At 41.6% G+C, this 270,223-nt stretch overlaps 13 protein-coding genes across 18 annotated transcripts in view; 5 read left to right on the top strand and 8 right to left on the bottom strand.

Annotated features, from left to right (window-relative positions):
• The window catches only part of foxc1a (forkhead box C1a), a 21,712-nt gene extending 12,414 nt beyond the window's left edge, over positions 1 to 9,298 (bottom strand). Inside the window, exon 1 of the mRNA XM_071926517.2 lies at positions 7,475 to 9,298. Coding sequence (XP_071782618.1) covers positions 7,647 to 9,068 — 1,422 coding nt within the window. The 5' untranslated portion in view covers positions 9,069 to 9,298 and the 3' untranslated portion in view covers positions 7,475 to 7,646. The remainder of the gene's footprint in view (positions 1 to 7,474) is intronic.
• Positions 9,299 to 16,941: 7,643 nt separating this feature from the next.
• foxf2a (forkhead box F2a) lies at positions 16,942 to 20,630 on the bottom strand. Of its 2 annotated transcripts, none has more exons than XM_071926512.2 (2): positions 19,462 to 20,630; positions 16,942 to 17,936 (listed from the first exon to the last, which is right to left on the bottom strand). In XM_071926512.2, the coding sequence occupies exons 1-2, from the start codon at positions 20,429 to 20,431 to the stop codon at positions 17,764 to 17,766; spliced, it is 1,143 nt and encodes a 380-aa protein (XP_071782613.1). In that variant the 5' UTR covers positions 20,432 to 20,630; the 3' UTR covers positions 16,942 to 17,763. The 2 variants fall into 2 exon arrangements, with proteins under 2 accessions (XP_071782613.1, XP_071782614.2); XM_071926513.2 differs by having other exon boundaries at positions 16,942 to 17,842.
• Positions 20,631 to 22,539: 1,909 nt separating this feature from the next.
• Positions 22,540 to 24,033, bottom strand: foxq1a (forkhead box Q1a). Its single transcript, XM_071926496.2, has one exon. It carries the CDS (start codon positions 23,826 to 23,828, stop codon positions 22,875 to 22,877), a length of 954 nt encoding a protein of 317 aa, XP_071782597.1. The 5' UTR covers positions 23,829 to 24,033; the 3' UTR covers positions 22,540 to 22,874.
• A 37,047-nt stretch (positions 24,034 to 61,080) lies between these two features.
• On the bottom strand, positions 61,081 to 68,913 carry irf4a (interferon regulatory factor 4a). Of its 2 annotated transcripts, none has more exons than XM_071926478.2 (9): positions 68,838 to 68,913; positions 68,409 to 68,611; positions 67,860 to 68,046; positions 66,774 to 66,859; positions 66,440 to 66,611; positions 63,842 to 63,928; positions 63,050 to 63,448; positions 61,713 to 61,825; positions 61,081 to 61,510 (listed from the first exon to the last, which is right to left on the bottom strand). In XM_071926478.2, exons 1-9 carry the CDS (start codon positions 68,845 to 68,847, stop codon positions 61,361 to 61,363), a joined length of 1,407 nt encoding a protein of 468 aa, XP_071782579.1. In that variant the 5' UTR covers positions 68,848 to 68,913; the 3' UTR covers positions 61,081 to 61,360. The 2 variants fall into 2 exon arrangements, with proteins under 2 accessions (XP_071782579.1, XP_071782580.1); XM_071926479.2 differs by having other exon boundaries at positions 66,822 to 66,859.
• Positions 68,914 to 69,650: 737 nt separating this feature from the next.
• Positions 69,651 to 75,448, bottom strand: dusp22b (dual specificity phosphatase 22b). Of its 3 annotated transcripts, none has more exons than XM_071926511.2 (7): positions 75,281 to 75,448; positions 74,589 to 74,622; positions 74,406 to 74,488; positions 72,741 to 72,790; positions 71,563 to 71,637; positions 70,267 to 70,438; positions 69,651 to 70,094 (listed from the first exon to the last, which is right to left on the bottom strand). In XM_071926511.2, the coding sequence occupies exons 1-7, from the start codon at positions 75,299 to 75,301 to the stop codon at positions 70,053 to 70,055; spliced, it is 477 nt and encodes a 158-aa protein (XP_071782612.1). In that variant the 5' UTR covers positions 75,302 to 75,448; the 3' UTR covers positions 69,651 to 70,052. The 3 variants fall into 3 exon arrangements, with proteins under 3 accessions (XP_071782612.1, XP_071782609.1, XP_071782611.1); XM_071926508.2 differs by having other exon boundaries at positions 69,651 to 70,099; positions 75,281 to 75,444; XM_071926510.2 differs by lacking the exon at positions 71,563 to 71,637 and having other exon boundaries at positions 69,651 to 70,099; positions 75,281 to 75,445.
• Positions 75,449 to 77,544: 2,096 nt separating this feature from the next.
• On the top strand, positions 77,545 to 85,882 carry ripk1l (receptor (TNFRSF)-interacting serine-threonine kinase 1, like). The gene is made up of 11 exons (XM_071926503.2): positions 77,545 to 77,612; positions 77,925 to 78,105; positions 79,329 to 79,485; positions 79,706 to 79,843; positions 79,957 to 80,188; positions 80,429 to 80,578; positions 81,345 to 81,421; positions 81,572 to 81,647; positions 81,812 to 82,447; positions 82,596 to 82,748; positions 83,106 to 85,882. Exons 2-11 carry the CDS (start codon positions 77,948 to 77,950, stop codon positions 83,399 to 83,401), a joined length of 2,073 nt encoding a protein of 690 aa, XP_071782604.2. The 5' UTR covers positions 77,545 to 77,612; positions 77,925 to 77,947; the 3' UTR covers positions 83,402 to 85,882.
• Positions 85,883 to 88,459: 2,577 nt separating this feature from the next.
• Positions 88,460 to 93,361, bottom strand: opn7a (opsin 7, group member a). Its single transcript, XM_071926534.1, has 5 exons — positions 93,274 to 93,361; positions 91,676 to 91,838; positions 91,165 to 91,292; positions 90,291 to 90,625; positions 88,460 to 89,107 (listed from the first exon to the last, which is right to left on the bottom strand). The coding sequence occupies exons 1-5, from the start codon at positions 93,359 to 93,361 to the stop codon at positions 88,460 to 88,462; spliced, it is 1,362 nt and encodes a 453-aa protein (XP_071782635.1).
• A 19,204-nt stretch (positions 93,362 to 112,565) lies between these two features.
• Positions 112,566 to 118,852, top strand: mep1bb (meprin A subunit beta b). The gene is made up of 14 exons (XM_071926507.2): positions 112,566 to 112,640; positions 112,790 to 112,808; positions 112,966 to 113,016; positions 113,117 to 113,160; positions 113,273 to 113,351; positions 114,320 to 114,437; positions 114,604 to 114,782; positions 115,543 to 115,761; positions 116,121 to 116,273; positions 116,450 to 116,665; positions 116,782 to 117,246; positions 117,337 to 117,516; positions 117,933 to 118,116; positions 118,630 to 118,852. Exons 1-14 carry the CDS (start codon positions 112,566 to 112,568, stop codon positions 118,850 to 118,852), a joined length of 2,205 nt encoding a protein of 734 aa, XP_071782608.1.
• A 451-nt stretch (positions 118,853 to 119,303) lies between these two features.
• Positions 119,304 to 162,216, bottom strand: phlpp1 (PH domain and leucine rich repeat protein phosphatase 1). Its single transcript, XM_071917010.2, has 17 exons — positions 160,362 to 162,216; positions 136,633 to 136,829; positions 135,253 to 135,378; positions 134,185 to 134,333; positions 130,279 to 130,425; positions 128,774 to 129,001; positions 127,546 to 127,748; positions 127,075 to 127,135; positions 126,208 to 126,303; positions 125,322 to 125,477; positions 124,478 to 124,678; positions 124,168 to 124,330; positions 123,894 to 124,024; positions 123,378 to 123,491; positions 122,588 to 122,782; positions 122,136 to 122,364; positions 119,304 to 121,977 (listed from the first exon to the last, which is right to left on the bottom strand). The coding sequence occupies exons 1-17, from the start codon at positions 162,004 to 162,006 to the stop codon at positions 120,649 to 120,651; spliced, it is 5,370 nt and encodes a 1,789-aa protein (XP_071773111.1). The 5' UTR covers positions 162,007 to 162,216; the 3' UTR covers positions 119,304 to 120,648.
• Positions 162,217 to 164,888: 2,672 nt separating this feature from the next.
• On the bottom strand, positions 164,889 to 215,450 carry LOC139925585 (phosphatase and actin regulator 1-like). Its single transcript, XM_071917023.2, has 12 exons — positions 215,341 to 215,450; positions 187,884 to 188,048; positions 181,028 to 181,108; positions 178,761 to 178,964; positions 177,402 to 177,744; positions 175,795 to 175,994; positions 174,809 to 174,965; positions 172,066 to 172,127; positions 170,807 to 170,868; positions 169,643 to 169,787; positions 168,077 to 168,149; positions 164,889 to 167,435 (listed from the first exon to the last, which is right to left on the bottom strand). The coding sequence occupies exons 2-12, from the start codon at positions 188,020 to 188,022 to the stop codon at positions 167,420 to 167,422; spliced, it is 1,482 nt and encodes a 493-aa protein (XP_071773124.1). The 5' UTR covers positions 188,023 to 188,048; positions 215,341 to 215,450; the 3' UTR covers positions 164,889 to 167,419.
• Positions 198,057 to 203,715, top strand: LOC139925591 (TERF1-interacting nuclear factor 2-like). 2 transcript variants are annotated; one of them, XR_013507119.1, is made up of 7 exons: positions 198,057 to 198,155; positions 198,379 to 198,581; positions 199,612 to 199,713; positions 199,796 to 199,891; positions 200,118 to 200,228; positions 200,995 to 201,118; positions 201,211 to 203,715. XR_013507119.1 is itself a non-coding variant. In XM_071917034.2 (6 exons), the coding sequence occupies exons 1-6, from the start codon at positions 198,131 to 198,133 to the stop codon at positions 200,971 to 200,973; spliced, it is 543 nt and encodes a 180-aa protein (XP_071773135.2). In that variant the 5' UTR covers positions 198,057 to 198,130; the 3' UTR covers positions 200,974 to 201,001. The 2 variants fall into 2 exon arrangements, 1 of the variants encoding a protein (XP_071773135.2); XM_071917034.2 differs by lacking the exon at positions 201,211 to 203,715 and having other exon boundaries at positions 200,968 to 201,001.
• Positions 215,451 to 216,485: 1,035 nt separating the features above from the next.
• On the top strand, positions 216,486 to 222,464 carry LOC139925587 (NAD-dependent protein deacylase sirtuin-5, mitochondrial-like). The gene is made up of 9 exons (XM_071917026.2): positions 216,486 to 216,566; positions 217,758 to 217,901; positions 218,539 to 218,672; positions 219,182 to 219,407; positions 219,747 to 219,834; positions 219,968 to 220,021; positions 220,530 to 220,653; positions 220,771 to 220,886; positions 221,294 to 222,464. The coding sequence occupies exons 2-9, from the start codon at positions 217,802 to 217,804 to the stop codon at positions 221,364 to 221,366; spliced, it is 915 nt and encodes a 304-aa protein (XP_071773127.1). The 5' UTR covers positions 216,486 to 216,566; positions 217,758 to 217,801; the 3' UTR covers positions 221,367 to 222,464.
• An 8,867-nt stretch (positions 222,465 to 231,331) lies between these two features.
• Positions 231,332 to 267,864, top strand: LOC139925581 (adenylate cyclase type 1-like). The gene is made up of 20 exons (XM_071917017.2): positions 231,332 to 231,940; positions 236,205 to 236,354; positions 236,624 to 236,742; positions 244,839 to 244,950; positions 253,634 to 253,761; positions 256,870 to 257,028; positions 257,310 to 257,451; positions 259,192 to 259,347; positions 261,134 to 261,331; positions 261,454 to 261,551; positions 261,750 to 261,834; positions 262,464 to 262,553; positions 263,172 to 263,437; positions 264,287 to 264,413; positions 265,079 to 265,240; positions 265,405 to 265,551; positions 265,667 to 265,765; positions 265,898 to 266,012; positions 266,255 to 266,379; positions 267,445 to 267,864. The coding sequence occupies exons 1-20, from the start codon at positions 231,332 to 231,334 to the stop codon at positions 267,862 to 267,864; spliced, it is 3,507 nt and encodes a 1,168-aa protein (XP_071773118.1).
• Positions 267,865 to 270,223: the final 2,359 nt, after the last annotated feature.

Genomic DNA, 270,223 nt, shown 5'->3' with positions numbered 1-270,223 from the left:
CATCACTGTCTCTCCCTGTCGTTCCGTGTGTGACACACTCTATTCTGCTTGGAAGGACTGAAGGCCTCAGAGTTGTGATGGGTCATTTCCACTGTCTCCTCTATCAGTGCTGATGACACCCGCCTGGAGTTAGAGGGGTGAGGAATAAGCAGGGATAGGGGGAGAGTCTGGTGAAAACAGATTGATGTGTGTATGTGCGTGTGTGTGTATGTGTGTGTGTGTGTGTGTGTGTGTGTGTGTGTGTGTGTGTGTGTGTGTGTGTGTGCTGCATGCCCTTGCAGACCAGTGGGATCTAAAATAAATCACATTGATGATTGAAAATTAATTTCTATATGTAAATACACTTGTATGCCTGTGTATTTATTATACTCTGCAAATAAAGTGATTTTGATTCTGGGATATAGTGTTAATTATTAATTTTAGGGGAAATTCTGAGAAAAGGAGAACTTCAGAATCCTCAGAAATATACAGTATGTGCTGCTGATGAAATGTATGTGTGCATTTTTTATTTACTTTGTTCACTTTTTAATTTATTTTCACATTAAATATTACAATCAACAAAATTTCTTACAAGCCTGCACTCAGAGAAGAAGGGGAAAATGAGATTCATTAATATTATATTATTTTTTACTAATAAAATATTGTAATTTTAAGGAGCAGGAAAATTGATGTTTATTCATATCATTGTTCCTGGCATCGGTTCTGAACCAGACTGTAACTTCAAAAACACCTCTTTCAATAAAAGACCAGACAGTTTAGTAGAACTATTTCATCTCTGTCTTGCTGCAGTCTTGGTCTGCTGGTGATGTTTTTATAGCCTAGTGGCCGCCTTGCACCATAAAATGAGATGAGACCCGCGAAAGACACAGACAACTGCTACTGTGGCTCAAATAGCAGTAGCTGGCCAGCTTTGAAGTGGCCCTATCATGTCACATGTTGCAGGGTTCAAGTTTGTTCAGTTCGCTCCCTCCTATCAGCAGGCAACTGAAACTAAAGATGTTCTGCATGGAAAACCGCGTTGAGCTATGAATTCATGTATTTATGTATGTATGTAGGCTTATGTATGTATTATTTTATTTATGTAGCCTATATTGTAGGCCTATGTATGTATGTATGTATGTATGTATGTACTGTATGTAGGCTATGTATGTATGTAGCCTATCTAGCTATTCATTTTCATTTATATTTTTCCATTTTATTGTGTAAATATTTTTTTCATTTACTTTATGCATACTTTTTGTGAGGCAAGAAAAAAATGACATTAACTGTAATATTCGATTGTTGCGATCACTTTTAATCCAGTTAAACTAGTTTTCCATTTTGCTAAGAGTTCAGGATACCTTATGTTATTCCATCCCATAATTATTGAGGCAGTAACTCCACTGAAAAGTCGACAAATCATTCATTCTTAAAAAACTCTAACACCTTTGCCTACGTTGTTGAGTGCTTAATTGTTCAAAAACATACAGTCATACCGTCATTCCGTATAGGGAAGAATGAGTAATCTAGAGTAAAAATATATATATTTAAAAAAAAAATTAAAAATGGTGGTATAATTTTAGCACTCACACCTGCGACAGAATGAAGCTTTACTCCAGACTGGCCGTTTAAATTCGACAAAAAAAATTGCCTAGTGCTCGAGTTCCTATTAAAGTCGTCGGGTATGAGACCGTCAAAATATCTTCATAAATTCAAACTCCACTTGACAATAAATTACTGTATGTCATACTTGTAGAATTGGGACATTCAGGTCCTCGGTGCGTAAAAAGGTGCTATAATTAGAAGCCGCAGGCCGGAGCCGCAGAGAAGCAGGTTTTTTGTAACTTCAAGGCGACTCAGTGTTCGTTTCTGAGGTTTCATGCCAAGCTTCTCGGGTTATCCGCAGGTCGGCCGTTTCCCCTCGGTCTGAATTCACACTACCCCATTATCCCACCGGCCCAGCACTGTCCAAAAGGGCTTGAATGGGTTCATTTTTTTGTTTGAAGATGCAACCGGATGAACAATTTCAACATCATCATTTAATCCAGAAAGCCTATTTTTACTACCCACCGCCCTGCCGGTTTTGAAAGCCGAAAACAATGCCGAAAAACCTCTTTGACTGTTTTCTCTGAGATATGATGGGACGGTGAGAGTGCAGGAGAAGCTGCACAGAGCGGTTATTTTTCCTTCTGAGAGACAAGTGTTGGACCTCCAACCTTTCACTCGTTTGGCTGCAGAGCAGACAGAGCTTGCGTATAGACTCCTAATTGGAAACAGATGGCGCTTTGAGCTTGGGCCTTGTACGCTACAACTGAGAGCTAAAACACAGCATTTTCCATTGAGCTGAGCTGGTCACTCAGCCATACAGGTGCACAGTCTGCAGGGCCACACTGAGCCTTCAGTGGATCTCCTGTCGCTCTCTGCCCTCCCCCTTTGAACTGAACGGAACACGGGATGGGTGAGAAAGGGCGCAACCAATGACGCCTGACAACACTGTTTGCAGGTATTATTAGATTTATGTTGGGGAATAGGCAAGTTGGCATAGGCTACATTGCATTACATTTTAGGCATTTAGCTCTTATCCACAGCGATGTTTAGAACAACAGTAGAATACGACGGAATTCCTACATCACCAAAAATTGCAAGCAACTAGTAGGGAGCGCAAAGTTCAGAGCCTCGGCGATCTTAAAATATCCCTGCGACCATAAAAGCATCATGTAAGAGTGAAGTGTTGGGAAAAGAAATAGAATAATAGCTAAGTAGAGAGATAGAGGGGTATTTGGTTGCAGAATTGCCCCGTCACTCATTGCCTGTGTTATGGCCTTATGGATGTACATCCATAAGGCCATAAAACAAAAATCAACAGAATTAAAGTTTGTTTTTGCTTCAACTCTGGAAGACCAATAATTGACCTGTAGTGTAATTATAATTCAGTCAACATCCATTTGCCCTTTGCTGAAACTATTAAATCCCGCTTGTCGATGTGAAAAGAATAAGAATAATCAATATCAACATTGAAGGTTGCGAGGAGAGGGTTTGCCTCAATAACCTCTGTCACTGTGCATCTGATGATTTAAATAATGTTGCGCTTGGAGAAAACAACTAAAATAAATGTTAGCTACAACAATCATTCATAATAGCCTACAATATAAAACTTATATTCTTTATTAATCCACTTTACACGTAGTAATCACAGTAGTCAAATTGTTTTAAAGCCTAGACACGATGAATATTGAAATCTAGGCCACCTTAAAAAGGGTTTTCGTTATAACTTTTTTTTTCTCATTTTCTTGAACTTTGACCTCCATATACATGCCCCTATTTATCCTATACACATGTCTCTCCTCACATATTTCCCGACTCTCCTAATCGTAAATATTATTAAAGATTATCTGGGTGTCACAATTAATGGAAAATATAAAAAAATACGTTTTTATTTTTTTTAAGTAAATTTAAGATGATTAGGCAATGTGCTTATATTTTCCAAAAAACGCATATTATCTCTCTAAAATCATCAGATCAGAATATAATATTCTATATAGGCTACTATGTTAATGTGAACATGGGGTGTTGTGACTAAAGTCCTCGTATGAACGGCCACAAAACTACGATAAAGGATGATTAACAGTATTTTTAAACCACGTTGTGTCGGTTTTAACATCTATTCAACATGGGGTGATAAATACAGATTAAAGATGCTGTTTTCATAGGTAAAATATCAAAGGCATGTACAACACAGTCGCTTTTGTCTTTGGTATTTGACCCAAAGCAACGAGGGAAGCTGTGCATTTTCAGGAATGTAGCGGAACGTTTCAGGGAAAAAGAGAGTAAAGCCCTTATACAGGCTGAAGCAGGGGTTCCCAAACGTTTCCATGTCCAGGAGCCCCGAACAGAGACGCTTTAGACCACGGACCCCCATTCGAGCAGATTTTGTCCTAAAAGGGACATCTGAGGAGATTTTTATTGTCAGAAATGACTTTATACAGAGTTACATAATCGTCTATAGGTGGGGAGGTAACCTATGAAGTGCAACCTATGAGCAAAATATTAATCATCCATTCTCTCATTGTGTCTGTGAGGGAAATGAAAGTTAAATTAAACCGAAATTAAACCGAAATTAAACCCCTTGGGACCCCTGGGGGTCTCCGCACTCCACTTGGGAACAACTGATCATAAAGGCACATATACAGAAAACTGCGTTGTCAATTCATTTTCTATGCAAAAACTACCACGCAAATATTTTCTTTTACATAAAGAAATAAGTCTAATCCGAGTTCTGTGTATAGCATATCGTACACTTGGCTGTCTTGTAGTTTATTTCGGAAAATTACACCTATATTTAATCCTAAGTATAGGGTATACAATAATAGGACATAGTAATAAGGTAGCCCTAAAAATATCATTGTAGATAGGCTATGTGATTAGATTTTAAGCTTGTAGGCCTATTATTTACGGTTTTCTACCCGGGCTATAAGGCATTAAAGTCACGTTTCGACACCAAACCATGCTGTATATTCTGCTCTCGCGCACTCTCCCTGTGCTATGTCCTGTTATATTGTTGATGGAGCTCTGGCGGCCGACATCCTCCTCATTGACCCCCGTCTCCCTCTCTGCCTTTTCCGTCTCATGAAAAACGATTCCAGCTCTCTGATTGAATTTTATTCCTTCCTGACCTGGTCTATTCTGTGAGGGCGCCATCAATCTTTTGACTAACACGACGTTTGTTTATTAGGCCTATACTTGGGAAAGGATCTAATGACTTTTATGAGCCTGATTACAGTTGTTGGAATCGGAGAGGGGAGAGAGAGAGACAAAAGCATTTCATTGTACCTCTCGAACCATTAATGATTTTTGTTCTTTGTTTTGTTGTTGTTGTCGTGGTGGTTAACAATTATGAGCCTTTCAACGAGGCCTATGGTCGGTAGACTGCACGCACAGCCACTCACAAGATGTTGCTTTGTTTTGTTGTGTTGTTATTTTGTTGTGAACATTATTGCTATTGTTGCTGTTGTACAGGCCTGAGGTTGGATTCAAAAGCGGGATGTAGTGGGGAATAAACCCACTTAAACTCAGTTAACCCACATTTTTATTTGCAGAATAGTTTACCTAAAGCTCATTTTAAGGCTGACATAAATCTTATAATTCACTATATTCCTATAATTCACACATAATAGTAAGTAGTATAACACTGATGTTAAGGCCTATATGAGGATTTTGTCTTTGAAGGGAAAAAAACAAATTAAAACTTTTGTGAAAATGTTGTTTGACTTATGGTGATCATCATTTATTTACCACTACATCACTGGTGAAGAGACATCGCATATTGTATTATGACAGGCTACCCAGTCTTGACTGGGTCGTGACTTATCATCTGTCACAGTTTAGTCTTTAGGATGTTGCCATTCCCTCTCTGTTTCTGTTAAAAAGGAAAGTTTCGCTTAAAGTAAGAGGATCTTGAATTTTTATTCGCAGGCACATAAATGAACAGCTGCGACAGAAAAGCAGCCGACTCGCTTATAGGAATTTAAATGTGCAGAATGTAAGAGTGTAATTATATTGTCATGTTTATTAATATATATCATTATTATTATTATTTTCATGTTTTGATATCCTATTTAAAATCAACTAAAAACTTTTCAGTTACACTAGCATGTGCTAATAGTAGTTATATATTTTTGATAATTTCTAATAGCAACAACAACAACCACAGCACGTCCTATTATTATTATTATTATTATTATTATTATTACTAGAACTATTATCATTATTATCATTATCATTATTATTATTATCGGTTCAGACTGCAGACATAACAATTTTACGCACACTTTCAGCACGGGTCTATCAAAGCAAAAACTAAGGAAACATGTTTATATTAATGCTGTAGACTATATTTCAAATAAATATCTGTCAATTCATGCTCTTAATCAATATTTGCAAAAGATAAAAAAAACTAACAAACAAAAACAAACAAAAAAAAAACCCTTCATAAACTGACTCTCGGCACGAGAAGGAAGACAGGCCGGTAGCTTATTTAAAATATTCAAAACCCTTTCAATTAAGTATGCTAATGATGCCAAATGATGTTGACCTATGATGAGTCGTCATTTAATGTGAATAAAAGTGAGTAATTCCCTGTCATTAATCTAGCCAGTTGAGGGAAACCAACTGATTGAAGAAAGAAAGAAATCTTTTTAAGAGCACCTGCCAGTTAGTTTTACAGTAAACCAATATAAACATCAGTTTGATATTTTGAGTGTATGATGGCAGTTGGATTTCTATTCATTGTTGCATTTGTATATTCAGTAGTAGGGTGTATTTACCTGTAAAATAAGCGATGGTCGTCACAAATACTCAGTACTTAGCCCCATTCACATCCCATAGTGTCATGTCAGATTGTTGACAATTCAAACATCTAAACTGAAGTGACAACGGGACTATCTTTGGCATGTGTGGTATGATATTAACTAAGCACTGGAATGCGCCAGTAAACACACATGGCCATCCAAAACAAAGTTGTCCTGTGCGCAGGCTGTTTCCCAGCCGATGTGCAGTTAGGAGTCAACAAGGCCTCAGGTCAACACGATCCCTGATCATCTGCTGTGTCTGACAGCACGAGAGCTTTAGCACTTCAAATCTGATTCTAAAATTCAAATAGAAAATGAAATATCATGACACACATCCATTACAGTCGTCAACTGTTGGGGCGTGCGCAAGCGGTTGGCCCCAGATTTGCTTAAAGCCTCAATAATTCAGACATGCTTCGTCATGAGTGTGTTTTTTCCTAACACGGTGAGCAGCAAAATATACTATGGCATTTTCATAAGTAAACAGATATTGGTTTCGTTAATGGGAGTAAAAATATTTTAGGGACTCAATCCTCTGTGCAGAAGCCAGTAGGCCTATATCCAAGGGGAAAAGATTTATGGGTATTAGCCAACACTCCAAATAACCTCCATTTCTTTTCAAAATATTTTGTTGTAGCCAGTCCTTATTGAAACGCATGGCATTAATGAAACAGAACCTAAACCTCCCCTCGACCTGCACAGAGTCAGATGGGTCAAATCAGAATAATAACGAGGCCTATTTACCTCCCACACAAAACTAACTGGCGCCAGGAGTATAAAAATACTGGCCTATATTCAAGTCTATAAGAAACGAGGCGTAACTTTAACTCACATAAAATGACAATTTATTAAACAAACAAAGCAAATCCTTCAAAATACTTGTCAACAAATGAAGAATCTTTGAAATAGTACGGCGATATACACGTTCCTTTTTTTTTTTTTCCTTTTTTTTTACTTTTATAATGGAACATTTTTTGGACAATTAAGGCAATTCAATTTAGAAACACTTTTTTGGTGTTTGGTCCATAATATCCGGCTACAGTTTAGAAATAAATTACTATATGCATTTTACACGTCATAATATGCCCATGAAAACTGACATATCCTTAACATATCACATAAAGTCACAAAAGCAAGGAGAGACTTACGTGTTATTTGCAGTAACACTGTTCTTTATAAACCAAGATCAAGTCTTTCTGTCTTTTGTTTGAGTTCTGTCTCATATTAGTCCATGGTATGGGCAGGTGAGTGGGAGGAAGAAAAAAATCGCTGGATTTTACTGAAAGAGTTAAAACACCGTGGAAACAAAGCCTATTTTGGTCAGAACTTGCTGCAGTCATATACGAAAGCTCCCGAAGTGCGATAGATGGATTGGCTCGGTGGGAACGACATCTGACAGCTGTTATTCCCATTCACCGGTGAATTATTCAAGCCAATTCTCTGGGATTCAAACATCTCTCGGACAGAGTGGAAGTTCTGCTGCTGTGCCGGGTAGGCTGCGCCCAGATGGCCCAGGTCTCCGGCCTGGTTGAGGTACCATGAGGTAAGCCTCCCTTGGTGGGGATGATGGCCCTCCTGCCCCGAGTTTAGATTACCGTGGGTCAGAGAGGATGAGGTGGTAGTGATCGAGTAATCTGGCAATGTTTCATCCACGGTGGTACTCGGTGCTAGGTGGCTAGATCTGTCCCCGGCGTACAAACTCATGGCTTGCATATTACAATGATAGGTTGCATTGGAGGTAGTGGAGATAGAGTTTTGGTTACAGGGTGAACTATAGACCGACGTCTGATTTGGAGAATAGTTTAAGGACAAAGACGGTGTTATACCTGTCCTGGTGGAGGCGGTAAGGCTGGGGGCGAGCTCGGTGGCTCCTTGTGGCGACCCCCGGAGAGAGGTCATGATATTGTCCACGCTGAAGCCCTGCGTCGAGGCCTGGCCGTGGTGGTGGTGGTGTTCGGAGCTGTCCATGCCGATGGACCTATTGGACGGGATGCTGTGGGGGCTGCCGCTGGACATGCTGCTGCTGCTGTCCGGGCTTTCAATTTTGGGCACGGTGCTCAAGGAGGGCGAGTCGGCCTGCGGCGGCGTCACCGTCCCGTTCTCGGTCTTAATATCCTGGATCCTCACAGGTTGGGAGCCCTGCACCGGCTGCTCCTGCTCCCGGCCCTGCTGCCTCGACGGCGTCTCCTTCGTCACTCGATCTTCTTTCTCTTTCAGCACGTCCTTCTTTTTGAACCGCCGTCTCCTTCTCAAGAAGCTGCCGTTTTCAAACATGTTGTACGAGTCCGGGTCCAGGGTCCAGTAGCTGCCTTTGCCAGGTTTTTTATCATCACGGGGCACCTTGACAAAACACTCGTTCAGAGACAGATTGTGTCTGATGCTGTTCTGCCAGCCCTGCTTGTTGTCTCGGTAGAATGGGAACCTTTCCATGATAAACTGGTAAATCCCATTCAGGGTCACCTTCTTGTCAGGCGAGTTTTGGATAGCCATAGTAATGAGCGCAATGTAGCTGTACGGGGGTTTGACCATATCCTTGGGCTGGGGTTGAGGAGTGTACGGTCCATACGCCCGGGCCATGCTCGCAGGATATTGGTCGTGGGCCGCATGAGAGTACATGTTCATAGGTGCTGGCATCCCGGTGTATCCCCCACCGGCAGCGGCCCGGTAGTAGCTTGGGTCGCTGCTGATGTAAGGCACGACGCCCAATGAATTGGGACTGGAAACGGAGTAGCGAGCCTGCATGTCTTCACTTTGATCCGGCGAAAATAAAGCTCCAAAATACGCAGCCGGAGAGCTCCTCTTCTCCCTGCTCTGAAAGCTGAGGCGCTCAAATCACAGCTCCTGACCGCTCACTTAAAAAAAGGACAAAAGTCTAACAACAGCGCGATGTGCAGGATCTCAACGGTGTTTAAGCAGTTCCCATCTCTGTGTCTCTATGAAACACACATTGAAAAAGTTCTGAACTTTGGGTATCCGTCACCACACAGGACTTTTGCGCAGTTAAATTCTTTCCTCCTTTTTGCTGCCAGTGGAGCTCCTCCCCAAAAAGCACACAAGGCGTCCAATTGGAAGTCAGGAGCACTGAGAGAGCAGAAATGGAGCAAACTCCTGGCCACACACAAGGCTTTAGAAAAACGAGAGGAGGTGTTGGTAACTCCCAGCCCACTGCAGCCAAGACTTCAGACGTGAGACAGCAGCTCACATGTACACAATCAGATCACGGCCTGCATATTCCCGCACAGGTTAAGTCATACAGTTGCCCTATAAGGAACAAAAACAGACAACTTATATGTCAAAACTACATTTTAGATTAAATTAATATACATTAATATGAGTACAAAGGTGAGACATTGATATCATTGGATATTTCGGTTTAAATATGCACCTCTGCTCGCGCAAGGCAGTGCTTTCATAAGGCATACTCTCTTCTAGATGTCACCTTTAATAATCAATTCAATTAGCTATGTATAAAATCATAGTATGTTAGGTTCTGACACAGGATAAACATTTTGGATTTGTTTTTAGAAAATAATAATAATAGCCTAATAATAAACCAAATGGCATGGTTTCCGTCCAGTTTAACGTCTTTAAGAGGAGATTTTATTAACGCTGAGTGTTAGTTAAAAGACTCAACACCAGCAGCACATCACTGCAACATCAAAGCAGGACAGAGTCTCTCACATCATTGGCAGTGGGCGGTAAGTGCGATCTCATTACAACGGGAATTAAGACAATTTGGGCTGAGAATGGCCAAAGGTGTGAGAGTTTACTCTATTCAAGAAAAGGATTAAAAGACAAGGAACCAAATGGGATGACCATGACACCTAGCATGTGTCGTTTTTCATCAAAATGTTTGATAATCTCTGGTGTTATTGAGCTAGAGGCCTACCGACAATTTATTGTGTCTAACTGAACAAACATAAGTATTTAGTATGCAATATATTTAACACTATTTGTGAACTTAGAAATGCGCAACTATTTCTAGCAATATGTTTGTTTTTGGTAACCTCAAATTAATGTAACAATTCTATAATTCAGGCTACATATTCATATTTTTTTATTTAAAAAAAAACTATGGAGAGTTTCTAATGTGTTTATAAGCCCATATAATTTGCAACAATGAATGAATTTACGTTTGGTAGGAAATCTGTCGTGGATATAGAAAGTTAAACAGACTTGAGCACAGCTATAAAGAAAACGGAGCTTGATAGGCCTACACCCTGAAGGCCTATGTGTTGCCCTGCTGTCAAAAGCGAGTGTGCATGAAATTGTTAATGGTCATTGTGAGGCAAAGTTACAGGCCCAATATCGGTCTAATCCCTTGCAGGTCGTCTTAATTAAATGACCGCGCAGTGGCCTGCTGCTCCGCCGGTTTCTCCTTACATGGACCCGGGCATGAACTTTTTCCACCGCCCCGGGCTGTTTACACAATTCACAACGTGCTTTTTACTTAATACTATGGTCTGCCCACCTAGTCCCCATACAGCTACAATAAAAGCTGTATATCTATGAGTGAAAACCATGATTCAGTATTTAAAATAATAAAACAACAGTGGAAAAAAGGAACAATGTGATAATAATGGCTATGGCAATTTCCTACATTTTTACCAACATAATTAGGCCTACTATATATATGTCTACACTAACAGCATTATCATCATAGTGTAATATTTTTATGATAGGCGCCCGATGTAATAGTGAGCTATTTTGCCTACCACAATGCATTTTTTGTTTGTTTTGTTTTTGTTTGTTTTTTTCATCATTTGCCCCACTTTTTCTCAACAAACTTCATCTTTCCTCCCGCAACAAAGTTCTTCTTGCACTAAAAACAACAAAAGGCCACCGTCACAACAGCAAATTATCAGATCACAATTATTATTATTTGACAATAATGCTATTTTGCCATGTTTTATTATTGTTCTAATTTTAGAATATAATGTGCTATCTATCTATATCTATATGCTATCTATTTATCCTTAATTAGAAGCAACTAGCGGCAAAGACCGATGTAGGGTACCTGTAGAAAAAAAAAATTCTGGTTTTGTTTCGGTCTTGCTTCCTGACGGCAGAAGATGGTGCCGATAATGTAACAAAATGTAAACATTTAATAGCTTGTTCTAAAATGTAATAATGGCTATTATTTACCCAAATAAAGTGATTAAAAACCCACAATAATGCTGTATACATGTGATTGAAAGATAGATATATGGATCGATAGATAGATAGAGAGAGAGAGAGAGAGAGAGAGAGAGAGAGAGAGAGAGAGAGAGAGAGAGAGAGAGAGAGAGAGAGGGCGGGGCTTCACTGATTAAAAGGTTGGAGGTGAAATGAGTCTAATCGACCGGTCGTAGTTGGAAAATATTCAAGGTTCGTCATAAATATGAACTTGGCTCCCTCTGGCGATCAGCGAGGGGAAACTTCATGTGAAACTTCAGGGTTTGGTGAAAACGTTTGTTTAACCTGTCCTACCAGCCTACCACTTTGCCGTTTCATATTGCATCACAAACCCATGGAATCAAATTCTCTTTTGAAAAGATAAAAAAAAACAAAAAAAAAACTTTTGAACTTTTTTTTTGATTATCCTATTTATTTATCCTATCCTATTTATAGGCTGATCGGGGAAATCAATTCACTAAAGCCTTAGGTTTGGCAAAGTCCCTGCATCTAATTCGGCACCAGAAGTTCCAAATCGGCTTATATTGACTAAATTTCAAGAGTCAGATGGAGAAATAACTGATGACTGACAAGATATTATGATTTGGTCACTCTTACAGTAGGTGCACTCTTAAAAGGATGTGTCATTTTTACACAGCTGTGTGTTTTTTTGTTACTTTTCAACACAAGATATGTTAATAACAACATATGTTGATATGTTTTGTTAAGATGTAGCCTACTGTCATTAACATTGTGTAGTATTTTTGTCCCAAAGATGTGTAATTTATTAGAAGTAGTCCACTCACCACAACAAACAGCTTCGAAGGAATACTGGTCCTCAATATTGGGCCTCCATGATGTGACTTTTTTGTTTGTTTGTGTGTTTGTTTGTTTGTTTGTGGCTTCACTTCTGTGGATTTTCCTTTATCTGTGCTCTCATTATAATGATAAAAACTACAAGATCAAATTTGGATTTTCTTAGCCAAATGCCATACTTTGATGAGTAGCCTATTAGCCTATTGTTATTATATCTATGTATGGCCTAAGGCTCAGATTTCATTCCTAAAGCGTTTCTCGCAGGCAGTACGAGCCTTTGAGGAAAGGGGGTCCAGTTTATTGGAAAGGCACTACTGCCACCTCGCGGTCTATCCCAGTACTACATTCATGGCCTCGATGGGAAGGAAGGATCATTAATCATGAGGAAGACGAGAAAGCACCGGCTATGGCCAGTCGGATTAGGAAAAACGTTAACCTTGAAATAGTGAAATGCAGCGATGTCAGCTTCAAATACTGTAGTACAGAAATCCCTGTAGAGAGGACAGAAGCAAGCTAAAGGGGGCAAAACAGAAGTGGAGCACCAATGAAGCGATGACCTCAACTCATTGCATTTTCCATTAAAAAACGGGAAAACACCTTGCTGGTGCTTCAATTCAGGGCAATATGCTTAATAAGCAGTGTTTTATGGGCCTTTAAAGAGAGATCAGTTTCCTCTGCAAGACAGTTAGGTGACATACCTGGAATCAATGTAATTTTCCCAAACAAGTAGCCTAATCCATTTACCTTCCACACTTCTGAAAAGACTTGAAAAGCCAAGATTTACTCTCGCGGGACATTATGATCTCGCGAGTGGATAACGGCAAAAAAAATAAAAAAATAAATAAAGAAATAAGTCGTTTGGTTCGCAAGTTCAGCTTTGTGCCCATTTCATCTTCTTACGTTGTTTTGGAGGAAAGCCACAATATAGAAAAGTATTTCACACATTCGCTTAGCTGTTAATCAGCACCAACAGCCAGAAGGTTTTTGTCCTGTTAGTGTTTGACTCTCACGCACTTCACCGTAGACATCTGCTGACACTTTCAGTTGAATATGGTGTTTAGATTCGAAAAATTGCTGTAGATAATGAATGAAGCTTTCATCCACATTTCATTTTTTGTTGTGGTTTCTTGTGCCTTTTCTCTGCTGATGCATAATAGTTATAATCAAAACTCTGACGGGAATTATGGAGTAGCCTATAATGCGTTTTCATGCTGCATTTATTTATAATGCGTTTTCATGCTGTTTTATTCCATATACTACGGCATTCAACTTTTACTTTCCGTGACTATGGTTTCATTATGTGTAAACGGTGTGTATGCACAGTAAAGATGCGTTTTTCCACACACAAAATTTGGAAATTTTCGTGGCAGTGTGAATTCTCGATACTATCTGTTATGCATATTTTGAAGTGGATATTGGTGTGGGATTTTGGAACAGTACAGGTGATGCAAAAATAAATAAATAAAACGTGGTAGCCTATTGCGCCTGCCTTCTTTACTCCTCTCTTAGACCTACAGTCATAATTGGCCTAGTCATTATAACCAGCTAGGATGTTAATATGTAGGGCTGGAAACGCGCCATGTTTGATCTGCACCTTATGATGTTTGATATCTGTCTTCAATTTCAACCTAAACATCAACCACTAAGGAATAAATTAATTGAAAATTAGCGTGATTTGCCCGTTTGTTAGACGCCCTAACTGTCCAATAAGCTGCATGCATTAGGTTACATTTAATTGAATACATAACATTTAATACTTTTGACGCTGTCCTTTGATTTCCCTCTCATTCCTCGAATCCTCCTAAAAACTGATGCTTCTTTAATGCGCTGTGGCATACTTGCGGCTACACTGAAATAAACGCAATTTGACGGAGTTATATTCCGCGTAATGACTCGCAGTGATTGATTTTGCAGTTTAAATTGTATTTCCTTCATGACGCCAATATATCATACCATCTTTATCTTGGAGTTACAGTCAGCTTTTCCACATTTATCAGCTTCATTGCTGTGGATGCATCGGTTCATTGATTTGAAGAGTTGCATTCCGAAATGATATATTCACCATGGGGAATAAATAAATAAATAGGCCTACATATTGGCACATATTCCAACAAACCAAGTGCTGGCATTAAAGTAAAACACGCAATGAAATACTATCAAAGTTAGGAATTAGTTAGGAGTTAGTTATATTTTTGTGGATGGAACATTTGTGTTTTTCAAATATTAAACTGAAGATGCCCCCCCCCCAAAAAAAAATGGATATGTAGCGATTTGGATGAAACTCATCATTTATGCCTTTTCTATCTGAATCAGCTGATTGAGAACTTCAATGCTAAGCAGGTAAATGGGTTAAATGGGTTGCAGCTAATTGTAGGAGTGAACAGGATGTTTTAGGCTCGAGAGATTATAGCCCATGTTCCAAAATATCAGATTAACCTATTGCGCATTTATGGAAAATAATTCAGTCTTCACTTGAATGTAAATGACGCCGTTGTGATCACAATGTCTTGTTTTGTATTGGATGGTATGTTTGTTCATTTCTTATGGAAATTATGAACTTAAACATGTACGGTCGTGGATGAAGTCTAGGCTAGTTTTAGACTAAAACCAGTCACTTATAGCCCAACTTTCACAGACATGACTTAAAAATCGTCTTGACAGCATTATATTGGCGTTAAACTTTAAAAGGTTATTTATCGGTGACAGTGTAGAGTGGGATTTTAACCAGCATCATCAGCAGATCCATGCAGATTATTATTGGATCTTTAAAAAATTCTGAATGTAGGCTTTTATAGGCTGATGAGGGTCAGTCCAGGATTTTCACCGTTTTTCTGGTTACATAAGATATTTTAAGTGTTTTTTTTTTCCTTTTCTGGCCAGTCCATTTCGTTCTAAAGTGTCCACACCTTAACATTCATCACAAACAACAGATTGTCTGTCGAAGACTGTATAGTCCAGAAGTAACGAAACCAAATTCAAACCATATTCATGAAAGCTTTGTTAACTGTTCCAGGTGAAGGTCTACCCACAGGTTCCCAATTTAGTCCAGTAGAGAGTTTAGAGAATCCCAGTGTCCTGTAGGGAGTCCATATCAAAGTGAGGAACAGTTTGATTTAATTCTCATGCCGAGTTCAGCAGTCAGAAAATGTATAAGAGTGACTAGTCTGGTTTCTCTACTAAATCAAATCTAACAAGAAAACTTGGAGGTCCCACGAGAACATCCTATTGAACAAGGATCCATGACCTAATGCATTTGTATATAAATATGCTCACTTGTGTGAACATATTTCTGAACCAATGTTGCTTACTTTAAAGTAGCCTATATGTCCACCCGGCATTACAGTAAAGGTATTCAACCATGTAGCTGTGGTCAACGATGCTGTTTAACAATGAACTGAAAAGTTGTCTAGTTTGAAAAGTATTTTAATCACATAATCTACTACAGTGGTGCAACCCGTGCACAGCACTCATTAACCACTAGGTGGCGGCACTGTCCCATGATAATCAGCAGGCTTCCTCACAACTGAAAGGTTTCAGAGCTCCAAGTTCAGAATTGTGCATTTGATTGTTATTCTATTTTTTTTTGACAGTTGTCATTTTCTGGTATTCTTTGTGACCAAGTGTGTTAATTTCCTTTTCTTTCTCTTTTTTATTAGTAGGCTATTTTCTATTTAGCAATCACAGAAGCCTACCACATAGCCTTCTCATTCAGAATTTACATTGGCAATTATCAGATGCAATATTTCCATCAAAATAATTTTATGTAGCATATTGGAATCATAAACAATGTATTACATTTTGAACAGGTGTTTTTAAGTGTGCGAATAGTGTATAAATAAATTATAAACAAAGCTAGAATAGACAAAATTTGCTCAAGCAAATTTAAGTTTGCTTTTGTTTCAAAGGCCAATGGTGAAATGGTGATTATATACTGTATATATGAGTTTTCAGTGTGTTACGGTAAAAACTGTCATGTCTCCTGTGTCTATTGAAGCGAGCAGCTTTAATAATTCAGACCCACGCACAGGCATACACTACAATGCCAGTGTCTTTCATAGATGCCATTAATTGATTGATTAATTAAATGAGCTCTGTAACTTAGAAAGTTTGAAGACTGTCAAGCTGTCTTAAACCCTATATTTGACTAGCTTGGTAAATATGTTTTTACATGAAGGCTGTGGAATGAGTTATAATTGAAGTGAATGGTCGAACCACACATAACTACTGTATAAAAAGGGCTAACGACATGATGTGAAATATAAAGTGTTTTGCATAATGAGACAGGTTTTGTACTCCTTTGGCTGAATTATTGAATATTTAGCCCAAACAGATTGTGTAATAGTGGTAGTAGCCTAGTAATAGTATAATAAGAATAAGAATAAGAATAAGAATAAGAACAAGAACAAGAACAAGAACAAGAATAAGAATAAGAAAAACATAAATTTTACTCAAACCACTGGATCCGCCAACTGTTTATATTATGCTACACTTATTTGTGTTTTACTAATGATGCTTTTGTAGAAAGAAAGAAAGAAAGAAAGAAAGAAAGAAAGAAAGAAAGAAAGAAAGAAAGAAAGAATTGATAATGGTTGATATTGGCTATATTTAAATTCCTATATGCTGCTGTTAATATTTTATAGCTGATACTAACAGATTTTCTAGATATTTTAGGTACAGCACACTTCTAACTGTAGCCTATTTAATATTTGATTTCACTTTCAAGAGTAATTATAATGTAGATCTCTGCATAATGATAATGTTGAATTGTTAATTGTATAAAGTTATGTATATTGATTCTTCATATTATTATCTAACATTTTCCGATTTTAAATCACATTTATAGTTGTATTTAATTGTTATATAACTGTACTTACTTACTGTGGATAATAAAATTAATTCATAAAGCAAGTAGGCCTAGGCTACTGTTTATGTTTATCCAGGAATGGAATCATGTTGTCAGGCAGTAATTATAATACTTTACAAGAACCATTCGTTCATAAATCTTTTCTATATGCATAAACAAAGTCCTATTCATGATTGACTGACAGGCAGAAATTTAAAAATAAATCTCTTTATTGGCTTGCTGCAGGAAATCAGCAACAACTTCAGCAAACTCAGGAGAACAGAATTAAGTGCGTGAATAATGATAATCCTAAATGTGTTTTTTCAGTTAAAATGTGGATATTGCTGATTATCCATGTGGGTGTAGTCAGGTGTAATCAGAATGTAGTGCCTCAATAAGCTTGTAACAGCATTTAAAAAAATACATAATACATCAAATCCTCACATCATGATAAAGCCATTGCTTAACAGTCAAAGAAGTCCAAGATAATCACTGAGGGTGTTTTTATATCCTCTCCGCTCTGACGCTGACATCTTCAGAGGATCAGCTTGACTTTCTCTTCACCAGAAAGTCTGTTGGAACTGGCTCTCATTTGACAGTTCTACCTTGAAGCCCCTCGCTTTGTCACATCACGCATGGCTTTACGTCCTGATACACGCTTTGGTGATGGTGATGAAGCGGGTGGTAATAAGATCCACCGGTGCTGGGATGGAGGGAAGAGATTCCGTTTAGGTTCAAAACAAAATCCTTCCTGTCGCACACGGGCGCCGAATGGCTGGAATATCGAGACAGTCCCACTGTAAGCAAATAGGAGAAAATGAGGTCAAACATCAAGCTGATCAATGCGCTTTCGGGCTGATTTCTTTAGCAGAGCTGAATTTCTGTTTAATGATGTGAGTTGTTGGGAAGTCATCTTTCACTTTTAGTCTATGGTAAAAACACTAACTTTGAAAAATTAATATTTCTATCCAGATGTGAGTGAAGTAGCAGTCAATATTAGTTTGTTATCATTAGTACAGGTAGGCCTACATATACAGGTACAGGTAAATTTCATTATCCCCAGGGAAAATGTTTTTGGACATATAAGCATTAAAAAGACGATGGACATCCATATAGAAAAAAACCCAACTCACAATATAGACTACACAGCAGTTTAACACCACAATATCAGAAAAAAGCCCACACAGGTTAGACGTTCAGGGCCCATTGCTCCAAACTCCCGTTGTTCTATATTCTATTCTATTCTATTCTATTCTATTCTATTCTATTCTATTCATCTGTTGTGGCCCAGGTTAAAAAGTCTAACTGAAGTAGTGCTAAAGTCGTTTTAGCAGCATCTTTTTGTCAGTGTATTGGATTCAGTTTTTATCACTCCCTCGCTCACTCTTATAAAGATATGGAATCGTCTTGTTTATTATGTTACTTGTTTATAACATGCAGCCTATTTTGCATGTAGGCTATACTGTAGCACGGAGGCCTATTTCTGTGAAAGATCTACGGCTGACTTTGTAAAAAACGCCTGGGTGTTTTTATGGCCAAATAATTAAATGTATAATGAAGTTGCAGACATTTTTAAATGCTGAAACACTATATATGGGACACAGGAAATACTGCACATTCCAGAAACATTTTTATCTCAGGTGCATGATAACACGTCAGTAGTGCAAAGGGGAAAAAATAGCTGCGCAACGAATCCTTTCCCAATTTCCAATGTTTTCCCAGCTTTACTTTACAACGTTTACAACCCAATACAACCCAACGGTATTACCTGACCAAGGCCCATATTGGGTTGAAACTTCTGCAAAAATAAACCTTGCTGGGGGCGAGATTCTGAGTGCACGGATTTCCATTTCCGTCGTCCAGTGTAGACATTTTATAAACTGGTTAATATTGTAGTTGAAAATAAACAATTTTGATTTGCAGATTTCAGTGTACTCTAATTTGCTCAATATGCATTTTCGTTTCTCTTTACCTTGCTCAGCCCATGCATTCTTTTTTTCTGATTCAACATTTGATTTTGCTATAAGTTAAAGATATTCCCACTGCAAAGCAGGTACTGATATTGAAAATCGAATTTGTATAAATGTGTTCATACTTACAGCGCTTAATAAATGTTGTATGGCTTGCACACTGCCTGAGTGTCGATACAGACTTGTTGACTTCTGTATTGATTTGGCCGATAATTCATCAATACAATTTAATGGTAACCTATAGGCGTATACGTTGATTCCTGTGTGCCTCTTATTATGACTTCGCCTACATAAAATTGTGCAAATGCATAGTATTCAGCAAATAAAATAAAACACGGTGATATAGGCCTACCTGCAATGTCAGAAGAATCTCGTGCGTTATGGTGAAGATAGCTTGGTTCCAGAGAGTAAGATGACATTCCCGAGTGCAAAGCAGAGGAAGTGGGACTGTTTGACGCCAGAGACTGCTGTTTGATGTATGAAGACACACCAGGTGAAGTCCAGTGTGAGGCGGCATTGGCGTAAGGCGACTGACAGTCCATAGTCCCGACCATCGCTGGGGAGGATTGCAAGGGGCTGCTACTGCTGTCCGCGCAATAGTCCGCATTAGACGCCACCTGACACGCAGCCATATAAGATGACCCGGAGCTTGGTGACATATGTGGCACATGATGCCCCCCTCCGAGTCCCTCGAAGCTACCTGGCACAGTGTTACCCATCAAGTCTATGTTGTAGCTGTTATGGCATGCTAATGAGGCAGACGGTGATTGGAAATCAAAGTTTTGTGGCAGCATAGACGCGCCAAACCCGATACCGTTCATCATCCTGTACATGGGTTTCAGAGCTTGGCATTTCCTACGGAACCCCCGGGGTCTGCGACGAAAGGAGCCCTCCTCGAACATAAACTCGCTACCCGGGTCGATAGTCCAGTAGTGCCCCTTGCCGGGTCTGCCGAGACCTTTGGGCAGCTTTATGAAGCACTCGTTCAGAGACAGGTTGTGTCGGACGGAGTTTTTCCAGCCCTGGTATGATCCCCTAAAGAAGGGGAAGCGGGCCTGCAGGAACTGATAGATTTCACTCAGAGTAAGTCTCTTGGTCGGTGAGCTCTGAATTGCCATCACAATGAGGGCAATATATGAATAGGGAGGTTTTTCAGGTCGCCTCAAGCCAGAGTTCCCCTTTTTCCCTTTGGCTGATGCGTTGTGTGCGCTCTCCATCACTGGCTGTGCGCTCAGCAGAGCTGCGTTCAAAGCACCGGCAGTTGGACTGGAGCGCAGAGGATTAGGTGGGTCCAGATGTTGCTGGGAGCTCTCAGTCGTCATGGTTGCCCCCTTTTTTTGGATCCTACTCAACTTTGGGGCACAGAAAGACCGGAGCTAACAAGGTACCCTGCTTGCCTCTCGAGCGCGTTTTTAAGAAAGGTTCCCTAATGCGATAATTGGAGAGGTCAGTATCCCGTTGCGATGCACTGCGCGTTTATAGCTGTAATAATCAAGAACACCAGCGGCTGCTCCTCCTTCCTCTCACTCTGTCCATTGCTGGCAATAATCCCATAAGAGGGGGGAAATAAAGCTCCTCGACTTTGCTTGCGCATATCCACTCGGCCAAACACAACTCGACCACCTATCAATTCTTAAATCTCTCTCTGCCCCTAGATATCCCCCAAATCCCTCCAAGAAATCGCCAGGAACTGGAGATCTACTCCCTCCCCATCTGGCCAGGGTCCAGGCTAGAAGCCGGACACAACGCGCTGGAGTAGCATAAATCTCCTCCCACCACTCACTTTCCAAAACACCTCGATCCCCATTTATCAGACCAATATTTGGCACTCAGCAAGCCACTTTTACAAGCCACGGAAGGTAACAAATAAAGGGACACAGAGTTTGTACAGATTATTTTTAATTAGTTGCTTTGCCCAGGTTTATACCCACAAACTGTGATGGAGTAGGCTGGTGGTTTTATGCCTTTCTGTAAAGGTGTAGGCTACAGGAGAAATGGGAGTCCTATGCAGTGTTCATTTGTTTGGCGTCTGTTCAGGGTTAGGACTCTGACATGAGAGGAAGCATGCTTTTTCCATCAGACCTCGCCAGCATACCACACACAGCGCACAAGTGTCAGTTTACCGCTTGAGCCTGGATCACATCCCTGGAGAAATGAATTGATTACAGAAATGATCCAAATATAATGTGTTAAAGACAGATCCAAGTAATGAAATATTCAAATGTCGTCTGTGTTACGTTTGCTACTCTAAATGGCAATGCAGTCAGGCCTTATTGTGTGTGCCTTATTTGCTGATCGCCTATTTGTCTGCTGCCCAAGACACATTAATGGACTTATATGGAACGTTGGTCTTTGCCCATGCAGAGTAGTGTCATTTAGAAAACTTCACCACAACAAGGATGTGAAGAAAAAAAACCATTTTCACATATCAACAAAGGTAGAAAACACAATCTAGCCAGAATATCCGGCAACATCAAACCTATAACCCCGCTGCGTCCAGGATGCACAGCTGCTTTAAAGGAAATTTAGTTTCTAGCCGCAGAAGAATAGGCCTACTTGGAAGGCTTCTCTGCCTATTGTGGATTCAAATTCAGTTCGCTCAGGATGCACTATTTGTATTCCCATTTTCCTGCGCATGTGTGGTGAAAGAGGCGACAGCTATTTGCAGCGCCAGACAGAAAACATAAATATTGGATGCCCGTATCCGCTAACAGCGAGACTTCACGGACATTGAAAAGTAAATACTTAAGTAAACTTCTCCACAAATGCTGCAGCCAATTTAGGCCAGCATAAACTACCATTAGGATAAGGAAAAGTAGGATAACACTAATACTAATACTGACACTATTTCCATTGCCACTATTACTAAGCTATAGGCTACTACTCTATTCTTTTTCTAATAATAATAATAATAATAATAATACTTTTTGTTGATGCTGATGTTGATGTTGTTACGTATCATGCTGTCTATCATCATTAGGAAGCAGAGCCATATGAGCTTTATGTGATGGATGCAGGCCTACAGGCATTAGGCGCTGTGGAATTCACTTTATATACAGTAAAGTGCATTGACAAAGAGGGCTATACTTGGGGGTAATAAGGGAGTTTCTTAGGCTACTGGTAGGCCGTAAGGTGCACGTGCAACCAATCCCAACAGCGATGTAGAACTATGTCCAGCTATTTTGCGAGAATCAGATTTCAAAATTTCTTTCGTGCATTTGAATGCATGATGGAGCCACATGAACAGACGCCCAATTCAGACGCACATTCTTTCTGCGATGGAACCTAACGGGTGTAAATAAATGGTGTCTCATCTGGATAGAACTATTGTCCGGATTTGTCATAGGCTGCACGAGAGCCATGGTTATGACAACCTTGTAATTTCAAGTTGAGTAATGTTACAAGAGATATAAACAATGGCAAAAACAGCTCACCATAAAGTTAATCTTTATTTCTTTGTGAAAAGCTTGCTTTTGAGAGAAAAGAAAGAAATAAACAAAAACAGTCAAAGTGCATATTTTAACACTATAAACAAAACAAGGTCATGGTCAGTTCAGTAACATTTATGACAAACGACTCTGTGTATCATAAAACTATTAAGCATAAAAATGTCATCGTAGGCCATAAAAGGAAATGACCAGGGATTCAAGCATTAACAAAGTGTAGTTCCTTGCCACCGCAACATGTCAAATCCAATTTAATCATAACATAAACGAAAAAAGTTGCCCTCTGCAGTCTGGCCTATTTCCACCTGTATGTCCATCATCACATCATATTGATGATTTTTAGTGGGTTGTACACATCTGCCATTAAGGTAGATAGCATCGGGACTGCAGGAGTTAAAGATGAGTCCAAATGTAATTCTGGTGCTGCAAGACTGTATTTGCGATGCCCCCCCTTTGAAAGCAGCCCACCGCTATAGGCGTGTAACACATGCGCAGCACAGGAGTCCATATGGCACGCTGACTTGACGTATGGAAAGGAGGCAGGTGGATTTGAATGAGGCATCAGTAAATCTGTGTAGCACGGCCACTTGAAGGCAGGGAGAACTGGAGAATCGTCTTCGCTTCTGTCCCTCTTGAATGGTTTGCTGAGGATACTGTCTATAGCAAATGAACTGGTAAACTTGGCACAGGATTCCGTTTTAGTGACGGGCGCGGACGGCGGGGCGCTCTGCGAGTCCTCTGCATGCTCGGACACCTCTTGCTCCTTGATTAACTTTTTGGTATTAATGCGCTTTCTTCTGCGCCGGAATACTCCATCAGCAAACGTGTATTCACTGTGAGGATTAAGCATCCAGTAATTGTCCTTTCCCCACGGTCTGGACGGGTCCCGGAGCACCTTCAGAAAGCAGTCGTTAAGAGATAAGTTGTGTCGAACCGAGTTCCTCCAGCCGGTGTAGCTGCCCCTAAAGAACGGGAACTTCTTCATCAGGTAGTCGTTTATTTCCGCCAAAGTCAGACGTCCAGTGGTGGAGTCCCGGATAGCCATGGCGATGAGTGCGATGTATGAGAACGGGGGCTTGGGTCTCCGTGTGTACGGTTTCCCCTTGCTCTCGGCGCATGGAGTGACAGGTGGAGGGCTGTGCGCCACGCAGTCCCCATCCGACCCCAACTCCTCCTCACCAGAGAGAGGAGAGCGCACACTGCCCTCTGCATCACTGGACATCTCCAGAGGTTTCATGTCATAGTGGCCTCCACACAACACCTCTAATTTCATCTTTTCGATTACTTCTCCTGTTTGACAGAATTCTTCGGCCTTGATGATCCCAAAAGGGTGTCAGAGAGATATCCGTGGAAAGTCCGTAGTTTCTAAATGTGAGAGCGCTGAGTGCATTAAATTGGAATCAGTCCGGAATCTGATGAAGTCAGTCTCTGCTGTCATACCTGCCTGAGCATTCAAGCCCGTCTCACCTACAGCCCGTCTGTAGAGCAGTTTATAGCTGGCTCACCTCAGGACCAACCCAAGAGGGCGGGGCTAGATGATTTCAAAGGATATCGGAAGATCACAAAAATCTTCATATGCTGTTATGATGTACTATCATAACAGCATTCATCAGGACACTTTATAGGATATATTTATCAATCAGTAAGTGCTGATGTGCATTGAACAGCCCGCTCAATACAGCATTATTACTACCTCACCTGTGAAATTTGATCTGGCAGACACCTTGGGACTATTTCACCTGAGACAACCAGGTGGCGTACGTTTCCTGTGTATTTCTTAGGTCACAGTGCTTGCCAGTCATATCCCTATTTGATATTATTTTTCAATTCCAATGCCCTAATCATTGTCAGAACTATGCTGTCATATATTGTTGTACAGGTCACCAGTAAACTGCCCTTCACCACCCCGGTCAAGCAAGTGTTGGAACTGTTTTTTGTCTCATTCACAAGAGAGACCTGGTCGGGCAACAGCAGCAGTACAACACAGTTACAGACAAACAGGACATTCAATACAGAGACAAGATAGAACACAATCATAAAAGTGTTAAGTGCAAAAGTGCCAAAGTGGTAGCCAGATTTTAGGTACTATGTACAAGAGCAAACCCCCACAGATGCTCTCTCCATATTTCTTAGAAGTAGTATTTTAATTGGGATATCATGCTCCCTGTCAAATGTGCAGTATTCTCAATGGTTTGTAAAGGAGGCAAAATATGTGACTTATATCCATTGGCATGATGTGTGGTAATCCTAAACTCTATATCCTTGCTTACATCTTTAGCTGAACATTTCCACTTGACAGTGTCAGAGCTAGATAGAGTTACACAAATGGCCTTCAAGTGAAAGACACTCAAGTGCAGTCTCAGGATCTCACACATCAAAGCGCTGTGTTTTGGTGCAGCAGAGAATATGTGAACAAGTCCATGCCAACTTGACAACCCACGTAGAGACCAGTGTTGTTGTTTTTCTCTCTCTTAGCACCAATTGTAGCTGTGGTCTTCTTGTTGCTTAGTGCCAGGGTAGTGGATTCACCTGACAAATTACTCATTGCTGTTTATTTTCTTTCTGAATAAATAGCCCTGAAGCTTTGGATGACTTTAATGACTGCGGGGAGTTACAGTGATATGATACCAAGGTTACAGTACAACTGTGAAAATAGGGGCAAAGGGTCATGGAACAGGTTTCCAGAAGATGTGTAAAGACAGACTCAAACTCAGTTCTGGCTGTTTTCGAGCAGTGTCGTGCATAATTTAGCAGAAAACACAGAAGATCTTGCTTTGTTTGTTTTGCTATATCAAAATGTAAATCTGTGTTACTATACTGTTGTTTACTGGATTTTGTTAACTGGCCTAATCTGAGAGATGCCCATGAAAGGTTATAAAAGCTCTGGCTCTGAAGTTCTTCCTTGTATTGTTCGCTATAGCTCCCGGCTATAACCAAGCCCACTCCCGCAATGTTTTAGATTCAGAGAATGCCATGGATGTGTTTAGATTGCCAATGGTTATTTAAGTGTATTCCTCATCTAGGCTCTGTCTCTCACTGCAAATCTTCCAAACGGTCACAGACTGATGGAGCGCAGTAGCAGAAGAGTGTGACTTATGAACTTGAGTTATGATGTTATTGCTCCTATAGCTAATGCCAGGGTTTCATTCTCATTTAGTGCCACTCCTCAGCCCAGAATTTCTGCTATGTTTACTCCAGATGTATGTGAACTATTCTCCTCCCACACACTCTGTCGGGTTCACCTGGCAGTCATATTGAACTGAATAACCCATTGCTGTGTTATTTGCAGTCAGATTTCCTACAAATGATGAGATTGAGTCACTAGTTTCATTAGTTGTCACCATCTCTTCCATTTAACTTGTGGTGCATCAGTGCTGGTCACCAAATAGCACTAATGTACAACTAGTATCTGCATATGCCACCTAGAAACAGATGTTGACATCATACACAGGCTGCTGAAATCTAGTCATTGTTCCAAGTACCAAGAGCTTCATCTTTTGTTCATGCAAACGGCACTTCACTGAGTTTCAAGATGTCTTTGCATGTCAGCTACAGGTGTTTGTGCATGTACGTATGTTTTGATGGAAGATTTAAAGTGATAATCTGTTTGTGCTGTGTGTGACACCCAATCCATGGTGAAGTCACTATTTTGAAAGGTGGCATGTCAAGGATGGATTCCTGTAAGCCAACCACACAATGACAAGAGCTCAGATACCATGTGCTGTGCTTTCTGTCCCTTGCATGTAGCAACTTGTGAGTCCATGTGTCTTCTTGTATACATCTTGATCTACTTAATGATAGCTTATCTGATACGGTTTTACAGGTGGAACCAGAGATAAACCCCTGAAGGTGCAGGGGATATTAGGGACTAGGATTATAAGTTTAAAACAGCAAGCTTAAGGTTTTTTTTTTGTTGTTTTTTTTTGTTTAAAGTCAAAATAACTGTCACACTGTCTGCTATTAGTTGTGGGTCTTTATTGGCTGCTGTGTTTAACCCAGTTAAAACATGACAACAGTGAATTACTTTAGCTCACTGACCCTTTTGATCGTAAATCCTCAACAGTGTTCATGTTACAGAAGCTCTAGGCCAAAGAACAGTTAAAGTAGCTGTGAAAGGCCAAATGCTTGGCAGGCATACTAACCACAGACCATCGCACCATGTATGACTTCAAATAATATTGCTACTGACTTGAGAAATTTGTCACTGTAGTTTACACTTTCCCAGATCAATGCCGCACTGCCATAAATTACTCAAACAAAGCGGCTGACTGACAGTTACTGTTCTTGCTGTCTCATTCTTTCTCTGACGCTCACCTCTGTCACCATCAGTGTTATGAGATTTATGAGCAAATTAGATAACATTCAGGGCCATGTCACAGACTCTAGATCAGATAAGGCCCTCAAGTTAATGTTTTCATTAACTCAGGTTCTAACACACACACACACTGAGAAAACTTTGAGCTATGCACATGAAAAACTTTCACCTTAAGTGTGTCAACTGTGAAATGTGAGTGATTTGTTCTTTGAGAAAAGCACTCTCTGTCCATAAAAGCACCTTGTCACGTTGACACTGATCCAGAAACTTCAGATGCAAATGCCCGTGTATGTATGCAGTCACTGAAGCTCTGACTTTGCCTTTAGGTTCTCACCTGTTGTCAGGTAGGAACGAGGAACATTGTGAGCATATAGTCAAATGTTATTTCAGTGAGTGACATCCTGGCAGTTGCTATACTGCACTTTATAAACATTCAAGAAAAACAAACAAATGCCAATTTGATATGCCACTTTTCATGCATATACTACACATATAGCTTCATGCAAACAGCATACTACACTTTGCTTATGTACAAATGTAGCTGCTTGAGCACTCATTTACAGTGCAGTGCATATAGGACAAAATATATTGTAGCCCCGCGGTCTCTGCCAAATACGCAGTTTCTTTAGGACCACAAATTAGTATGCTCTAAGCTCCTAATAAACTGTATACTTCGCTTCATGGCAGAACTGTAGGGTGATTGAGCCCAGCAGTAAATCATGAAAGAGGAGCAGTTATAAGCACATGCTCTGTAATACCTTCCCTATGTCTGTGTTTGTTTCTAAAGGAAAATAGTTTTCCAGTCATTTGTTTGGGGGGGCCTGAGGCAGAGGCATAAATCATCATTTTCTTAGTCGATTGCAGGTGTAGTGAGTGAGGCTGAGACTAAGCACAGTACAGGCAGGATGAGATGGCCATGTATGATGTGAGTGAACAATGAGTATTAACTTGTTACATTCATGTTGAGTTGTGTTGTATTATGTGTTCTGGTGTTGAATGATTTTTCAAGCACTGGGGCAGACTAGGCCTCGCCTACCAGATTCTACCACTGGTACTGGTGCTTGTTCATTTGAGGAGTTCATAGTTTCTTTTGTCAAGTTGTATTTCATGTTACAGATATAGAAATAAGAGACAGGTTCAATGCTTCCCGAACCCTTCAGACATGTTTGGTTTTTTGTGTATCTACAGTGGACCGTTCAAGTGAAAAGTCTGTCAACACAGAGCAACACAGAGCTAAAATGAGCATTAGATTTATACTTTTGTTTCAGTGGTAATGTCTGGCCTGCTGGTTCTTTGCACAGTAGTTGATTCATCTATTTTCTTGATATTATAACAAGAAATAGAGAACAGTTGCGTGGCTTGCAAGAGGATACATATAATGCACTACACATCTGTGACACACTTTTTTCTATTCCCTAAGTTTGTTTTGTAATATAGTCAGGGTCAGATTTGAGACGTTATTGAAATGTCTGAAAAAAAAAACCTTCACACTGAATCCTGACATGGCTAAGTATTTAAGTAATGTAAACTGTTGCGCAAGATGTCTAAAAATAACCATCTGAAGATGTCAACCTGACATGCACGGAGTTTGCATAACTCCTGCTCAAGGGTTGTGTCTCTGCCTTTATGCAAACAAAGAGCATTTGCGTGCGAGGCAGCCCATAATTTGAGATGTTCAGATGTTTTGCTGAAGATTCTGCTGTTGTGTAAAGAGTGTAAAGATCATTGAACCGCTTCGTTGAGTCAGAGATGGATTCAAAGGTTCAAATATAGAAACGGAATTCCATGTTGATTCCAGACATTCCTTCATGTTATTTATGGCAGCAGTGTGTTTATTCTCATTGTACAATACATTCCACCTCAAAGTATTTCATCAGCCAGTAATTATAGTATTTTGACAGCTCTGTTTTCAAACCACTTTTCCACTGTCTCAGTATCCAACTGTAGCTTATGGTTTCGCACAAACATGTGTGTGCTCTTAGTCATCATGGTACAGCTTACAATAGAGACTGTTTCTTCATGTCAATTTGGTCCAACCCTCTTAATGCACATCTACTGTTTCTTCAGTTGCAACTGCTTAGTAATATATGAAAACAGATTGTGTTCATGAAGATGAATTAGGATTGAAAATTAGGATTTGAAAACTTTATTCAGCTTTGTCGATGTGAGTTTTTGTAAGTTTAGTAAGTTTACGTGAACTTTTGCTTAGGAGAGAGGTGAGCCAAGAATTTGAAGTTGACAGTAAACACAGCTCAAGTTCTCTCATGTCTACTGATATGAAAAGTAGCAATAAAAGAGGGAGTGAAAGCAGGCCCTTGCGTGTTAACTGGCTTAAGAAGTTTCTATTTTGGTCTCTTCACTTCACAGGTAAAGCACATGAGCTGCCAGACAAATGGGAACAAAAATGCATTGAAACAGCAATTAAAAAAACAAGCAGGAGAGGTTATCTACAGGTGAGGAACAGAAGTGTAGACTATTGTGATACACAGACTTCTCTTAACACACTTATGCTGTTCAGTTGTGTATGGAGGAGCCACTTCAGAAACCAGAATTATACTGTTCAGGGTCAGGGAATCTAGCACTAAATAATTGTTGCTCTTCCCCAATTTTAACTGTTTTCAAACAATTGGTGGCATGGAGCCTGGAAAGTGACTCCTCTACCACAGTGCAATTAGGTAATGTTTCTACCAAACTCTTGGCCTGCATCTGACTGTGATAGATGATGGAGAGGGCGACTTTTAAGAACTCTTTATAGGCAGATAGCAGTATGTGAACAAAGCCACTACAGTCTGGGAAAAGCACAAATCATTTGTCTCTGATGGAATACCATCACAGTTTGTCTGTATGTATGGCCTTCTGTAGACATGTCAATGCGAATACAACATGCATTTTGCACATCCTGCATATATGCTGTAAATTCTTTTTTTTTTCTTCATACATTCATATTTCTCATTTGTTATATAATGCATATGTATTTATTTTTTCATTCATTTTCATACAGCATATTTTTTTCCTATTCTTATATATTTTCATATTATACATATTTCACCTATTTTTCATTTATTTTACTTGGTCACAGTATGTTCTACCGTTGTTATTTTGCATACCCTGCAAATATGCTGTAAATTCAGATATTTTCATATTTTTTCCATTCATACATTCGTACTTATGTGCTATTGTAATGCTTGTTGTGGTTAATACTTTTACTTTTACTTTTACTATTAATTTTCTGTGCTGTATCCTATGTATTTGCTGCTGCAACAATCTAGTTTCCCCACAGGAATCCTGAAAGTTTTATCTAATTATGTAAATATCTTGGACTTTTCACCATTAGTATAATTACTTTAACACACTCTCAAAAAGTGTATTTTTTGGTGGACTATATCAGTGAGAAGCAGGGACAAACTTTGATAATCAGATTAAAGGTCAAGCCACATGCAGAACATCTAGCCAAAGCTACAGATTTTGTGCAGATGTCACAGAAGTGTGAGAAAATGAGAACCACTGTGGACTGTACTGATGAATAGGTCTAAAACCTGACTAATGTGACGGCAGTACCCGATTTGTTTTCATATTTGCATCTGCGGCCAGTTCAGTTAATTCAGCACAGTGCTCCAGGGATCCAGGTCTTCCTGTGTCAGACTTTTGCCAGGAGCCAAAGCCAGGAGGAGGGTGGGGAGACCGGGCAGCTGATAGGGGCTGGAGACCAATGTGGTGTATATAACGGTTAGGATGTGTATTTCATGCAAGCCCTCTGTGTGAGTACACCACTTAACTCCTCTCTCATGTTTAGACAAAAAAAGGGGAATGGGGTAAACACTGCCAAGAAAGCAGCATTGAAGGTGGGGCTGAGATAGGGACACGGTTTAGCTTACAAATGGGGAAACAATTTCCACCCTGAATGGAGGAAACATCATAACAGCATGAGTGATAACAGACAGTGGAAGCATTAAGGAAAGGGGGCAATCCTTTCTCTATTTATCTCTCTGGGGCTGTGGGTGGTGAGGCCTGTGCTGAGGCTAGCGTGTAAGCAGCCGCCTGAGATGGACGCAATCTCATAAGCTGTTACTGACAAGCAGCAGTTACAAACTGTTAACATCATCACATGGTAGAGAGAAAGGCCAGATAAACATTTCCATCTGAATATGTATGCAAATGAATAACATAATACTACATGGACTCGATGGCTCTTTTAAATCAAACGTGTTCAGCGTTCAGAACTAAATGGAATCACTACGATTTTGAGAGAAATGGTTCCCCATCAACATGCATTAGCATTGCAACAGGAGATCTCAACCAATTTCTAAAACAGTAGTAAAACAGTAGTTATGGAGATATTTTGAACAGATACTTGGTTAGAGACCCACATGCATCTAAGAACCACAGCAGGATCATTTGTTTGATATGACCAAGCAAACTTCAAAGAAGAGAGGATAGAAGAGTGCTTCTATTGGGTTTTGTTGGGTGGAGACATTTGTTGAAGGTGCTCTTTGGTTTGGGGTTGTCGGACTCTGAAGGCACTTCAACCAAATTCTTTATGCAGTTTAATGTGCTACTCCCTGATGAAGGCCAAAGCATGGCCAAAATGTGTTGGAGTTCATATTTATTTTTTATTTTATATTTTTGATTGAAGAGAGCCTCTGAAGTCCTACTTCTTTTGAACTTTAGAGATACGCTGACCTGAGATTAGACCTCTTAAAGCTCAAAGCTACTTTACAAACACAGCACATAAACCTTGCATTAAATAATACAAGCCTAATTAATTTGGGGTTCAAAAGGTATTCCCTCACCTTGGTCAACATTACATTCTTTACATGCACATCATTTATGTGCATATAAATATTTATTTCACATGCTGCATTTTGCAGTTTCTACCTAGTGCAACTCAAAAGCAGGAGCATATTGCAATTCACAGGTTAATTCATCACTTGTGGAAAATTGTTCATCTCTCCTGATCTCATCTAGTTTATAGTGACTCAAAGAGAAACATAAACTGAAATATGTCCAATGATATGATTGCAGTTCAAGTTTAATCATTACAGTTATCTTGTTTTATAGTGTCATCATTTACGTTATCTGTCATCTTTGTTCTAAGTTTATATTGTTTTCTTATATTATTGTCTTCCTGAGTAATTTCTAAAATTGTAAGCAATAAAATGACACACAGTTTTAGTTCATGTAATCAAATGATTCAATTTTTTCTTTATAATAAACACTTTGTATTATGAATTGTGAATTCAAAGGCACTGAATGTTGTTTCATTGACGGAAGGAACTTGGAAGATCATCTGGTTTACAAGGTTAAGCTGTAAAAAAAATAATCCATCACTTATGTGTGATGGAGGTTGCATGAATCATTTTGATTCTGATCACTGTTAATTTAGTAATTGTGCAATATGTATACACATTTATCTTCTGTTCTTATCTGAATATCAACAGTGTACTTCAACTCTATCTTTAAGCTTACTTTTAAGGAGGGACCTCTGATGAAATCTCTCCAAAGAACTCCAAGATTATTATATGTCACCAGATATAAACACCTGAATATTTTTATTTAATTACTAACTACACTGTGTCCCATGAACTGACATTTACAGAAAGTAATAAATCTAGCACCACTGAGTTCAAAAACAAGTACATTCAGATAAGTGGATTTGACATTTAATTCTTTAGTCCCTGATTAGCCATAATGTTTCTATTTAAATGACTCTTATACTGTCAGTTATTATATACTGCTGAACACCAGGTTCATCATTACCTGTAGGTAACTCCCTCTTTACTTTGATTGGCAGTCTTGATACATTTTTGTTGCCATCTGCTTGGCAGCCTGTGTGCCCTAGGCTTCAGGCGATGAGACCACGTAACCAAAATAGAAACAATTCAATCTGTAAACAGGCAAAGGTGTGTTCCCTCTCTTTGACTTGTGCATATAACCTACATTGCCATAGTACTGGGTAAAGTGAATTTTGAATCACATGAACTCCAAAGGTTCAAAACAGCACCAAAGTTATGCATGTCTAATTTTCTCTGTGCCAGTGTCACCTGCAATCTGAGCACATTATATATTTATAGCTGCGTTTTAGGACATGAAGCTACATTTCTCTGACATTAGTTTCCACACCCTGAGCTTTCAGGGGCACAATGAAGACATCAGGGGAACTTCTTGTCTCGTTGGTGGGTTCTCCCTTGTTTGCATGTTACTGGTCAGATGTCGTTGATGCTGCCTTGTCAGCAGATACAGGAATGAGCATGAAGCTGAACCATTGTTAGTCTTCCATTACATCTGAACAATTATTATTATTTCCCTCTCCCATCGTGACAATTTATACAAAGCCAATTATATTCAAACTGGCTCCCCAGGACAGCAAATGCAAAACAGGTGGCACCAACCATAGGACAGTCTTTGTTCAGATTGGACACTGAAGGATGTGCAAAGGCTTTTTTTTTTTTTTTTTTTCCCAGGATCTCCTTAAAATCACACAACACCCCTTTCTCCGGAGTTTTCTCATAGTATTCCAATATATAAAATTTGGCTCCTAGCTAGCAGTGTTGAAAATAGAAAAAAGCACTGAATCCAACATGTCTAAGTGCACACAATCCGATGAACCTCCTCACCTTTGTTTGTGTAACCTGATTATTTTCCCTTTGTCTCCTTAGTCTGGATGGAAGCCATGGAATGTCAGGTTTTAATCTGTGCACAGTATGTACCACATTAGCTTTTTAGTTGGTTATAGGGTAAGTGCTGGATTTGTTTGATGTCATGAACACTGGCGGTTTGCCAGCCGACTACTGACCCGTTATCGACACCCCTCATCTGAGAGGACAACAGTAGCGTGAGGCCACGGTCTGATGCCCTGTGCCTAAACATTTGAGGCTGGTTTTGTGAATCGACGTGTGGGATCTCGATGGGTGTTGTGATACCAGCAACATTAAAATCATATCTGGAGTTTCTGTTTTATACGTTTTAGACAGTGACTGCAAGATCATGTCAATTTGAATTTATGGTGATATAACTCTTGGATTTTGAACTTTTAAAAAACTCACATTACTGGACAAGTACTGCACGCTCCTAAACATCCTTTACCTGCCAGTCTCTGTTTCATGTTGTTTATTTCATGTCTATGCACCTGAAGGTCCTGACCTTGACACCTTGCGTGTATTAACCAGAGAAAATGACTATTTACAGTGAGCTGTTAAAAAAAGAATCTAAAAGCTGTTAGCAGGGCTTAGCCTGCCCCAACCGTGCTCAACTTGTTTTGCCTGCGAAAGCTTTCTGCTCCAGGCGTCGTTCGTGCAGACAAGAAAAAAAAAAAAAAAGCTCTATGACGGGATCCCCCTTCAGGTGAAGTGTGCTTAGATAATATCACCGTTACTACATCTACAGAACCTGTTTGGGTTATTTTCAAATGAGAGAAAGAAGTGAGAGGGGAAAAAAAGGCTCACAGCATAGACAACAAAGGGCCCTGCGTGCAAATGGGAGGAGGAACTCCCTTTAGGTGAGTGCCTGTAAAACGTGGGCTTTGCACGAAACCGACACAGGTTTACCAGAGCACACCTTATTTACACCTACTCAGATAGGAGTCAATCAGAGGGCAATTGCCATTTTGTAAGGCGGATGGGATGTACTCTAGATCTAGGATAATGATTATGATCATCATCTTGATTATTTTTTATTATTGCCAATATTTTGTGTTGCTTTTTCTGCCAGGTACTTTTGTCCTATGAACCTAATTGCTCTGTCTCTCCACAAGGGAATGTAGATTTGAAAACTATTGACTATTATGTGTTCAGCTATACAGACCAATAAACCCCTGCGTGTGTGTGTTTGTCCTTGTTTACACAAGCAGGTCTTTCTCTGTGATCATAGTATATCTTTGTAATCCTTGTTCCCAATGACAAAACTACATCTTGGATGTAAATGAATGAGACTATTTAGATCTTTTGTGCTTAAAGCGAAATAAAAGCGACGTCTGTTTCTCATGTGGTCTCTGCTGGATTCCATAAACAGATCTCCCAGGTGGTCTGTCTGCACGTGTATGTGTGTGTGTGCGTGTGCGTGTACGTGCATGTGCATGTTTCTGTATGTGTGAGTGGTTGTCTTCGTGTGTGTGAGAGAGTGCATGTGTGTGTGTGCAAGAGAAAAAGAAAGAGAGAAAAGCAGCCAGAGTGTGGAGGACAGCCAAGCTCTTGTGGATGGTGGAGCACTCAGCAGAGCCAAATGCAAACTGACAGCTGAGTTTAATGATATTTATTTCCAGGCCACACGCTTCCAGACCTGTTCTGGATCTGTTCTCTAGGCTGGACCTGAGCTCAGCACAATGCCCCGAGTCTGGTGTGAGTTTACCCGTGTGTCCGTGAGTGGGGAATGTTTACAGCACGTTTGATGAGTGTGTGTGTATGTGTGTGTGTGTGTGGGCGCGCATTCCCATCGGTATGTGTACTGACTCTTCTACCTGCCTGTATGGGAGTGTGAGTGCACACATGCTGACAGAAGTAATGGATCTTTTATGACAGTTTGGATACACACAGACTCTCCTCCAGGTGAATTAGCCTGCTCCTACTTGCCATCCTCAGAAGATTAACAATCTCGGCTGCAGTCCATACATCTCCATTCCCTGGGCCCCACCGCAGAGCTGCACCAGGTCAGCACTCTGCCCAGCGTTAGCTCAAGCCGAGTCCTCTTCCAGCAGGCAATACCCGACCAGGCCCAATCTCTCAGAGACCGCGCTGAATGAAGCTGCAACACCAGCAGCCATTTTCTCAGTTTTTTCCACAATGGCTTAGCTTTCACTTCAATTCAGGAGGTGGAATTTCTTTAAAATTCAAAATCTGGAAATTGTCTGCTGTACAAATCGATTCTAAAGGGAAATGCAGACTCTTTGAAATGAGTGAATTCAAAGTGAACTGACTTGAGGTTGTACGTTGTTCAGTCATGATCTCAGCGATGCTTGTCATAATTTGATTAATCAAACAAATCACTCCTTCAGTCAAGTATGTAGCAACTGGATTGTATAGGACTGGACATTTAGTTTAGGAGCAACATTTGGGGATTTTTCATTCCTAACTGTACCCTCTTATCTTGGAATTTCTGGAGAGATTTTATCACACCTTTGTCTGCGTAGAAAGTAACATCATCAGACTTATCTGTCTTTCCAAAGACGTGTGATGTCAGTCACAGTAAACTGACGCACAGTGTACAATAGCACCATTCCCTGATGGCCTTACAGCACTTTATGATCTATTTCGAAGCACAGGTTTACACAGACATAAACATTTAGTCAACTATCAGTGGAACAAAGGCAATCATAGTTGATGCAATTGCATATAAAACAATAAATGTTTGGGTGTGTAGGTGTTTTAAAGCTATCTTGTGCTGATGTAAAATGTGTTTGAGTTTCATCAGCTTGACTTTTTACTTATTTCCATCTACGGTTGTTAGGTTGATTTGGATCTCAGTTGACCTTATTGTGAGTGAGGTCTGGATGTTTTTCATGTCAATAGCTCATTAATGGTGCTACATGTAAATCCATATTAATTTTCAGACATTAAGAAAATCACTGTGGACAAATGAGACCATCACCACAAAGATTGGCCTAGTCTCCACACTGCATTTTACTGGCAATTTGCTGGATTGCTTTATGGCACAAAGGGACATTGTTTTACAGCACAAAACAGAAAGAAGATGCTGTTCTTCAAGCACAAATAGAGCTAAAGCTTTCAGAGCTTCTCGCAATGGTAGATGGTGGAACAAGTGAAAGGCCGATAGAAAAATCACTTCCAACATGTTTATCCTCTTCAGCAAAATGAAAGAGAAAACAAAAGCATGTGGAGCGATGCCAGGGAGGGGGAGGGAGACAACTAGCAACATTCTTTTGGGAAGCAACAGGGTTCATGGGAAATGTGGTCTTGATTTTGAGAAACACTAGCACTAGTAATACGACCAGCGTGAGAAACATGCTACCAAGTCATTTTAACCATGTTCTCATTTGTTCATTTAAACCAGGCATCACAGCTAATTTGACAATGATATATTGATGTTTAAAAATGCTACATGGAGCACCTTTAAGCTGGAGGCTACTCACACTAGTGGCTCATTAATTATTGGACCTTCACATAGGAGTGTTTATTCTATTAGGATGCAAATAATTCACTAAAAATGAAAAGTCATGACATGAAATCACTTTAAACTGCAACCATACCGAATGTTTCTTTAAACTCATTTATACTGTTTTAACATAACATGAATAACATGAATTGCGGCAAAGTGCAATCATGTTGAGCCTTTTTAATTTACATGACAACAAGTTGACATGGAGGATAAATGGGTCTTGAAAACCACAATGGCAACAGCTGTGTTTCCATGTAAGGCCTCTTCCTCATAATCTTTGAAAATTCATCCTTGGCTGTCAGGCAGCAGACGTCATAACAGACGTTATTTAAAGGAATGCCACCACACTAGAAAGTAATGTCTCACCTGTTTTGGGCTATGAACTTGGGTAATATGATCCCCGTCACAGGCTCAAATAAAAGCCATATAGCCCATGATGAGCACTGAGATCCTTCAAAGCAGTACTTTCTCTCTAATAAAAGGAACACGCTTATTAGTAGTTGATCCAAATAGAATGCTCTCAGGGCCAAGTCCATATTAAGACGTCAACATAGGCTATTTATTATACAATTCATGACAAAATGAATGCAAGTTGAATGTAAAATGTAAATGAAAAATGTAAAATGTAAAATGCAAACATTGCTAACAGTCCATAACAATTCTAATCTAGTGAAGAATAACCCCTAAAAAGATGAGTTTTTTTTTACAGAGGGACATAATCGATCTTTGGAACCACATGCCTCTTACCTAGAATTGAATCCCCTCAGCACCATGGAGGTTTTCACTCTGCTCCAAAGCAAGTATGTGTCTTGGTGTGTGGTATGTCTGCTACGTGGGGAATGTAAACTGTGCTGGAAATGTGATCCTCCTCTCTAGTAGTCTTCACAGATTCAGAGATCTGAAAGAGATTAATGCGGCATGCACGGTGTTTGAAGTCACCAGCAGTGACTGTTCACTTGTAAAAGCTGGTTTCACCTTACTTGTGACTACTTATTCATAATTCCATCTATTCTTTTTTAATGTATCTCATAAATAGTTTCTCCTAAAGCCATGGCAAGCTTTTGACGTTTCCTTTCTTTGTTGTTGTTGTTTTTTTTTCAGTTGGCCACTGGCTGATGCATCATATGGCCAATTAAATCATGCCATCAGGCCAACTGGGCAGTATGATGTTCAAGGAGTCTAGCAATGACGCAGTGTTGCATAATCAGCCATCTCCCATGCCAGTAGAGGTGCGTGAGAGACGCTGCTCCACCCCATTTAATGAATCATTCCTCATTTATCAGATCAGTATCATCTGATGAAATAACATAAATATCAGTTGTCTATATAAACATTCCTGATTAAGATTGGTGAATTGAGAATGAGCCTAGACTGTGATTCATCGGGATAAGGCTCAAACCAGTCTACACCAAGACTTAAATTGCATCCAGAATCTGGTGAGCTGGAATGCAAATGGTGTAGCTAGAAATGTCAAGCCTCTTATGACCTTGCCAGACCTTCTAAGCCCTGGTTCTGGGGATCCATGCGGAGTCATAGCTTCCATTAAAATCCAGTTCGTCTGAATGGCTGAAATTTTGAGGGGGTATATGATTGCCAAAAGTACATTCTCAATGAATGCTTCTACGTGCATGGGATTAAAGAGGGCTGTGCTTTACATAATATTCTCAAAAATACTGCTAAAGCATCCCATTTTCTTTTTTTATTGACTACCAAATTGCATGTGTATTCATTTTTCATTAACCTTTTTTAAGCAAGCCACTCACAGTGCTTACGCAATTTGCATTGTCCGGCATTGTTCTAACGGCAACGTGTTCGAAGACCTTAAGGTTAACTTAAGAATTGTTTCAAGTTCCACAATGTTAGGTTCTTGGCTTTCTTGAAAAGGTAAGTTATAGTTTTTCAGCATTTGATTGTTTGACTTAGGTTTCCATAGCCTATTTTGTGTGCAAATGTTAGCACAAAGATTAGTTTTGTGGGTTAGGGTTATGGTTATGTTAAGTTATTTGTATTTTGTGGTTGGCCTAGCTTAAATGCTACGACTGTGTTATCTTGCTCATGTTCTCTGTGTGTTTTTGGTCTACATTTATTCTGTGAGTTTTATAGTAGTAGTTTTATCGTCAACATGACACAGCTGTTTATGCAACATGTTAATTAGCTCCTTAATTAGCTTATGGAAGTGTTGGCTAATGTTAACTATAATGTTCTTTTAAGTTGTAATGTTAGTTAGCAAGCACCCTTACCTTTTCCACCGTTATTGCGTTTCTCTTTCTGTGAGTTGGCACTTCTGAGCAGTTTATTTCACTATTAAATTAGTTTGTCATCAAAACTTGAAATTGGAGTGCTTATTCTCTTTTCGTTTTCAGTTCGCCTTTGCTTGATTTCACGGTTAGAAATTAGTTTACTCTGACTTTCAGTTTAAGTTGACATTGTTAAAATGACACAACTATTTATGCAGCATGTTGACTACAACTTTACAGTTACGGTTAGGCAAATTGATTTTCCCATTTAGCTATTATAGGGTTTGTTTAAGTTTCAATTAGCTAGCAAGCTACCTTTGCTATCGTTACTGTGGCATGGAAGGGTTTGGAGACCTTTATAGTTTTATCACTAGCAATTTGTCTCTTGCAAAATAATGTTCTATAGAGTTCTTTGGGATTTAGATACAATAATCTGTGATGTAAAATTATCAGGATTTTTGAATCAACAGATAAAAGTCACAAGGTGCAATATAGCAATTAATCTTTCTGCTGTGTGTATGTGTGTGTGTGTGTGTGTGTAAGTGTAAGAGAGAATGCTTTTTGTTTTGGAGGGGAGCATGAAACTGGGATGCCATGCACTTCAAGATCTAAAATCATTGATAGGCTCGTTTGTGTGATGTTGTCATCACCATAACTTGATCTTGGGAAATCTTGGAAATTGTGAATGAACAGTTGATATACGTGGGCCTGATACTTTACTCTGTTGGTCAGCTTCTCAGACAGCACAGATGGCAAACTTGAAACTAGCACTTTTCACTTTTTTATTTAGTTTATTAGCATTAAATCCATAACGCCATAATCTCATACAGTAATTTCTAGGTATTCACCCCTGACATTTTAGAGGTTACATGAATGAATTTCATCTGATGTAAGGGCGTTCTTGTTGTCCGTCATGAAACACCTGTGAAAAACAGCCTCCCTACTAGAACACATTTAAGAGAGGAGGAAAGGGAGGGATTCTCTCAAAAGCCCATATACATGATGACTGATCTCAGAAACATAAACAAGCTGATACACAAACAGTGATCTCGCACACAGTGATCTCACGCAAAGGAAACTAAGCTCTGGAGGTAAAGCAAAGCTGTTTCAGGAAAGCTATACTATTCACTACTAAACTGTAATGCGCTATTCATTATGTCGTCAGTGTTTGGCAACCTGATTTTTATGGACGTTGCCAGAACAAAACCCTCTTTTCAACATTGCCAGTTGTCTCAGTTTGTTATGTTCAATGGGACACTCACAGTAAATAGACCACTGCGGTGACTCACTAGTGGCCTGCTGTTTCCAAACAGGGAAGTTCAGGTTCTGAGACAGTCTGCAAGAAACTGGCTATACCTTTCTCAGGAAACTGGCAGTGGGACAACTTGTGAAAGGATGTTTTCTTTACTACACCCAGTGTTTGTCAGGTCTGAGGAGGGAAGGTGGGCTATGTTGGGGCCGAAGGAGGGCTTGGATGAATCGTAATTTCTATTTCAGTCTCTTTGAGGGAGGGAGTCCCTCCCCTGGGGGTCTTTGCTCTGTCTGTTACCTTTGACCAAGCCAGTGACATCAGAGAGAAGAGGGGCATCAGAGCAGGCCAGGAGGAGAAGAAAGGAAGTCTCATCCTTGTGATGTCATAATGTCATCACTGATTCTTTGTACCTTGTTCTTTGCCTAAAATCTGTGAAAACACATCTTAACCAGACTGTTAAAACTTTCAATACTTTGGAAATTTTCCTCACGCTAATTCCCACTTAAAATGTACCAATTGTTTTTTTGACGCATTTATCAACCCCTGTCCTTAACATCCTTGTCATAATTTGTCATGTTTGTGACAGTGATATTTATCCAAATTCACCAGCACACCACCCGTAATTTACTTTGTAGTATAGACACAAACAACTGTGTCTCTCAGAAGGACGGCAATGCCTTGAACCTAATGATGATCTGGGAACTCCATCGAGAAGCGTGAAGTGAGCCCATAAACACAATGGAGGGCCAGAGTCAAAGAGTCAGGCACGATGAAAGCATTTCCCGTCCATTGACCTCATGTCATTCCAAGCCTGCCGTGTTATGGAGTGAGATCAAAACAAACCCTTTGTAATCTGATCCGCATTCAGCATCAAACAACCACTACCAACAAAACAACAAACGATGAGGTAAAAGGGCACAAAAATAGTTGAGGAAAGAGCTAACACAATGCCATTGTAACTGCAGAGAGAGAGACATGGGAGACTGGCATTTTGTCTCTTCTCAGTTGGACACACCTTTCTATTGGCAATGCTGAATTAATTGTATAAGGTCTCTCTACATAGGTTGGCTTAGGTATGACCATGGCAGTATCCAAATAGACCACAAATTTACATGATAAATAAAATTAAATCATAATGCATGAAATGAGAGGCAAGAGACAGAGATCAGTACAGAAATCTTGACCAACATCTTGCTCCTGAGAAACAAACACTTAAGAGAACCAACAATTAACACAGTCTATCAAGTTTCAAGAAAGCTATGAAAGTATGACTTTTGGATTAGCTGAAATTCCTCGGAGAACATAACTTTTTTTTAAAGCAGTTGCAGGTGCAAACTAAAAAAGAGCAGAATACCTCAGGCTCTAAAGGGTTTCTTTCTAGATTTTCCTTATTATGGCAAGTCTGTCAGAAATATTTGTTGATTTAAAGCTTGATGTGTTTTCAAAGTAAAAAATTAACACTAGATTTTGGAACAAAGTTGAATCTAGTGTACATGACAAATGTTATGTTGATTCCACCTAGAATAAAGGTGAAGAGGTTTATTTATTTACCTGTAACCAATCACAATGGGTGAACCCAGCGAGCAGCATTCCCTAAGAGTGCAAGGATATGTTCATTCAGAAAACCACAAACAAAATATGAATCACCATGACGCATATGCTCTACTTTAGAAAAAGGGATTTCAAAAATCCTCAATGACTTCCCTTAATAAGAAAACCTTTATTAAAGAACAATGGGAAAGGGAGGTGTTTTAGAGACATATAGGAAGAGATTAACAGAATAATATGATCTTTGGAAATGCATAATATTGAATAGAACTACACTACTGCTATCATATAACAACAGGTAATATTATCTGCTGTGCATTGTTACTTCTGTTGTGGAGGATAAGAGGCACTTTAACCATTACTAGTCATATATGTGACCTCACTGATGACACATGATACAACACAGTGCCTGTATCTCCGAAACGATAAACATGGAATACCTTAACAGATGATCTTTCTGTGCACAACAAACCCGGCTGGTGCCACGTCACTTGGCCCATTATAGCTGTATTAACATGTGTCATTTGGTGGGTGCTTTTATCCTACGCACATTACAGTTGCATGAATACATACACTACATTTTCAGCATGCGAGTAAGAACTGAACTCTGGCAGTGTCAAAGCCATATTCTGGGGAAGTAGTTGGAGAGGGGGGAGGGTTACAGACACATTTACACCAGGGACAGTACTGATCCCCTGTATCACATGTTAAATTCACTGGACTATAATACTAAAACACAGTGTTTGGGTCACATGTCAGCTTGGGACATGACTTTTATGAATGGCAGTATCTTATTCAGTCTTCAGAGAAAATAGATACATTGTGATTCGGGGCCACCATGAAAATAAAAGTTTATCAAACTGTAACTAGTGTTATATACCAAGAGGTTTGTACTGTCCTAACAAATGTATGCCACCCTGTTTATGGGCTTATTGGATTGCTATGGATTTGTTTCGAATGCTACCTTTGTACTGCAAGCATTTCCACACACAAGTAGCTGCCAAGAAAAACAGACATGTAAGCAAACCATTTATAGTATGTACAGTAGGTTGGAAATGTTCCCATCAATATGATGTTTGTAATTGCACAGCATTGGTGTCTATATTGCTCTTTGGAAATTGTAATCATTCCTGTGCAGATATACTGTAGGAAATGAAGAATTTTATGTTTTATTGCTGTTTTTGAATACAAAACTGAATACATGCTGCTGAGCAACTTGGTTGACTTGAAAATGTATTTAATTATCTGTAGTTATGAATATCTTTTCGTTATGATTTTCCCGGCAGAGGTTGAAAATAGTCAGTGCACCCTTGTCGCATATACTAAATATACAAAATCTTAGGAGAACTTCTGGCAATATCTCACATAATATATGTATGTCAGTAAGGAAAATTAAAGCTGTCTAGCGTCCTGCACACAGATATGCTTTCAACGGTGACAGTAAAATAGTTCCTTCATAATAGCAGCTTTACTTGTAATGAAAGCTGTCAGTTGGGGTGAGGCCCGTATCTAAACAATCTGAGAAGAAGCAGTGAGGCACACATATACAAACAGCCCAGAAATTCCTCGGTATTATTCTTCTGGGATTTTGAAGCTTACTTAATAAGGTAACTGATGAGTAAGACACAAAGTAAAGACACAAACAGTGTCCACAGTAAACACTAATGACTAATGTCTCTGTGGAAGGGAATTCTATGCTTAGGGATTGGTGTTGACATGGGTGACTCCCGTCTGGCACGCGATGTGGGCTGAGGGACATAAACAAACCTGTGTCTGGCTCCGCCCAAGGCTGGCATGCCCAACTTTTCTGTGATGCAGGATAGCAATGTCCCACCATGTCCAGATAAAGACCGGTGTCCCCTCGTAGCCCATGCACCTCCAGCTTTGTCCCATACTACAGCCGAGATGCACCCCAGATCCTTCGCATAGAGGGATTGTACAGATAATCCTCCTGACAGAGATTACAGAGATTACATTTTACCTTTTTTTAAAAGATATGATAAAACAGTACTGAGAGCGACAGATAAAGAGCAAGAAGAAAACTTAGGTTCCAAGGAAAAATGATCCTTCCAAAGAACATATTATAGGTAAAAAAGGCTTTCATGTAGTCTGCTGCCTCTGCTTGGAACTCAGAGCGAAATTAAAACTGAAAGAGATGGTCGCTTCTGTTGAGTTTAAGATGATTAAGAGGGATTTTGAGGTGTACTCTACAGGGAACATTCTATGCTTTATTTAGCCAATATCGTTTACAGTTTTGGCTCCTAGTTCTTCTGATTGGCTTTTGGACTACTCCCTTTTGTACAGTCATGTAGTGACATTTGACTTTGTACTTACCTTTTATGTCATTTTGATTGTATTTTATCTTATGTACATTGTTGCATGTTTTTGGCTGCAATTTGTTGGTCTGATGACACATTTTAGGGTTTGTTGTCAGTAATTTGTAACCTAAGAAGCTGAAATCCTTGTGTTGTGAGAGCTGACACTTTGTTTATTGTGTGTCAATGAGGTCAAGACCCTGAATGAGCACCTGTAGACTGAATCTGAATGGAACATCAACAGGCTGTCTAGCCCAGTGGATTACGTAGCTTGTTCTAAGTTTTCACAGGACACCCAAGATAAGGTGACAGGTCTATGATACAAAGTATATAATTGTTTTTTTCCTCCCTTTCTTTCTCTCACTCTCCTTTTTGATAATGTCAGGCGGCCTGCACTACACTGTTTTAATGGCTTGATTTATGGGCCGTGCCATGGTTAAACTTTACCAGATTCAAACTGTTGAAGTGTGTATTACAGTCGGTAGACAATACGGAGTAATCTAGGACTCATTTTACTCTTTGGAACAATGAAGGGTGATTGAATATCCCCTTTACGGCCCATAAGATGTAACCTTAACCAGGGATATGGCATGTTTAAATGCTCAGTATTATGTAAAAGATGTCTCTTATTCCAAAAAAGAGACCGGAAATGACCCCTTGTCAACAAAGACAATGTGTTTTTCAAGTTTAGGAAGATGGTGCGCTGTGTGGTGACTGCAAAAATACTACAGTATATCTATATTTTTCACACATTTCAAGAATGCATTTGAATTTTAGGACTGCCAATCTAACAAATCACTAATACCTACCTGTTTGGAGAACAGCTGCAGTATTGCCATCGATTTTGCATTAATAGAATTATAGAAAGTTTGACCTGTGATCAGGAAGAAGCATCCTACTATTAATGTGTGACTGTTGACCTTGTATAGATAAGCAAATGCGATGTACTAAAGCTTATCAGACACAATGAGATCAGCTCTCTCTCTCAGTACAGTGGCTAATATTATATTTATATTTATGCTTTATGCTGTTTTAGATTGGCTACTGAAATGTTTTGATATTTACAACACTTGTTTTAGTGCTGTGTTGTTACCTACTGATAAAGAAATAAATAAAATAATGAGTTCCGGATATAGATTGTGTTCCTTGTAATTTTTTTAATAGTTTTATCACCAGCAATTCTCTCTTGCAAAATAACATTCTACAGAGTTCTTTGGGATTCAGATACAATAATCTGTGACGTAAAATTATCAGGATATTTGAATCAACAGATAAAAGTCACACGGTGCAATATAGCAATAAATCTTTCTGCTATGTGTGTGTGTGTGTGCGTGTGTGCGTGTGTGCGTGTGTGTGTGTGTGTGTGTGTGTGTGTGTGTGTGTGTGTGTGTGTGAGGGGCTTCTTGTTAACTGTTTTCACAGCTGAGAGCAGCAGAGAGGCCTTTCCACACCTCTTGACAGCTGTGTTCTGCCCAGTCACGCCACAGAGGCACAGCAGTGTTTTCCACCTCCTGCAACAGAGCCCTCTAGAGTTGAAATTACAAATAAAGAGTTGCACTCTCAAATGAGAAAGTCATCAATTGAAAAAGTGAACCCTACTCTTAGAAAATCCTTGGTGATATCAAAGTAAAACTCTGTATGGAATATGAGTTATCAGGCAACTGAAATCCTTTGCCTAAAAAACATGCAATGAAATCCTTCAAATTCACTCCCTACTTTTTGCCCTCAATACTTTTGTCTCCTCATTCTCTCCTCATGTGCACTTTATCAAACACAGTAGCTTTATTCCCTGTTTTTTTTTTTCTTTTCAGTTATAGCCCTTAACACAAGCACCTTAAGCAGTACTAATTGGGTAATAACGTCCATATTAGAATGGTATCTCGATGGGCAGAGCTCTGAATTATAGCTATTACAATCATATCAAGGCAATCAGTGCATGAGTGGCACTCCCACTTTCTACACAGTGCATTTGTTAGCGTGACTAAATGCTTCCTGGTTGAAGCTAAAGCTGTTCCATTGTCCCAAAATGATAGCAGCAGTTACATGATAAATGATTAACAATCAGCAATTAATCATTGTATTGAGCAAGTTGTTGTTTATTTTATCATAGCACTCTGAAAGAAAGAGAGAGAGATAGAGAGAGAGCAAGATTTTGAAGGTTGCAGAGAGACCTTGAAGTTGAATTTGGTCATTTAAATCAAATGTAAAATACTAAATTAAATGCAAAAATATAATCCAAATTCCCACCGCAAGCTGTTTCACCCTACTTACTTTTATTAAGTGAGAAATGTCTCTGAATATATTTCTAACAGTAAGAAACCCCACACGGGTGAACCTCATATGACCTTGTTTTGACAGTTTTGCTGGATATCAAAAGAGAAGAGGCAAGGTGTGCATTAAACTCAACCGCAGAGATACGTCTTCCCGAGTCACCTTGTCGACTATTCGGAGTAGGTGTTGATGGAGAAGTGGTTGCCATTGCCAAGGGGGATAGAAAGACATGAAATCAGACTACGATCAACAATCAAATATACATGTAGAGGACGTCAACTAGAGGTAACTGTAGACAGGGTTGAAAGTGGAAAATCAAATACATAATTCAACCTGACCAATTCAAATCAACACCTGCGTGTGTGTGTGTGCGTGAGCATCTCTCTCTCTTTTCTCTCTCTCTCTCTCTCTCTCTCTCTCTCTCTCTCTCTCTCTTCTCTGGAATGTGTACTACCTTGGGCTCTGCACTGAGTTCAGTGTTCTAACAACAAACTAATATAGTATAGGGATCTAACTATGTTTTTTTTGTCAACCTTAAAGATCAATTATTGAACTAATCACCTACGAGACTGTAGCCCTAGAGACTTATAAAGCATTCATACAAGGTTTATGAACACGGTTATACAAGGTTAATACCTAATAGACAATATCTATATCACATTGTTATGACTCAACATCAAGCAATGATATAGCAGTTTATAATACCAGATTATTCACTGTATTTAGATTTCTACTTAATTTTATAATAGTACGTCAGCTGTACTGTGAAAGTTGTGTTATGGTCAGTGAATCACTTACAGCACTAGTTGCATAGCTTTATATTTTCAGGCAAGCTTCATCATGACATAATGTTTAAGTGCTTTAGTCAGTTAGACTCCTCAACCCTATGGTTTGGCAATATTTTTCTGTCTATTTGTCTGAGGTTTGGAAGACTTATTGAGTTAAATTGTGTTTTTATTATTTCATCCTGGTGTACACAACTTGAGTGGTGCAGCCATTATGAACATCGAGTGTGAATGTCTTAAACAACTTGAGTATGAAGTTTGATGAACATTCAGTCAAAACATTTTTTTTATTTAAGTCACTTCAAGTTGGTTTATAAGGTGTCACCAGGTTCACAGACTATAAAGCATTAGGGACGTTAATGAGAGTAAGACCATGTGTGAGAGCATGTCAGGGATAAAGAGAAATATGGAGACAGGCAGAGAGAGAGGGAGAGAAGGGGAGAAAAAGAAAGAAAGACAGAGAATATGAGAGAGAGAGAGAGAGAGAGAGAGAGAGAGAGAGAGAGAGAGAGAGAGAGAGAGAGAGAGAGAGAGAGAGAGACAGATGGGTGAGTGTGGTGGTGAGTAAGCTCATGCACTGTAGGGTGAATTTGTGGCTTCCTGGGGAAAGACTGAGTCATCTCATCGCATTAGAGAGATACTTCAGGAGAAAAACACCTAAATTAGGGCTTAAGGTGAAACCAAAACATTTGCACATCACCTCATACCTTATGGGGAGGGATGGCCACTGAAAAGCATTCAGTAAATGAAGGTGTTGATGAAAACTACTGTAACGAGGACAGAAAGACTGTGGGCATTGGATGGTGGATGCTATAAACACAGTCCAGGTTATTATGACTTGTGAAAGAACTATATTTCCAGTAGCTTGCTACATTACACCCCTTGAAGTGTCTGGTCAAATTTTTCCAGATGACTTTAAAGTTACAATTTAAACCACAGACAGAGAAATACTCATGTGTGCTCCACCCCAGAGGCTTATTCTGAACCTTTGCTTATGTACGGAGACTCAGATCTGAGCGAGCTGAGCTGTAAGTAGGAGGCAAGCTTCTTGCGGAAAATCCTGTAAAGAGCATTTGAATAATGATAGAGTTGGAGGAAGCATTTTATACACATGGAAAAATAGACAAACACTGCAAATGAGTTTGCAAGGTCATGTCTGATTGTCCGGTCCATGTAAATGAGTGGTTATTGTCAAAGGAGGGAGCGGCTATATGGCACTAGTGGGAAGTAGGTGAGCATATCTGTGACAGGGCAAGGCAGACGGACAGTGGGAGGATCAAAGTCCTTGTGCTGTCCAAACTGAAATGCCATTGTAGTGCCTATCACAGGGATAAAGGCCACACACACACACACACACACACACACACACACACACACACACACAGGTGTAGTGGAACAGAAGTGGGTGGGTAACGTACGCGAAAGACAGCTCATTCAAATCAACTGCTGGAATTAACACATTGTAATTCAGGTTGTCTTTTGACACTGTTAGCTTGTATTGAAAGGATGAACATCATCGCAGTGTTATTCATTTATTTATGTTGCACATGGCTCTCATATTTCTGCTACTTCCGACCCACCTAGATTATTGTTTGTTGCATGTGGTATTAGATATGCAATTCAAAGTTGTATTATTTCCTTTTGCTCATGGGATCCAAGATTGAAACTGCACCTTCCACTTTCAGACATCCTTTTCAACTTCTAACCCATCAATACAAAATGAGCAGTCAAAGTCTACTTTGCTTATAGAAGAAGCTACCTTAAGTTATGCAAGTAGTCATCATGGAAATGTCCTCACCTTTTCAGTTGTATTAGTAAAATATTGTCACCTCTCATTTAAATAGTGGTGCAGAAGTGTGTTCAAACACGCCCCCTACTGGGCGTAAGAAACAGAGTGGTTCAGTGAATCTCGGCTGAACGGAGCACTGTAATAGGTGTAAAGGTAACAGGCTTATTTGTCCAGTTTAAGTGCTTAGATACAGTTAGAGAGAGTAATATGATTGTGCTGTACAAATAAAGAGCAGGGTATTTGTACTGGTGATGTGGTGCTTATGAACTACAACATTATCAGTGTGTGTGTGTGTGTGTGTGTGTGTGTGTGTGTATGTGCGTGTGTGTGTGTATTAACCAGTGACCAATATTGTATTTATGCAGTGCTTTGAGGGGTAGATTGAAGTCAAAACAGAGAAAGCCAACAATGAAAGTCAAAATTGTTGTTCTTCAAAAATATTGAAACTAATTCTTAAGGGTATGCCATGGCTGATACTGATGCAATATGCATACGATATTACCCTACTGAGGGAAGTTAAGATCCAAATAAATGCTGGATAATTTGATAATAGGATTTGACACTGAATAGGCGCCTTCTAGAGAACTGGTCACAACGCAAGTACACTGCACATTTTGATCATCTGAAAGATTCTGCTGTGAGAACTGCTGTCCAGTCCACTTAGTGAACGTAATACTTACCCAGCTATGAGACAAAGTCACGACTTAGACTGGATTGTCTTAAACAACACAAATAGCCTTGCACACAAGAGCACTATTCATGTTGAATGACAGACAGATTTGTATCTAATCTTCTTGATTATCACACTGCAAATAAGTATACTGTAGGCAAATACACCATAATGTTGACATAATAATAACCATATGTTAACAGTGGTTTATGGTTAGTTCCCACTGATGTTCAGCAGGTCCACTTAAACCAGGACCAGGCTCTTTCCCGTACTATACCAGTCCCCACCTTGTTGTTCTAACCGGGGTTGTTAAAACCACCATGTTGCTGTTAAAAATACGCTCCCAGAGGGCTTGCGGTGGTCTTAACGCTGAAGCAGGACAGAGGCTGTAAGTCTCAGTTAATGGAAGGTCAATATTAGTGCAAAGTTCGCAGTGTGTTTTTTTCATTTTTACACCTCGAAGAACGCAGTTGCAGAGGTGCACTTAAGTATTAATGCTACCTTGTTATGTTTTGCTACATTCTGAATCCAGTCTGGCAGTCTGTGTACTGAACTGTCTGACACATGTAGGGAGTGAGAAGTAAGGCTTAAATGGCCTCTGCTCCATCTAACTGGTTTCTACATCAATTGGTGCATATCCAGGCTTGGCTGTCAAGAGGCTCAAATTATCAAAAGCTGTGATCACAAGATGGTTTTCTGTGTATTCATCAGTGACCATTCACAGGCATCTGATGTGGGTTTCCTCCTCACCTCCATGGCTAATTATTATCCTCCTTATCTCCTTATTTTAGTCTTTTCTGACTCAGGGGTTCAGTAATATCAGTCATAGCATTATAGCACAATCATAGCACCAGTCATACTCATACCAAATGCATCAATCAAATGCATTCTATTTTCTTTTTTCTTTCCTATAAAATGGGCAATCGTGGTTTTTCACATTTGTAAAGAAGCAAAGAAAGTGCTATACAAATATACTGATCATCTTTTTTTTTTTCATATTTATTTTTTCGGGAGCAATGTCAGTCAAACATTAACAAAATCTAGATATAAATTTGGAATCAACAGCAGTGTTGGGGTAAGCATAGTAACAAAAAGTATCTCACATTTTGTGAAAATGATGTACATGCAAACAATAGGACAGTTGACTTTGAGAGCAGGGCACACAGGCAAGTTAAGGTCTAGTAGATTGTTTAGAAAATGTTCCACATAGGACCAAAATCCGAAAATCATAGGGCAATCCCAAAACATATGTAGGTAAATTCCAACTGAATCAAAATTGCACTTGTTGCATATGGGAGTCTGATAATTTAGGCTGGAAACAGCAACATGGAGTAAAGTAAAACCTCTGTAGAACCCTAAAATGAATTAACTGATGTGAAAAATTCTTAGAGGAGATATAAACATTATTCCATATCATTTGCCAGTGGGGCTGTGTATCACAGACCTTCAATTCTCTATCCAATATAAATGTTACTGGTAGATTCGCTGCACATGCTGAGATTTGTTTAGAATATATAGTAGACATCCAGCCAGAGGATTTGGAAGGAGTCAATAGAGTAAGAAGAACTGGACAGATTTTAATTGGTGAATCCCAGGGAACAGCATACGTTTTCAGAGATGCCCGGAGTCTTCGATATAGAAAATATAATCAAAAATGTCACTCAGGGTATATACTGTATATATTTCTGCTAGACCACTGAGGGAAGACAAAGGATTTAGAACCTGTTAATATGAAATTGTTATACCAAATTGGGGAATGCGAGCGAAGAGTGATTGAAATGTCAAAATGTTTGTTGACCTCTTTCCAGACTTGTAATGCATTAATTATTATAGGCCCAATGTAGATTAAAGATTTTGTTTTACATCCTGAAAACAGCAAAACCTATAGCCGAAACAAAACTTTGATTAAAAAAAAATGCATTCTATTTATTGATTATTCAGTGGAAAAGGACAATATTGCAGCAAATAGTCCATAATGTGTTACTATCATGAGATGTTGGTCAAGCCCTCATTTGAGTGACAACCCCTAGCTTTAGAAACCTTCTCAAAATGAGCTGCCAATGTCTGTGTGTTTACATTGTGGTCATGCAGCTCAGACTCGAGGCAAAAGAGGGCTCCCGAGCCCTGTGTTTATACTGTCTGTTTCCTGTGTGGCTGTTTGGGAGCCTGCGAGGGAAGAGACACTGCAGTCAGAGACCAATCAAACATAAACACTGAACAATGGACAACGGAGTGAGGAGGATTTGCTCCAAAGCCACACTGCTGGCGTATCAAAGTCAGTGCCATCCAGACTGGACACGACACCATGTAAAGTTTCTAGAAATACTCTGCATACATACATAGAGAACAATTCATTACCTCCGTACCCTTTCCTCAGGCTTTGCTTAAATAAAGCGTGATTTATAGTCATTAAGGAATATGGTAACATCCTCAGCAGCCATATCTGAAGTGAAAGTGACTTTCATGACAGAGCTGTTTGACTCTCTGGGGTAATTACGCTAAGTTGTGTGTTTATGTTAACTAATAGGCCCCATGATGCTTGACTCCCGACCACAGCTGAGGCAGGGACCAAGAGGCACATTAGCTCGAGCGGGTGAGTGCCAGGCAAGTCTATCAGACTTTGATCCAGCAGCTATCAGGCAAACCTTGCTACACCATTAAAGCACTATCTCTCCCTGGAGAGGGCTTGTCTTTCCTATCAAAACAAGGACCCTGCCTCTGCCTCACACAACTGGACCCCAGCTCCTGGGTGGTCTCAGAGCTCAGCTGCGTAATAGTGGTGCCGTGCTGTTCCCAGAACTAGTGCAATACAGTGAGAATGCCTCATTTCAACCAGATCGGAATAGCCTGATAACCTAGATGGAACTGATAAGGCAAGCTAGTGTAATTAAGTAGATGAAATGTCTGCAAGGCAGAAACATGTGGACAGACTGCCAATTAAATCCTCTGCATTACCAAAGTAATCAAGTCGTTTTAGAATCACATACATGTGTTAAGTCTTTTCAAGCCCACGACGGGATTTTTTAACTCGAGGAGAATGATTGTTAAATCCATTTTGTAACTGTTTGTTTTACTTGAGAATGTCATACGCAAAAGGAAGCTTGTGTGAATCCATTTGAGTTCCATGTTTTAGTATTGAGAGGTGTGGAGGGGAGGGGCATATAGTGGTGTTTAATGAGGGAGGGAGGGTGTAATGAGGATTGAGGGGGGCAAAGGGCCTAGACTCGGGTGCTGCAGGCTGTGTTACCCACCACTGTGTCTCTCCTGCCACTGTCCCATGTCCCTGACCCGGACCCTTTTCAGGGATGGGGGATAGAAAAGGGGGTGTGGTCTGTTCTTTTCTACCCCATTTCCTGCCTTCCACACCAGCTCTAATTGGAAATTTGGGTGGCCCTGTTTATTTACATGGTTGAAATGCGCCGAGGTTGTATTTATATTTTCATGGCGCGTTCTCAGCAGTGCTGCATTACATAGTCTTCCCCTGAGATCGCTGTGGGAGAGGGAGTGGGGTGTAGACTAGGTCTATGGTTGAGTGTGTGTGTGTGTGTGTGTGTGTGTGTGTGTGTGTATGCAAGGGGGGAAGGGCTTGTATGTTGTATGAGGTATAATTTATTTATTTAATTATTTAATGATCTTAAGGTAAAACTTTTTAATTCTCTCTGTTTCCTTGGTTGTTTCCACTGGCTTAGTGTGCAGACTAAATTGTGAGGAATAGGATACTGGAAAAAACAAAGCTCAAATGGCAGATGATAATTCAGTTACACTGAAAAAATAAGCTTCATGCTAAATTGAGCTGTCTTCATTTTGTATATCGGATTTCCCAAAAGAATTAGAATTACTTGATTACACAATAGTTCCAAGTCCCTAGTCAGGCACAATGTACTTTCTTCATTGACACAGAATATATGCATGTCTAATTTATATTGAGCAAAGACATGAACAAAAGAGAAAATGTGGTCATCAACTATCAAATTATGCTCAAGCAAAATGTGGCCAATATGTCCATGAATATGCTCATAGGTAAGATTAATGAATTGTGTTAATTTACATTACACTCCTGTTATGAAAAGCAGTAGTACAACTACACGACATAAGGCCATAGTTTCAGAAAACACATACTGGCTTAAGGCCTCAGCCTAAAGGTCCCTTAGGTCCCATAAGTATACATGGATAAAAATGATCCTTAGATGAGCCATGTCAGACTGGTGGCAGTGTGTGTTTATCTTTCAGACCGGGGCTGCTGAGTGGCGGAAGGCAGGGCTTTCTAGTCAAGCCGTGGCTACAGAGAGCCTGGACCTGACTCTGGATAAAGTAAACACATGAGCAGACACACACACATACACACACACACGCACACACACAGGGCTCTCCCGTCCTCCTCCCTGCCCGTCAGCTGGAGACCACACACCCAGACCACACAGAGTCTGAGAAAAGCCCGAGTCACTCTCACGCAACACGGCCTACGAGCTGTCACTCTAACCACCTTCCAGTCCCTCCGTCTCTCTGTCAGCACGGTTCTGCATGTCTCTTAACCAAAAAAAGAACCCATCTCTGTTTACAAAGATAAATAAATGAAAACCCCAAGTCCTACTTCTGATAGGACACAATTTGCTGTGATTCCAGAAAGCATGATTGGACAATGTTAACGTCCCCAAATTATTTCGAGGAAACAAGTTACTGAAAAGTCTGTGTGTGCGCACAGGCATACAGTACGCATGTGTGTGTGTGTGTGTGTGTGTGTGTACGTGTGTGCGTGCATGTATGTGTGTTTGTCTTAGAGGCGGGGGTGTTAGTTGAGTCAGGCCCTTGGGCCATTAGTGGTGATCAAAGGCTGTGCAAATGCACTGATCGCTGCACTCCAGCAGTCCCAATGTGCGTACATCATGGTTATTTTGTGTGAGGGAGATTCATATTTTCACTCTCTCCAGCTCCACACAGACAGAGACCAACTAATGATACATCACTCCCTGCTGGTGGTTTATTGTACTGCACCCATCAATGCACAGTGGCTTTTTCCTAGTTGGCTGAGAACTCTTGTCAGCTTTGGTAATATCATAGAAATCTTGTTCTGTGTCTGTTCTGTGTCTCTTTGGATAAAATCTGGAGTTAGGTGAAAATGCAGCTTGTCCTACTTGTCTTGTCACCCAACCCCAATGACGTCTTAGCGAAACATCCTCTAGCTCCAAAACCCCCATAAGTTCCTTCCAGCCAAACTAAACAGGCAGTCAGGCAGTCCAGCCCTTGCACCACTGCCAGGTAGCCCACCATATTGTTCCGCTTATCAAACCCATCTGTTTACACTCGTGTCCCAAGTCATCTGCGTGTTTTCCATTAGTTTGCTGTTCCCTTATCATCCGACAACTGTTATTGCTTTCCTGCCATCGCAATGTATTGGTTCAAGTACATTGTTATCTGAAGACTCTCAAATAAACACAGATGTCTACAAAACAATTCAAGTAGATTAATTGTGTCGATAAAGTTTTTATTTACCGGTGATGGGGAGCAATTCTCATGCCTCTTGTAGGTCATTATCTGAGAATTATTATATTATTAGTGGGTAATGGAGAATAAGTGTATGTGTATATGAGGAGTTACACCTACACTCAGTTTTATTGTCAAGTGTGCTACAATTACAGAAAACCTACATTTGACAACGTTATCTGTCAACAATTTATTTCAATGGTTGTTCCCATCAGCCACTGCTTCATGACAGCACAGCATCAGCGACGGGCTGGCGAGTGATGATTGGTGGATTTGCAGTATCAGCTTGAGGGGTCAAAGATCGTGAAAAGGAAAATGAGGTCAACACCCTCCTAACCCTCGGGTCAACAAGCGGGATCAGCCAGACTGGACTGGGGTTGAACAGGACTGTCAGCAAATCCTGGGCAGCGGTCTCACCTCTCCCTGACCCTAAACACACTGGGGTCACTGACTCTGAGTCTAGTGTAGAATTACCACAGATATGAACTCAGGTTTTCAAAAATAAAGGCATTCAGGCATTCATTAGAATTTGCAAACTGAGTAGTGAACACTTATATTTTGTATTTGATTATGATTTGTTTGATTGGTTTATATTGTCTTTTAACAAAGTACACAAGCAACCACAAAGTTAAATTCCTTGTACATGCAAATATACTTGGCCAATAAAACTATTCTGATTCTGATTCTGAATTCAAAGGACAATAACTATATTTTCGTCAAACAGATTTACAATGGAGCTATAGCAAGTTATTTTGGATGCCTCTGCATTTTATCTGTACAGACAGTTTGACAGCTTTCACCCCAGCAAGGGGACCAGAGTTGTTTTCCTGCCAGCCCCCCCCCCCCCCCCCCCCCCCCCCCCCCACACACACACACACACACACACACACACCCTTTTCTCTCCAGCACCATATGGCAGCTATAGCTGGTTAAAAAGTATCCCATGCCTGCAATTTGCCAAGTGTTTCAATGCTGCTGCGACCACCCATGGTATGTATGAAACTGATACTTTGACCACCTAGGAAGGCATTATTATTATTATTATTATTATTATTATTATTATTATTATTATTATTATTATTATTATCATTATTATTATTATTGTTGTTGTTGTTGTTGTTGTTACTGTTATTATCAATATTGTAATTAGTAATTGTATTAATATTATTGTTGTTGTTATTATACACATATTTCTACATGTAAGATCTGAAAGAGCTGACATTTTTGGAAAAATTGCTACAACATTCAAACCTTAAATTTCTTCATAGGTTTGACTGAAGGACCAGCAGATGTCAGCAAAACATCGTTCAGGTTGCTTCTAGGCACTGGCTCTATTTCTTGCCTCACAGCCTTGATGTGTAATGAAAAAAATAAATTATATTGGTGCTTCTTATGACACTTCCAATTATGTTGCTCAGATTCTTCATGATTATTATCAGAAAATCTCAATTTAAAGGGGAAACAAAGTGACAAGACAAAGTTTGTCAAGTTTAATCAACATTAATAGCACTGTATTCATTACCCAAATAGATAAGAAAAAAAAAGAAAAAATCAGGACTGTGTGAAGGGCAGTAAGGGGCAAAGTACCAGCAACAGGAAAGATGATTCTGTCGTGGTTTATTAAGACACATTTTGATTATTTTTTGTGAAATTGTGGAATTGGAGTGAGACTTTATTGTATTGTATTGTGTCTCAGTATAATAATATGTAATAGTTTTAATGAGGGATCAGATTGTGTTGTTTCTATTAGCTCATATCAACAGACTGATTCAAGATGGAAATCTCAGAAACACTTTCCCTTGACACTCTTGATACACTGATAGTTTCATTTCTCTGTAAAGCCTATTTTGGTGATGTTTGAGGCAGTAGTTGACTAAACTGTCTGCTCCAAGGCTTTGCCTGGAGGGGTGAGGATGATGTGACTCGAGGTAACGGCTCACATGGGCGGAAAAACTGAAGCCTGACTACAAATAATGTGGCTTCCTGCAGAGGGGGAAACACCATGGCAAATGGTGTGAATGGTTTTTTGTTCTTTTTCTTTCCAAATCTGACTCTCTTTTTCTCACATTGTTTTCTAATCACAAAGAGTTGTAACTTATAGATCAAACAGCGCAGCAGACTATAGAGGATAGATGATATTAACTCCAGATTGTAGATCATGCAGATGTTGTATTTGTATGGCCTTTTGATATGACATTTGTATGTATTTCAATCAAGCATCCTGTTGTCCTTGTCATATTATTGAGGGATTTTATACAAAAACTACGGAACAGAGCTTTGTACTTTGTGATTGATTGCTTGATTGATTGGTACAGAGCTCTTTTCTTCAATATGCCCACTTACAAGTTACTTTGTATGTCCCTCTGTAGCATGCTACGAATGGGACAGTTTTACTGTAATTGTAAAATGTGATTTGAAATGGTTGTGACTCACTGATGTAACCGGGTTATTATCAGATGTGGTAGGTGGGGGAGTCACATGTTTTATCCTGATTCCATAAATGTCAATCAGAATCAGAATCAGAAATACTTTAATGATCCCCGAGGGGAAATTGGGTAAACAGTAATAGTGCGACAGTGTGACAGTCACATGCACACACAAACACACACACACACACACACACACTTAGTATAATATACATATACTGTATATGTATTTTAAGCCTGGGACTTTTCACTGTCATGATTTGAATTTGTATGAGTCAAATGTCTGACTGGGCAGTCATGCAAACAATTTTTTTTATTTTTTTTTGCCAGCTGAGACTGAGACTGAGGAGACTGATAGATGTTTTGAGGGGAACAAGATTCATGCTTCACAAAAAAAATCATTCCTGAGTTTGATTTTGGTCAGACTATTGAAGCCATTGTGAAAGTAATGTGGTTTAGGTGTGAAGGAAGTAAATGCAGAGATCGAAACTCTGGACCACACAAGAAAAACAAAACAGAGCCTTCATCCCTCCTCCCACAACACTGTGTCAGCCTTTAGGACTTCAACAGCATAATAATAATACTAGTAGCATTTTATTATTATATACAATTTCCTGTGGTGTTTACATAACAATAGAACATTTCCTCCAGCCTGATATTTTGTTGGGGTCTTGCGACAGGTTTGGTGTGGACGTTACATCCAGTGCAGTGCGTGAGCCTCTCTCTCAGGCTTGGGAACCAGAGAGCTCCTCCCTGGCTGGCCCTACACAGAGACCACATAGGTAGTTTTCCTTCCCATTTGTGAGGCCACTGGTTTCAGCTCAAGCGGAACAGGTTTGGTTTCCCTGCATGTTACGGGATGAGTATGATTTTTCCATTCCACTTACTGTCCAGTCACCCTGTGCAGACAGTAAACGGGGCCCATTGTTGCCGATGTTATTTGGGAAAAAAAGGCCTCAAGCCCCAAAGCTGCCCTGAGGTTCTGCATTAGGCGATCCTTTCTGTATGTATGTTTAGCGTGTGTGTGTGTGTGTGTTTGTGAGAGAGAGAGAGAGAGAGTGAAAGAGAAAAGAAAGTGACATTTTGCAGATTACTGAAAGACCCTCAAAGTTGTTTATATGACTTGGTCATGTAAACCTGTTTCACTCCACTCACTCCATATTCATTTCAGCTTGAAGCTTAAGCAAGAAACGTCTTAGAATAGGCCTACATTTCTAATTGGAAGAAACCCCACAGGCTGAGCCTCATGTAACCTCATGTTTTGACAGTTTTGCTCCACATGATTTGCATTGTAGGCAATCCTGTAATCTCGCCTTTCTGTAAATGTGTCGAGAATGTATTTGTGTGTGCGTGTGTGTGTGTGTGTGAGAGAGAGAGAGGAGAGAGAGAGAGAGAGAAAGAGAAAGAGAGAGAGAGAACATGATTTCCCTAAACATGGATATTAGATTAAACCTACAGCATTGCCTCTTCATTCAGTCAAGGATTGGGGATATCTTACAATTCAAGCGTTTTATTTTCAAAACATTAACTTCTTTGAAATTCCTGTAGGGATCATTATTAAAGATACAATCCAGAATTTATTTATAATATGTTTACATATCGAGGGCTTGGGGCCAGAAGGGCGTAAGTAGGTTTTGGCAAACTTTACAGAAGCGGCAAACAAAAAAGTGGACTAAACTTTGATCAACTATTGTAAATATCTTTTGATACTGATAATGTCATCACTTAAATATCCAAATAGATACTTACACCAATAAATAGATGTCCTCAAGAGCTTTTACCTGATATATATACTGTAGATCTCATTTTCTCCTAAAATGCCAGTTGCATCCTCCTGGCTCTAAGCCCTCAATGTTTTCTTGAAGAGTTTGGCTTATACTAGGTGGGAAATAAACGTTCTGTCCCCATCATAACTCAATAAAACAGGTTTGTTTTATAATGCTAACAACCATTGCATACATATATAACCAAACCTTTTCCGGTCTCAAAATACTAGCAAAACTCAAAACAAAATATTAAGCTCTCACAAACTGTAATTCTTCATATCAAAAGCTCAGTCAATAAAGTTCAGCTTGTAAATATTATCTTCAATCTAATAAATCACCATGTAAACAAACCACACTGCAGTTATAGCTTTGGCCTTTAAGTCTTTATGCATTGCAAGCAAAATAGTTAATTTATTTAGCCAATACAAGCTAATGTTTCATTTTGTTTTTCATATGTTTGACATAATTTAAAGGAATCAGAGGAATTTCGTTCTAATTATGTTGAGGTCAAAGCAGACCAGAGTTAATAGATTTTCGTAGATGCGGCCTGCAATACATCCAGCAGCCAAGGGGGAAACAATTTGTGATAACAGCTTCCTCCACTGCACCACCAGACCAGCGATAACATCGATTTCTCTCACATTCCAGCTGTGAATTACATGCAGCTACGTTTTTACGGGCACTGAAACCCAGAATCGAAGTATATAGTGGACTAGGTGTTGATATAGTCGACTGTTCCTCTGGATAGCCAAAGCTTACATTATCATTTTGCACATTTAGGGGATAGAACCCAAAGATTTTGAGCCACTAATGGAATTGCTTCACGTTTATAAACACATGGAGTTTACTCTTAAGTGGAAGAGTTCATGTTTGTCTTTTGTGTCACATTTTCAGTGTATATACTGTTTTCATTGCTAAGTGTGTGTGCAACTGTTATGTGAAAAAATGATATAGGACGCTATTCATTTATATTCCTTCATCTTATCTTATCCCTTTGACGTATCAGTGTTTCTCTTAGGGGCCATTCTTCCTGTGCACCTGTGCTAGTACTTCCTGTCTCTGTCGCCCTCCGCTCCCCTCATCCCCCAACTACCCCTCCTCCCCCCACTACCCCCAAACCGCATCCTTCACACTGTCACAATACTACATGCAGATAGAAACATATATCACTATACGCCACAGTCACAGCAGACACAAAGACTCAGACACACAGGTGTGTGAGTGAGTGAAAAGAGCAGGGTCTTCCCCTTCTTCACCCCTCAGCACTGCAGCAGGTTCTACTATCTAGCCCACACTGCCATCACGGGGCCTTGTGGATTCTCACCTGTGGGCTTTGAGTGATTTCCCATCAGCACCCACAGATGTCACAGGAAAAAGAAAAACACGCACATGCACACAAGAGATAAAGATGGCCAAACCTCTAAAGCAGTAAAGCAGATCAATCTCATCATCTATATCAACCTTAGACAGGATATTTTTCAGACATACACTCATTTTATATGTATAGAATCACACAGACACACCTCTATTGATTAGAAACTGGATATGAGGCCCAGATCTTTTCACATTCTTTATTTGGAAAACATAATTTGGAGAACATTGTATACAAAAAATATACTATACATACAAAATACAGTGGGACTGTTATTGGATTCTTATTTAAAAGAGAAATGGAAGAAAAGTAGAGAAAAGAATGTTTTGAAGTCCAGCAAATGACTGACATAGATTCTGTTTTGCAGTGTCGACCTGATAAAAAGCTCAATAGTCTACATTCACATCCATGTCGTCCTGTGTGTGTGTGTGTGTGTGTGTGTGTGTGTGTGTGTGTGTGTGTGTGTGTGTGTCACTCCTGAATGTGCTGTAGAGGTCTCTGGGCAGGATAGTTGACTGTTGGAGAGGTTTCCTGTTCCTGGATGTGATCATAACCCCGCAGGTAGTGGCCACTGTTCTGCTGGTAATAGTACACCAGCTTTCTGGCAAACATCGGCTCCACCTGAAAGGAAAGGATCTCTATGTATGAATGTTGAATCACATTCTGAGGTCTCTCATTTCTAAAAAAAAGGCTGTTTAGGTGAGAAATTATACTGATAACTATACTTTTACCATCAGTAGGTAATAAAAAAAAAGGTAATAGCGCATACACTTTTCAAGGAATACATTCAATTACTAAGTAAATTGTGGAAGTTTAGGTATACCTGTGCTGTGATCATCTTCCTTTGGCGCTGTGGGTCGGGATACTCATCTCCGAAACACAGCACCACCTGGTGTGTAGGTATGCGTCGGCCATGATGGACAAAATCCTGAAGCTCTGGAGAGAGAAAGAGAGCAAGGAAAGAAAGGGGATATCGTGAGACAATCATGTTACCCACAACAAACCCACTACCCACTACTGCAAACCCACAGTACACAAACCATTAAAACCCCCTAACTTAGCTCATGCTTGTGATATTCTTCCTAATCGTGCTTAGAGGAGCATCTGTGATCAGGGAAATTTTTCTGGAAATTACTGGTGAAGATGATGGAAATTACTGTGTGAAAATGGCACAGACAAACAGCAGTGTGGACTAGCGTGTCAGACTTCAGTGTGTGGTGGACCACAGGAGGTGGGTGGGGACTCCACACACTCTGGCCCCCTGCTGAGAATGTAACAGCTTTCTTATCCATCGTTTATATGTGAGGTTACCTCAACACTGAGAGGGACTTGCCCAGCTAAAGCACCTGCACCCTCTCCTTCATTATCATCATCTACATCAACATCACCATCATCACCGCTGTCGACATCATAACAACCACGTCATGAACAGCAAACGTGGCGTATTCATGATTACTTTCTAATTACTGTAATCATTGAAGATAGACATCATGAGAGACAGTAAAAGGCTTATCCTTTATCCCGATTCAAAGAAAAGGGTATCTGCACCACGGGATGCAAATCATGGGGTTGCATGGTTGGACTGAAGAGGCAGTATGTTTTTTTGGGGGGGGTTTCTCCTATGAGTGTTGGATTTTTTTTTTTTTTACCTGGAAGGAAAATACTTGTAATTTGAGTTACAATTTGACTGGAAAGTTGTGAAAAGCACATTTTCTGTCCTACCTTTTCAGAATCTAAGCACATTAATCATTTTATATACACTACCAGTCAAACGAAATTGAATGTTCTATGTTTTTCATGATCTTAAAGCCATTCTGATCTAAAGGCTTATGCTTAAATGCTTGAAATTTGTTTCTTAGACAAATATAAATAGTGAAGTTGATGCCTATGTATGAAAGTCTTTGCCTTTCCATCAAGGCAAAGAGTGGCTACTTTAAAGAATCTGAAATATAAGATAGTTTTGATTTGTTTAACACTTTTTTGGTCACTGCATAATTCCATTTGTGTTATTTCACTGTCTTTACTATTAGAAAAATGTGTGTGTCCAAACGTTTGACTGGTAGTGTACTTACTGTAAAAATAGTGGTTTTGTTTAATCACTGTTGTCATAATGTTGCACTCATATCGCTCTGAACACTATGGCAGCATATCAGTGCTCACCTATGAGGAACTGCTGGGTGTCAAACAGTTTGATTGTCTGCTCCTTCTCCAGCTTGTTGGGTTTATCCATGTACGGCGCCAGAGGTCCTTCCCAGTACACTCGTCCCTGGCACAGGCGCTTAGCATACAGGCCGTCATGTGCCATCCACAGCAGCACCCCCCTCTCCAGTACATTGGGAAGCATCTCGGCGCCCTGCCTCTGAGACTCGGGGTACGGGAACGGGAAGAGGATGATTTCCGCCCCGCTGTACAGCCTGTCCTCCGGGCAGGGGGAGGAAGAGGAGGAGGAGGAAGGCGAGGAGGAGGAAGAGGAGGTGATCCGACAGCCTTCTGGACTGGTGGTGGTAACCTCCTTCACCAAAGACTCTCTGTAGAATAGGGACACGTGCAGGCTGAAGTCTGGAAGAAAGAGAAGAGCCTTCAGCAAAAATATCATAGAGGGCGATTTCATCAAGATTATAAATTGAGGTCTTGGAAAGGAAAGCATATCAATAAAAAGATTTATATTTGTAGCAATCTAAGCATGCAGATTTCTCCTTCAATTATTCAGTTCTCTTATCTTTTCAAGCACCTTTTAAAACTCCCCTGATCATGTGATGGATCTACAAAAAAACACCTCACTATTTACTATCATGGCCTGCTGCCCTGAGTTTGAGAATAGGGAAGTAAGTCGTGCAAAGTGTTTGTAGTTTCTTTTCTGTAAATGCGATTGCGTTCACAATTGTAAACATTTGAAACCAAGAGTGTAAGTGAATATTAGTGTATGTCTGTGTTTGTGAGATGATTCTTTACCAGATATGGCGCTGTTGTGGTCCACTGTAAACACTGCTGGTTGGGACTCTGAGGAGTAGGTACAGAAGGGCCTGGTCACCTGGAAACCTGCGTAGAATAAATCAAAGGACTATTGATCATAATGACATCATTATTACTATTTAGCTAAGATTGACAAATGTGCAAAGGCATCATGGCACTTCCCTTATGGATTACTGGATACAAAAAATATGCAGGGATATGGGGGGAAAAAATGTTATAAAAGTCTAATGTGGAACCACTGCAAGTCTGAGGAATGTGTTAAGAATGTCCATAAATATTCAACATAATATACATATTCAAATGATCTGAAAATGTATTGGTTTATTTTGTTTTGTTTTGTTTTGTTTTGTTTTGTTTTGTTTTTGTTTGGTTGTCCGTTATTAGTTTAATGAACTGGACAACGAGCAACTAATCATAGCTGATTAGGCACAGGACCAGATAAGCAGCATTTATTGCAAGCCAATAAACATAAACATAGCAATTGGTAAATATGACAAGTGGCACTGTTCTGCTGTTATCTGGTCCCTATTAGCATCTTTAATACAATAACTCACAACTCACAACAAAACAATAATAATTGCAGTCTTGGGGTCTTTTTACACCTCAGGGGGAGCCTGACTGATAAATGTTAAGTGAAGTCCTAATTGATGCTTATCACCAAAAGACCTCTGCAGGACCTGTGTGTGTGTGTGTGTGTGTGTGTGTGTGTGTGTGTGTGTGTGTGTGTGTGTGTGTGCATGTGCGTGTGTGTGTGATTTACGTTTTTACATTGAGATGTGTTGTAACAAAAGAATTCTGAGAAAGCCTTTGAACACATGGGCGTCAGTCAGGTGTGGCATAGCTCAGATTTTATGTTGTAGTTTTTATCATTATAATGGAGATATCAAACAAAAACTGTGACAAATCTAAAAAAAATTGACATCAGTGGAGCAGTCTGCAATGTTTCCTCTATAAGCTGTGTGAGCCTGTGCAAGGCTAGTTCGATGATCTACATCTAATAATTCATCCCATTGACTAAATAATAATAATAATATCTTGTCAGTCAACAGATATTGCCCTACTTGTCCCTAGAGATGCAGTCGATGCAGTTTTGGTGTCACAGTGATATCAGATGCAGGAACTTTGCTGTTCCTTAGGATGTAGTGAATTGAGGCCCCTGTTTGAACAATCATGATATCTGGTCCAACTCACCATATGCGGGGTATTCATACTGCACACTGAAGTCAAGCTCAGCTTGCTTTGTTCTTTGTAAGATCAAATGAATGCTTTTCATTCTACAGGGCAGGAATAATGTGTAACTGCTGGATTATAATATTACTATCGTTTCAAGTTATTTGTTTGTAAATTACACAGTAACAGATGGCATGTAAAATGACTAAATCATTTGAATGGAATTAACAAGTAATATGATAAGCATAAGGCATTTAATAATCCTACATATCCTTATTTGATCTTTTAATTAATTAAATATTGCAGGTCATGTGTTCATACCAGCACCTAATCAGCGTTCACAAAAATGCTGTATAAACATCCAATTAATATAATATAACATTTATATTTTAATATTCCTGCAATGATTAACTTCTTATATTTCATTTGAGTCTACTTCCACTTCCACTCGATGCTTCCCCATTGCCTTGTCAGTTTTTGTTTATTCTCGACTGAAGCCGCAGGCTTTTTCTGGGTTTAATACACACAGAGCACACACCTAACATTTTTGCTAGGGCTCTAATGTTTTTGTTTCATAAAAACTTTTGTGATTTATTGCTATTTATTACACTGAGCGGCATCTTCATGGAGGAGGTCAATGGTTCCACTGTGAAACTATATGGGAACGACTACTGAGATTTCAACAAGCTTGACAAAGGCATAAGCTACCTTTTACTTAAAGCCTCAGTCTATATCAGCTCCCCATGGCGAAACAGATTAGCCCCACATGGCTTTCTTTATGCTTTGTGTCATTACATTGATGACATTTTTCTCTCAAATTGAGTGACTTCATATTGGATACAATGATGGACAGTATGTAATATCTAAATTATTTTTTAATTCATTCTGTGGTTGGAAAAGAATTGGTTACTTTGATCATTTTTGTATAATTATGGAAAAATTCAGAAAAACAGACTTATATATTTAGTTATTTAGTTTTAACTTTTTAAACGTCTTTGTGGACATACCTAGAAGTTATTTGGCCAAATGAATTTGGGGCTGTTATTTCTGCTCTGTATTATAAAGAGCTAATGATCAACATAGTATCACTGTTGTCAGGTGAAAACCTTCTATCTCCAAAATGTCAACTTTTCACAAATTAAGAAAAACAGCCTTGTTTTAGCTTGACCACCATGCATTTTTGAGTTTAATTGGTTATGAAAAGGGTTTCATAAACCCAAGGGTTGTAGCACTTGCTCAACCCATAGAGGATAGAGGAGCATGTGATCCTGCAATTGAAGTTAAAACCTGACAATCACCAAAATTGGAGTTATGAAGTTTTCACCCGACAGCGACCATATGCATACAGTCTTATAAACCTGAGCAGCTCTTAATATGGTGTCCATAATATGTGTAAGGCTGCCCTACCGTTTTCAGTGTGTGCCCCAGGCCAGGGCCGGCTGAGCGGGGAGGGGTAGTGGCACTGGCCGTACTGCAGCTCTGCATGTGGTCCATGGTGATGTGGAGGAAGCGGTGGCTGTTCTGGTGCTGTGTAATCCCTCCAGTCCCTCCTCTCCTGAGAAACCATATAGCTGGGCGCCTGGGAAAGAGGCAAAGGGATGGTCATTTAGGGAAATGGATCATTAGACAATAATAATCTGCAATAAATTGTTGTAACAGCAATGCTGCAGTATTTTTTAAGTTACACAGTCTGTTTATAAAATGTTAAACAAAATATCAGCCGTAAAGCCAATCTTCTGACCTGGTTGTGTAGAGATGTATATTGAGGAATGTAGCCAAGAGCATTTACATGTGATGATGTCTCCTCCATATTACTCATCTTGACTCCTGTAATGTACAATACAGAGTCAAATGTGCTATTAATGATAATACCAGATAAAAGGCAGGACCAGCAATGCATTTTTCAGTTAATTTCAATTTTCAGATTACTCACAACAATGACTATGCTTTGATGTGAAGACAGTTTAAACACAATAAAATTCCTCCCATCCCCAAAAAGTGAATGAATGGAGCTAACAGCTAACACATAATCCAGGATTTTATCATAGTTCTATTGTACAGATTAGTAGAAACTGAAGGTATGTGAGGAACAATATTCTGTGAACCTTCTGTTTCACTAGCATCTTAAAAAGTCATTTGGACAGACTGTTCAAACCGTGTTACCGTGTCAAAGTTATGTGCACTTGTAAGTGCTATTTTCATCCGAGTGACAGGGTGAATTGCAATGTGCTAATGACGCTTGAGGCAAGTGCCAATCTAAATCCTGCTGCAGTTTTCTAGAATGATCTGAGAGCCCAAATTGAAAGTGCTGTTTTGGTGTGAGAAAAAATGTTACACGATGGTAGAGCCTTGGTTATGCAAGGCTGGAGGTCGTCTGGTTGTGTTATGTGCACCCTGCACTTGGTAACCGAAGCCCTCTAAAAAAAGCACTCCGGCCTTTTTGGTACATGCATTGGCTTCCTTTGTGCTTCCTGCCTCATCAGAATCAAGTGCAGTGTTGCCTATGCATGTGTAGGTATAATTGCCGATAGTTTATAAACCATGTGAGTGCAAGATTAATTTGTGAAATGCAGCAGCAGGTGCACATAAAGCATTGCTATGATGTACCTTTAGATTTTACTAAAATCCTACTACAATCAAACAATAAATTTTAAAATATTTTTCCACCTAACAACCCACGTTGTTTCCATCTTCTAATAGATACAGGAGTAGCTGATGTGAAAGCAATCCTCTCAAAGTTGTTTTGTTGTCGCCTTGTCAACTCAAAGTTGACAAGTTTTTGACAAACTTTGCAAACTTTGCAAGGACAATTTTGAAATGCACTTACCTTTTTTTGCTCCCTCTGGAATGATTCTGTAGACTTTGTAGGGCTCTGAGATGTCCAGCTGGCTTCTCTCCACTAACTCATCAAAGTCATTGCTTTTATTCAGAGCACATCGTAGTCTGGTTTTCCATGTAGGGGGATCTGGCTTGTCCACACCTTCCTTGTATTTCCCCTTGAACAGTGCCCATGCCTGAAACAGCATTGAATAGATCAATTTACACTTCCTCGTTATTCACTTCAATGTGCCAAGCATTTACAAAGACTATGATTTTGAAGAATAGACTAAGGTGTGAGCATTTCTGTCATTTTTTTTGGTAGTCACCTTTTGTCAACAAGTCTTGTCAACTCATGGCAACACATTATAAATGAAAACAAAGGATATTACATCTCTGTAATATAAATTAAAGAGGTAAACAACAACTTCATTTGCCTGTCAACTTCATTCCCTTTTTTGGTAATTAATCTGCAATATTCAAAATGATATATAGAGGACCAGCAGTTCATGCAACAAGAGTCAAGTGCTTCAGGTCGCAGTGGCAGATGGGACCTGACCTTGAAGAGCGCAGCATCCTCGTCTCTGTTGTAGTCCTGTTTGCCCGCATGTTTCCACGGAATCCTAAAAATGGATTTCTCGTCATTTTCCCAAACCAGTCCGAGGTAACTGCTGCTGTCAATCTGATCGATCAGCCACTGTCTAAGTTTGCCGTTGCCGCAACTGACTGACAAGTTGCTGCTGTCCTCCTCCAAGTTCATATCTGCCAAAAAAAAAAACACGCATGCCACAGAAGGGCGGGCAAGACAAGGTGATGAGGTTGTGGAGTTGTAACATGCTGAGATGAATGTTGAGATGAAAACGTTATTTCCTGATGACCATGATTGGCATTACTGGGCATAACTGATAAATTAAAAGTTACAATCAAAGGAGCTTTTTGGCATGATGGTGAAAATACTGTCATGCATGTAAGTGGAGCTGCCCCTTACCTTTGATCATGTGAGGTCCTCCGACGAAATCTGTCTTGAAACTTTCGATGTCCTATTCTTAAATGTTGTCACATCTTGATTTGTTACGATAGGAGGAGCTTCTGAGGAACCCAGCCTATTGAAGTTCAACAGGAGATGCGCAGCACCACGCGCTCATTTCTGTGAAACTCGGCGGCCCACGCAGCCTGCGGTGGGGAATCCCTCTAGTGACACCCGGCACTGTACAGACACCCGGTTTGGAATGGAACAATTACCTGTGCTCCGCGTCAGGACGAAATGTTTCCCCACACCTATTTTCATTTTTCTCAATAACAAATTCTACACCTATATTTTGCCATGACCTGGCAATGTTTACTTCTATAGTCTTGTTTCTGAGTCTTTCTGCTTGAAACACTGACTTTATTTGGCTGATGGTTGCCATGGCATGCGAGGAACCGCTGTCAGAGAGGGAGATATGATTTCATTCAAACTATATTTTACTTTGATTGTATGACTGCCCTCCAGTGGCTATCAATGCACACACCCAGCTTTCTACAGTGTTCAGTAGCCTATCTCATAGTCAGGTGATTTTAATGGAAATGTTGTATATCAAGACAATAAATCAGAAAGGTAAATTATTAGGCTAAAGAGCATAGGACTGATGAAAGGATATGATCTTGCTGTTTTTGATGCCGTCATGCAAGACCTCCCTTGCACATCAGACAAACAGGAAGAGAACCAGGAAACAGAGAGGTAAACAGAGCAGAGAATGTCTTTCATCACCCTGAGTCTGACAGCCCACCTACAACTGACAACTTCATAAAACACTTGACTTTAATCCTTTTTATTATTTCACAAATTGCAGTCATTGTGATATACAGTAGAAAAAAACAACAACACTGTACATGACATTCATAAATTAGAGAAAACAGCACCAGAAATCAATCAATCACTATAAAGACTCATGTACATTATCACTTGTCTCTTCCAGTGTTCACGTCCGTGATCATTACACTCGTTCCAGCAGAGACGAACATCACGACAGCAATCTGCTCCGAAGCAGAGCAGACGGAGACTTCCCAGTACGACCCGGAACGGTATCGTCCGGTAGCGCAAACCTCCAGGCCGAGCTGTGCGGGATCTCAGGTACCTCCAGGTGGGGACAATGCCTGTTTCTCCACCACCTCGCCGCTGGCTTTAGCGGCCGTGGCGAGCAAGATGCGGATATCAGCCTCGTCATTGAAGGGGTTGTCTTTGTACTCCTTCCGCAGCCACTCTCTGAACTACGGGAAAAGGAAAAGTAGATTGTGTTTTGATGCCAGTGTGAAGAATTTGAAAAAATGATTGAGGTTGCATCCACTCCCTTCTTGCGGTATCTAAGTCTAATGCAGTGGCATCTTTGCTCACTCCCTCCACCCCATCGTCCCTGTACTCAGTTCTCAGTACTGACCTGATCAGCTTGAGTAGCCTCGAACTCCTGGAGTTGCCGCTGGAAGCCCAGGTTGGGGCCAGCGCAGGGCCGGGCCACCTTCACCGCAGCCAGCACCTCCTGCCAGCCCAGTCCTGTCACTGTCATGATGTAAGCGACCACCAGGGTGACGCTGCGGGACACACCTGCCAGACTACAGAGAGATAGGGATGGACAGAGAGCGTGATACAGAAATGGGATTGTAGAAAGAAATGATGTATTAAGATGAAAACTGGGAATTAAAGCAAACATGAGATGTCATCTTTACTTCCTTGATTTGATGTATTTCCGATTGAAACAGATGATGTTGGGGCGGGACATAACACAGTGAGGTATCATTCAAAAGTGTAAACCAATGGAATAGCATGGGTTTTATTGGTTGGAATTTTTATTTATGCCTACTAGTGCAGCACAAGGTCACCATTAAAGATACTCTGTCTTCCAGGATTTCCAGTAATGGGAGTTCATTTCATGGGGACTTTAAAAGGTTAGACCACATGATCAGCATCATTTTGCCCCAAGCTTTGTCTAGATCGTTCCTCCAAATAATTTGACTTGTTGGTAGAGGGGGCTTTCCATTTAAATAGGGAATACATGATAGAGGTCAATAAGATCTAACCTGCCAGGACTGGAGAAGTTACAGAAATAATCCAAAGATTCCTGGTAATAAACGTCAGTTATCAAGGTGACACTATGGGACATGCCTGCCAGACTACAGAAAGATAGGGATGGACAGAGAGTGTGATACAGAAGTTGGGTGGTAAAAATTAAACTTTATATGATTAAACTTCATAAACCCACATCTTTGGAACAGTCTGGAGATTTATTGGGCAGCATGTTTAAACGAAAAACTGTGAAAGCTTATAATACCCACATGTTCCCTTCTATTTCTGAGAAGACCCTCCGCCTCATCAGATACAGCCGACCCCAGTGAGTATACGGTCAGCTACCCGCTACACAAACACAATATGTTCAGACGAGGCTTGTTGTGTTTTGGGAAGTTCAAGAATAGTCTTCTGCTTATCTATTAATCTCCTCTGTGCAGCAGTTACACATGGCTTCACTTGTGTGTCCTTGGCTGAGCAGATTTCTTTGTCAGCTCTACATCAACTGTATATTTTTCTTCAACATTTCTGTGGATGTATTGCAAGAGGGATGGAGGAAATCTATCTAGTTCAGTTACTTAAGCAGCATCTCTTCCCAGGTTTCAATAGCCTGTGGGAGTGGACCTTGATTCTAGCAATGAGGTAGAGATCCAGCATGCAGTCTGTCTCTTACCAGTGAACAAGGCAGCCTTCTCCTTTCAGGCGGGACTCGTGCATGAACATTATGCTTTGTTTAAAGTGCTGAGTCCTGTGGAGCATAAAAATGCTTGTTATAATAGGTCATGGCCAGATCAGACCATTGTGAGAAGGCAGTAAGAACTACTGTGAAATAAATACACTGTAACTGTGTGCAGATATTCTGTCATCACTGACAAACACTCAAAGTTCTCATATGGCTCTCAAGTGGAGCATTAGGTTAGGTGTGTGTGTGTGTGTGTGTGTTGGGGGGGGGTGGGGGGGTGCACGTGCATACGGATGTGTGTATGTAATTTGTACTTGACTTGTCAAACGCATCCATTGCTTATCCTGGCAGGACCAGGATGAGGGTGTGTTCATCTCAGGTTTGAGATAGCAGGTTTCATATTTCACATGCAGGTTTCACACGCCACCCTGAACTGAAGAGGCATGAGGCGACCAGGGTGATAAGGGTGACAGGGGCATCTCAGTGTACGTGTGTGTGTGTGTGTGTGTGTGTGTATGCGTTTGGGGGGAGGGGGGATAGTCTGTAAAAATAGAGGCACAGCACAAACCATCATGCTAAAACTGCAGAGCTGAGCTGCGAGACTTCCTTCCTGCTCAAAGTCGAGACCGCCTTCAATGTGAATTTGGCCACAAAAGACTTTTGTGTGGGTGGGTGGGTGGGTGTGTTTGTGTGTGCGTGTGTGTGTGTGTGTGTGTGTGTGTGTGTGTGTGTGTGTGTGTGTGTGTGTGTGAGAACCAGGAGATCCCAGAGTGGCACATATAAAATGCATTGCCTCTGTTAGTAGGGATGCTAAAGGGAGAGTTACAGTTAGGGAAATTATTTTTCTCCCCTCATCTCCCTTGTTACATAAAAAAAAACAAACATTAATTTGCATTGTGCACATGCATGTGTTTGTGCATTTATATAAGTTTCATATCCAGAAACAAACATGCACCAAGAGCTGAATCCTACAGTCTACTGTTATCTATCCAGTGATTAGGTTCACAGTAAAATAGTGAGCTTGTGAAAGCATATCATTTTCACGTTAGCTTGAAGAAAATGAACCTCAGACGCCCACACAGCGCAGCCTCAAATGAATCTGGTACTCTCTCTGTTCAGCCTTTCATTGTTCTGCTCTGTGTTGCTGTGCTGCAGATCTGGGTACTTACAGGTTTTGTGTGGGCAGGTCAGCTGCTGAAATGCACAGATAGGTCATCTCCTATGGGACAAAGTATAGTAGTTACCTGTTGGCAATCGCATGCATTGATGCATATCACACACCATTAAACTACTGTTATGTATAACAGTCAGGCAGGTAATACCATTGCATATCAACACACTTAAGGTTTTACAATGTTTTCAAAAGGCATGCATGTGTTGCCAATGGTGAAGATAGACCATGCTATGTGGAGCAGCAATGAAAATTATGAGCTGATTTGTGGTCAGATTTGTTTGTGTCACATTTTAAACATTTTCACGAATTTGGGAACAAACGCTGCTCTTGGATTTGGATCAGCTATTAGAGAAACTTCACACGCCCATTAGCAATAACCACTTATTTACTCCCTCCATTTTGGACTCAACCTTTACTCTCTGGAGCAGATTGGGTGTCAAACGTTTCAAAGACCTCTATGATGGTGATATTTTTTCTAGTTTTGAATCTTTATGTCTTAAATTTAGTCTGCCACGTTCAAATTTGTTCCGTTACCTTCAGGTCCGTCACTTCGTACGTACAAAGTTTGATTCGTTTCCCAGACCCCCTCAAGAATCATTATGGGAGAGTCTTTTTAGGCTGTCTCCAACTCAGAGGGGGCTTATATCTGAAATTTATCAAAGCACCATGTCTTTGAACAGTGACACAGTCTCCAAGTCAAAGTCCAGATGGGAGGAGGAGTTGGGAATGGAACTGACGGGGGATCCCAAATGTGATCGTTGCGGCAGTCTACAGGCAGACCTCTCCCACATGTTCTGGTCTAAAGTTTACACTTAGAGGGTCTAGCGAGCGCTTTCTAAAAAAGTGGCAACCCTTTGTCTCCTATTTTAATGGCTTATCTACTCTTCCACCTGACTGACTGCCTGTGTTTCTACATGTTATCTGCCTGTTATCTGCCTGTAGCTGACCCCTGATCAATGTACTTCTTGCCTCCATGGCTGAGTGTAAACAAGTTGAAACAGAGGGGTTTTTTTGGGGGGAGGGGGGGGTTTGTGATGTGTGTTGTTGTTCGGGGGTAGGGTGGGTGGGGTAATAGTGGTGATGTGAAAAATGGTGATCTGTGAATCTAGCATTGTGTTTGTTGTTTGTTTGTCCTTTTCTCCAATAAAAATTATAAAAAAAAACAAAAAAAGAGAAACTTCACACCAAAATCAATACAAAAAACATTTGCAGTCCACAGTGACCATAGCAAGAGCAACCGCCTACTCTCAAACCCACACAAGAACACAATCCAGCACACTGACCATACCAACTGTGTGCTGTTGATTGGCATTTTTCATGGTACACTAGAAACATGTGAATAATAAATACCTCTCTCTGCTTATTGTATCCTCATTCAGGAATGACAACTGTTTGTTCAAGAAGTGGCTTGTTTCAGTGTTAGCAAACACTAAGGCAGCTCTCCCTGAATTACCAGACAGACTGGTCCAAGGACTTTATCAGAGCTGGTTTTGTCATGTGTACTGCACTACTACACTTACAGCGTCTGAGACAATCAGATGCTACTGTAGTCTGTTAGACCATTTCTTCTTTGCATATAGATTAATGAAAAAACTGAAGTTGTACACTGCATGAGGGCAAAGATGTTAGGTATAACAAGAGGACACAAAGAGCTTCTTACCTGGAGAATAGGAGCCGCGCTGTCGTGAATGGACAGGATGTGTGTGATGTTGTTTCTTGCCAACTGCTCTCGATCTCTTGCATCTGACATTCAAATACCATTACACAATGACCGTGAATACTTGCATCCATAAGGATCCAGAAGAACCAAATCAAATTGACAAAGAAAGAAACATAGACCCACCTTTGAAATTTCCCAAGTACAAGTCAGGCAGGACCTATAGGAAGGTGCACGGAGACACTACTGAGAGAAAATAATGCAACACATGGACCCAGAGACATGGACAAAGCATCCTTGCTGAAATAGCGAAGCGGTATATTTAGCAGGGCACCACATACAACAGCTGAGAGAGCTCAGACAACTGACTCAAGTTGTCACGCTGAAAATATAGAGCGATAATAAGAAATCACAATGGTTCCATTCTGATAGCAGGGCTCATGTGCCTGTGACTGTGTGTGTGTGTGTGTGTGTGTGTGTGTGTGTGTCCACTTAAAGGTGAGCATATTTTTTCAAAACTAGGTTTTAACAGTAGGTGGCAGCCATAGTTTAAAGATGCTTTATGCGTGACTGCTAAATAGTAAGAATGATTTGGTAATTGATGACCATAAAGTTGTAGGTTAACTATTCACGATTAGACTAAAGTGAATCACTTTTATTATTCATCATTTTGGCCTATACTGAAACGTGTACAACTAGTACAGATACGCTACTTTTTATTTTGATGAACAATACAAAGATGATAAGCATGAGTAACTATCCTTTGCTCAACACATACAGCTACAGTTAGTTTACACCCAAAACACCGAGGACCACCCGTGTGTGAACTTCACTTTTGAAGACCCTAAAGCGCATGCATAAACGGATGAAAATCATACCTTATTGATACCATTACCCATGCTGAACGCTGTCGCCTTAGAAGGCTAATGGAAAGATGGACTACAGTGAAGTCCCACGTTGTTAAAAATTATGAATAATTATCCAGCGGCTTGACGGCTTCCCAAACCTGCTGTAGAGGCTAGTAAGCAGCTCCGCGTCCGACCGCAGCAGTGCTGAGCTGCCAAAGCTCCTAGTGTTGCATGTTGGGAATTGTAGTTCGCTCATGTAAGGACACGCGCTTTCACAGAGATCTCAAAAAGCAGCGCGCGCACAGGTGTTCTTCCACCCCTCTTTTATGGTCAAGCCAGAGAAAACTGATTATAGTAATGTTATAATAAACTTTGTATTATGGGCTACAGGCGTATTATAAGACAGCACAATTATGTAAGTAGGCTACTTATAAGAACATTATAGGATTAGGCTACTATGGTGATACCATAGGAGATAAATAAATACCATCAAGCATGAGGTCACTATAAACTCACTGGTGAGTGATACAATGAGTCCCTATATTATAGCCTAGTTCTATTGTAGTGATTTTTCGTTAGGATTAGGTTAAATGTCAATAGACTGTGTTGTTTATATTATTCAATAGGGGGGAAATGTTTTATTTCGGTGCAAACTACATGGAAATTAAAGGGTTATACCACATGATGGGAATTGTCTAGATCAGTGGTTCTCAACGTGGGGTCCGGGGACCACCAGGGGTCCTTGAGGGGGTTTCAGGGAGTCCCCAGCAAATTGAGGAATTGTTAAACTTCACCATTATTTCATTTACAACACAATTAGAGAATGTAGAAGAATGACTATTTTGATCATAGTTTCACTATTGTCTAACTACAAAACAGATGGCCATCGAATTCTGGACAAAATCATATCTAACAATAAAAATATTCTCAAATTTGGGTCAGAGAGAAAAAATGTCATCAAATGGGGGTCCGTGGCCCTAATGTGGACTAAGTTATGGGTCCTTGATATGAAAAAGGTTGAGAATCACAGGTCTAGATCATTCCTCTAAACACTTTTGTTTGTGGGTAGAGAGTGGTCTCCATTTAAATTTGGCAACACATAGTTGTTGTTTTTGAGCTATTATGAGCTCAATGAATTGCAACCTGTCAGGGCTGGAGAGTTTACAGAAATAACCCAAAGATTCCTACAGCAATAACCGTGAATTGTAGCTTGTCAAAAACAAGCAAACAGGCAAAACAATGTGACAGGTAATGATGATATTGCTTTGTTGTGGCTTTAGAGTGTGTGGGAGGAATTGTCTTGTAATGTGGGCGTTCACCGATAGGCTGCCCAAAATGTAGGCCTACATGTCATATAGTATCACCCACACTGTCGGAGGCTACAATTCAGGTGGTTTCCCGTCCTAGTTTCACAGAAACGCTTGTTTTTATCAATGGATATACCGTTAGGCCTATTTGTTTATTTATTTATTTATTTTAGCTGTGCTGCTCTGACAGTGAAACTGTTATGTTGCTGTAGGCCTACACACTAGCACTTACTACTAATACTTCCAACATCGGCATACTTCTAAGAGTCTCCTTCTCAGGTCTAATCTTATGAATTATTTTCAGCTTCAGTAACAACTCTGGCCACATAGCCTACTGAGATGCAGATGGGATTTCTAACAAATAATAATAATAATAATAATAATAATAATATAATCTACCACCATCAAGTGGAAAATCCCATGTTTGATATCGGCTTCAGTGAGGAATGGGCTTGGCTATAGTTTCCCTCCTGCTCAGCCCTACAGCACCCAGCTAATTAATAAAATCATCATGTTGTGTAAGAAGGAGCTAAGCAGTTATTATTTTATCATTAGGCTATTTTACCAGTAGGTGGAGACAATGCTACACCTATAATATTTCTGAGCTTCTCGGTGGTCGTATTTCTGAGGAACTTCGTGTCCATTTAATACCAAAGACAATAGTTGAGATAAATACTAAAGATAGAAAGGAACTAGAATATATAAAATTGTATTGAATAAGATAAATAAAACAGATGGATAGGCTATATGTAGACTACGACGGACATCTGTCCATATTTATGTCTGTTCCCAATATTTGTTTCGTTGTAGGCTCTAATTCTATTTCTTAAAACAATCAAACAAACAAAAAAAAAAATGCCTGTTGAACCACATCAGCCATAAGCAACTGTGTTAAATCTATCACGTGTTCATCCGCTCTGATCTGCAATCGACTTGTAGGACTTTTTGTAGTTTTTACGTCTGGTTTCACTTTTCGACGACGACGGTCGAAGAAAATCCCGGAACTAGTACCAAAGTGCCTCTGCTGTGGAGATGATTGTTTATCGCACTTTTTGGTAACATTTTTACTCCAATTGTGTTAGTATTATAGCGTAGCGTACTTATACAATGTTATGTTTCGTTTCGTATTTTGTGTCTACGTTTAAGAACCGAGTTTACTTTGATGCTGAAAGTTATGGGACAACAACTTGAGAGTCTGTCAAACTTCGCATGTCTTTTTTCATTTTTGTCACTGAATCACTGTCACAGATTGTCATCCACGTTGTCACCTCAACTTGTTAGGTTTAGATTTGCTGTATTTGGCAGCATACTTGATTAGGCTACTGTGTTATGGCTTTATTTAAAGTGTTGTCTTCTGTCTCGTTTAGATCTCCAGGGGCTTCAGAGCAGGATGGCCACCGCGCCACAGTCATTTCATATGAGGTCGGCTGACCTTATCAAAAGGGAGCCGATGGACTACGGAGGATTTGGTGAAGTGTTCCTGTGCTACCATAAAACCCTGGGCCAGGTGGTGTTGAAGACTGTGTACACGGGCCCTCTTCGCAATGAGTGAGTCCTGTCTGTCTGTCTGTTCAGTGGAGGAACCTGGGTATTCCCCTTTTCCTATATGGGTGACTTGCATCACGGAGGGCCCGGTGTGGCAGGATGCAAATGAATTTCAAATGAATTTAGATAAATATAAAATTGACTTGAACACCCTGATGAATCATTGTGTCACCTCCTAGGTTATGGGATTGGTCTTACAAACATTTTAGAACTAGAGTGATATCAATGTTCCAAATAACCATGAATCGAAACATGCTTTATTTAGTGCTACAGATGACAACCTTCAAAAGTACTCTGCCTTATTCATAATCAACTTTTTCCTCGTTGTGGGTAAATACCACACTCATACCAGCAAGTTTTCTAATTAATAACCTAGCTACTTTGGTTTTAAAACAACCCTGAACTGTTGTATACATGCTATAAAAAAAGTAATCACCCCCAAAGCTTTAAACACCCATCTAGCCTTTGCCACTTTTAGTATCTCTTGATATTTTTCCAGAGCCTATTCTATATTGGATTCTCACTATTGTTAAATTGTTGTTGTTTCTGCTTTGTTTTGTATGATTTTAGTCATGAATATTTAATGCATTCATATACCTATCTATATATGACTGTTTTGAAAAACTGTTTAAAAAAAAACTCAACTCAAACACAACTCAGTGAGACCCAATTTGGATGCTTTGTAATGCTTAGCCAGCAAGCTCTGAATTTGACTGAATATGGACAGTGGGACATTAGAATGTACAATTTGAAAAGTCATTATATTTGAAGGTTTTGGCAAAATAATGTTGACTGTGTCTGGTAATATTGTTGTATGTTGGCATTTTAATGACAATGTGTGAATTAAACAAAAGGCTGGGCTGCTCACTTTGAAAAAGCCTGTACTGCTTACTCAGTAACCAACACTTCCTTTTTACAGACACAGTAGAGATAAAATGCGGATGTAGGTTGTACAGAATCATTTTCCACTGATGTCTCTTTGAACACTGATTGAACTCCTCTCTTACCACACTGCCACGTTAACAGCCTTTCCCCCCTCTAAGAAAGCCTGCATTTTAATCTAATCTGATCTTTTCAGTGCTTGCTAAACATGCAAATGGGGTCCCATGGAGTTGAAAGTCAGAGTTCCTCATCTCTCATTAAGTGTCCTGTCCCTTAATGCCACTATAGGGCCTAACATCATGCGAGTTTTTAATTTATACGCTACCTCATCTGACCTTTCCCAGGGGCAATAAGAAGTCACTGCTGGAGGAGGGGAGCCTAATGACGAGACTGAACCATGAGCGGGTGGTCAAGTTGCTGGGCGTCATCATGGAGGAAGGAGACTGCTCTCTAGTCATGGAACTCATCCCCAGGGGCAACCTGTTGGTCATGCTAGAACAGGTCAGCAGGCTTAATATATGTGGCTGCGCTCGCACTGAAAAGGGTTACTTTAATATCCTCTGTCATTTCCGTAACATCTGCTGCAGTAGTTCCACTGAAAGCTGGTTGCCATTATTTTTCATCCATATTTTACATCATTTTCTGGATAAATAATAACTCGAATAGGTGTTCTTTCTATATAAACCAAAGGACTGAAGTGCCAAATTGTCCCCGTTTTCAGGTTGATGTGCCACTATCCATCAAGGGCAGAATCATTGTAGAGATTTTGGAGGGGATGGTGTACCTTACAGAGAATCATGTCATACACAAGGACTTGAAGCCAGAAAACATTTTAGTGGATAAGGATTTTCACATCAAGGTATGTCGCACCTTTAAATCCTTGACTCATGTATGACCCTCACATAGGTTTTTTTTTTACAGCATGCATGTATGATGTAGGCAAATACATGCATTTGTTCCCATGTTTACTAGATTGCAGACCTTGGCCTGGCCACCTGTCAGACATGGAGCAAACTCACAAAGGAGGAGTCTCGCAGGATGAGCCGGATGGGGCGCACAGCTGGTGCGAGAGGTGCTGGCACACTGAGCTACATGGCTCCGGAACACCTGGAGAGTATCCACACACCCTCCACAGAGAAGTCTGACGTCTACAGCTTTGGGATTGTGGTTTGGGTCATCCTCACAGGCCAAGAGCCTTACGAGTGTGAGTTGGGATGTCAAAACATGCTTGGGTCCTAATAACCAGGCACCGATTTTAGCCATGTAGAGGATGAATAAAGAAACAATGAGGCAATGTTTTAAGAGATTTACTGTCTGATTGCAATATATTGTTTAAATAGGTTTTACCTGTGAAATGGACTATACTCATAACTTCTATCAAGATGGCAGAAAGTTAGGTAAACCTCATGCATATGACCGGAGTAATTGTCCTTTCTATGTCCAGATGCCAGGAGTGAAGACCATATTAGCCAGTGTGTCCGTAACGGTGACCGACCTGCAGATCATCTCATCCCAGAAGACACACCTGTAGAGATCATTCAACTGATGAAGAGATGCTGGGAGCATGATCCACAGCAACGGCCAACATTTAAAGGTATGCTTTTTGTGTGTGTGTGTGTGTGTGCGCGTTTGTGTGTACTATATATGAACAATATAGCACATGGTTCATTCCATATCAGTGGTCCATTAGATGGTCCATTTATACAGAACAGGTATGTGAGCATTAATGGAGCCAGACATAATGAGAGGGATAACATTCAAGCTTTTCACGGTTTTTATTTCTAACATTCAAGGTTTGATTCAATTTATGTCTAAGTTCTGATAGTTATTCAGCAGCTGCAGCTCACCATTGTTCAAATCTACACCTTGAACCTTTCAGTAATATTCAAACGCTACTATACCATTCATGGCAGTTGAATGATGTTGGATAAAAACCTCAAATCTTCAAAATCTCTATTTGTCACAATTTAAGAAATACATGATTATTTTTTACATTCATGACCATATTTTTCTGAAAATATACAATGGGTATTGGAGGGATTATATAATCACAGTAATCAATAATAATTCCATAATCTTGAGGCTGATCAAATTTTCTGAACTCGTCGAGAAATATGTCATTCTTGAATTCCAATAAAAACAGCAGTAATCACCGAAATTGAAGTTACAGTGTTACAAGTTACAGTGTGGTGCTTCTGCTGTCAGCCTTCTGGTGTTGTTGTGACTGTGGTGTACAGGCGTATACAATGGCTCTTGTGTAACTTGCGTGAATGTTTCAGGCTGAGTCATATGACCCCTGCAATTTCATTATGTCTGTTTTCATCCTCTCCCTCCTTTTTTTTCTTCTTTTTTTTTTGCAGAGGGCTACGACTCCTTCCTGCCTTTCTACATGGAAAGGTTTGAACCATCTGTAGAGAGAGACTCACATGGTCTGAAGGCAAGTATATTTGCTTTTTTTATGCATAATGAAAAACACACAGCACTAGTTTTTGAAGTGAAAATGAATGGGGGAGGGGCTCTGATGCTTATTCTAATTAATCAATAAACAGTATATTGTATCTTGATTTCTCATCTGATTGGTATGCAGAACTCGTATGAGGGTCCAGAAGTCCTTGTTGAGAAGATTAAGTCATTATCAGTGACCTCTGAAAGTTTTTCAGCAGGTGAGTGCTGTTGGCATTCTTGATGGCTTAATGTACCGCCCTTCCCTGCTGTGTTACACTTGTTAACTTGAGACATTTACAGGATCCTGATCAATTTTCATCATATCAAAACAGTGCTCTGTATTACTGAGAAAAACTCTATCGCTCCCATCTTCACCCTGCAGATTCCCCAGCTCCTTTGGTGAGCTCAGAGAGAAATGTGTCTGTCCCAGTTGAAGCCAGTATTGAGGACCTGCATTTCATCCCATGTGAGCCCTGTATGGAGTCTACGGAGCCTTCCATCCAGACAGATGCAAAGGCAGTCAGTGGCCCCTCAGCCTTGGAACACAAACTGGATCTGGAGCTGAAGTACCACAAAAACGGTAGCTACACCTGTGTGGACCAGCCTGACTCTGCCAACCACCACAGCTACCCGAATGTCTTCCCCCCACAGCGCTCGACCTCTTCAGATCCCACAGCTAGGCAACCAGCACAGGACAGGCCCTCTCTGGGCTCCTCTGTCCATTCCTGGACAAAAGCTGAGCCAGTCCAGCCTAGCAGTCAGGAGGATGTTTACTATCGTCCCACTACTGGTCTGTATGAGTCCATGGCCTCTTCAGGATCCACACCTACTGCGTGCCACATGCCCATGTCTGCCAGCTCCCCATCTCTAGCTTCACAGCTTCCCCAGCAGCATCCATACTCCCACTATGACCGCCAGCAGTCCTGGCCAGCTTACTCAGTGTCTGATACGGCCCCCCATGACCTCGCTGCTGGGCATCACTTGAGCTCTAACAAGATGGCATCAGCACACGATCCAGGTACTTGTAAAGTCCACTTGGTTAAGCGTTTCCGATGCAAATTCCAAATCTGGATGTCTAAAATGTTCACAGCTGCTTCCACCACCTTTTGATTTACCTGCATAAGTCAGAATGTGTGTGTGTTTGTGTGTCTGTGTGTTTGTTCTAGGAAGTCTTTACATTCACAATGCCAGCGGGATCCAGATTGGCCACAACAACACACTGAGTATTAGGAATCCCGACTCCTTGCATAGCTTATCATCTTCTCTACCGTGCAACGGCTCAAGTAATTCTCCCCTCAAAGAGGCCATTCAGAAATATGGTAAGCCATGGCAATATTTCTTCCATGTAACAGATATATGATATTATGCCTATGTATTTTTGCTGTTGCTCTTCTGTCAACGTGATTGGTCCTTGGTAAAGATGTGCTGTAGTTATGCACATACAGTAACATATTCAAATGCGGGTTATGCACAAGGCAATTTTTGGGGCACTGCTCATCCACATGGCCCCAAAAATGGCCCCAAAAATCAGAAGCTGACGACAAAAGGAGACACAGTATCAGAAACCTATTCAGATATTTCATGGCAACAATGTTTTCCAATTGTATTAAAGAAAGAGTTGGCCAAATAGTTGTCTCATCTATTGGAGACATATTTATCCTCACTGTCACATTTAGAGGACCATGCAGTGACTGAGGAGCACCTGGATCTGCTGGGGGACAACATCGGCGCTAACTGGAAGCGCTGTGCGCGACGCCTGGGTCTGACCAATGTGGAGGTGGAAACCATCGAGCATGACTGCAGCCGCGACGGCCTGCCAGAGATGGTGCACCAGATGCTGGAGCGCTGGAGAATGAAGGAGGGCAGTGTGGGCTGCACCATGGGGAAGCTGTGCCGAGCTCTGGACCGCCTTATCAAGGTAGACCTCGTCCAGAATCTACTGGACACCTGCAGAAACAGTTCCTCCTTGTAGACTTGATAAACCTGGTCTCACGCCAGATTTGTCACATTCCCCTTAAATGGCCTTCTGACTGTGGCGGCCACCTTTTCTGTTCTAAACTGTTTATTGTAGTATATTAGATCTAACATGTCTGTTTCTCCTATCACCATTCTCAAACAATACTTCATTTGAACATTTATTTGTACTGATTGAACACTGACTGTTATTCTGTCCCACCAAACGGCCACTTGGACTTGATTGCTACTGTGACCGTTTAAAAGCTCAATTTACAATTTAGTTTAAAAACGTAAAACACAAATTTTGAGTTGTGGTACTACATGATTTTGTCCAACTCTTTTATCTTTATATGCACCAAAGATAAACATGATCGGGGTTCAGTTTCCTGCAGTCATGGAATTTCAAAATGGTATTTTCCAAACCTGAAGATTCTTTGAGAACTGACATATATTCAAGAAGTTCTGGAAATGTCATGGAAATGTGTACATAATCTTTTTTCTTTTCTTTTTTTCGACCTGTCTGTGGATTTGTAGCTTGTTTCTCAGTAAATTTCCTTTTGAAGGAATAATGACTTTTCCTCATTTATGTCCCCATTGGTATAGCAAGCCAACACAAGTCCTGTGATCAGGTATTTAACACAAAAGTTAACATATACACTGCCAAATATTGGTCTCAGAAATTGTGCTCTATGTGATGGAATTACAGAAAAGTCATCAAATTCGCTTTGTCAATATGTGTAGGAACCCTGATGTTCTAGTGTTGTTCTGTGTTGTTGTTCTAGTAGAATAATGAGCCATATTCATGGAGAATCACATGTGTGTGTAAATATTTGTTCCAGCCCACCACAAACATAATTACTCCAATCACAGATCAGGTAAGGTCAATGAATCATTCAAGTAGATGAAAACATTTGTATGGTTAGAAACCAAATGAAATGCAGATTGTTCAACCAACGGGAGGAAAACCTAAGTGTCATGTTCTGCCAATACACACATATTAATGCTGTTATCCCTCTGTCCTTTGGGGGGCAGTAGATATTCTATTCATGAATGTAAGCTTGGTCAAAGAGGTCAAACCCTTTATCCCCATACATCTGAATGCTGGGGTGTCATGGTGGTTCAGTCATTTAAGGCACATACCATGTACCTGCGATGTGCTTTCAACTGTCTAATAAAGGAAAAAAAAATGTCCCCAAAAAATTCTGAAAGCTGCTGTAGATTATGTGCCACCATGAACGGTGATGGTAACATGATGGTAAAAGCAACATGTGTACATAAACTACCAAAACTGTTTGTTTGAGTGTTAAATATGTGTGCTTCAGAAACTGATCAGATTATTTCCAGGCTGAACTGTTGCAGTATATCAGGCATTTGCATTATACTTTCATCTGCACCCGCGGATAGTCACACATTTATACTACACACTACTACTACATACACATTTATTGTTGGGAGATGTGTTCATGTGCTTGTTCTGTCAGGTTTTGCTGTAGAATTCACCATTTTGGGTGTGAGTACTGTATGTTTCTATGAGAGAACAAGAGAGAGAGTGAGACTGATGTTAGAGCTTACTGTATTTTTTATAAATGGTTGCAATAGGGTAAAACACGTGTAATAATCAACCCTGTTTATTGTCCATGGCCAATAAATAACACTTTGCAGACTAAAACCCCAATCTAGACTGTATGCTCTGTACATATGAAAGATAAGAATATACACTGAATGCACAGAAATTTTTTCATGACAGTATTACATATTAGATTTCCCTTTACTGTTTAAATCACGTCTTAATGGATTACAGACGCGATGATAGTATCTTCACAGGTCTAAAGACAAGGAATTTTGCACCTTTCAAGCATTTGCAAATCAAACAGCCACCACTGTTAACAAGATTTTTTGCCTGGTGAGTTTATTAATCTCTTTACTAAACACAAGAAAATAAATCCCTGCATGCCATGAATGACTTATGATAAGATCCAGGGATACAAATGTGGACAGGCATTACAGTTTCATAACAGTAATTACATCCATTTTCTATCAGATTTAAGGATGTCTTTAAAAGGGCACCCAGTTGCCCAAAAGATTAAATCTAATTAAGTACCTTTGTTTGTCTTGCCAAAACAAAAGCAATCTACCGTGCATCATTAGACCTCCAACAGGACAACAGGAACAAGTAATTAAAGGAATCGGCAAAACAATGAGATTTTAATGAAATTAGTTCGGGCTGCAGGCCTGTGGGACCAGGGGAAGAATTCCGTGACTGAATTGAAATCGACAGCTTGAGATGTTGTCAAAGGTGGATTTGCTCCTGCGTGACGGCGAAAAGTCCTGTGACTGCCATGTTTATTTTACACATGGGTTTACACACAATAACAAAGAGTCAATTTCAGACAACACAAACCTAATAGTCTTTTTTCCACCTGTGAATTTATCTACAGCTGCATGATTTGGGTTGTATTGGTTTGCTTTGCTGTCTTTCTCTCATATTGTATTTAAATGGAGGTATACACATAAAGCATCTTGTTGGGCAATAAAGTAAAGAAATATTCTATGCTAATTGTACAGCTATTACAGAATGACTTGGCTAATTCTCATAATACAGCTAAACAAACAGACAATATTGATCAGTGTCATAATTTGGGTATTATGTAGTGAAATGGTGTACCAAACAATTTATCTACATAATTGGTCAAGCACCCATGTAAACTATATACCTGCAGTCGTCAAGTGTAAACAATAGTTGAGCTGGGACAGTAAAAGAAGTGGAACAGCTTTTTAAATGACTTGGCTCTCAGTCGTTATTTAGGAGTATATTGCTATGATAAACAACCAAAAGGGATTCCTGACTTTGAGGCCTGACCATGGAAATCCAATACCAGTGTGAATCTCTCAAAATGCACCACCGTGTAAGACAACAGTGCTGTGTTCCACTTTGTTCCCAGCCATTGTGATTCCCTGAGGTCAAACTCAGGTTTTACTAAGTTAATTCCAGCAGCAAATGACTGCTTATTAAAAATATTAATAAACACTCAGCAAGATCCACAAGTATTTGCACAGCACCTCACTGTGTTGTTTTGGCCTCATACTCTTAAGTTATTTTGGATATAAAATGATACAATGACTTTATTGAAAGTGCAGAATGCCAGCTTTCCTTTTAAGGTTAAGTATATATTCAATAGAATATGACTTTTTAGTGAGTGGTCAAAGTTCTTACTGTGCAATGAAAGTCAGAAACCGAGAAATACCACTAGGCTCTCTTTCTATCCTTTTTGCATTTCACCGGATCTCTACAAGTGTTACAGCCTCAATTTAAACTGAATTATATTGATGTACACACAAATACCCATAATGTCAAAGAGATTTTTAATTAGATTTTTTTTTTTTTTTTTTTTACAAATTAATTAATAATGAAAAGCTGAAATGTTTTCAGTCAATAAATATTCAACCCCTTTGTACTGTCACTCCAAATTGAGTTAAGGTGCATCCAAATTACTTTGTATGTCCTTGATTGGAGTCAACCTGTGGCAAATTCAGACATAAGGTCCCACAGATGACAGTGCATGTCAGAGCAGAAACTCTAACGTAAAGTCCAAGGAACTGTCTGTAATTCCAAGACAGAAATGTGAGGAGGCATAGATGTGGGGCAGGTTAGAAAGTAATTTTTATATCTTGGAGTTCAAAGGAGCACAGTAGGCTCCATCATTAGGAAATGGAAAAAAGTGGAACTACCCTCTTCATAGAGCTGGACGTCTAACCAAACTGAGTAACCGAGCAAGAAGGACCTTGGTCAGGGAGGTGACCGAGAAACTGAGGGCCACTCTGACAGACTACAGAGCTGTTGGCTGCGATGGGAGACCTTGCTGGAAGGAAAACAGTCAGTGCAGAACTCAAGCCTGGGCTGTATGGCAGAGTGTTCAGAAGGAAGCCTCTCCTGGGAAAAAAAGGCACATGACAACACATGTGGAGTTTGTAAAAAGGCACGCGAAAGACTCTGCGAGCATGAGGCAAAGGTATTCTGTGGTGAAATTAAAATTTAACTCTTGAGCTGTAATGCAAAGCACTATGTCTGGCGGAAACCAGGCACAGCTCATGACCCAACGCCATCCCTACCATGAAGCATGGTGGTGGCTGCATCATTCTGTGGGAGGCTTTTCAGAGGGTGTTGCAGGGACTGCAAGACTTGTAAGGATAGAGGGAACAATGACTGGAGCCAAATGCAGGCATATTCTTGAAGAGCCTGTTTCAGAGTGGCAAAGACCTTTGACTGGGGTGACGATTTAAGTTCCAAGAGGACAGTAACCATAAGCATACAGCCAAATCAACTGGAATGGCTTCAGAACAAGAGTGTGAAAGTCATTGAGTGGCCCAGCCAAAGCCCAGACTTGAATCCCATAGAAAATCTGTGAAATAATTTGAAGATAGCTGTTCAGAGATGCTCACCATCCAATTTGACCATGCTCGTGCAAATCTGCAAGGAAGAATGTGAGAACATTCCTAGATCCAGACGTGCCAAGCTGACAGACATAAGAAGTCTCAAAGCTGTAATCGAACAATGATTGGGAGGCGAGTTTGACTCAAATGCCAACATACTGCTCACTGCCTCAGAGAAATCAAAAATGACAAAAAGTCCAAAATGAATTTGCATAGAGATGCATTCAGTGCAAACAAAAACTACAAAGGCAACATGACGGTAAGATAAGTCTTGTAATGTTTCTGGGTTGTAAACTAAAAGTTATTGCACCGTAGGAATGTTTGACAACTATCATTTTAGTCTATCCAAATGCTTTTAGGGATCCTGAAATCTGGGACCATGAACAAAAATGAATCTAGCTGAAAATACCTGTAAATTAAAGCTGTCTGCAATTAACCTGAAAGCCATTGTGTCATTTCATAGCCTGAATAATGCATAGGGGGCCAGAAGAAGGTGACTGCTGCCCAAATACTCAGGGAGCCTATGGTATATTCCTGAACATGATTCCTGAAAATACAAATAAAGTAATTGCACAGCTTAGAGAACATCAACTGCAAAATATATCCAGAGATATACTGTAAACAATATAAAAGGAGGGAAATTTCAGGGCCAAGCCACTTTGGCATGTCCTGGTACCATCTCTAGATTGATCTGGGGGTTGTCTATCTCTGTAGTCCTTTTTCCACACATGGTGGCCCGTAGAGATTTTTTGTCACACGCACTGTGTGTCTTTTGCTCATTTGTTTGGGCCTCTGGGATTGGAGTTACTTGATCTTTAGATGTGTTGCCACTGGCTGTGGGGTTAGTGACGCGGCACACTCGAGGGTAGTGTCTGAAGCATTCGAAAGTATCCTTGCACTTCTCACAGCCGCTACTGCCCTTTAAGGCTACCATGCGAGGATGGGCAGAGGAGTTGGTTGAGCAGGATTGGTTGTTCTGTCTGCGGATGGTGCGAAGGCTGACCCTGATCATTGGCTTGGAGCGGCACTTCCCTGGGCCCTGGGAGCAGAGGCAGCCCTTCAGACAGGTGCGGCGCAGAGTGCCCAGGTCCCTGCACATTACCTTGCGGAAGTTGGGCCTTAGCATTAGATAGATGATCGGGTTGTAGATGGTGGAGGATTTGGCAAACATGGCTGGCATGGCGAATGCCAGAGGAGGGATGTTCTCAATGTGTCCAAAGGCAGCCCACATAGATACCACAGCATAGGGACTCCACGCCGCAAAGAAACCAATGCAGACAGCAACACTTAGCTGGTGAAGAGTAGAGCACAGAAAAGTAGAGAAAGAGTAATTGATATACTTTTGAAAACAGTTAAAATATTGACTACCTGATCAGCCTGTGGTGCATTCCACTGAACTCTGCGCTTAAAATGAAGAGATAAAAGCCGAACAATGACTGGCTACTAAGGCTGACTGAACCTGGGCATTTAGATTCTTCACAGCATGAAAGATTTATTGAACAATATCTTAGCCTCAGTCGGTCAGATGATTACATGGGCAGAAAGACATTTTGGTGAACCATTCTTGTATGGATCAGAGATATTCTTATGGAGAGGGATATATGATGATGACCATTTATCAGCAATAGCAGCAGCATCGGTGTCTGGCTTCTCATCCATCACAATGTATTCCCGCAACCAGAGCCAATTGCTGCTAATGAGAAGCTCCATCACTGGAGGATCTATTGAGGTCACTGCCAATTTCTTCAAGAAATGGAGGAGAGAGGAAATCTACAGAGGACTCTTGTCTCTAAGGAGGCCCTTTGATATTCACCCTCCACCCCCACCCTAACCCCCTTTTTGATGGCCATTAGATTATCTCCTGCATAACCATGCTGTGTCAGTCTGGTTCTGTAAAATGTGTTTATTCTGACCCATGGGCACTTCTCTCGTGCATTTGTATTAAAGATGAGTCACAGATAGATTGGATGGTGTACCAATAATAAGATTTGCACCAGTAATCAGAGGTATGTGCAGGGGAAGCTAGCCCTGAGGTAGATTTCAGGCTTATCACTGTTTTTTGTCAGTGAGAATGCACAACCCTGCATGTAGCTGAAAGAGTGAATGGTAGAATAATGCATCTCTACGCTGCAATTATACAGGGACACAGTAATAATGAGGGCAAGAAGAATGTAAGGGTGGAAAGAGAAAGGAGAGATTGAGAGAGCAAAAGAGAGAGAAGAAGCAATAAAGAACGGCTTAAGATGTCTTAAGATTTCTTAGTCAATAATTGACATTCAGTGATGATGACGAACAGTGTAGAAGCACTGAATAGCATGTGGGCCAACTGCTACTTCACATTCCCTTCCATTGGTTTTTCCTACGGTATGTAAATCCAATTATGACCGCATGGAGGATACCCAATATTAAACCTGAATGCAGCAGAGTATGATGGAAGTAATCATTTGTATTTGTTTATCAGACTTTCCTCTCACCTTAACAATTATTGTCTGGATGCTGCTCATATGTGTCTGTCTGGATGCATGCTGCTCCATGGTCTTGTGGGACGCACGCACCTTGACCAGAATGCCTGTGTAGGACACTAGAATAACACAGCATGGTAGGATGTAGCAGAAAACGAATAGTGCCACAGTGTAGGTGCGTGCCTTGGTGTGCTGATTGGATAGGCGCCAGTCAATGCAACAGGCAGTGCCATAAGGCTCCGGTCCGTACTCCCCCCAGTGAACCAGTGGGGAGCAGGCGAACAGCAGGGCATAGGCCCAAGCACAGGCAATCAGCAGACGGCCATGGACTGAGTTAAACCTGTTTCCTGGGGACACAGATTAAATTAGCATTAATACTACATTACTAAAGTAGATCAATAACCAAAGATTCTGGGCACACTGATGATTTGTTGATTTGAGCAAAACTTGAATGACACAATATATTAGATGTTGGAAAACATACAGTGTTTGTAGTAAGGCCAGATTTCAAAAGACAAGCTGCAATGAGAGTAAGTGGTTCATGAATAATTAACTTTACATAAACTGTGTTCTTGAGATCTATGCTACAATATCCAATTGAGAGTTCTGCATATAAACCCTTTTGTCCCGTTTCCTGGGAAAACACAATTTTTAGAGGTCAGATAGAATGCCTTGTTGCACTGCAATAGCCAACATCACAAGCAATACTTATTGACTGCGGCTCCTGGACTTGTCAGTCATCAAAGAAAGGTTAATGTGCAATACTTCACTGAGGGATTATCGTTTCATTTCCTTCCACAGATAAATCAACAATCAGCCACTTAGGGATGTGATGGTTAATCCTGTGTCATTTCAATGGGCAAAAATAGCTTCTTTGAAGACTTACCATAGAGCGGATAACATACTTTCACAAAACACACCATGCTCAGCAAGGTTAGAGTGGTCAGACTGCAGATGCCAAACAACATGCCACAAAAAGCGTATATGTAGCACACTGTTTTCCCATACAGCCACCTGCGTAGGAGGGCAAGGGGGTGTGAGAAAGACAGAGGAGGACATTGCAATACAAGAAGGAGAGGAAAAAAAGATCAATGAGAGAGAAGGTGAGAAAGGGAAAAGAGAGAGAATAGAATGAGCATGACACTCCATATCTGTGAACTCACAGGCAATCATATAGCTAACCAACCATATAGTTAAATGAACCATGAAATTTGAAGGGGAGTCTCATACAAAAGCAACACCTACACCAATCTCCCCTACAGCACACATATGTTTCACATGAAAGCGTCCCATTCACAATACTACACTTCCCCTAATCTCTGGTGGTGAGAATAATCAAGCAGAGACATGTTTTCTCTTTGATACCTGTTGTTGTCACGAGGTGCTGGGAGCAGTACCTGTGGTAGAAGCTGGAAGTTATCGCCATGGGGTAGAGAGACAGGGTCAGGCCCATGTCACTGATGGCTAGGTTGATGATGAAGAACTCAGCAGGCTTCAACAGGTGTTTCTTCTTGTAGGAAACATATAGCAACGTGCTGTTGCCAAATAGAGAACAGACTCCTGCAGGAAAATAGACCCCCACCCCCGACTGTGAGAGCCACAACCACAAGTATGCAGAGCTGCTAATGTCAGAGAATAGGGTTTTACTTTTCAGCAAATGTGTCGAAAACAAGCAACACATATTGTTGGACACAGACTGCCAGTTTAATCTGAGAATCCTATTATGTAAACATCTCCATTGTTTCTTTGTTGAACATTAGGTATCAATTAGGTTGCTGGTTTAGCTTTGTAATTTAATTTAATCAAGAGAGATGAAGGCAAGGCTACACAAGGCAACATGTTGTCAAACGCATAAATCAACATGCTTACCTGTCCAACACAAAGATATGGGTGGTTTGAGGTTTGTTTACACCTTGATGTTTTATTTATTTTTACATTTTAAATAATACACTATAAATAAACAATATTACAGCTATATTTGCATAAGTGAAGACCATGTAGACATGTCAACATTCTTTGGAACAATGGTGCTCTACTCAACTGTGGTTTGACATAAACATACAGTACATGCAACAGAACACCTGTAACGCAGCCATGGGATGACATTTTCTTTGATCTGGGGGATCATGCAAAATCACAGCTGCCATGACTCCCTTGATAGCATGGATCTGAAATCCGTTTCTACAGGCTCATACAAAAACCTGCTCACAGGCCCTGCTCTATCCCACTTAATGTCAGGAATTTTACAAACACATCGGTAGGGGGAATTGAGTGAGTAGCATCAGTACAAGATATTCTCAAGTATGGGATTGAATGAGAGTACTTGAGATGCTTCCGAAAATAAGCATCTCTTCCATTTTAAAATCCACGTTCAATCAAGGCGGAGGGATCTTGTTACGTTGACTGGAAAATGGAGGGATTTCCTTCAGGAGGCATGAGCAACAATCAACTCTAAATGTTTTATTCCCTTTGTCTTTGAGCATGCACACACACACACAAAATGTACACAAAAAGCTTCAAGTTATTTTCAGTGTGTTTTATTCAGCAATGTTCTGTGGGAACAAAGCAGTGAGGCCATTGGGCTTCGTTCCATCAGTGTGCAGTGTAAGTCTACATTAAATATAAGGATTCTCCAGTAATGCTGTCAAGATCAAAGACTATGATGAAAGTTAATCTGGGCACAGAATTTATCATCAGAAGCCCCTCAGCGTCCTTATAAAAGTCCTTATCTGTGTATGTCTCTGATGCAGAATAGACTAATACATTTACATATGGTGTATAGATGGAGTTGGAATATGTATCACTTACTTGCACAGACACAAGTCAGAGACAGACAAAAGCACACATGCTTGCATGGCTTCACAGTGTGCTGTCTTGTATCATGCTGTTACTAATCTCAGCTGGAGCATAAGTAGTAGAAAAATCACTGACAGTGTGGATTCATTTTATTAGTCATTCACCTGTATGGGATTGAATTTTGGAGTATTTTACTCACCAAATATAGTGTAGACGACAGCCACTGTTATATCCACTGCTACAGGTATGTTGGAGTGGAATGCAATGTCATCATCAAACAGCACCATCTGAAAACATGACAGATTTATTTCATGAGCAATGTTGGGGATGGTTCTTCAATAAGGTATTTGATAATACATTACCTTTCAGTCAGTGTAACAAGACAAAATATAACAATTTTAATGCCTGTGGAGATAAATAATTTATCTATTACTTATGAGGTACTCACACAAACACAGTCATCCCTCTTGCCAAGGACACATGCTGCATCAACCACAACAACCTACAAATCATTTTATTTTACCCCACAATCAACTAAGTAATGTGTATGTGTTGATTTCCACAAGTGACATCACGACAAGTAATGCAAGTGAGACTAAACTGGGGTCATGAACTCAAGCTCGCTTGTGTTTTCTGTCTTAAATTTCGCTTGTGTTTTCTTGCACTAAATCACTTCTTTTTTCTTTTCTTGAAACTTTCTATTAGGTCTCCACTATAAATGAAAGTAAAGTATTACATCTCAGCAAGTTAGGGCAATCTACCCATGCATTAAAAAAACACATTAACCAAATGATTCTAACAAAGTGAACTTTAACCCAAAATAGATTGCTTTAATGAAGAAAAATATTTAGTTTTCCACGGGGGGAAAAAAAACATTGTACAGAGGGAAATAATGTAAAAAAGACACGTGATTGTCTACAAAGCAGAAGAGTCACACATGGAGGAAAAATCTCTAGAGCTAAATTTTTGTATTCATGTGAACCCTGAGTTTAATGTGTGGATGAAGTTTCAACTGTTAACAAAGGACATGTGCCTCTCTTGTTTTCATTTGTCAAAAATTTAGTTCAGGCAAAAAAGGCAATTCACATGAGAAATTGAAGGTTTCCTCATACTCATCTCATATGTGTAAAGTTGTTTCCACATGTGAAATTACAAGTTCAAGTGTCAAGGGAAAAACATACTATTTTTATACAATGTAGTCAAATAGTTTGATAGAAAATGTAATGTGGCATTTTTGTAATAAAATGGAAAATTCAGCAAATGTGCAACTGCAAATTTTAGATGACTTTTGTGAGACAAAAAAAATGACATGCACAGGCTACAATTTAACAGTCTTAATAAGCTAGTGTCAGAGGGCAGTCATATTATTGAATTTGGGGTATGAGTAGATTAACCTTGTTAATATCCTCAACTGAATGTAATTTACATGTGCCTCTAATCCAATGGAGGGAGGACTGATATATTAACATGCCCTTAAGCCACCACACCACTTCAGCAGCTAAAGTCAGATGATGATCATAAATCAATGGACAACACAAGGAGCAATAAACAAGCAAGGTGTTTAATTACAGAGGATGGAGAAATACTCCTCAAACACATCATGTCTTTAGGGGTTATAGCACTCTTCTTGTGGTCAGCTGCATTAAATAATTCATTTCCTCAAATCCAATAGAGGGGGCAAATCAAATTTTGCCAACTCAACTGATTTTTACAGCCAGGCTTGCAACCTATGGCATAGTGTGTAAATGAATCAAGGACTGTAATAATAATACCAATGATAGCAATTTTCTCGTCAATACATCAATTGACCAGAATGTTTTCATCATTCAGGCGGATCAGAAAGCACAGTTGTGTTTACAAAGCTTGCAAATACCTCTGTGCATGAAACTGTGTGTGTGTGTGGGGGGGGGGGGGGGGGGGCAGAAAGTTTAGTATGCTCACATATTCTTGTCATGTTTGACTTGTAGATTAGACTAAAAGAGAAAAAGGCTGTCTGTTTTACTCCTGGTAAATATAAACAAATATTTCACAGCTTCAAAGGTTTAACTCACATACTGTAACATATGTCATTGCATCAAAAGCTCAGACAATGGAAAAATATATTTCATTCATGGAACAAAGACAGTAATAAGGAGATGGTGTCAGTGCCATATAGCAGGGACCCCAAACTGTCATTACACACTGGGCTTTAAGTAGAATGAACTAAGGTCAATTAACAGTCCCTATCTGTTACTAAAAGAATGTCATTTTAAGACTGTCTTGATATTAGAGGAAAGAGGTTTTGATTTCATTTTGTGAGGATCATCTATAAGGACAAATGTATTCTATCATGTCACATCATGATAAGCATGTTAGATTGCATCCAAACCTGTGTGAGTTTCCAGCAGCTTAAACATGCAAGGCATTTTGTGCTTGTTTATGAATATGTTAGTGAAAGTTTAGAATAGTGATATTTTGCTGTGTTGCACTTGCTGGCTAAATGCTTTGGTTTGTCTGGTTATTTCAATTCAATTGTAAAGTGGAAAAAATATGCTCCTGGCGTTTTAAGACATAGTAATGATTATTTATTTATTTATTATATGAATTATGAATTATGAATTATGAATAAAAATGCTTTAATGGGTCAATCTTGCAAAACGATGCAGCCGCGAAGGGGTCTGATTGATTCAACTATGCATTGTAACTCAACTTAAGAGTTCAACTCAAGGGCGTGTTGAAAAGTGGTGGGGGACATAAGGGCTCAGATGAAAAAACATTTTTGAAACGGTCTTCAACATATGTGATTTTAGGCAATGCAATTGGGGGGATTGGTATGAGGTCAGAGCAGATAATTACGGCGAGAAAAAAATTGCTTAACGCCGCATCAAAAGGGCATAGCCTAGGCTACTACAGAGTCGACAATACGAAAATACTCAGCATAAAACACACAACAACGTCGATCGCACAAGTACAGTCATCCATATGCATCACATCCACAGCTGCAACACCATGTCAATCGAACAATGCCAATATCACATCTACTGTAGAAAGCACCAGTACATAAAGATCTGGCAAGAAGAAACTGTGTCAAGAATTTGTTAAAGTTACTGATCGGCGCATGCACGTTTTTGGGTCATTTTAGAATCAGTGTTCCCAGCGTCCCCAGAAATATGCCCTCTCCTGCTCTTCAATCTCCTTTTTTCCTCCAGTGGCTCTCTCCCTCTTCCTCTTCCCTGTAAAAACTGTTCACCTCAACAAATAATTTAATCTCTAAGTAAAGTGTCCACCACACGCGTGAGCGGAATGAAATGCTGGTATGTTTAATAGAGACTTTGCAATTGCAGCCACAGCAGGTGCCATGGAGGTCCATTCGAGAACTGGCTGTGCGCAAATAATGTGAAATATAGAACAAACTACATGGATTTTTTTTTTTTTTTTAGTTTACATTACTTTTTTTGGACAGTGCGCATTTGTTTACATTGCATTGTATGTTTTCTTATTGTGCAAATAGACCTTTCTCAAAGCGTTCTCATTTGTTAGTTAACATTTCTTGGTGCAAGCTATTTTTCAGAACATTTTTAACAAATTATGCTTTTAAAAAGTGATGGGGACAAAATCGGCCATTTCAAAAAGTGGTGGGGACATGTCCCCAGCGTCCCCAGTGTAAATGACACCTATGGTTCAACTGGCTCTGGATGGCCACATAACTAACTGTAAAATAAAAAATAAAAAATCGAAGAAAAAAAAATAGCATATCATCTTACACTCTTAAAATAGCATGTCAGTGGGAATTTAGTCATGATACAAATTTTGCAGTTAACTTGGTTTAAAGGGGAACCACGGTGGGGCAGCCCACACTAGAGGCAGGAAAATTATTCTGAACTTACTGTAAAGTATCAGCAGCATGAAGCTTTATCACGCTGCAACCAGCTGTTGCCACTGGGCTTTACGCAATCATCCAAACTGTCCGCTTTCATGAAGCGCAGCTTGCCGTTGCCTCAGTGCACTTGCACAAGGCATGGGTATCAATTTGGTATAGGGCCGGGTATGGAATTCACTATACCTATAGCGTACGTGAGTTAAATTATCATCTAGTAGCTTTTATCAATATTATGGACAGCATAGATCCAGCAGGAATCTCCAGAGATTAAATTGGAAACGATATCTAACAAAATAAATCAGGAAAGCATTGAGGACCAATGTTCCCACTGCTTTGTGCATCTGTGCAAGATAGTTTGGTGATCTACGTCCAATAATACAGCACATTGACCAAATAATATTATCTTGTCAGTCATCAGTTATTGCTTCATTCCCCCTATACATTAGTCTATATAACTGGTTTGTAAGAAATCGCCTTACCTCGGTGGATAGATCCTGGAAATCCAGGTAACCTGAGTCCCTTGATGATACTGAGGTCCGATAAGTTTCCAAAAAATATTGTATCAGTATAAACTTCGCAACATCCTCCCCATTGGCAGGCTCGCTCGTAAAGTCAAGTCAGATTGAGTGTCAGAAATGTGCACTCATAACATCACCACAGCCAACAGAAGGATGAAAGGATATGGGCTGCAAGGCACCAAGAGAGCGCATCACACTCTGACAGGTTTCAGTGTCTGTGTGTTTTAATCATGAGACTGTCCTCTTCCACTGCGCTGGAGCCACTAAACTGAACTGTTGGTGCTCTGATCAATTGATGACGTCAGTTACAACTGTTTTACGCACACACATACACGCGCACCCTCACATGCACGCTCGTACACACACACACACACACACACACACACACAGACACATGATTAACATCTGAGGTGTATCAATTTCATAAACTGCATGTATTGTATGCATGTACAGTAGTCTTTTTCTTCACAGTACTGACATGTTAAGTGACTGTAAAGCAGAATATTTGCTTTGAATATAGTGGAGCAAACATAGCAAGTTGTCTCAAAAATTGAAGTACCTAAAAGTGTGTTTTTACTTGAGTTACTCTGCTATATTATTTAACAAATTAAGTCTGATGGCTTTGCATTGCTCATGATGTTGGAGCATGCATGTAACCTCAAAGTGAAGGGCTGTTGAACAAGCATGTTTTGATGAGATTTTGACAATGTAACCAGCTGGAAATCCATAGGCCTTTTTTAGCTTACCTGGAATCCCAGTTTTGGAAAATGACAGTAGGTTATAGAAAATTGTAATTGCTGACTTTCAAAATTTGCTGTTATTACCAATGTTTGCTTCCAAAAGGGGTTGCTTCCAAAAGTGTATGAACAGTATTTTTTGTATAAAAATATTTTTTGACTACATAGGAATGAGAACTTTATTGAATAAAATCTGTCCAACTACTTTATAACCGTCCCATATTATTCTCTTTGAATGATTTTTTTTTCTTAAATGTACTTGAATATAGTGAAGTTAATAGAGTATTTATCGAGTTTGAAAAATTCATTCTCACACAGAACGATTGTCACAATGCTGAACCATGACTGGCAAACTGTACCAGCACCTGCAAAGATGCAGAAGTGTGAGGAGATATTCCAGAGGAATGAAGTTCAAATCAAGACCACAGTTGTGATGCATAAACTGGAGATAAACAGAAATTTTGTGTAAAAATTAATGGATTTTTGAAAATGTAATAAGCCCAATTGTAAATACCCTCTGAAATTAATTTCACACAAAAAATAGTGGTAGTATGGAGCCAAAACCTTGTTGCGGCACTGTTGAAATAATTACTTTTTTTTTCTTTATGGTATGGCTGTCTGTTTCAGTCCCCCAAAACATAATCTTTAATGTTATGAGTTATCCATTGTTTCTAAAATGGCTATGCTACTTTTAATTACAACCAGGTACTGCATGTCCTCCACATAATGATAAATGAAATCAATTGGAGTAAGTCAAAGGCACATATGGTAGCACTTGAGAATTAATTTTGAATTTGTCTCAGAAAATGCAAAAGGGAAACGTTTGTCATACCTTGAAAGCTGAGATAAATTATCTTCAAAAGAATTGCACACACTGTGAAAATATTACCTTGTATGCCACTTGCTCCTCTTCCTCCTTACATGTGTGAATACACATCCACACACACACTAATACACAGATAGAGGCTTTGACAGATAGTGCCAATGCTAAAGATGAAGGCTGCATCCAAGGTGTAATGGTGTTGTCAAAGAATTAATTGTGATGGCCACAGAGGGTAGAATGAAATGAATGTTCACGATAAGATAAAACACAGCATGGACATCAAAGTGGTCTACTAGGAATACAGAATAACCAATTTAACACAAACTTTGCCACACAAGGAAAAGCAGCAGCTGCTTGTAGATTAGTCATAGCTACAGAGAATGGGGCAGAATATTAATTATACTTTTTACTCAAATTGAAAGTTTTTTACTGGTAACAATGTGCTACAATGACTCCTCGGGGGGTCTTATTTATCAAATTCTGGGCGCATAGTACATTTTCTTTAGGAATTTAGAGCAAGTATTTGTGCCATTGCATATCCTCCTGGGACAATTAATATATGTATGTATTTAATCTGAGAGGTCAGACTGCAGGGTCAGCAGGTAGAAGCATGAAACAGCCGACTGTCTCACTTTTGACAGTGATGTTGTGGGTATCAAAACTGTATCCGTCTTGAACTTAAACTGAAAATTATTTCTGAATTGTAAACAGAAACTAGACCCTCAGAGATTGCTAAATCTGGGAAGGGAGAGTGAATAAGAAACACAACAACTACCGTCAAAGTACCCTTGAGCAAGGCACTGAACCCCCAGATACCCACTATAGCCAAGAGTATAGGGCTGTTGTACTGGGCAGCAAAATGGGAGTGCATGTGTAAAACTGTGTGTATGTGAAGCAGGTTTTGTGCCTGAAAAACATTTGACCTTTGGAGAACTTTCACCACTGTGGCCATTCCTCCTGCTATACTCCTTTACATAGAAAGTGAACGTAATGTTGTCACCTGTTGGTCTTGGTGGATGCAATTAAAGGTGTTATTATGTGCATTCAGGATCTTCAAGTTTCATCACATCTGGGCCAGTATATTCTAGGATGCAGCCAGTGAACAAGTGTAGAATGATCCATCCTAGTTGTAGTGTATCATTGTCTGGCCTGTGGCAAAATGAAATCCAACCCCAGCTCCTTTGATATGACAAGACTCATGAATGTGAAAGTAGGAATAAGGCCAGCATCAGTGTCTCTATCACTGATATCTCTATTTCATATAATAGTTACAGCAATGTTATGCATGTTACCATGTTCCAAATTATGTAACAATTCAAATTAAGAACCATACGAACATTACATCAAGAGTGTGGCCCCCTGCAGAGTTCTCCTTGTGTGTATTTCAGCAATTTTCTCTTCCTCTTTTTTCTTTTCCCCAGGGCCATTTTTCATGGTAAAACCCATGCATTTACTGTAAAACGCTCTCCCTCACACTGCCATGCGCTGACCAAAACAGCCATGGGCAGATCTACTGAAATAACCAGGGCTTTTTGAGGAATGCTGCTGATATACAGGGGGATTGAATGGATCGGGAGCCGTTAATGTCTCTCCGTTCAGTGGTTCCTCGCTCAAATGATGGAGTGTTTTAAATACAATCTGTCTTTTGTAGAAGGAGGCCCCTTTGTCTCCCCAAGAAAATTTCATTCTCTCATTAGCTGGGCAAACTAAGTCCTCAATGGCTTTGAAGCTCAAAACGTGCTAAAGTGAAGAATTATATTCCCCATATAATCCCCAGATCGACCCAGTGTATATGACTTTGTACAGCTTTGTGCATGTTTATGCATTGAATTATTTATAATTTGTAAACTAGATTACATGAGCTGTTGTTGTTGGCATCACTCTGGTCATCTTTGTGTCTTTTTTTTATTTTCTCCAAAGAGTGTGGAAGCATCAAAGAGACAATCAGCGTCCCCACTAAAAAATAAATTGAACAGAAGTAGAGGAAGATGTTGCATCACCATGAGGCAATCCTTGGACCTCCTAAAGACATTGGCATCAGTGCAAATATATTACAGGGAGTTTGTAAGGAAAATGTATAATGTCGAACAGTATAGGCAAATGAGCTGAGAATGATCAAAGAGAATTTTTAATGAGGAACGTTAGAAATTAAAATAACAGCATATGGAACGATGAAAAATATAACTACATTTAGAAAAGACAGTGTTTCAAAAATCAACTGAAAGAATGTGTTTGAGATCAGGAGAGGAAAGCTTTTCTCCCTTTGTAATAAAGGAAAGGAATTCCACAGCAGCACATTCTTATATTGTCATTGTTATGATAAGTTCTTGTAAGATTCCCATTTCGACAAGAGCCACTAGTCTAATATTTATTTATTTATTTTGTTATTTTTAGTCCAAGCCCCATAAATGCTTTTCTTATTTATGTGGGCTGTATCTGTAAATATGCTGTAATGTGGTAGTCTGCTCAGTCTGCTAAGTGGGCTATCTTGAAGAACCAGTTTATAGTCTAAAGAACCTTAGTGAGCTCCGATAGACCCATTCACTCAAGTCAATGGTTCTTTAGATGGTGAAAGTTCTTCCTGGAACCTTTGAGCCTCGTGAAGAACCATTAAAGAACCATTCTTGTGTTCTGTGTACCAACTTACTTTACAGGCTGGTATTTTGCCAAGTTTGTTGCTGATATGCATCAAGATGCTGCCTTCATATAAACCAAGCCACAGAAGGTTTTGTGTCTTTACTCTTATTTTTTTTTTTTTTTCCAATGTGTAGCAGTAAGAATAATAATAATCACAGTATAAAGAGAATCTGTTTGATTGTGAAACAACATAAAGAACCTTTCTCATCAAGCATTCTGTGTCTGCCCTCATTCTAGTATATATTCATAGCTTATACCATAAAAGTTTAATGCACTGACGGTCACGGCCAAAATGTGCATCACACCATCTTTAGATCTCTTCCTTAGATTACTTCAAACGACAGCTCAGATCACTCTTGTTGATCTAAGAAATGCATGAATGTCTGTCTGTTCAAAGGAGGAGGTACTGGAAATATGTTTTTATGGCATATTTTTTTCCATCGTCACATGCTCAGTGTGTCGCAGTGTCATGGTGTGGTTTATCATGGTTATTACCGGGATTTGTTTGCATAAAAAAAAAAAAAAAAGTAACACTTTTATCTTCTGAGCTCAGCTGGTGGCAAAGAACAATGCTTTTATATTACTAACAATATCAATGACAATTTGGCTTGAAGAAGTTTGCGTAGTGTGTTTTTAAATCTCAGATTTAATTGTTTAACACTTGCTGCCTACAGTAAGCAATTCACCAAAGAAATCATGTTTTTTCAATGCTGCTTAGGACCTGCTTTCATTTGTATGCCTAGCACCATTGATTTTCAATCAGTCAACTCCATGAGTGTTGGTGAGGGCCTTTGAGAGAACTGTCATTCAGTATGTCATTAATTGCAATCAAGAGCCAGATATCATGAAAATGCTAATTTTTTTTTTTCAAAATCTTTATGTTATATACATTTAATGTAATTTTATGGACATTTCTAATTTCCAGCCTCTTAGATAATCATTTGCTCTGACTTCAAAACATGTATATTAATCCTTTGTGATTGCACCTTGAAAGATTACAAGGCTTCTTGACACTAAACAGTATTCATTTGCTATGTTTAGCCATCCTTGATAAAGCATAAACCAATCATCTTTATTTAATAGAGGAAAGACACGCAACAGCAAACTCTCATTCTCAATTGGCCCTGAGAACAGAGGGGAACAGTGTTGTATGACAGTAATTCATTCAGAATAACAACTAAGGAAATAAATCACACTAGTCTGCCAAAACAGTATGGATTATGGATCTCAGTTGTGGAAGGTGATTTTTAAAACAGTAGCTCCTATCCTTGGGACTATGAGTACCTTGGGAAGACATTACAGAGAGATCAAGATCTTAGGAGAAATAAAGTGTAATGCAATCACAGTAAGGCACCTGTAGCTGAATAACTAAAGGAAATCTTATTATCATTGACTTTTACTGGCCTAAATAATGAACAGTAGTGTTTAGAAGATACACACATAAATCTGTAGGGACATGCAGGCATTTTATATGTGTGTGATTGAGAACTATCTATGAGGGATAAGAGGTAATGCAGAAGAAATGATTTCCAACAGAAAGATTAGGAGAAGAGACAAAGCAATAAAATGCTGAGTGATAAATTCTGTTGAATGGACACATTCACTAGTTTCATTCACTAGACTAGAGCATTACGTGTGTTGTTATAGTAAGAATTGTTAGTATTTTTATTGTCTATCAATTTGCAAATCTTTCAATTTTAATGGTTAAAACCATGTATAGTGGATGAACATTAATTTCAAATAGGAAACTTCTTCAGTGCAGCAAAATCCATACTCCCATTGTAGAAACACAGAAAGAATAAATCAGAGGTGTGCTTTTTTCTGATAAATTTGACAGCCATAATCCATTTCTAGAGCATCTGTCACATGACTACTGAAGCACTTAATGAAGTACTTTGCTTTGGCCATACCTTCCTTTGCATGGACCTCATGCCTCTTTACCTTAGCGCCCCTGTGGGGCACAACTCTCCAGGTGTATTAAAGGTGCTAGCCGAAAAAAGGCACGAATATCAATACCGGACCATATTTCAATTCTCCCACTTCGAAGTTATGGCCTGAGGACGTTCTAGTTGTTTTCTAAAGTGCTTTTTTGCCACAGCAAAATATTATGTATTTGTACTTGCTGTCAAAGCTGTTTTTGCTGACTGTGCTTTATCTATTCAACTGTATTTATGGCTGAAGTGTTGTCAACATGTGTGAAACTAGACATAAATCCCATTAATGTTTCCCATAAGCAGTTTAATGACCAATTCACATAATACCAATTCCACATTCAAACCTATAGGCCAGAATATTCAGGATAGACAGCAATTCTAGATAACAAATTTCCCAGGAAATGTTTGACGTCACACCACAAAGATTTTAATATAAATGTAAATATGGGGGGAAAAAACACATGAATGTCAAAGAAACATGGTCTAGATATACATGCATCCTCTGATCATGACATCAATGAAAGAGTGAACATGTGATCAATGCAGTAATGGAAGGAATGAAGCCTTGCTGGGCTGAGACCACTCACAGCAGGACTGACCATCTGTGAGAGAAGAGCTGGTATTACTAAACATGTATTCACTGTCAATCCTGGGAATAGTTTTTTTTAAAAACTGCAAATGAATATGACACTATTGGGCTGGGAATAAGTAAGACTGCAGGGATTGGATGTGTGGATGAGGAGTTATTTTGTGTGTGTGTGTGTGTGTGTGTGGGGGGGGGGGGTCTGTAACAAGAATTGTAAGCAGTAATATTATACATACAATATATGAAATATAATACAGGAAATAATGGCTTTGCATTTGATTTTCCTCATGGAAATGATCTCACATTCATGGCATGTCTCATCTAGTGTATGGTGAGTAATGCATCTTCAATTTAGAAAAGTAGGCTACATTAGGGAATTCGAGTCTTACCTGCGCACACGTGTCAGCTTAATTAACTGTGACAGAGGATTGGCACGCTAAAACATTTGATGATTTCCACACCTCTTACAGCAGAAATGAAAGTGAATTTGTATGCAAGGAATGCCAAACACAAACGCACCTTTTTCATTCCAGCCAAACACGAGCTGCTTGGAACGGATGATATCAGCATCACATAATAAATATAAATACTTGAATCTGACAGATTTTAAGAAAATGCTAATTGAACTACCTGTAAAAGTTACTTAATTAAATCACAGAGAATAATTATAGGTTTGGGTTTTTATTAAGGTTAAGGTTAAGATCTACTTTATCGTCTCCCCATGGAAAAATGTGTTTGTCCATATATTTCATCTGTATCTGTACCTTTATCTGTTGTTTTCATTTGCAATTTCTGTGAGGTCCCATCAATTTTGTGCATCATTTGGGAAGTCAGTATTATCTGTAATGTCACTATGGAGACAAGATGCAACATCAGGTTAAATTCCTTATACATCTTAAAAGCTTGGAGATAAAGGCAAATCGAGGAATGTATTTTAAAACAACTCATGGAAAACGAGATGAATTAATACTAGATTCCAAATTCTTAAAACTGAATTGCAATCAAAAGAGTGGTTGCACTAGAAGATATCCATCTGCTTCAGTATCATCCTGGCAAGTCGCCATGATCCGCACCTGCAATATCCAGCCATCGCTACACTGTTGATGAACAAAACCATTTAACAATTCACTTGGTTCAGAAATCCATGATATCCTCACTCGCAGAATTCACAGGTGGCTTTTCTTCCAGTTTCCACAGGGTCTCCATGGACTCATGAATAACACGGAGGACACTTTAAATGGCTGGGGGGGGGGGGGCTTTCATTTGTCCTTGTTGAAAGTCCTTCATGTGTTCACCCCATGACCACTGTTGCTGCTCTGGGAGTTGCTCTCTGTTGTCTGAGGTCAAACAGCCACAGGTGTGCTCAATCAGCCAAGTCCCTGAGCTCCCATCATTAGGAGCAGCAGCCACTGTTCTGTTTGCTCCGTCTACCTGTCCAGCTCCCTTTGCTCTTCTTCTAAGTGTGTCTAAAGTGAGTATTCAGTCTATTGATTCGTTTTTAGATTGATTTATTATTCTATGCCTTATTAATTTATAGGAATTGTTGATTTTGATAATATTTCATGCTTGAAAAGTTTGGTCCATGGTCCAAGTACAGTGCTTGATTGATATATTGTTACATAATCGAGCTGAACTGATTAATGGAATTTAATACATTGAATTGTTTCTATTACTGTCATATGGAATCTTTCTGTTTGTATAATTTATACAGAAACTACCACTTGATGAAGATAAAAAGGAATGTGCAAGCTGGAAACAAAATGTCTTAATAAATTTAACTTAAATACATTTATTTTTTGTGGAATTTACCTCAGCCTCACTCGGCCTAATTCCAGTGACTCTGATGTTATGAATGCTCATGTCTCTGGTACATGCGCTCGCTGCTGCCACCGGCTGACCTCCAGCTCGACTTTGGCACACCTGAGTCAGTTAGGGTGTCATGAGGGCTACAGATGTCTTAAAAACACCCATCGGGGCCAAGAACTTCAGACATGTTTTCAGTATAAGAAAAGTTCATACTGTAAAAGTCAATAGGTATTAGTGTGAACCATCAAAACAATCATATATAAAAATATCCTTCATCAAATGCTGTGCAAAATGTCACAGATTAAATATTGTAAAATACAGGCCCCTGTTTTATCCACTGACCACAACACAATTCATTTAATCCCAATGTACAAAACTGCTTAAACGAAGTAAGCCACAGGTTAAAAAAGTGACTGTGTGGTCAGAGGATGGCATAGAAACACTGAAAGGTTGCTTCCTGTGCACTGACTGGGAGATTTTTCATAATATGGATGTTGATGAGGCCACTGAGACAATAAGTGGTTACATAAATTTCTGTGTGGACAACATACTTACCAAAAAGGACATAACTGTGTACCCAAACAATAAACCACACATTACTAAAGGTAAAGAACTGCATGAACAGGAAAAAAGCAGCATTCAGAAATCATGACAGAGATCAGCTAAAAACAATACAAAAGGAACTTAATCAGCTGTTAAAGGAGGCCAGGAGGTGACAAAAGGATATTATCGAGCAACATTTCACCACAATGAACACTAAAAAAAACTGGGGGATTCCATGAAAGCCATTACTAACATGGAACCAAGCAAAGGGCACATTACTCCTACAGATGGATCTACAGAAAGCTAATGAACTGAATGATTTCACAAACCCAAGATTTCACTGTGCAGTGCAACACTGTTTTAGACTCTTTTCTTTCAAGTGACTCTGACATGAGGCTTGTGGTGGACAGACATAAGGTTCAGTCACTGTTAAGCACTAAAAAGTCTACTGGTCCTGATGGTGTTTCTGCCCTTCTGCTGAAAACCTGCGCAGAGGAGCTGACTCCAGCTTGGTGTCCTGTTTTTCAGCACTCACTGGACTCACACACTGTCCCTGCACTCTGGAAAAAAACTGTCATCACACCAGTCCCGAAGAAGCCTTGCCCAGTTGATGATAATGGTTACAGGCCGGCAGCTTTAACCTCAATTGTTATGAAATGCGTTGAAAAATACATTGTGTCCTTACTTAAAACTGAGGTAAATTCAGTGTTAGACCATTTGCATACAGACAAGGAAGAGCACTGATGATGCAGTTAATAGTATCACCCATCTTATCCTCAGGCATTTGGAGGAGTACTTTTCTTTTTTAACTAATCGGGTTCAACATGTAAAAGTAAATAATGCCATCTCTGACCCTAAACTGATCAGTACAAGAGTAGAAACGCTCACAATTATATTGTGAAATTCTCTGACGACACCGCCATTCTTGGCTTACTACACAGAGACAAACGTACATCATGGTGTGATACTCACTACCTCATTGTCGATGTGAGGAAAACCGAAGAGATGGTATTTGACCCAAAGTCAATAAGTGACCATAGTCAAAATCATTCATAACACTCCTGTTAATCAGGTCTGTTCTTATAAATACCTTGGTGTGTACATTGACAATTCTCTAACCTGGCATGCCCATGTTGAAAGCTTTTGTTCTAGGCTACATCAGAGGCTGTACCTTAAGAAGGCTGAGACTGATAAAACAAAAACATAAGTCTCTTATCTATACCGTACAGACAATTTTAGAGAGCCTAATCAGGTATGGTATGCAAGCATGGTATGGTAACCTTTCTGTACAGTTAAAATCTAAGCAAACTCGTCTTGTACAGACTGCTATGAAGGTTATAGGGAGGAAAGAACGTCATTCTCTTCAATCCATATATGAGAAGTCTGAGCTTAGAGAGGCACAGAAAATATTGAATGACCCATCTCACATCCTCCACTCTGAATACAAACTTTTACTTTCTGGCCGACGGTTAAGAGTGCCAAAATGTAAACTAAAACGTTATAAAAACTCATTTGTTCCATCTTCCATTAAGATAAATAACAGCAGGAACACTATTGTCACAAAGAACTTTATAATACAAAAGGATGTACACTGGCATGTGCAATATTCTGGTTTTTGTTGGTTTTACTGTTTTGAATCGTTTCCACTGCACTTATTGAAAGCTTGTGCAAAATCCTATGTTGAATGTATGAACTTTGGCACTTTAATGTATGAATGCATGTGTATGTCAATGTTTGAATTATTGTAAGGATGCTGCTAAGTATGTCTTGGAGATGACTGTTATGTGATGCAGTGACTCTGAGCCCAAGAAAAATTTCCCCAAGGGGACAATAAAGTATATTTTAATCTTAAAGTTAGCATGAACACAAATGGCCGACAGTGCAAATGCAATATTCTATGTAACTACTAACTTTTTGGTTCTGCAGGCACTTTTCCATTAAACTGTGAGAGCCCAGAACCAGCATTGTGGCCGTGGCACTAATACTTACTCTGCTGGCGTTAGGGTTCGATTCTCAGTGGGACCACGCATACTAAAAATGTTTGCGCTCATGGTACTGTAGGGTGCTTTATATAAAACAGCCTACTGTATAGCATATGAATAGCATATTGTATGTTCTGGGGTTATTTGGTAAAAAGGAAATGTATATCGCTCTATATATTCAATGCCAATGGCAGGCCTGCAAGGCAATATCCTATTAGTGTTTTACAATTGATACAATATCCACAACCAGAGTGCACAACTTAGAAAGGATGAATTGTGAGACTGATAGATTATGGACATCGTTCCATATAAAGAGGCCACTGCTTTCCATCCTATATTTCTTGTCTTTTCCAACATCAAACATGTTGGGGTTTTCCAGCAGAGACCAGAATTGGATCAGGCCACTGATCAAAATGAAACGGCCTCCCTGACCCTGACCATAAATTGTGAAAATTGGAGAGATGACTTGTAATTCTTTAGTAATAAATGAAAAAACATTAAGCTACACTATACAACGTAATCATGGCCAGAGGCATTAGATGCGTCAGCATGCTAAATTGAAGGAAATGTTGTCATCTTTTTCACTGTAGCCTACACTGGTAAGATGACAGTTCACTACAACTACTACTGGTCCAGGCAACACACACCCACACAGCAACCAGTGTCCTTACAGTGCAGTATAGGCACCACTCACACATTTCTACACAACCCTGAGCAGAAACTTATCAACACAATGTAATAAATAGGTTTAAGTGATAATTCTGACTAGTGGCATTTCCTGAATCTGCCAGAGAAAATAATCACAACTTTTAGTGCGGTGACACATGTCCTTTAGGGTTCTATCCCATTAGCATTTTGTATTTGGTCTCTATTTTACACAAAATCTACAGTAGTGTTCCACAGACTGGTATCATGTCTCAGGACTGCTTGTGGTCAGTCACACAGACCATGGCCAGAGCCTGAACTGCATCAGTTCAGCTCCATTAGCTCCATCTATTCTAAGAACCCATCTCTTAAGTAATATAAAGCAGAGACCAAGAAATATCAATAACTAATCACCAAAGCCTAAAAGATGACAACACCAAACCACTCAGAGATTGCATTAAGGTGACAACTTTGTTTGATTGTTTTCTTCTACTTTGTCCTAGTTCCACTTATAATCAGGGATACAATGGACTGCAGCTTCATAGACAAAAGCTTATACAGTCGGAATCAACTCCTTAATGATTAATTAAAAGGCCAAGCATGCTCAGCAAACATGGAAGTATCAACAAGACTTAATTTGCAATGAACATGTGGCCTAAATCCACCACATTAAGATTCCAGTGATGGATCATCACCCTTACCCTTGGTAAGAAACTTCTCTATGGTTATGAGGAAGAAAACACGAATATCTAACAATTTACTCCTATAAGCAATTCCATTTGGTCTATGTATTCAGTACTGGGGTCATGCGTCTTTTAGGAATGTGTTGCCAGCATCTATTACTGAATGGTGTTGGAAGGTGAGTGTGAACTTTATTTCATTTCATTTCATTTCATCGTCATTCTTAAGTGTAGATGAATTTTACAAAGGAGGTAGCTTAATGATATAAAGTGGAAGCCTGAAGGGTGACAGTCACCAGAATGAATCTCCACACTCTGACAAAAATGTAGGGAAAAAATTAAGAGGTGCATTCACTTCCCTCAACTATCAGATTCAGAGAAAGTCTTACTGGCATGAATCAAGTAGTGTTGCAAAGCACAATAGTACAGGGTAAAATAAGGTACAATACAGATGAATATGGTACAATAAAGGATAAGCAAATTCAATAATTATAGGAACTACTTTTTCATCTCTTCATGATATCATATACAATGTAATAGACAATTCATAGATTCATATGCAATGCATCCTAGACAATTTAGACAGTAATTATCATCCCTGAGATTACAACACAATGAAACACATTGGGCAGCAAGTAACATTGCTTTCTCTTCCCTCCCGATAACCACTGGGAGTTTGAATTAATTAAAGAGAGAATAGAGATAATCTACCATTAAAGGGTCCTTGAATAATGAACAGAGTTTCTTAGTGAACTTCCGTGGCTGGAAATGGTTGTAAATGCTTTAGTGTAAGGATTGTCAGTATTTGAAGAGGAGACTGACTGCTGTCTTTTGTTTGTTTGTTTGTTTGTTTGTTTGTTTGTTTGTTTGTTTGTTTGTTTGTTTCATTTTTAGCTCAAGAGTGGCCATAACATTCAGGATCAGGGCTCTACTTCTGTCCCTACTGCCACCTGCAGGACATTACAAACATGGCACGGGTCCAAGATCATGCAGACACAAACTAAGGACAGAACAACCCAACAGTAAAGAGATACCTTGACTCACAGTGGGGATGTTTATAACCCTGAGAGAAAACACAAAGACTTGCTTGACAAATGAATTAAGTTTGAAATTAACAGCCTTGAATATGCAGGCTGCAGTATGTGAATGCATGTTGTATGTAGAGAATACCACCAATAACCTTGTTTATTGGTGGTATTGTCCTGTTGCGACATGTTGGTGTAGGCAATTGTCCATCTGCCTTTTTGTTCTATTGTGGCTTTCTGGACTACAGTGAATAGGGCACCTAGTTCAAGTTTATCCTTGTATTATAAATATTGTTTTCTTAGGAGATTCATGAGGACATGAACATCCAGCTCTGCCTTGCCATTCAGCAATCAAGGTAACACAAAGAAGAGCTAACAAGCAGCCATGAAAACATATGTATTTTCCCTCTCTTTGTAGTAAGTCGAGGAAGGACATTGGCACTTTTGTGCTTGCAAATTATTTTCTATATTTCTCTGGTATTCCATCAGCCTCAGCCTTGGTACTACACTAGATATGAAATTATGGAACAGACATTCTTCCATCCTTCAGCTGATTTTTTTTAAAGATGCACTGAGAATTAAGCATGTTTGTGCAGCTAAAATAAAGATGAACATTTAATGATTACAGTAGAGTGACTATAAGGCAGATTTAGTTATAGTGCACTTTAGGAGGAGGGCACCAAATTTGGCATACACATAGGGAATATATTGAAAATAGAAGTGTTTAAAGCTAGAGTCATTACAACCTTTGATTATCTAGAAGCTGGAGGGGAACGAGAGGAATTGTCAGCGGCCGATCATCCTTTGGGAGCGACTGGCCTAAGTAAGTACACTTCAACCATATAGGCCTCCAGCAGAATGGCCATGAAAACCTGAAGATAAACTAAGCCTTAGTGTAATAATAATAATAATCTTTGAAATTCTTGTAAGAGTCCAAAGAAAGATATAGAATAATGCATCAGGTGTCTAGATTTTTTTTTAATATTATACTGGAAAAAGCAACCTACACAAAAAGGTATTGGTTTATTTTTGATCAGTAGTCATAGTTTGGTTAAAAACATATAAACCCTTAGTGTAACTCTGTGATGTCTGTTGTAGATTTGTACCAAGGATATAGACACTGTATCTCATTAACAGCTACAATAAAAATACCATCCCTCTATTATCCAATTTCTCATCTGAAATCTTTTCATTGATAGTATACACACAGACTTGTTTCTATTTTGTTTATGAAATAATGAACAGAACATTGAAGGACATATTACAAACTCCTGCTAAATCAGATCTCCCATGTATCAATCTCTGTTTATTAAACTTTTTAAAACATTTATGAACTGGGTAGCAGCTATAGGAAAGAAAAAGGCATGTACATGTTGAGATGTCTAAGTATACCATATGGGTCTTGGAGATACAGAAAGGGATGATGGGTTAAAACCTTCAAATATGCATGTCTTTCCCTGCCAGTCAGGTAGGTAGAGTAAATGGTTGCCCCCTGGCTTGCTGTTTGAGTTATCATCTGCAGCTAATCTGCATACATGTGTAAAGATTTGTTGTAAGATAGTAAGAGTATTGAAGTTGATTTATAGCTCAGACCCTTTACAGCTCTGTCAATTATTGCCTGGTGATCACGTGTACTTTATTCTTTCATTTCATCTTTTCCAAGTCTCCCTCAGTGCACAGTACGAGTGACTTCAAGTGTCATTTTAGGACACAACCATGGGGCGACGAAAACCTACAAGTGTACTTATCTTTCACATTGTATGCCTCTTATGTGACACTATCCTCTGCTTGGTAAGAAATTGGATTATTTTGTGGACATACTGTAGTATAATTTGTGCTAACTAGAAAGATATGTATTTTTAATACAGCATGTATGTACCTATTTGAGTGGACTAACTGTTGCAAGTCAATAACATTTACGTTTTATTTCTCTTGCTTAGCCTACATCAAAAGTATTAGGTAAGTGTTTTTGTAACCGAGATACAGAATACATGAAAAACTAATAGCCATCTATTACTCTCCTTTATTTGTCTTCACTTTCATCATTTTCCTTGATGTTTGATGAAACATTTAACATGAGATTTTATGAATGTTTATTTTCAAATCTACTCCACAGAATATGATGTGGATGGTGGGCGGGACCTTGACATTTTTGACATCAATGAAGGTTTGCAAAAAAAAAAAAAAAAAAAGTTTCTCCTTTATGTATCCAAATTATTATTCAGTAACAATCTTAAACTGGATTTCTTTGTTCTTGGCCTCCATAGAAGCAGGATTGAATCTCGTAGAAGGAGATATTGTGCTTGATGAGGTATGTTAACAGGTTTTAATGTTCACTTGCATAATAGCATGTGATAAAATAGCTTAACCTTGGCTGATAATATTCTTACTACCCTTTTGACTGCCTTTAATGACTGCTGCAGAGACAAGTTCGAAATTCCATAATAGGTGATGAATACAGGTGGCCAAAGACGATTCCATACTACATGGAAGATGACTTGGGTAAGAGTGCTCTATAAACATTTGAGAAATAGTGACCAGTGATGAATCAGTGACCTTCCAAGAACTAATTAGATTCACCTGAACTGAGAAAATGTTTCTGCATGTATGTACAGTTTTAAAGAAATACCATTCAATTTATACTGTATATTCACATACATTAGTCCTGTGCTCTAGACAGTAGTTCTCAACCTTTTCATCTCACAATCCTCCTAAAAATAAGAAATGCCTACATGCAACCCCTTGGTGAGGGTGTCAACAAACAAAATTGTGAAATTTGTCAGCAAAGATTTCTTTATAGATTTGTAGATTTTTACTTTTACTTGTCAGGTTATTGTCCTTGATTAATTATTGGAAGAAGCAGAGATGATGCAGATATTTGTTAACTCTCAAGAAGGAGGACATTCATCACTGAAAACATACTAATGATCCTGTAATTTTGAAACCTAGGTTTTCATATTGCATTAGTCATCTCGCAGCACCCCCAAAATCACCTCACAGCCCGCAGTTTGAGAACGACTGGTCTAGGACAGTCTACTTAATATTTGCCAACATGAACAACTCTCTCCCAATGCCAAGAAAACAGAACGAATGAGGCACATTTCTGTGGATCCACAAAATCCACAGTCACAGATTCCAGTCTTAGTTCTCTGGTTTCTGGCTTGAGAGAGTCCATATTCAAAAACACTGACTGGACTTAAAGACCGTATGAGCAACATACATGTGAAATAATATACATTGTTAATGGGTATTCCCTTTTGATATTTCTCCACTCATACCCAAGGCAGAAAGTCATTTAAGTGAGCCTTGTGGGAGTGGAGAAAACCAACCTTGAACCTTGAACAAGCTTAAATAATTAAACGCAGGTCTTCTGTGAATTTACACAGTGTTATGGTCAACCATAAAATGTCCATTGGGTTTTTGAAGGCTATTTTTAATCTTTAAAAGAATATGTTTTATCGTCTCTGCAGAGATCAATGCAAAAGGTGTGATTCTGAAGGCCTTTGAACAGTACCGACTCAAGACCTGTATTGACTTCAAGCCTTGGACTGGAGAGTCAAACTACATTTCCATCTTTAAAGGGGGCGGGTAAAGTAAAAAGATTTTTTTCATGCTGTTATGCTCTGATTTAGACGGCAGCTCAAGATGTGCTTTCAAAGGGAATTATTACATTATATAATATTACCTTTAAGTCCTTGAGAAATGAGATGGTGGATTCTATGTGATGTTCATAAAAGCCTTATTTCATCCAAAGCTGTTTCTCCTCTGTGGGTAACCGGCGAGTTGGGAAGCAGAGGTTGTCCATAGGGAGCAACTGTGACCGCATTGCAACCATTGAGCATGAGTTCCTTCATGCTCTGGGTTTCTGGCACGAGCAGTCCAGGTCAGACCGCGATGACTATGTCACCATCATGTGGGACCGGATCTCAGAGGGTATTGAACCTCTCATTCCTAGTCTGCCAATAATGAATTTATTCACTATGCCTACATGATTCTCTGCATAGCTTCTCCCTTTACCACTTGCCTATTTCACTGTGGCTTCTATTTGTATGTTTTTAGCACACTGATTCCCATCCTGTCACTTTGGACATGCATGTGCGTAATGTGGCTTTCATACCATACATTGTTACTAATTCTTCACAAAACTAACACTCTAAAGTAGATAAATTACCACATTCTTCTCCCACAACCATGTTCAAGAGGCTTGTCATGTATGACCTGAAGGAAAGCACTTCTTCTAAACAGCCCTAACATTGTTCACATGCCACAGTCCATTTCTTCTTGTCTCTCAATTGCTTTTACGACATTAAGATAAGCCTGCACATGCATTGTTTTCCTGTGTGCATTATCTCCTCAACAAGATAAGCAACTGATATTATCAAATCATTATATAAATATCAATATTTCAGTGTGCCGGTATCATAACAATATTGAACTATGCCCATCAAATCATTAATAAATCAAGCCATTAATTCCTTTTATCTGAAATGATTAAAGTACAGAGTACTTTGGCATGTCAGCAAGCTTTCTTGAGTTGTTTGAACACCCATCTGCTGTAGATACATAACCTTGTGCACCCTCTTCATAAGCGATCCTAATAGACATCTTTGAAATCCTCTCCCACGTTATGGAAGGAGCAGTTCTGATTGTTAATGAAAGAAGGCTAATGCCTGTGTTTATTTCTGGTCCACAGGTAGAGAACACAACTTTAACACCTACAATGACACAACCTCCAGCTCGTTGGGTGTACCCTATGACTACGGTTCCATGATGCACTACAGTAAGAACGCCTTCCGCAACGGCACTGAACCCACCATCGTCACCAAGATCCCCGCTTTCAGTGATGTCATCGGCCAGCGTATGGAATTCAGTGACAGTGACCTGCTCAAGCTCAGCCGCCTCTATAACTGCAGTAAGAGACTGGCCCCAACACCCAAGTTTTAAAAAAGTGGGATGAAGCTCAATCAAATTGTCTGTGCTAGACATATTGTATCTGTGCAAGTTGTCAACCTCAACCTTATATTCAATATAAAGTGTTGCAAAGATTTGTTTTCCACATTCCACACTGTTGGTTTGTTTCATTCCAGGTTTTAGTAGCCCTTGTATTTTCTAGGTGGTAAAGTCAATGCAATGCAGTTGTTGATGAAATAGTTAATGTCCTAACTGCTTGCTTCGTGTGTAATTATTGAGTTTACAGCAGGTCAAAGTTCTTTTACACCAGCTGTTTAGCAGTGCTGAAATGTGTGTGTCTGTTTATGCACCTTCTTCTAGCCAAAGCCTCCACATTCCTGGATTCATGTGACTTTGAGCGTGAGAACATCTGTGGTATGATCCAGGGCCCAGGGGACCAGGCTGATTGGATCAGGGTAACCCAAGCTGCTGGAGGGCCCAGCACTGACTATTCCAACATGGGCAAATGCTCTGGTGAGAATCCCCTCACAAGCAACATGCACACATACATAATCTTTGGCACAACTACACAGCTGTGCCATTATCAGTGACCTATATCAACTCCCCTCTTATCATCAACTGTACAAAGTGCGTTCCAGTGGGTGTCATTAACTTGGAAGAAATTAATGGAGTGATATTTGGATCTGCAGGCTCAGGGTACTTCATGCACTTCAGCACTGGCACAGGCAACGTCGGGGACACGGCTATGCTTGAGAGCAGGCTGCTCTACCCCAAGCGAGGTTACCAGTGCCTGCAGTTCTTCTACTACAACAGTGGCAGCCCTGATGACACACTGAGCATCTGGGTCCGAGAGTATGACAAAGCTAACCCCAACGGAACCCTGCACCTCATAAAGACCATAGATGGTGACTATTATTGAATCCTAGGGCTGATCAAAATTTGTGGTACTGTTTTGTTGGGGAAATCTGAACATCTCGCACTCGCTGTTCAAGAAATGCAATATTGTGATCTCATGTTACAGGAGCCCCTCAGGAGCTTTGGCAACTGCACCACGTGAGTCTGAACGTCACGACCAAGTTCCGCGTTGTGTTTCAGGGGACCAAGAAGGGCTCCGGGCCCTCGGCGGGGGGGCTGTCCCTGGATGACATCAACCTCTCTGAGACCACCTGCCCAGAGTTTGTATGGAGAGTGAAGAACTTCAGTCATGTTATGGACAACACTCCATCAGACATGGCTATCTACAGCCCCCCCTTCACCTCCAAGGAGGGTTACACCTTCCAAATGAGTCTGTACCCCAGCGGTAAGGCAGGCTACACTGGTGAGTTGTCAGCCTACGCCCATCTGGTGGCCCGTGTTGGAGACACGGGGCAGAAATGGCCATGTCCCTGGAAACAGATGACCATGATGCTGATGGACCAGAACCCACACATCCAAAAGCGCATGTCCAACCAGCGCAGTGTCACCACTGACCCCAACAGGACATTAGGTCAGATAATAGTGCAACTGTTCACAAACATCATTAGAATGTTGGGAATATTCATAAAAATACTGTAACGTGTCCTTGTTTAACACTTAGACTCTGGTGCCTTTTTCTGGGATGACCCTCGCAAGGTGGGCTATGAGGTCACAGATACCGATGGCACCAAGTATTCCCGAGGGCCAGGATTAGGCACACCAGTGTACCTCACCCACCTCAGAGCCAAGAGCAGGGATTTCATCAAGGGAGGAGACGCCATCTTTCTCCTCACCATGGAGGGTAAAAGAAATGGATTTCAACACACTTTTCAGTGTTCCCAAAGATACTGCATAAGGGAAGAAAAGTAACAATAAGGAGCCAGGCGTAAAAGCAAACCAGTAATGTAATCATTTTGACTTATACACTTTGTTCAAAAGACATTACGGAGAGAGTGTAAAGAAGACACAGCCATCCTGCCATACATATCAATAACATGTTCATTAGTGGGCTATATACTGAGGTCATCCCACACATTCAAATAGCCAATTATTTTGTGATCATGTATTCCAATGATACATGATTACATCCCTGATTTACACACCCACTTATAGGGCAAACACTTCAATCAATGATGCGATCCAATCATCCTGTTAATAAGTGCTCCTCCACTCGAATCTCATTCACTGTTCGCTCTTTTTTTTTCTGTCCCTTTTCAGATGTGTCTCATCTCACTGTCACTCAACCTTTGCCCTCCACAACCGTGTTGCCCTCCACAAGCACGTTACCCGCCACAGCCACAACCATGTTTCCTATCACCACTGTACCCACTGGCGCCTGCACCAATGTGGAGTGTCAGAACGATGGAGTCTGTGTGTTGGACAAAGAAAAGGCTGCTTGCAGGTGACTACTTTTTGAGTCGCAAACTACTGAATGTAGCAATTTGTGAGCTTGGAATTATATCAGTTGTATCTTGACTTTTTGTTTTTTAACCAAATTGAGTTATCCACATATTTGTGATCTTTGAATGTTACTTTGCACTTGTGTGGTGTTATTGTGGGGTTAAATATAAAAAAATAAAAAGTACATAACAGTTTTGGCAGCTGGTATGCCAAATCTTTGATGCTCCGAATCTTAGCACTGTATACCATCTAGATAGAAATGTATAATTCCAAGCTCACAAATGGTCAGTAAATCAGTTCAGTAGTGAATAATGACCATGATCTAGAGACCGCCATAGTAAAACCCTCTCTCCCTCACTTTCTCTCATCCAGTCCCATTAGTTAAGCTTCTTCTCCAATTTCTCCAATGCCCTTGTACCCCTCCATCTGTGTATGCTCTGTATCTATTGCGGGGAATTTCAAATAATTTCAAGCCTGACTCTTCTCTCTCCTCTCTCATTCTCTGCACCCCCAGGTGTGTGGTGGGTGATGACTGGTGGTATTATGGAGACAGATGTCAGTTCAAGGGCTCCAGCAAGGACAAAACCACCCTAGCACTTGCGTCTTCTTTCTCTGTACTAGGTGCCATGCTGATAATTACAATAGTCAGTGTCATCTGTGTGAAAAAGAAGTATAACAAACCCAGTAATGACACTGGTATCACAATGGCAAACATGAGTGCCACTGCAAAACCGTAGAGTGGCAGACCCTGAACCTCTGGTTCAATTAACAGTTGGTGGGTAAATGGAATAAAGCAATATTTTCTATTGAATGTTTATGCTAAATATTTTGTTTATCAGGCTTTGGCTTTAAAGAATAATGGTTGATAACTCAAATGTTATTTTCTAGCAGTCTCACACTTGCAAGATATGAAATGTTAAATGAGTAAGGCAGATCATAATATTAAACAAGATTGCCCCCCTCTGGTCATGCAATGTAAAAACATCAGTATGATTTCAAAATACTCTTGTGTTGTAATAAATATGCAGCTATTGTTTTCTTAATCACAATAAATTATTATAAAATGATAAAGTTTTATATGAATTAATTAAGAGCAAGTTTAAACTATACTAAACACAGAGCTTATGTGCCAAAGAGTCACTTGGGATTTTCAATTCACTATGAAAAACAAGTCCAGGACAGCATGACTTATATTCACAAATTTAAAATTTATTATACCAAAGACAGGAACATTTGTGTTGTCTGCTTTCCATGTGGATATATTTGTTTGTATTACTGAACTTGACACAGTCATGCCGGTGATAACAGTTACTGTAGGAGGGAGGTGGGACTAATATTATCTGTGTGTGTGTGTGTGTGTGTGTGTGTGTGTGTGTGTGTGTGTATATGTATGTGTATGTATGTGTGTGTGCAAGTGTGCATGCGAAAGTCTGTGTCTATTAGTGTGCGTTAGATACAGTGATGACTACGGGACATCACAAGCAAACAAAACGGAGCAAACCATAGCAATTGCACACGTGTGTGTGTGTCTGTGTGTGTGTGTGATATTTGTGGGTCTAGTGGGACAGTGTAAGATAAAGGAGGGTGATATCTCCATAAAAGCAATCTCTGGGTGAACCACACATCCTCCCTACCACTAAAACCCCTCACCGACATACAGGTACACAGTTCCTTTAAAAGCATCAGTATACAACATTTCTCTTATTTACAATCATTGGAAAAAAAATCACCATTTCTCTCAGAGAAGATTAGTAAAAGTGACTAAGTCACCATAAAGAGTATGCAACTCCTAGGAGTTAGTCTTTAAAATTTCTACAAAAATTTCTATGCCGTTTTACAGGCCAAGAGCCATGATTTACTGAAGAAATACAGTATTTTAAGTGCCCTATCTACAACAGTTAAGCGTGGTATTACTGGTGTACCATTCAACATAGTTCACTGATAATAAAAAGATTATGTGTCTCTGTTTTAAAAAGTTCTTTCAGCAACTTCACTTCTTTCACATTAAAAGATATGGTAAGTTCTTATAAAACAAACAAACAAACCATGGAATCGTTATCCATATTAACAAGTGTTGTGGCAGGCTAACACTATTGCAGAGAGACTAGTGTTGATTACATACTCGGCTGGTTGTCTAATGTAAAAACAACGTTCCACAGTCTGTGAGAAGGGCATTACCCTGGACACTAGGAGGTGTGTCCAAAGGGTATTCAAGAGGGTAGGGTATCATTAAAGGGCTCATTTGCTTGTTCTATCATATAAGTTGCTTGGAAAAAAAAATGGGTGGAGCAGATTACAGTGCATGTTACTCCAGTGATGAGGTTGTGTAGCGTCTGAGTGTTGAAAGGCTGTAGACTGTTTAGAAAAGTAGGATGAGATTTTTTCATGTGCATTTTACAGCCTCTGGAGGACTCGCAATGGTTTGTGTCCATGTACTGCAAAATCAGAGTGGTTAAGTTAATGGTAGTGGTGTGTGCAGGCTGGCTGGCTGCAGCTGGGAGGGAGATGAAGCTGTTGGTGGTGGTGCTGCTGCTCAGAGGGGTGTGTCATAGTAGTCCGCAGGCTGATCGGTCCCAGGCGGCTTCTGCTGTTTCTGCTGATGCTGCTTCATGATCTCCTTCACCTCCTCCTCCAGCTCAGGAGGAATGATGAACTGGTCGTCTGGGTCGGGCTGGGCTGGAGCTGTGAAGTAACCCCCGGGCTTCTTGGAGGGCGCGTCAGCAGCCACCTCGATAAGGTTGTGACTCTTTTCCTGGGGCGCCACCGACCCATTTCCCCTCCTCTTCCCCACCATCTTTCCTCCATCCCCACATCCTGCTCCGCCTCCCTGCCATGACTCGTCTCTCTCCAGCCCATTCTCGACCTCCCCAAGGCTCATGTCAACCCCTTCCTCCAGGGGCTCCGGGGTGCATGGAGGGGGAGGCGGTGGTGGAAGAGGCAGCAGGGTGCGCTCCTGGCCAGAGGATAATGGTAGTGGTGTTTGGGGTGATGCAGAGGATGAGGACTCAGCCTTGAGGCAGTGGATATCTGCCTCTACCTCCACGCGACTCCCATTGGAGAAAACCCCAGCAATGGGCTCCTCATCCTCGCTGTCCAGCCCGTTGTCAGACAGAGCGCTAGAGAAGGTGGCGCTGGACAGCTGCCTCTGGAAGGAGCCTGCCAGGCAGGCCGGATGAAGGGCACAGCAGCTGCGGGCAGAGGGCAGCTCTGAACTTGGGTACAGGTACTGGCAAGGCTGGGTGGTGATGTGAGCCTGCTGGTGCAGGAGGGAGAGTGAGTGGGATTGGTGGTGCAGGTGGAGGTGAGGATGGTGGGGCTGCTCATGCAGCAGCACCAGGGAACTCTGAGGTGGCTCATCAGATGAAGCCGTGGAGCCCACCTCACTGCTCATCTCACTGGTGCTGATCTCACTGCTGATTTCACTGCAGGAGGAGGGGGGCACAGGGAGGGAGCCGTCCGGGGCCCCCAGGGGCCGCTCCTTGATGGCGGAGGCCGAGGGGGGGTAGGAGCCCAGGCCGGGGCTGGGAGGCGGCTGGGGAGGCTCAGAACAGCAGCAAGAGCAGCAGTCTTCACTCACACTGAGCTGCACCACCACAGCGCTGAGGCTGTCGGTGCAGCCGTAGCCCTGTGCCAGCGTGCAGAGCTTCTTGGCAGCAGCCAGGCCATCGGGGACATTTCGGACGGCCTCCACAGCCTCAGCCGGGGACACGGCGTCCCACAGGCCCCGGCTGCCCAGGATGAAGAACTCGTCCTGGGGGGTGAGAGTGACTGTCTGCACATAGGGACGAGGGATGACCGATGGGTAGAGGAAGGAGTAGCCCATGATTCGTGTAGAATCAGTCACACCGTTCACCTTATTGTCCTGTGGAAAAGAAATATAAACTGTGAATGTGTGCATAAACACCAGGAGAATATAGTATACATGAAATAGTGCACATCTAAAATTATCACTCCACTCTCTCATTTCTCCACACACACACACACACAGAAACACACACGGATGCCTTCAAAGATCTCTACCTCAGTGATGATGGCCTTGTGCTGCCTGATCCTGCGGTACTCCTCTTCCAGCCCTACGTTGTGAAGCAGAGACAGGGGCAACGGCTTTCCATCGCGGCACAGAATGGCCTGGCACTTGCCCACGTTGGCAGCCGTCAGGGTGAAGCAGCCGGCGGGGTCGGTGGGGTCGTGCCTGATGTGACACAGTGCCGCCGAGCCGCCCAGCTTCTGCCCCGCAGTTCCCAGTTTCCTGCAGTGGCGGAGAAGTCGGAAAGAAAGGGGAAACAGGAAAACGGGAGGAAGGGGGAGAGTGACTATTTAATAAACATCAATCAATCAAATGTGCGCCTAACAGTTTGTTTGAGACTATTTAATTTTGCAACACACAAGGGAGGCTTTGTGAAATACGAGAACATGGCTGATTCTACTAAATCGTGTGAAAAAGCATAAACAATGTCAAGCCGGTCATCTACCTTTGCATGACAAGAAAGGTGTTGGTCATGTAGTCCTCTTCGCTCTTGGTCTTATGCAGCTCTTCAGCCAACACATCATTCATGGTGCACTGCAGAAGGTAGGGCACTTCCACATTCCTGTCCCCATCAAACACACCGTACAGAGCCTCGCGACTGCCGCAGAAACTGTTCACTGAAAGGGCCGCGACACACAGCCTGGAGAGGAAATGCAAACAGAAGATCAAAAAAAAAGAAAGAAAAAAAAAAATCAATTGCCATTACATCATTCAGTCATAAGCTCTGTGGGGACAACAGTTATGGCTTCAAAGACTGTAAATAAGAACACAATAACCTCTCACTTTTTTTTTTCTGATACTCCTCTGTCCATATATTGATCATACTCATCTCTCCACACACTAGTAACCATGGAAACATGTTCCAGTGCATGCATACGCCTCCTCACCGACCACTATGATTCATTCGAGCGTATGTACAGCAGCACCTCAAACATCCAAACATAAATGTGTGAAACCATTACACAAAATTACTATAATTTCCTTATATAAGCATGCGTGTAAAAGTGTTGAATCTGCAAATTAGCCGCTGTAGAGATGTTTTTTGAAGGTGAACATGCACGTTTCACATTTTCATTAAGCGTTGCCTCAGTTATTCTCTGTATTTGAGCGATCTGATAATGTAACTGGATCAAACGATGAGCATTCCCAAGAGGCTTGGATTAACGAGGCTTCACTGCACTAGTATGATGCAGTTGTGCTGTAAATGTGTGGATCATTGACTGGATTAAACTCACTTGTTCTTGACGCCCGAGGCCTCTGTGTAACCATGACTCCACACAGCAGGCCCACCAGAAGCCTCATTCGATGAAAAGGTTGGAGGCGGATCAATACGGAAGCAGCGAATATTACTGAAAAAAACAAAGAAGAAGACAGATTGTTACTTACAAATCCCTGTATCAAGGCAAGATACATTAACTAAGAACAGTATTCCATAAGGGAGTGGATTCTCTCCAAACATATAAAATGATTAGATTATATCAGATGAGAGTAGATGAAACTTTAATGAGGAAGTTGAGTTATTGCAACAGCAAATAATAGGATAAAACAAGATCTAAATAAGAAGAGATTTTATATATATGGATATATGCAATAAAGTATGAAAAAGACAAAAAAAAAGAATTAAAGCATATATATAGGATGTGCAAAATGTGCGTTGTATTCACATTAACAGGACTACAAGGCCATACACAGAAAAAGTGTCTTGGCTTACAGACAACAAAATGCAGACACAGGGAACAACAATGACATACTTGAGCTGCTCGAGGGTCTTGTGGTCCAGGTTGAGACGAGGGTTTCCGGTCAGGTCCAGCTCCTGGAGCTTGGGAGGCAGATTCTCCGGCAGCGTGATCTCACTCAGCTCATTACAGCTCAGATCCACGCACTGACGACAGAGGAGAAGGTGTGAATACTCTCACACACGCACGTAAATGCATCCCGGGACACACACATAAACACACACACACTTACGCACACTTGCAAAACTCACACCGACACCCACTGCTGTTACAACCACGATTGGCTTACTTTCATCTCCATCAGTTGCATGACCTCAGGAAAGACCTCGATGGCGTTGGAGTGGGCGATGAGTGTGTGCATGCGTCGACAGTTCATGATGGTGGTGGGCACAGTCTTGAGCATGTTTCCGCTCAGGTCCACCTCCTCCAGCTCCTCCAGCTTGGCCATTTTACTGAGGGATGAGGTAAAAGCAGTGGGTGAGTTAAGTGTGTAAAATGTGGGTGAGTGAGTAGTGAGAGAGAGAGAGTGACTAATCGGCTGGCTAGCTGAGTGAGAGTGTGAATGAGACTGTGTACTGCACGCATAAACGATCCCTTACCTGGCTGGGAAGGTCTGGAGGTGGTTGTAGGCCATGTGCAGCACTCGAAGGTGTGTGTGTCCCGTTAGCAAGGGCACACACTTGTCCGTCAGCCGGTTATTGGTCAGGTACAGTTCCTGGAGGATGCTGTGGCTCTCCTCTGATAGGCTGGATGGAGGCAGGTGCTCCAGCTTGTTGGCTGATGCATTTACGCATCGCAAACTGTAAGTGAAATTGGAGGTTCAGATTAATTGTTTTGTAAGAGCAGGGTAACACTCAACACACATAAACACATACACACACCATAAAACAATGAACTTGAGGATTGCATAACAATGAAACAAGTGACTTTTATACATGTGCCAAAAACAAAAGTGTACTGTGACAAAATCCCATCCATTTTCAGAGTTAGATGATGTGGCAGGTGAGCGTTACATGCTCCTTATTCTGACTTCTTGGCCACCATCAAAATCTATAATTAGTTGTTGGCTGTTATATGGTGTGCAAGCTTTTTCCTGATCTGGTTTTCTTTATTATCACACACCTGCAAAAAAAAAAAAATGACCTTGGAAACTTCATACTACCTTAAATCCTATTATTATTATTATTATTTTTATATTATTAAGCTGAGCCTTGTTTTGTTTTGTTTTTGTTAATGGTTTACTTTATTGTCTTGGTTATTGTATTATTGTCTTCTCAATTATGTTTTGAATAAAAAAAAATAAAAAAAAAAATCCTATTCATAATTCCCATCCTCCATCTTAATATGTGTCTGTACTTTTCCTATATTTAATCTTCTTCTTGAAGGACGTCTGGTGCATTATCTGATGAAAGCAAATCACTTCCAGGCCATGGTTAATGTTACCTGTCAGATTTGAGGAACAGGTTGCAGGGCAGCTCCACCAGTTGATTGTGCTGTACGTCTAAAACCTCCAGCAGAGGGCGCTCCACCCTTTCAGGCAGCTTCTGCAACTGGTTGTGTCCTGCACTCAGCTTCCTCAGACTGTTGCTGCATAGCAACCTGCGGCACGAAGAGCATAGAGACGGATGGGTCACTACCAGAACATCAAAGATAAGCAGACGGGCTCAACTGAATCTGCAGTGGTGCATTTGTGAGATAGATAGACAGATAGAGAGACATAGAGAGAGAGAGAGAGAGAGAGAGAGAGATACAGAGGGAGAAAAAGATCAAACTGTAATAATGACATGGCTGGTGAGCTGGTGATGCATGAGTCTTCCACACGTGAAATTTGGCTTGTGGAAGAGTGGACTGTAACTGAAGTGGGTCGAAATAGGCATGGAAATGAGGATAGTACGGGGGGAGGATGGGGGCGATGAGGATGTGAAAACAGAAAATAGCAGCGCCTCTAGTGGAGCCTGCAGCTGAAATTCATCATCTTGACACTTACTGGGTAAAAAATAGATCTGCAGACAATGAGGGGACCAGCGAGAGAGAGAGAGAGAGAGAGAGAGAGAGAGAGGGAGAGAGAGAGGGAGAGAGGGAGGTGGAGAGAGTCGGCGTGAGACAGAGAGAAGAGGAAGAAGTGAGCTGCATCTCAAGTGACCTTCTAAGAGGCTATATAAAGAGGAAGAGAATAGAAGAAGGCTGTGGAGGTTACAGGCTATCTATGAGATTTATGAGACTCTATGGGGGATATATGGCTGGCCGGCAATGGGCAGGGAGAACTAATGCAGGTATTCCATTTACAGGTATTGTTATGAACACACTGGCGAGAGAGGCTGAGACTCACCGTGCCGGGAGCTCGGTGATGAGGTTGTGGCTCATGTCCAGAACTTCCAGTTTCTTAACCTCACACAGCCAGTCTGGCAAAGACTCCATACGGTTCCTACAAGGAGAGGGTTGATGATAATAAATTCTGCACTGTTTGCAAAGTGAGATACATAACAAGGAATATAATCCTCATCTAAGTGGGAAAACACATGTATTTGGATTCCCAACAGAGCTGCCCTAGAAAGGACAAAGGCAGCAACTTTTAGATTTTGTCATTTTTGTTATGTTATAGACTTGCTTTATCAGCTGGGTTCCTGTCTCAACTGTGCGGTTTTTGTAGACAAAATAGGGGAAAATAATTACAACAATTGACACGGAAACCAAAGAAAATCACAGTGGCTTCACTTGCTGCAGCTTGCCTTTGTTGCACCACATCTTGAAATAAGTTACAACTCTATGGTTTTGTTTTGTGTCAGTGTGATGTTAAACAGATGTCACTGACATTTTCATCATGTTTCTTTTAGTTTTATAGTGAACAGCAACAAAAGTAACATTAAATGTCAGCTACTGTATTTTGCTTTGCCTTTTGTATTGACCATGAAGAGGCAGGATACAGTATCCATATAAGGATCAAAGGTCAAGTCAAAGGTCAGGGTTAATAAGGTTAAAGAATAACATCTTTCTAAGTTCTTCTTCCAAGTTATTTAGCTTGGCAGTAACAAAAGCCTTTTTTCTCAGTTTCTCACTCAGCAGTTACTGCCCTTTTCCTTTTGTAGGGCAGAGAGGATATAAAAGCTATGTTTTCACAAATAGTGTTTTTCAGGTTCCAATTGGTGCTATATTCTTTTTTGTGTGTGTGTGTGTGTGCTTTTGGGATTTTGCTCACCTCGAGACGTCCATGTAACTGAGATTGGAGGGTACAGGACTCACATCCAGCTGTCGTAGCTCTGTAGGGAGAAATCCAAACACATTAACCTACAGTAACGGCAAGGACAAACGGGGTCTATTACAAAAGCAGGTAGATGGAAAACAGAGGGGGGAAAAATTGTGAGTGATGATAAAGCTAGAGAGGGATGATGGCGAGAGAATGAGACAGCAGCACTGAAGAGCATGTGGAGAGAGATAAATGGGGTGCAATAAAGTCGTACAGAAAAAGAAAGGAGGAGTGAGATCTGGGAGGTGAGTAATACTGAGAGGTACAGAGGAAATGGATTCATCTCAGCAACAACAAGACAATAATTTCAATTTAGAAACTGGTGATATGGGAGGGGGGGGGGGGGGGGGGGGGGGGATTTGCCTTGTCTAACCACGCACGATTCCCCTCGCAGAGAACATCAAGCGCTGCGAGCCAACCCACCGTTGTTGGAGGCGTAGATGCCTTTGAGCAGGCAACCCTTGGCCTTGAGGCTGGAGATGCGGTTCCTCTCGCAGTGCAGCACCTCCAGCCTGGGGAAGAGTGAGGCGTCCAGCTCCTCCAGCCTGTTATCCCTCACATCCAGCTGGGTCACGTGTCTCAGCAGGTCAGGCTCATCTGGCACCACGCTGGAGATCTTATTCAACCTGACAGTGGGAGCGGGGAGGAGGCAAAGGGTCACTCCGCCTGGATCAGACAGAACTGCACAGGCTGTGGCCTTTCTTTTTAGGTAGGGAACATGCCTTGGGTGATGGCTGATATGCTGTGCAGCTTCTTGAGTTGTCTTTGGCATTCAGCGTTGTTATATGTAACAATGATGAATCAGTTTTTGATTTATACGGTGGGTGGTTGATTTGTTTCGCCATTTAGGGTAAACTACTGATTAGCAGTCTGTCCCCTACTGCCGATATCTTCTGAGTAAGTATCAAATGATTAATAACTACCTATATTAAAGACATGTAAGACAGATATCTTATTCTGTTTCATAAATAATGAACAAGCCTTATGACTGATCCACTATGCCTCCAATGGGCTTATTCATAAACTGACAAGTGCCTACTGACTTGACACTTGGCACGTTTTCATGCCTCTCTTTTTCTGCTAAAGAGCGGAAAAAACAGCTGCAGCTCTGAGAAAAGACTAAGCACACATCAGCATTAAAGCTAACAAATGATCTTTGTCCCGGCGGGTGAGAACACAATGTTGGACCACAATTTTACTGACTCTGTCTCTCAGCAATGTGAGAAGGAGTGATGTATTAACTGGAGAAATAATGCAAGTCACTCCAGCCCTGCGCTTTCCTGAACAATGGGAAGACAACTGACGGAGTCACTACGGGCAAATGATTTCCTGATTCCGTGCCGACAGGCTGTCTAGTACAGTTATAGTGTTTTCGTTTTGGTCATTAGATGGATAACACGTGTTATACAGTACATTGCTTTTGGCATGAGTAGGGACTAGAGCAGATACGCGGTCTTGACAAAGAGGCGGTGTGTGCCCCCCCAAAAAAATCAACACTATCACATTTTAATCATAAAACCGCATCTCATGATCAATTAATTATCATCAGCAGCAAAACAAGTTTTAGCCTGAGGGAAAATAAGACGGCACAATAACAACAAAAAGTCATGATTAAGGGTTTGTGTGCACAAATCTGCCCGCGTCTCCGTACCGTAGGTCGATGTGTTTGACGCGGAGCAGCCTGAAGCTCTGGAGGGTGAGTGTGTCCAGGCTGTTGCCCGCCATACACAGCTTCTCCATGGAGGCCAACCTCTCCAGCACCTGTGGCACGTGGCTGAACTGGTTGAAGGAAAGGCCTAGGTAGCTCAGCCTCTGGAGGGAACCCAGCTCATTGGGCAGCTCACCCAGACAGTTGCCATCCAACAGGAAAGTCTGCAGACTGGGAGAGGAACGAGAGATGATGGGGAGAAGTTACTGCGCGTGAATGGGCGGTTAGTCCGTTTTTACCTGATTCATGAAATAGGCGATATGCGACACAGTGTTTTAACTACCGTTTTTCTTTATTTGCACCTATAGAGTGGCTCAAGATCTCTGAAGATGTGCTCATTAGAAATTGTTCAACAGTTTCGGCATCTATAATCAGCATGGTTAATGTCCAGCAGATGGCAGTAACAGCACAAAGGCCCTACTGGTCACTTCAGGAATTCACAGGCATTCCAGATCATTCCCGCAGATTAAATGAGAGGAGCACACAGAAATTCTCCTTGTCTCAATTTCATTCCTGTGTTAGGCACCGGTCCTTAGCACGGCACCTCCGTCTACCACCACACACACTTAATGAAGAGCATCACTTCTAGCTTTCAGTATTTGGTCTAACCCAAATGCCTCTACGTCTGGTTTAGAATGAGGATTGAGATCGGTTTGAAGCAAATGTCCCATTATCTAATCACGTTCTAAATTAAGCACGAGGCAGAGACATATCTGACCTGAGACGATTCTGAGCTGGCCAACATCTGTCAGCACTTACCCAGCGTCTAAATCACTCCCTCAGGCTATGTATCCTGTATTGTAATACTTGGGCAAATACTTAACCTTATTAAAAACTGACACTCATTCCTGTGCATAGCCTTAGGACAGGACTAATAATGGATTATTACTGAATAATAATGAATTACCCGAGCCTCAGGCCATGACTTCATTTACATGTTACATAACATTTTTGGCATTTTGCTGACACTCTTAACCAGAGCCACTTACAATAAGCGAAACAGTAGGAAAATCACCAACGCTGCAAGCAGCCAATAATGAGAGCCATGGTAAACAGATAGAAGATAAAAGATATGCCTGCTCCTTAGATTCTGGCTGTATTTTCTTTATTCTCATAGCCTCTACGTTCGCCAAAAATGTCTACCTTGCAGCGTAGACACAATTGGTTCTCTGAGATTGTTAAACAGATGCAAATAGTAACATAATTACCGTGTTTTGAGCCGGTTTTTGTGTTGAAACTCTAATAGCTGATAGTCACTATGTTAACGTATGCCTATGTTTTAAAATCTCACAGAACCCAGTGATTGTGCAGCCGACGTTACACAGCAAAAGTCTGTGTAATGTTAAAACCCGCCAGAGGCTATGATCACAGAAAAGAAATACCTGAGGGAGCATGCACATTTGAACTCTGTATTCATATATCCTCACTAACTTCCTGCTGTTACCCACTTGGTCATGGATCCCACAGAGCTGGGGATGGAAGCCAGGTAGTTACAGCTGAGGTTGACCTCCGTCAGGGTGGGGATGTCACAGATGGCCAGAGGGAACTGGCCAAGGTGGTTGTTGGACAGGTTGAGGCTCCGCAGACGAGAAAACCTGGGTAGGGAAGAGAAAAGAAAGGATGAGAGATTGGGAATGAGTTAATAAAAGGATACAAAAGGAAGGTAAAAGAGAGAAGAGAAGAGAAGAGAAGAGAAGAGACGAGGAGAGAAGAGAATGAACAAGTGATTGGACGGAGTTGTATCTTGTCAACATTAATATTGCAAGAGAATAGAATATATCCATGAATACATTCATGAGCAATGTAGCAAAGTATGACTTACGCAGACGCAAATAGCTGATGATAATCTAACCTAGACCACCACAACCCACATCTGGGGAATACAATTGCCAAAAACATATGAAACAGGACTACAATGATGCATGTGTGAGCCAAAAATATCATATTTACATCCGCTATATATGGTATTGTGAAGGAAGTAGCCTATGTAGTTTTAAGGGTTAAAACTGAAAGACGCATGGTCAGATTCAACACGCCCATAAACAAAACCTTCCATAGTAGTAGGAATAAGCCTTCACTTTTGACTGTTGAGCAAACAAGCGCAGCATTGACGGCTGTGTTATTCATTCAAACACCAGCGGCCAGTGGCATTTGGCGTAGTGTCCCATGGTAGAGCAGTGACCTTCAGAGGGGCTCGCCCCTTGGGTGGGGGGAGTGTGGGGGGGCAAGGGAAAGAAGGCAGAGCAGGGCAAAGGACTCTCTCTCTCTCTCTATCATAAACACATATAAACACATACACACAGCTATCACCTATCATGTACACAGAGAGCAGCAATGGCAGGCCGGAGGTGGGCAGCGTGCCATGTTAGCACCATGGGCTGATAGCAAGGCTGCAGCAGCTGCTTCAACCGGCAATACTTGATTTTCCTCTCTATGTACACACACACACACACACACTAAATCGTGGTGGTGAAGAAAAAGGCAACCAAGATGTCAGTGCTATTGATTTGGGTGGCCGAGTAATTCCAGCTGAGGGTTCCTCCTGAAGGCAGCGGGGGAGGGAGGGAGGGAGGGAGGGAGGGAGGGAAGGGGGGGGGTGAGGCAGGCCATTCCAACATAGAATCACCCTCTGCAATCTGCTGACTAATGCTCATCCCCCTCAGACTCTTTCTCTGTCTCTCTCTCTCATTCTCTGTCATTCTCTGTCCCGTCATGTCACTCTCGTCCTTTGATTTATTCACTCCTTACCCTGTTTATTTATTCCTTTCAGTTCGCTTTCATTACCGCCCTTCATCTGGAATTTTGTCTAACTCTGTCTGCCACCATTCTGTCGATCTCTCTCTCTCTCTCTTTCTTCACTCTCTCACACACACCTTTCCCTCTCTCTCTGTCTTTGCGCGTCTCCCTCTGTCCCCTCGCCCCTTTATCTCCATCACTTTCATGTCCTTCATAACTTTTTTAAACTATCATAAATATGTAAATAAACACGCCGTGGGTTCAATCATATGCACGGAACTTGAGCCGTTCCCCTCGGTGAGTGGTGACCTCTGTCATAGAGAAGTGCATGCTGGGAAGGCAGCTCCAGTGCCAGAGGAAAGGGTTGGCATCCCACACAACTGATTATCCATATCTGATTGGCAAGTGAGCCACCAGTTAGTATCTGGCCAGAGAGAGGAGAAGGGAGAGAGAGGGAGAGAGAGAGAGAGAGAGAGGGAGAGAGGCAGGTACACACATTCCACTCCACCCGGACAAATACAAAGCACTATGACCCCATGTTAGATGTTAGGGAAGGCCGGTATTCATGATGAAACAAAAACAGACACTCACACAACCACACACACCAAAACTATGTGCAGACACAGACACCCACATTCATGGGGGTTGCACAGGGAGTACACAAAGAGACATTTGTGTTATGTCACTGACTTGAGCTGTTTTGGCTTCAGTCTCTCAGGGGCCAAGCGAGTGCTCAAGTAGTTGCTGCTGCATGTTTTCGTCAAATCCCTCTATTTTCAGCTAACTATTCTTCTCTTTCTCATTACTGACCTCTTTTTCCGTCATGCTGGGTCAAATACGGATGAGCCTGCTTATGCTTGGCAAAAAACTTGGATGCTATCTCACTTGACCAGCAGGGGTGCTGTGTATCAAACAGACTTTTCATATAAAAACAACCCTCACTCAACCACTCAGATTCAAAACTAGTGACCTGTCTCCCATCACCGTATTTTCACACTCAGGATTAGTAAAACATAAGACATGATCACAGTAGCATCCTAAAATCCTGACCTCCTACTCCTTCACAGTATTCGAACAGGAAGACACAAACATGCAGATGCATGTAAGAGCATAAATGCACACACGCACACACATACACACACACACATACGCGTGCACACACACACATACACTCCTGTCAGAGCAGTCATCTTAAGATGAAAACAGAGAGCCACAGTGCCAAGACTCTGTATGCACTGACCCCAAATCTGTAGCCTGCAGCCACTCTTTCTGTTGCACACAAGCAACCAAGTCTCCTCTCTTTCTCTCTCCTCTCTCTCCTCTCTCTCTCCCATACACTTACACACACAATGCCCCACTCTCCAAGCATTTCCATCACACAGAATCAGGCATCAGACTCACGCAACATTCACACACACTAAGTTAAATGGTGAATAATCTTCTGGCAAGAATCTTGAAAAAGAAAGGCTGTGACAGGCATGCACATGCACCAGTACGTGCACGCACGCACACACACACACACACACACACACACACGCACACACACACACACACACACACACACACACACACACACACACACACGTCTTGGCTGTGGGCTTTAATCTGGGACCATGATAAGCATGCAGCAGATGGTGCCCACAGAGAGAGAGAGTGAGGGAGGCCAGGCATATTAAAAGCTTCCCTGCAGACACATCTACCCTTCTGGGCTCTGCCCAGACATTGGACTCGTTTGGCCTAGCCTGGTACAGCATGGCCCTGGCTAGCCTCTTTGGGCCCTGCATGGCAATGGCCCTGGTCCTAGACTGCACAGGTCGATGGCCTGCAAATTGTAGGCCATTGCAAAAGCTGTCCTAATCAGCCAGCCATGACCTGCCATGTCCAGTGAAGCCTTGCTGTCTCAGAGCCCCGTCTCTTCCCAGCTCTGTCCAGCCCTCGTAACACCACAGCCCAGCCCTGCCTGTCTCACCCCTTGTTCAGACCAGAAGTGTAACGGACGCGCAGTGGGATTTACACGTGCGAGTCGCAGCTGGGCTGTTCAGATCAGAAGCGCATCCTACGAAGCCCAAGCAGCCTCCATGAGTACGCACACAGAGGAGGAATACCCCGTCAAAATAGGTTGTACTTACATTGTGCTTCAACAGCCGAGGTAACAACATCCCAAGCCTGTTGTCTTTGTAGAAACAATGCTAACTTTTCCACTTTGGCAATTAACTGTATATTGTCCATCTCGCACCAAAGCAATCATTTATTTGTTTAGGATTTTTCTCAGCTAGTGCCATCACTTGTGATTTGGCTCTCTCTATTTCAATAGTAATGTGACTGTTAAAATGTACATCAGTGCACATGAATACGCTACCCAGCCGATGCGTTCCGCTTCTGGTCTGAACAGGGCCTTACAGCCAAATTAAACTCAGCTTTGCTAAACCTTGTCAAGTCTAGTCTTGCCCAGATCAGCCAATCCCCAATCTAACTCATCCTCACAGCACCCTGAACTCTCTCCTCACCCTGCAACACTTCCTCCAGCCTATTGTCTATCGCTTCTCATTAGCCTCTCTCTGTCCCTTCCTCCTTGTGGCTTAGCCTCGGGTGTGTTTAGTTTTACAGCGGCATTGTACCTCTGCAGCTGCTGCAGCCGTTGGTCTGCAGGCAGGAAGTTGTGTTTGAGGTTGAGGTGGGTGAGGTCGTGGCTGTAGAACAGGTTAGGAGGCAGTTGCTCCAAGCTGCAGCAGGATAGGTCCACTGAGTTGATCCTCTGGGACACCATCTAGATAGAGGTGGGGGCGGGGTGGGCGGTAGGGGGAAGGAAGAGAGGTGACAGAGAGAAAGAGAAAGGGAAACCTGGAGTTAGAACAGGATTATCTCTACCGCTGGGAGACTTTACCGGTATAGTGTGTGTGTGTGTGTGTGTAGCCTGCCCTCAAGGGGTCAAGAGGTCACTTCCCAGCCAATCTCCTTAGGATTAGAGAGTCAGGAGAAGGCAAGGGAAAGTCTGACAGGTTAGTGTACGCCTCTGATCTCACATCACACGCTACATCACTGTCTAGCCTCATCAATAGCAGGTGCATTAGGTAGTTAACCTGGAATCACCCGTTAGTCAAATTTATGAGACTTTGAAATTACAGCGTAAACCCTCAACCTAGCCTTGAGTGAGCAAGGTTATAATTTTCTCCAGCCTTTCAGAGCAAAGTTAGCTAGAGGCTCATCAGTCGTGACTGGGGCACGTGCTGCTTCTATCCAAGCTTCTATTCTGAGTGGCCCTCTGGGCGCCGGTGACACGCATGTCCCTGATAATATTTAGAAAATAGGTTTTCTGGCTATGGCCTACTTGAGTTCAAATGAGAGAAAGGAGAGAGAGAGAGCCATGATGAGTGGTGTTTATGCATGTGTGTTTGTGTATGTGTGCACCCAGAGACACTTGGGTGATATACAACAGAGTGGGTCTACAGCAGTAAAATATGTGCACTTCCTCATCCATGCAGCTCACATGGGCAGTGCAATCATTGTGAGTGTAGTGCCATATTTTCATATTTCAACTTGCACTCACCCATGCTCTGATGTACAGTTCAGCTGACCCGTAAGTAGTGCTAGGGAGCATATGCTCATATTCTCTCTTTCTAACTCACTCACACACACACACACACGCATACTGTATATACAGACATACACACATACACATACAGTACCTTGGCAGCATGTCTGTGCCAGCGCAGATGCTCTGTGAAGCTGTCAAAGCTGACGTAGTAGGTTTGACTCTGAGGCCCCGCCGAGCTGAAGGCCAAACAGTGACTGTGCTTCTTTACCTCCTCCACCTACAGCACAACACACACACAATGTTATTAAGTCCATGATGCACACCCAAAAACTGACATAACCTCTCAGAATCAGTGATGAATATCAGTGATTACCCTGTGCTTCTAAAGTCAGACAATACACTCAGTCCTGTTAAAACATGGACATTATGAGTATGGTCTCTCATTTTAAATGCCTTCTGTTTACCGATATTACAGTGTTACTATTTTTAAGATTAAGATGTTCAATGGCTGTAGGGTTGCCAAATTCAGTCAACCAGAAGCACACTCAAGTATATATAAGGCATGCATGCTCATCTAACAAACACATGTGCGTGACATAAGCAAGAACAAATGTGTGCACATAGAGTTATGAAATTGCTTTTTAAACACGCACACAGACTCCCACACACAAACGCATACACAGACTTTGTGTGGATGAATGGCTGACTAGTCATGGTGTTGGAACAGAATACTTGCGTGCATTTACAGCTAGTAATGTGCTTTTTGTGTGTGTGTGCACACACACAAAAAGCACACACACAAGCACAAACATACACAGGCGCTGTATGGTTGAATGGCTGACTGGAGGTCATGTCTTGTGTATGAAATTATGAAAAGTGGGTGTGGTGGGATATGGAGTGTCTATTGTGTCAGGCAGACAGATAGAAAGGCCTTTTCAGGAGAGCCCTTATTCAATGGCCTTGCGGATACACAGAGCCATAAAGCAATAAACGGATAAAAGTCATTACCAGAGGCTCACTCCTTAACTCCCTGCTGGAATGAAGAAATTCCAAAGCCAGAGAAAATGTATTTTTGAGGAGTCAGTTTAAAACAGAAAGCGATAAGGCTCTAAATGGCAGACGAGTGAATATGGGGATCCATTAAGCTATACATTATATCATGTTGTGACTCCAGATAAGAAGTGTAAAATCAAAGACATCCGTGCAGAATTCTGAACATATTATGCCTTTGGGAAACCGGGCTAGCAACCGTATCCATTTCATTTTGGGCTGAAATTGAACAAGCATGAACTATTGTTGAAGTCACACTGAAGGACAGACAGTTGTTGAAGGTGCAATGTCATCAGGGACAAGCTGAAGTCACTGTGCAGGAAAGTTAGCAATGGGCGTCACATTATCAGGTCACTGGTGATCAAACTGTGGGTTTATGATCCAATGCGGAAGGTGCATCACCATAAAAGACATGGGAATGTCGTGAAAAAACGAAGTGATGTCCCTGTTGCACTGTTGTGGCGTGATGACCGTCCCGTACCTTTCCTCCAATAAGCGGCAGGATGTGCATCTTCCCCGTCTGGCTCTCCTTGACGGAGGACACGATGAGGCAGGTGCCGCACAGGATGACCTGCCGCCTGGTCCAGCGGTTGACCGGCAGCTGCAGCTTCCCTTTCCGAACGTTATAGGTCCCCGATAGCTGGACTCGCTCTGAGCTCTCGATGCTATGGGGCTTCCCTGGAACAAAGAACGGAGAGGGGAGATTTTGTGTAGTTAGCGTCATAGCTTCACCTCAATCACTGGGCACTGTCTCTAGAGACACATTAGCATAACACTAATGGATAAAAGCAATCTAATGTGTTTGTAGTGTAATCTGTAGCTACTCATTTTAAAGATGGATACACAGTGCCACACACTGTGCGTATAAAGCCAATATGGAGAGCCTGATCTCTGTGGCTAACCGCTTAGCACTCAGCGTGGAGCCAAAAAATGAGAAATAGACGTACTGTGGTTAGCAGGAGAGCTCTCGCCACAGCACCATCGCAATGCTGGGTTAGCATGAGATCGAAATACATTCAGCAGCAAGCATTGTCAGCATTGAATAGCTCGAGATTAGCATTCAATGCAGCTCTACATTAATGGTCTCAAATTCAATACCAGGTGCACCTCTCCTAAATTATGCTCTTACAATTTTTGAGCTGCCTTTATTCACTTTTATCCGTCTGTCTGTGTGCCTCTCTTCCATGCCCTATTCTCTCCCTTCACCATCAGCCTGCCAAACCTGACAGTCAGCCCCGCTTATCAGGCGTTCTGTCAGCCAGCCTGTCTTATCGTTCTGTCTAAACATCCACCTGTTTTCTGTCTACCTCCACCTCCGCAAAACCTCCCCAAGCTGGCATGCTCTGTCCTCCCCCTGTCTTTTCTCTTCCGTCTGTCTGTTTGTCTGCCTGCCTTTCTGTTTTGCCGTTCTATCTATAGTTTCATGTTCTGCTCACAGCATGTCTAACCACACTGTCTTCCCGTTCGGCCAAAAGATTCATGGCTTGGTTCACGAAGTTTTCCTTTCCAAGCGACAGATGGCCTTAGAAAATGTCTCACATACTGTGGCCTGCTGTAAACTAGCTACATCCCTCTTGCACTGTCTCTTTCACACATATTTCACTTCACTCCAAACACACCGAGCGGAGCGGAGGGGGGTGGAGGTGCGTGAAAGAGAACGAGTCAGTGGGTAAGTAAGTGCTAGCGTGCACATACTCTTACAGCTTTGAATAATTGAGCTCAGGTCTTTTACATGCCGACTGTAAGACTAACTCAGGAGACTACTGTACCTCGAGCACACAGCCAACATGCTCAGCATGGTTTAACATCATTCTGACCAGAATTCTGCACATTTAATTTGAGGTGTCTCAACCAACACTATGAGGTCATCTGAGGTCTTGAACGTGAGCTGTCAATGCAAATTTCTCTGTTCTGACAATATCAGTGAAGTTGAAATTAATGTTAATGTTCGTGGCCAGAGTTTTGATAGTGGAGAGTGGAGGAAACGCACACCTGTATTGGTGAGATTCCTATAAAAAGGTGTCATCTCCTGTAATTCTAAAGGCGTACTTTACTTACTAACATGACCATGCGGCAAGCTTATGTTGGTAAGACTAAACGTGATCTTAAAACCCGTACAGCTGAGCAGCGGAGCACCATTAGGTGCAAAAATAGCAGCAACGTAAGCAGTTGCTGCTCACTTTGTAGAGGCCATTTGACCATTGGCCCATTTCCTTCTTATACTACATAGGGATAGAAAAAGTCTCTTTATCCAGGAGAGGGGGGGACCTTGATAATCTACTGCTGAGACAAGAGGCAGTCTGGATCTACACACTTCAGTCTTAGACTTTGATCTCAACTTTCTCTTAATATTCTGGGTGATGCTTATGAATGTAGCCTAATTATTTTTGATACTGTTTTCAACTACTGGATTTTTTATTCTCGTTTATGACTAAATATGATGTATTTTGATATTGATCTTTGCATAGACTTATGGTATTGTTATGATGATCTTCTCTACTGACCTGTGGTCAGCCTGTGCTCTCAACACAGGTAGCCTAATTGACAGTGAGCTCCATCAACCTCACCTGTGTAGTTGAAACTGCTGACAGGTACTAGGAAATTTGAGTCCTGCCAGACATAACCCTCATGAAGGCAGCATGGACTGCTGAAACGTTGGTTTAAAAGATTTTTTGATGTCTAAATGAATCTATGAATCGGAGTTATGAGTGTGCGAAAACATTTTCTTTGTCATTGTTTTTATATCCACATATGTGCACGGTTGAATTCACCTTGTCCAAGAGGCACAGTTTTATCCAAACTACGGCAATCAGCATTTTTTAATCGACGCAATCACAGAGCAATGACCTTTCCTCTGTGTTATGGGATAGTCTTGTTTTCACAGCCCAATCAATAGCCTAGTCTGCAAAAGGACAATTGACTAAATACTGAGTGTGTAGCATACTACTGATGTTAAATGAGGAGTGTTGACCAGAACTCATGTTTGACTACAAGGGTGAGCTGTCCCAGCACAGTCAAACAGCGAATATCATGCATAACTAGAAGGCACTTGGTGGAGTGGAAACCTCTGCCAACGCTGAACAATTCTCAAACTCAGCCTCCGTTATGTTTGTTTATCGCTTGTCTTTCAGGTTGATTGTCAGAGAAAATAGCGTGTGAATGCAATGTTGTTAGCATCCACTTAGAAGTCCTGGATCCTGGACCTTCCCAACAGCACATTAATGCAGCGTAATAGTTATGTTTAAAAAACACACATCTAATGGCAGATATCCCAGATCCGGATCACCACTGAAATCTAATCAACTTATCCTTGAGCCAAGGGCTATCTGTCCACCAAATTTCATCCAAATTCATTTGTTACTTTGTGAGATATCACGCCAACAAACAGACAAACAGGCAGGGGTGAAAACACAACCTCCTTCCAACATGGTTGGCGGAGGTAACCAGCAGGAGCATATTGTCATGATTGAGCTTAGGAGGGGGTATGTGTTGCATTAGACAAATTATTCACAAGCTTTTAGCCTCAATATGTCACATGGGCATATTCTTACTATTTTTAGGCCTTTGTTGGAACATGCACTCTCCCACACAAGCATATGCACAAACACACGCACCCTACTCCTCCTCCTTCTCTCACTGACATACACACAAACACACGCACACGTACACACACGTACACTAATTCACACACGCTTGCTCGCTGACACAGTGACAGTGATTAACCGTCTCCATATGTGCATCCATCTAATTGTCCCCCTCAATGTTGATGGACCAAAACAGCAGCAGACTTTTTAAAAGGAGAACAATACAGGCAGCTTGAGTGGGCTGTTTCTGCGACGACAGAGGTCTGAATTAAAAGCGGCTGCTGCATGGGTGTTGGATCAGGAATTTACAACCATCTCACATGGACATGGAATGACTGGATGCAGCAAACCATTCAGACTGGCCATGGGAATGCTCAGTGGAGGAAACGGGGAGATGGGTGGGACTCCCACGTGAGCATCCTGTTTACAGGGGCGGGCTAGAAACAAGCAGGACCTCTTGGTAACCCTACAGTAGGGGGAGGAAGTTATAACAGACTTTGGCCTTCACACACCCATCTGACTTACTATATTCCAACTGTATTCCACCTACATCAGAAATATTTTGAGCAGCGATGGTTTTTAGTCACGGTGGCCAAACCATAACCTACTGGCGGTGCATAAGATCTGCATTTTAAAAATAACAGAAAGGCCTTGCAAGGTGGGTGTGTTGATGTGAAGAATTCCTAGACCTATGTACTATAGGAGTAGGAGTACTATGAAGTGTGTGTTGCTTACTGAGGATGGCTTCCTTCCCTTTCGCCGAGCTCAGGAAAAGACCATTTCCCCTCCACACTCAGCTCCAATACCCATGTGTACGCATTCCCTCACACACACACCCACACACACACGTGCACATAAGCAGACATGCACACACATGGACGACAGGGCCCAGCAGCAAGTTTTCTAAACTCAGGTTCAATGGTGAAGACTGTTCCTGCAGAGACATAAACATACTGCCAAATAGCCATAAACCCTAATGCCATAAACAGAGCAAGGTTTCACCTGCACCGGCAAACCATTTGAATTTATATACCCATAATGCCACCACAAGCCACTCCTTTTTCTACTGATAAACCATGATCATTTGCATTGGAAGGTGAGGATGTCTGCTCCAAAGAACATACCACCATTTTGACGGATCACAGAGAATTTCCCGGATTTGAACTTTCAAACAGACAAACTTGTACAGCCTGGAACAATTGCATGTATGTGCAATTGAGTGTATTGCAATGGCAAGACAAGGCAAGACAAAGAAAAACAAGACTAGGTCAAAATCTAGTATATGGCTGGACCGTGTATGGGTGTGCCACGTGCCACGGCCGACCAATGGTGTAACTAACTCCGCTGTAGACTGTTAATATACAGAACTAGAAGGGCACTCGGAGAGCGCAGACCTCCGCCAAGGCCAATAGTCCAGTCTTCTAGGATATGCAAATGTGCAAGCGCAACCAATATACGGATCCGCTCCAAAATTTAATGGGTTCTTCCTCGGCCCATGCTACACCCTTCCACAAAGTTTCACGAAAATCGGGCCAGTAGTTTTTCCGTAATGTTGCTGACAAACAGACAAACAAACAAACAAACAAACGGCACCGAATACATAACCTCCTTGGCGGAGGTAATAATAGTCCATACATCCATACTGATCTCCCTTCCAGCACGTCCCGTCTCCTCTCTCCGCCGCTGTCCTCTCCACCGTGCCCATGCCCGCATTGATCCTCCCGATCCAAGCCCCGGTCGCTCTGGTACCCATCGGTGCCGAAAACGCAGTTCGCCGGACACCCAGTGACGCATCGGCGTCGGGACCCCCGCCGAAATCTCGGCCGGATCACCGGGAACAAATCGGCACCCAGCTATCGGCACTGGCCGGAACCATGCCCCCGGGAAACTCTGGGAAGCGTCGGCAGTAAGCCCTCGGCACGCCGAAACCTCATGCTCGTGTGTCTCTCTCTCCGCTGACAGAACAGAGGGCTGTCAGGTGGACTGAGCTCGCGCATATGCATCGAAATAAACAGCGATATGATATAATTGTATAGATTCTACTTTAGCTTCAGTTAGCTTCAGCTTACATGCATGATATTGGTCAGCCTGCTTACTGTGTGGGAGAAACGGGCTCCCGATCTCAGCGGAGAAACAAGATGGCGGAGAAAACGAAACTTAAATTTCTGGCTCTGTGATCCTATGATGTGCCACGGCCGACCAATGGTGTAACTTCATCACTCAGTCAGTCAGTCACTCAGTCAGTCAGTCAGTGACAGACATTCGCGTTTATAGGGCTGGCCCCGCTGTTGCGGTCCAGCCAAAAATCTCCCATCTCACACTGTAGTCAATCGTAGGAGTAGGAAACTGACGCTATGCATTCTCAGTTCAATTTAAGACATTGTGTGTGTGAAACATTATAATTCCAGAATGTATGTGGCCGGTAGCCTGCTATTGATAGTGTGAAAGTACAAGAATACAGATATGTATATATATGCATGTTTATGGTGTATTTTTATAGGGACAGATACAACCACATGCATATGGGAAACAACTGCTGGTGGCTTTATATCAGTATTTTTAGCGACTGCTCCACTACTAGACCTTGGAGCAGACTAGTTCTCACATACATGGGGATTAGGTGCCCTTGCTCAGAGGCACTTCAGCAGCATTTGGGCACTGTCAGTACCAAGATCAAACCAGCAGACTACATAGCAGTCTCCCTGAACTGACTTGCCGCCCATGCTATCCATTCCGACAATGCTACGCTAGCACATATAAGCCTCCGGATCAGTACCCAAGGCCAACTTCTCTTCATCCATCTCCCCTTTAGCAGATCTAAGCCTCTTTATTCTGGTTCTTTTCAGTGATAACAAGGCCACTTCCCTCGTTAATCAGCCTGCCCTGTTAAACGCAACCTGACATCAGCGCACCTCCACTACAGGACTGGGCATGCCGTACCTTAGGGCACTGCTGACCCACATAAGTCACAGCAGAGCCCGAGCACGCACACACACATGCGCAGACACACACTCAAACACACACTCACTTATCCCCAGTGGGAAGCTCCTTACGTATATCAGTTAATGTTTCAGTTCTGTAGAGGGTCGGTGGCAGATGTGATGTACCGGATGGCTTCTTCCCAGCTTATAACAGGCTCCCATATCAGCTTTTTTCTGCTTCTTCTTTTGAGATTTATCTCCTCTGAAGCATCTTATTAAAGCTTAAAGCTCTCACTGCAAAGGAAGCATCTATAATAACTTGACACAAGGCACCCCAATGAATTATCAAACTAATCACCATATAATCTGTACCATGTTAGAGGCATTAACAGATAAAGAGAAAATTAGAGCTGAGGAAAGTCAGTGGAGAAAGGACATGGAAATAGATGTGAGCGGGAAAGAGAGAGCAAGGCCAGCTGTTACTCTGGGACACAAATAGCTCCACTGTCCTTCTGTTAAAAGACGCACACACACGCACGCACACGCACACAATGTCAAAATGCATCTACCTAAAGGTGTGTGTTTGCATGCAAGTGCGAGCCCGGTGTGTGCGTGTATGTGTGTGTGTATGTACAGGGAGAGGAGATCGGCCATTACGCTTCCCACATCTCATTGGCTGTGCCTCTTTGCCCAAATCACTCTAGTTCCTTATTTGTCTCTTTCTCATTCTGTCTGGATGACATGAGATGATTACTCAGATATAGAGTGACAAGGCGTGCTAAGCCAACTGCCTGCTCAGGCGGCGGTTGAAGAGCCTTGGTGGAGGTGGCAAGGGCCATCGCGGGTGACAAGCTGCCAGCTGCAGTCAACTAAGCACTCCACAACTGAGGATACTTTACCTCTCTACACCTTTCAGAACAACCCACATGTATGTACACAAGTGTGAACTACAAAGGAAAAATACGCTGCGGAGATTTTCAGGAAGGTCTCAAGGCCGTTTAGAGCCCACAAATCCACACTTTCACAGTTTTTGAAAGGAGTAATCCTTAATTAGTAGCTTCTTAATCCTTCAAACATCCTCTTTAACAGTTCCCAGATGTTTTCACACAAACGGGTCCGCAGCGAAGCTTTAGAAGGGGTTGCCTCCCCAGCCAGCCTCTGGGACTGAGGAGGTGTTGATGTGTGAAATGTGCCAAGCTGTTGAGCTTTGCGTAAAAGCGATAAGAGTATGAGGTATGTGTTTGCATGGGAAATAAGTGAGATATTCATGCATTATCGCCGTATGACATTACATTTACACATGTGCCTATATTCATGTCCGTGTGTTGTGGTCTTTTATTCAACTAACTAACCATACTGTCTTCACCTGTTAAAAGCCAAAATGGAGCAATCTAGTGAGTTTAATATTTTGACAGTTCTGGAAACTACTATGGTACTTTACCTTTACCTTTAAAATGAAACCTTTAGTTTCATTTTTCCCCATTCACTCCAGTTTATGTTTTACTAACCTTGACCCAATTGCAGTGAGTCTGTGAGAACTATTTTAATGCCAAGTCACCTCACAAGTGCAACACGGAAACACTGCAGCTGTCAAGGGTAAAATCATGATCAACAAATGACGCTATGTACACTCTGCAGGGAACGCTTGGACAGCACAACCAGCTGATGATCGGCTGACTAAAATGATACTGTTGCAAATGAATAGGCTGAGGGTTTATTCAACTGTCCCATGTTTAAATATTCCTTTTATATCCCTGTTTTATGTGAAGCACATTGTATTTGCCTTGTGTATGAAATGTGCTATATAAATAAAGTTTGCCTTGCCTTTAATTAATGAAACAAATATTATTAAATTGCTATGTAGATGGGTCATGCCACATTTGTGAATGCATGTGATTTTGAAAAGAGAGGCAGGGAAGGAATGGGGTTACATTAGATACAGAATTTTAATTATTTGTAAATTTGAATATATTCAAAAAAATTTCACTGTAAATTCAGGGAAAGGTGACAGCCCATGTGTGTGTGTGTGAGTGTGTACATGTGCATTTATTATTTTGTTCTCGAGAGAGTGCTGAGGAGTGCTCCCAATCCCTCTAGGCAAAGCTGAGTGACATTTTGCTTTGTGCTCCTGTCTATTGTCAGACAAACAACATCGCACATCCTTCAGCTTCAACCGCTCAGCCGAGCCGACGTTTTCTCTTCTCTTCCCTCTCCTGCTCTGCTCCGCTCCGAGCTGCTAATGCAGCATGGGAAGCGGGGACAGGGACAAGGGCTGAGGGAAAATATGTTGCCATGGCACAGGTGACCATGAAATGTCCCTCCAGTCCCACAGAGGGAATGGAGTGGATAATTAATATTTTGATGGATGCCCTGAAATTCTAATAGCTCATCTCTCTTTAGCTTGTCACCAAGGACGCAATCAGAGACAGAGACAGACACAGAAACACACACACACACACACACACACACACACACACAACACCAAATCCTCTCTGCACAGTTGGATGAAACACATTCTGAATCCAAATGAGGTCATAGCCTGCAATATCTTCCCCATCAAACCATTACCCTTTGCCCCTGGAGAGAAGGCGAGAGAACAGCCTTCTGCTATTAAAGGCATTGTACAACTCCAGATATCAGGTCAATGCAGTTCCGTCCACTGCCTGCGGGGGCAGCATGGGGCTGTGCAACGGCAACGGGACGGCCTGAGGGAGGAGCTGGAGAGTATTCTGTAATGCTGAATTATCTTTCTCTCACTCAGTTGCTCTCCGGTCACTTTATATTCTAGCATGAGTTAGCCTAACGCACAGCAGCGGGGACTCAATGCAACTCCCTTACAGATAAACGCACACGCGTTCAATATGCACACACACAAATCCCTCCCCCTCGCCTTCCCACGTGAGGTCATGTCAGCCTAATGTGAATCCATGTTGATGGGCTGCAGCGGGCGCAGATGCAGTGGATGTCTCAACACCATAATCACAACTCACACACTCGAGAGAGAGAGAGAGAGAATGAGGAAGTAGTGTGAGAAAGGCACCAGAAGTGATTTATAAATCAAGCTGTACGGCTTTTTGTTTTTTTTAACAAATGCCTTGTGTGCACCTGAGAGAAAGAAATAACAGCATTTTTGTAGAGGATCTGTCAACAGCACTGTCCTTCACACGCCACACTGCGCTGTAAACATGTCTTATCATGCAATACAATCAATAACCACTAACAATAGGCTCACCGGAGATGCAGAGGACAGAGGGGTGAATTGCGTACGAATGCTTAGCATCGCAGGTGTTAGTGGCGGTGTGTGTAAGAGAGGATTTTCCCCAGTGATTCCCTCTGTCAGTGGAGGAGTGGGATGTTGACGTAGATAGATGTGTGCTCCCCCCTCTCCTCTCCTCTCCTCTCCTCTCCTCTGCCTAGGCCGACTCCCGCTGCCTGCTGTTATGTAATGAGTGTGTGTTACGAAACCTTACATTGGAAACACGAGCCCTTTGATCAGCGAGCTCAGAGCCAGGGAGATTGCACACACACACACACACACACACAGAGTTCTGGGCATTGTTTTCACCCCTTGTTTGTGTGTGTGTGCAAATGCAAATGTTGTCACTGTAGTGTACCAAGTGTCTTTGTGTTTGTTCACGCATACAATATGCGCTCACGTGTGTGTGTGTGTGTTTGTGAGTGTACTACAAATTAATTGAATGCATGAATGTAAATCTGGGTGGAATTGCAAGGCTGTGAAAGTGTGCAGAGCCCCCATATGAATTATTTAGAATGTTTGTGGGTGAGCGGTGTGTAAAAAAATAAATAAATAAATAAAACCAAAAAAAAAATTATGAGGGTCCATGTTTGCGTGTTGCGGTGCAAGGCGCTGAGCTGGAGTGGAGAGGGAAATACAAGAGGAGATGGAGAGAAAGAGAGATGTATAGGATGGAAGAGTAGGACATAGATAGATAGATAGATAGATAGATAGATAGATAGATAGATAGATAGATGACAGACAGACAGGTAGGTCGACAGACAGAAGAGGTGCTGGCTACAGGCATATCCTGTCGCCTCTGGCTCAGACACTCATGAGAGGAGAGTGCTGTAAGGCGATGTGAGCCAAAGTCAGTCAGCTATAAGCCTCTGCATTAAGAGTGGCACAGACCAGAAAAATCGCTCCTTCTCACCCAGACGCTGCACCCTCTTAGAGCTCACTAAATTAAGTGTCGCGCATGGATAGGCACGAAAACGTAAAGGAGCACACACAGCCCTATGTTGGCAGATTCATCTAGACAAAAGCAAAGGGGTTTCTTCATCAGTGGAGATGCCACGAGACAAGCTATAGGGTCTATTTACTGAGGTAGAGCAGCCAAGCGGGCTTTCTGACAAGAGCTTGCATCACCTTGCGTTGGGCTAATTTCAAATGACGATAATGCATCATAGTTTTCTCTTTCTTCACTGTAAATGGGCTAAAAAAGGCTTTGATGTCGAGCGGCTGGTTGGATTTGTACCTCCTGTGAATGCCAAATAACTGGCCAGTAAAAGGCCAGGTTTATTTTTTGTCGAATCTATAACCCCGTGGAAGTAGATGGATGTAGATTCAGTTAAAATGCATAATATGCCTGTTCATCTGTATGCATGAGGGTGGCTATGCCGTGTTGGAAGATAATGAATTACCAGCCGACCGTGAATGCATGAGAGGTAAATGGAGGCTGCGCTTTCACACACAAAGTAAAGCAAGCCTGCACACGTGTGCACTGAGCTACTGTTGTGTGATAGTAAACTGGCAGCAAAGCCAGTTATGTAATGTGTCTCTAGCTTGCTTGCTGACACACACACACACACACACACATACACACAGGTCAAGGCTATGATCCTCAAGGTTTCAAGTGTGTGTGTGTGTGTGTGTGTGCATATTTTAGATGAATGAATGCTTCAGAGGACAGGGAATGTCTCCACTGAACTGAGGTTTCTTCAGTTTTCCTCCTTCTCTTCCACCATTGCTATATCTGTCCTCCTCTACAGCACCCACTCCCTATATAACTTGAGGCTTCACTATCTCTAGCTGTCATCCATCCTATGTCACATCCTCTCCAGCTTCCTCGGTCTTGCCGCTCATCTTTCTGGCCAGATTTAAACTATAGTTAAGAGTGGTGTTCTGTATCGGTCCTTGCAGGAAGCCAGCATTTCCAGCCCGGCCTATCTACAACCCGAACTCCCTCTCTTCCAGCCCTCTTTTGGGCGGCAGGGTGGCCTAGTGGTTAGAAAGACCGTCCTTCAACTGCGAGGACCTGGTTTCAAACCCCTATTGTGCTGTTCTGTGGCTGACCTTGCTCTCTGGCCTCCCTGTGAGAACTTCCCAACAGGGATCAATAAAGTAATACATTATTATTAGTGTCCTGTCCTGTCCAGCCCTCCTCAGCCTCTCCAGCCCCTGCGTGCACAGCTTCCTGTCCAGCCCAGCACGCCCGGCCCCGCCCTCCGCCCTCCACACGCCAGGCCCTGCAGTGTGTCCTCAGCACAGCCTGTGCCATCATGCTCAAGGATACAGTGTTGACAGCCATGGGTCACTGCAGCCCAGGCAGAGGGTAGCTCACACTCATGAATGATGCAGCACGCCCCTTTAGTCTTACAGCTCTCTCGCTAACACATGGAGACACATAATCAGGCTCGCAAACACACAAACACATAACAAACACATACAAACACACAATGACACAAAAACAGTATACAGCAAACCACAAAAAGCAGCCAAACACTGTATGGTAACGTACTGATAAATTTATGCTTATCTCATGATAAGATTTGATACACGATATGGGGTTCGCGATCCGATACAACCACAAGGTAATAAATAAATTCAATGACAACAAAGTCTGACTGTGCAGAATTAGCCTATTATTTCTGAGCCACAAATCTTTCTAGCAATGGCGCTGGCTTGCTAGAATGTAAACAAACAATTTAAAACTGTCAGATAGATGTCAGACAGATTCCAAATAATATACTGTAATTTGGATGGACAGCTTATGAAATTGTGATGGTCAAGCCGTCTCATTTGTGATTACTACAGCAGAATAAAATGGAGCTAATATCACGATTAATTTTTCTGCTCCATGATACGTATTGTCACATTTTTGAATCGCGATATATTGAATTCCGATATATCGTCCCATCCCTAATATATATATACAAGTATATATCCAACAAGGAGCTTTCACACTGGGCATGGAATGTGGCATACACCCTCACTATGAGCGTCACTTCTACCATATGAAAGTCTAGAACAAGGCTTCATCAATACACCACGCCATATGGACTCATTAGCATCTTAATGCTTGCACCAGGGAATATCATCTATGGATAGAATAGAACATATGGAGCATGAATGGGAAACATTGACCGCAAACACAACTCATACATAACTGCCATATTTCATGGCTCATGGCAACTCCTGCTGGAGCAGTTTTAATGTTGCTGGAGCGAGAACATGAACTTTTCGGTGAAGATGAGATGGTTAAAGTGACAGGGTTGCAAGTTCGCTCAGGCTGGAGAGATGAGAAAAAGACTTATTATACTGTTGTACCTTTTTAAGGGTTTACCCAAACCATGTAAAAAAGTTTCTCGAGCACACAGGGGATACATCTCATCTCAATTGTTCAGGACACCGGCTTCTCGACAGCAGCGTCACTGTGTCACTTTAGCCTCCGCATTCTGTCACTCAGCAGTTGTTAATGGCCTGTGTCCAGCAGCAGCCTGTCTCTACAGCGCTATATAGAGCCTAGATAAAGCACGGTGCCGTAGACCGTATGGGGAGAGCGTGTGAGACAGGGAGAGAGCGAGAGAGATGGACGTGAGGTATTGTTGTCTTAAGCACCAGTACATTAACCCCCCTCCTCCCAGACACAGAGGTTTAGGTTTACTCCACTAGCATTCAACCCCCCTGGGAAGTGCACTAGGGGAGGGTGAAATGCGAGAGCCAGGGATGAAGGGAGAGTAGTGATGAAGAAGCGGGATGACAACACCTCCCTCTGATCGCGAGGCTAAAGAGGCAAGATGAGGCCGCTAATTGGTAAGGCACCGAAGGTTTTGACGTTGCGCAAAAGGTTAGAGCTGACGGTGTGTGTGCACACACGCGCGGGTATATGTGTGTGTGTTTATGTGTATGTCGGTGATTAATTACCTTGCAGCGGCTCCCGCCTGTTTGTCGCCCTGGGTTTCCCTGTTCATTTGTACCACTGCATTAATAATGCCTGTCGCTGATAGAAATGGAGCTGGGACATTTTACATTCAGAGCTTGCCAGTCTCTGTCCCTCATTCTTTGTCACTCTCTTTGTCTTTCTCACAAGATCACACGTATACTCAGTCAATATTGCCTTTTTCCAAATGTGCTTTCTTAAGTGTCTCCCTCTCAAGCCAAACAGCCAAGCTGTCCATAATCAGTCCTTCAAAGAGTAACACCAGGTCAGTGTACCTTTAGGACGTAATGCTGACATAATAGGGACAATGAACTTCACTCTTACGACATCCCAGCATCTACAGTTGAATACAATGTGTCACACACACACACACAAGCCCATCACAGTCCCCCTCGCTGAACTGTAGTCAACTTATTTTGCCGCTGCAGCGCCTCCCAGCCCCTCTGTCTGTCTCTTCATATAATGTGATGAGGGTCGTGTGCGTGTGTGTGTACGTCAATCACTCAGTCAGTGGTGTCTGTCTAAATCAGTGACTGAGGGCATAATAAGTGAGCAGCAGCAGCAGGGTCAGATGTCTAAAGGTCAAAGGTGAGGACAGTGTGATGTTATGTGTCAGTCTGGGGCTTCTGTTAAGTCTAAGGTGGACAGAGGGCTGGTTACCGATGACCGAGGCAAGTCTTGTTACACTGTCTTTCCTGCACTGGAATTATCTCCAGACGTGTGCGGAAAAAAAAAATCTGTGATGCTCATTAGTTTTTATCATAGTTTTACATTACATTTCATAGTTTCACATATCCAACAATGTATGCTGAAGCTCCTTATGTGCATATATAACGGACACTCCTCGCTGATATTATTCCCAAAGAAACACACTGACTACTTTACATACATTTGTGCATTATGAAGAGATAAAGCAGTTTGTGTTAACAGGAACGTCCCTCTGTTACTGGGTCGATGCTCAAAAAAGCCTAGGTGTCAATCCAGCTACTCACTCAGCTTTCGGAAAAGGGGGAAGAGGACTGTGATAAACACAGTCAGGACAACTACACACATATTGCAATTAAGCAATTTATTTTGAGAAGATGACATGGCAGTTTTTGGTTTTGGCAGTGAACAGATTTGTTTTTATGTACTGCCTGCGCACTGAGCATGAGCTACCAATCAGGGAGTACATAGATCCCCCAGTGCATACAAGCAGATCTAAGTAGGCGGCAGCAACATTTTCATAGATGCAGTACTAGAATAGATTGCAGAGCAGCAGGTCTCAGCAATGGATTGCGCAGAGTGAGCAACAGACTGGGTGAGTACCAGAGTAGTATAATAGTCCACCCTATCGTGGAGAGTGTGTGTGATTGGTGTCATGGATATTCTGCTGGGCGGACCAAAGACTGCAGCCTGCTTGACGTTCCTGTCTGAACTTGCGTCGCTCATAAACAGGGACATGTAAAACTATTTAGGCTATCTGAAATCAAGTCTTACCCCTAGTTCCAAGTTGAGATACTTCTGTCAGAACATGTGAGCATTTTACCACCAATATGTGGTGGTATTTTGGCAAGTGGGTCAGTTCGGTGCGGGAAAGTACCGGACTTGCCTTGGAAGTGCAACAGCGAATTTTAATATCAGTTAACCCAGTGGAAAAGCAAAGAAAAGTTACTCTTCTAAACAAGAAGCTTATCAAACAGCAACACATGCTGTTGCTTTCACTTTGACAGTAAAGTTGGCCCGACTAATTCCAATGTTTTCCCATTCAGTCTAATGCATTATACGTGATGCTAGGAATCTCTGTGTTTATATTATCTGTGTTTTATGAGAATTAAATAATTGGCACCATTAATTGTAAAAATATTAGCGGCTGATCCAAAGTGAAAGGCAGTCAAGCCGGTTTCAGTTCCCAGTTGCCCTGGCTTAAGCCACAGACACACAGAGAGGTATCTTTGTTGTTGTTTGTATTTAACCTCTAATGACATTCATTATCAGAAGCTATGAAGGACTACTATGGCTTAGCGAAATCAGGCAATGAGCCGGGGGATGCTGCAGTCATCAAGTTGTTCCATGTTGTGAGGTACTTTATATTAAACAGTGCCATACTGATGTGTAGCATTCATCTGACAGAGACAAGTAAAGAGTGGAGAGCACTAAGGAGATGGTGTTGCAGAGCTGGCGTGGAAAGGAAGAGTACAAGCAATAAGAAAAAGGTAAATAGTAATTTTCATTGTTTCAAGTTCAATGACTCTCCTATCCCGTGAAGGATAAGAATATGGCATGGTAGGGTAATCTAATTTAAGATCTGCTGTTAGTGGGCAGCGGTTGCCTTTGGGCAGTTGAGAAGGAAGTTGCCCGTGAAGACAACAGCTATGGAGTCAGTTGTTCTTTAAACCCACAAAAGGACAACATTTAGACGGGCCAGAGAGTAATCAGACCCCAGATCTGTGGTTAAAGCTACAATCAGTCCAGTTCAGAGCAGAGAGAAAGGAGAGAGAGAGTGAGAGGAAGAGAGAGGAAGGCTTTCACACAAGAAGAGAGAGGAGGGGCAGAGCGAGAATTAAAGGGCTGTGCTCTCTTGATGATGCACATGGACTGAAGGAGTGAATGAATGAGATTCTGATGTTGTTGCACATTCCCCTGGCCCCACGTGCTCGCTTTTTCTTTCTTCTCTTTTCGCCCTTTCCTTTCTTTTGTTTTGTTTAAAATTTAACGAGGTCTGGAACAGTGGAGGGCTGAAGCGGGCATCCGGGGTGTTTTGGCTCAGCTTCATGTCACATGCAGGGGCCATGTGAACACAGTGGCACTGAGAGAGGGGGGTGGGGGGGTGGGGTGGGGGGGGTAAGAGAACAGAGAGAGGGATAGTGAGAGAAAGAACTAAAGAGGGGAAGTCTTTAACCAGAGGGACTGGGATGCAGCGAGAGCTCGGGAAGAATTGAGTGGTAGTAGAGTGAGAGATAATAGAACAACTGTATTAATGAGAGACACCACAATAGAGACAACAAGTGGAGACAAAGAGGAAGATTGGCAGGCAGAGAATAAGAGAGCGGAAGAGAACAGAGAAATAAAATGGGAAGGGGGGAGAGAGGGCAAGAGGGAGAGAGACAGAGAGAGAGAGCGAGCGAGCTTCCTGGTGTGGCAGGTGACAGCTCCTCTTTTCCCAGGGCCTGGGTAATTATCAAAGTGCACATGCAGCTTAAAGGAAACAAGAAACACGCAAACTACCGTGTTAATGATTGAGACTGAGGCTACACATGGGGGGGGGGGGGGGGTGGCTGCTGGATCCTGGGTTCTCTGTCCTGGGGCAACTGTGCTGCTGTATCTGGGCCTAAAACTGGGCTTTTTGCTTGGCAGATGTAGCCCTTGTAAACACTGTATCACTGTAACACCTTGTAACACTGACAATGCACTAATGATTTGTAATTGTTACATTTATGAGAATGATGTACCGTGGATCCACTAACAGCCACAGTGAACCTGTGGATTAACTATTGGTATGCAACCAAACTGTTGACAGAAGCTTGTGACTGTGTCCTTCCATTTGTGTGTGAAGCCTCTCTGTAAAAAGATACATTGGCCAATGAGGAACTAGCAGCTTTGTACTACTGCATTTTTTGAAGGAGCTGAACTTTAAACTAGGTCATTTGATATCAACAACTCTGCCCCTTTCTATTAGAGCACAGTCCATAGAAACAAGCTCAGCTCCACCCAAACACACCTTATCTAGCTTTGTCCAGATTCTGCTAACAGTTTGGTAATGTTTTGAATTCCATTCATACAATGAACTTTGCGAGTGGTTATCAAGCAAAACACTTATCTATTTAGTCCTGTATTTCCACCCGGCAGGAAGACGCCTCTGTAAAAACAAAATCTCCAAATAGACAACTGCCCCACAAAGAACATCGAGCTGATCCTACCCGTCCGCAATTCCAAAACGTGTGTGTTTAGGAACTGAAATCCTAAACACAATCCGAAATGACCTCTCCGGGGACGCAGGCTTGGTAGAACGAATCAGTTCAAGCGCCAGTGGAGCGATGGCATTTAAGGACCTTGCATCTGGGAATTGACACAGTTCTGTCCTGTAGTACTCCAGCAGGCAAGCAGGCAGCATGTTCCCTAATCAGAGTTTGGGGCCGCTTTAATGCTGAGAGTTGCAGATGTTGTCGGGTATTAGGCTGTGCTGCTGGTGATCAAAGCTGGGGAGAGTGAACCCCTGCTGGCCTACTTCTAATCCCCCCTCCTGCATGTGGTGAAGGCAGGGGCTGGGGCTCAGCTCAGGGACAGTCAGCCTACTCCTTGGCCCCTGTGAAGGAAGACCCTTTCACTGCCAGTGCTCACACAAGCACCGCCCGCTCCAGCCCTCCGAGGCTTCTCGGGAGCATTCGGCAAGGGCAGTTTGACAGACAGCTGAGAAGGCAGGCCGTCCCCATAGGGCAGAAAAGCTCCTGCCCTCCCCCACCCCCTTCCCCAATTCCCCATCTCAAAACGAGCCGGCAGCAAGACAGGAGTGACATATCAGCATGACATTCTTTAGCCTAGATTCAGTTGCTTACCACAAAGCAATGTTGACTTCAATTGCATGCCCTTCTGTCTCTTTCCCCACTATCTTCCGCAAGGGGCACAAACAAACACAACTGCACACCAAAGGATGCACACTCTCCCTCTTCTTTTTCAGAAAGGCTCACAAACTGACAGACAAGACAGTGAGAGAGAGGAGTTGGACCTGTAGAAATAGGTAACTGTACAGGGAAAAAAAGCAATGAGCTGTTTGTGTTTTTTTTTGTTTTTTTTTAAATAAAGACAATGATAAGGGTGACCAGTAATCCTTGGACGGGGATGAAGAAAAAAGCAGAAAGCTAGGGAGAGATAAAGAGATATGGAAAGATAAATGGAAACTGTCAGATGGTGTGAGGGAGGAGGAGATGAGAGGAAAGATAGCGAGAGGAGAGGGAGGGGGACCGATCATGGGAGAAATTGAGAGAGGGAGGAAGATTCGGCGAGAGAGAAGAGGAGGGAGGGAGGATGTCAGCCAAGAAGGCAATCTATATTGGACAGAAAGCAGTTCCCCTGGCTGTAACTGCTTGGAGCTGACACCGCCATCCTCTCAACGTCTCCCTTACTGGACACACACGTGCGCATCCTCAGAGATGCATGCATCTAGCTCAGGACTGAGACTGTATGGCCGCATTCCAGCAAAGACCGCCGCTACACGTGTGGCTCGCATGTGAAGAGACATAAAGAACATACTAAATCCATTGTTTAATAGCCCCCTTGCTCGCTTTTATCGCTTTTTTATTTACGCATAGTACGCGCAGGCACATGCATATTAGATTTGAGCTCTGGAACGTGTGAAATCTGATTACACAATTACATAATGACTCAGCAGCAATGGGCCATTTAGGAAGACCATCAGCTGTCAGGTGATGACATGGATGTGAGGAGGGATGATGCAGCCTAGTGCCTCACTGCTGCAAACTTCTCCCAGGAGTGTTTTACATTCATTAAGATGCAGCGATCTTGATAAACTAAACAGATTAAAGTAACACTGACACCTCAGTCAGTAAAATATCCTAATTTGAATTGACAAAAGGCCCGCTAACTACGCCCCTGGGAGGGCTCCTCATATTGTTACTAAGACAACCAATGAGTGACCATGCAAAAAAAAAAGTGGCAAAAATAGGCAAACTGTTCTCCTTTTGCCTTCGGAAATGTTTTCGTGAAGATGCGAGTGTGAGTGTGGGACCAATCTGGTGTGCTGAGTGTATGACAGCGATGTGGCAAGACAGAGCGAGCGGTTCTCTGCTTAATGGCTGCCACAGAGCCTGCTTCAGAAAGCTGGGAGCTTCATTAAGCCTTTAAACCCTGCAGAGTCCTTTAAGTCATCACGCCACCAGCCACTGCCTCCTCAGAGAATGCCTGAGGTAAGAGTGGAAAGACACGGTCCTGAAATCTGATTCCTCCAAGCTTTCAGATCAATCGAACTGGTATTATCTTCAAACATTTTCAATCTGTTGACATGAATGTGTCTACATGGAATATAGATGGTCATGTAAATATCAGTGGGATTTAGGGTTCTTCCATTACTCCTGATCCACTGTCTTTGTTGTGGTTTTTCCCTACTTTATAATTTTACTTGCTTTAATCATAACCTTTCATTTGAGAAATATGGTAACAATTAATTGTACATAATCGTACATTGCTATTTTATGTTTCCATGATTAATAATCAAGTAATTCAGCGATATTGAGTTTGTTATATTTTCAATTCTCCTGAAAGTCCTGGTGTGGTATATCAAGCTCTTCCATTACACGTGACCAATCACAACCTTTGAATGCGCAATGTGCACTCACGTCAGCAGAATGAAAGTTAAGATGGAGAAGCAGGCAGCTCTGGTCGTGGGAAAGAAAGAGGGAAATCTTACATAGACTATCTTTGGAAAAGGGTAGCGACGAGCAAAGTGGAAAAGAATGAATCAGAGAGGAAAATCCTTCTCCCGAGTCTGCACATGAAAACGTTTTAGTTCCTAAAAGGTGGATCATTCATCATTCACCCGTCATCCGGAGATGCTTCGGTTCTAAACCAGATGACGACAAAACAAGTACAGATTCTGTGCAAAGCTTGCCTTAGGGTTCTAGCTGTGTCCCAAAGTAATAAAGCAGTAATTCATTATTTGAATTCTGTAAATAAGGATTACAATAAGAGTAAGACAGTGAGAGTGAAAACAAGATGTCTTAGCTGCTGCTACTCTGAGAAATACTGCACTGAAAAAAGTGAAAATATATGTTTTGGTGCAAAAGTGCAATAAAATAATTTTGTTTCCTGAACTCGAGACAAATAATCATGATTAATAATAGTGATCACAATATTTCGCAAAAAAATCAGGATTATCATTTTTGCCATAATCATGCAGCCCTATAACAATTCCAAAGCAGGCATATGTTACACATTTGTTGTGTAAAAACAGCACCATTAGTTGAAACTTTTCATTCATCAGTTCTGCATGAATGATTCTTCCTGCCAAGTGAACCTCGCTGGTAGCACATGCTGAAAACAACACGTGAATTACCTGGAAATTGGGTGCAACATGCTGAAACTGTTATCGACCCTGACTTTGTTTCACAGAGGCTTCATCTATAAACCTGAGTGGAGCTGAAAAGAATTAGTACCTAGGTGGTTTTCGGGCCAGTATATGCCAGTGGTCATTAATTTCAGTCATAAAGCAGTCCGAATCTAAACACCAATTTAGTTTTACAAGAAATTGCTTTTAAAAAATAAACATCTCAACAAAGTGTGAGTAAAGACATCACAAAAAGCGGCGGTTATGCTGAAGTGCATCCTGGCCTGGATGAGAGTGTTTGCAAAGCTGAGTAGCCTAATGAATCTAAATAATTTAGTGTGGAGCTTTGGTTTGGTAAAGAACTCTGGGTCCTCCGCCTCTAGGGAAGCCCTGTGCCAGTGCGTGTTAGGGTTCAGTATGCCATTTCCTTTTCTTGCAAGTCTGTACTGTCTCTCTCTCTCTCTGTCACACACACACACACACACACACACACAACCTCTGGGCAAGGGAACAGTGCCATCCACGCAGGGGGCAGCTGCATTAGTCGTGCTGAGGCTCTCCTGTCTCCTAGGGAAGGCTCTGGGCTCACAGCAGAAGCCCTGTCACTGTGGCCACAGAGAGACACTGGCCAATGAGCAGTGCTTTCTCCTGAATGGGCAAGTGAGTCATTGCTATGACTCAGTAAAGTCATGCAAACCTGTTAGAACCGAGCCTCTTGAGGCACTGCTGAATTATATCTCATTTAGAGCTATGGCATTTGGGGCTTTTAAGCTGGAGAATGCGCACATGATTAGATATTGTGTATGTTTGTTACTCTTCTTCCTTGTACTCAAACTCTAATAGAGTCTGTGGCAAGAACCAAGGTTTATTGCTGGCTAGGCATTATAAGAGGCTCCTGTGTGGGCAGCTCTGAAAGGATCACTCGTCAGCCTGCCAAAGAGGACAGCGGCCCTTTGATCTAGGCGGCCTGCTGTACATGTGTATGTGTGTGTGTTTGTGCGTCTACTGGGGCAGAGTGAGTTCTCTCATCTGGCCACTGCGGAGTGTGTGCACTCCAAGCATGACCTGACCCCTTCAAACTAGTCAAACTGGCCTCTGCATTGTCCATAGGATTTGGCAAGGTGCATCATGGTAATTCTGCAACTTAACAGCCTCTTCCCCATCATTCTCCTGCTTCCCCTAATCATGTAAAGTGCTGAGGGTTATTAAAGATACAGTTTACCAGTAGCATACTTATTTAACATTATATCTAGCCCAAAAAATTGCACAACAGGCCTATTGAACTATTGAGCCATAAATAAGAGATTAGATATTGGACTTCCTGTAACAGAGACCGCGCTGCATGCACAAGCATACAAAGGCCTTTAGTGTGACAGAGGTCTACAGTAGTGGCAGCTGCGCCTGAGAGTCAGCCAGCCAGTCAGCTGAGGCTGGCCCGTCCCCTATCTCCACTATCTGGGCGGGACAACCATTCAAAGTCAGCGCAACATGTGTCAGCATGGTGTCCCCCCGTCCGACAACCCCACAACCCCCTCCCTCCACTTCCTCCCCAGCAGACGTGCCTGACATTCTAGAGGAGCCAGCGTACATTCCGCACATGCTTCCATCGCATAAGGGGGAGGCGGAAGAGGGGGCGGGGTAGGACACAAGGGCATCAGCACTGCTTCTACTTTACAATGTTTGTGTCTGCGTGTGTGTATGAGAGTACTCTTCGATGCCCTTCTTTATGTGGGTAAAAGAGAATTAGACGTTATGTGCGGCTGTGGCCTGGGTGTTGAGGGGTGGTGGCGGAGGGGCCTGGAGAGAGCTCAGGTGACCACAGTTAAGCTGTCTCACATGGGATGTGGAGGTGTTGGCCTCAGAGGAGCATCAGGGCTTCTGTTGCCCGCCTTTAGCGGCTGCTGCTGCTGCCGCCGCTGCTGCTGGCTGAGCTCAGCTGACTGCACAAGCTCACGTGGGACACAGGCTCGTGGAGCACGCATTCGCTTTTCCATAGACGCACACCCATCCACATGAGCCAAGTGTACATGCTCACTCAGCCTGTCATATGAAGCTATCTAAATGAACTCATTCTAGTAGCCCCTCAAGCCAGCCAGTCTTTCAACGGCACAATAGGTCATGGAGCGCATGTGACTGTGAAGGTGAATGGGACCACATGTAGCCATTTTCAGCTTTGTATTGAGTGACCTCTGGTTCAACAGCCTCTCAGGACAGGAAGTTGGGGAACGTTACAGCCTCTCTCTCTCTGTGTACATCAGGTGTGCCAAAAATGTAATATTCACCTTCACATTGAAAGACCTTTGTCTGGCAGGAGTGTGTCCTACAGACACAGAGACACACAGTTTTACCAATCAGCCCCCCCCCTTCCCATCTCACTTCCCTCAGCAGCGACAGCAATAGCAGCAGTGGAGGCAGTGGTGTGGTGAATAAAAGGGCTTCCTGAGCTTTGGAGGGGCACACTAACCCAGCTTGGCAGGCAGTTAGTTAGTGTGACAGTAGCCGTGCTGGATGCCAAGAGGACAGGCTCTGCGCAGCATCTCAATGACCAGAATTCACTGAGTCCACAGAGCTGGGGTTTATGGTCCCCCCAGCCATCCCTCTCCCACCCCTCCTCTCCATCCACCCACACAGGCATTCAGCCTTTTCATTAGGATGATAATGGGGCAAAAGCCGGAACAGGCCCCATGTCTGAGCACCATAAGTTGTGGCGATGGCTTTGTGACGATGTCATGCGTGTCCATGGGAGCAGAGCGTGCTGCTACGGTCCAACAAAGATAGTCAAGGCCGGGAGAGGGAAAAAACAGTGCTGAAAATCTAAAGGATGTCCCCGAGGCAAGGTAGATCAGGCAAACCAATGGCCTTTAGCCCACAACCTCACTCTAGCCCATTCATGCCAGGACACATAGTTAAACCTGAACATGGTAAACCACAACTGTGAAGCAGGCTTAGGCTACTACTCTTTTCAACTTGCGTTCTCAGTGCCTACTGTGTCTACCAGCAATGATCTTGATGATCACGCTTTATGTCAGTGCTGCTGCACTCATCTCACCTGACAACATTCACAACCAACGCGGACATAAGAACAGGAATATGTGTCCTGTTCTTTTTAATCCTTAGGAGAAATTACACTTACATTACACTTTGACTTCATGCTGTTGCCTTTGTGCAGCCAAAGCGTCAAATTAAGAAACAGGACTTACTCTCCTGTAAAACTACAGGACCTGCTGTATAAACAAAAAAATAAAGTATGTGTTGAACTGCTCTGTTAGTACAATAGCTTAACGTGCACCTGCATGAATGCACCTGCCTCATTCTCTGATACAGGTAGACTACCTGTTACAAATGCTACAAATTGTGGAAGCTTGCAGTCCAAAATAAGTTACGTAGTTTGCAAAAAGGGCCTTAATGTCCTAGAACAAGCAGAGGCCTGGACCATGATACCATGTCATAACATCAGAATGCATCATTTCAACAAGTGAATATTTTACCTGCATAGAAACGTAACAGGGAGCCAATTTCTGTGTTCATCCCTTCCTCTTGAACTCGCCATGGGTCCTTAAATCCAAGCTTAAAGAGAAAGTCACTCTGGATCTGGAGAGGCCTCTCATCTGGCCCGAGCCTCCTGACAGCTTCGCCATGCAATTGAACATAGAGTGTGGGGCTGAAATCACATGCATCTCCGTTCTGGTCGGCTGTCGACCCCGATTTTACAGCATCTTGGCAACTGTCGGGATCTTGGATGTCAGGTGTATTACCTGTAGAACAGGCTCTTGACAATGAGCTTGCACTACTGCTGGGTGGCAGGCTGCCCAGACTGTGAGGTTTGAGTCTGTTATCCGGCCCCATATTGTTTGTTATGTCGTTTAAATGTCCTGCGTTGCAGTGCTTGTAGTTGGCAGTGACAGCACTGATGCCATTGGAGTGATGCTGGGGGATAGGGTCAATGCTTGTGCTTGACGTAGGACAATCGAGCTCCAATTCGTCCGAGGAACTGCCATAAGTGTCGTGGCCCTCTGTGGCACTGTCAAATGTGGGGCTGAGGATGGACGCCTCTGTGCCCAGGATCATGTCATCACTCAGGGAGTCCCTGTGCTCGCTGAGCCGGGCCCCGGAGCTGAGGTCGTCAAACGCACTGCTCTCCACATCTGAACCAGAATTTAATCCATAGCTGTCTACGCCGTTCCTCTGCTCCGAATCATCATCATTGGGAGTATCCAGATTAGAATTAGAATTTAAATCTGACAATGAACAGGTTATGTTATCTTGTGACTCTGAGTCTGGGGTAAAAAGTTTTGCATCAATGTCCTGTTGCTTTTGCCTTTCATCAGCATTCTCCATGAGCAGCAGTCTCAATCTGTCACTTGGCTGGCCCGACAGGCCGCCCCTTAATTCTGTGGATTCCAAGGAAGTCAAATGGTTGCATTTTATACTTCCGTCTTCATTCACCTTGCATTGATTATCACTGAATTCATACTTCACATTGCAGTTGCCATTTTGGTCAGTAATGGGGCTATCTTTACAAAATATACGCAGAACGGAGCCCGACTTACTGCAGAGTTTACTCAGACGGAGCGCCATCTCGCCGGCCGTGGTGTCCATCGTGCAAAGAACCGGCCTGGGATATGAGGGCGTCAGTCTATCGTGGACATGTATGGAGCCCCTGTGGAGATCAGCACGCACCCACTCTCGATCAGAGGGCTGCAGCTGCATGTTCTGTCGGTGTTTCAACAGTGTCTTCCTGTCCAGACTCCGGGTATGTAAAGACGCAGAGGAGAGGGCCGAGTTCATCTTGGCGCTGCAGGCGGCGGTGACAGCTGAGGTGGCGGTGGCTGCAGCTGCGGCGGAGAGGTTCCTCTTCAAGCGCCTCCGTCTCAACAGGAGAGAGTTGGAGTTGCTAGATAAGCCCCGGCCATTAGACGCGATACTTTTATTTGACGCACTAGATCCCACCGTAGAGGCAGCATGAGGAAGGCTATTCCCGTTCCTTGCATCTACGCGGGAGGTTACCAAATGTCCACCGCCATCATCCGCTGGAGTCCCCCGGGCGACAGACAGTCCGCTGGGCTTCTTTATTAACTTGGTCGCGCCTCCATCCGACGCGCCATCCTCAGTGACAGCCTGCACACTTTCCATCTCTGCGAATGAAAAGTAGCCTACACTAAATAGATAACGGTGCGCACTTGGCTACACATCCAACCGCTACATTTAAAAGCCCGAATGTGGTCCCAACGTTGTAAATGTCCGCCAACTGGGCGGTGTTGCTTACTTATCCCACCAGTAGTCATTCACTTCTTGCCTTCGTTCCCCTGTCGGAGTCTCCTCCGCCGCTCCAAAAAAAACATTTTCCCGATTAAATTCTCTGGGAAGAGGCAGGACGCGTAGGGACAGATCAGGGCGGAGACGTGACTGTGCGTCTCATTTGGACCAAAATACTATGCTAGAATATGAAATGAACGTCGGCCGACCTCTTACGCAAATACTGACTGCTATATATTCATGAGGAGGACACAAGATGGGGTCGCTAACAACAACGCATTGCATTGTGGGAGGTGTATTGCGTGAACGCGCATGCTGCAGTCGCGGCTGTGGAACAACCTGATGTTCAAAAATACATTTCCCAGTCAGAGTTGACTCCGCTCCAGTAGACAGAGGCGCTGTACAATGAGAGGCGTAAACCCAGAGGCAGCCACATAGGCACATCCCCTTATCAATGTGCTGTAGTCACATACCTCAGCTACCTGTGTGCGTCCATAAAGTGTGCGTGTATTGGCCTTTGCGTTGCCCAGTGTGCGTCTGGGCAACGCAACAAGAAAATTACCTAATTGCAATACTTTGCCAGGTGTTTAGTGCTGAATAATGATTGGCCAACACAATTTATCATGGGAAACACTCATAGTTAACTGTTGAATATGGGCACTGAAGACAAACCTTTCAACCTTTCATTCCTTCATTCGTGACCCATATGGATTAGGCATTTGAAATCTACAACTCGATTTTTTTCTTAAATTCATTTCAATTGTAGGCCTATAGTTTCCAATTCAACTGCTTGGAAATGTCGGGCTATACGCTGTAATTATTTTAGACTAGTGGTGACGAGGCAAATAACTTCAGCACCATCTCATCAGGACGCCATTTCACAAGGCCATGCCGACCGGCACAGTCTGCTCTTATTCTATTGTATTTTTCGCCATCTAGTGGAGTTGTATAAGCCACAACGGTTGACCCAAACTTTCCCTTGTGAAGAAGCCACAAGTAAGCTTTAGATGGACCATGGATTTTCATTACATAAGACTGCGTTGAAAGGAAACCCATCCAATTTTTGTTGTTGGATATGACTTGGTACAGAGTCATGTAGGCCTACCTGTCTAGGTGTGGAGGTACTGGCTGGGGGGAGTGAAACATAACCAAAGTCATCATTCTCTTATTGTGCTAACGTCCAGGGATTAAAATAATGAAACTGCTGGATACCCACTGGAACCCCTTCAAGGACCCCTGATGGTCCCCAGACCGCACTTTTGGTACCACTGACATAAATACTAGGCAGGTGCTGAGTACAACAGTGTTGCCAGTCTACACTTGAGCTCAGGGTTTCTAATTTACTAAACAATCAAATAGTTTAACTTGATCATATAATATTTTTCGAACCTTTAAGTCAATATGCAGCCTTAACTTGTGAACCAGGATGTGGCCTAAGTGCATCAAAGTATCACATTTTTAATCAGTGGTATGTAGGCTATAGGAAATCATTGGAGCCATTAAGTCCAACTTATGCTTCACTGGCCCTCCATAAAGGAAAGTGCTCTTTTGGGGAATATATATATATATTTTTAAAACCAACATTAAAAGTGCTTTCAGATCCCATGTATTTTGGTATAATAAAGAGTGACTATACTTTGGATGGGAAAATACATTTCTTAGCTTAAATTTTTTGTGATACTTTATTGATTCCTGAAGGAGAAATTTGTCTTTCCACTTTCCCCTCCACAGGGACTCAGAGTGCAGGTCAGCTGGAGAACAGCACAGAGCTGGTAGGGTTCAGCATCTTGCTCAAAGACACTACAGCAGGGCAGACACATCACAGGAGCTTGAACCCTTCAGGCTGAAGGACAGCCTCCCTTATCACCAAGTTAGCCTGCTGCATTTGAGCCTCCTCACTTCTCCATTAACAACTATGCTACCAGCAGTACTGGGGAGATATGTGGTACAATTACTAGGCCAATATTTAGCAGAAATTTAATGGCGGTTTAACTAAATTCAAATCTTACCCACATACTACCCTACATTTTTATAGGCTAGTATCCTATATCTACCTCATTAAGATGATTTATCTAGCCTAGATTTTTATAGGCCATTATATCCAACTCATTAAGCAGTGTATTATTTTGTTTGCAGTAGATGTCAATCGTTTTCCGTTTAAGATGGGGCAACTCTGTGCTTTCCAGGCCCATGACTGTGTGCAAGGATGCTAATATTGATACAAAATTAGCTCATAGTCTAAGCCTGAATGGGTTTCTCCTGAACTGTAATTATCCAAATCCAAATGGCGTAGGCCATGAAGTATATATATTGCAGGAGTAATACAGGCCTTACAGGAGGATATGATTAAAAAGAGAGGAAGAGGCATAACAAGTCTAATACAGGAGCAATTCCTCAAGCAAACCAGATTGCAAATAATTGTTAAAATAACTTGGTATAAATTTCGACAATGTAGCTTAGATGCAGCTGAACTTTTGTTGGAACCTATACAAAGCAGCATAATTTGAGTAGGTCTATGGCAAACTTAATCATGGGCATGACTGTAATGTTGCTACACAGGAAATTGGCAATTAAGGACCAAGACTTGTTCAGGAGCATTTTAGTTTGAAAAAAAGTGCTGTAGGCATATCCAGGGGTTTTGAATGTGTGAGCATTCTTAAAAATGCCAACATATGCAAGACTGGGAACCTGGGCATCAGACCAAAGCCTATGATTTTTATCTTAAAATGATGAAGCATACAATGCAAATGCATTCAGAAATGGAATTTAATAGACATGACGTATCCTTTACATGGTAATCTGTATTTCAAAAGTGAGAAAAAAAGAACACTTTCAAATTTGTTCAATCTCTCCACCAACATGTAAAAGTAAACAGATTATTGCTGAATTCATATTCCTTGATTCCAGCAAAATGGATAACCTCATGCTCAGCCCAGTGGCTCAAATAGTTTCTCAGTGTTGAAAATGACAGAATCGGCATGTATTTGGATAAATGCATTTATATTAATCTCTATGTCCTGAACATATGCACGGAAAATTCCAAGAAATGGCATGATGCTGGAATCATACGGAAGCTGGTTCTAGCAAAAAATGCAACCTCATCTTTCAAAGGCTCTGTGATTAGGTGACCCAATGAAATTTTGAGAAAGAATAATAATAATAAAAAAAGAAAATCAATAAATAAAATGGGGACAATGCAAATGAGAACAATCTGTGTACTATTTCTGGAGAAAAAATCCTCCTCCTTATCAAAACCCCTATTTGTTCATATAAACCATAAAGTGCATAACCATTTTCTATGTTCTCAGTTTTTATTGGGTCATCTATCCTACACTGCGGGAGACCTTGAAAATGAGGGAGCATACATTTTTCTTTGCAGACAGATGCATTATAGTAGGTGGCCAACAGCCCTTCACCTCTACTACGTTTCTTCATATGACAAACAAGAATTTCATATTGCAACTTTAAAAGTAATAAAGTAAAAAAAAATAATAATCTGTATACATAAAGCTTATGAGCATTGGAATACTGGTTTAGGATTAGTGATCAGGTAACAAGACCATTAAAGTTAAGAGGCAAACTGGTCACAGATCAGAACTCCAACAATATTTTACGCATATGAGTCCTGACATTAAAAACAGTGGCCATTGTAAAGCCAAACTCTTAACCAGTGCAAATCTTTCTAGCGATGAGATTTAAAAACCCTGACTCATTGAATCCACTAAAATCTGTACTCAACTTTCAGATTTGAGATGGCATTACTATGTTCAATCATATGGAATTGAGAATTTAATCCAATGTTGGCTGAAAATGTGTCAGCAAAAATTGCTGAAGAGGCAGATTTTAAGGTGGACCAATCAAGAAAAATGCAGGAAAAGTCCTCCTGACTGACTAAAGCCTTCTGAATATAAAGTATAAAAGAAAATTAAAAACCCTGAAGTGAGGGGTAGAATACAAGCAGAGTAGAAAATAAAAGGGGATAACACCTGCAGTTTAACTTTTCTCTACAAACAGAAGGAATATTGCTTATTCAAAAGCTCATAAATAAATAAGAGTATGAATGCAAAAGTATAGTGTGTAATACAGTGCACCTGTTGAGTAAAGATCATTAAACATACAGCTGAAAACAAGAAAAATATATGAACAACAACATGGTGAGCCCAGCTCTCGGTTCTAGGATCTTCTGTTTCAAAATCACCCGTTCCAAAGAGCTGCGACATCCCCTGAAGACGTGTAACTTGAGTGTTTAAAATCCAAGTGCCTCTATCAAAAACAATCAAAAACAGACAAAATAATATAAAAAAAGCAATAAATTGTTGCACATACTGGATGCAGAATATATCTGCCAGCTGCATTTTTTCCATAAGATTTATAGATTCTGACATGAATGAAACTTAGTCAAGCATGATTCTTCTAACGTTGTTACTTTCCTACCTCAGTATAAACAAAATGTACATTTGGAGAGAGTGCAGGCGTTGCCCAAACTCTCAAATTCACAGTTAGCAATTAGATGTCAACATTGTCGGTACAGTGGGAATTGCACATATCAGGGAAGAGAAGTAGTCGGGACTACATAGTAATGACACAGAGGGAACCCCAGAGGGTGCTATAGCCTAAGAAAAGCAGAGAGAAAATATTGCACATGATTCTAATGTTGGACCCCTCCCTCCCACGTGTCTTTCTAAGCCATTTCCAAAGCTCCAGTATGAGCAGTGAAGATGGATCTCCTGCCGACAGCGAGCTCCAAAGAACAAACCCTGCATCCTCCCGCAGAGTCGTCCACATTCGCTCTGCCTCCGAGGGGTAGAGGGGCCCAGAGTGACGGCATAAAGGGAGGGATAAAAACAGCAGTAATGTCCACTGAGAGCAGTATCTGAATCAAGTCCACTGGTGTTATTGATGAACCGAGATGAGGGCCACACGGTTACCGTGGCCCTCAGTAAGACGTAGAAAGTGTCAATCAATTGCAAACAAAACTCTCCCATTCTCCGGTCTGCAGAGAACTGAGCGCCTGCCTGAGAGCTCAGCACAGGGGGTTTACGAGACAGTCTGGTCAATTCCACAGAGGGGCGATGTGAGTCAACTGGAGTCATTATGTGCTACTACGGTGTATGAAGTAGTGGGTGTCTGCATCTCGGGTGTAGTACCGACTCAGTTGTGTGGGTCTTGAAAAAGGCATTTCAGAAGACATGGCCTTATTGTAGAAACGGGCACCATTTACTGTCCAGCACTTAAGGTTCTCAGTGGAGGAGAGCGCCAGTCCGGCACTGCTCGAGACAGTGGTGGTCTACTACGGTCTGTGAAACCTTGAAGGGGAAACGGGAAGAAGCAGCATGTCAGTACATCTTTACATTCCATCGCCTCAGCTAGAACTCACTAGACTGGTTCCAGACTCCTGAATCGCATCCCGCCCACTCTTCGAGCCCATTTTGTCGAGCGATTCAGAGAGTCTGGTGTTGCTCTAGTCAGCGGCTTGTTCTCTCTTGGAGAAACAATCGAGCCAATCAGTGCCTTTGGGGGCGGGATGGAAGTTTGAACCGTTTGTGCAACGGTTTTTCATTGCCGTTTAGGCAGAATAATATTTGTTGAAATCACCCCCTTAACAAACACATTTTTGTCAAAAAACGACCGACATTCTTGTTGAAGTTAGTAAATATATCCAGCATCAGTGTAATTACTGAAAATAACGTCACAGCGGCCGGATAACACAGAAAACGGCTAACGAGGAGGTGAGCTCAGGCTGAATAATGGAACGAAATGCCATTCAGTCTGAATATCAGGCTAAGAACTCACTGAACACTGCACAGTCAATAGCTTTGTGAATAAAGCTTGCTGTATATTAAGTATTTACAACGCCGCCCAATCTGTGTCTTATGCCGTGACATTCGGCCGTGCATCGCCACATGCAGTCTAATGGCTTTGACAGATCCGCACGAGCGAGCATTACCTGGTTAAATGGCGACTTGACTCGTGCACTTCCATCTCGTTGCTCTTGAAGTCGTTGAGTTCCTTCCGTATAGCTGCCTGCAGAGGACAAACAAGACAGGAGATTAAGAATATAGCAAAGGGTTAGCACACAAACTGCAGCCTCTGAGGCCCCGACTCTACCTCCTTTTAGCATGCTTCATGCATCATTTACGCCTATCTGGAGGCCATGAATGATTCTACTCCATTATCTTCGCACTTCACAAGGCTCTTCAATTTCTTCCTTCTGAGACATCTGAGAGAACAATAATATACAATCTGTTCTTGGTCTAGTTGGCCAGTAAGTTTGTCCATTTAACTACAATGTAATGAAATTGTCTGTGAACAACCATGGATTTACATAGATTAAAAACATATGCACGCACACATAAACAGCTCTTAATTTAGTTGACTATGATAATTGTATATTCACATATGTTCTTGAAGAGTTTTACTTGTCAATGGAAAATACAGATTTATTCCAAACATTATAAATGAAAACAAATATTTTAGAACCTCAAAATACATGTAAGCAGGATGTTTAGTTGTCACATATTGTCATATATTAAGCAATGTATTTCAGGGTGGAAAAACACAAATCTTAGATCACACTGCTACTGTTTGCCACTAGGCAGCACCACTGGAGCAGTCGGGGGATAAGTGCCTTGCTCAAGGGCACCTATTGTGTTTACTGAAGGATGGTTACTCATCCAGTTACACAATCAATTTCTCCTTCCAGATGACTGAAGAGACTTTGAAAGCGCACATCTAATCAACAATAAGTCATCAAGTGATTTTACTCTACGGAGATGAGTCAAAGTTCCAGGAAGCAAATCGATGTGTTGGGCCTTTTTAATAACCTTAAGTCCCGGTTATGATGTCATGTGTGACAGCAACCCAGCCGGGTGATGTCAATGCAGCTTCTAATCAGCATGACTCAAGGGGACGTCTCCGGTCTTGGGTAGGATGCTAGGCTCCTGCGGCCGGAGGACAAACAATACTCAAATCTCTGCTAGCCTTAGATGGCATAAGCAGAAAAATGTCAGCGGAGCAAAGCCGAGGCTGAGAGGGTCCTGAGGCACTGTATGTCCGATTACCCTCTTATGTAAGGGGGAGCTGTTGCGTAACCAAATGCTGAATCCCCGTGCTTTTCACATGAGTGGTCCTCAGGTGTGACTTGGCGTGCTCAGAGCCGCACGTCACCGGAGCAATGGAGGCAGGATCTCTGCTTCGCAAAATCAGGAGCTCATTAAAAGTCAGAGGCATGAACCATTGGGCAGTGAGCAGCAGGACCGCTCAAGGGTGTTTACTCACAATGGGGAACAAAACAGCTGAGGTGGAACAACCATAGGAGGAGAGGAGAACAAATCCCCCAGCCATTATTCTCCTGCATTATGGGCTGCTTGACTCCAATGAGGTACAATGGGGGAAAGGGGAGCATAATTCTTTATGAAGAGGTTTGAAATCAGGTTACCTCAAGCGAGGAGGAATCTGTGCAATAGATCATCCCAATCTAACTATATGACTGGGTGTCTAATCCCAGGGATACTGGCCTTGTCAGCTGCTGTGAGCCGGGTCCAGGGTTTATCTGCCCGCCTGTCGTAGTCCTGGGCGTCGGACACCTCCACGTAGTCGCTGAATCGGATGAGGATCTTGGCCTGTCTCAGCTCCTCTACAGTGGGCCTCTGGCTCAGCTGGAACAAGAGGAACAAAACATTTGGGGAACAGGAAACAGGGAAGAGTATTCCTGGCCACTAACACAGTTAACAGCTAATTTTCAGAATCCTCATACACTCAAGTCACTCAAGTCCATGTTTTACTAAATGTCCCATAAATTAAATTAGTGTGGTAGACAATGAGCTTTCTGTTTAAACATACAGCAGCAGTTGTTGGACTATAAAGTTTCTACACTGCATATATACTGTATACACTACCAGTCAAAGGTTTGGACACACATTTTTCTTTATTTTTTACTATTTTTCACATTTTAGAAATAATAGTAAAGACATCAAAACTATGAAATAACACAAATTGAATTATGCAGTGACCAAAAAAGTGTTAAACAAATCAAAACTATCTTATATTTTAGATTCTTTAAAGTAGCCGCCCTTTGCCTTGATGGAAAGGCAAAGGCTTTGGAAAGAAATTCATACATTAGGCATCAACTTCACTATTTATATTTGTCTAAGAAAAAATTTCAAGCATTTAAGCATAGGCCTTTAGATCAAAATAGCTTTAAGATAATGAAAAACAAAATACATTCAATAAGGTGTGTCCAAACTTTTGACTGGTAGTGTATATACCCCATATAATAAGGCATGAAGGGAATAGAATAAATCCCTCACACAAGTGTGAGATGTTTGTTTTTAGCAGCATGTCCGCAGGTGTGCAGAAAGTGCTATTATGCAATTGAAAGTGATAGGAACATGCTCAACACCTCCCTATGGGGCGGAGGGGATCTGGCAGCAAACACTCAGAAGGGCCAAGGGCAACAAGGACACCAGCGTCCCCTGGGGAGCCAGGATGTTAGGCCTGCCACTGACTTCACAGATTTCACTTCTCACCTCCGATGAATCATTGTCCTGGTGTTTGCTTTGCCCGGCCAACAATTTGCCCCCTCCAACACCCTAAACAACAACTGTGAGCACGGGCGGTTCCGTTCGCCTATGGGGAACACAGCATGTCGCACTTTTTGGGGCTATTTTGGTCTTACCTTTCGTGTTAGCCTTCGTTTTATCTCCCTCTTCTCCTCCAGCTCCTCTTGCTCGTTGCGAGCTGTGGAGAAACACACAGATGATGGGCCATACTGTGACTACAGGCACATGCGCTGAGTGGGCTGCTTAGGAAATGTTTTGAAAGTACTAGAAAGGGAATAAACACTCAATTTGCATAATATGGCTGATTAAAATGCAGTGCAGGCACACAAAACTTGATATGTTTCTTAAAGCCTAAAATTGTTTCTCATCATTGGCTGTTTGCAGGAGTACTAGCATTGCTTATCAGGAGAGAACGACTGCCTTGCTGCTTTCAAGTTGTCCCATGGCTTTCTGTTCTTGTTTACATACATGTGATTAACTTATTTAAGTTAGAATATAAATTGCTTTCTTTTTAAGAGAAAAAAATGGGTTGATATTATGAATCACATTCAGTATTTCTCAAGACTACATTTTTGCATCTCACAACCATGTGCAGGATATATTCCAAGCCAATTACCAAGGCAGAACCCTCCAGCTTAGAAAGAGCAAGTTAAAAGGAAAGAAAAAATAAACAAGAAGCACAATGGGACATTGCTCCTATCCGCAAAACCTTCGGCAGCCATACTGCATTTGTGTCTGTGCTGAACACACACTGTAGCTCTAGTACTACTCATACTTTTGGATTCCGGAAGGTGCCTCTCAATAAAATAAAGCCCTGTTTGTTTAACCTTGGTGCTGTGTGTGAATGAGTGATGGGGAGGGGGGAGGGGGACATGACTTGTCACTCATGAATTCTTAGACTTTGTGTTTTTCCCCTGCACTCTGCCAATCACACAGGAGCCTCTGGGAGAGCAGGAACTGCTGGTAAATCAGTCTTTGATGTGAAAGCTGCAGAGTCCCAGGCTACAGAACTGCTTCTCTCTGATACCGCATGTGTTTGAGCTGAGAAACCAGTCTCTCTGGACACGACTCCTCAGGGAGCCCTGCTGCCTGCCTGCCTCAGATGAAAAGGCAGACCAAGAAGGAATAAAGAGGAAGATGTATGCCACTAGCTTTCACATAACTAGGCCTCTCAAATAACCAGGCTACACTATATGAAGCCCGCTTGCTCAAAAGGCTGCTACAAATACGGACTCGTGCTTCGCTACAATGCGTTTAATGAAGCGTCACAGGGGTAAACGGAGAGAACATTTTGACGCTTTAACTGCCATCACATGTAAATTGACTTTAGCACCTTCAAGATAATGTTTTATGGATGAGTTTAGCTGTAAAATACACTCACGTTTGAGGATGTTCCTCTGTTCCAGCTCCTCAGCCGTGGGCCTCTGACTCAACCGCCTAGGGAGAAACATGCATCCATGGTCAGCACATAATCACAGGCGAGATCGACCCCTTTGAGGTCAGCGAGGCAACACCGAATCAATGGAGGTAAAAACATGAACTGGAATACCTAATGCAAATCAACCTACTTTACAACGGTCACATCATCATCAACTGTCATTGTCCAAAAGAAATCCGGTGCAAACATTGAACTGTGGAGAAAAATGAACAGCTTCCGCATGTGTGATCACATGCAGACCAGAGGAAGCTGCTCAGTTTCCTTTTTGTCCCACATTTCGCCCGGTAGTCACTTCCCTGCTTTGACACTTCTCCTTAGCACAACGTTGAGGTCATCTGACATTTTGACTGACAGCATGAACTGACAGAACCTGGGCTGGCACATTTTAGAAAGGTTGAAAAATGTAATGCACTAGTCCCAAAATGACTTAAATATGCTTAAGTTGAATATCCCTTTACTTCCAGCACAACTTAAATAGTTTTTTGTGCAGATGAACTACTTTCATCTTATTTAACATCCTGGCTCGTGACAGCTTGACTGGTGCACTTTCTAAAAATTCAAACCCCTACTGCATTAGGCATGCACATATACTGTAGCGCTCAGTTCAGTCAGCCATCATCGTCTGCCCAATCCTTCTCTTCTAATCGACTGAGTGACTGCATGACAGAGGATTGGTGCAACGCAGGGAGGACTGCCAGCAGAAGCCAGATATTCCTGAAGACTCAGCTCTCAGCTGATGGCGGATGAAGCAAAAGGAACGTGACACCTGCACATGCCTTCTGGGAGGCTTCACTGTGCCAATCAGCACATGCAAGACTGCTAAAATAAACCTAACACTCTCTCATTTACACAGACAAAGAGAGAGAGAGGACAGTTAGGCATTGCCCCATCTAATTTTTCATTTATGCAATGTCTAAAGAGATAATTTTGTACAGATTATCTCTGATTTCCTCAATTTGCAAGGGGCTGAAATGACTAAGACACCCCAAGGCAATCTCTGCAAGGTCATTCTAAGTGCTTTTAACTGGAGACTCTTATTATAGCGCTGTGTCTGGACCCTGCGGCAGTAGTCCTAACTGTAGGCACTGTATCAATGATGGTCTCCGTCTCGCTAGGTCTGACAGCCATCTGGAACTGTCCGACCCCCTAGGCAACGCGAGGTTAGGGCTAGGCTCAGATTTGCTCGTCTCATCTTGTGTCGTCTCCTCTCCCGCTTGAGTGCGCCCGCTCGGGAGAAACAAGGCACCGACTCTCAGACCAGAGCTCTCTGCTTCTCAGCAGGGTCTGAAAATCCTATCAGCATCATGTCAGCAAAAGCCCCTTCCCAAACAATCCCCATCATCATCATCATCATGTTCATTTTAGTCATCATTATTGTCATCCTTATTATACAACATAGTGCCTGTCTGCCTGTCCTGTGCAATATGGGGAAGAGAGCCATGATTATGGCATTATATAAGGAGTTACACAAGGTTTTATGAAATGGCTAATATGAAGAATAATTTGTTGAGCAGCACATATATTAAGCTCCTTCTTATCTCCCTGGTGAGTAAGGACAAGAGGAGAAAGTTTAGGTCAGAGTGTCCTAGAACAGTGTTATCATAATCGATTCTGATTGGCCCTAACACAAAGGGCTATGTTACATGGCTCAACGCTGTTGGCAAAAAGCATGAAATTGGGAATTATGCATCTGAAGACATTGTGCAAAGGACACTGTGACAGAGCTTTTTGGGAACATGACAACTAAACCGGCAGGCCTTCTGGGAACATGCGCTGTGTTCCAATCACAGTGGGGAATAGCGGCTTGTGTGCCAGTGTCTCTAGACGATATAGCCTCCCTCCCTTGCAACCATACTTCCCATGCCTCATATCGTATTATACTATCCAGTCTTTTATTTCCCCTGATAGGCTTAGCGGTCTTCTCTCCTCTCCGCACATCATTACTTCACCTCCATTCTGACAAGCCATGTTCAAAAACAGAGTAAAACCAAATGTAGAGACAAAGAGGTGTGATCTGTGGGGGAAACCATATTACATTGCGTGATCAGTTGAATTACCATAATCACCATTTATGATCTCAATATGTGTATACAAATCCCTGTGGTTTGTATATACTGTACCAGTGTAGTATGTACACTGCTGGTATGGAGTGGCTTGTGTGTAACTGCTGTGTGGAGGAGTTGGGTGGTGATGGTTTGGCACATGCATCACCGTGGTGATTCAGTGAGCGAGGGAGGAAGTCAGGCAGTAGGAAGAAAGAGGAGAGAGAGAGAGAGGGAAAAAAGAGAGGGAGGGGGGAGATGATGCATTGCTGAAATTAGGTCAGCTCCATTTTCAGAGCCTCATTTTAACGAGATAAAGCGTTTATCCTTATCAGATGTTGAAGGGGAAAAAATGAAAGGATAGAAGAGTGTTTCAATAGAAAAAAGGTTCACATTTGCATTGGCGTCGGGCTGAGTCACAGTTCTATTAGCTAGGATATCGGGGCATTATCAGCCCAAAGTGAGACAAAATGCCTTATTTGGCTGTGAAGAACAGTGCTGTTTCCCGACAGCTGTTGTTGAGTTGGCTGTAGCAACATTCACTGGGTGTACAGGAAAAAATTGGCATGAAAATTGTGCGTATGTGAGCGTGTGTGTACATGTGTACATGTTAGAATATGTGTGTGTCTGTCTCTTACCGTGTGAGTTTGGTGCCTATCTGCTGTCTGGACTCCAGCCTCTCCTCATCTGTCTGCATGGGCAGGATGTTTTTCTCCTCCAGCTCTCTTTTGGATGGACGGTTACTGAGCTTGATGGCCAGGGAGTCTTTCCTCAGCACCTTGAGAGCCAGGGTGCCTAAACCCGCAAAGCATGTCAGTCACTTATGGGAGGAGCTGCAGTCATAAAGCACAGACCTGGGGCTCATTTACCAAAATGCTTTTTGACTTTATCCTTGATTCCATGTCACAATTGTTTCAAAGAAGAATTCACACCTTGGATTAGGGCTGCACAATTAATCACAGATAATCGGATTTTGTGATTTTATGTTTCCACGATTAATAATCATGTAATTTGACGATATTGAAGTGTATATAACAGCCCATACAGTCATGAGGTGGTATATCAAGCACTTGTGTGGCCAATCACAACCTTTGATTGCACAATGTGCACCAAAACGGAAGTCAAGATAGAGAAGCAGGCAGCTCCGGTGGGAAAGAGAGAAACCTTACATAGACCGTATTTGGAAAAATGTTGCGACAAGCAAAGAGAAAAAGAATGGATCAGCCCATTGACAAAGAGGAACGTGAAAACATAGTTCCTAAAAGTGGATCATCCTCTGTCATTTGGAGATACTTTGGTGTCAAACCAGATGATGACAAACAAGTACACAGTCTGTGCAAAGTTTGCCTTAGGGTTGTAACTGTGCCCCAAATATTTATTATTTGAATTTTGTAAATAAGGACCAAAATAAGAGTAAGATAGTAGGAGGGAAAACAAGACTTTGTAGCTGCTGCTACTGAGAAATACTGCACTGAAACAGTCAAAATATACATTAAGGTGAAAAGTGCAATAAAATAATTTGTTTCCTGAAACCGAGACAAATAATCATGATCACAACATTCTCTTCATTTGGGTGGTTTGAACATCAAAGTGACTCCTCACTGTCACCACGACCACCACTCACTTGTAAATATAGAGTCATCGTCTTCCTCGTCGTCCTCGTCATCATCCTCGTCATCATCCTCGTCCTTATACATGCTGGGCAGATCTTCATAGTCGGACTCATTGGGCATATTCTCCTTGTCATCGTCGCAGTCGATGATCACAGATGGGACGTCTCTTCTGTCCAGGAGCGTGCACTGACCACCGCCATGCAATGCAGAACTAATGGAATGAAAGGGAGATATGCTTGTTTGTTTATTTTGAACCAAACCAGAGTATGAAGATAATGGGTCATGCTTATGACAATACCATTGGCCTTGTTAAGTGTATGAGCCTGTCCATTCAGTGAAGGCAAATATCCAGTTTTATTCCATCTCTATATTATCCTCCTCTCTATTGTATAATACATATACTGTAGTATCACTGATAAGATATCCCTCCCAAACCTCCCCATCCTAAAACATGAAATTAACCTAAGTAGTCATTTAATGGGGTAAATGGGCTTCTGGTAAGCTGCATCGTGTCAACTGAGTGGGTTTTTAATCCATGTACAGGTGGGCCACAAAGGCATCACACAGTGACTACCCACAAGCCCCTGCCGAGAGAAACCGCAGGGAAAGCATGTAAATAACTTACACAAGGCAAGTAATCAGAAGGAGCCAAGAGTGTGTGTGTGTGTGTGTGTGTGTGTGTGTGTGTGTGTGTGTGTGCGCGTGTGTGTGTGTGTGTGTGTGCATGCGTACACCCACGGCTGGATTATTCTGAAGTATTTAAATAGACAAAGAGCCTAAATACACATTAAATGCAATTCTATGCAATCCTCTGCAATTCTATGCAATCCTCCACAATTCTATGCAATCTTCTGAACTGCAAGGAGGACGGGAAGGGAAATGAGGTGACAGAAATAAACTTGCACCCATCATTCAAATATAAGTGCTAAACAATGACATGTTTGATAGATTGATGAATCAGAGCTTCTTATGATGATCCACGGTGTTACGCAAGTGCTTCAAGCTTTCAGACTAATTGTGAGCGATGTCAGGACCATTACTTCCTTATCCAGGTTCAAATGTCCATGGTGAAACAAGTTCCTAATGTAGCAGGTTATATAATGTCCAATCCGCTGTCCTGTCCCCTTCTCCAAATACTAAGAAACATGTTCTTGTAAAGAGCAGCTGGTCATGTTATGTCAGGCCAACTGCTGGAGGGACGCCTACTCCACACGCATGCGTGTGCGAGCGGCGTGCGCACAGACACACGCACACACACACACACACACACACACACACACACAGAGCTTCAAAAGTAGGCCATACTGCCCTATGAGGCAGTGTGCTGGTTTAGACCTGTACACCAGGACTACATGGCAGGAGAGTGACCCCAATAACACCAGGAGAAATTTCAAAGTATCAGACAAAGTCACCGCAAAGATAAAACCTAATAAACAGGAGGCTTCACACACCTATGGATCACCGCTGCTACTGCAGTTTCTCTGATTAGTCTTGTTTTAGTAAACACCCATTAGTATCAAGTACTGCACTGTATCACAACAACTGGTGTCTCTTCAAATGAAGGAAAAGAACTCCTATAAAGAATCAGGTTTAATGAAACGGGCTGATGGTTACCTACCTTTCAAACCTCTGCATGGAGAGCGCCAGAGTCTTATTGAGCTCCTCGATGATGCGGCTGGGGGCGTGCAAGCTGCCATACTGAAGCTGGAGCGGGTGGCCGTGGCTCTGGTGAAGACCGGACAGGCCCGCGAGCTGGGAGGGCAGCAAGGAGCCGTGGTGGGTGGGCATGCCCTGAGAAGGGGCGCACTTCTGGGAGAAGGTGCCGAGGGAGTTGGGGGTCGGAGAAGGGGAGGAGGAGTCCAGCCCCCCTGGAGGCACACAAATCATCACCTTCTTGGGAGGTAGAGGGGGAGAGAGCTTCCCCCCGGGCATACAGGGCAGCTTCATGGGCTGGCAAGAATCTGGAGAGAGAGCGGTATCGAGGAAAAATGACAAAACAAGTAGGAGGGAGCATTATTTAACATGTCTATGTGCTTATACAATACTGAGACCTTCATATGGTTCATCTTGTGTTGCATCGCATCCACTACACTTTGTTGGGGCAGGCAGATAAACAGAGCTCACAGACACTCAGAGGGCTCAGACGTCAGTGCAGAGTGGTGGAAATTAGGCCAGGGTAATGCCACTTCCCACTGACTGACAGATTGACAATGACAGAGACAGTCTAGCTGACCTAACCACAGGGGAATTTAATGAGACTACTATAATCCCTTGCACATGTGTAGTGAAGGTAGGGTCTGAAGCAGGTTGATGGCAGTCATGGCTTATCTGCCAAAACAAGCACTCACTGTCTATTGAGACAATTCACTTTTACTGACACCCTGAGCTACAGTAATAATGTCTATCTTAAGGTGCATAATGACAACTAGGTAAGATTATATATTGGGCCAATATTGGTGTTTTATTAATATCGGACAGTCAATGTTATTCATATTTTTGTATCAGAGCAATCATGTGTTTTATGAGTTTTAGTGTTACGTGGTCTAAATGCTGTTTCAGAGGTTTTCCCACTCTGCTAAGAAAAAAAAGTGCACATCTGCACTGTAGTGTGCAGCTTTGATGCGTAATTGCTTAATTGTTGTTGCAGTGCAGCCAGATAGTGATCCAGATAGCCATTAAGCCATTGTAGCAAGATAGTGAAGCACGATTGTGATCTGTGACGCTAGTCTTCCAGGCACCACCGTAGCAAGATAGTGATTCATGACAGTAGCCATAGAGCTAGTGTAGCAAAACGGTGATCCGTCACCCCTTGACGTCATCCAGCCAGGATCAGAAGCGATTAGAGCTCAAGCATTTCGTGCTGCGCGCTGATTAGGGAAACACTGAATCATTTTATGAGATTAAAAATGATCAGCCTCAACATTATGTTGACACTGACAGTGTTCACATGTCGCTGTGGAACATGAAGACAACTCACCTGTGCTGTGGTTGGGGATCCTAGAGAAAGGCTTTGGGGGGAGAGCAGGAGGCTGTTTGTGGTACAGCGGGGGCTTGGCAGGGGTGTCCTGAAGGTCGCCTGGGTAGGTGACAGATTTCTTGGTGGGCAGAACCATAGATGACTTAATAGAGATGTCCTGAGTGCAGACTCCACCGTCCATCGAGGATCGGAATTCAACAGTTGCTGAGGAGAGGAAAGAAACAAACACATTGACAAAGCGTCGAAATTAATTAGAGCCGTGTGCGACTGCAGAAGACAGACAGTCCCCAAGTGAATGATCAATACCACACCTTTCTCCCTGCAGATCTGACACACTTAAAGCTGCTCAAACAAGATCCAACTTGCAGTATGGAGTTATGGAGTTTTGAGACAGAGATGGGGAAGAAGATTCAGAAACCCCAGACTCCTCAGCAACCCAAGGGGTCTTTTATCAGCACACACCAGACCAAGCAATGGAGTCAGCCATGCAGTTTGAATTTTGCTTTTTATTCATTTATAGCACTGGAGCCATTTTTGCATGACCACATTTTAAGGCTGACAAGTGCTATTCACAATGCTATTCACACATTCAGAGAAACAATGCATCTATACAAGATGATCAAGCTAAAACAATGATCACACACACAGCAGCCACACTGAGCATCTGCATGCTCACTCACTCACTCACATTTGTGCCCTCCCCCCTCCCATTTGAACCTGCTGTGTCAAACCCTGGCCACCACTTCTTGTTACCTGCGCCTCGGGAGGCAACAAGAAACAGCAAGGACGATATGACTCATTTCAACACAAAGAACTGTGCAAACAACCATGGAGTCTGACAGCTTCCAATGGACCACTTCCCCACTGCACCCCATCCAGAATGTGTCAAAACAGCTGCACTAGGACAAGTGGTGGGTGGATGTAGGACGTATGATGGAATTGTGGCTGCATGGAAGACGCTGTGGGACCCACATTAATGTCTGATGAGCTTTTCAGCTTGATTAAACAATCTGTTTAAAAACAAGAATGCTTGCCCCTGTGAGATTTGGGGCGAAGGGTCACAGAGTCTCTAGATTTTTGACATTCAGAATGTCTTCCTTGGGATTTCGTCAGTTATCCACTTATGACATTTGAGTCACATGTTGTTGCTATAGCGACCAGCTGTCATAAACATGGGCCTTCAAAAGAAAGCTCATTATGAAGCGTCTTTGTGAGGAAAGATCTGTTCGTATCTTTACAGTTCAGTCATGCAGATGAACTGGTGGACTCCTGAGTGAGACAAGTGACAGGATTTGGCTGGTGTGTTGCCACATCAAATCCAGGCACACACTGTGCCAGTCAAAGGTGTCGACCAGTTAAAGCCGATTACACTCCAGCAACCAATCAGATGAAAGATTAAATATTTTTTTGCCATAATGAGATTTATATTGTTTTTTTTCCCTTCCAATTTATTTTCATTTTGAGCATGCCAGAGCAGATTGACAGAGACTTAGAGTGAGGCATATGACATGAATCAACTCAGTGATACGTCTCATTAGGCCATCCATAAGCTATACGTCACTCTGTGATGTCAGTTATAATGATAATATAATACAGCTTTCAAATACAGGCTTAAGTGTTCAATGGCCAATCCAGTCATAAACACATAGATCCACTGACATGCAATTATCACTGCAGAGGGAAGAGTAGCACTCAGAAAGCTTAAGGTGGTGAACTAAAGACATTCTGAAGCCTAAACTAATCTCAGGTCTGTGGTACCACAACTAATTCAGACAGGCTTTCCTCAAAGAAAGAACAGAGGGCTTAGCTAACCCCAATCAGCTCAGCTTCAAATATATCTCCTCAGCCATATATCTCCTCATCTCCCTTCTGAAATGGACTTCCTCAACTTTACCAACTTCTGAAGATGCCCTGAGGCTTGGAGCACCCTGCTGTCAGCCTCAAATACACTCTCCAGTTCCAAATACAGGATGTGTAAGTCACATCGAATCAGGATCAAAGAGTTTGTAAGATCCAAAAAAAAAATTCTATAATGAAAGATCATATCTCCAGATGCCCCCTACCAAGCCTTGGAAAGATAGCACTTCTGAGACTTGTGATTAATGAGGAGATGATAACTGAAGCACTTGCAATTTAGTATATCACATCTATCATAGTTTAAAGTCATAACTGGAGACTATAACTATCAGCAACAGTTTCTGGCTCTATTAAAAATGAACCTTTAGGTACTTTTTTATTGTAGCCTGATCATATTATATTCAGCTCACCTTTTTCAAAGATCTCCTTCAGCACGCCTCTCTTGATCAGCTCCTCTCTGCTTTGTCTCACCGACATCTTCCTTTCCAAAGCTGAGGGGAAAAAGATTGAATAATGTGAAAATCATTTTCCACAGCATAAGCGGTTACCAATCAATGTATCACACAACTATGTTTTTATTTCCCCATTATGGTCAATCCATTCATTGAAATTCAGAAGTGCATATGATTTCCTATGCATATAATGAGAATTGTGTGCAGATCTCTGGTGAGTAACATAGAGAAGTCCCCAGGCAAAATAGTTAAACACTACAAAAAAGGCACATAATTAATCAAATAAGAGTCATGGTTTTTAATCAATGGATTTCCAACATTAATATTCACAGGCAAATTAGCAATATGTCTGTGAAGGACTTTAGAGATAAGAGGGCATTGTAGTCAGTACAATAAGATGCAAAAATCCTGTGAAATCGTTTTTTTCCCCTGGTTCTTTAATGGGGCATAGACCTTCAGAAACATATTGCTCGTAAAATATAAGTTGATTCATGATGAGACTGAACTCAATTTGTTCTTGATTGAGTAATCTAAAGATGACTGCACCCGTTGTGTATTCTTGTGGTATGTGGGTACAACTTTTGATTTTATCTTTTATCAGACAAGCAGCATTTGAGAGAGAACACCAGTATTGAATCCTTGATTTATTGTAATGATAACAGCAATTTGTCAAACTGTGACTGCTCTTCCAAACAATTAAAGCTAAAGGACTGAGCTTTGATTAATAAAACAGATAAAAGATGAAGGAGCATAAAGGCAAGAGATATTCCAATAACACTCTCACAGCAATGCATTATGTACAAGCAGGCATGTCCCATAGCTTCTGCTTGCATCTATTTTTAGGTTACAAAAGTTGAGGCACTTAACATTCTCTATCACTAGACTGAACGGAGGCAGTTAAACGTCACGTTAGTAATTTAAAAATCTACCCCTGCAAAGGAACCAATTAAGAATGTGAAATGAGGATCAGCAAGAACACTTGAGCACACTGCGCAAGAATCTCCCTGCAGGCCTGTAGCTCCTGCTTAAGAGAGAGATCACAGATTGTGCCTGTGTGTGTATGTGTGTGTGTGTGTTTTACATATGACCCAGAAGTCCCGTCCCGGCTCTGTCGTAAGGTGATGTGTCCAATGCTAATACTTCCTCAGTGTGAATTTATGAAAATGCCGACAGCTTGACCTCTTTTTTCCTTGCCCTCAGTCACAACACAGTGGATTTAAACCAACTGCTGGGAGTCCAAAATGAAAACACAAATGAGAATCATACAAATGTCAGAAACGGGCAGGCCTCCGGGGCAGAAATTTGGATACTTTGTGCTTCAGTGTTCTGAAATATCACAGCGGAGCAAGTTATCGTCAAACAGTACGCTCCATTATGAGTTCCTCCAGGACACCAGATGTTCAGTTATCTCTCCATACTTCAAAGTTTTCCAAGAGAAGCTTGTTGCAGATCAGCTTGAAGCCAAGCATTAGCTGAGCAGTGAAACAGTTTTAGGGAAAAAAAGACGTGACCAAAATAGCACCAAGATGTCACGCAAAGAGTCACCTCTGCTGGAGCCCCAGGGAGTGGTAAATTGAAGATGGTGTGAAATGAAAGAAAATTCTAAAATTTGTAAATGTGGCTTGATGCTAAAGCTACCCCAGAGGCTACACATTTTACATTAGGTCAAGTATATCCATGAGTAGTAAGGCCAAGTGGCAGACTTATCAGAATGACAGCAGCTCGGAATCAATGTAGAACAAATTTTTCTGCGAGTGACGACAGCTCGGAGAGAATTTTTCCCCCACAGTGCCACGGACATCAAGAGGCAAATTCAGGTCAGTCAGGCATCAAACGCTTCACTCCTCTATACCTGCACACTGTCAAACTCCATCACCACTTACAGCAGTTGAGAAACGTGGGCATTTGCTACAAATCATGTCTGTTATTTGAGCAGTATCTACTTAATAAAAGAAAATCAAAGTTGCATTACTGTGAAAATGTAACCATAGCTAGGGGTCTTCATGCCTTAACTGCAAAATTTCACAAACTTCCACAATCCTCTTTTTATTTAGCTAAGTAGCTCGAAAAACCATGAATGTGCTGTAGAACTGCAGAATCTATACTTGTTTCTATCTATATGGCCTCTTTTCAAAAAACACAAACCTTGGCTTCCGATGACTGTACTATATTGAGAAGACTGATAACACAAACATAAACATTTGGCTGAACTAGGCTGACATAAGGATTTTTCACAGGCTGGTAGGAAAATTCATTCGACAGTATGTCCTGCATGAATTCAAATTTAATTAGACTTTGAGTTGACCACATCCCTGGTGTGGATTATTTGGATTATTCTTCAATCACAATGTTAATCTAAGTGATATGACAAATCTCTCTGTAAAACATCAACGCCAACTGTTGGCCTAATGGGGGGAAACCCGGGCTAAAGGTTGGTGTTTGACTGGCAGCGCTGCAACATGTGATTACATTTCAGTTTGATCCAAAATGAAAAGTAATTACTGAAAGCATTATGACATAACTGTTATGCCATGGGATGCGCACAGTTATGCAATGCCATTAACTGAGAGGGCTTACATGGCTCCGTCTTCAGATTTGACAAACATGCTGTCCAAGAAACAAAAGGAAAGGAAATTGGTGGAATTCAAATGGACACATCAGTCCACACAATGGTACAATTCAACACTAGTTAAGCATCGTCAGTAGTTAAAACATTGTCCTGTCTTGAAAATGCAACATTCTGATTAAAATTGAATGTATAGATTATTCGTGTGCCAGAAGTCAAATAGAATCTAATGTTCATTTCATTAGCAAGGTCCTATGAGAGCCATACACCCAAACATTCAGCGCACATAACCAAATATTTACCTCTGAAGTTGGGTCTCACTGACTGGGTCACCAGACTAGCTTCATTTAGCAACATCAGCTGTCAGTCTCTAATAAGGTCACATAGACCTATTGCTTGCGTGTGCACACACACACACACACACACACACACACACACACACACACACACACACACACACACACACACACACACACACACACACACACACACACACACACACACACACACACACAGTATGCTGAGAAACTTCCATGGCAACGTCGATTGAGACATCAAGCAGCCCCCAGAAAGAAGCTGGAATGTCTCCCAGACCGCATCACAATTTTGATTATCAGAGTATGAAAATCATAAGCTGTCCTCTAGATCACTGGGTAAACCTTGAATATCAACCAAGTCTTATTTTGGACAGACCGTGGTCAGTCTAGTATGGCCCAAGTGTATCATGGTCCAACACTCCAGCCACTCATGATCTGTACCGAGATGAGAGGATTAGACATTCATCTGGGAGCCTCAGCTAAGAGCATATTAAATGAAACTGGCATCGTTGAATACAGCATGCATTGACTTGAGAACACTACACTTAGTTTTAGAGAAATATATTCCACTGCGAAGTGACCCAGATAGTCAGAACACATTCTACCAACCCTGAGGCTTAGTATCTCAAAGTGGAGGCTTTTAGCAAGGCAATTCACTCAGCCTTAGCCTCGCAAAAAACATATTAAAACTTTCATGCAGTCTTATATCAATGAGACGCTCAAGCGTTAAGGCTCACACATCACAAGTTTAGACATGGCTACATCAACGAGACCTTGACACATACCAAGGACACACTGGGCTTTGCAATTTGGCATTCATTTCCCCCCCTCTATAATCAATGACAAGGTAGTTTAAAAATGTGTGCTTTAGATGACTGCTGTTCATAGGGAACTAGGCCAATTATTGCACTAGAAAACAAAACACTAAGATAGCACAGGCATCATCAGATTGCCTGATTACTGCTCCCTTGCTCCACAAGCCTCTACCTATTGAGCATCCTGGTACAAGCACACTGTGAGCTGACAGGCTGAACAGGAGGCCTGACAAGACGCCCAGCTGCCAGACCCGGCCTCCTTCCTTCTTGAGGTGAACAGTAAACCCCCCCAGAGCTGTTCTTCATCTGCTTAATATCACAACACATCCATAATACTCTGCTGTGCTCACAGTGTCCAATTACCTGCAATAACATCTGCACGCCCAGTGGCTGGTCTGCTCCTTACCGACACAGGAGGCATGATCAACATTAAGGCATCAGAAACAGCTGCAGAGACAAGGAGACAGAAGGGGCATTTTGGTCCTAGATCAGACAGTGACCAGTGCAGCGCAATTATCTCAACTGCACACTTTACATCAAGTTCGTCTTGTCGGCAAAACACTGAACTGCTGTCTAAACCAATGCATATAAAGTGCTTATGGAGAGCACAGTTGTCCTTTCTGCCTCTGGAGGTTTCTCTGTCTTTCAATAGCAAATTATCAGTACAATAAATTAAGTGAAGTATTGGCCAGAATTATACGGCAGCAGTTTTCTCATGTCTGTTAACATAACGTCATCCCAATGCAAACATAATTTGTCGAGACAATGCAACAAATGTACAATGGTATAAAATGCTATGACAACAGATTAGCAGATTAACAACTTTAAAGACAATGATATGAATAGGCTGCCTTCATTGCTTTGACTAATTAAATGGGGCAAATGCAGAACAGCATGTGCAATGCTCCAGTTAAAACCCAAATCAATATTGGGGCACAGGGCAATCAAGGTCAATACTGTATCCTAGATGAAGAACAGATCTTCCATCACAACAAAATGCTTTTGACTGGCCACAAGAGGACTTAAGAGTAACCAAATAAATACACTACGCTGACCAATGTTTACAATGACTCCATCCTCAGAGTAATAACAAAGTGTGCTAGAGCTTTCTAGGTGCTCAGGTGGAGGGGTGGGCTGTGTGCATAATTGAAGTGAGTGAAACTATGTAGACTTTAAAAACTCCACCTGTTAAACACCAAGGTGCTGTGGTAGCACTGTTGTTGTGACTAAGAGAATTGCTGTACAAAATATTTAATTCATGCTTTGACTCAGCCACTAAAATCACCAAACTACTACCTGGTATGTGAATGCACCACGTGACTTCTACTGTACTGCCTGTCTGGTGTACGAGTGCACATTGCATTTCCCTGCAGGCCTTTAAAAGTTGGTTCATGTTTCACGCACAAACCGAGATGATGTGCACACGGCTGAAATGACGTAATTGCGGTCAAATCAACTGGGCACATTGGAGTCACGCACTACCTGAAATATGAAACAACGCAGATGGCATCGCAGCGCCTCCATCCAGGATTGGCTGAACTAAGAGAAATCGGAACTACTGGCCAGTTCTGTTTGGGTTACTTTTTTGTTGTTGGGAGATGTGGAAAGCTGATTTTGTTTTTTTGTTTTTACAGTGCCACAGAGGTACTTCCTAGCCTAAAGAGCACATACCGTGTTTCCCTTAAGCACAATGCATTGCAAAAAACGTTAAGCACAAACAAACAAACAAACAAACAAACAAATGAACAAACCAACGAGCACAGTCCCAGTCTTATGGAAGTGTTCCTGAGCACCTACTAAACTGGAAGTTCTTGAAGCACAAAGCACATACAGAGGCCTCTCCAATGAGATTCAGATTTGATAGAAGGATTTGATAAAACAATATATAGTAGAAGAGGAATAATATGGAGGCTACTACATAATATACACAACACAAGTGGATAACAAAAGGGATAAAAAGCGCTTGTCCACTGGGCTCCACTGCGCATTAACCACCGGCATTACAGAACAAAACCCCTACTCTTGTTCATCTCTGATTATTGTCCTTCACTGGAGCAGGGGAGAAGCTATTATCATAGGGGGGTAGATGAATATAACAATGTGCACAAAACGCTTTCATAATTGTTTCATTTAGCACACACAGTCTATTCAAATTATGAGCAGGGCAGAGTCCAGCCAAGAGAAAGAGTGAATTATCTTTAAGTTTTAAAACAGAGGCATCAGCATTTTTTGTGACATACTAAAAATACCACTTAGTCCACAAGAACTGCTGCAGGGCCAGGGGCGAGAATGTTGGAAAGAAATATAAACTAGAGCCAAACATCACTGGAGGAAAAGTAGCAGGCAAAGCTCAGGAGGAAAGGTAACATCAACCAAAAGATCAAGGAGAGGTTTTGTACTTTTGGTAAATGATGGGAGTCCATATCTATCCCTGTGATCAAATGAGAGACTGACAACATTGATAGTAAGCAGTAAGACTTAAAGAGTTAAATGGTCAGTGAGGAGTTGCGGAAAACATGATCAGATCAGACAGAGATTGATTCATTAAGTCAACTCAAATCCAGTATTACTAAACCACAACAGCCTGTCCTGTCCAGACCAGATTCAGGTGTGTGTTTGTATATTCTCTCACCCTCTAGAAAAACAACACACCAGCAATGAACATGGACATGACTCATTTCTGCACCCAACCCATACGACGCAGTCTGACAAAGTATCTCCTCATGTCCAGCAGGCTGCCAGAATTCAGAGTGTGTGACACAGGCAGGTAAAATAAATACAGCCACATCTGAAGGGAGCATGTCCTTCACTTGCCCCTGACCACTCTGGACTGCAGGATCAAAGGAACTTTAAAGAGAGCTCATAACACGAAACGGCAACACAGCACTTTTACTCAATCAATTCGCCACATTTTCAATCCCCCTACAGGCTGGAACCTAGTACTTTTCCCTCCTGACTGGCCAAGGGAAATGCACCGATTTGTTTTCCACAAACAGACAGTGCATGCAATTACAGAGACCATGGGTGTTTATGATACATGTGGCATTCGCGTGCATCTGCTCATGTGCTTTTTTGTGCACACATTAACACAGAATTAAGAGAAAAACATTCTGTACCAGCAGAGGTCTGCTTGAACTTCTCGCTCTTCTTCTTCCTCCACTTCCAGGGCTTGAGGAGGCGTCCCAGAGTGGCAAACTTGCTTCGACGACGGATGGGTGGAGTGTGGGTGCCGGGGACCAAGGACTCAGAACGCATGGCGGCCAGCCTCTCAACCTCCTCAGCTGTAAGGGCAGAGAAAAGCAGGGTCTGGTTTAGGTGAGGATGCAGAGGAGGTGATATTATGGTAATGATGCAGAAGAGCTACCAGTGCAGCAGACACTTTTTCTTATGAGAAATCCAAGCAACAAGAATCTGTGCCAAGTGGCCTCCTCAATCCCATAGTAGCTGGATGAGGTTTGGAGTGGATAAACAAACCTGCGAATCAGATAGCATTATGCAGGATACGCTCTGAGTCTAAACAGTTTGAGGCTGCATCACACTGATTGGTTTGCATTAGCTTGCCAGAAAACACTAAACAGACTGATAAGCACCTCATTAGGGGGAAAATCTTCCTTCACTTCGTCAAATATTCACTAGGCACAGCCTTTTATCCTTTTGCACACAGTTTGACATCAAAAGCAAAGAATGTTAAACATTTTGTTCAAACACAGACTATTAAATGAAGAAGTGAATTCATGTCATCTTTGATCAACACTGCATTTCAAGGCCATAAACTGTCCCATTTAGAAAAGGATATGATACAAAGACACGCACAAACACAAATGCATTCCAATAGTGGAAAAAGTTGCTAATTTGGTCAGATTTTGGTCAAAAATTAACAATCTGAGGTCTTAACTCCAGAGGGACGATCATAAGAGGCCACCAGACTGGAGTCTTTGATACAGCACACAAGCGGCTCTCAAGAACTTTGGAGGAATTGTGTAAACAATGCCAGCAGCAAACTGTACAATCATGTGAAATTCAGAAATGGGACATGTTGTTCTACCCTGCCCCTCAGTCTCAGCCTTTCAAAACTGAATGAATGTTGTCTTAAATAGAAGTCCTGAAATTAGTCTGTCAAAAAAGGAGGATAGGGCGGATTAACATTCCCTGACCGGAACGGTCAAACAACCGAAGACAATTAAAATCATCTCGAAAGGGCACAAAACCAGTTAAGTGTTCACAGAAACAACTACTCTATTATCTCTAGTAAACAAACCATCACAGCACCCAGGGATGAGCATACAAGACTAGGGTATAAAACTGAGAAGATACAGAAAAGACCCAGTTTTCACTAATGCCCTATGGGTCCGAGTAACAACTTGGCTCCATGTGGCTGCAGTCCAGATGTATGAGGTGACCTCTAACAGCGCCATGTGTCCATGTGTCAGTGTCATTGCATCAGATCATCACCCATGACATGCAGCTGGGTAGTACACCATTTTTTTTCATAATTACATCACATTCACAATTAGGATGGTTGCCAACATGGACACATCACTTAGCAGGCCAGTCACCTCCCCAGGGATACGGTACAGCATGATAAATAATGTGAGCTGCGGCTGACAGAAATGCAGCGGAAATCGGTGACACAGACCATTACTTGAACACTCTGGTGCCTCACAGCCAACCATCTTAGAAATCCTGCCACCACACCGCTCTATAAATAGCTGCACAGTCAATGCTAATTGAATCCAGTAGAGTTTCAAATGACTTCATTAGGTCCAAAACAGAAAAGCAAAAAGTAGGAGCTGTGTAACATTCAAGGAACCAAAAAAAGACCAAAAAAAAGAAAAAGAATCACAACTGGCAATTGCAGCTCTACATAGATATATGGAGGGATGCTACTGACCCACTTTCATTAACTTCAGTGAGAGAAAGCATACTTTCTGAGCATCCCTTCCCAAAATCCCTTCCCTTTTGTACAAATCCTCTAGCCATCACTGATAGTGACTATATAGACAAATGAGGGGTGCTTTTTGAAAATAATTCAGAGAGAGTGATTGACTTACCATTCATGTGAAATAAAGCATTTTGTGAAAAGCAAACCTCAATACAAAGGTGTGTGTAAAGGTGTGTGTAAACCTGATGATCACACTGATTCATTCTTTCAACATCCTCCAATCAATCATTTTTTTTGATTGATTCATTTCCAAGCAGAAACACACAGCTCCACATGCCTATAATCAAAGTGTATGCTGCTTTAATTGTGATCTTGACAACAGCTGAATAACCCTGGCTGAGGAGAGGGGATTTACTGGCGCTCAGAGAAGAGCTCCAATCTGCAAAGCAAGAGGAAAAATTAGGAAATCCTCTTCCAAGTATTCAAAGTCATCCAGACTTAGTGATTAAAATGTTGTGGTTGTCAAATAATTATAGAAGGTAGGTGTCCATTTTCATGGCATCAGGAATACACTAACATCTCAAACCCATCTTCATGATGTTATATATATTCTCTACAGCTATGTTGGCATAAATACAGCAAATAGCTGTGGCTGTTTTTAATTAAAAACATTTGTTTGCCTACCAAGATGGCTGAGTGATGATGTAATGACACTGAAATGAAAATGGCTTAAGAGGTTCTCCAATGACTTGGTGCTATGGTGCTATGAGCCTGAATGTAATTTGGATATTCTGTATATCTAGTAAACTAATAATTAAAAAAAGCATGACTTCAGCTTCCCACAGAGGGGATTAATTCATCAACATATATTTTACCTTCATGCAGACCAAATAAACAAGAATGAGTCCAAGAGAGCCCAACCCTAAGAAGTTCTGATCCAGTTTACAGACGCAGATCAGTTCCCAGAACAGCAGAGGTGAATCATTGTCGTTTTGTGTCAGCTCATTTCATCACAATTATATATATATATATTGCATCGACCAATAGGATTACTTCAACATGAACAGAGCTGTGCAGCAGGTATTTATTCAAACACCTGAATATTATCGCACCACCAGACAAATCATGAGGGAGGAAACACAAAGCACATTCAATAGTCCATATTAAATGGATAAAGCGCATGGTTTAGTCGTCAAAACGTGCATTGCAGCCCAGTGGCATGGCCATCGCCAGATAATGAGCGGAGTATATCCTGGATAGCAGTACCGCAGGGCTACTATGGGCGAAACCACAGAAGGCTGGAGCCTACTCACCGTCCTGTGTGTCGTTCCCGCGGCTGCAATTGCTGCAAATGTGCTTTATCTCTTTCCCGATGTGACAGTGGATCGTAAAGGGCATGTTGTTGTTGTGGTGCTGATGCTTGCCGTGCCCTTTCTTGTTGTTGAGAGACATAATTTTGACCAGGTTGAACGGCTTCTTCTTAGGTTTCTCCACCGCCACGGGCGTGTTTTCTCGACACCCTGTTGTAAACCAAGTGCCGTGCATGATGGTGGGCGCAGGATCCACCGCCGGGTAATTGGCCGTCTTGTACATGGAGACGGGAAAACGGATCTGTGCCTCGGTACGACGAAGTGGTTTTAAATTAAAGGGCCATCAATTGAATCCTACCTGACCTATTAGTAGCCGCTTCCACCGACTCCAAATCCTTCGCTCCTCTCTCGCCGTATTTCCACACCTTCACCTGAGATCCCAATATGACCAGGCTACTGGTTTGCGCAATGAAAAGTCCACTGATGCTGAGAGTGGGCACTACTGCAAGATCCCAGCGAGCTAATAATAAATACAGGGTGAATAGTGAATGGCAATGACTACCTCTCTCTCCCAGCGCTGTAGACTGCAGTCAGTTATAGCTAATCCACGATTAGTGGATCTGAGCAGAGTGGCCATGTGATTGGCTGCACGGTGCGCTCCTCCGTAATAGGCCAGTGTGGCCAGAGAAAGTTGCTTACTGAATGGCTTCGTCTCATAATAATAACGGGCTCCACTGTCCTTATTGTGTAGCTTCCTCACAAGACTTCAGTAAGTATGATTATGATAGGCACTTGCATACTCTCAGTATTAAAAAAATAAAATAAAATAAAAATCAGCAATGTATTACTACTACAACGACTACTACTACTACTAACAACACACACACACACACACACACACACACACACACACATACATACATACATATATACTGTATGTAGCCTACAGATATATAATACAAGGATCCAAAATAATTAAAAAAGATTAAAGAAAGTATAAAAAAAGATAGGCCTAAAAAAAAAAGAATAAATATTTACATAAAAGCCAGTCAATAAAAGTGAGTCTTAAGAAGAGATTTAAAGGCTTTGATTTTGAGCCTAAGAATAGTCACAAGTCTTCTGCCCAAGGATCTCAGGTGAGCTTAAATTTATAGGGGTTAAAAGGTCAGCAATATAGCTAGGACCAGACCATGCTGAGCTTTAAAAGCGATCAGTAAAATCTTGAAATCAACACTAAAACTGGCAAACAATCTTTAAACAAGATGATACATATAAAAGCATGAATAACCTTCTCCAAATCTGCAGAGCATAAAAAAACCCTTGTTTTTATATCTCCTCAACTGAAAGAAGCAGGACTGTACTAACTTCTTAACCTGATTTTCAGAAGTCAAGTCATTGTCAAAAACCTCCCCCAGGTTTCTGGCCACTGTTTTGACATTGGTGGATAGATTCCCTATCCCGCTTAAAATAATGCTTCTGGAGCTGTGGAGGGCCGAATAAAATAATTCCCGATTTACTATCATTGAGCTGTAAAAAATTCTAGGACATCCAGCACTTAATATTGCGGAGGCAGTTATTTAGTGTGCTAAGGCTGTTTGGATCATCAGTTTCAGTGATATAGCTGGGTGTCATCAGTGAAGCAGTGAAATTAAATGTTGGGTTTACAGATTATGTGGCTGAGTGGGAGCATGAAATGAGGACCAAGAATTGAGCCTTGCGGCACCCCACAGGTGATATTAACAGAGGAGGAGGATGAGTTGACGATGGTTATGGAGAATGTCCTGCTGCAAAGGTAAGAGACGAACCAGAGCTGATGATAACCACCCAGTGCTTAAGGCATTCAATTAAAATTGGGTGATTTACAGTATTAAAAGAATGCAATCTCCTGTAACTGCTGTTAAAAGGAGGTTATTAGTTACTATTAGAAGCACAGTCTCTGTGCTATTTAAAGCTCTAAAACCTGACTGATATTTCTCTAAAAAAAACTTGCTGTTGCTGTTTAATAAAGAAATCAGTTGGTTAAAAAATACTTTCTCTAAAACTTTTGATAAAAGCAGCAGTTTAGATATGGGTCTATAGTTACATATTTGGATCAAGGCTGGGTTTCTGGAGGAGTGGTACTACTGCATGTCTACAACTGGAAGGGGAAGTACCAGTGGCTGGAGGGCTGTTCATAATTGATAACATAATAGGAGTGACATTCGAAGACCTCTTTGAGGAGCTTGGTAGGTAAAGGACAGGTAGAGCACTTCATATGACCAACAGTCTTTTTTAAAAACAATAAAGAAATGGGTTTAAAACTGCTTAAAACAGCTGTGTGTTTTCTGAAATTACATTTAAGTCCTGGGTAGGAGGGGAGATTTAGAATCCGATGCTCTCAGCCTCTTTAAAAAAAAACCTCACATTTCTCTGGGGAGGCTTCTATATTGTGACTGGGGTTATTAATAGCATAGTCAATCACATTGTACAGTACCCTAGAGTTGTGGCAATTATTAGAAATGAGATTTGAGAAATATGCTGCTCTTGCATCTTGTACCGCTTTCTTGTACTTCAACATTAAGTCTTTCATAATATCATAATAGATCTGCAGTCTGTTGGCTATTCATTTCTGAATATTTTCTGCATTCTCTTTCAAGGGTTTAGTGTGCTCGCTGAGCCAAGGTAAGGCCTTTTTGTACTATTTTTGTGCTTTATAGGGCACAATAAAATTGAGTATGGTTGTGCAAGCACTGTTAAAACTGTTGACCAATTCCTCTGTATTTTGCAGCAGAATTACAAACTGGTAGCAGTGTAGGAAGATGACTGAAAAGCCTTTGAGAACTTTCCTGCATAATTTGAGATACAATGCAAGGGCAAGCAAGGACAGATGGACCAGGAGTGGGATGAAACAGTTGTAGGTTAAACACAGTGGCCTTGTGGTCAGTCACACAAACATCAATTAATTCAACATTGTGCAAAGTGTTACCACAAGATAACACCAAATACAGGGTGTGCCCTTCTACATGTGTGGACCCCTTGACAGACTGCACTTCAAGAGATTCAATAAGATTTTAAAGTCAGGAGCAAGTGCATGTTAGGGGCAACAGACATGAATGTTAAAATTATCAAGTATTAAAACTCTGTACTCTGTGTCTATTAAAACTTTGGGCATAATACCTCAGAGACCTCTTGAATAAAATCACCATTTATAGGTATATGTCACAGCAGGGAGACCTTACCAGTGATCAAGAAGCTCAATACTTCAAATGAGAAATAGCTGCCAAAAGAAATAGGGGAGCATTTAAAATTGTTTATCACCACTAGTCCACCACCCTTTCTAGAAAGCTGAGGATGATGGAGATCAGAGAAATAAGGTGGAGTAGCTTCAATTAAGGGGAAAGAGTAATCTTGGTTTAGCTAGGTTTCTGTAATTGTGAAAAACTCAAATTTGTTTGAGATAATGCTATCATCATGATAGGGATGACCGCATGCTTTGAGGGATGAATGGGCTTTTTACTGTAAAACAAGTTCAGCTTTTTTTTAACAGAAGATGATAGATCAGAGCAGCATATCCAAAGCTTATACTAGGTCAATACTAGGTCAACTAATCCTAAATTCCAACTAGCCAGTCAATCGATGCCTGAAGTTACTGTGGACATTTAGAGGTAATTGGTAACATTAAATGAACGGTTAATGAGGCGTTAATCACAGAAAAGATATTGGGCCCCACGGTATTTCCAATCACATTTCATACGGAGCAGTCAAGGGTGGTGGGTGGGGTGAGTGCCTTTGATGTTCTCTCAATGAGCTGCAGCTTATTCCAGTGACATCAAAGCCCTTTCCGAAATGAGGGACAGAGGCACTTGATTTACTCCCACCACAGTGCGATGCAGTATAGTTGCCCTCAGCTGCCTCTTTTCATTGCAAAGTTTCACTCTCTTGGTTTGGTATGAGGTCAAAATATTTGGAAACTGGCAAGATGCTGCTTTTTTTTATGGAAGCAAAACCATTTTTTTTTACCAAAGAGTCAGAGGTTAACTGAGAAAGAGAAAGCCTTAGCCATGCATGAGGTCGATAACACTGCAGCAAAGTGCGTGTGTGTGTATGTGAGAGAGAGAGGGAGAGAGAGAGAGAGAGAGAGAGAGAGAGAGAGAGAGAGAGAGAGAGAGGGAGAGAGAAAGGGGCTTTACAAGCTTGGACTCTGGATTAAGAAATGTGTGCTGACTGTCTTGCTGCACCACTAGTTTTATAAACAAGGACAGAGACAACCTTCCCCTCTCTGTTTATTGTCATCATGCATATTATTGTGCCTAAAGCCCCTGAAGGATTTTAGGATGTCCTTAAAACAAAAGTGTTCTCTGTCCAGGCTTAGCACAGCATCTTGACTTGTACAGGCCTACATCTAATTAAGATGTAGGTTGCTTCAGCCTTCATTTCCTCTTAGATAATTCTTACAAGTAGCAGATGATTAAGGCTACAAGACAGGTCATATGTCTTCTGCAAGGAAGAGTGGCCACATATGCGTGTGGCAACACAGTTATGTAACTGTAGCCATCAGATGCTGCTGCTCAGGCTGCTCAGTGCCCCAGTGCATCACTTGGATCCATTCATGAGGGAAAAGGGAGCATATATATATAGCTTACCTTGAGAAAAGAGAATTTAATGGGGTGAATCTTTAGTGACTTTGATAAGAGTAAACTTTATACCCAGACTCAAAGCAAGTAGTCCATTTCTACCCTTAGACTAGCAAGCAGACTGTCTGGAAATTTCACTTAATACACAAAATATATATATTTTTTTGGCAAATTTGGATTTATTATGTCTTGTAGGGTGAAATCCCTACAAGACAAACAAACCATACTTTGTTTGCAGCCCACATTAGTTCTTGAAATTGTGCATTTCCATTGTTTTTTTTTTGCTTTGTTTTATCTTTTTTTACTTGGTGTCATTCTTAGAGTTTTGGTATGGTGTAACATACATTTTCGGCTCAGTGACTGAGTTGATGCAGAGGCCCTGAGGGGCTCAAACATATACTGTCACTAAACATGGCATTGACAATGGATGATTCACCAGTGCACATGTGTTAGGCTAATTTTCTAATTGAAGTCAATAAACGGATTAGCTCGGTGATATCCTGCGACTGAAGGACGCATGTCTGGCATGACGCATAGTGGGGACAGGCGAGTAAGGGCTGTTTTTGTTGGCCTGGCTTAAGATTGAGCTAGAATGAGAATCTATGCCATACTATAGTTCTATAATAAAGAATGTGGCTACAAAATATTTAACCTGCTTCAAGGCATAGTGAGACTAATTAACCATTGGCAATTATATATTTTTGGTAAAACTAATGCTGCTGACTTCTTTGGACTTACAATACAACTCCAGTTTTTTTGACCTAAACATAAATAACTCAGCCAATTTTGAAATCATAATCAAAAGAATTTCACTAAAAGTCAGACCTGGGTCAAACAGAATTTACAAATAATTTCCAGCCTTGCTCTGACCTGAGAAATCATTCCTGTGGGGGAGTATTTTACTCAACTATGCAGCTTCAAGGGTGGCAGTCTGTAAAACCTGTTATGACACCTGCTGCCCTACCCTTCCTCACCCTGAAGCTGCTAAACCCACTTAATAGAATCTCATTTGTATGGGTTTAAATGGAGAGTTTCCGTGTCACGTGATGGTCTCAATTCTGCTTCAGAGGCTTTATCTATTTAAAGATATTGAATAACAGCACAAAATATCGGCTGTCGGCATTTGAATTAAAACATTTCGAACCCTATAGTTGAGTATTTTCCTGTGGTTCATAACCTTCCTGACACTATGGTCAATGGTACTGATGCAAGGTGGATTCTACCACCATTATTAGAACCATTTTAAAATAAAACTGATCTATCCCTTTACAGTTAGTTAACAATGCAGATTCCTCTGTTTTCTGGCTTCTGCTTCAGATGGGTGTCCATGGATGTGCTGCACGTTTTAGGCTACACAATCTCACTACTCACTTGCATAATTCAGCCTGTCACCACAAATCTGCTGTTCCCTCTCCATTCTCTCTCTCCCTCTCTCTTGCTCTCTCTCTCTCTGTCCTTCTGTCATTCTCTCTCTGCCTCTCCCTCTCATTGTCTGTCTTTCTTTTCTCTCGGACACACACCCACAGTACACACGCGCTTCCTTGACACAACTTGAAAGGGAATTAACAAGATGGTAAAAGCGTGATAGCTTTGCCTTCTCCACTCTTCTAATTTACTGTGGGGAAATGTGAGTAGTTATGCAATTATAATCTGGGAAGAACCTAATTTCTCTCAATTTAGTTACGCAGTCCTTGGCTCCACCCTCAACACTAAGCTCAATCTTCCCCCCCCTGACAAGACGCAGAGTAATGTAACATGATTATGTAAAGTCCACAGACTGCAATACTTCAGAAGTGGGGAAGAGATGCGTTCATTTTCCTAAGGAAAGCAATCAAACATGGACACACACACACACACAGAAGAGAAAGAGAGAGAGATGTGAGAGAGAAATGTGAGAAAGAAATGTGCAGTGTTTTGTTCCCCTCACCATTCATTGTCATTGTGCATATTATTCTGCCCTGCCATTACATTATTACATTTCAACATATATGAAATATTTTGAGCCAGAATGTTTATATATTTATCCGACTGTCTGGGGTGGATGAAGGATGAAGTAGTAGTGTTTTTTTTTTATTTTTTTTAGGCTTATTTAAATCTTTAAGATGTAATTTCACAGTTATGTATACATAGGGTCAAAAAAAAGCTGAATTATTATTATTATTATTTGGTGATTGTTTGCTTCATATTGATCACCGATTGGATGTAATAGCTTACCCACCTCTTTATTTACCACTGCATCACTGTGTATGAGGCAATGCAAGTGATCCAAAGCCAGTACCAAGAGGCCACTGCACTCTGCCAGGCTAATCCAGTTTTAAGATCCTTTACAATGCTGCCATCTGGTGGATGCACGCGAGTCCCTTCGGCGCTCACATCGTCCTCTCTTCTCCTCTGCCACGGCGTATTGTACGTAATGACGCAAAAGCGCGTATGTTTCCCAAAGAGAAGTCGGAGCGACGTGGCTTCCATATTCCACATTCAGACGTTTTCCTATGGATCCGATGATCTTAGTGGATGGCCATTTTCTACACTAAAATGATTTGTCCATAACGCCGAAGATGAGCAAGATTTCTTCGGACCACGGTGAGTGTTTTACTCTCACTTAACTCTAACCTGCATTACAGTACGCATTTGCCCTAGATAAAAAAGATTGCTCGGTGGGAAGTACTGTTGTATGTTAACTTAAAGGTTTTGCCCAACGGAAATTGTGCTGAATGATACATTATAGCAATATTGTTGCTTTTATTTCAGTGGAGCTAGAATAGTTGTATCTAGGTGTTACAGTTTTAATGTTTGTTTTCCTCAGGTTCCCCCCTTCCCCTTTCGTCTCTTCGCCTTATCGTTCCTCCTCTGCAGCTTGTGTCTGCAGCTTTGTGGGAAATAGTGAAGCAGGGAGCTGTGATGTACTATGGTTTACTCGAGGAGTTCGTTACCACGGTGTTGGAAGCAGTCCCTGACCTGCTAACTTACAGAGAGAGAGTCCAACTTGTTATGGGCCTACGTGCGCGGGTAAGAGACGACCTGGTAGATGTGGTTATAAATCAATAATGCTGCTATTACCCTATCACATGGACTTTACCACTACACTTTGTGAGGATACAGTCCTTAGTCAGGAGATCACCTGTGGTGAAGTGAGGCATCTTACGCCGCCAAACGCACCCACTGTGCACACTCAGAAGGGTTTGGGTGATGTTTGTTTTTACTCATCAGCACTGCTGACTAGTGCCATGAGAATGCTATTTCAAATATGAAAATGTGACTGGTTTAGTTGGTTGTTTTCATGGCACTAGTGTCATATTTTGGTCTGCAAAATCAAAATAAGTAATACCCCAAAGAAAGTCATCCCTGGATGATAATAATAATGTGATACTTTATTAATCCCCATGGGGAAATTCTCTTTTTCCATGTCCCCCTCTAAGTTGACCTCAGGGTGAGCTACAGAACAGCACCCTGGGAACTGGTAGGGATTCAGTAACTAAGTTTACATGGACAGCTGGCGAGTCTGAGTTTGCGCAGACTATGAAAACCAAAAGTGAAAGAAGTATAATGTTTACATGTAACAATGACCCATTTACTATCAGAGGAAGGCAGGTATCTTAACCAGGTTTCTCATACTGGGAGTATGAGCTTATAGTGACCTATATGAGTTATGACATTTACATGCAGCTACCCAAAACAAGTTACTTGAGTAATAAGGTTAAGAGTGGAATTCCCCATGCATGTAAACAGAGCCAGTGTCTTGGTGAAAGACCTTTTAAGCAGAGCGGACGTGTGCTGAAATAGGCTTGAATCCGGGCCAATGATGGGGCCCGTCATGCATCAACCAAACCCTTTAAAGTGTGCATGGAGAGTGCAACACTGCACCCGACACTTGACTACACCACACAGAGACTTGTCACCTGCCCATGGATCTTATTCTCACATGTAGTGATAGCTTCCCCCACTGTTAGCTCATGCTCATTGCTACCCCTCCACATGTGACACTGTTGTCAAAATACAACCCTCCTGTAAGTAATTTGATCTCTTTATATGCCAACAGGTGGTGCTAGAGTTGTGCCGAACTGATGAATTTGCCAGCCCACAGACTATCCAGCCTCATTTGGCCAGAATAAATACCTTCATTACTAAGCAGGATAAAGAAGTAGGTGCCCTTGGTGAATTCTCATCACTCTACATGTCAGTCATCTGCATTTACTTATGTGCTGTTCATTTGCATTTTTAAGACTTCCACTTCAGAGGTAAAGGCATCAGTGACAAACTTCTTCAAGCTTGTTCACACTCTTCTGGATGATCCATGCCAGAGGGATGTCTTTTATCAGGTGAGTTGGGTGGTACTGGATAATATGAGAATGCTATTAACTCAATTCTAATAATTAATGCCATTTGATGTAGTTAAAGCTGTTTTACTGTCACAGTGTGTGCTTTCTCTCAAATAGAAATAATATACTTATTATGGCCCTCAAAATCCATGGTAGCATCAAAGAGGGCTTCCAGTGTTTGTTTGTTTTTTGGAATATAACAAGGACTTTTCTCTTTGTGCTTTAGAAAATTTTCCCAACAGTGTTTGGCCCCAAATATGACTCAGCACTGCAGGCTCTAATGAGGAAGTTCCTCTCCAGTCTGCAGAAGCTGCTACCTGTTCCAACCCTTGAACAAGTAGGTACCTGACAAACCTCAGTGACATTTCTAGTGAAAAGGAAAAAAATATATTTATATATTTTTTCAGTTATACGACCTCACCCGTTAAATTTTTCATTCAATAGCAATTGGTTGCTCAGTCATATATGGCCAACATAATGAAATGTTCATATGGTAGTATTTCCCTCCCACACATTATTCATAGGCCCTATTATTTGAAAATGTATATCAATCCTATATGTCTTACACAAAACATTTTCTAGACTCACCATTTTGCATCAACAATCATATGGGAAGAAGAGGGAGAGGAATGCCAGATTCTCCACTGACAGTAGCCTTAATAGTCCATAATGCAACGCAGCTACAAGACATGTTACATTTTGCATAAGGGGCACAACTCACTTTTTCTCAACTGGAAAGACAGCTAGCACCATCACTATCTCTCAACCTACACGTAAAAACCAGAGTAAAGTTAGCTTGATATTGGATATTGGATATTAGATATTCAGTGGATATTTGTTTTTCCACCTTCAATAACTTGTAAAGTAAATGAATAAAAGCACATTGATGAATACATTTGTGATTACTGGAAGAGGAAGAATGATTACAACCATTGTTTTCAATAGTTGAGAAAATATATTCATAGAATAGCCAATATCCAATATTAATCTAACTGTAGTCTGGTCACGTACAACCCACAGCTAAATGCAACAAGTTCACGCCTGTTTTCTTCCTTTAACTATAATAATGCCTGCAGATCTGAACAGTTTTGTTTCATTCCTAGACAGCCCATTGGCTCAGTCTTTCCCCCACTATCCTGAAGGAGTGTGCAGAGTTCATGAATCAACCTCAGCCATTGAATACACTTATTCAGCATCACAAACATCATGGACATGAGGCCCCAAAAGGTAGTACTTCATTTCACTCAATTTCTAATTCTCTTCTTTATTACCGTAGTTTCAGATATTGCAATTATTTTGTTTTTTGTCAATTTTTCTAGCTCTGTCATCCTCTGGTGATGACTGCATCCTTTCCAGCCTGTCCTATCACTTACAGAAAGTGGACACTGACAAACGAGACACAGTTGCCAAATCTGGATCCATGTGTGTCCCTGAAGATTGGCATAAGCACGTCTCACTTGGCAGCGAGTCCAAAACGGATAGGGTTGAAAGCTTGGAGGAGACAAATTCAGAATCCACAAGGAATGTAGCTGGAGATGGACAGCAGGATGTGGATGATTTGTCTGAGGATCAAGGAGCCTCTGTTGAAGTACTGCTTCCTCATGATGAAAATGAATCTAGTGACAATGAACTGGACAAAAAATGGTTTTACTTTCTGCAAACCGGTAGCGGGACATCCTCTAAAAGCTTCAAGTGTCATGTCTGTGGCCAGGGTTTCGGTTCCCTTAGCAAACTGAAGAGGCATCAGATATCTGAAAGTGGTTGCCTGACGACCAGATTGGGTAAAAAACACCGACAGTCAGACCCAAACCATTCTACTAGCCAAAGTAGCTTTTTTGAGAAGATAAATTTGCACCCTAAACCAAAGACTGACATTGAGACTAATGTTTCAAGGAGAAGTGAGAGTGAGCTTCCTTTGTTGGCAAGCACTGCAAGACCCAACCCATCAAATTTGAATACTCTTCCGAACTTTGAGCAGTCTTACGGGGACCACAGTCTTACTTGTCGCGTCTGTGGCAAGGCTTTCACTTACAGAAAGAGCTTTGACAAACACCAGAAGAGTTGTCTGGTCAGCAGTAAAAGAAAGAGGCGGACAGATCCAAAGTGTTCTGCAAGCTTAACTCATTCCAAACCAAGACCTACTGATAATACTAAAGAGTCCTCGCCTAGTGAAAATAAAACTGGGCTTTCAAACGCTCTACCCAAGGATTCATTATCATCGGACTCCTCAGAAGAGCAAATGTGTAAAAGAAGCAGCCGTGTCAAAACATGCTCTATATGTGGGGAAATCTTTACTAGTTCCAGTGACTTGACGAGGCACATGAGATGTCACACTGAACAGAGCCCATACCTATGTTCCTGTTGTGGGAAAGACTTTGACCACTATGAAGACTGTGAGAGACACCAGGAAAGTAAGTGCAGGGAGTCAAACCAACATCCTCAGACAAGGAGTGAATTCACACAGAAAACTTTGAGCAACACATCTAAAAGCAATCAGGAGAGTGCCTTTTCCTCAAGCTCTTCATCCCAGATCCCATCAAATCCGGATGCACTTGCCGACTCTATGGAGGCTTCTAAACTGCCTCTTACATGTCAGGAGTGTGGCCAGGGTTTCACTTACTATAAGAGTTTTGAGAAGCACCAGAACAGATGTTCCCAAAGAACGGGTAGAAGAAAAAGGCGAACAGACTCGAATCATTTTGTTATCTTTGCGTGCAATTCCCAATCAACTGATCATACACTTGAGAACAGTGCAAGTTCTGAGACAAAGGAAAGTGAAACTGCATCACTTGCAACCTCTACAGACCACGCAGAGGACTGCCAAAGTAAATCTCGTGTCATCAAGTGCACCATGTGTGAGAAGAACTTTACACAAATTGTCGACATGAAAAAACACTATTCCCAGTCACACCAAATTAGAGGCTCGTACCCCTGTCCTGTGTGCAAGAGAACCTTTGTAAGGTTATGTGAATTGGTTCGACATCAACAAAACAAAAAATTGTACCAGTGCTCTGCCTGTAAGAAATGTTTCACAAAACTAGCACTGCTGAATATACATGAGAAAGCTCACACTGCAAATGTAACACCACACGTCTGTGAAACATGCGGGAAAAGCTTCAAATCTCTAGCCCATCTGATTTTGCATCAGAAGAGGCATAGAGATCGGCAACCTTGTGTTTGTTCCTATTGCGGCAAACAGTTCAGTACAAAAGATTGCCTGAGAGCGCATATGGTGAGGCACACAGGTGGTTACCCATGTCCAATATGCGGGAAGAAATTCTATCAGAGAACATACCTTAAATGGCATCAATACAAACACACAGGACAGAATCCATATCTCTGTGACACATGTGGGAAGGGTTGGCCAAGTGCGGCTCAACTCAAGCTCCACATGGTTCAACATACAGAGGAAAGGCCGTTCAAGTGTGAAGAATGTGGCGCATGCTATAAGAGGGATTCCCATTTGGTCGCTCATCGTCGGGCCAAGCATATCAGGGTGCGGCCATTTGTGTGCGAAGTTTGCAGCAAAGCCTTTAGGTTAAACAATGAGTTGAAAAAACACATGATGGTCCATACAGGGGAAAGGCCATTTGTATGTCCGAGATGTGGCAAAACATTTACACGAAAATCTCGTCTGAGGGAACACAGAGAAAAGGCATGTCTCTAACTGAAGTGGTCCCTGTCCATTGTGGAGTTGTACTGTATGAAAAACTGTTCATGCTTTGAAACTATGTACCATACTTCAGTTTTTGTCATTTAACAAATAGTAATTGTCTCACTAGTGTGTGTGATTGCTTTTATAATTAAGCTAAGGGGATCTTAATAAACCAGAAAATACTGTCAGAAATGGTGGGTGATTTCTTTTTTTCATTGTAATGACAGAACAAAACTCATGAGATTTTACATTGAGAATTAATGTCCCATGTGTGAAAATCTTACAATGTCTGGGATAAATCAAGACAGTTGATGGCCCAAGTCCTTGCAACCCAGAGTCCATCAAGTCAGAATCCTTTCGAGAGTCTACTGTCTTAAGTGTGAAGTCTGCAAGGCTTCTTAATCAAAAAGCTGCAAGAAGCTCAAGGTTTTTTGTGATAGGATACAGGAGGCAGACTCTGAGACTCACAATTTTGGTGCCTTAGGATGATTCCAAACCAGAGGAAAATGTTTGATAAATGTAATTTACTGATTAATGAGCCTAAAGGTTTGGAAAATGTGCTTCTCACAGGAAGGTCACTAGTCCAAATCCCCTCACCATCTGAGAAATCTGAGTGGTGGAACTGAACTGGAAATGACTCCACCCTCAGCAATTGCAGTTGAAATGGCCTTTTTTAAATATAATTCTTTGGGCATTTTTGTGTTTAGTAGATAGTGAAGATAGGCACAAAAGGCAGGAGAGAGAAAGGGGGATGACATGCGACAAAGGTCCAGGGACCTCATTTATAAATATTGCATATCCACAAATCTTGGCTTGAAAGATGCGTATGCCAATTTCCATGCAAAAGTTGGGATTTATGAAAACCAAACCTGACAGCAGAATGTTGGACATACTGATAAATGGCGACTCTGATGGCAGTGGAAGAAAGCAAAATGTTCCAATGACAATCAATTCTTTGTGATCCATATCAAATTACACAGACTTCTAATGATCATATCCCAGAGGAACATCAAGATGCCGCCTAGTTAACCCAAAAAGCATCTCCCTATTTGCAATGAACTTTCATCATGGGTTCATAAATTGCATGTCCCAATTAACTGCAACAAATTCAAGGTGTTAAGCAATTGAACTGACTGTCACAGGGTAATAAAAGAGATTGCAATGATGGTGCGTAGTGATGCATATCTATACTGATGTGGAATATAAAATTTTACAGGGCATGACCACATGATACGCGCCATAACCACCACCACCAGGATGTCCTGAAGTGGCCTTTTCTTTTTATAATTACATCCCACATCTGGAGAGTTGTACTGTGTTAACCGTGTGTTTTTGTGAGTGCATTTATAAGTGTGCCTGTCCACCAGAACTGTTGAAGATAGATCCATGAAATTTAAAATGCTTAGAATGCTGAATGGCCCGTGGAACAAATTTGAATTAATGGCATTGGCCCAAGTAACCTGAAGGGGACACTATAATTAAAAGATCATATCAATATATTAAAAGGTCATATCTGAACAGTTTCAAAAGGCTGTTACTTTCTCATTCTGGGTCCAGTTATTATGAAACTTGATACACATATCCAGATGACCTTGCTCTACAGTTTGTCTTTTACACTATCACATTCTGTCATGATAGATTTTTGACTATTCTGAATTTTATAAAACCAGATATTTCCCAAAGAATATTTAAAATGTTCATATGTCTGTGCCAAAATGTCTACACAATATTATTGGACTGATGTACAAAATCCTCCGTAAACCGGCCCAATTTGCTAAACAATTTGAACGCTATTAACCACTGAACTTGAAAAAAAGGGGTGGCCTGAAAGCTTGTCCAATCATGAAACTTGGTACCTGTGTGTTGACAATGGGTAAGAAACTACGTCTGCAAAAGCATTTAATCCACTGATAGGGAGCACCACAACTATAAAAAACGAATCTATTAATATGGTCAATTAAATTTTATCACATTTGCTACACATATTATTGGGCCAAATCTTAGTTACAAAACGTTTGTCCTGCACTCCTGATTAGTGTTATATGGGGCCTATCACTTAATGGCTTACAACTCAAGCTGGGTTTTGGACTATCATCATAATAATGGTAATTGTACATCAGGACTTGTTTTTAACGTACATAACAAATTCCATGCTCGAGTTACAAGATGTTCAATATTTACAGGTGTGCGGCTAACCGATTCCAACCGGCTGTTGGAGTAGAGTGTTTTCATGTTTTAACATGTTTTAACAAATGTTAATTACTGTTCCAACCTGTTGGATGAAACCACTAAATCACTGAAACTATTCTGATCGAAAGCATGTGTGAATGTGCATATCAATCTTGTGCAATACTATTGTAGAAAAAACATTGCTCCACCAGAGAGCAGTGGTGCTCCAGGGACCACCACCATTGGATCAGCCAGAGTTAATCTCTGTATTTACAGTATCTATATTTTTCTTACTCTAATGACAAAGAAGAGGTTCACAGACTGTCTCCTCTAAAGTCAATACTGGTAATGGTTGTAAAGACATTCTCATTATTCCTATGAAAGCATCTACAGCAGTCAAAATCAAAATGACATTCAAGAGCACAAACAAGTATTGCAATATAGAGCATCCTTGGTGTATGTATTTGGAAATTGCAATGTGAAACTGTAATCTACCTTTGAAAGGATAAAGATGTAACTGTATTACATAAATGCTGAATGTCTTACTAGACTAATGTCTCTTTTAAATCAAACCTCAAATCCATTTTGTCTGCATCCCTTTATTTGGTCTTATGAGCACTGCCTCTGCAGAGGACAGCGGAGTCCTCCGTTTGGGTTTTTTCCATTTTGTGTGCTAATTGAGAAACAGTGCTGCAGGCGAGGTGATAGAGGGTGACAGACAGCAGCTTTTGGGGGGAAACTAACATCTCTCTAATAATTGCACAGGAGGGAAGCAAGGAAGGAGAGTGTTTGTGTTAGTCATGTTCAGTGAAAGGTACCATAAGGGGAAAAGGAACGCTATATCCTTTCCTATTTCATTGCAAGTACAAAGTCTTTTAAGAGAGCCACAGACAGGATGTGTTGCAGAAGGAAATTTGAGGTAATAAACCTCGGCTGTGTCCTCACAACATCACACTACTTGACAGCAGCCAAGTGAACATCGAAATAGAAGAAATCCCACAAAATGAGTGCAGAGTGCTCCGCTGAGCCCTGCAACATTCACAGGTAGGAGGACTATGCCACTCCTCTGCGATGTTCTGCGAGGCTGTCTCTGTCTGCAGTGCCACTCTCATTTTCTCTGACTCAAGCCCCTATCTGTCCTTCTTTCTCTAGTGGGACAGCAGAGTATGGAGTAGGTTAATATCAACTGGAGAGCTCAGGTCCCCTCTGGCCTGTTATGGCTCTGCTGAAGTTAAGACTAATATCTCTTGGTCTCAGGCACAGGTAGCTCTGCATTATATAACTACTTCCACCCAGGAGGTTTCACAGCTTTTGCCAAGCAATTATGCTAATTGTATAGGACCAGTCATTCCTGTACTAACACATATATACAGTATATATATATATATATATATATATATAATTAAAAGCCATTCCTAAACTGCAACACCCATGGGCCCTGTAGTGAACCTGGTGTCCCCAAAAAAAATAAAAAAATTACCCCCCTACACCTCATAATCTTCAAAGACTCTCCTCCTCAGTCAGGCTGCACTTGCACAACTCAGGCGGTGGTGGATTTCTGAGTCTGTGTCTGCTTTGGAGGATAGAAGGCTGCCAAGGTATGGGAAGGTGTCAATGTTTTCAAGGGTGTGATTGTCAACCTTTGCGGCAGGCGGAGTGGAAAGCGGGTTTGGTGGTGGTTGGTGGAGAGCCTGCAGTTTCTGTATGTTCAGGGTTACACTCAGGAGTTTGTATGCTTTGGAAAACGCATTCAGGGTGTGCTGCATCGCCTGGCATCAAAGATCAGCCAATAGCAGATGGCAATTTCAGTAGCATGGTTTTTACCTTTAGATGTCAGGCTGGTGTTAAGTTACTCTTCATGCATTAAATACACTAGCAGACTCAACAGCAATTTGAATTCAGACCATCAAAATAATCTCAAACGGGACTAAGTATTTTTGACATTAGTTGTGCAACAACGATGACATTGACGACGTTGGCACGTCCTCCAAGAGCAAGATGTGCTCATCACAAGAAGGTCTATATCACCATCTCATGGTGCATTCAATAAAAATATAGCCAATAATCCTCCACCCAAAATGTATTCTCTTTTTTTACCCTGCACATAAACAAAAAGATAAAAACGAAAAACTTTTTATTTTACTTTTGTTAGTTTTACATGTAGTCAAGATAGGTTTTTTTTTTTCACAAAGTCTACATATATATTTTATTTCAGTTTATGACTGTTTTTTAACATCTAGTTTTTGTCTTAGTTTTAGTTTACTAACCTTATGTTGACACAATTCAAAAGTGGGGCAAATTCAACATTTCCTCAGTGCAATTATTACATGATGTGATTACATCTACATCAGATCCCCAAGTTATGCTGGAGAAGGGTATTTGCAAAATGAGCACTTGGTTCAAACACTTCATTTCACAGAATTATTCTGCTTCTTCAGTACCCACCTAGTATTTATCCCGTAGGCTATTGGTATGGCTTTATACAGACTTACATAACTGTCTGAATATTGCGTCCATGACTTACCATAATGTTCTGTCTGGAGCACACACACTACATCTCATTTTCATTTGAAAAGTTTTATCCCAAAATGATATACTGTCTGAAAAAAGTGACACCTTCTCTTGATTGATTAATTGATGGCAAAAATCCATTTTGGAATATAACTAATTTGTTGTTCCTACTGTGACAAAACACATGAGAGCTGCCCATTGGCCCGGTGCTTAACATGACCCCACTGGTGTATCCAATCAAATGTGGCATAATAATATTTATCAACTGTGATATCAAAAAGTTTTTGCCTCATTTACAGAAGAGAAACATCTACTTGAGTGGGAAGTGTAACAGCCATCATTTTTATGCATTTTATCATTACAAATAGGATAACAATATTAAAGGAATGCTGAGTGCTGCAATGCAGCTTTGATTGAATTCAGTCCAAGGTTTGCAGCAGCGTTGAAGGGATTCTCACTCTGTAAAGCCTGTTAGTCAGCAGAAATGTCCTAAAGAGCTGGTGCACTATGGGAGCTGCATGTGTGACACCATCAACAAATGCCACTCTGTAGTGTTTCACAATGTTCATCATGTCCACTTACTGGAAGAGATCAGGTCATGATGGACTATCTGCTCATAACATCAGTTTCCATTGTCATTTGAACTATGTCAAATCCCATAGTTAAAGTCACCCAGTCCATTTGGAAAAATGGCACTGCCTCATCTTCCTATTACTTCCATGTATCCAGCAGATATAAATTCACTGCATGTTGCTTTGAATTTAATAAAACCAGCAACAGAGAGTAACACTGATACAGGAGGAGCTTCCTCCTCCTCCAACATAATTCGCTTTTGGCAGAGCTGTCTTCGGGATGCAGTGGTATCTTCCCCCTCTCTGCCCAACATTCTGCCACACTTACTATAAATATGACCCATAAGCGCATCATCACGCAGCTTTCCTCGGCTTGGGAGGCTTTTGAGAAAGGCGTTATTTCTCAGCTGGCATGTGCAAAGCACATTACAGTCAGGAGCCATTCCCACACTTTCAAGAGTGGCAGAGAGGGAGAGATGAAAAGTGGGAGAGAGAAAATCAGGGAGGATGCGGCTCCCTGAGGACTGTCATGGATGACACCTGCCTGTCTTTTTCTTTTAACTCTCCTGATACAGAGTTTGACAGGCTTTCTGGCCAGGTGACACTGAGGGTTGACTAAACTCTGATGCAGCAGTAGCATACAGTAAGAGTCCTGGATACAGCATTGCTATTTTCTGCTCTGATATTCCCACTCATGTTTTATTCAGACCAGGGATGCTTCAGCACAAGAGAGCCTATGTGCAACCATGTAGGAAAGATGGATGCTTGTCTTTTTTATATATATACAGTAAATACTGTATATATGCGGAGCTGTTGGTCCATTGTCTGATGGCCTAAAATGCCAAGAAAGACATTGTTAAGGGTGTGTGTGTGTGTGTGTGTGTGTGTGCGTGTGTGCGTGTGTGGTGCAGAGGGGGGAGTGAGAGAGAGAGAGAGTACTGATTATATCTATCTATTACTACTTTGCTGAACATGTTTGCTAACAGCCCTCTGCGTTGCTGCCAAACAGCTACAAACATTGCAAGTTCAGCAGAGTCCACTCTGGCTCCAGTCCAACAAGTCAATCCGAAATGTGCTTTCCCCCTCGACTGGAACAAGAATTGACAGGTCAAAACTGATGACTGCAAATTCCCCTTGTTCTTGACCTTGCAAACACCCTCATGACTGAATTCCAACCAAAGTTACAAAAATAGATAATGCAGACTATCATCAGTGAGAGTATACAAGCAAATATTTTCTGAATGATTAACTCATGCTGCTGGTAAACTAAAATCAGCATCATCTGCACAAAGGGTCAGTAAGTCTATGACCAGGAACTTATCTGCACTGATGTAGTGTCAGAGGAGCTATAGTTTGGTCCTGCCTGGTGCCTGTGTGAGATGCTTCTTCTCTCTGACATACAGTAATTCCCCAGGAAGACCCAGTCGGCAGATAGAGCTCTGCGGCAGAAATGTGTTCTGTCCCACCGTCCGTCTGGTTCATATTGATTGTACTCTCTAGGACAGCGGTGATTACACAGGGATTGCAAAACAGAACAGGAAGGAGGGAGAGAGGCAGGGAGAGGTGGGGGTGAATGAGCAGAGATCAGCTTTTTTTTTTTAAACGTAGCTTAATGTGACTGCAACACAGAGCAAGGGTGGTACATCGATTTGTGGGTCCATGTGTGTATGTACATGTGCATATACCATGTGTGCACACCATCTGTGCGTATTTACATGTGTACATGTGTATTTACATCCATGTTTGTGCTCACATCTGAATATTAATATATGGTGTATGCATATTTGTAAGGAGGCAAATACCCATCTGTCTATGAGCTGGGGAAGAACCACATATTATCTGTCATCCAACAGCTGCAATGCAGCCATGTCTGGACTCCAGCTTTGTCCATTTGCATTCAGGCCAGGTCTGATGGTGGAGCTCCAGCCATCAGCGTCCCCACACCTCTACACAGCACACAGCGTCCAGCTACTCAGCACAATGAACTTCTGTACAGTAGGTGTACTGTGACTTCTGTTCCCCATAGAGCAGACCTGAGAAGACCCGAGCCGGTAAGAACAAGCTGCACTGTGAGTTGAAGCAGCAGAATTCATCAAAAAAACATAAAAATGAATATCAAAATTGATCCAAATTGCAATAGGGCACTGTTTTTAGCGCTGTTAAAAGCTGAAAAAGAAATTGTTTCAAAGACTCTGGCAACATGTTGCAATTCATATTGCAGTCACACTATTCAATAAAAGCATCTAGTGCAGCATCTATGAAGAATCTCTGAGGCATTCAGTGTTCTGCTTTGATTTTAATCTCAATGGAGATTGTAGCAGCAGACAAGGAAGGCCCATTCAGTACTGTAGATCTAATGCATCCTCAATAAAACACAGCTGTGCCTGAACTCAACACAGCATAGGCCTAAAACTCTGATTACTCTTACTCCACAAGAGGCTTGGAGAGGTCACTTGCCTGCTATACTGCATCAGTCAGTTAAAGCCAGGCAGGGTTTTGTATTCTCTCTCTCTATCTCTCTCTCTCTGTACGCCCCTTTCTCACAAACACATACACAATGTAATGTACACTGAAAGCATAAATCTCTTTCCATCTGACCTTGTTTATAGAGCCAATGACCGCAAATTGTTGTAGGGCTTTAAGACTAGATATTATTCATGCATTCAATATACCACAGAAACAACATGGACATCCAGTGCTTTATAAGGGTATAAATAGGAATAGAACTAACGGCAGGGCACAGCAGGGAAAGAGACAGGGAAAGAGGAAAAATGAGTGCAATGGCGAGAAAGAAAGGAAACAGGCAGAGAGAGGAGTAGAAAAGGTTAAGTGGATCGTGTGAGTAAAGGTGCGAAAAACCCAAAGATGTCTTTTCTGTATGGCAGGGAGGTGTAGTGGAGAATCAAAAGAGGTAGCTCCTGTAAGTGGGAGAGGTTCTTTGTGTATTTGTGTGTGTGGGTGTGTGTGTGTGTGTGTGTGTGTGTGTGTGTGGCATGAGTCTGCAGATAGGAAGCAGATGGGGCTGTAGTTGAGCTGCTGTGCCTGAATGATGAGCAAATAAAAACAAGCAGACAACCTCCTCCACTGAGATGGATGCTGTGTCAGCAGGCGACACATACACAGCACACTGATACAGGACTCATATGCATGAACACAAACGTGCGCATGGACACGTGCTCACAAACACACATGCTCATACCTCTGCTTTTTGGCTCAAAAATCCCTACACAGGACCCTGGGATAAACAGCCATGATTCCACTGCCACACACACACTATAATCCCTCAGCTGCTTGTTGCTTGTCCAGATGATAGTGTGTGCGTGTGTGTGTGCATGTGTGTGTAGAGCCACTGCTGTTGACCTGACAATCCTGAAGTTTCATACTGGCTACTGATGATTGAAATCAAACCCATGAAGTGGGCTAAGCATCCATCTACACCTACATCCCCTGATGTTTTGTCACTCCGTCTTATGACAGGTGACACACAATGCTAGCTCAGTATAGCAACTGATCGCCATCAAATTGTTATGCCTGAACACAGCGTGACTATGTGCAGGGCCATTTAATTGCAGCCAAAATCAAATTAGTCCAGACACTAAACAGGCCAATGCAATAGAGCAATGTTTCATACGTGCTGTCTGGTTCCATTTGGAAGGCGACTGCTATCACGGCATTTGTATGCTACAGCCTTGTTTCTGCAAAAGTCAGACTTGCTGCAGAGCCTGAATCCCCATAGAGACAACTGATCCATGTATGGGCTAACAAAGCTAGGTTACAGCACCAGAGAATAAAGAAAAGCATCAACTGTTAAAACACTGAACAGTTGAGTTGGCTGTAAACCATCGGCTCAAGTCCAAAATGATCGCATACACAAACTCACCACACACCAAAAATGTTACACAACAGTACTGAGAATCTGTAATGCTCAGTATCAATGCAGCGGGCTGAATGGCTGTATTTTAATAACAGTAGCCTGGCTACATTGGATAGGGCACATTCTCTGATCTCTGTGAAGTAGCGGTTCATTGACGAAAACATTGAACACTGTCATAAAACTTTCATTGGCTCCAGAATAATTGGTCTTTTTCAAAACCATTTATCTTGGCCTCCCGCTAGGTGAGTCCTTGCATGATTTATGATGTCTGAATCCTTATTGTGATCTGTGACGTCTAGCAGAGAAAGATTTGAGATTGTGTAGAACATTATCCTGGGTTTTTTTTTAAACCATCACAATGACCCAGGCAAGTAAACATCTCTGCATAGCAAAGAGGAACCAAAGCCATTATCAAGTCCTGAACTACAAAAAGATAATTGCTTAGTTCTCGTTTCACATCCTTGGCAGTCCTGGCCGTTTATCATTATCGAGCACCTTGGCACACAACCACAAGACTTGTTTCCTTGGCAATAAGCAAGCTAATTCCTACTAGACTTCTTCAGGTGGAAGTGAGTCAACAGTGCTCTTGTTGAACAAGTCCCTACGCCCCCGTTCCTTCTATCTTCATGCGTTGCATTGACTCGGTGTGGAAGAGGGAAACAAAGAGGGAACAAAGGGACAGGTGACAAAGTCCTGGCCCTAACAACAAGCTCCTCTCCACAGGCCATAGACTCATTAGCATGAGCAGAGCTTCCTAGAACTATAGGTTACCTGAGGGCTTTTCTGAATTAAATGCATTGGAAGCCTTTTTGTTTAACCTTTACTTATCCAGGGAAAGCCAGCTGAGCACATTTGCTCTTTTCCAGCGATGCCCTGCTTTACATTCACACAGTTACACACTTTCCCACCTGGGAGTTGCCTGGTACAACCACAGTCTTCTGCTGTTGGCCGCTGAGCAGCTCCACTGGAGCAATCAGCGGTTAAGTGCCTTGCTCAAGGGACACATTGATGGTAGATGTTGAGATGTAGGTGATGTTGTTCAATTTTCCCAGCCACATTCTCCCAGTCGCTCCAGGATTCACACTGATGACCTTTTGGCCACAAGCCCGCTTCTCTAACCTCTACAGTCTGTCTCAGAGTCAGGATGACACAAACTCTGCTTAGTGTGCTACTAGAATTGTGTGGTAAGACACACACACACACACACACACACACACACACACACACACACACACAGGTAGAAGCTCTGTCGTTAGAACAAAAGAGGATGTTATGTTGCATGTCTCTCCTTTGGACAGGTTAGTTTTGTGCCACATTACGCCTAACATGATTCCTGTGGCAATATTCCACAAAGATTGCTCAACCCATGCTCTTCCACAAAACAAAAAGAAATCAATGCATTCATTAGGGCAATACCTCATGTATCAAATAACATCGTAGGATATATAAAACAAAGTGATTCTCTAAAAATAGATTGCAAAACATTATATTCCCTGATAACCAGCATGTTGGACCCTTAAAGAATGCCTGGCCAGCATCCAAACACCTATAGGCTCCATAGGCGTGGTACTCATCTCACAAATGTTGCTATTGCTCTATGAGTGGAGGGGTGTGACTCTGGCAAGTTAACATGCTGGGGTATATAATAAAGTTGTAGTAGCTCATGGGGCTAACCTCACTAATTGCTGTATATTTCAGAACATTTCAGCTTCTGCATGTGTACAAAGATGCTCAAAAATCATCCCAGCAACACTACAGTGAACGAGACAAATAATAGAACAAGTAGCCTATTGACTGTCACAGTAAAAAAAATATCAGGCTCCGTCAGAGATTATTCATAAATGATGATTGGCACGACTGTGATGAGATTTCGTCGGTAAAAACAAACACTCCAAACACCTATGTCTTTGCACGGAGGCTAATTACACTGTAGTGCAAAAGATCTGAATCCTGTTGACTCCAGCCAGAATAAAATGCCAAGTCACCATGGTAACAAGGGATGCAACACGCTTTTGTAAAGGGAGATGGAGATATGGACTATTCACCACGAACAAGCATCATCGCGGACCTTTTGTTTAAAATACAGTGCTAAAAATGAAAAACGTAGGTTATAGCAAGCTGGATATCCCGGCAGATTCTGTGCACCGCAACATACTCCCTTGCCAAAGCCTGGACTACTACAGGTCACGTTGAAGCTCCTTCACATTATGTAACTGCATTGAATTACCAGTGGTAGCAATTACCAGGCGCTGACGAAATCAAACTTCACACATGATGGTGTATTGAATGCCGCTCCTTCAACTAGCTATAAACATGCCGTTTGATTTCAGAACTCCCCCAATGCTGTTGCACCAAAAAAAAAATGTCATTAACCCCCAATATTAATCTACAAAGTTGTACGAGATTTCACTCAATATATTCTCCGATGCTAAAAAAAGAACTAGTAATCCTATAATAAATTCTGGAAGGATACTAGACAAATCTCACAGCAAAACTCCAGCCTAACTCCCTATAGGACTCTTATAGAGGCATTATGGTGATTTTTGTTCGAGTTAAACAGGCGCATAGGCTATCTTTGAAAAATATCAGCCGTCACTGTCCACCCACATAACGAGATCTGGCAAAATGTTACAAGAAGAAGGTTTCGAAACAGCATGGATGCGCCTACCTGTCCTCAGGTTGAAGGAGATTCGGGCTTCAACCAGATATGGGGTATCGCTCTTGGACCGGAGTCTCCTTATCGGTCGGCGGTCTGTTCTGTCGTCTGGAGTGGTCGCCATCAATTTGAACCAGTGTCCAGTGGTGACTGCTGGCCGACTGGGGCACGCCAGACGCAAAGCCACGGCCACTCACTGGGTGGTATTGATGGGGAGGAGGGAGAGGAAGAGGGAGGGAGGGAGGAAGAGAGAGAGAGAGAGAGAGAGAGAGAGAGAGAGAGAGAGAGAGAGAGAGAGAGAGAGAGAGAGAGAGAGAGAGAGAGAGAGAGAGAGCGAGAGAGCGTTGGTGGCCCTAACGAAAAAGAACTAGCAATCCTAGAAATTAAATTAGAAGGATTCTGTACAAATATTACACCCTGTATGTGGGAATAGCCTATTATATACAATAGGAGGCAAAAAATATAAGAACGATATGGTCACCATAAATTCACTATTGAGTAGCCTACCACAGACAAACAGTGAGTGCATATTGAGCTATATACCACAGGAGTCAAAAAATACCATAAAGTACGACAAGGTCACTGAAAACTCATTTTTGAGTACAGCAGACACACAATAAGTCCCTGTAGAAATATTATAGGAGCATAATAGTGATGTATCGTCTGAGCCCTATACTGTAGCCTATATCTTCCACCATTCTACAGAGAAAATGAAAATGAGGTGCTGACGCGAAAAAAAAAAGCCAATAAACACCCAAGCAAAAAAAGACTCATGTTATTATTTTTTTTTATTATTATTATTATTTTAAACAAATCTGAGTATCGGTTGGAAATACAAGTGTTGAAAGTCTCGACAGTTTCTCCAAACCATCTTTAACATTATTTCATTAAAACTACAAGTCCACCGAAGATTCATACACTGCGCTACAAAGGCTAATGAGAAAATAATTATTTTGTATTTATGGGTCGTAGGCAAAGAAAGAAAGAAAGAAAGAAAGAAGCGAGTGAGAAAATGACTATAAAGGAGCGGGTGAATAAATGAACCATCAGTGACACAGACTGCAGTCTGCCACCAGATGGCTCTCCTAAACTACATTTTCCCTCTCAACTTTGCAAGTTTTTGCGACAGTGTAGTACATTTTACGGCCTCTCAAATTAATTGCAGTGATAGAGGTAAACAAGCAAACAGCCTGGCTGTCGGACAGTGGAAACAGCAGTAGCCTGAACGCCTGAGCGAGGTACGTGTGAGCACGTTACTAACGCAAATGCCTTGAAATACGAGGACATCCAGACAGTAGCCGTGGTTTTGCAGGTGTAGATAATGTATGCGTGCTGTGTAAAGTGCGCTAGTTCCTGCTTGTGTGACTGAGATCATGACAAACTTTTTGACTGTCGATAGTTCGTGACAAACTATGATTACACGCAGATTATTTTGCAGGCATGTGATAGATTATCAATAGTCGTGTCCTGTATTATTTTATCTTTGCATTCAAGGCACGTAGCTTGAATGTAAACGCAACACAAGAGCGACCCACAGTAAGTGCTACAGTAACAAACTTAAATTCCTGAATCACCAACAAACAGCCACCAGCGAGTGAGTTGCAGCCCTGTTAGGTTTGTCTTCACTGCCCATGACATGAGTCGATCTTGCAAAACCTGTTTCAACAGATTTGTTTTGCATTATTTGTTCAAGTTCGAGCCTGTGGGGCGCGGCCGATTCAATTGTCTGCCAACATTTTTATAGATGGTATGTTTAAAGCTTAAAGCGAGTGAAACACACACACACACACACACACACACACACACACACACACACACACAACGTATTCCCATCAGTAGGCCTTGTGTCCCCCGTCTATATTATCTATGGCTTTTAAACTAGATAATTGTTGTATTTTCCCTCTAATGTCTTTGTTTTAGAGCTGATTTTAAGATTTAGCTTACTTCTACTGATACTTTGCCTTATTGGTGTCATAAGCTACTTCTTCTTCTACTGTTCTACTTCAGTTTTGTCCCCAGGGTCTAGGGAACAATATCACTGCACTGATTGAATAGACAATTAATTTGGAGATTATGAATACATCTGTTCGGCAACCAGTAATCTGTGATTCATTTTGATATGTTGAAGTAGTATTAATATGCAACAAGATACATCCTGATTTACTTTGCCCATTTCTACACACATACACAGACACACAAAGAATGATGGGTCACCTTGATACTTGGTGGAAACAAGACCCTCACATGTAACAGTTTTATTTATTATTCCCCACAGTTGGACTGCTATGATCATGCAGGCCCCGCTAATAATAATAATCCAGTTATAATGCATGTAATATAATCTGAGACAAATCTGAATCGTCCAACTGAGAATAGCTGACTGATGAGTATACTTGTATATAAACTATGACTGCACAATCATGTTGTAGGCCATCCTCCTGTGTTCCTCTTGTCTCCTGAAGCGACAGCAACAATGCTCCTCCGAAATCGAGCTGCCGTTGCACTTGGTCTTCGCATGTGCTCTACTCATGCCACAGGAGGGCCTGCGGTGGAGACAGCAAGGCCCAGCTCAGGTAAAATGAAAGCTTAGGTTTTGTATGCTGTGTGGGTTTGATTATAGTCGGGTTAGGTATCTGTTTACCAATATATCGGGCCAGTATTGGCCTTCTATTAAATATTGGATATCGGACAGTCATGCCACCCATCTCTGATATGATGGAGGTTCCTCCCTGACCACAGCAAAAAAACTGCAATGAAATATTATTTTCTTTATTTTCTTTTTTAAGTTTTAATGAACAGCTTTAGTGTCACTCGATGGTATAAATGCTGTTTCAACTCTGAAACAGCATTTTATCAACACTGAATCCTTGTAATTTTTTGGAAAATCTCACGATTTCTGGATTCTCAAGGTTGGCAAGTATGATTGAATATCAGCACAAAATATCGATCATTGGCAGCTTCAATAAAAATACCAGTATTGGTATATCGGCCTTCAAAATTGGTTGAACCATAGTTTATAGTAGCCTAGTGTTCTAATTTGTGTTCTAATGGCTGTTAAGGTAGAGAGAAATCATGTTAAGATCAATAACTTCCTATGACTCTACTATTGATATACTGTATAGTAATCAATAAATTATGGCATAGTTTTGAGAGAATATCAAGCCCATAATAGGCTCCTAATAATATGTTGATTTTGCTTTGCTTCCCTAGACATGTCTGAATTCCGGAAAGTCTTTTCCAAAGCCAAGCACATAGCAATCATCACAGGAGCGGGTGTGAGTGCGGAGAGTGGGGTACCTACCTTCAGGGGAGCCGGCGGGACCTGGAGGAAGTGGCAAACTCAGGTAATTTCTACAAAGGCTATATTGGCTATATTTGGCTATATGGCTACTTATTTTCCCCTTCTCCTTTAGGTCAAAGTTTTGTCTTTGGTCTGCGTTCCAGCTGTGCTTCAGAGTTGTTGCTGTGGAGTGGGCGTATTTTATGTTTACATAATACATCTTCACAGCATATCAGTGGATTTATCTAGACAGCAACTGCCAGTAAAGGAAAAAATGGTGTTTCTTGCATAATCAGGATTCTTGTCGGGGGTTGCAGCAGCTTAATCTACTGTACACACCACGGGAAAGATTTACCTTCAGGAGGAATCAAAAGAGGTCTTTCATGCAAAAAACTGTAATCTCTCCTAGATTTTCTCATTCATGCAAGCTAAACTCGCTCTCTGCTGCCTGTTATTCTCTGCCTCATTCTTGCCTCTGAATCCTACCCTTCTGACCGCTGCCACCTTAGCCTTTGAGCTTTGACCCAGAAACGTTAACCTAGTTTGCCCGTGCCCGTGCGGATGTGTCCCCAGGACCTGGCCACTCCGGAGGCCTTCTCTCGCAACCCGTCTCGGGTCTGGGAGTTCTACCATTACAGAAGAGAGCTGGCGTTGAGCAAAAAGCCCAACGCGGCCCATCTGGCTATAGCCGAGTGTGAGGCCCGGCTGAGGAAGCAGGGACGCTCCGTGGTCGTCATCACCAAGACCATAGACGACCTGCACCGACAGGCCGGGTCCAAACACGTGCTGAAGATCCATGGTGAGAGGCAGGTTGGGCCACGCTGGCAAACAGCCACCGTGCAGTGGACTGAAAGATGCTACTGTTGGAAGAAAAAGTCACAATCATTTTAGAGTGATTTGATTGGCAAAGGGTTGCTGGGTTGGGCGCCAAAGTTAATTGTTGAGACAAAAAATAGCTTTGAAACTAGCATTAGACTGATTTGATTGCAGAAGGCTTTCTTTAAGGACTCCTGAGTTAATTGTCAGGATAAGAAACTAGCATTGTCAGCACATTCTGTTGAGAGGGAGATGGTGCTGTTACTCAAGTGGGTCTACATGACAGACAGCTGTGTTTTCTCTTCTGTGTGTGTAACTGCAGGCAGTCTGGTGGAGACGCGCTGTGTGAGTTGTGGACATGTGGCCGTGAACCAGCGGAGCCCCATATGTGCTGCCTTAAAGGGCAAAGGGTAAGGGGTAGCGCCCCTCAAAAACACACTTTCATAGACACAAATCCCAAAGCACTTGTAGTTTGATCCCTCCCATTTGACCCCTACATGAGAAAAGTGTAACCCACCGTGTTTCTGTTCCTTCTATGCACAGTGCACCTGAACCAGACGTTGCCGATGCCCAGATTCCTGTGGATAAACTGCCAAGGTGGGATTGCGTTGGATGTTATATTAACAGTAATGAGATTTCACTGAGCATGTCCACATTATTATGTACAGTTTGTTCAAATGTTTTATGAGGCATTGACAAAACCTGAGGGTTTGTAGAGTGCATTCACTTCCCAGTAATAATGTTACAGTCAGTGCTTCCACTTGGAGGCAGTGATGTGCTGTGAATATTTTAACCTTCCTCTTAGACCACTAGCAAGTAACTGAAAATCCAGCCAAAGCGTTGCACACTGACGCTGGATTGAGTTTAAGTTCAAATGCGGACATTGTGCACCGTAACACTGCCAGTTTTTATGAGGAGCCCTGGTTACACTCCATACAAAACAAATAAAAACATAAAACCATAAAAACTCACTCACTAGTGACTATGCTTTGATTTGTCTTTGTGATTGCCATATGTCTGATCAGTGTGATCACACCGTGTGATAATTCCAATATGACACAATTGATCCTGGAAGGACTCTCTGTTTCTGTTCTGCTGTCTGAAGGTGTCGGGAGACTGACTGCAGGGGGCTGCTCAGGCCCAACGTGGTGTTTTTCGGGGAGACTCTGGACTCTCATGTCCTGACCAAGGTGGAAAAAGAGCTGGATATCTGTGACCTTTGTCTGGTGGTGAGTTATGACACAATATTTGTTTAGAATATCTCAAGGACAGGACCTGAAACACAATGCTGTACAGTAGATCTCAAGTTAAAACCAATGTCATTCCCCCCTGTTGTTTACCTACAGGTGGGCACATCTTCAATTGTGTACCCAGCAGCCATGTTTGGCCCCCAGGTTGCCTCCAGAGGCATTCCTGTGGCGGAGTTCAATACAGTCACGACACCGAAAACGGAATACTTTACGTAAGTCAAACAGTACAGCTCAAACATAATTGTTTTGGTTATGTTAGCCAGCCAGTGTACAGTATATTGAAGGAGATAAAACCACGCCACTTATTTCGGTATACAATACATTAAATTAGCATGAAAGCATGACAGAAGCAGAAACCAGACCAGGGGTAAGTGATCCAGCTGGACCTGCATGAATGGTGTTTAGTGGTTTAGCGAGGTCCCATCTGGGCCTCTTGGTCCTTTGCAATATTTACCCGTTATCAGTTTCAACTCATTGAGTGACTGCGTAATATTGTCTGGTCTAAGCTGGCCCCTCCACATGTTGAGCAAAAATTCTGACCTTCAGTGTCTCCTTGTTTGTGTGTGTGCGTGTGTGTGTGTGTGTGTGTGTGTGTGTGTGTGTGTATGATGTGGCACAGGTACCACTTCCAGGGCCCATGTGGAACTACGCTGCCTCTGGCCTTGGCGCGACATGAGTCAGAGGTTATTTAAGAGCCAAGGGACTGACTTTATGGACAGAAACCAGAGGCTTCTTCTACTGTATAATGCAATCTGCGGCTGTTGGATTTCATAACAATGCTTTCTTATTCCAAAATGCTTGCCTTAAGACACTTCAGCTCTGAAGGCTTGGTAGAGGGAGATATATATATATATATATATATATATATATATATATATATATATATATATATATATATATATATATACAGTATAAATATATAGTTTAACTTTTTAAGAGAGTTTGAGATGGATTTCTCAGTACTTGAATTGTATGGGCTGACTAAACTGGAAATGGGATTTTGTATGTTTGATGTATGTGTCAGATTCTTAACAAGAACTGAAATATGGACCTTGAATTAAGAAAGGGAATATACTATGTATGTATGTCTTCGCATAGGAAAAATATCTCCTCAGATTATGGAGGTTATTGTTATTGCTTTACATATGCTAATGATATTGTTTAATTCTGGAAATACTCTAAGGTTATGCGGTACAGAGAAATGACATATATTGCTCCTGGTGACAATAGAGAATATTTCTCTTTTCCTTCTCAACTGAATGAACCAATGTACAGTTCAACACATAATCCAGTGCCTTTCAAACTGTTTACACAACCTTGACCAAATACTCGCTTTAAACCTCAAGTGCATAGCAACCAATGTTACAGAGATTTAGCCGAGTGTACAGAGTTTGCGTTTGACCAAGGATAGAGGAGGTAGAGAAAGGGAAAATGTCGGCTTTTACACCACAGCCTCAATCAGCATTATTTCCCTCCTGTGCTGTTTGACTGTGTTTATCATGATGTCAGTATGGTTACATGTCATGGATTATCCATGATACATTTGATACATTTTTTACAAACGTATATGTCATTTTTCCAAAAAATGATTTTGTATTCAATCACTGTTGCTGGAAATTCTTTAGGAAATGGAAGAAACCATGTTGTGTATGTATTTTTTACAACTTGTTTCTGTCTCTAAGCGTCTTACACAATGTCTCAAAATGCATTACTATATAACTTACTATATAAAAACACTGCCATTGCAATTATCCAGAATGCAGTACTATATTAAAACACTAAAAAGTATATTTGCTGTTTTTTGGGTTTTATTATCTGCATTGAAATGGCATCCATGGCTTTAAGGGCATTTCTTTCTGCGTCTTTACGTTGAGACTGAGTGGAGTGAGCTGTATGTGCCCAGCGTGAACAGTAGATGCCAGTATGTAGCTTTCTATCCCAACTGCAGAATATACAGCAAACACATTTTTCTGCTCCGAGAGGGACACAGAAAACAACATCGTATCCACTCAGATTCTTCTCTTAGTATGCATGAGCGAGAGGAAATGCAGACTTAAGTACCCCCAGGCCATCAGTTCAATGCGGTGTGAACTCGTCGTTGTTATGGCTGAGCCGAGCTGAGGAAACAGTATCAGCCCAAATGATAATGCTGCTGAAAATGGAAAGAGTATGAAGTGGAAAGCAGCCTGTGACACAAGGTGGCCCTTATTGTTCCCGCTGATCTCTTTTACACGGTGCCTGTTAAACTCATGTTGTCACTGTGCTCTCTTGTGTGCGTTTTTGTGTGTGTGGTTTTTTTTTAGTTTTAGATTAGTCCTCGAGTAGAAATGACTCATCACAGGTGGGTTTTCCTGGATTCTATTTTTTTTTTTGGGGGGGGGGGGAGGTGAGATGGGTCCGTAGGTTGTGTCTTAGTGCAACCGAGAGGCTGGGATCCAGCTGCGGCTCCATCTGTCCTCAGATGTGGAAGCTGTGTGCTGAGTGCTGATAGGAGTGGAGCAAGATAAGGACAGGAGGTCTCCATTCTGTGACTGACTGGACCAACATGATCAGGACATTTGGTAATAATGAGAGAGAGAGGGGTAAGAGTCGTTGACATTGACTGTAGAAGGTTATGTTCATCAGACAAACAGTGTTATGATAATGTAATAAAAAGAATATAAGGGATGGTGTCTAGAGAGCTAGGAAGTGTGTGTGTGTGTGTGTGTGTGAGAGAGAATGGTGCGGGGGGTGCGCACGCTACACAAGTATGTAATTCATCTTTGGTATCTCTGGGGAGTCACACAGGCTAGTTCATTTCATGCCCACCGTGGTTTCAGCACTCTCATTAAATTTTTGGTCCACACAGCACAGCAGTGCCACAAAACAAAACAGCAAACACACACACACACACACACACACACACACACACACACACCTCAGTCACTCTAGACAGGCGATACAGGTGCGTGTGCTGCGAAAATGCCCAGCACTATTTTCCACCCAGGCGTAATTCTGTTTCCACCGCGGCACCTCGCCACTTCCTTTCTTTACTCGACAATTAGCGTCCAAATCAAATCCCTCTGTCCGCCTTAAAGTATCTCCACCTGTTAATGTATATCATCATCATCATCATCACCGTTGCCATGATTCGATTTCCTCATTTCCTCTTCTATTACTGCTGCTTCCCATTAAGGAGAGGTAAGGCCAACTTCCACTTGTCATCAGGAGGGAGAGTACATGGAGAGCCACTTAAGAGAAATCTCAGCCGTTTGATACAGTCATTTGTGGCCTGATGTGAACGGGGCTGCCAGAGTGCAGACGACTCCACTCCTGAGGCCTGCAGCTCATACATGAATGTAGGAGAGGAGGATGAGATAGTGGAAGTGGAAAAGGTTCTTGTCTGACCCACTAGCCTTTGGGTTAATAGACTCATCATCATTGGTGGCAGCTCTGCAAATATCCCTCTGTCTCTTTGAATGAGGAAGTAGATTGACCGGGAGATGGCGTGAAGTGGGTGTGTGTATATGTGTTTTTATGTGTGTATGTGTGTGTGTGTGTGTGTCTGCGTGCGTGCGTGATTGACTTTATGACTTATCTTGTTGGAGTCTTTTGAAAAAGTAGCAGAGTGGTACTCGGTGGCCAGTGGGTGAGTGTGTGGAGGGGGGGCGTTATGTATCTGAGAGTGTGTGTGTTTGTGTTGTGTGTGCACGGGTGTGATTTTTCTTTCTGTATGCAGACTGACAGAAGTGTCAGATCAAACCAGGTCAGGCTGGGAGAATATTACACTGGCCTTGAATATTACACTATACTCATATTGTAGCTTCACGACTGAACATTGCTATGTTGCTGTCCATTTAATATCTCCTCAAAGTTTTCAAAGCCATAGTAGCTCACTGCCAAAAATCAGAATTTACTTGATAGGCAGGATTTATTCTCTCATTTGAGAAATACCAGGCCTGTGTTAAGAAATTGAAGAGTTTCATTCCAAAATGAGATATCTACTATTTGAAAACATTTACAAAATGATTAATGAAATGAATGATTGTATATTTTAAAGGATAGTAGGTATCACTTATATAATGGATACCTCTATGTTTTAGAGATACTGAATAATGAACTTCAGGTAATGCTTCCTTTCCAACTAGATGTATAGCATTTTAGAAATAAACTCTTCAATTCACAAATTAATCTTTAACTCAGTGGTTTATTTTACAGAAAAACACACCAGCAGAGGCTTATGAAGGCCTAGGTGTTTTCTATTTATAGCAACTGGCAATTCTCTTCACAACAGTGCAATGGAGACTGGGGCTGGTCTCACATGCAAACACTCACACACACACACACACACACACACACACACACACACACACACACACACACACACACCACACCCACACCCACACACACACGCACACACACGCACACACAGTGCTAACAGCACATGCTAATCTCCTCTCAGTCTCCTCTTCCTAACCTTTCCCTGAACTCCGTCTGTTTAACGGACTTGGCTGTGATAACACAGGTTTACGGCTAATCCCTCCGTTGCCATGAGAACCATCATTATTTAAAGCAGCAATGACACAAACCACCATCCCCCCAAACCCCTCTCCAAAAAAAAAAAAAAAAAAAAAACCACCTGTCCCCACCCTATAATCCCTTTTTTGTAGCTTTTTTTTTTTCTTTTTTGCTCTTGCATGATGAAAAGTTGATATTCCCACAACGAGAAAAAAAAAAAAAAAAAACAAGTAGAAAAACAAAGAGACGCTAGAGAGTTAGAAAGAGGGAGAGGTGAGAAAAAGGTAGTTGGCGTTTATATACTGACTGAGGTGTCTTACCCCCCACCCAAAGCATTTCCCTGCATTATGCTGAGGCTGGTGCTTCTAGGTAGGCTGACTGGGAGGGAGTTGTTGTCTGAGAAAGGCTGAGATAGGGGCTCAGGTGCAAGCTAATCTGCTCTAACCCTGCACTAATTAGGATCAAGGCTAGCGGCCACTTTCTTCTGGTTATTGATCACCGGTCCCACCTTGCTGAGAGAAGTATTTGGCTCATAGGAGAACAGCGTAGGGCAACACATAAGAGGAAACCCCCCCACCCCACCCCACACACACACACCCCCACCCTGCCCGCTGAATCTTGTTTGTGTCTTTGAAATTCAATATCGAGTCACTGTTTAACATCCGGTGTTATTGAGCCTCATCTGTTCCCGTCTTCCACCAACCTGCCCTGTTTTTGCCTGTTTCCCAGTAACTGACCTGATCTTTCCCACTATCCCACAATTTCCCCCATCACCCTCTCTCTCTCTCTCTCTCTCTCTCTCTCTATCTTTCTCCCTCTCTCTCTGTCTCTCTGTTTCTGTCTATATCTCTGTTTCTTATCCTCTCTCTCTCTCTCTCTCTCTCTCTCTCTCTCTCTCTCTCTCTCTCTCTCTCTCCCCCTCTCTCTCTCTCTGCCCTCATGTGCTGCGCAGTGAACACTAACCCTGCACTCGGGCACTCAAGTTCAGCGTAGGGCACGTGAGACTCTGGAAAAAAGCCATGGTGGGAGGGGACAGGGCACATGGACCGGGCATGAACACACACACACACACAGACACACTTATACACACGCACACACGCTCACACACACACACATACACGTTGGCCTCTCCCAGATTACTTGACCTATCAGGAGCTTTAAGAGGATTCCACTGTGGGAGGGCTCTGCACTTGAATCTCATGCACCTGATGGCTATTGATCCACCCTAAGCTTGCACATAGACACACATGCCCAACAAGCACAATTGTTACTTATTTTTGTCTGTCATTATAAACACGCTTGTGACCTTGCTTCTTCATTTATCTGTGTTGCCAGAGGTTCTAGCCTGTAGTAGTGTGGTCCTTTGAATTCAGGTCTACAATACTTTAAAATAGCATAACCCGCCCTCCGTCTGACTCACCAGATTGAGTTTTTGGACAGAAATCATCCACACACTAATCCACAGCTTATTAAAGAGGAATAAATACACAGGCAAAGGAAAATCCTTTATATTTAGCCAATCTAAGCTCCTAAGCATGTCACTTTATTTACACAGTTTGGTTCGCAGCGTAGGTTATAATTGAAATAAATCTGTCCATAAAGAGTATACACCAGCTGTTGGGCTTATTAGCAATGCTGATGTGAGTGAAAGATTAGGAGGATGGTGCTGCCTGTGATCAAGGAGACACAGAGCCAGTCCCTCACATATGAAGGCTGACAAGCAAGCAAGCTGTTATGCGAACTGGAAGATATAATGTACGTTGTGTAGGAAAAGCAAGATTCTTTTAGTAATACACAATTATTAAAGCATCTCTAAGCCCAGCTGTTTTATTTCTGACAAACCTTCATCCCAGATTTAACGTGAGATATGATGTAATATAAGATTATGTAATGTAAGATGTAATAATCAGTAACTTTAGACCAGCGGTTCTCACACCTCTTTGGCTTACAACACCCAAAAAGGCAGCAATACCAACTCATAACACCCCGGTTGCAGCTGTGAACATTCAGAATGTTGAACTTTGACACCAAATGTCAATTTTTACTTTCCCTTCTCAGGCTCATTCAGTTAATTGGTTAGTACTGGAAGAAGAGGCTGTAAATATTCATCATATCAGAAGGAAAGGTCACTAAGATCACAAGCATGATAATGCATTTGTGTATCGGAGCTATATTCTTTCACATTTCATCAATCATCTTGTGACTCCCCCAAAATCATGTCGACTCCCAGCTTGAGAACCACGGCTTTATAACATTTTTCTCTTCCTCAACTTTTTCCTAAATCAATTCTGAAGCAACACACACACTCCATCTCTATTTGTTATAGTTATTGTTTTCCATACAGGATACTCACAGGAAAAAAATAACTGAATCTCTTTTACTATATTAAAAACCTGATATGTTATTGAAATGACAACAAACTAGTCTACTTAATAGTGCATCTAACAGGTGAATTACATCTGAATCATGGATGTTATTGGGGTAAAATAGCTTCTACATTTATCTGTTGTGATAACATATGAATGTGTTTTGGTGAGGGGACAAATCATTCTATGTGTTGAATGAGGACTAAGCCTGTGGATTTTTCCCTGACTCCAGTTTTGATTTGGTCATTATGTGTGTATTATGTTTTCACCCCTGACAAATGGAGTCTGCAGGCTCCTGCTCAAGGCTGGATTTGGACTCATTTTTTTTAGTTCATGTGAAAAATGGCTGACTTGCGGCCATATTTGATTCATACTTTCTATTTAATGAGTAAAAGAAAAAAAAAAAGACCAGATTTATGGCCATATTACAGCAAAAATAATGTGTGTATAAAGCATATAACTGTACTCGGAGTTTAGTTTGCTTAGTTTTCTTATTCTTCCAAGACATTGTATTTCCTCTGAGTATACCATGAGCAGTACACCTGACTGACACTTGAGGAAAAAAGTGTTTTTCCTCAGCACATTTTAATTAAGGCTGACATTAGCTAATTCACAACATGCTTTGCCAGTCCCTCTTGGGTCCGGCTTGGCTGTTTCATTTGTTGGTGTTGAGCCAATCTGTCTGTGATTATAAGACCAGCAATGCTTTAACCACATCTGGACACTGGTGGGACTTGCCGGCTGCTCTGCTATCATCGCGGATGATCACTTGATGACAGCAAGCGTACAGAGCATCATTTAGCTGAAGGCAGCAGTTGGCTCTGAGCCTTGTTTTTTATATGCTCTGCTTTTTCACCTTTATCCCCCTCTTGGACCAAACTATTGGTGTGTGAACTATCCTTCTCCAGCTTTCAGAAACAACCTGCTGGTTGAAGAATTAAGGCTGTGAAAATCTTTTTGAAGCATTTCTCTGAGAGGAAAAGACAGTGACATTTTTAACCGCTCAACTGACAAGAGAAGCTGACATTTGAGACATCGACCGACACAAATTTGGTAGCAAGCATTTGATAAGATGTACCTCTATATCCTATATATCGGCTTTTGGAAAGAAGCTAGAAAACTGGTTGAGAAGATTTAAATTTCTGATAATCCTCAATTTATTGGATACTCATCAAACTGTTCATTCAAATAGTGATAAATTAGATTTTGCGATGTAAATATTTAAAATACGTGCTCAGCTGTTTTAATTCATTTCAGATGTTCAGCTGCTTTATGTCATTTTTAGTTTTTGTGTGGGAATGAAAGAGCAACAGACAGAAATAGAGAGACAGAGATGGAGGAAGTGAAGACGCTGTTTAGTGGAGGAGCAAGCAGCAGGAAGCAGGCTGCTGTCTCCTTGTCCGATGCCCTTGGAGTGCAGCTCAGTGGTGTGAACTCCCATCAGACCTCTCTTTGTTCTCTGCAGATGAGGGCCGGCCGAGTGTGGCCGTGCGCTGACACCTGAAGCCATCAAAAGCAGGGGGGGATAACACTTTTATACCTTTACTATGCCTCTGCTTTCATCCCCGCTGCCCCGTGCCACAAGCAGGCCAAGAGGTCCTCCTGGAATACTGCTCACCTTCACAGAAATGCAAGGCAACCAACTGTCAATCAGTAGCACTCAAAAAAAAAAGAGTGCAAAGCTGCATGGACAGTTAAAAAGCATTTTGAATGTCAGATTTTCATCTTGTTTGAATGCACAGTTTGACATTTACATCAAAGGAATGCGAGATGTCTTATGAAACTGAAAACAGCCGCGCTCATTATTGAGATTAATTTGGGAGCTAGCTACCATACCAGTATTGAAATATTGATTAAAGTAATGACAGAAAATCAATGCCAGATTAATTACACTCTGGTAGGCCGACTCTAAATGAGGACACTGCTTTGTTTTATTTGCATGTTACCTTTGTGGGAGGCCAGGCCTTGCCACAGTATCCCTCTCACTGACAGGCAAACTAGGCTAAAAACCTGTTAGATAAGACAGAATATCAGCCTAATAGAAATGTGTCCTACATCCTGCGTCCCACATCTTTCTCTCAGAGGAGCGGAGGTAGATAAATGACACAGAAGAATGAGACTGGCAGGCAGACATGAGGCCATGGGAAGGTAAGGGACATTGTAGTGGACACATGCAGCAGACTGCAGGTCTTCTGACAAACACTGCTGTCAATCTAAATGGGATCCAGCCAAGAATGGACTATATCATTTACTACAACAGCAAGCATTCTGCAAATTTGTTTGCGATATCAGGGTTTACATCAACTCAATTAGGCTGTTTGTACCCAGTGAAGTCTATTCTAGATTGACAATGTTAGAATGTTATTTTTTGCCACATAAAACTGAATATTTTTGATGCTGGACTACTCTATTATAAAGCATTGCTCCTTTTTTTGACTCATTATTTAGTAGGCTGCCAAATACTGTGCTTTTTTTGCTTCTATTCTCACAACACCGCATCCATTTTATCTCTTTGTTTACCTGTCACAGTGTATTCACTCATTCAATAGCTGAGTTAGATCACTGAAAGCTAAGAATACTAACAGCTGAGAGAGCGAGAGAGAAAGAGAGAGGGGGGGAGTGTGTATGTCTTGGTAGCATGGTTGGGTGCTGGACTTTGGCATGGGCCATCCATCTGTCACTTTCTTACACCCTCCCTGGCACTGACGGGTCATGGCAGCGGCAGCCTGTGACGGATGACTAATCTTCCCCTGGTAATGAATGAGACGCCACCCTCTGAATGCCAAGAGGGTGGTGGTGATGGCGAGGGTGGCTGCCTCACTGGCAACACAGAAATCATATGACGGAAGGTATGCAAGCGTGTCCTCCCATGTCTCTGCCAGCCACAGCTGCCAGCGTAGCAGAATCTCTGTGGTGCAATCGCATAAGCTTTCATGGTTCTTTGATTTTTGATAGTGTAATGTAGCCTGCACTGTAGATATACAGATGCACAGGAGGAGAGAGAGAGAGAGAGAGAGAGAGAGAGAGAGAGAGAGAGAGAGAGAGAGACCATACCAAAGTATAGTCTGAAAATATTGATATCATATCCATTAATTCTGCTTCTGTATGTGTACATGTGTGAATACATGTAAGTGTGTGTGTGTGTGTGTGTGTGTGTGCGTGTGTGTGTGTGTGTGTGTGTGTGTGTGTGTGTGTGAAGGAGGGAGAGGAGGAGGAAGAGCATAAAAAAATCTATGTGAAAATAAGATACCACAGAGTGTCACTAATGATAGAAATATGTAATTTGGGGTTGGATGTGAAATTGCACTGTGTATGATGCATGCACTGCTCTGCTAGATTGACCAGAGAAGCTCTGCAGCCGCACCAGTCAAATTGTCTTGACTGTGTGTTAAGTAGCTGAGACCTGTCTTATCTTCACCTCATAATGCGCAGGCGTGATCCAATCTGAGCCCCGCAAAAAGCTGTTACCATCTGAACTAGACGTCGTGTGCGCTGCTCTGTGTATTCATGTTTTGCTCAAACGAATGCTAAAAAATCCCCTATGCAGTATAGATTTTGCAGATCGTCCTCAAAGGAAGATAGGACATGAAGGTTTCCTTGGTAACTGATCCCGACGAACAACAGATTTCAACCTGTGGATAGAGCGTGGAGCGCGTCTGTGGCCACTGGCCAGTATCCGCTATCTGGGACGCTCTGCCTCCAGCCTGCTGCGCGCTTTTTATTGCTGGCTCCGGTCTGTGGCGGTGTGGGATCCGGTGCTCCGTTGACATAAGCTGTGAACAGATTTTCAGTTTATGAATGGCACTGACATGGAGGAAATACCGTTTCGGAAAGTCAAAACCAGGCGGAAGAGAAGTCACTGTCCACCGGGTGTCCCTTTGACCACCATCGTCTGTGAGGACGAGTTCGACTGCAAAGAGCTGGAGTCTCTCTTCCAGAATTATAACCTGAAGCTGGAGCAGACGTCCACTCTCAAAGCCCTGGCCGTCCTCATCTTCATGGCATCAACACTGGCCGTGGTGGAGTTGCTGTCCGGCCCCAGCCTCACCATCTCCAAGGGGTCCCATCCGGTCCACTGTATCATCTTCGTGTCGCTGTTCATAGTAACTAACGTCAAGTACCTGCAAGTGACTCAGCTCCAACAGATCGTTAACCTGACGCTGCTCTTCGGCTTCACATTTTCTTTCCTCTGCTGTCCGTTCTCCCTCGGCGCGATGGGGATGGAGCCGCCGACGTCCCCGGAGCAAGGCATGTGGCAGCTCATACTGGTCACCTTCGTCGCCTATGCGCTCCTACCTGTGCGGACACTCTTAGCTGTCGTGTTTGGAATAATGGTCTCCATCTCACATATGATTGTAACCGCCACTTCGGTCACAGTAAAAACACAGAAACTGTGGAGAACGGTAAGCTATACCAAGCTCACGTTGACATGATTGTGCATTAGTGTCGTGCAAAATCAAATGTGCCTTATCAACTTGGATCCTCTTTTTCCATTAGTAGGCCTGTTTATCATTATGTGTGCCAGCTTCATCCCTGGCCAAAAGAGAAGCAAAGCCAAACAGACAGTGAAGAGTTCAGTTCAGCACTAAGGACAGCTCCCTGTTGTTAGACTTGATGCGATTTGCAAAGGCTATAGGCTTTGACCAGATTGGACACATTGTAATTCTGCTGATTTAGTTACAACAGCTAACGAAGTGGGTTCAAAAGCACAAACTCAGACACTGGATCAAGTTAAACGGGGGGTCATGTGAGCCCATATGAAAGGACAGTTGTATGGAGAGTTGATGAAAGGCTTGATCTAAACTTCTCATGGCGTGTGGACGATTTTGGGCTACAAACACCGGATAAGAGTGAATCAAACTGTTAACACTTCTGGAAACTCTTCCTTATGCACTCTGAAATATTATGTCTGGATGTGATGCTACACATTTACTGAGATTAATTAATAGTGGACTCTACCTTTGCTGGGGCATACCTGTATTAAGATTATATATACTGTTGTTGCTGAGTTGTATCATCACATTTAATGTAGCCTATAGTTCACTGTAGTGACACTCCACATCTCAGTCAAGACTATATTCTTACAATATTTATGTAGATTCAGAATCATATTGCATTGAGCATTTAACTAAAAGGCACTATACATTTAATGTATAGTGGACAAGCCACTGAATCTTGATGGATCAACTCTATTCCCTCTACATTATCTCCCTCAATAATAAATAAACGGTTCATTCCACACAATAACACGTATTATATGTGATAAATGGTCATCATAAAAAGATGATCTAAGGTTTTCATTACTCCAGCTCCTTTGAGCAGGTGATCATTCATTTTTCCAAGTTAACATCAATAATTTTTTAAAACAAAGAATGACACCATGCTGCAGACATCTCGCAGCAGTATACACAAAGAAAGAAAGAAAGAAAGAAAGAAAGAAAATAGATGAGCAGAACAGCTCCTAAGCCCACACATGACTCTGTTTCCTGGGGAATAGTCTGGTTCAGCCCCAGAGGATCTGGCTGAGAATGAAGAACCAAAGTGACGGCCTGCTAGCACCAGAAGTAGGACAAGTCGGCGGGCCAGACACACCACACATTCAATACTATGCAATGCTTCAGTTGTGAAAAAGAGGGCAAAGTCAGGCGTGTCATTTCAGAGCCGAAATAGAAATTGGTACACTGCTCTCTGTACATTTATATCTTTGTACCTCTCTCTGCCACAGACACACACAGACACACACGCACACATACACATTTCTGACTGTCATCAGGTGTGAGGAATGAAGATATGTCATATCAGTCAAACCCTGCAGGGGAAATGGAGCGGTTCATGACATGAAGATTGTGTATTTGCTGGGAAAGAAACTGAGATTTGATCAGTTCATTTTTCCCCTCTTTGGATGAGGACGGCGTATTTGTCAAGTAGATTGTTTTCCTGTTGTATGTATGCTGTGAGATACCCGCATAGCCAGGACAATATGTGAAGGACAGTGTTAGCGGTGCTACTAGGGATAGCTAATCCATTCAGCTTAGAGATGAGCTCTGTGGCATGACCCTGCGTGGCCCAGGCTGCACCGCCCACCTATAGGCTTCAAACCCTCTGCCTACAGTTTCCTTCACGGCTCAGTCTACCTCAAACATCCTGGTGAAGCAATACGTGTTGAGTTTAGTAGCAAGTGAAAACTAGCTTAGTGCTAGTTGCATGCTTGTCAGCTGTGAGTGTCTTGGCAAGTAATGTAGCCTAATAATTAAAAGTCTTGTCTATAATGACTGTCATGGATACAGACAACACTTCTAATCTTTTAGCAACAAGCATGGATTGAAGAAATGGGAAACAAAGATAACATCGCTACCATATTCAAATGCTGACCTCATCAGATAGTTGACTGAATGTGCTTACAGTCCACAAAATAGACAAAATCCGAAGAACCTTTGCAGCTACAGCTACAATTGCTAAGAGCAGGAACACATGTGACCAGTCCCAGGGAGTTCCTCTACATAATGCTACCCATAATTCCTTACAAACCCGAAGTACAACTGAAGATAACTCCACTCTTTTATTATCAAAAGACATTGTACAGTACATTGCTATAGTTATACATCTTAACACATCTTGAAAGGGACTCCTCTACAGATAGAGAGGCATATAAAGCTTGTACATCCTTCACCATACAGCACTATGGGGTGCTATCTTATTGATAGTATCTAATGCTCAAGTAGTCAATCAGTGCCATTTGCAAGCCAGTAGGGGTTTCCACCACAGGTACAAGCACAAGAATCAACAGCGTCATTAGCTGGACCCTAACACTTTTATACAACAGTCAGTTTGTTCATGCGCAGTTCAACATTCACTTACTCAGAGTCCCGCAGTCACTTGACCGTCATCTGAACATGTAGATGCTTGCCAGCACTGCTGCCAAGTATAGAGAAAAATTGCTGCCAACAACATAATCTTTTCAAGGACTGGGACACATGCTGTGTGTTTGTGACGTTAGTGGCGTTTAGCTGTGTGAGTTTGCAGTTAAAAGTGGTCTTTATGTTTTATATGATTCCTTGTCCCTCTCTTTATGTTGCTCAATGAAGCATAACTGCCCTGAAATTACACTGCATTAATAATTATAATAACAATAATAATTACGTCAACCACTCCCACAACATATTTTGAGTTATAATTTTATAGTGAAGTGTTGCTCGATGTTATTTGTTATAGCTTTACTGCAGAGCCATTATCCTCCATCACTGACTCAGGCTGTAGCAAACACTAGTGATGAATGACCAAAGACATGTAGAGAATGAATGACTTTATAACAATATAACTATTGCTTAGGGTAACGGCTTGCTGGTGTATGCAGTGTTTCAGCTAGATTTGTGAATGCAAGACCTTGCTTGGTTTGTGTACAAAGGCATACTCAGCCAACCTCACTGAAATGGAAAACACTCCCTTTCTATCTGAAGCTAGCTTCTCTCCCGTCCCTGCACCTGGTTGGAGGCAGTCGTACTACTGTGCATCTACTGTGATGGATGAACTAGAGCGGGGGTTCTCAAATGTTTTCACGGACCCCCAAATAGAAAAATATTAGGCCCCGGCGGTTCCCATTTGATAAGATTTTGTCCCAGAGACTCCCTGCCCCGCCTCCCCATATGGGAAGATTTTTTGTTGTTGTTGATTTAGTCTTGAAGCATGTAGCTGCAGTGTATATGGGGGAGATAATAGTAATGAAAGTGAAACCTACGATTAGAACAGTTATATTTTCTCCAAATAGGATAGAATGATTTATAACTTCAAAATGTTTTATTATACAACCCAATATAAGTTTGACTGAAAAAAAAAAAGTGCAGTATGGCTCTCTCACTCTGCATCAGCCTTATGTGTGAGCCAGATGGTTCAGATGCAGGTTTCTTAGCTTTACCCCTCAACTCTATCATGCATAATGAATGTAAAGCAACAGCACATATGTTGTGCCCCGAGAGGTTAGACCTGAATCTCAGACACCTGTCAGCTCAAAGTACTTAAAATTCACTGTCTTCGTCTTGATGGACAAAACAAGTTTGACCCTAGACAGATGCTTTCTTGCTTCAAAATAGATACTGTATGTCACTGCAGTGCGACACATGTAAGGTGTTTTGCGTCTATCTAATGTCTTGCACCGTCCCTTTGAAAATGACATCCTGATGTCCTTGTGCCAGGTGTATCATTATGTAATGTGAAACTCTGTAAGTTGCCCATACACTACTAGTCAAAAGTTTGGACACACATTATTATTTTTACTATTTTTCACATTTTAGAATAATAGTAAAGCCATCAAAACTATGAAATAACACAAATGGAATTATGCAGTGACCAAAAAAGTGTTAAACAAATCAAAACTATCTTATATTTTAGATTCTTTAAAGTAGCCGACCTTTGATGGAAAGGCTTTGGAAAGACATTCATACATAGGCATCAACTTTAAGACAATTAAAAACATAGTAAATTCAATCAGGTGTGTCCAAACTTTTGACCGGTAGTGTACATCTCTGCACCAATGTTAAAAATGTGTGTACGTTTATTGCACTTGGCAATAAAAGTGATTGTAATGATTATGAAAGCCAGCAGCCCTAATATGTGTGTTTAACAACCGTGCTGAAGAACTGAGAGTGTGTGTTATGTTGCTTGTGTTTGCAGTTGGTTGCCAACACAGTGCTGTTCACCAGTGTCAACCTGTCAGGGCTGTTTGTACGCATCCTGACAGAGCGAGCCCAGAGGAAGGCCTTCCTGCAGGCTCGCAACTGCATCGAGGAGCGGCTCCGCATGGAGGATGAGAATGAGAAACAGGTACAGGCACATGCATACTGTAGAGAGTATGGCTGAAAATCAGACGTGCGCGTAAGCATTCTCTTTTCTCCTTTTTCTTTTTTCTCTCTCCTGCGCCGTGAGTCATTTCCACACAGTATTCATTTCTGTTAGATTTCATGCCTTTTTGTCTCGCACTTTCCTTATCGCTACTAACACTTTCTCCTATGATAACTTTGTGGCTATATATATAACTTTCTTTATCTCTCTCTCTCTCTCTCTCTCTCACACACATACACACACACACTCAGGAGCGCCTGTTAATGAGTCTGTTGCCCAGGAACGTAGCTATGGAGATGAAGGAGGATTTCCTGAAGCCTCCAGAACGGATCTTTCACAAAATCTACATCCAGCGTCATGACAATGTCAGGTAAGCATCCTCAAAACAACCCAACACTAAAACCAACCTATCCACCATGATTATTAATACAAACTCCCCTAAGCTGTGAATTGACTGCAACTGTGACATCTGGAGATATATTCTCGTCGTGGGAGGATTTCCAGCTGAAATAGAGGGATAAACGCTGTCTCTGTGTATTATAGTGCATGCTAAAAATGAGCAGAATAACTTGACCAAACATGTCCTTTGGAGAGAACACTGAGGGCTACACAGTGTAGTGTGATTTGACCCAACAACGTCCTAAAACATTAAGACACCGCAGGCTGCAAAAAACTGAAACATTTAATTCTTATTGCAAAATATCAAGGGTGAGACCCTCGCTCATTTACTGAAGATTTGATTATTCATCAGCCCAAGGAAACCCTGCATTATTTTGCACTTTTGATTTATTTGGTAAAGGCAGAACACTACACAGCCCCTCATAGAATGTAAGTCAGCTAGTTCTGGTTCCAGGCAAAGACACAAATCAATGTTAGAATAATGCTATGGGTTGCAGTGAATGAACCCAACATCCTCTAATGTCAAGGTCAAAATCTGTCATGTTTTTGTTGGACTAAGGCTAGTATGCCATTGGTGTGTATGCCAACTTCTGGGCCGTCACATCTCAGCAGTCCCCAGGGGAAACAAGGCTTTGGGAGTTATGGTTCCTACTGGGTACAGAGAAAGGCGGATTAAGCAATGCTTAGTGAGCAGGAGATTCCTCTGGCGCTTATGCAATGTCCTGCCCGGTTGCCAAGCTCCGAAGTGTTTGGTTTCAGCTGCTCAATGTGTCCTCTGTATAGATCATTACTTTACACTACAGGTTAATGGCCATTGAATCCCAGGCTAACTGCTATGTGTGACAAATAGGTCCACAGAAGCAGCGATACAATTTATCTTACAGACTTACAGAGTCGGTATATTATTTGTGGCTGTCAAAGCCATTCAATGCTCTCTCTCTCTCTCTCTCTCTCTCTCTCTCTCTCTCTCTCTCTCTGTCAGAAGTTACAGTAAGTGATAGGCTTTGTCAGATGACATTAGCTAACATCAGCTAACACATCAAAACAATGCTATCGCAATTTGGGTTTGCGGGAGAAGTTCCAAGTTGCAAGAAAGCCATTATGGGTTTAATGAACCTCTGAATCCTCCCTCTCCCCTTTTAGTTTTCTCTCCTCTCTTCCTCCCTCCCTGCCCCTCTGCCTCAGCTTCCCTCCCTCCTTTTGTTCTGTAAACACACCAACTGTTAATCATTTAGGCCTGACGTTGGTGGATGAACCAGCTCTTCAATGATTTAACACCTCTAATGTCTCAGCCATTTATTTACCTCTGTCTTCACTGTGCTGCCGCTGCACAGCTCCGCATGTCACTCCCGCGTCCTTCCCACTTAGCTGTGTGTGTGTGTGTGTGTGTGTTAACTTTCCACCCCTTCCTCACTAAAATGTACAGTATGTGTGAAAGCATGAAGTTTACCGCTTCAGCTTCCTCCCTGTCTAAGCCTCAGTATTCTACTTCTGACGTTCCTTTGATTCTCCTTTTCATTCCCTACCTTAATCTGCTTCCTTTACTGTCTCTCTCACGGTATTTTTTTGAAATTCTCCCCTCTTATCATGCTCCAGCATTTCCTTGTTTCCTTTTCTTATCTCCTCCACTTCCTCCTTTCCTCTGTGTTGTCAGAGCAGCAGGGAGGCTTGAGGAGGAGAGTTTGCTTAGCCCTAGGATTAAGCTGCTGCAGGGGATTAAATGCAATGGAGACTAAATTCTTGTTGCATAACGCTGTGTGTGCGGTGGTTAAATATGGACACATCTCAGTGGAGCACTGCTGATTGCTTTTGTGCCTTGAACTCCTTCAGCTAGAGCCACCCTGTGAGAGTGATCTAGGCTCGATGCAGACATGATTTATGTGATTTGGGTGGGCTGTAATTAGAAAGTAAACAGTGTGCAGCGCAATTTACTCAATGTTTTTTTCATTATGTTCTGAGACCGTGGGCAGCGTTTGATTTGATTAAAATCCAACCAGGGGAATATGGTAATAATGATGGTTTGTGAAACCAGAACAGTAAATCAATAAAAGAACTGTATGATTCCAAAGTTACAAACCTGAGTGAGGTGTGTGGGTCATTATAGCTCCATATTTAGTTCTTCTAATGGGAAAATATGAGGCATTGCCGGAAATATGAGGGGTGGAAGTACTAACAATGAAATGATTAAAAATAGATGTGATGAAAATGCTTGTGAATTGACAACAAAGGTGATGAATGAAAGGGAAATTTGAAATCACCAGTTAATTAATCAAATCGCTTTTGAATTTGTCACACTTCACAATTTATCACTCTCCCGTTCAACTCACATGCTTTTTCATCACACTGTTTTTCATCACCTTTAAATTTATCAGTTAATTTTTGTTACTTCCACCCTTCAGGGCTCGCCTTAAGTGATTAACGGCAATTTTGTTGTTAATATAATAAATGATGAATGATATATAAAGTGGTGATAGATGATGAAAATGGCTCTGTTTTGATCAAATAACCTCTGTTTTAACCAAATCATCTTTGGATTTATCAAAATCAATCAATTTTTCAATTCACATGCATTTTCACCACAGCTTTTTTTTTTTTTTTACCATTTCATTATTGTTACTTCCACCCGTCATGCATAAATACACACAACATGTCAGTAAATTACCCTAATTTCTGCCAATAAAGGCATCTCCTTGGCAAAATAGATAATATATTGCTCTGTTACAAAATAGGAGGCTTTCAAAGAAGACTTTTATTAGTCCAATTAGTAGAACAGTTTGTGTGTTTGTGTAAGACTGTGAAATGAAGGATGAGCGCAGGATGCATAGAAAATGATGTCCATGTTATTGTCCATTTTATTGTTTTCTCCCGGCACTTATCGCACGCTCAGCCGTCTTGGTATGGGATTCCTCTTTGAATTCGCCCGCCCAAGGTTTCTTCCATTTTTTTTTCCCAATAGGGTTTTCTTGGGAGTTTGGGCTTGTTGTGTCTTTTTTGTGTCTTCTGTTAGTTTTGTTTCCTTGTGTTTTATTTTGTTGCATACTGTATTGCATCATTTTGGTTTGAGATTGATTGTTGATTAGTTAGATCTAGGCAGGCTCGTTCTCTGTGAAATCCTTTGAGACTTGCTTGTGATGAAGGGCTATATAAATAAACTTTACTTGACTTGATAAGAGAATGTGAGGCATGAGACTGAGTTCACTGAAAGAGTCATCAGTATACGTGAGTTACCTATTACTTATTGCCAATGTACTTTCCCTAAGCGGTATGTTGCACACTTTTGATTTGATTTGTGTAATGTGTCACTGTTAGGATTTAATCAAATCCCAGTGAGAATATATTCAAATACTGACACAGGTCATATTGCACAGAGAGTCCAAACAGACCCATGTGTATTTTGACAGATATATTTACTGGCCATATCACATCTAGAAAAAATGTCATCAGCCAAACCCCATAGAATATTTGTATCCCTCCAACTTACAAACACAGAGCCCAAACATGATGACAGAAAGACAGTCAAGGCATCTGCAAAGTCTTTGTAATGTTAGGCATACAGTTCTTCTCTTTCCCAGCTGACCTATTTGGGTCACTGAGAAGGATGTCAGTCTTGCTGATGCTCACACACACACACACACATACACCCACACAGAAGTAATTACAACCATTTCTCTTGTTGAAATTTGTTGTGGGCGGCTCATCACCTCGTACGGCTCTTCCTCCCTCGCCCAGCCAGATGTCAGCACACACACACACACACTGGCCACACATGCCCCAGAGAGACCCGTCCGGAGTTGACCCCCGACTTGGCACAAGGCTCGTGTCTTGTGTTGTGTGTTTGCATTGTAATCACATCTGCCCAAACTGCTATAGTGCCTCCCACTGAGCAGAATGGGAGATTAGCATAATTGGGGGAATAAGTCTCCTGGAATGTGTGCCCTTGGAGGGGAAGTGATGGATGAGGGTGTGAGGGGGGTCAAATATGGCTTTGTGGTTCCAGAGTGCAGGGAGGATATATTTGTTAACACCAAGCTAATCATTTCTGTATTACATGGCTGGAATAGATTCATTTGTTTTTACCCTGCATTCAAGTGATGTTGGGGTTGGGAATACGTCACAACTCGGTCATCTGAGTAGTTTGCGTTCACGTGCTTTATGGTTGGAAAATTGGTGAATCTTTCCTCAAATGTTTACACACATTGCCAGCCCTCTAAGCTAACATTAGAAATCGAGCTAGCGATAGCCTAGCTAGCAAGCAATCTTTATTTTCTTCTATTTCAGGGGATTATGAATGTAAATACCACAGGAAATGGAATGCTGTAGCACTATAGTTTTCAAGGAACATCCATGTCTTCTAAATTTGGACTTGTGGTCTGTTCAGCCATGCTGGAAAGAGCAATTACGTCACAACTCAGCCAATTCAGTGATGCAGTGCTGCATCTACAATCACGATTTCTCCGACTTGATCATCCGACATAATAAGTTGTTCGTGTGGCACTTCCTGGTCTGAAACTCGTTCACACCGTAAATCCGACACCACTTGAATGCAGCATTTGTGCTGTGTCTAGAGTTTAGAGTTAGGCAGAGTTATGAGTTGGGGCTGAGGTCTTAGGCATGAACTGGGGCTGTGAACTCTGTGGTAGGCTGAAGGTGTGGCCTGGGCAGAGGGTCTGGCTGGGGCTAGGACCAGCACCGAAGGTGTATGTGAGGCTGGAGCTGAAGGCATGGCTGTGGCAGGGTCAGGGGCAGAAGGTGTGAATATGGCTGTGGCTATGACCAAGGGTGTTGCAGAGTTGGTGCAGAGGGTATTGCTGGGCTGGACAGGGATTGAGTGTATGGCTGGGACTGGGGCTGAAGGACTGGGGCTGGGGCTTATGCTGCATTCTGATATAAATGTATTTACTGTAAATATGACCTGCCGACTGGGAAAGACTGTTACATCAACCTCCTATAGGTAATGAATGGGACTTTTTTGCAGGCTCCACGCATAACGAGTTGTGGAAGTGTGTGAACACAAGCGGGAAACACTGCAGCAAATCCACTGATGTCGACAGTCAGACAATAAAAATCAAAATTATCGGTTATTTTCACAGTAATACAGTCAAGTCTACTTGCAAAAAGTGAGTAATGACTGCTGCACTTTGTTATGGTTTTCTTATCGTTGATGTGGACATGAATTTTCTTACCGTGCCACAAGAGTACTTGAGTTTTGTTAGACAGACAGGCAAGCCCCACTGTAGGCAATGAATTTGTGTAGCGCCATGGCAGCCACCTCAAATTAGTTGCTTCTGTGTCGACTAGTGGGAGTTAATCAACTTTGTCCGACCCAAATATTTTGATATTCAAAGAGTTTAGTTAGCTGTTTAAGCTTTTAATAAACAAGACATGGAGTTGGAGAAATAATTCAATTAATCCAAATTGATTGAGGAAAAACTACTGCTAATGATTGCTGAATTCACTGGTAAATCATCGTAACAACACAGACCCACTGGGGACATCGACCATATCTTCCTCCAGGCAGCCTTTTCATTTGGCGAATAAAAGGCATGTGTAGTGGGGATCATGCAACACATGACTGTCACTGTGCAGGAGTTTGTTAGCATACTTGGGAGCATCCTATTAAGTGGGTGGAAGGCAACTTGCCTGTTTATTGTGAGACTCAGTTAAGAGAGATGGCATATATTGCAGTGAGAAGTTGCAGGCTTACTTTACTCTGAAAGCAGGACTCTTCACAAGCAAAAACAGGCAGGACTCGGCTGACAGCACCCTCAGTAAAGCAGCTAGGTTTAGGTGAAGGTACACGTAAATGATGATGATGATGATGATGGGTTGCAAAGCTAACAGGGTAACTAACTTTATACTTTAATATTTAAGTGTCCTTTTTTTTATACAAACCATCACTGTTTACTCTCTTGATCAACTATTCTGTCCAAGCTTGGCATTTGTTTTAATGTTTATTGGTTTCTTTGGAGAAGCTATTAGATTATATACATTTTTTTTAAACTTTTGATCTGGTTTAATTTTTATACAACCTGGAGATGAGGATTGAAAATGTATTCTGAAAAAGAAAACACTGGTGAATCAAACCAATCTAACATTCACAAAGAATTGACAGTTCTTCCCTCGCACCTACGATCGTTAAACCGTCCTCCACTTAAACCTCATCCACAGTAATAATAATAATAATAATAATAATAATAATAAACTTTATTTGTATAGCACCTTTCATACAAGAAATGCAGCTCAAAGTGCTTTACAACAAAGAAATTACATGCACCAAGTGCTTCACATAAAACTTGATAATGATAGTGAGAATAAGATAAAGAGGAGAATAGAATACATAAAATGCATCTTCACATGAAAATAGACATAGAATGAGCATAACATAAGATGGGAAATGAAACCCACTGAATAATAATAGTAAAAATATGAGGAATGCATAACATAAGATGGAAAATAAAACCCACTGAAAAATAATATGAAAATAAAGTTAAAGAATAGAGTACATAGGATGCATAAAATCAAGTAAAATACAACATTTTAAAAGAAGTGCAGCAGTGCACAGTCCACTATGGTTTTTGAATACATAATTGCGAAGGCTGGGGCTGGGAATTCTTGGTTAAAGTTACATTAAGCCTGTTTGGGTTTATATTGTGCTCCTGTGAGAGAATGTCAGAACAGAGGCCAGAGACCTTTGGGTGAAAATCAGCATCAGTAATTTGACTTTTAAGATTGTTCATGAGGAACAATTTATAGGGAAATTTGTAATTGTTTTGGCTTGGAGCCCCGAACAGGCATAAAACAGAATTTGTTGTGTTGGTTTGAGGGATTATATCACTGGGCATGTGTTGTGTAGGCTGGTCATTCAAAATCAATTTGGTCTTTATCCAGTTCTTCGCTCTATTGTCGCGCAATGTACTGCAGGCATTGTTTAAGGGTGCAACACACACAAACCTACATCCATGCAACTGTTGGGTGTTTTATTTTATTCACTGGTCTTGAATACAGTCCTATTCAGACTTCTAGCAAATTAAACTTTTAACTGTAAGTGTTTCCACTAACACAGTAGTTAACGTTCCAAATGTTTGTCAGTCGCAGATGGTCGCCAATTAAAACATTCACAGCAAATTGAATCCATTGCCCCTCATTATGTTGACATCTGTGAGACGACAAAATGACATTTAGCAGCTCCCCTTCAAAGATCCAGCACTCTGTCACATCGCGAAAAGTCCAGCCCACATGAAGACAACAGTCTGCCTTCAACGCGAGAGCCGCAGACACGCAAGTGGTTTTGGCCAGTCACGGTTTGATGACTAATCCCCTTCACACCCTCCATTGCCACACGGCACTCAGGGCAATTCCTTCACAAGAAAAGTTCCTGTTCTGCTCTGATGCAGATTGATAATGAGTAGTCTCTCAGGGGCACGGGGACCATATTAAGACACCGGAGTTGTCAACCCAAGTAACCTTTCCTTCGGGCCCTGTTGTCAAGCTATAATGAAACATGACGAATAAGATAATCAGCACAAAATAACGAACAGCACAGAAAGCGCTTAGGGTATATCAACAGTGAAGATAACCTCAGTGACCCTTGGAATGCAAAGTTCAGACATCAAGCTCTTTCAGTCCTATAAACCATCTGTCAGAGGGGAAGACAAGCTCACCTGGAGACTCTGACAGTGTCGACATGGTTGCGTTATATCCCAGAATGCCGTCTCTCCGGCTCCTAACAGGACACGGCTCCACTTTGATCCCCGTGAGAATGGTCCCGCTTCTATTTTGAGTCGTTCTGCCTGACTGCGCTGCCAGTCAGTTAGAGAGTGGAGCGGGGTCTTTTCGCTGCCACGGGTCATTAATTTGAATGTTTGATTAGTTTGCGGTAAACACATTAACCAGAGAGAATGTTCAAATTGACTTTGGCTCAGGCTTCCTAAATGTCATTTTAAACAAATTCCTGACAGCTAATCTGATCAGGCACCCAATAATCTTGTTTCCTTGATACAGTCTAACATGCTGCTATAAATAACCTGAATTGACCCAACCCCCCTCTTTTCTCTCTCTCCCTAACAGCATCCTGTTTGCAGATATAGTAGGCTTCACCAGCCTAGCCTCCCAGTGTACGGCCCAGGAACTGGTTAAACTACTAAATGAGCTGTTTGGAAAGTTTGATGAGCTTGCCACGGTGAGTCCATTGTCCTTCCTTGAGCACTTTGTTATCACTCAATTACTGTCACTGGTGCCATTTGTCTCAAACGAGGCTGCTCTTTTGCTCCCTGTGTACACTCTGTCCAAACTCTGACCCAGCAAGGCTTACCAAGTGTGTGTGTGTGTGTGTATGTCTGTGTGTGCTGCTTTAAAGATATTGGCTACAGGCTGCTGGCACACGCCGCTATCGTACCGGCTTAGCATGATGTCACAGTGAACACTGGAGGCCCATATGATGTTTAATATGATTACCCAGTGCTTCATTTGAGGAAGAGTTGACAGACCTCTTTAATCCATGGCAGATTTACCCGGGGCTAAACCTTGTCTCTACTCTGGCTGTCTGAATGAACTGAATGAAGGGACTGCTGAGTCGTACTTGTCCCAATCTCTTGGTTCGCATGAGGGAAAGATTTGAGCCCCCCCATCTGCCAATATTGCGTTCTTTGTGATTTCAGTACTGAAAATCCGCTCAACTTTTGCCGTGATTTTGACCGTTGCAGTTAATCTAGTGGTTTTCTCCTGCGCTGCTTTCCGCACCAGTGTTACAAAATCTAATGAATCAAAATACTGTAGGTACTTTGACGTGCTTTAACCTGCCATTCAGAGTCAATGTGCCTCTTAGAAATGGTATGACATCGCTCCCTCTCCAGCTTTCCCATGGTGGCTCCATGCCTACAGTGTGAGTTTGGCTGACACATATCTGTGTTTGGTGAGAGGGTTGAGCCCCCTGGACCCTGCAGATCACCCTGCCATTGCCTTATCTACATGTAATCTGCCCTCTATTACTTACACTGCGCACATGCCCCTGTCAAATCCTTTAATCCACAGGATTACAACTAACCCTTTTTTGCTTTCATAGAACATTTTCTTGGCCTTATTGAGGGCTCTATTTTTAACTTGTTTGTTTACATGCACAAAATAGAACTGAATAAGAAGAAAGTGCCTCTCATAAGACGGATGTTTGGGATACATGGACGGATGTTTGTTTTTCATAGATAGTTTTTCAAGTTGTGTTGACTTGTCATTGTCAAATAATTGTCATTTTTTCTAATTAATCTTGGCTCAGTTGGTTTACTTGGCACTCACTGATTCATATGTCAGCAACAGTCTTTCTTCATCCCACTGAAAGTTGCATTTTACCCTGAGATGCTATTAGCCGTACCAAATTAAGAAAGCAAGACGATTACATGCAATTTAATGCACACACTCTCATTTATAAGTCGAGTCATGCCAACAAGTCAATACATTTTCATTTGAGCTTTTTCATTTCAAAGAAGCTACATTTAATTTAGCTGCAAATTATACATTTTCACCCTCATCTCCCAGAGTAGTTAGGCTAGCAGGGACGCTTTCTTGAGCTGTGTCATTTCTCTTGCTGTTGTGATTTGAGCTGTCTCATTCTTTTAGCTACAACTGAATAGATTGGTCTCATCTCCTCTTGGCTGCTCGCTGGGAGCTTGGTGTTACACTGAAAGGCTGTCCCCAGCCCTGAATCTTGTCATCAGCCGTTCTAGCCTTGCCCTGACCCAGAGCCCCACTCATTCTGATCCACTCTGGCAGGAAGTGGCAAAGCCAGTGACTCATGGCCGCGGTCACCGTGGGCACGCAGACTCTTCTCGTTCCATACGAGGAGCGGGCGATGCCACATGGCCACTGGGCATCGTCTCATCGTACCATTCCAGCACCATCCCCACACCACCTGTCCACTCTTTGGACTTGTCAAGCTGCGGGGGAAGTGGGCCAGGAACGCAGTGTTCTTCTAAACTGCTATTGATGTAGTAGGCTAGACCAAGGCCCTTCTTTGCTCCTCTCCTGTTCTCTCCTCTCCTCTCCTCTCCTCTCCTCTCCTCTCCTCTCCTCTCCTCTCCTCTCCTCTCCTCTCCTCTCTCCATCTGTTCGGTCCTGAAGCCATCTACTTCCATATTTAATATAGACGAAGATAAGGCAGCAAACTTGAATTCAGCTTTATCAGAAAGCTTCCACTCTCTCAGTCCAGCTGCATTCTCACCACCTTTTAACCTCCGCTAGCTAACAATCTCACACCAGTTTCCAAACTTCACACAAACTCACTTCACTGAATGTTGCTTGAGATGTTTGAACATTTAGTTAATTTTTCAGGGGAAAAAATGAGTGAGAGATTTGTTTCTAAGCGGATGAATTGGTTCATAACTAGAATGTGATTTGAAACACCAACTAGTCTTCCTCAGGCCAATTCACTCTATTAACAGTGTGTGTCCCTAGATGAGTTTTCAACAGTCTGGCCGGCACCCGAAACAACAGTTTCTGTTGTGGAGAGGGCTCGCTAATTTATTCACGGTTGTTGTGATGCGATAACATTTAATGGCTCTGGGTTGGATGTGTGTGTGTGTGTGTGTGTGTGTGTGTGTGTGTGTGTGTGCGCGTGCATGTGTGTGTATGCATGCATGTGTGCTTGCGTGCATGCCTCTCCTCTGTTTCCATGGCAGAGTTTCATGAAGCTTTTCATCCTTGTCTTTCCTTTCTCTCCTCTCTCAACGCCTCCCTGCATCACAGCTCTCAGACTCCTCCGCTCCTTGTTTCTCAGCCTTTTGATTGACATGCAGCAGCCTACTTCCCTCAACTGTGTCTTTTATGCCCCGTGGTTCTCTGCACTCTCTTCCTCTCTCATGTTTCCATTTTTAGGATGACTCAATGATATGTCTATCCACCATCTTTTACTTTCTCGAACCAGTCAGCGCTCCCTTTTCATTCATACACATATAACTGTGAAAGCTTACAAAACACGTCACATATACAGTGCATGCATGTGTCCTGGATTTTAGATTAATTATTTCTATCCCTTAGTAATGATGTGTTTCACTGCAATTTCATTATCTTTAAGAAAAAGTTACACTGTACATTTATTTTCATCAAAACAACATATCATTTGAACTAACAATCCGTATTTTAACACCATAACTGCTTCAATTGGAAGAACTGATAAAGCACTGACTGATCTAAAGTAGTTACAAGTAACCTGAGGTGGTATTATGTGATTTGACCTATATTGTCTGTTTGTGAAGAAACTTTTTAATAAAGCTTCTCTCCTCAGCTACATTGAAAGTGCAGCTACTTCGTATTGGAAGAAGTTGAACTACAGCAAAGCTACCCTGAAGCGAAATATAGTTTTGTTAACTAGTAACTTTGAGAAAGTAGCTCAAACTGCTTTGTGAAAATGATCATCTGCAGTGTTATATAATACAAAATCACATGACAAGAAAAAAATGCCAGGGAAAAAAATCCATCTGATTAGGATGTCAACAAAAATTTTTATTATTTTCAAATCAAGTGCAAGGAGTGTTTATAATGCCCACGCTCCGACAGCTGCCTGCCAGAAAGTAGAGTCTGGATCTAAGCGCAATTCAAATAACCTTATTTGGGTTTGTCACAGGAAGAGGTGCAAGGAATGTTAACTTTCTTTTGTATGTCATGTCTATCAGTCGTGTTTTCCCTCAGCCGCCTGTCTGCCACAGACTGCAGACTGGACCTGTAAACCCAAACCAAACAACCCACTGGATTCTTGACAGAAAAAAAGTGGAAGGTGGAAGTGGAAGTTAACTTTCTCTTGCATGTAACATTGAAATAAATAAGGGAGATTGAATCAAAACAAGAGGGGCCACAATAAAAAAAGGAATAAAAAAATAATGACAGGATGAAAATGTGATTCTCCTCTTTTTTTATAGCCAGACATAGTTGGTAGTTACTATGGTTCAAAATTACCAAAAATAATAAACTACTAAAAACAATATGGCTAGCAGAACCCATTGTTTTAAAGAAAAATGCTAACAATTCTCACAAACTGGTTTTAGGGTATTGGAAGGACAAATTATAAAACTTTTTTTTCTATGCTAATTAACTCAAGAGAGAGAAACATGATTCTATATGATTAGAGAAAGCATCCCAGATTTTATTTACCATTACTTTGATAGATAACTCATTTGTTCACTTCATTAGGGCTATTGAGTCAGTTTGTCAGAGAAACTGTCTGCTTTATTATAATCATTCGCTGATTAAGATTTTTTCATATGGCAGAAAAATGTAGCGTTGTTCTCTCTCAACACTGATGTAGTTGGGGTGCAAAGTTAAATTGTTTTGACAATAATGATAGGTTGATACAACCACTGAAAACTTTGCAGGGAAACATGCAATCACTGCTTGCAGACAGAAGAGGAGAAAAGCCAGGAGTGTGGAGGAAAGGATGGGAGAGAGCTTTCTGTTAAGCAGCAGAACTTCTCTAATGCTCTTAGAGATTTTGCCCACTAGAGGCCTCTAGCAATGCATCACTCTCCGTGCCTTTATTAATGAAATGTTGACTTGACAGACCTCAGCATGCCATAGTAAATTGGAAGAATTTTAATTTTAGTGATATATACATAATGACCTGATATAAAATGCATAACCCAGCATGATTAGCTGTGATTAGAATTTGGAAAATGATTTTCTATTGTGTATTGGGGATGCAGTAGGAATTGCTTTAAATCCACAATGCTCAAACAAGCAGAGGTGGACAGATAGCCCGAATGGCTGACTGATTCACAGATAGACAGAGGCAAACGATGATAGAGAGACAGACTGAAACATTGACCGACCACCTGTCCCGTGTCCTTTTAACCCACAAAGTTACAGGAGTTTTGGCACTAAACCTCAGCACCATCAATAATGTGTACGCTGCACTGATGTATGCAAGCTCCCTCCTTTATGGGAACTGGACTGCTGCACTCAGCTAGCTAGTTTTTCCTTGGTACTTAAGGTTCTATCTCTGTAAGGTATCTCTGTCTCTCTCTCTGTCTCTCTCTCTCTCTCTCTCTCTCTCGGCCTGTGTGCACTGTCTGTTTTATTTGCATCCATGCATGTATATGGGGTGGCAGGTTGGCCTGGAGGTGCAGAGGTTGTCATAATGCCACAAGGCTTCATTAGGACTGACACCAGGTTGTGTTCCAGTTGTGAACTAGTGAGTGGAGGGTGACTGGTAATACAGCAACGCCAACAATTTTGTTTGCTGCAAACAATTTGTTTTGACTGGCTCATAATGTATATTTACAAAGACTTCCCATGCATTAGCCTATCCTGAAGGCACTGCACTCAAACTGTGGCTTTGCACTCTGACCTCACTGAAACAGATGACAAGGCAGGTCTGACTGAGATGCAAGTCTACCAGACTCTCTACATTTCTCGGTATCCATCTTTCTTTCTTCTACACTGATGACCACCCAGATTGCCCACAGTGCTTGAGTCACATGATAGTGGTAATCCTGCTTGGGTCTGAATCAGCTCCTAAGCCCTCACAGTGCAGATTAGCACAGGAGAAGTACAGAGGAGGAGAGTCTGTAAGTACCAGGGTTTTCCCTGCTTCCTGTAGTTCAGCCATGCCTCACTATAGCCCCATCTGTTCCCCCTGAGTTACCCCTACCAGACCTCATTCAGCCCGCGTCCTGTTACGATCACATGAGGACTTGGACTTAAAGAGAGTACCAGAAAAAGTGTCTTCAAAATGTGAATACAGAGGCTAAGAAATGCCTGTCCAATAAGGCATTGGTCTTGTTTTGTTTTTGCTTATAATGGCATTTATATACAGTATGTGAATATGTTATAGGAGCCAGGCCACAGGGATACTGTTTTTGAATTTTTAAATAAAATAGTATTGTCTTGTGTGACTTATGACTTTTCTTTTGACATCCTACCTAAGCTGTCTGTTTGAAATGGGGCTGTGTGTGTAGAGGGCCTTTGAAGACCAGAGGAAGGGAGTCTTGTCTCATCCCGGGTCTAATGGAGATTTATGGACTTCTCTGTTTTCTCTGTAACGCTCAGACAGATAGAGAACTCAAACAGAGGCCAGCTCAATGTTCAACTATAGAAAGTAAACACCTTTGAAGCCATATAGGTATTTTGTTGTTAGTTTTAGCATTTAGCTCATTGCTCTGATCCTAGTTGTTTAGTTTGATATATTCAGCCTGTTTCCAAGTATCTTGACCAATCCTGAATTCTTAATTAAAATGAATAAATGTTGATTCAAGTTTAACGTACTTAGTACGATTATTTCGTAGAATAATACATTTGTTAGGCATAGGCATGTCATAATACCGTAGAAAGACAATGCAAGAAAGTAATTTTGTTACAGGAACTGTCTTGTGAAATGGAGCGTTGCTGCACTCATAGCATTGATGCATAATATATCTTTATTTGAGCCAACGTTTCAAAAGAAAATGTCTTCCTCAGGGCAAAACTATGGAAATCCACTAAACAGTCCACAATATACTGTAGTTCTCTCTGTATGATTGCTGCTCCTTACTCATAGAGTGTCTTTTACTTTGTGTACATGCACATGTGCTTCTGTGCCACTGAGCATTCAGACAGCAAGAGGACAGCATGTAAAATTACATGGGCCAAATAGTTTCTGTGCTACTAACAAGCCCTTGCTGTCTCTCTTCCCTGAAACTCACATGGCTTGCATGTTAAAAATAGAGCATCCATCTTGTCTTGTGTCCACCGATGTGCATAATTATGAGTCTTTGTGCTCTTCACATGCCTGGCCCGCGATCCCATTACCTCCATGGAAACAATGAGGGGTTACGAGAAGGCGTCCACGGTAGCCCAGTCTCCCTGGTAAAATGAATGTCTGTGGCTCATATCCTCTAATGATGGGTTATATTTGTAAGCCGCCTTTTCATGCCACTGCTCATTGTCCCTAGAGAGTGAGAGTGACTCACCTTATTTGCCAAAGTGAGACTGATCTGTTGATTTAGCGCTGCATTGAGAGAATCATTTCAGTTCTGGTCTAAGTTCAAAGTCTTGAGAGTTTGCATGGGATATTGAATGTGTAGTACAGATATCAGCGCATGTGCAGATCCACAGCATTGACATGTATGTTTTTACTATTACCATACATGCAACTGTATAGGCTCTACACCGGCAAAATTTTCATTGGGGTCCCCATACCCCCCTAACCCCCTACCCCCCACCTTGTACCATGGAACATAAACACGACATTACACAAAATAATACATTAGAACAAAGCGCAAAGTAGAATAATGAGAATACTTAAAGAGTATCTAAAACCCTAAAACAACTGATAAAAAAACCCTGATAAAAAAACCCATATTAAATTAGACATGAACAATTACGCAAGCTAAAATAATAGTGCAATGTACTTCATTTGCAATTAATAACATAACCATGACACATACCTCAATCATGATTTCTGCTTTCCAGCCCGGCCTTCTTAACTTCTTAACTTCTTTTCACAGCTCCGGATGAATATTTTCTTGGCAGAGTTGCCATCATGTCATCATCAAGTAGCACATAATGTTTGATTGGATATCTGCTGCAGCACCTGCTGCACCAATCAAATCCTTACACTGATAGAATCTACCCATCAACATGGAGGCCCCTTGGCGAAGCACCATTGATTGGCTTTATAAATTTTGTGAATAATGTAATGAACAAGAAAATATTTATTTTTTAGTTCTTCAAGAAATAAAGTATGCGCGGGCGGACCTCTGCAGTGGTGGAGAGCCTTATACAACTGCTTATTCAGTGTATAGGGAAAGATGTGTATATAGCCTAAAGGTACAAACAGAGGGCACAGTGCAATTTGTCTTTCGTCTTATACACTTAAATACTTTTCCTGACAAGTTCATTGACCCTCTCTCTCTCTCTCTCTCTCTCTCTTACTCTCTTGCTCTCTTTTTGTACTATGGGTCAGGCTTTGCCCGCCTGTCCATATGTCCATCCGTTAAATGTTGTATCTCAAACATCACTGGGAGGGATGATTCATTTCTGCACTGTGTTTTGGTGTTTGAAATTACACTGATTGACCTAACGGCGCGCTATAATTAAAGGTCAACATTTTTAACTCTAACGTGATATCTCAGACATCACTGGTCTGATTTTGACAAAACTTGGGGATGATGCATCTTGGCATTGTGTTCCAACTTTTTCTTTCTTTTTTTTTTTTTTTTTAAAAGTACACTAATTAGCCTGATGGGGAAATTATAATTAAAGGTCAGAATTAACTCCAACACCATAAGTCAATCACAAAACTTTTAAATTGTATTGATTGGCCTAATCAGGTCGCTATAAATAAAAGTTCAAATGTTAAACTCACTGGTGCATTTTTGAAGAAACTTTTAGAATAACACATTTTGGCAGTGTTCGGGCATTTAAAAACATTACACTGACTGGTCAGATGGATGTGCTATAATTAAAGGTCAGAATTTCTAAATCTGAAAGGCCCTCACTCCTACACCATGAGTCCAGTTGACGAAACTTGCTACACAAATCCAGCTATCATTACAAATTACACTGATTGGCCTAATGTGGGCGCTATAAGGTCAAAAATTCTCACTCAAATGTGATATCTCAGACACCACTGGTGCAATTTTAACAAAACTTGGAGGGATGACACATTTTGGCATTATGTTCTGTTCTAGTATTTATAAAATTACACTGATGATTAAAGGTCAAAATTTCAAACTTTTAAAGGCCATAACTGCTACACCACTGGTCCGATTTTGATGAAACTTGGAGGGAAGATGCATCTTGTTAAGGACTGGCCCAAAGGGCCTCTTGCATCATTCATGAAGGATGGCATATTTACTTGTTATCTCTTTTTCTCTCTTTCACTCTGTCTTTTTGATTGACAGGAGAACCACTGCCGGAGGATTAAGATCCTGGGGGATTGTTACTACTGCGTGTCTGGACTGACCCAACCCAAGACTGACCACGCCCACTGCTGTGTGGAGATGGGCCTGGACATGATCGACACCATAACGTGAGTGTTGACCCTTATCTCATCATTGAGCAGTTTTACATGAGTGGCCTGATAAATGACACTATTACTTCTGTAGTCTTATCTGATTGAAATCATTATGTATTATCTATGACTGAACATCTACGCTACATGGTCATAGAAATAGGATGTTGATTGATGATGCATATGAATATGCTTTTGTTATGGAACTGTAGAGACTAAATCATTCTTTCTTTATTTTATTTAAACTACTTAAGTCCACAATAAATAAATTCTTTCCAGTAGGGAAAAACGCAGCCTGATTAGCCATGTCTGCTGTGAGTCTGTTCCAACACTGCACATTTGAGAGAGTAAAATGACATTTGGCTGCAAGAAAAAGCATTTATGGAGAAAGAAAAAACTATTTTATTGAGCATGAAAGTCCTTGTGTCCCTTGCTTGTCCTGAACAGTTTGGAAGAGGAAAAAGGGACTAATTGAAAGTGAGAGATTGAGACTCAGCAGAGCTAAGAAGGAAATAGGTACAGTCATGACTTGACTGGAAGCCTGCTAATTAGAACTACCATAATTAGCAAGTACTGACAAGATAGGATCAGACTTTTTCTCAACACTTATTAAATAAAAATGCACACCTTGGCACCTTTATTGGCTCTTCAGTCTATTTTTATACATGTTAGTGCAAAGTAGAGTATATTTTTGCTGTAGAACCCTTTTTGAACAGTCAGACAGGTAGATGCATGTCCTCACCACAAATTCTCTGGTAAAAATGGGAAAAATAAATGAAAAAATAAATACATAAAAGTAGCTGCAAGTGTTCCCTGTCCCCTATATGTGAGCTATATGTGAAGCTATATCCATTTACAGGGAACCCTTGTAATTACTGATTTTGTATGACTAATTGTTACCGTTGTTCGGCCTGATATGAATCTAGGATCTTCTGATCACCTGTGCTCACCTGTCCCATGACACGTTTACCATCTGAACCACCCAGCAAATTTATATGTTATAGCAACAGTGGTAGTTAAAGTGGCATTATAATGGCTTAATAACTGCATGTTTTGCATTGCATTAATCATTCTTTAAATCCATGTATGATGATGAGAGTGGTACGCCTATCTTTGGTGGATCTCTGAACTTTAAAGGTTGGATCTCTGTCTATTTTTTTTCTAGAACAAATATTCCTCCAAATAAAACTTATGAAATTCAACTTATGTAAAACCACATTTTCCCACAAGGTTTTCTGATGATTTGTTTGTCTGTGAGACTACTCTGTTAGACATCCAAATAAATTATCAATCACCAGAATAGAGCAGAACGCTGAATCTTTCTGAAGGATTCAGCGTTCTTACGCTGAATCTTGTATCTTCCACATCTCTGTCTGATTCCTCTTTGGCGAAAATGTCACTAAACACAATGAGCCTACGCTCACTTAACTTTACAGGAGACCAATTTTACATCAGAAAATAGCACTTCATCAAAATGCACTCTTTTGATTAAATAACAATTTTAACAAAATTATTCATTGAGCGCTTCCTGTATGTAATACATCATTTTAAAGCTCTGAATGCAAAGATCACTAATCTATGGAAAACAAATAAAAAAACAAACAAACCATCTCCCACAATGTGCCTGTTTTTCCGTGCTGGGTCACAGATGATTTTCCAAGTTCTAAGCAGAAGCATACAACCAAACTAAAAGCCCTTTTGGAATCCCTAGTTTTTTTGTGTAGTACTACATAATGTAACAGCTGAAGAATTCATTTCAATTAGTGTGAACAAGCTCAAAACATGATTCAAGACACATTCAAGAATTAGCGACCACCATTTATACGTTATGTTATTAATCTAATTTGACGAGGAAGCCGGTTTCAGAATAAAAGCAATACAATTTTCAATACAGTTCTGTTTTATTTAATTTTTAAAAACACTACAAATGTAAAACTGTTTACAGCCTCTAAATACATTCAGAACTCATGTTTAGCTGTCACATCAATCAATAGCTCAGTCAATCAATTTTAAAAGAGTCAGTCAATCAATTTCTATAAAAGAAATCAAAATATTGACAGAGTGATCAATGGGCTGACATTGCCTCTATACTGAGTGCCATACTATCATTACAGAATGGAGCTATAAAACAGAATAATGTCACACATGGCTTGTGCTTTCATTCCCCATCTATTCACTATTCCTCAGCTGGTTTACAGAAAATTCACTTTAACTTCTTCTTTAACTTCCTCCTCTGTGAATTAACCCCCATGTAGTTTTTGTTCTTTCCAGAACATTTATATTTCTATCACCACACAGAGATAAAATGTGCAAGGAAGGTTTGGACTCACTCATTGCGTCTATATTTATCATTTGTCATAATGCACCCAGTATTTAAGAATTATAAACGTAGGTTTTAAAGTGCAATTTTCATTGGTTTATGGTTACTGGTTCATGTTTGCCTGATCAAGGTCCGATGACCGAAATGTTGCTTTAAAATCTCCTTGCAAGTATAGACAGTGTGCGGGATTCTATTCCTTCTTCATTGGTTTATAAATAAAATTTGACGAGATTGCCACAATGCACTTTACTATAGCATAACATCAGTGAAGAAAACACATAAAATTACTGTGGTGAGAGGATTATGTTGGGAGGAAGGGGTTAAGTAGAGTCCAGCAGCAACTACAGTAGTGGCTCTTTAGATTGGATTGAATGTTGAAATAATCTCTGCCTCCCTACTTCAGTACATACACTATCCTAACAATGAGTATCTATAGTATAAGTCTTATCTACTTAAAAAGCTTATACGTCTAACATTGTTAGTTACTGTAATTGTATCATCGCTCATGTCACATGGCATTATGGGTAGTCCACTATTCTCTGCTCGGTATTTTTTTTCTAGTCAGTCAACCCTGGAAAACACTATAAAAAACTGATAACCTGGCATTTTCATTATATCTTATCATTTTTTCTGTATCATCTGTACTAGGCTATGTATCTACTGTCTGTTCAATACAGCAAGAAAGTGCACATACATTTCTTTTGCTTTTCTTGCCTTTCTCTATCTTTTTCACACATGCACACAGACACACACACACACACACACACACAGATATGCAGTCTAATCAATGTGTCATGCCCCTGCAGGTCGGTAGCGGAAGCCACAGAGGTCAACCTAAACATGCGCGTGGGCTTGCATACAGGTCGGGTGCTGTGTGGGGTCCTGGGCCTGAGGAAATGGCAGTATGATGTGTGGTCCAATGATGTGACCCTGGCCAACGTGATGGAGGCAGGAGGACTGCCTGGGTCAGTGCTATTCCTTTAACTGTGTACCTCACTCAACAGCTCTGGACATCAGTTTTCTTTGTCTGACAGCGGTGCTCTGCAAAAATATCTATCTTGACAAGTCATATAAACTAGTACTGAGTCTTAAAATCTTACTTGTTTCAAGATGTTGACATGTAAATTCCTTCAAATTCATCTCCAATCGGCTTGCTCAGAACTACTGCCATGAACCATATCAATACTGACTATTAGACCAATTGCACTGAGTATTGTCCCAGCCTGTCTGTCCCTGTGATCCACAGGAAAGTCCACATCACCAGATCTACACTGGAGTGCCTGAACGGAGACTACGAGGTGGAGCCAGGCAATGGACATGAGAGACACGCCTTCCTCCAAAAACATGAAATTGAAACCTTCTTTATAGTGCCATCTCACCGACGGAAGGTATTGTATTGTAATTCTGTGCGGAGGATATATATTCAAAATATGTATTTATATTAGCTTTTAACTAATATAAATTTATATTTATATTATAATTATCCCTATTTATATGAGCTTTTAGCTCATATAAATTTAGATTTATATACTATTATCCCTATTATTATCCCTATTTATATTAGCTTTTAGCTAATATAAATTTAGATTTATATATTATTATCCCTATTATTATCCCTATTTATATTAGCTTTTAGCTAATATAAATTTAGATTTATATATTATTATCCCTATTATTATCCCTATTTATATTAGCTTTTAGCTAATATAAATTTATATATATATTACTATTATCCCTATTATTACCCCTATTTATATTAGCTTTTAGCTAATATAACTAACTTTAGTATAGTGACTATGAAACAGTTCAAGACTTTGACAACAACAACAGTTAATCTGCATCAGTTGTATCCTCAGGTGAACCCGTCTATAAGTCTATATTATAATACTGGCTAGTAGACAGTGTACGCACTGCAATGCTTCTGCAGGGCAAAAGCTAATCCATCTTAATGGGCCTACCTGGTAAGTCAGACACTAGATTAAAAAAAGCCTTATGTTGACCAGCTTTGACCTCTATGCAAAGATCTACTGTAATACCATCCTCAAAATAGAAATACAGTGTTGAGATGGATGTAAACTCTAGTCCATGGTAAGAGTTCTCACACAGTTGTTGTTGATATGAGCTCACTTCCAGCCTGCAATGTACTGGACTGGGGCTGTAAAAAAAAAAAACAGCCCGTGGCATCTATCATCTCAAATCTGCACACTTCCACAAGCACACAGATACAACCATGGACATGTGTGTGTGTCAGCGCATGTGCAAAAACACACACACATCTCCACCAGATGTGCCACAAGCAGCTGGAGAGGGGATTTTAGTTTTGTCTCTGTATCAGTCCGTCAAGCTCCTTGTGTATCTCCTCTCCTCTCTCCTCTCCTCTCCTCTCCTCTCCTCTCCTCTCTTCTCCTCTCTTCTCCTCTCCTCTCCTCTCCTCTCTCTTCTCTTCTCCTCTCCTCTCCTCTCCTCTTCTGTTTTATTATTATTACCTTGTGTCAGGTTTCATATTATGTAAGATTAGACTTGCATATAGGTTACGTGGGTCCTCATGTGAACCTTTGACATCCCAGTTACGTGTATTTTTCTTTGATATGCGGGAAGACTTTTCTAATCCTCTTAATAGTGCTGATGGTTAGACTTCATCAAAGACATGGCTCAGAGAAAGATGTGCCCTGACTAAGCTGTGTTGGATAGGCTGATACTCACTCTGGTATAGTGCCTTTAATTACTCGTGCTAAGGACACACTTCCAGCTTGGTATCAAACATACCATTTTTTCAAACCACCATTCTTATTATAAATGACACACATTTCCTCAAACCCATACCAAATACTTAATCTTTATTACATTTTCTAAAATAGCCTTTGAAAAGAGGAAAGAGGGCAGCAAAGTCCTAAAACTGTTAAAACTACCTCAGGGATTGACCTATTTCAACCGCCTGCTCGTTAAATTCCTATCTACATAGAGCCTGATATAGTGATTGTGTGTGTGTGTGTGCGTGCGCGTGCACATTGTCCAACACCTGTGCATTAGTTAGATACATAGATAATATATAAATATAGATATATATTCCTAATACTGTGTGTGGTATCACGTCTTAATCCTTGTTCCTATTTCTTATCTGGTGACAGATATTCCCAGGATTGATTCTTTCGGATATAAAGCCCGCCAAAAAGATGAAGTTCAAAACTGTGTGCTACTTACTGGTGCAGCTCATGCACTGCAGGAAGATGTTCAAGGCTGAGATTCCTTTCTCTAACGTCATGAATTGCGAGGATGGCGACAAGGTAACTCTCGTCTCCGTGTGTTTTCAGTGTTTCTGTGTTTGTCGGTATTGTGATTCCCATAAATAGAGACAAAAAGCTAAACGCTCCATATGCGTGTCATTTCCTACGTCGTTTTTTTTTTTGCTCAGATATAAATATATGGACTTCACAGGATGTATGCTTTAATGTATGTGGAAGATAGGGAGTGCAAGATCTGAGTGCATGACCCTATGAGCTGCAATGACCTCAGCATGTTGCCCCAGCCACAAACTGCCGTTCCATTCCCCCCCCCACATACTATCAATGGCACTGGCAGTCTGGCTAAGTGTCAAAGAGCGTATTTGACGTTGTGCGCCTGGAAAGAAATCCTGTGGCCTGGCAGCTGTACAATTCTTGCTCCAGCTGTTTGAATCCAGATGCCCAGGTGTATGTGAGTGTGTGTGTGTGCACGTGCATGCATGGAGGTGTTTGTATGTGTCATACCAGTTTTTGGACAGAATCAGGCCAGGAAGGTGTTACAGATATCATGAGTTGTTTTGCTAGATATTCATGGTGTATTTTGCAATGCCTTAAACCATTTTAAAAAAAAATTGTTGGAGGATTCCGCTGAGCATAATCTTCCAACTACTATATCATCTATGTCATATCATCTCATGCCCTCAGTAGTTACCAAGATCTTTACCTCACACTACATGAGTAAATCACCTCTTACATCTATATTACCACTAACGACAGCATTCTCACAATGTAGACGGAAGGCAGATTAGTGTAAAACGGAGAGATGGAAGAGGGAATGGAGAGTCGGGTTAAGTCTTACATACACCTTCCACTGAATGGTAATTTCACATTCAGACCACACACTCTCAAACTGTTTGAAATGACACATGCATTCAGGGCACGGAGGAGAGCGATATGAGGGACGGGGGATGAATGAACAGGATATGTGGTGCAGCAGTGGCAGGCATGGCTGTGCGATGCGTCCTGTGCTACGTGGAGCACAATATGGAACACGTACAGAGAAGTCTGCATCCGCAGGCCGGTGTGTTGCAGCAATATAAATAACACAAGAGAGAGAAGAGAAGAAAGGAAAGTGAAAATGGAAAGAAATGAGGGAAAAAAGGAAGCAAGGAGGGATGGAAGGAAGGAAGAAAACAAGCAAGGAGGGAAGGATTGAAGGGAGGGAGGAAGGAAGGAAAGAGGGGAGGAAGGAAGGAAAAACAAAGAAAGCAAGAAAGAAAGAAAGAAAGAAAGAAAGAAAGAAGGAAAAGGGAAAGAAAGGAAGTCAGTGAGGTGTAGTCATTCATGTCATGTCATGAACACTCTGGTGATCCTCGCTCACCCATTGGCCCCCCCTACTGTGCCGCTGATGGTCTCTGAGCTACACAAGTCATCCAGCACGCTCACTTACATGTACACCCACTCCACACACACACACACAAACACACACACACATGCACACACACGCACACATGCACGCACACACACGCACATCCACTCTGCCATGTTAACTCACTGGCTTTGCTCCAATGCCCAATGAATTGTAATGATGCTCACTTTGGCTCCCCAAGACATACTTAGACACAGTGGGGTGCATTCGGTAATGAAGTTAAGTGTGAGGGCAATGTCACAATTTGAATGTATAATCAGCTGCCAGTGTTTGTTGTTGACTCTTCATCCACTCTTGTTCCTAATGCGATTCTAGCACTGTGCACCACACTGCAGTATATTCACCACAGTACTTCACTCAAGTTCAGGACTAATCCTTATGCATTTACAGTGAAGATTCATTTCTCTCCCCCCCCCCCAGAGGAGGGCCATGCGGACGGCTCCAGAGAAGCTGAGGAATCGCACCAACGCTAACCAGGCTAACGCCATCCAGAGCAGCCCCAGAACCCGGGTCAACCGCTACATCGGTCGGCTGATCGAGGCCCGCCAGACCGAGTCGGATACGGCGGACCTCAACTTCCTCACACTCATGTACAAGTGCTCTGAGCGCGAGCAGAGGGTGAGGGGCTGTAGACGTTGAGCTTGAGTTTGGGATTTAGCCACTGAGTGAATGTTGTTGTCGTGTGGTTTCACTTTACTTACCCTTACCTCTTGGTTGGTTTCTCTTATTACACACTGTAGTACCACCAGGTTCCTGATGAGTACTTCACCAGCGCTGTGGTCCTTTCTCTGATCCTAGCTGCCTTGTTCGGCCTTGTCTATCTTCTCATCATACCACAGTATGTACAGCAGTGACACAAATTCTCCTGTGTCCCCTCTCTATTTATGTATCTATCTATTACACAAACAAATTCAATTTCAAACACTTGTCCCTCTTTCTCTCTCCCTTTATGACCATTTCACTTACTCAGGTTCTTCGTCTCCCCAACTAACCCCGACCGTCCTCCCTTCTTCTTTCTTTTCTTCTTCTCTCTCAGGGGCACAGTGGTACTGGTCCTTCTCGTCTTCTGCATCTGTTTCCTAGTAGCTTGTATCATGTACCTGCATGTCACTAGAATACAGGTAAATACAGCTGCTCTCTTATCCTAACTTGGGTTGAAGTCTGCTTTTGCTCATGCAGTAACTTTTGTGACCGGTAGATTGGTCTTCTTCTCATTTGGTGTGCAGTCGAAGTTTCTTCATTTTAATTCTTAGGCTATGAAAGCATTTTCTGCTGACCGAAGAGAAGCGATTCAAATGTATTTTTTGTGATGGTTTGTAATAATGGTTCCTTTTTTTCATGGGCTTCAGAAATACTTCTTAAGCCCTTATTTTGCATTTAAACTCAAATGGTGAGTCTATTAATTTCGGCTTTTGTTAAGGTTGACTTCCTCAAAGTTCCTGACCACCTCAGTTATTAAGTTTTTTTTTAATACTTTTTGTGGTTCACATTCTGCCTGGCAAGCTCTCTCTCTCTGTCCTCCCCTCACCTCGCTCACCTCATCCTACCTTGATCTCTGTCTCTACAGTATTCCTCTCTGTTTGATTTCAAGCCTATTGTTCTTGCACTTTTCTTATCGCTACTAACAATTTCGCCTATGATAACTTTGCTGTGTGTGACTAAAACTTTCTTTATCTTCTTCTCTCTCTTGCTTTCTCTCGGTCTCCTTACTATCTTTCTCTCGCTTCCACTCTGTTTTCCTCTCTCTCAGTGTTTTCCAGGGTGCCTGACCATTCAGATTCGTACTGCTCTGTGTATTCTCATAGTGCTCTTAATCTATGCTGTGGCCCAGGCCTGTGTGGTGAGTGGACTGAGCAGAAAAACAAAACGGGTCACACTTCACTTGGATGGTCCAGTGCTGATACTCAACTTAATATCAAGTGACTATAATGTGTCACTAAAAAGCAGAGTTTCAGGTGATACTCAGTGTGAAAAGTAGTCAGGGTCAGGTTTAGGTATTAGGGTTAGAGTTAGAGTTAGGGTTACATAGTCTGCAGAGATGCAGTAAATACACAATTGACACATTGTTGAACATCTACTTTGTCGGAACTGTCACGAGTTTGTCTTTAAACCAAGGTGCATCAACTGGAAATAACTGGAAAAGGAAAAAATTCAGCTACTCTTTGAGGCCGATGGATGTTCTTCATTTGATGCAATAAAAACCAAGGCGTTTTGTTTGCCTTCATCAGGGTTGAATACGAGAGTTGACTATCACCATTGGACTATCCAGTGTTACTGCAAAACATAACATTCAAACCGGAAAAGCGTAGTGTATACATTTTATCTGTAGCTTTTACTTTGTAACAAATCTCACTGAACTCTCTGATTAGCAGAAAACAAAAATACCTTGTTTGCCATTCCTCAAATACAGCATCCCACCATCTTTATGCACATGCCTCCCCCTCTGTGTCTCTGCTAGGTGGGCTGCATGCCCTGGCTGTGGGGAAGTAGTGCCAACTCCAACAGCTCCATCGTCATCATCGACGCGGACGGAGGTGCCAACCGCACCATGGTGGAGCTGCCCTGCGACGGCGCCCGCTATGCCTTCCTGTCCTGCGTGGTGGGCACCCTCACCCTGGCCCTCTTCCTGCGCGTCTCCTGGCTGCCAAAGATGGCGCTAATGCTCCTCCTGGGCGTGCTGTATGTCACTGTGCTGGAACTCAGCGGCTTCCGCAAGACTGCAGGGTGAGGGGCTCGGCAGAACGTACACGTGTACACACACACACACACACACACACAAGCATAAACAACACCCAGCAACACACACACACATGCGCTATCCTACTCCTGCCTCGCAATCAGAGCTTAAAGCGAGAGCCCTCAGATCCAGCATGTTCGCCTGTCACTCAAGTACGGGAGGCGATGATTGGTTGCTATGTGAGTGTCAGCTGTGGTTTCCTCTTTGTTTGATCTGGAGAAGGAACAGATAAACAGGACTTAGAGGAGCATTTACATGTGCTGAGACGTGTGTGGAGGAGTCTTTGCTTGTCCTCAGCCCACACACTCTTTCATTTTCCACCCTTTGAAGCAGCACATGTGCTCATTAGTTCCAAATCAGAAGCCTGAAAGGACAATGTGGGCTGGATGATGGGAGCTTGTGAGCTGTTTCGGCTCAATACCCAGGGCCTGGCAGTTTTTAATGGAGCTCAAATCATAAATGTACCCTTCGAAAATTGATTATGTTGATATTGTTGAGATTATTAAGGTAAAGGTCCCTTTTGAGAAGCTGAATTCATTTTTAACCTTTAGTCACAGTTATGCATCAGTAAACGGTGTAATATTGTTTAGATCAAACCTCTGCCAGTTTTAAGCCCTCACACTTAAAGCTTTTCTCCGTAGTATATGTATTGGAATGGGCCCTTTCACAATTCTTCCTTTTAATTATTTGTACAATACTACCGTGTTGCCATAAAGGTTTTCACTCATGGTTGCTCCCTGCACCGTGGGGGGTCCATCCACCCCCCCTGTGCAGTTGTCTGTGTGGTCTGGTCCGGTGCTGCGAGGTGCTGACATGTGTGTTGGTCTCTTCCACAGTGGGGGGTCTCTCCACATCCATGGCTATGAACCTATCCTCTCCCTGCTGCTCTTCACCAGCGCCCTGGCCCTCCACTCCAGGCAACTCGACCTCAAACTGCGTTTGGACTTCCTATGGGCCGCACAGGTCAGGAAGTGTGTGTCTGAATGTGTCTGTGTGAGAGCGGATGTCTATTTATGATGATTTCCTCAAGAGGCTTACATTTCATTATAACATAATAGAATTACAAAGAGTCTCACTGGATTATTTTGTTTTAATGGCCGGTGTTGTTAATGACAATCACCAGTATCAGAATCAATAGCATCTGTTTCAATTATTGCCACGTGTTTTCCTGTGATGTAGTTGATGATAGAATATGCTGCCATTTGGGGTCTTGTTACATGTAAACTATTGGGTTATGTGTGGAGGTTTTCATATTTATAGGCTGCCAACTGTCTGCTTTGGCAAATTTGAGGGCAAGCAGCTTGTTTTGGCTTGGTTTTAATGTGGTGCCTGGAGCGCAAAATATGGGCATTATTTTTTTAGTGGGATTGAACTATATTGTAGTGAAAGCTGAATTTAGGCTATGAAACATCCATCTTATTAGATAACTAAGCAGTAATAGCAGCTCCATGTGCCCAAACCCATTCCAAATTGGACTATGAGAGATAAATGTGCGGTCTGTGGTGTGACGCCCAGGCAGGTCTTTTACTGACCCCATGTGGTGAAAATGTGGAACGAGCTACAGGCCGTGCTCGTGACTGTGCTCCTATGTGTGTGTGTGTGCGTATGTGTGTGTAATCTTCTGTCAGGCGGAGGAGGAGAGGGATGGCATGGAGAAAGTCAAGTTGGACAACAGGAGGATTCTCTTCAATCTTCTGCCCGCACATGTGGCTCAGCACTTTCTAATGTCCAACCCCAGGAACATGGTGAGCCCCGCTAACGGACAGGTAGATAAACTGACGCACAGACAAGTAGACACAAAGACAAACAGGTAGACAGAGTTTCAGACAACAGAACAACAATAAAGAACATCAAAATACATCAGAAGGCATATTTCATACTGATTTATGAAGCATTAGTCACATCATCTACCGGCCCCTGGTTTCTAACTGTACTCATTTTCTTTTTACACCAGGATCTATACTATCAGTCCTACGCTCAAGTCGGCGTCCTGTTCGCCTCCATCCCAAACTTCAATGATTTCTACATCGAGCTGGATGGCAACAACATGGGAGTGGAGTGCTTGAGACTGCTGAATGAGATCATTGCTGACTTTGATGAGGTCAGGCGCTGATGTTTTTTTTCTTTACTTTGAACATACTTCATACATTCAAAATTTACATGTGTTGCATTATTCCTTTGTGTGGTTATTTGAATGTTTTTTTTTTTCTTTGCAGCTCATGGATAAAGAGTGCTACAGAGACATAGAGAAAATCAAGACCATCGGCAGTACATACATGGCAGCTGTGGGTCTCGTCCCCACCATCGGTACCAAGGTGACACATGATTGTGTGTGTGTGTGTGTGTGTATGTGTATGTTTCTGTTTGCACATTTACATATGAAGAACAGAATATGAAGAATAAATCACGCATCAACACTAATCTCTTGATATACTTCCCCTCTTTAGGCCAAAAAATCAGTTTACGACCATCTGAGCACAATAGCAGACTACGCCATTGAGATGTTTGATGTTTTGGACGAAATCAACTATCAGTCATACAATGACTTTGTCTTGAGAGTTGGTATGTATATCTACCCATTTATCTATCTATCTATCTATCTGTCTATCTATCTCTCTCACATTAAATTATCAGCCCATTTACAAAGATAATGAAGAAAGCAAACAGTCTTACAAGATGAGTAAATGACTATGAATGAAATAAGAGGTTCTGGGTTTAAGGTAAATCAGAATGTGACTATGAAAAACCTCAATATGACAGGGTTCTGTATTTGTTGAATATGTTCTTGCATGGTGGTGGTGCAGGTATCAATGTGGGTCCGGTGGTGGCAGGAGTGATTGGGGCGAGGCGGCCTCAGTATGACATCTGGGGGAACACAGTCAATGTGGCGAGCCGGATGGACAGCACCGGAGTCCCTGGAAAGATTCAGGTACCCAAAGCGCTTTCAAATTCAATTTCTCTTCAACCTTTATTGTCCCATAAAGGAAATTTGGTTTGTAGCAAAAACACACAATCAAAACACATAATAAAAAACAATAAAACCACAGTAAAAGCAATAAAAATCTCATAAAAAATAAAATGCACAACAAATAGCTACAACACAACAATGTAGACCAGTACCAGTTGATAAGACCACACAAGGAGTCGATATCTTGATAGTGCAATAAAAGGTTGTCTATCAGTGCAGAATACAAACTTCTTGTACAGGCATAAAACGCTCCATTGTTTAATGTGCAAATGAAGCAAACTAATTGCAGCGGTGACTAATGAGTCCATGGTTCTTTTACTCTGGAGTTTAGGCAGCATCAGCTCAAACCCTCTGTAGGAGCGACCAGGGCAGCCCACAGTTGAATTGGCTGCTCAAAGATTTCAGTTAGTTGTGCCTGGCTCACACATCAGTTACTGGCTTTTTTAATCTCCTCTTTGCATTATTAACTCTTACTTACATATAAAATAGGAACACTAGATGCATTAATAGAGGTGCTTAGACCAAACTATCATTTACCATTTGCTTTGTCACAGAGTATTATTCATTCACGTTGATAAAATAATAATCATGATAATAATAGTGCCACAATGATGGCGTGCAGTGCAATGGTTCCCTTTCTGAAAGCACTGAGTATTACACAGTATCATAGTTTTATTATGTCCTGCCACCATGGTACATGATATGTAGGACACAGTGTCATCATGGTGGCGTCTGTGTATCTGTCTGTCTGTGTGTAGACACAATAACTCAAGAACGATACCTGATAGAAACTTCATACTTACACCACAGGGAGCCCCTTTAGAGGTGATGATCTGATTAGATTTTGGAGCATTTTGCTGCATATATTTGCATATAAATGAGGAAAAATAGCAGGATAATTGGCAGCTCAAGTGCCTCTTGTTTTAAGATTCAAATTAAGCTCTCTTTATGGATCCCCTAGGGGAAATTGGGTCTTTTCCTAATCTATGTGAATGTATGTATTTTTTCCTCATTTCTGTAACTCAGGTGACCGAGGACGTCTATCGCCTGCTGAACACCAACTATGACCTGGTGTGCCGCGGCAAGGTCAGTGTCAAGGGTAAAGGTGAGATGCTCACCTACTTCCTGGAAGGAAAGGTGCAGGGCGTGGGCACGGTGACCACCTCCTCAGTGATGCGCTCTGCCAGCCTGGCACGCCGGATACACTCCTGCGGCAAGGCCAGTGTCCAGACCAAACAGGGCAGCGTCTCCTCATCAGCCAGCCTGACTGTTCATGCCAGCATGGGTAGCACCTTTCAGATGAGCACCGCCAACAGCAGCAACAGCCAAGCGACTTGCCTGCCCTCGTCCTGCGTGCCCACACTGAGTGAGGAGGAGGAGGACGACTTAGACGTGACAGAGATCAAGATTGAGGGCGCGGCGCCGGTTGCGGATGTAGCGGTGTAGGGGGCTGGGAGAAAAACAAGACTGCAAACTCAAACTTAGCTGAAAACAAAAGAAAGAACCTGGTTGGAGCCCAGCAAAAGACAGGGATATCCAGGTACTTCCTATGTATCCTGGGCTACTGGTAATACCCAGGATATGAACCTCCTGAGTCATGAGATGGTGATATGGACAATCGTATTTGCTATTGGGGGATTTCAACTGCACACCACTCTTTAGAGACACAACAATTGAAGTATGGAGTGAAGAAGAAAGGCACCCTGAATCTCAAATCCTCTTTTAACATCTCCATACCAGATGATTTGGCTTGTGGTTTACCTGGATTGCCTCAGATCCAGGTAAAGTGAGTGTCTTCTTTTGGTATGTACATATTCCAAGTAGAGGATATGTGCAGCTCAGTGATATCCACAAACAGACTGATCATACTATTGCTTTTGTACTGTCTGTTCTCTCTGATTATGCCAAGGATACATTGCATTATTCACAGTGTAAAGAAAAAATCATATCTTGTTTCTTTTTGTCGTTGTATGTAAGCATGCATGTGTGTACTTGTATGTGTGTATGCATGTGTGTGGTTAATTTTGAATTGTAACGAAACAGCACAAAGTACTTTTTTATACTCCGAGCTCTTTGGATAATATGCTTTTTGAGACATATTCAATAGTGCATGACTTTCCAAGAGTTGACAGCCATAGGAACGGTACACCTGTCGAGAGAAAACCAAAGTAATGAGCTCTCCACGGGTCTTGGGGTTTTACTGCGTACACTGCCTCGCCATACAAGACAGAAGAGAAAAGGTATAGTAGACTCAAGGTCTTTGGCTTGTTTTTTTCTAAACTAAATATTTTCATCTACCATCTGCAAGTGTGTCCCAGGGATGTATTGCACACTCTTTAATGTATCTCAGATGTCGCCAATTGACCTCAAAATCAGCGAAGAAGAGAAGGGTAACTGCTAGATTATTTGAACCCACAACTCGAGAGGAATTATTTTTTTATCGATGAGGAAAGTCACAAGAAACACAGACATAATTTTGTTTCAAACCATGAATTTGGAAATCTCTTTTAGCCTATTGATCAATGCCTGATGTTCTTCCGTTGTTTCCCTGTTTGACAATGGTGTCGCATTATGTGGCCTGTGTTAAGCATAAGCACAGGGAGTGGTGGCTATGGCTTTGAGGAGGCAGTGAGGTCGGTGGGGGGAACAGGGGAAGAAGGTGTGTTAGACCTAAAGAGCAATGCCTTCTCCTGAGCTGGATGTGTGCTGCTATGGAAACTCTAGTTAATGCCAAACCTGGACTAGTCACAAAGTAGTATAGTCAAATATGTCACATAGAGGACATACACACCTTCACATGGTGCGCACTCACTCTCACACACACACACACACACACACACACACACACACACACACATGCAAAGGCATTAAGCAAGGCATTCATCCACACAAAAGGTGGCACACAGTTAAGCACATACACTAAGCACACAAGCTCTACAAATACACAAAGATGTAACCTAGTGCTTTACACTTGGCCTCTGCAAATGGTCCATGTACATTCATACATTTACTAGAGGCCACAGAAACTTTGGTGCGGTGTCTGGCTACTGTTGTCTTTCAGGCATACATTACATAGCTGTACTCCAGCTTTTAGCTATATTTAAAGGTACATTTCTAGTTTTCTTCTCAGACAGTGAGAGCGAGCTTTAGCAGGTCTTTCAGACACAGTGTCAGACATGTGGGGCGCTTCAGATATCTTAGCCTATCAGCATAGAACTTTCACTTGATCTGTAAAAGTGTAAATACGTCATGTTTCAAGTTTTTGCCTTACTTAAACAATAAGCTTACAGTGATTGCAACCTGCCTTTTTAGATATATTCACTTTGATATGCAGATCATACTTTTTGTAAATAGCCAAAAGCTGTAAACTATGTTGTATCTTGTACAGTGTAAAGTTGGGTTATTGAATATTTTGTAATAAAGACAATATTGGTGTACAAAATAACAAATTAGTTTACACTGAGTTTGTCGATTGTTTAGTGTCAATAGATACACAACAGCTACAGAACTAGTAGGTACAGGGAATTGAGGCTGGGAATTTTAATCAGGACCTTAAGGCTTATTTTGAAGCAATACAGCATTTGAGGGTTTCATTCTGAAAAATATTTTTTATGTTTTTTCCCCTTTTTTCCCCAATTTGAAAGTTACAAAAATTTGAAATCAAGTAATAAACATATAGTATCTGGTACAGCAGACTACTTCAGGATAACAACAAATACAGCCTTTTTTTATAGACAGTTTGTCTTGTTAGTTCCAGTCTATAAAGTTTCATGTCACACACCTCAGTTCATGACTCTTACAATAA

The sequence above is a fragment of the Centroberyx gerrardi genome, chromosome 13, assembly GCF_048128805.1.
Source record: "Centroberyx gerrardi isolate f3 chromosome 13, fCenGer3.hap1.cur.20231027, whole genome shotgun sequence".
Classification (NCBI taxonomy): domain Eukaryota; kingdom Metazoa; phylum Chordata; class Actinopteri; order Beryciformes; family Berycidae; genus Centroberyx; species Centroberyx gerrardi.
This window is presented reverse-complemented; position numbering and strand designations above follow the sequence as displayed.

What these genes read in the sequence shown, in the direction of transcription:
- foxf2a (XM_071926512.2), bottom strand. Translation starts at nt 20,431, where the DNA reads ATGACGACTGAGAGCTCCCAGCAACATCTGGACCCACCTAATCCTCTG. An exon ending in AGATTCTTCTGACATTGCAG is followed by an intron (nt 17,937 to 19,461) that starts GTAGGCCTATAT and finishes ATTTGCTTACAG; the next exon opens with TGGGACTGTCTCGATATTCC.
- LOC139925591 (XM_071917034.2), top strand. Translation starts at nt 198,131, where the DNA reads ATGAGCAAGATTTCTTCGGACCACG. An exon ending in CAAGATTTCTTCGGACCACG is followed by an intron (nt 198,156 to 198,378) that starts GTGAGTGTTTTA and finishes TGTTTTCCTCAG; the next exon opens with GTTCCCCCCTTCCCCTTTCG. An exon ending in AGAGGGATGTCTTTTATCAG is followed by an intron (nt 199,892 to 200,117) that starts GTGAGTTGGGTG and finishes TTTGTGCTTTAG; the next exon opens with AAAATTTTCCCAACAGTGTT.
- foxq1a (XM_071926496.2), bottom strand. Translation starts at nt 23,828, where the DNA reads ATGAAATTAGAGGTGTTGTGTGGAGGCCACTATGACATGAAACCTCTG.
- LOC139925585 (XM_071917023.2), bottom strand. Translation starts at nt 188,022, where the DNA reads ATGCGTTCTGAGTCCTTGGTCCCCGGCACCCACACTCCACCCATCCGT. An exon ending in GAAGGAGATCTTTGAAAAAG is followed by an intron (nt 178,965 to 181,027) that starts GTGAGCTGAATA and finishes TCCTCTCCTCAG; the next exon opens with CAACTGTTGAATTCCGATCC. An exon ending in ATAGGCACCAAACTCACACG is followed by an intron (nt 172,128 to 174,808) that starts GTAAGAGACAGA and finishes GTTTCTCCCTAG; the next exon opens with GCGGTTGAGTCAGAGGCCCA.
- dusp22b (XM_071926508.2), bottom strand. Translation starts at nt 75,301, where the DNA reads ATGGGTAATGGTATCAATAAG. An exon ending in GACCTGCCCACACAAAACCT is followed by an intron (nt 71,638 to 72,740) that starts GTAAGTACCCAG and finishes TATGCTCCACAG; the next exon opens with GACTCAGCACTTTAAACAAA. An exon ending in GAAGGCTGCCTTGTTCACTG is followed by an intron (nt 70,439 to 71,562) that starts GTAAGAGACAGA and finishes ATCTCTCTGTAG; the next exon opens with TCTGGCAGGTGTGTCCCGCA.
- irf4a (XM_071926478.2), bottom strand. An exon ending in TGGGGCACACACTGAAAACG is followed by an intron (nt 63,929 to 66,439) that starts GTAGGGCAGCCT and finishes TATTCTACGCAG; the next exon opens with GTTTCCAGGTGACCAGGCCC. An exon ending in CACCCAGCAGTTCCTCATAG is followed by an intron (nt 61,826 to 63,049) that starts GTGAGCACTGAT and finishes TTCTCTCTCCAG; the next exon opens with AGCTTCAGGATTTTGTCCAT.
- ripk1l (XM_071926503.2), top strand. Translation starts at nt 77,948, where the DNA reads ATGGCCACCGCGCCACAGTCATTTCATATGAGGTCGGCTGACCTTATC. An exon ending in CTCTGAAAGTTTTTCAGCAG is followed by an intron (nt 81,648 to 81,811) that starts GTGAGTGCTGTT and finishes TTCACCCTGCAG; the next exon opens with ATTCCCCAGCTCCTTTGGTG. An exon ending in GGCATCAGCACACGATCCAG is followed by an intron (nt 82,448 to 82,595) that starts GTACTTGTAAAG and finishes TGTTTGTTCTAG; the next exon opens with GAAGTCTTTACATTCACAAT.
- opn7a (XM_071926534.1), bottom strand. Translation starts at nt 93,361, where the DNA reads ATGGTGCTGTTTGATGATGACATTGCATTCCACTCCAACATACCTGTA. An exon ending in TGTCGTCTACACTATATTTG is followed by an intron (nt 91,839 to 93,273) that starts GTGAGTAAAATA and finishes ATTTTCCTGCAG; the next exon opens with GAGTCTGTTCTCTATTTGGC. An exon ending in ACTTCCAGCTTCTACCACAG is followed by an intron (nt 91,293 to 91,675) that starts GTACTGCTCCCA and finishes CCTCCTACGCAG; the next exon opens with GTGGCTGTATGGGAAAACAG.
- LOC139925587 (XM_071917026.2), top strand. Translation starts at nt 217,802, where the DNA reads ATGCTCCTCCGAAATCGAGCTGCCGTTGCACTTGGTCTTCGCATGTGC. An exon ending in GGAGGAAGTGGCAAACTCAG is followed by an intron (nt 218,673 to 219,181) that starts GTAATTTCTACA and finishes ATGTGTCCCCAG; the next exon opens with GACCTGGCCACTCCGGAGGC. An exon ending in CCGAAAACGGAATACTTTAC is followed by an intron (nt 220,887 to 221,293) that starts GTAAGTCAAACA and finishes GATGTGGCACAG; the next exon opens with GTACCACTTCCAGGGCCCAT.
- phlpp1 (XM_071917010.2), bottom strand. Translation starts at nt 162,006, where the DNA reads ATGGAAAGTGTGCAGGCTGTCACTGAGGATGGCGCGTCGGATGGAGGC. An exon ending in AGTTACATGGACGTCTCGAG is followed by an intron (nt 126,304 to 127,074) that starts GTGAGCAAAATC and finishes CTCTCCTTGTAG; the next exon opens with GAACCGTATGGAGTCTTTGC. An exon ending in AAGACCCTCGAGCAGCTCAA is followed by an intron (nt 123,492 to 123,893) that starts GTATGTCATTGT and finishes TGTTTTTTTCAG; the next exon opens with TAATATTCGCTGCTTCCGTA.
- mep1bb (XM_071926507.2), top strand. Translation starts at nt 112,566, where the DNA reads ATGGGGCGACGAAAACCTACAAGTGTACTTATCTTTCACATTGTATGC. An exon ending in TGACCCCAACAGGACATTAG is followed by an intron (nt 117,247 to 117,336) that starts GTCAGATAATAG and finishes TTTAACACTTAG; the next exon opens with ACTCTGGTGCCTTTTTCTGG. An exon ending in CTTTCTCCTCACCATGGAGG is followed by an intron (nt 117,517 to 117,932) that starts GTAAAAGAAATG and finishes GTCCCTTTTCAG; the next exon opens with ATGTGTCTCATCTCACTGTC.
- LOC139925581 (XM_071917017.2), top strand. Translation starts at nt 231,332, where the DNA reads ATGAATGGCACTGACATGGAGGAAATACCGTTTCGGAAAGTCAAAACC. An exon ending in TGCCATCTCACCGACGGAAG is followed by an intron (nt 257,452 to 259,191) that starts GTATTGTATTGT and finishes ATCTGGTGACAG; the next exon opens with ATATTCCCAGGATTGATTCT. An exon ending in GCTCTGAGCGCGAGCAGAGG is followed by an intron (nt 261,332 to 261,453) that starts GTGAGGGGCTGT and finishes TACACACTGTAG; the next exon opens with TACCACCAGGTTCCTGATGA.